We start from the raw sequence: 288,358 nt of genomic DNA on the forward strand, positions 1-288,358 counted from the left end.
CGCATACCGAAACATGATCAAGCACTGGCATTGATCCAGTACATTTTAAAAATACATTTGCAAAATTATTTATTATTTTTGTAATCTAGGGAGTTTGTGTCAATTAAAGAATTGTTGTTTTCGACCTTGTGGTGCAGCTTGCCCTGTCAATTTGTGGTTTAAAAGTTGCAAAATACTGAGCACAGTGAAGTTTTGAATAAATGCACGAGTAACCTGAGAAATAGCTCATCTGGTACACTCGGTGCCAACATCCTGGACGGTTGTGAGCTTGTTTAAACTGGTGTCACATGACGAAGCTATCAGGGAAAACTGCATCTGTACACGAAAAAAACCCTCAATACTGAAACAATAGCAACATGCTCACCATATCTGCTATACGCTTTGTTGATTTTATAAGGTAAGGCAAAAATAAACAGGGACTGGTCCAACTGGATTCCCTTGACAGTAGAAAGGTTACTGCTAATTGAAAGATTTCTCTTTGATTTAAAAAAAAGGTAAAATAAATAGTCTGTTTTTCAAAAATAGTGGTGCGTAATCTGTCCTCCAGTTCGTCAAAGATTTTAAAAGCACCATTACAATATACGTATTGTCGACACGTAGCCCTGAAATGCACTAAGTATCTTGGAGGGCATCGAATTGCTGATCGTCTTTAGTTGTTTGTTTTTAAATGTTGTGCTTTTAATCGTGTCTAGTGCATTGAGTTATACCTTGTATATGAAATGCGCTACATAAATGAAATGGCCTTACATTGCCTAGAAATGAACAGCACCCTTACCTCGCCCAGAAAGTAGACATATTTGAGGGAAAATGATTTTAAAAAACAGCATCTGAATTGCTGTTTTGACCACCTCAATGACGTCACATCATTAAAGTTTAATGGAATTTTAATTTGGCAGAGTTTGTGCGTGGCGAGGCAGACCACATTAAGTGCTCGGTGCAGTTGCCATGACAGCACCAGCACTACTGACCCATGTTACCCTTGAAGTAATGGGACAAAGAGCATTCATTTGCATTAAATTATGAATATGACGCAAGTTTATAATCTGAACACTGGCTCATTAGATTACTAGTTGGATGTTTTTTTTTCATTATGTTCAATGTGGAAAAAGACAACTTGTGGATGAGTCTTTGCAGATGAAATATATGTTTCCCTTGAAATATTTGTTCCATTTAATTAATTGCTTTATTCAGTCAAGTGGACATTTAATGTACTCCAGGGGTGCCCAATACATGGATCGCGATCGATCGGTAGCTCAGGGATTGTGATCGTGAGGTGCGTACAGGAAAAATAAACAACCAAACAAACAAAAAAACATTTGTATGTCTCTCGGCATGTTATTAATATATTTTTGCGCAGACTGGAACCCTAATCATTCGATCAGTTTCACAAAAGTATTTAAGAAAGAAAGTAAAATAAAATAAAGCAGGTCACCTTTAACCTACGTTGGCGCGTGACCTGCATCACGGGAAGTTGCTAACAGTCAACGGTCTGCAATTGAAACTTGCGATCAGTGCTGTTGTGCTATATCTTTTTTTGTTGTTGTTATTATTCTCATTCAGAGTTTCTTTCATGTACAATTCATCGAGGGCACAGGCAAAGAATGGGAATCTGGAGGGCAGAGAGGCGCATTTTAAAACGGTACGCGTGAGCTACAATCATTAGCACTCTGCCAAAGTGCGACGGGTCTCTACTAAGGTTGGTAGTGTTTTGCTTTTCACAAACGCACAAACTTTTGAGTCTATTTTTCTGCTTCGTTCATCTTAGGGGCTGTTATGGCTATTGCTCATCAGTACATCTGTGTGTAAGTGGGTGCATGTGTGCGGGTGTGCAGTAACGGGTCGATCGCGGGAGGCTGGTTGATCAAAAAGTAGATCTTTGGTCAAAAAAAAGTTGGACATCCCTGATGTACACAACATTGTATTTTATTGAGCTTCAAACAAAGAGCCAGAGCACTCATGCAGGCATGCAACAAAAGACATCAGAGCGATGGGCCGCACCTGACGAGAATGGGTTGGGAGGTTATGGAGGGGCGGGGGGTGGGTTCCAGTGTTTTTTTTACGCCTAGGGTTACGTGTGCATATTGCAAGGAAAATATTGACGGAAAATATTCAATAATAACCTGAGGCTCATCCAAGCCAAAATTGTGTCAATTATCTCATCAAAGCTCAGGTGACATGAAAAGAAAGTTAGGGCTCTACAATAACATTAGGACTGGTCACACCGGTGTGAGCAGCTTTTTTAGTTGGTCGCACCAAAACAGAATTGGTTGCTCCCTTTTTTTTTTGTGGCGATACGTTATGACCACATTTGCTGATTATAATTGTCTCAACTGTCAAACTGCAGTTTTGCACGATGCAAAGATTGACAGTGATTGAAGATCAAAATATTTTACCGCACCAACAACTTTGTTTGCAACAAACAGCAGCTGACAAAACAGGTCAGTTACTAAGACAAAAAATGAAACGATATCATAAAAAAAAAATCACATTGGTAAAAAGCAGCAAAATGATAGCTAAAAGCCAAGCAATTCCGAACGATAAACATTATAAAATTACAAACTTAAATCATTTCAAAAACGCACACACACACTTATCATTGATTTGAATTAAGTAAAATAGCAAAGTGATTTCACCCCTATCATTTTTCTTGACATATATCAGATTAATAGAAAGACCACATTATTTTAATATTTCCTTCGATGTGGCTATTGACATAAACCACATCGAAGGAATTTGTTGTGTTTGACGTTGAAATGTCTGACGAGAAATGACTGCACCTCACATCTCGGCATGGGCGATGTCGATGTCAATTGGTAGAGACCGCAACCATTCATATACAGCAGGGTGTGGGCCGGACCATTAAAATTATACCATACTCTGCTATAAATAAGCAAAATAATATGTCTTTCCTTTGTTTTGGTCTAAAGAAGCACAAGAACATTACAAAAATGTTGAAATTTAATGAACATATCTTTTACAAAACTTTTCACGAAGCACCGTGTATTTCCTTAGACAAATGTGCAATTTACGTTTATCATTCACATATATGTATTGCAACTGATCCCACTGATTGTACAGAGGCACAAAACTTAAACAAGCAATTGGTATTGAAAAATATAGTAATGCACTTGAAGATAAAACGAGATTTATAAAGAAAGGAATTTTTAAACCATTTAAACATCTGGATAAAAATCTAAATGTAATCCCTGCCTACATTTTAAAAAACTAAGAAGAGTGCTATTAAATGTGTAAAGAATAAAGTATTCATATGTCCTTGATAGCGTCTGCTCTGTTGGGTCTGTCTCAGTGACAGATTGAGACTGTGGTTGTCTTCTACTCTGATCAAAACAGTGTGTCCCCCTAGCGGATACTCCATGAATTGCACCTTATTCAAAATATTAATTCCGTGTCTTTTATGCATGTTTTCACTTTTAAATTATCCTGCGGGCCTGATTGAACCTCCTTGGGGGCCGGTTCCAGCCTGCAGGGCGTATGTTGGACACATGATGAAGCAATACTTCCCTAGAGTCAGATATAAAATTATGAAGCCAAAGTAGAAGATAAGCCTAAGATAAAAGAAGATAAGTGTGGAAGAATCATTTGATTCCACACTGTTCAAAATAGAAGATACACCTCTATTTCAAATATTACTTTCATTAAAACATGTCCCAAATAAGGTAAATATTTAATATTGCCATCTTTTCCCCCCAAAGCTTTTAATTAGGTTTCATTTGACTCCACACTGTCCAAAATTTTATAGCAAGAAAAACAAAAGAATATTTATCCATGTACCCATTATTGGAAGTGCTTATCCTTATGAGTTTCATGGGCAAAAGAATATTTAACATAGGGGCAATGAATTTAGGGAAAATGTGTTGGTTTAGCTCAACGGGCAGTCGATTTCCAGGGCCACCTGTCGAAAACGTGACAGGTGGCCCAGCGCCCGATAACTTTTGTAGTGTGACGTCCACCATACGACCCCCCCCCCCAGTGTTTGTACCTGCAGTCAGGGTTTCAGACCAATATGTTCCAAATCCTAATCCTTCTGAGTCCTACACTTGCAAACCTGTCTTCAAATCGTGTTAGACTTCAAGGTTTAGGACTTATCCGTCCAGTGCAACCTGATTTTCTGGTACATACTGCTAAAATGAAACTGATGTGACATTGTGTCACCTATGGTTTGCCATTTAAAGAACAATGGCCCCAAACGTTCTTGATCGTGGGTATACTGGGTAAGGCTCAGAACATTATCCACCTCCCATAAATTGAAGAGTTGAGACTTCTTCCCACAACACTGCATTTGTGGAAGGATTTTCATCCACACGAAGTCAATGTACGTTTCCCCACATAATCCAGTGGCTACCAATAAATGGGCTCAATTTAAATTAATCTTCACCCTGATACTAGATTTGGTTTGGGATAAACGGAGCAGACTTCTAGTAGTATCCACATCCACGCTCCGGAGCTCTCCACATCCAGAAATTCTAGGTCCTGCCCTGTGCTCTGCGTGTCCTTCCCGATCCCCACCAGGATCTCAGAATAGAAACTTTTTTTTTTTTGGTAATGCATTCACCATTTTGAAACTGATAAAGGGGAAGAGTAATATCGCAACTTGGGTTTTGGCTCTTATCATGCTCACAAAGCAACACAGACATTCTTGCGTTATCATAGTCACTATCTGCAGCTGTGTCATGTGGTGAATAATCTTTATTTTATACATCTCTTGTTGGTTCACATGGTGAATAATCACTCTTAGACTACCGGTAATCAGATTGCTGTTTAAAATCATGAGTTACATGTGGAGAAAGTGTTCCACCTCAGAGCTCTCTACAAAAACCTAGAGCAGAAACAGACATTGCACTTGGTTTGTTAAACAACCATTCATACTTGTAAATTTGTTGATTTCTTTCCAAAATTATTTAACCAGATAATTAGCCAAACTGTGCCACTTAGAATAACTATTTACCACCATAAATTCGGGCAAACAATCATAAATGTAGTCAAACAAACACTGTTACATAATCCCAGTGTCTTCAAACAAGTATACCGTACATAAAGTTCACTGGCATTTTATTTTGCAGCTCATACTAAAAGTAAATGTGTCAAATTTTAATGCCACATGAAGCCATAGATGTTATTTTAAGAAAATATACATATTTCATTTAGAAAAAAATGATGTGCATTTTACTTTTAAGAAAGGCTTTCTGTGTTTTGCTTTAGGAGTTGCTCATATTTTTTTGGAGACTTTTGACGCCATTTTATCTTGACTGAAATTGATGCAATTCGGCATAATCACCACAAGAGGGCGTGAACAGTGTCCCCAAATGTGGATAACCGGTCAAAGTTTGAAAAAAAAAAATACAATTGGTCTGAGAAGCAGAAATGCAATGTCCTCCTTTGGTATGAGAGGCAGTCTCTGTCTTCAATCAATTTTCACAGTCAATTTTCAAAATCAATGTCATTACTTAATAACCTGAGCCAGGGGTCGGCAACACGCGGCTCTTGAGTCGCATGCGGCTCTTTAGCGCACAGACCCCCCCACCCATTGGCTCCCGAGAGCTTTTACAAAAATGTTTGAAAATGAGAGGGATGGGAGGGAAATCATTTTTTGTTTTAATATGGTTTCTGTCAGAGTACAAACATGACACAAGCATTATTAGCATTTTCCAATGCTGTAAAAATGTGTCGAAAAAATATTAAATGTCAACATTTAACAACAGTTTTTGCTGTCAATATGTTAATGTGTTACTCCCAATTCCATTTAACTATAAAAAGAGACCCTTTTGTTAATACAGTCAACGTATGATAAGATAATGCTGTGTAAATGCTATCCCCAATTATTCTATAAAAGTACATTTCAAGTTTGAAATGGTAAAAAGTTATTCCTTGATGAGATGGCTTCTCAAGCCAACACTGCCGTGTGCTGCTACTGTATGTTCAGTGTCAACCTAGTTTCGAGTTTGAACATATTTCCCATGTTGTTGTTGTTTCCATGCCAACCAGAAGCTAAGATGCAACTTCACATGAATGCAAAAGGACTGCGTGCATGGAGTCCACTCAAAACACAAGACAATATTGATTTGCAATACAAATGAATGGAGTGTGCTTGGTAACGGAACACATCAAAGTTAAAGCAGCAAAATGTTGAAAACAATGCCTTTCTGCGGCACTACTGCATAGTACAAAACACTGATACAGGCAGTCATGATTTCAAATACAGGCTATACGTCAAGAGCCTTTGCATCAATAACAGTGAAAAGGCGATATTTACTTCCTCTGTTGCCACATCACTCAATGACCGCTACTGTATTTGATGGTTAGCTGAGGATGAATTGGTTGATTATGACATACAGATATGGAGCAGAACACAAATGGAATTAAAAGTATGTTCTACTACGCCACAAGGACAGTACACCTCACTTCGGTCTGCTTTTATTCTTGCAGTGGCGGGCCGTGCATTTCAACCTATGGCCTTCAGTGACGTCTCATACAGTACATCAATACTATACAGGCTCGTCAGGCAGCACTTCATTTCAGGAGCAATTAAAACCATCAAGTATGCATTCACAATTAAGAGCAGGAAACTAAATTTACAGATATTGTCAAAAATAAAAAGATTTAAAAAATACTAAATAAAATGCTACCCAAATTACGCTGTGTGATCATAAACAAGTCTGTCCAATAAATTGCGCAATGTCACAGTTTCATATCGGCCTGCTCTGTTTAATATGAAGGCCCCGAGCAAGTTTAGTTTACCTGGCAACACAAGCTATCTGAGATATGATTGGTTAAAAACTCTACCATAATAAATAAGTTATTTATCGAGTGCACTGGATCAATTTCACAGAGGGGGCCGGGCTGGGGCCAGTGGTTTTGATGGGGGGGGTGCGCATTCAACCCAGGGCTAAAAAGACAGATTCGAAATCTTATTTGACTTTTTATTTCTTCAAACTTCGAAATTGTAGTCATAACATTACAGTGATGAGAAAAAAACAGTATTAGGAGGGCTAAAATGTCTGCAAGCGTAACAATACGCCGTGTCCATCTGTTGAGAATATTCAAGCCAGGGGATGATATGTTATTTAAAATAACATTGAAAGCCACTCGACTAAGTGGAAATAATGACGTAAAGAATACAGAGAATAATTTTGTTGACATATTTATGAAAATAAAATAACAAATTAAATGTATGTTATTCTCAGAAAAGTAAGTTTATTAAATTTACTTGTCTGAGAATGTTTAGGCCAGCACAGAAGGCCTTGCTGACCCTGACGGAACGCCACTGTATTCTTGGGTTAGCAGGACAATCTGTAAGCACACACGTGCGTGTGGATCCAGAGTGTCTGGCAAAAACCTACCCGCCTTCACTTCCTGCCAACACAACGGAACATTAGTATTCACCGGAGTGCACATGTTTGTGGGCAATGTTGTGCACAATTTGAGCAGACGGGGCGAGGAGAAGTAATTAAAACTATCACAGTCATGGAAATGAACTAGAAACTGAGCCAACCACAAAATGAGTTGAGGAAGTTGCAGGGTAGTTTCTATTGCACAAGTTGCCGAACCGTTCAATCACGATTTCGCCAGCACCAGTTTATTAAAATGTGGACAATAAAAGGCACCAAAGGATATAAAATACGAGACCTTCTTGATGCTTGTTGTTAAAAAATATATGTGACAACAAAGCATGCAGCATGTAGGTAGGAGTACAAACAATTTGTAAAACTACATTTGAAGACAAGATAATGAAAGACTTTTATTCAACAAATTTTGAACAACAGATATGAAAGTATGTATTCACAAGATTCCGCTGTATATCGTACTGTATTCTATTCTGCGACCACAAGATGAAGCTGCAAGCTGCAAACTTTGAGGAAGGGCTTGGTATAACAGTGCTTTTTCATAGTAAAGTAAATGAGTATTAAAAAACGGATAATGAACTATGCACTTTTTTGACTCAGATATACTTTTTTTCCCAGACATGCTCCTTATGACTTTGTATTTTTTTTTTATTTCATTAAAATACTAAGGAGAATTCGGTTAATTTGGATTTTAAAAAGTGTATTTGTTTATTCTGTGCACTATTTTAAATAAGCACATATATAACTATGCTAGTGTTGGATATAAAATGATTGTTTACTCTGTTTATGCTAACATTCAGTAGCATCTCTCTACATTCATTCATATATATATATATATATATATACATACATACACACACACAGTATATATGTATATATATGTGTACACACACACACACACACACACATATATGTATGTATGTATGTATGTATGTATGTATGTATGTATGTATGTATGTATGTTGGCCCGGTAGTCCAGTGGTTAGCATGTCGAATTCACAGTGCAGAGGTACCGGGTTCGATTCCAGCTCCGGCCTCCCTGTGTGGAGTTTGCATGTTCTCCCCGGGCCTGCGTGGGATTTCTCCAGGTACTCTTGTTTCCTCCCACAATCCAAAAACATGTGTGGCAGGCTGATTGAACACTCTAAATTGTCCCTAGGTGTGAGTGTGGGTGTGCATGGTTGTTCGTCTCTGTGTGCCCTGCGATTGGCTGGCAACCAATTCGGGGTGTCCCCTGCCTACTGCCTGAAGACAGTTGGGATATGCTCCACAAAGTTATTTAGTCTATTCAAATCAAGATTGAACGACATCATGTTTTCATGTGGTCGGATTTCACTGTTGAAATCGGGGATGTGCTCCACCAGGTAGCGCTGTTGCAAATATATTTCATACTCCCACCGCCTCTTTCCATTGGGGTATTTTACATCATAGAATAGGAATTCAAGTGAGGAATGAATGTACATTAAAAACTGTCCAAAAAGTAGTTCAGAATGATTTCCATGAGGTTTAGTGCATTACCATATGCATATAGATTGAGAATAAGGTAAACCTCGGAAGGGTTAAAAAATTGTTTATAGAGGATTTATACACTGTAATGATGCTTTTGTCCATCCCTCCCTCCCCCCATCCATCCATCCATCCATCCGTCATTGTTCTAGTTAGAGTTGTGGTCTGGTCGCCAGCCAATAGCAGGGCGCACACTGTATGTGGTTCCAGAATAATTTTCTGTCCCCCATCGCATTATATTTCAAGTGATAAAAGAAAAATAAAGCAAATTATCATTGTTCTGGGACAAAATCTAACTTCAGCTAGTGTCAACTAAAAAGTCATTCTTAGATATTTAAAATACCAAATTGTGCTTGAGAACCTCCTAAAATATTGTTTACTCTTGTCACTCCATCTTGAATACCATCTTATATGGTCATCCCCTCTACCGTCGACGGTACAGGGGATGTAAAATTGTGGCCCCTCAATCGTTTAAAATGCCCGTCCCTGATTTAAATAGTCCATGTCCTTACCCAAAATTGACTGGAATATGCTCCAGCTTCCGGGTGACCCTTTTGAGTAATATAGAAAATGCATGAATGGAAAAATAACGCATCTGTAACTTATGGTTCAGTTGAAATAGTGAGGGAACGTCTCTCAAATATGCTCGCTATTCCTGCTACCTCTTGACGATCAACAATGGCACAGCACAACAAAAATGACACACGTCTTCATCAGTGAGCAAATATTTACAGCAGTCATTTATGTTGCTGATAGGAACGTCAGAAGGGCTACAAGAGGGCACCCGGTGCGTTTATGACGTGCGCGTGCCGTGGAAACAGAGCAATGCGCGATGCCTATTTGTCTGACTAATCCACTGGAACCGGCAGATCCTGGCAGTTATGGTGCTCGACTGGATAGTGATTCATCTCATGTTGTTCGCCATTGAGATCGGCGTACTCCACAGAACCCTGCACACAAAGTGCATCGGGAGGACATGTCGTGAATTCAAGGATGAAACACAGCCAAACACTCCCGAGTAAGGAATAATTACTACGACGGCAAATCACTGGAATGCGATCAAGGCATTATCATGATGGTCAAGAACAGAAACGATAAAGTCAAGTCTAGGCCTCAAGGTAATTTGACTGAGGCGCAAACTCCGATCTTGGGGGCCGATAAGGAAGGAAGCCCCAGCCCAAACGGCTTTGTTCTTGTCTGGAAACTTTGACGGCGGTTTCCCCTCTTGCTCTGGATCATCAAGCCTGCTGAGGGTCACTGAAACAGGGAGGGACTGAAACACTCCATGCAGTGGTATGTAGTAAGAGTAGTCGTGTTAAGACAATACCACAAATAAAATCCTCTGTGTAAAACTAAACAAATTAATTAATATTGGGAGCAGGAAAGGGAAAAATATACCACTGTTATATCATGGTTGGCCCTGTTTTGCTAAATAAAGTACATTCGCCAACCACAATGTTATTATTTTAGTTGTTTAAGTGGTGATGTGATTTGTCGGAATGAATGCACAACAGCTACAATGAGCGTCAAAATAATTGATGATTGCAGTGTGTGTAGCGAAGCCTTGCTGAGTGGTTGTGATTGCAGTCGACTCACATAGCCATGATGCTCATCAGCGCCTACAGAGAAAAGAGTCACAGGTTAGGTGTGGTGGATGTGGACCCGTGACTCATCGGCTGACATCAGAGAGATTCATCATGACTCATTTGACAGACGCGTGGATGCGGCTGACCTCGCTCACTCATTGCTTTTTGTTTCGCCGCAACAAAATGCTTTGAAGAATGCCAAATTCCTTAGTTTACGGTTCATAATGAAGTCTTAGTACACAGAGGGATGCTTGACAGCATACTGCATCTGGCTGCTGTTCCAATAACAGGAAGTTCCTGCCAGCAGTAACAGGAAAGTCAGTGTGGTCACTTGCCACACCATCAATAACCCAACTTTTCATTGATTTCATGTGAACTTTGAGCCCTAGTTATTAATTAGAGAGATTTTACTGCAGCAGAACTTCTCAAATACACTAGGTCTCCCGTGTCACAATCATGGCCCGAGGGCCAGATCTGGTCCGCCACATCATTTTACGTGGCCCGTGAAAACAAATCAAGCATGTCAAGTTCCATGATGCTTGCTAAAGTTCGAACCAACATTTCAAATTGTCATATGTAATCCAAAACGACATATGATATTGCAAGCATGTTCTCATTACCAACACCCTGACTACATGAATATAAACAACTAGCTGGCTCATCAGCTAGTTCCTGCGGAAGGCTGGTAAGGTGGGCCTCCGGCCCACAAAAGTGTTGTTGCTTGGTTCAACTTTTTGTTCATCTTCATTGCTTATCGCGAAAATAAAGAGATGTTTAGCTCTACTAAATAACTAACAATTTTATTGCAATGCTTGTGGGTAGACAACATTTTTATTGCAATGCTTGTGGGTAGACAACATTTTTTTCGCTAAGATGCCCGCGCGATCGTAGTGAGCCACTGCCTGAGCGGCGCGGTGAAGTGGGTACGTTTTGAAAAGGGACAGACGGAAGGACAGACCGCGTGCGGCACGACGCGCAATAAATATATAGATGTTTAAACAAGTCATTATTTTTGACATCTGATTTTAAAACTAGTTATCCATCAATTTGTTGTGCGCTGTGTATGTAATATGTGGAGGTGATTAAACATTTATTTGGGTTCACAAAATTCACCGTTATAACGGCACTCCTAGGCAAACCGTAACTACAATGTGGTCTGTGACAAAAAATGAGTTTGACACCCCTGCACTCGGTGATATACTCAACGACATCATTTCAATCCGTCTTGTTGCACTGCTATTCTGTCCGTGACCGTCACCAATAAACAACCAAAAAATTGGAGACCGTTAATAAACGTACAAATCCTTAAAATAAAACATACAATATTAAACGGACCAATTATATTGCCATTCAACTCACCATGTGAAGAGTTCTGGAGCTCGCTGTAAACCGTTTCTGTGCCTTTCCTTCGTGGCGCTGTTGAGTGTAAAAATCCAAACATTAGCCTGTTCCTGTCATCAAAAGGCAACGTGGCCACGATAAGCAAGCGTCTATGTATAATTAACACAAATACAAAAATAGACGGTGGTCACATTCTACAGTGTTGAGCTCACAGGACATTCATGAAGAGCCACCCCCAGCTCAGCAATTAGCTCAACCCTTCCTGTTTATAGTATCTATAACAGTCCTGGAGATGCCAACAGTTATTCCAACGGTTCTAACTACCTGGAGATGTCTTGATTAAGGGTAATTAGGCCCCTCCTCGGAAGTCCCTTATCAACTAAGTGGATGCTTTTTTTTTTTTTGTAAGGAGATATGAAAGGGAGGAGAAATGAACGTCCAGAATGCACAAGGAAACATTTTAAAGTTTTTAAGCGTAGTCAGGGAACAACGAGAGGGTGGATTCGTTACCTTTGGATGGGTCTGTTGGCTGAGGATGCACCACCTCAGTGTACTCCACATCGGGCTCATTGGACACTGTGCTGCTCTCCTCGTCATTGGCTGCATTGGAACGTGAATAAAAGTTCGCAAAAATGATGAGTGGTCAGGGCCAGAAAGGCTCCTTTGCCATCCTAAATGGGATCACTAGTGTCTAGATTTACAAAAAGTCAACTCCCATAGTGTTTCTTTTGCCTACACTGTTTCAAAAAAATATATATATATATAAATTTTTTTTGGTCCATTCACATTTCAGCCGGTAAGCGCTATCATATGACTATAATTTGCCCGAGGTCTTCAGAATCAGGAGTGGCGGCTAATGTAACTTACAGTATATTAGCAATGTGACCGTGTCTTTCACCAATCAGATCTCAAATTGGTGCTGACGTCGCCATGCTCACCTGATGCAGGCGGCCGCTCGCTCCACACGCTGATGTCTACTCTCTCCACTTTCCCTGCGCAGAAGAAATATATGCACAATGAAAAAATAAAAAAAGTGTAGTTGGGCTGAATATCTGCTGCAGGGAGAACCTATAAGGACATACTGCAACTGTTAATCAGAAACCCAAATTATGGAGGTAGAGGTTTGAATATCACATGTCAGTTGGTGAAGGAACTTTATCACTTTTTTCATAAGAATTGCACCCTGCAGAGGATTTTTTTTTTTTTTAGCTCAAAAAGTAGAAATACTATTTTGGGGCTTTAAAGCAGAGGTATTTTTGCTTTATTCAGCTACTTGTTCACCTTATAGCACACACTTAAAACAGTACATCTTGGATGCATGGTCGATGTTTTTAAGAAATCACTAAATGATTATTACTAGAGAGTTGAGAAACATCTGAATGTGTTAAGTTAACCAGCTCACAGTGTTTCATTGCATAAACTGTCTTCCTACAGTGCTTTAGATTACGGTTACAAAACTGTGTTGCTTATATCCAGCTGGTAATGTTATCTCGTGCTGCTTAAATAAGGTTTATGACATTAATTTCCCCTGCACGCTACGCACATTCAAACCAACAAAAGTTGTTTTGTGTCAGCATAGGAAGCTTAGCGCAGAGTCCATTGTTTCACTTTGTAAAGGAAGTCACTGTCGGCATTCCTTTTTGGGAAATGCATCAAGATAGTGTGGAGTTTGTTGGGAGTCTTGCTATGCGGTCCCGTACTTGCGACCATAATACATAATCATAAAATAATCCTCCGTTAGAAGCCCGCTCCATATTGATTTTGCGTCATATGCAATATTTGCAGCAAAATAAATGGGGATGACACGCATCTAAACAGAACCAATTTATTAATTCTAAAATGATTTGAGCAAAGTCAAGATATGAACCAAAATATACACACACGTGTCCTATGAGGGTGATAAAAGGGTTTTGAAAAAAAAAAATCAGTCAACAATGATGCTAGCAACTTTGCAAAAATATGCACCTGTGGACGCATGGCATACAAAGAAGCACAAAGGACAAAGACGGTGATGTTAAATAAAATGAGAACAGATAGACAACAAACACAGGCCATCTAGGGGAGGGGAGAGGGAGCAGCAGGAGGCGAGTCATTTCTCTTGTAACAAATCCCTCAACATGAAAAAATGTTCTAAAATTGTTCCTTTTTTTGGTGAATAATTAGCATAGTTGTGTGTGTGTGTGTGTGTGTGTGTGTGTGTGTGTGTGTGTGTTTCTTTTTTAGTGACTCCCTGCCCCTTGCAGAGCAGGGCATCTCTACACTGTGGCTGGAATACTGAAGCTGCTCCTGTTGCTGATGTCAGTGGGAAGCGACACCGCGCTAGCTCGTGTCCCATTGGTCACCCTCCCCTCCATGCCATCATAGTGTGGCACTCCGTCTGGAACAAGATGATAATGGGCGCTCTAAACAGTTTGCAACACTGGACAATGTCATTCACGAGTATTCGACATTACAGTAAGTAAGCAGCTTCTTCCTGTTTGACGAGACACCCCCCCGCCCCCCTACAACAATTGCTCTTTTGGTTGCCTCGGGAATACACAGAGAGAGACGATGTTTGAGCAAAAATGTTATCGGCGAAACACTCTCTCATGTAACACTGAGCAGGATATCCACGACATAACAGATATTTACGTTAAACATAGCGAGTCGGGTTGCAAACTTGTAACAACATGACCCCTGCATGCATATTAGAACATGGATGATGGAGTGTGAGGATGGATCGCAACGGGCTCCCACACAACATGCTATGAAAGGACTCATGGTTGGAGTAATGACTGATGAAGACAGTCAGTGGAGCAAGAAAAAAAGTTTAAAAAAAACACAAACAAAGAAACAAAAAAACACAATCTACCTGGGGCTGCATTATTAACCTCTGTGTCGTGGGTTAGCCTCACTGTTAAAGAGTCATCTGATTTAGGGCTCGAAGGCTTTCTGAGAAATGGTGAGAATAAAGTCAATCGGATGAAATCTAACACATGTCAGATTATCGGAAGTCTTCTTGATTTCAGATGAGTACATTCATTCATTCATCTTCCGTACCGCTTGATCCTCACTAGGGTCGCGGGGGGTGCTGGAGCCCATCCCAGCCGTCTCCGGGCAGTCGGCGGGGGACACCCTGAATCGGTTGCCAGCCAATCGCAGGGCACACAAAGACGAACAACCATCCACGCTCACACTCACACCTAGGGACAATTTAGAGTGTTCAATCAGCCTGCCATGCATGTTTTTTTGCAATGTGGGAGGAAACCGGAGCACCCGGAGAAAACCCACGCAGGCCTGGGGAGAACATGCAAACTCCACACAGGGAGGTCGGAGTTGGAATCGAACCCGGTACCTCTGCACTGTGAAGCCGACGTGCTAACCACTGGACTACCGGGCCGCCCTCAGATGAGTACAATACCGGCAATTGTGAATGTTGAAGCCTACTGAGGTCAAACACTGTCTGTTTGAACAAGTATGCTACGTTTCTCCAGCGTTTCGCATGACCCATATATTTACAGTACACTTGGAATTATGCTACTGGAGGTTACAACCAAGTAGCACTGGAGATGTTGTTTTATGGAAATTAGTTCCATGGCCTCATCTGAAGATAAAAAAAATAATAAAATACTAACATCCATTCATTTCATCGGTTGATAAATCATTTGGGATTGCTACAAAGACGGGTTTTCTCCTCACGGTACACCTTGGTATTGTTACGCAATATGTGGGAGTAGTAGCAGTCTCTCAGTGGACTCAACCAAGCAAGACACCATGCTTTGGTTTTAGACTTTTCTGATGCCTGTTCTGATCGAGTGATGACATCTTGGGTGATCTAATCACAAGTGGACAGTTCTGAAGAGTTTTTCATAATGGAGATAAACACATTCTTTTCATTCACAAAGTCACCAAACGCTAGTTCAGCTATTTCAAAACGGTTTTGGAGTTAATGTTCAACGCTCAACTCAGATCGTTGTTATTGTTGTTGTTTTGTACTCCTGGTATGATCGGAAGCTGAGGAAAACAGTTCCATTAACCTGACACGTATGTTTTTTGGAGTGTGGGAGGAAACCGGAGTACCCGGAGAAAACCCACACAGGCCCGACCACCGGCCGCCCCACATTTCAATGTCATAATAAATAAATACATAAATAAATAAATAGCAAGGTACCTTTGGAGCTTCTACTTTGTATTTTAGCACCTTTATATGTTAACTGAGCTGAGGTTGGTAAGCACAGACTTAAATTCATTTCAAAATCTGTTGGGTGACCTGAAGAGGGGAAAACAGAGGGGTGCTTGGATTCTGATAGATTTGGAACATTATAGCGAGTAATTATCGGGCAAACATAGACCATTTTATGCCAAAGCGTGCTATGCTGATGGGCTCCCACCCGAAAAGACGAAACAACGAAACAATTATTCATTCATTCATCTTCCGAGCCGCTTGATCCTCACTCGGGTCGCGGGTGGTGCTGGAGCCTATCCCAGCTGTCTTTGGGCAGTAGGCGGGGGACACCCTGAATCGGTTGCCAGCCAATCGCAGGGCACACAGAGACGAACAACCATCCACGCTCACAATCACACCTAGGGACAATTTGGAGGGTTCAATCAGCCTGCCACGCATGTTTTTGGAATGTGGGAGGAAACCGGAGCACCCGGAGAAAACCCACGCAAGCCCGGGGAGAACATGCAAACTCCACACAGGGAGGCCGGAGCTGGAATCGAACCCGGTACCTCTGCACTGTGAAGCCGACGTGCTAACCACTGGACCACCGGGCCGCCCCGAAACAATTAGACTTTGGATTTTTTTGAGTATTTTATCCCCTCCCATTAAACTTCAGTTTGCTAGTATTGTTAAAGTTCATATTAAGGGTGTAAAAAGTTGACAAGTTGTTCATCCTGTACTCATTTTTTCACATCACAAACACCTGGCTTTTGTTGAAGGTATAGATCTGCAGAAACGCTATATGTGTTTTTGACAACAGCACACCTTTAAATTGGATCTTTAAAAAAAAAAAAAAAAATCACACCCGCATTCAGAGCTGTCAACATTGTTTGGGTCACCCAAGATGTAACCTTTTGGCTAGCGACCCCGCGCTCAATCTCGGCCAACCTTACAATACGGATACACTGTGACCAACGCAGCTATACACCATCTGTCACATTGAGAGGAAGCAAGTAGTGGAGCCAACTCACACTGACAATTCAGCAGCTGCTTCCCTTTTACCTATAATAAGAGAGGAGATGTGAGGAGGGCAGGAGGAAGAGGGCGGGAGAAGGTTGCTTCACACGTAGTCAAACTAAGGAGTTGTGAGTTGCTGTGGGATTGTAGGTGTCTCTACCTCTCTTGGACCTGATGCACAGCACAAACACCACCACCAGCACTGACACCAGGAGCAGACAGAAGCCTACAATAACGGCTTTCTTCCAGAGGGCCAGGCGCACTGCCGAGAGAGTACAAAGACGACATTGTTGGACAAATGACAAATGAAGTTTGTGGAATCAAACAAAAACAAAAGACGGCGCCCTGAATGTTCACCACTGAGGATAATGAGCAAAGATTTTGCTGGCCCTGCCAGAACACCACTGATTATAATGCACATGACCAAATATTGAACCAATGAGTTTCAGTAATTATCATGTTGGAAATCGGGATAGTACAGTACAGAAATACAGTCGCTCTTTTTTTTTTAATGGTGCTCACACCCTGTTCAGAAAGGCAAACTTGACCCGAGACAGGTGGCTGGTCACACAGAGACACATAACCTTTCATACGAGCTTCCAGAGGGCTGAGTGGGAACTGAATCTATGGAGCCTACAATGAAGTTAGATTAGGGAAGCACGACATCTGTCCTACGTTTGGCTGGCAACCGGTTTAGGGTGCCCCCCCGCCTACTGCCGAAGATAGCTGGGAAAGGCTCCAGCACCGCCCGCGACCCTAGTGAGGATCAAGCGGTTCGGAAGATGAATGAATGAATGAATGAATTAATGCAACTGAAAATCAAGTATGTTTTTTTTCAGTGTGGATGAGTGTGGAGATTTTTTTTTGGGTGACTCATTGGCTATATTGACAACATTTACGTTTATAAGATAAGATATCCTTTATTCGTCCCACACTGGGGAAATTTACAGCCTCCAGCAGCAAGAATGTATGTAGAAAGAAGAAAGGAGAAAGAGAAAAAAAAACAACAAACATCTTTCAATTAAATACAATATGAACACAGATGGATAAAAAATTATTATTATTATTATTATTGTTATTTTTTATTCATCAGCCTTATTATATTGAGTATTTAGCTCACACACAAATGCATGATTGTATTTGCAAGGCCGACGCCATCATTTTCAAGGGGTGAGCTTACAGTTTACCTGTCAATGTCATGAACATATCCCGGTGAGTTTATTTCTGTTTCCTTGATGTCAAGCACGGCGCAGCCCCCCCCCCCCCCCCCGGGACCGCCCTGATTTTGATGCAAATGAGTGACGCCATTTGGATTGGCCGGGAAAAACGACTTCCATACCACAACGCAGCACGGAGGCGCTAAAGCCTCGTGATACCCAATTCTACTTGTACAACGTATAGCAAAATACCAAAAGAAAGAAAAGTCCACAGTTAGACTGTGCTTTGTCGGTCGTAAGAATAAAAAGAAGAAATTTCACAACAGCGGAACGTAAGGTTATCGTGTGGTGGAGGCAAGAGAAATGACACTTGAAGCATTTCCAATACAGTGCGGATGACAAGTAATGAAAGATACCGTGACCTCTGTCACTGAGGCTGTAAATGCAGTGTCACCCGAGGTCCGCATTGAGGCTAAGGCGAAGAAAAAGCGGTCAGATGTCAAGGTAGATTGGTCGGATACTGGAAAAAAGGAACCTGCTCTCACTCCACAAGATGAGCGATTGGCTGCAACAATAAGAAACTCAACCATCTCTGGCATACTTGAATGGAACGAGCGTAAACCCTGATGGCAGTCATTTTTCACTTAGACTAATTATTTGTTTCTATTTAGAATTCTTAATACCTTGGAATGAATGATTGGAGTCAATTAGAAAAAAAAAAAACTTTATGGAATTGAACTAGCACGATTTATTAAGATGTAGGCCTGGACATGCTCATATTGCATTTTGTATTGGACATGAAGGGTTAAATTGAAGATGCAAAACTGTGAGTGTATGAATAGTGGAGAAACATACAACTGGCTTCAATTATTATCGTTACGTTTAAAAAAATAATAAATTCATGTTTTCTCAATATGGTGTGTTCTTGGTGAAAAAACATTTTTTTTTCGAAAGCTGATCATTATTCGTACGCACGGCCTGAGGAGGTTCTAAATTTGCCCGTGGAATTAAAAACAAATTCAAGTAAGAACATATGAATCTGAGATTTGTGTGTCAAGCGTTTAAAGTGCTTGATTCAAGCACAAATCTGTGAATGAGGCCCACTGAGTCTTACGATATGGCTCAACTCAATTCAAATTTATTTCAAGAAGATGAACAAGAAATAAATAAAACATTATCTCTGCCGACTCACAATATCAATTTCAAATGAAAACCTTCTCTGCTGTCAATAACAGTATCTCCTGTAGCATTGACAGGGATTTTATTTTTACCTACCACATGACTTGATAATGTCATGTGACATTGATGACACTGATTTATTTGACAACCCTTTTCCAAACCTTTCTTCATGTGTTAGGTGTCTTGGCTGAATTTGAGGCAAACCTCAATCTGACTTCACAACAACTAATGGGACAGTGCTTCCCAATGTAGGTAAATAAATGTACCGTATTTTCAACACTAAAAGGGATTATGATGCGCACCTTCAATGAATGGCCTATTTTTTCTTTTTTTTTCATAGATTGGGCGTACCGCATTATAAGATGCAATCTACAATGCACCCACTAGATGGAGCTATGCTCAAGGAAACACCAACAGGACGATCAGATGTCAGTAAAACTTATTTCATAAAGCAGCGACACAGTTCACTCAACCCAGTGGATCTCAAATAGCGGGGCGCCCCCGGGGGGGCGCGAGGCTCCATCAAGGGCGGTGCGTTTGGCCTTGCTTTTTTATTTTTATATATATTTTTTTACTGTCCTAGAATAAAGTGCAATTGCACCTCGACTACATTAGGGGCCAGTGGTGCTCTCCTTGGCAGAGAGCATCCGCTCTAGATTTTGTTCGCACTGAACATGCGCGCTTTGCACACGGCACAGAGTATGAAGCGTAGACATGAAGTCGACGGACGGAGAGAGAGCGACGAGGAAAAGAGGTCTACCAAAAGCAAAGACGAGAAAATATGACGAAGCGTATGTAGCTCTTGGCTTCACTGTGACGACGGTGGAAGGAAAGACAGCGGACGGCATGAAGTCAAATGAATGAAAGCGTCACTTCAAGACATTACACCCCAATCCCGTTGATAAGAGTTTTTTTTTCAGAGAAAACATGCCGAATATTGCCAACAATCATCCCGTTTTGTGACTGCTACTTGTAGCCATTAATCCAGACATCATCTTTGATTTAAAAAAAAATCATCACAAATTATTTTTCTATTATTGTTTTGCAGGTTAAAGTTTTTTTTAATATTGTGCTCCTGTGTTAATGTTGATCAGTTTGAATGCATTGTTATTTATTGATTTTATTTAATTTTATTTTACAGTATCGTATGGTATGACATGGTCCGTCAAAAAATACTTATTGTTAAATTAAGGATTTAATTTTACTTTTGAATTTCAGATGCACTTTAAATCTTTTCTGTTAGAGTTAATAAAGCTTTTCTTTGTTGTAAGTTGGTCCACATTTCTTTTTTTACTCTCTTATACGTTAATAAGGATACAGTGTTATGCAGAGGTGTACTTATAAGAATTTACACATAGACAAATGATACAACAGGTATTTATAGTCACGATGTTTTCTTCTTCTTGGTTAGGGGGGCATGACAGAAAATAATTCAGAACCACTAAGTTAACCAAAGGCAACTTATAACATTGACTCGTTAACGTTGAACTCTCTTGCTGCTTGCTCTATTACAAAGCAATACAATACATCCTGATTTATATTTCCGTGCTCAACTACGCAACTCGATCGCCTTAAGTTTGAACTCTGCGTCGTAAGCATGTCTCGAGAAAGGAGCCATTTTGGGGTCGACATATTACCGCAATAACCATACTCAAGGCGCATCAGATTTTAAGGCACGCTGTGAGGTTTTAAGAAAATGGAAGCCTATTAGGTGCGCCTTTTAGTGTGGAAAATACGGTACTGAGAAAACCACTCGAGACTTTTTGAAGACAAATAAAACGGAACACCATCCAATGGCCGGATGCTTTTCATTTACTGAAGACAAACAGGAATGCAACAAGAACACCAGACAAGCAAGTGAATGTAGTTTGAGCGCAAGCTAAGAATTATTACCGCTGAGCACATAGGCAAGCAACCATTCACACTCACATTCACACCGAAGGACAATTGAAAGTCAACGTGTGTGTTTTTGGAATGTGGGAGGCAGCCATGTTACCTGGTCAAAATCCATGCCGGCATGCGGAGACTAAGCAAACTTTACACAGAAAGACTAGAGTACAGATTCCATCCCTCACCTTCAGAACTGCGAGACAGCTGTGGCTACACCTTTGCCCCACGTGTCGCCACAATGTTTATATGAGAGTGTATGAGAATAAACATTCTCCTTACCTACTATGGTGACCGGTGCGCTGCGGACCACATTTTTGGCGTGATTGATGGCCTCACAGTAATAGGTGCCACTGTCATCTTTAGCCAAAGCTTGAATCTGGTAGTCGGTATTGTTCGTGTCTGTGGTGGTGGTGAAGATCGGGGTTCTCCTGTCATCTCGATACCACTTGAAGGTGATCGGCGGGGTGCCTTTCACACCACAGATCAGGAACAGATGATCTCCCTCCGCAATTTCCGGCAAGACGGGGATGACTGTGAGCGTCGGATGAGATAGAGGCACTATGGAGGAAAAAGGCAGAGGTGGGCCGTTTGATGGGCTTGTGGGCAGGGATCTCACGTTCATTCAAGCGTGCCTTTTCAAAAATGAGATGAAAAAAGATTCAGGGCAATCTATGAGTTCAAGCCTCACCACAGATTGATTACTTGATTTATTGGATATATTTGCCCATACAGTAACTTCCCGCCGAAGGGGCCATGCTGCAAATATTAGTGTGTAGCGATCCCCATTTGCTCAAAACATAGGTTTTGAGCAAATCATGTGTCTGATTTTTAAAAAAATTCAGACACATGGCTTCGGCCTGAGCACAACAACAGCGAATACATCAGTTTTTCAGAGGATAATAGACATGCATGGTTCCCCCAAATGTATGTGAGGAGACCAATTTGAAAATGCTGCAAATATGCAAGGTTCCACTGTATAGTAAATCCAAAACATAGCGGTTCTTGCTCTGTGAAATATTTACCAACAACAGTAGCTTCCAGTCTTTTGCTGAGCGGCGCGTCCTTCTGACTGTTCTTGGCCTCGCACATGAACTTGTTTATTTCGCCGGGCTGATGGATCGTGACGGTGAACAGAGCCTGTTCAAGTGGCATTTTTACAATGGCCGTGCTCAGCTGGTCGTAGTCTTTCAGCAAAGTGTAGTTTATGGGCAGGCTGCCAATGTCCGACTTACACAGGACCTTAAAGGGACGTCCCAGCACCGCGCTGCCAACCACTGAGATCTTTGGCGTTGACACAGTTACTAAAAGTGGGCAACCACAGCAAGAACAAACTTCAATTAAAAAAAGAAAAAAAACATGAAACCAATAAGACCTTTATAGATAGATAGCTAAACATGTATATACAGTGTACATATTACATTACACTACAGTCTGTTATAAATTTGCTGTGCCTAGGTTTGTGGTTGTGCTGGTGCCTGTCCCAGCAGATTTTGGGCGAGAGGCACCAAAATCGTGTGCACCATAGCGACTAGTTCATCCTGTATCGTATCGGATCATAACTTTCATTCATTCATTCATTCATTCATCTTCCGTACCGCTTGATCCTCACTAGGGTCGCGGGGGGTGCTGGAGCCTATCCCAGCTGTCTTCGGGCAGTAGGTGAGGGACACCCTGAATCGGTTGCCAGCCAATCGCAGGGCACACAGAAACGAACAACCATACACGCTCACACTCACACGTAGGGACAATTTGGAGTGTTCAATCAGCCTGCCACGCATGTTTTTGGAATGTGGGAGGAAACTGGAGCACCCGGAGAAAACCCACGCAGGCCCGGGGAGAACATGCAAACTCCACACAGAGAGGCCGGAGCTGGAATCGAACCCGGTACCTCTGCACTGTGAAGCCGACGTGCTAACCACTGGACTACCGGGCCGCCCCAGTATCATTCAATGCTAACTTTTTTTTTTTTAAAGGCAGAATTTGTGATACGGCATTGGATTGTGTCTCAATAGATTGTGTACCTGATTATGTGAAGGGCTGTCGTATATGGCGAAAGAAGCATGCAGGCTCACCTTTAGGACGGACCGTCAACGGTCTGCTGTATTTCCTGATGCCCTTGGCTTGAGCGATGCAGGTGTAGTTGAAATCATAGAGCAGAGCTTTGCCAAAAAACACGCCGGTGCTCTTTGGGATCAAGAGGCTCTCTGGCGGATCCAAACTATATGTCAACTGGTCTCTGCGGATCCTCTCTGAAGCAAAAGTGTCACTTTTGCAGCTCAGAGTCATATACTCCCTTTGAAAGACTTCACTTGGAGAGATGGTGAGAGTGGGCACTGAAAACAGCTCTGTTGATACAATCAAAAACAGCAGCCATTAGCAAGCTGCATTTGCTATTGCCCTTTTTTTCATCGAGGTTGAGGGTGTGATGAAGCCTATCCCAGCTGCGTTTGGGTGGCAGGCAGAATACCAGCCAGTTGGAGGCCCAACTGTAGGCCAAAAAAAACCCCAACCAAAAACTCAGCAAAAAAAAAAAAACAAAAAAAAAAAACCAAACAACCCCCCCCAAACAAACGAACAAAAAATACACTTACATTGCATAATTTGGAGCAAAATTGGTGTTCAAACTATGGCTTGGGGGCCATTTCCAGCATGCTGTCCTTTTTTCAGAAGCCCGCGGCATTTACTAAAATGAATAATTGACGCGGCCTGTGTCATTTTCCAGCATTGTACTACAGTATTTGCCAATTTCTGCTTCCAATGAAGTTGGGATGCTGTGTAAAATGTCACCCCAAAAAAGGAAATGACTGATTTGCAAATCATTTTCAACCTATATTTACTTCAAAGTCAAGATAGTTCATGTTGAAACTGATTAATCCACCTCTCTCTCTCTGTCTATTCACACAAACCCAATTCCAATGATCCACGCAGGCCCGGGGAGAACATGCAAACTCCACACAGGGAGGCCGGAGCTGGAATCGAACCCGGTACCGCTGCACTGTGAAGCCGACGTGCTAACCACTGGACTATCAGGCCGGTGATGATTTATAATACAGTCAATTCATACAGTGTATAAAACCGTCGATTTGCATACAGCATTATCGGGACAAATACTCTCGGCCCTCTTCCCTCTACTGTACGGGAAATAAAATCATTGGCAACACTCCAGATACAACTTGTAGCGATTTCTTGCTACCTTGCTCGAATTCACGGTCACTGTGAGGGCCGGTTAGAGACTGCGGGTAGGCTGGTTGCAGCCCCTCCTTGGTCGTACTTTTACCAGGCCTGTTCTAACCACTACATCAAGGACGTCATACTGTGAATTCTAAACCACAGGTGTCAAAGTCAAGGCCCGTGGGCCAGATGTGGCCACCACATCATTTTATGTGGTCCGCGAAAGCAAATCAAGCATGTCACGTTCCATGACGCTTGCTAAAGTCTGAACCAAAATTTCAAATTGTCATATGTAATCCACAAGAACAGTTATTCTTGACTTTTGATTTTAAAACGAGTTATCCATCCGTTTGCTGTGCGCTGTGTATGTAATATGTGGAGGCCAAAATTTATAACGGCCCTCCCAAGTCAAACCGTAACAACAATGCGGCCCACGACAAAAATGAGTTTGACACCCCTGTTCTAAACCATAAAATGCACAATTGTACAACACACGGTACTTACCAGTCACCAAAATCTTTTTCGTATCCACCTTCACAACATTTCCCATCTCCAGTCTGCACTCGAACTCCTCTGAGTCTTTGGCCAATGCAATCATGCTATGGTTGACATTAGTGTCCCCCCTGCTGAGAAGCTGTGTCCCACGGCTCAGGTAGAGGTGAACGTTTCCATGCATGTCGGCCATGAGGCTTCTCACGGTGCACATAATGTCAAGTCTATCTCCTTCGTAGATATTGCTATAAGGGAAAATCTCCAAAACTGGTGTAATGGAAAGCTCTGTGGAAACAAGACCGACCAGTAAGAAGAAAACCTTGATGGTTGGAAAAGTGAACGAATTACCATGTTTCCAGTACCTTTGACCGAAACGGTGACAGTGTTGCTTTTGTCGGACCTGAAGAAGAATGGTGTCACCAGGACGGTGTAGGAACAGTTCATCTTGTGGATGCCAACATCATTGAAGCGAAGCTTGACTTCGGACTGGTTGGAGTTGACCCTGTCCTCTAGGATCTCCTTCGAGTCATCATAGAAGTAGAAAATGATAGACCCCGTTTCTCCCGGCGCTGTGCACCTGGCTGTTAGCTCTTCCCCTTCACTGACAACAGCGTTGTTCAAATGAAGGAGGGGTGTAGACAAACCTGCAATGTGAGCGAAGCGGTGTTTAGATTTTATTCAGTGGTGGCTTACTGTACTGAAGTCCGGTAACAAACATTTTATTTATTTATTTGATTTATTTGTATTTAACATATTTATTTATGTCTTATGAATTTTTTACGTAAATTTTTGCTGCGTGTGTTCAATGCACCAAATGTTTGCACTGTGGTTGAAAGAGGAAAGTAATTTCATCTGTGCTGGATGTTACACACAGAGCATATTTGACAATAAAAGCTGACTTGACTTGAAACAGATGATTTGATACGTATCTCGATACTTGGGGGGGGGGGGATATGATTCAAGGACGGTTGGGGAACGATTCGATTCGGTGGGACTACGATTCAATATGATTTAATATGGCTCATTTTTAGGGGCTATGATGCAATGAGTGTGCTTGCAGCTTTTAAATACTGTATAAAGTTCAAATCAATCTTTGGTTACATTCCGAATACTGTACACGGCAGAGTGATGGATCGAGTCAGCTCCTGTTGAGATTTTGATTGACTAATTATGATCATGGGGATTTCTACGAAGTAAAAAAAACAGGAACGATGATGACTTGGAAGAATGTTCATTCATTCATCTTCCAAGCCGCTTGATCCTCACTAGGGTCGCGGGGGGTGCTGGAGCCTATCCCAGCTGTCGTCGGGCAGTAGGCGGGGGCAACCCTGAATCGGTTGCCGGACAATGGCAGGGCACACAGAGACGAACAAACATCCGCGCTCACACTCACACCTAGGGACAATTTTGAGTGTTCAATCAGACTGCCATTCATGTCTTTGGAATGTGGGAGGAAACCAGAGTACCCGGAGAAAACCCACCCGCCGGATAGGCCGGAGCCGGGATAGAACCCACGACCTCCGTACTGTGAGGTTGACGCGCTAACCACTGGACTTTGGACATACTCTCTGGGTTGTTTGTTTATTGCCCAATTGTCCAAGGATCAAGACTCAATGTGCACACTTAGTCATTCATTCATTCATCTTCCGAACCGCTTGATCCTCACTAGGGTCGCGGGGGGTGCTGGAGCCTATCCCAGCTGTCTTCGGTCAGTAGGCGGGGGACACCCTGAATCGGTTGCCAGCCAATCGCAGGGCACACAGAAACGAACAAGCATTCGCACTCACACTCACACCTAGGGACAATTTAGAGTGTTCAATCAGCCTGCCACGCATGTTTTTTTTGGAATGCGGGAGGAAACCGGAGCACCCGGAGAAAACCCACGCAGGCCCGGGGAGAACATGCAAACTCCACACAGGGAGGCCGGAGCTGGAATCGAACCCGGTACCTCTGCACTGTGAAGCCGATGTGCTAACCACTGGACTACCGACTACCGACTTGGAAGAATGTGAAGCAGGGAATGTTAATGACAATGAGCCAATAGATTTGAAGATATTCCCGATCAGTGAATGTGAATGAGAATTGTTTAATGTTATCTTGTGCCTGCCTATGCGTCTGGAGAACAAAAAAAAATTCTCTCTCATCTGAAAAAAAAAATACAAACATTTTTTGGGGGTGGTTTTTATGTTAAACTTAAGCTCCACCTGTATCTGGGGCTTCTACTTGAGTGTAAAGTTGGAATTCTTCATCAACCTCTGATTTCATTTCGGAAACCCAATGGTGGGGTACATTAGTAACGGAGTGACGCATAAAGTAGATTCAATTATGATGGAAGCGACGCAACAGCGCACAGTGTGGCGCCTGCTTCCCGCCGTAGCTTCAGGCAGAGGAACGAGGAATGCTCCGTGGTGAGTCGCATGTCGTTTGTCGTCCGGATCACTTTACAGTTTTACATTAATATATTGTTTTGTTTTTCTTCCATTATTGTGTAATGTGTTGAAATAATTCCCCTAGTTGTTCTGAGCCCACATTGTTTTCGCTTTCGTTATTAAAATGAGGTTTTGACAACTTACATTTTTTTAATATATTGAGTTCATCCCTAAACGTCTATTATTATGTTATGAGCTCCAGTCACACTTAGGTTTTCGACCATAATCCGTTCCAGAAGGCTGTTCGAAAACCGAAACAATTTTATTAGCCCATGATTAGATGCTAATACACTATGCAGAAAAAAAAATCGTAAATCACAACAAACACGTGTGCTCACAATGAAGGTCACATTCCTTACACGAGGAAGCGTCACTTCCTCGCGAAAGGAAGCCGAGAGGAGTCGAGTGGCGTATTCAGATTTGCTTAGTTAGGTCGAAAACCGATTTTCGGTCGTAATCCGAGGCGTAAAAATCTCGAATTTTCGGGTCGAAAACCGATTTGGTCTCGAACAAAGACGTTCGAAAACCGAGGTATGACTGTCTATCATTAGCAACCAGACAACCATCCATCCATTTTCTTTGGTGCTTGTTTTCACGGCTAAACTGGCGCCTTTGGGCCAGAGGTCGGGTACATCCTGGATTGACGCGCAGCCAATCAGCCATTGGTGGATGCAGGCAAACAAGCAATCTCACATTCACACAATTCAGTCTTTGACAAATCTAAGACGCACGTTTTTAGAATGCGGGAGGAAGCTGTGCGAAGATGAGAGCAACACCCCTCCCCCCCCGACTCTGAAACAATACCCGATGAGGAAAGTTCATGTTTACACACCAACGGCTACTTTGCTTTCAAGCTTTAACACACATTGGACAGAAAGAAAAACTGCTCCGGATCAGAATGAGAACGAGGAAAAGAAAAGCACACTTGTTAGTGTCTAGACGCACTTACCCGTGACTGTGAGTTTCTTGGCCTCGCTGGTCACCTTCCTGCCTTCGATGTTGATCTTACACTTGTACTTGCCCGTGTTGGACACTCGGGCGTCAGGAAGACGGTACAGGAGGTCGCTGGAGCTGCTGGTAGTCTTTGTGTACACAGTGACGCCGTCCTTGTAGATTGTGTACTCGCGACTCAGTGGCCCTGCGCCTGAGCTGCTGACCAACGCCTCACAGCGCACAGTCACATTGGTGCCCCGCATCACGTTGGCCTCGGGCTCAAGTGAGATGCTGATGTCCCTTATAGTGAACACTGTCGGGTGGGGTTCAAAAAACATGCGTGCGGTTATGATTTACAAAGGGATCATATCAAAGAAATTTCAATTGTTCCATCCATCCATCCACTCGTGAACAAGACACCAAGATACTTGAACTCCTCCACTTGGGGTAAGATCTCCTCCCCGACCCGGGGAGCGGGAGATCGACAGGCGGATCGGTGCAGCGTCTGCTGTGATGCGGACGTTGTATCGGTCTGTCGTGGTGAAGAAGGAGCTGAGCCAAAGGGCGAAGCTCTCAATTTACCGGTCGATCTACGTCCCAACCCTCATCTATGGTCACGAGCTATGGGTCGTGACCGAAAGAACGAGATCCCGGATACAAGCGGCCGAAATGAGTTTTCTCCGCAGGGTGTCCGGGCTCTCCCATAGAGATAAGGTGAGAACCTCAGTCATCCGGGAGGGGCTCAGAGTCGAGCCGCTTCTCCTCCACATCGAGAGGAGCCAGATGAGGTGGCTTGGGCATCTGATTCGGATGCCTCCTGAGCGCCTCCCCGGTGAGGTGTTCCGATCATGTCCCACCGGGAGGAGACCGAGGAAGACCCAGGACACGCTGGAGAGACTATGTCACCCAGCTTGCCTGGGAACGACTCGGGATCCCCCGGGGAGAGCTGGAAGAAGTAGCTAGGGAGAGGGAAGTCTGGGCTTCCCTGCTAAAGCTGTTGCCCCTGCGACCCGGCCCCGGATAAGCGGTAGATGATTAACATTTTCTGATCCACTTAATCCTCACAAGGGTCATGGGGGGTGCCGGGGTCACCCTGAACCAGTTGCCAGCCAATTGCAAGACACACATAGACAAACAACCATCCGCGCTCATAATCGGACGTACGGACCATTTCGTGTGTTCAATCAGCCTGCCATGCTTGTTTTTGGAATGCGGGAGGGAACTGGAGTACCCGGAGAAAACCCACGCAGGCCCAGGGAGATGTCCACACAGGGAGCCCGGCGCTGGAATTAAACCCGGTACCTCTGCACTGTGAGGTCGACGCGCTAACCACTGGACCGCAAAATTTCAATTGTGTTCTTACTAATATCATTCAGAATGTTTAATGAATCTATTTACGGCCAGTAAATTTGTATTTGCTTCCTTCCGTCTGTCAATGGCAAGAAAATTGCAAAAAACGTTTGGTTAGCGATATAAAAAGATTTGCTGTTTCCAAACTTTTCAGATCGGAGATTTAGAAAACGCAATCTTTTGCATGCTTCTAGACTACGCTTAAAAATTCATCAAGATGTACTATGCGTCATTTTGAGCCAAACAGCAGCAGCTCACAATCGTCAATCCCTCATATGACGGCGTTTGAACAACAACAGGAGGATCAAAATACTCAACTCCACCAGCAGGTCGCTCCGCCCCCAGTCTGTCGGAGCGGAACGACGCTGCCTATGACCAAGCATCATTCACAACTCGTCCTGATGAAACCTGGCATGCAAGGAGCACGCCACCTGATGAGTACCGAGTCAAACGTTCCATCGGTGAGTGAGCAAAGCGTGTGACAATGCCGGCTAACACGTTCCCAGAGACTGTTCTGATCAACTTTTTCCACCGGGGCCCACAATAAACCCAAAGCTGCGATAAAGATTTCTTTCCACTAACTCACATTGAAGCTTTAGCCTGTGGATGGCCACACAACTCAGTGACATGTACAGTATTCCCCCCCCCCCTCTGTCCCCCTCCCAAGCAAAAGATAACATAGCCTGTAGCCTTTGCTTGAAATTGTAACACTAACTATAACCCACTCAATTTGTTTTTTTAACCTTGGGGTCAATAATATGGAAGCAATGTAAATCTCTAGCAAGTGATTGTGATGAAAGTGTTTGCCCGACATTGTGCGTCAGATTCTTTATATTGGTTTGTTTAAAAAGGTCATGAAAACACGGACTTCTCCGCCCGCCCCCGTATGACCACAAGACCGATTCGCAGATCACACTGATCGAAAGAAATCTATTGTTGAAGTAAAAAAAATAAATTAAAAAAAATGTAGCCACATCTCCCAATGTAATGTACTTACTGGACTGTGCGTCGGCCCCTCTCCGTGGATGGAGGTCTTGGAACAAGAATAAAAAACACCTGATTAGAAATCGATCAAAGAATTCGCTCCTCCAAGAATTCCAAAGACATAACACAAGCTTACAGTTGGATACCAGCGTGCAGGTTAACAGAAGCAGAAAGCGGCCCATGGCGTCTGAGGAGTTCTTCGGGTGATCCTGCTCTGGCCGATGGTCCTGGACCCTAATGGCCTTGGATGGGTGCTGGCATGTGGTTGGTGGGCGTGGTGGCACGAAGGTGGCGCTCTACCTCATCCAACAGCGGTTATCGCCCCCAGCAGCCAGCGGCTTGGCTTAATTTGACAGGAAGCCAGTGTTGTTTCCTCAGGATGTCCACGCTGGCTCACTATGTGCTGCTGTGGAATGTTCTCTGGACCTGTTCATAGATGTGTGTGTGTGTGCGTGTGTGTGTGTGTGTGTGTGTGTGTGTGTGTGTGTGTGTGTGTGTGTGTGTAGAAAGACAGTCATAATAATGTTGGACCATTTTAAGTGCAGGCCGTTGACCTGTTTGATTAGCTGCGAGGTTTGGAGCAAAGTAAAAAAGGACAACAGATTGCAGATAATGCAGACTTCCAGAAGTCACTTTATGAACGAGTGAACTTTCTTACTGGCATAAATCTGAGCACGGACAAGTGGCCAAGACCGTAGTCCGATCTTGGATTCTGGGAGCGACGCATCCTTTCTCTCCCACCTTTGAGGAAGGCACAAAGATCTGAGTTTAAGGCCTTAGAATAGCGGTTCTTATTTTTCTGGTTCTGCCATTATTTTTTAGCTGTGTGTGTTTCGTTTCCCTAACGGCCGGGTCCTGGGCATCATGGGCACCCAGGGGTACCATCCCCCTCATTTAAGATTATTTTAGGGCATGTTACTGCGGCCCCCCGGCGTTTTCAGCGCATCGACGTCAACTTTTCAACATACCCCCCCCCGTCGACGATAATTGTCATTATAATGTAACGGCAAGTTACAGTTACCGTCAAAGCCTATTCCCAGCCTGAATTTTAAACCCATGATGTCCCTGCTCGAAGCGATTATTATTGGAAGGCAGTGCCCCCCTATCTATTTTTAGAATCGCAGTGAATGCTTTGCATGTGTCCTTTTCCACTCTTTTGGGGTAACGAGCACTTACAAAACCTTCGGATTTTTGATTTGCCATTCCACAAGGGAAGATGCTTCTTCATATCTTGTCTCATGTCGTCTTGTGTCTCAACTATTACTTCCTTCCAATTATGAAAATCTAACCATGGATTTGGTCAGATGGTCCTGCGACACGGTCAACATGATTTTCTCAATGAGAAGAGCTGGTAGAGGGGGGGTCGGCTTACTCACTGAGTGGCGAGCGGCACATTCATGGAATTTTGATCATCGGTGTCCTGCTGTTTGGACTTGGCAGTTCCTGTTCGGAAGTGAACAAGCTACCGTTTTTTTTTTCGGAGTAAGTAAGTCAATCTGCGCAAATGACCCCCCCCCCCAAAAAAAAACGTTTTGGCGTCGTCATGAAAACTTGATTGCCAATTTGGCTAATCGATGCCCTCTGAGTTGCACCCCAAGACTCAAGCGCGACTGATAATACTGTTCCAAGAACAACGGTTATCTGGACTTTCTCTTGAAAGCGATGATGCCGGACGCTTCACCCCTTTCACACTGTCCTGTGCTGTAGGTTTCTGTTTTCGCAGCCAGGGCCGTCTCCATCAACGAGACGATGTGCGTTGCCATGCTGGAAGGGACACGGACAGACTTTACGCCAACACAACTCACTACTGCGCACCATGCATACACATCACTGACAATTCCCCGTGATAGGCCTGAAGTGTCTTGGCTGCTAGACAGGGGCACTTGGGGGGGCTGGGGTGTCACACTTTTTTCCTTCCCCTTCTACCACATTTGTATGTCTTAAGAGTTCTGTTGTATGTACTGAATGTATGTGCAGTTCCCCCCAGGCTCAAGCCACGCTCCCCTTTCAGGAGAATGGTTAGAGTCTGTCTCCCCCCCCCTCCCCCCATATCTTTTCCTTCCCAATCTAAGATCTTGGGACAGTGAACAGTAAACCGCCAGGCTTTCCGTTCCGTCTCCCTCTGTTGGTCATTGTTATTTTTTTGTTTCTTTGGATGGGTTGTCACTGAGACTACAAAGTCCTTGTGCGGTTTTAGGTACTTGGCCAATAAGTCTGATTCTGATGCATTCAGTGACATTGCAACCAGCGTTTTACCTTTCTTCCACGTAGCCTTGAACAGCGGAAAGCCACAAAATAAATACCGAAACTCATGCTTTGTCATTTTCATCGTGTGTGTGTGTGTGCGTGCGTGTTTAACTTGATGTATGCCCCAAATTAACGTACCCACTCTGTCATAGAGAAAGATCAATTGATATAAAAGGCTTGAAGAATTGCGAAATATATACGACAGTAGCTTGTTAAGCGAATCGCGTCGCTAAGGACCACCCATGTACACCCTGAATCGGTTGCCTGCCAGTCGCAGTGCAATCTGCACATTAAATACTTACATTAGCTGTTAAGCTCACACATTTCCAAGCTCTCCCCAACAGTTTATGGATATGCATTTCCAACAATGTGAAATCTGCCTTGCACAATGAATATGAACGTTAATGTAAAATCGTATCATTTTGGGGTGAAAAAAAAAACGTCTCAAAGCCACTTCGTGGACTCATGCAGTTCTGCCGAAATGTTTGCAGTTTTTACAAAGTGACTGACTCCATAGAAGTGGTCTGCAAAGGTTTCTTGTCAAGCCTCTGTAGGTCAGAGGATTTATTTCAAGTGTTCAAGCTCAATCTAAAACTTTCAGTTCATGTTGCCATGGATGACGGCAATTCAATCCATTATGAATGAGAATGTCAAAAACACGATGAACAATGTGGCTGAGCTCTAACGTATTTGTCCCAAGTGTCAAATTCAATGGACGACAGTCGTGATGTATTTTCTTCATCATAAAATATTGAACATTTTAGAAATTGGACTCATACATACTTCTCAGCCACAACTTCTTGAGAGCTTGCAGAGCACATAAGATCGGTATTAAATGATTTGCCTTTACAAAAGGAGTCATGCTAATGAAAGTGTCAAAGAGGTATTCTCTTTTTTTTTCCTAATGGTTGTTGTGGTGTACAACTTTATTGCCCCATACGGTGCTGTGAAAAAAACAATTTACCCTCTTCTCAAAATCCATTTTTCTTGCCAAGTTCACAAAAATTAAAATAGCCGAAAAACCCAAGTAAAAATTAACTACAGTTTTTCAACTTTTATTTGATAAGGGCAAAAAAAAATGTTCTCAGCTACCTGGCCCTGTGTAAAAAGTACTTGCCCCTTAACCCTTTAAGCTGTCCACTGTAATAACCGCCGTCCCTGAAAGGGTGAAATTACCGCTTGGACTTCAACAGTAAGAACTGAAATCATGCGCTTTCTAAAACTGGCAATGAGTCTTTCACATCTCTGTGGAAATATTTTGGCCCACTCTTCCTTGCAGAATTGCTTTAATTCGGTGACAGTGGAGGATTTCCTATCATGAATGGCCTTTTTAGGGTCATTCGTTTAGGCCAGTCATGTCCAAAGTCCGGCCCGGGGGCCAAATCCGGCCCGCGGTCGAATTTCATCCGGCCCTCGGCCCCTGTCATAAAATCAGTGCCGTCTGGCCCGCAGGTTGGGCGCAATGGAACACGTGTTGCATTGACTGAGGTCTCGTAGACTGGTGAGTGATGTTTCATAGAGTACTGCTTCCCTCTAGTGGCTAAATGAGTAATAGCATTCACTAAATGAGTAATAGCATTTAGACACTAGAGGGCATCACTCACGAGTTAACAAGACATCACTCCGTGTTTATATTGACTGATATGTCATATTTCAAATGATCCTTGCAGTTGTGGATATGTGTATTGCTTGTTCATTTCCCTGTTGTTCGAGTCAAAGGTTTTGTGACTATTGAAAAGTCATGGTGATGCATTTTATGTTTCAAATCAATCAATTTGCACTCAGGAGACTTCTGTTTAAGAAAAAGTCAAGTGAATAAGCAGTTGCATGTGATATACCTGTTTCAAATGAACCAAAAGAAATTCTTAAGATTGTTGAAATTAAAATAAAAATGGAAATGTGAAACAGACTGGCTTACTAAAATTTGTTGAACAATATTGTTGTTCAATGTAAAGAATGTCAGCCAAGGTCGGCCCCCCGACATTTTACCACATAAAATCTGGCCCCCTTGGCAAAAAGTTTGGACACCCCTGGTTTAGGCCATTCCAAAACCATCTTTTTTTGTTGTTTTTTGTTTTGGAGGTTTTCAGAAGTTGACTTGATTGAGGTTTTGTTTTGGATCGTTGTCCTGTTGCAGAACCCAAGAGCGTGTCAGTTTGAAGTCACAAACCGATGGTGGGGCATGCTCATGAATTTCTGGCAAAAAGCAAAGGTCATGGTTCCATCATGCACACCAAGTCCCACAGGTCCTGTATGTTCTCTTGAATTTGTGGAAACTGGCTCTTTATTACGGTTTGCTGGAATCCTCAAGCTTTAGGAATGCCTTTCGAACCATTTCCAGAACGATGGATATCTATTACTTGATTTCTCATCTGTTCATGAATTTTGGTTTGATTAATTTAGTTTTAGTTTTTGAGATCGTTTGAGTGACTCAATTTTGTCAAAAAAGATTCTATTGACGTCATTTCTTGGTTAAACACGTTTGGAGGCCATCAGGGTCAGTGAAAATGAACTCAGCTTTCCTCAAACATTTCATTACCCATGGTTAATTCGTGATTAACAAGGTGCACATTTACATTTGGATGATGATCTTAAACATTAAAGTGGGGAAACTGTGCAATAAAATTGGAATTTGACAAAAGGACACGTAATTTTCTAAGGCGCTGTACTGAAAAAAGCTGTTCCTAATATTTGGAACTCTCATATAACTGAGGGTAACCGATTATTAGGCACCGCTCTCATTATGAGGTGACATCACTGAAAAGCATAACACGTTAAAGTTGAATAAATTTAAAACTGAGCTTTATGTGAGCAGAGCTGCCACTTTTAGTTCCTGGCATTCTTATTCTCATTATTACACGGTGTAAGTGGTTGTAATGGGGGTGCTTAATGTATACGCCATGTGTCAAACCCAAGGCCCGGGGGCCAAATCTGGGCCGCCACATCATTTTATGTGGCCCGCGAAATCAAATCAACTTTCATGATGCTTGCTAAAATCTCGACCAAAATTTAAAATTCTCATTTGTAATAAATAAGAGTGATATTTATAAGCATTTTCTTGTTAACAAATCCCTCATTTCAGGAACTTAAACAAAAGAAGAATAAACCGTTATTCTTGACTTCATTATATAATTTCCGTCATAACGGTCCTCGAAGGGAAACTGCAACTAAAATCTGGCCCGTGAAAAAAATGAGTTTGACACCCCCTGGTGTATACTGTATAAAACATTTTGTTTTTTTCTCCAAAGTTTTGAAATGTGACTGTTTACACGCAGATAAATCATTTTGTGCAGTCAACAAGAGAGCAACATCCCCTGTTGCATTTGGTTTATTTCAGCCCCTGTTTCATAAACCAGATAACAACATAGGCAGAAGTCACAGAGACGAACCTGATTGTTTTCAACTGTTCCTTTCACACTAGTTTAAGTCTCTTGCTTTCTGGACTAAAATCTTAACACTCGATACAGGGACAATGCGAGCAAAGGGCCCATTGCCAAAAAACGGTGGCTGAGTGTGTCTGTGTGTGTGTGAAAGAGAGAGAAAGAGGGGGACATTGAAGCGCAGAGAGGAAGCGCTCATTGGCTGATACTATCTTCTATACCCTGTCGTCCACGGGTCCATTCCTTCTCAGGCTAAAGAAAAGCTTGGCGTGTCTGGTGTGAAGGGTTGAAGATGGAATTGGAAGGAATAGGAGGGGCATCCATTTTGAAGTGGTGTGTGTGTGTGTGTGTTTGCACGCGCGTGTGCGTGACAGTGTATGAAACTAAGGCGTTCACATTTCTTTTCCATCTACCTCAGCCAGACCAAGGCACACAAAATACAAACGGGATTAAAACAGCATTGCAAAACAAAGAGAAAAAAGGATCAAATAAAGTAAAACCTAAAGCAAAGTTGAAGCCCCCCCCAGCCGTGAAGAGGCACAATGTCGGTCATCCTTTGGATACCAAAACGTGAGTGCTCTTCAGTCATGAGGCTTTTGAGGTACCTGAGTGAGGTTTGGGAATTAAACCTGAACATGAGACTTAAACTTCATTATCAAAAAAAAAAAAAAAAAGTCCAAAACATGACAAAAGTACGTAGCACTCAGAATGCACCAGGAGCCAAATGAGCATGTCGAGGGCTTTCTGAACCTCTTTCAATTCATTTGTAGTTATTAGATGGAGCTTTGACACGTCATTCAGGCAATGAGAGTTTGCCCCGATTATTGTGAGCATGAAACATGCACAGAAGCAAAGAGAACAGTCGCATTTTTTCTAAAATATGATTGGCACACTGAGGGCGGACAACTCAGGATGAGGGCTTCTTACGGGCATCACTTTTTGTGCAAAGCTGTAGGGGGGGGGTTGCATATGCCAGTGGAACACATGTCCGCGCGCGCACACACATGCAAACGTAGTACATGTGGCTCATTGATGAGTGGGACAAAAATGAATTCATCATCGCCATCCTTCCAAGTGTTGAGGAAGGACTCGGGAGTCCAAACGTGCGGGGTCCTCAGTGTGACCCCCCCCTCCACCTTCAAGAGGCGTTTCAAAGGTCATTCAAGGTAATGAAGCTCGATGGCAAGCCAAAAAGAGCTCCAGTGATGAGCGGGTACCGCTTCTTTAAAATACAACCTCTCTTCATCTCTATTTTAAATATACACACTCCTCAGCATTGCCAAGTCTACAATCATAAGCTTTATAACAAGAATAAACAAGGATCAGGATCATTATTATCATCGTAATAATAATAATAGATGTTTGTCAGCAGCCAACAGTGGAACATTCGTAGGGAGGGGGGAAGGGGGGGGGATTGCATATGTACAACGCCATGTACACCCAGGATCAAGTTCTCTGAAGTCATAGTTGGGCGGGATTTTTGGTCGTGAAAGTGGGCGTGTGGGAGCGGCTCGGGTGTGCTGGAGATGAACGCCGGCGTGTTATCTGAGCCTCTTCTCAGCCGAGTAGATGGACATGTAGTAATCATTGCTACCCACTGCCAGGTGGGGCTGAAGGGAGACAAAGGAAAAGGAGACAACCCTCATGTCACTGTGCTGCCTTTACAGCGCTCTACATCGTCACATGACACCAAGGGGTGAATTTTGCCGATCACTTCCTTCATGGCGAAGAGCAAGTTGCGCAAGAACTAAAACTGTCACCCGAAATATTAGGCAGGTTCATTCAAAAGTTGACAGGAATGTCAAATGAAGGTCACATGTGAAGCGTGTAGTTGAGGTTCTTCCTGAAGTTTCACCTGAAAGCCAAATACCTCTGACCTTATGTGAGTGGATATAGAAAGTCTACACCCCCCCCCTCCCCAACTCCCCGTTGAAATGCCAAGTTTTAGTGATCGTTTCTAAAGTTTTGCCACCATTAATGTGACCTATAACCTGCAAAACTGTCATTCCAAAACACAAAAATGTTTTTAGAGTTAAAAAAATAACCCCCCCCCCCCCCCCCCCCCCGAGCTATGGTGGCACAAGTGTGTATCCCCTTTTAACATGGGGACGTGGTTGTGTTCAGAATGAACCAATCACATTCAAACTCAAGGTAAGCAGGAGTTGGCACGCACTTGACAACATTTAAAGTGCCTTCAATTATCCCGCCCCCTCACGCAAAAAATAAAATAAAGTTTTAGACGCTTTAGTGGGCTTTTCCTGACATTTTCATTTTTCAAGCAGAAGCGTTCGATTTCTGTGCTAACACTGTATTTGGGACTATTCACAAATCCCTCCATGTTGTCTAAGGTCCGAGTTCCATCTGAAGAAACCTCAAAGCATGACGCCACAACCACCGTGCTTCCGTGTGGGTTCGGTGTTCTTTTGCGAATGAGCCGTGTGATGTTTCTGAAAAACATACCGTTTGGAATGGAGATTTGGTTCTTGTCTGACATTTTTTATAATGAAGTTATTTTTTAGAAATGTTGCCCGTTAAAACCAAAAAGATAAGCGAGGAGCAAACATAATATTGCTCATCACCAAAAGAATAGGATGTGTACACTGAAGCGTGGTGGCGGCGGCATCGTGCTTATCCTTCAGCTGGAATTTTGTCCTCAGGCAAGACGGAGGCAACAGTTGGGAATAGCAGTCAACGTGAGCACAAAAGCATCAAGGCTTCCGCTCGGAAGTGAAAAACATGTCAGGAAAAGCCTCCTAAAACACCAAAAATGTATTTGGGGTTGGTTGGCACTGTGAACAATGGCGTGTGTGTGTGAGCTGAATTCTGAAGTCAGTCACATTCATGTTATGGGAGGATGGGCACAATTGCGCAATCACATTATTTCAGTCGTTTATTTTTACTTACTTGAGTTGGACAGATGATAGGCCAGATTCCTGGTGGAAAAAAGATCTTTTTTTTTTGTTGTATCACAAAACCTGACATTTAAGCAGGGGGGGTATGTGGACTTTTTCTACCCACTGCACCATGAGCTGTCTCAACGTTTGCCTGAAGATCGAGCCAGAGAGAGACGGAGTTCTGTTTCTGCGGCAGTGACGTAATCTGAATGTGTCAATTGTCCCGCGCCGATGTCGATCACGACCGACGTGTTCAAGCAGGTGAAGTCAGAATTTCAGTAAATGTAAGTCTCAAAACACTTTGAGGCCACATTTCAGAATCAAAATGTAAACCGAAGCATGGCAGTCACTGAGCGTGGCGTCCCGTGCCGTCGGGATGTATGTCGAGATCATCAATCAAAGATCGCCTGTATTGCGTCTTCTGACTAATGATTGAATGAAAAGTGATTGACAAGCCTTGACTTCAGTTATACATGACATTTGTTGCGTGCGTTTCCAAGACAAGACTTCGGCGGCACCATTTGATGAAGTGCAAAAGGTGAACTTGGAGTCACGTTACCCAATGGGGATGGAAGGCTAAACAGCTGATGGCCCCGATTCTTTGTCCCATAAAGCCGTCGTAGTATTTGATGTTGCTGATCACATCACCGTTGGCGTTATAAACCGCAATGAACTGGTTCATCGAGCCACTGCAGGGCAGAAACACATACAGGTATGGCTTAATGCGGATTAAGTCAACTTGATTGTCGATATCCTCCTATGTGCAACATACAGCACAGATGACATTTCTTTCCTCTCAACCACAGGAGAGAGAGGAGCCACTGCGGGTACCCGCCATCAACAGAACAGTTAACATAAAATAACAAAATAATATAACATACTGTATATATTAAACAAAATAATGGCCCGGTGGTTAGCGTGTCGACCTCACAGTGCAGAGGTACCAAGTTCGATTCCAGCTCCGGCCTCCCTGTGTGCACTTTGCATGTTCTCCCCGGGCCTACGTGGGTTTTCTCCGGGTACTCTGGTTTCCTCCCATATTCCAAAAACATGCATGGCAGACCGATTGAACACTCTAAATTGTCCCGTGGTGTGAGTGTGGACGGTTGTTTGTCTCTGTGTGCCCTGCGATTGGCTGGCAACCGGTTCAGGGTGTCCCCTGCCTACTTCCCGAAGACAGCTGGGATAGGCTCCAGCACCCCCCGCGGCGACCCTTGTGAGGATTAAGCGGATCAGAAAATGGATGGATGAATAAATCAAATTAAAATAAAAAGATGAAACTAATTTTACATGTTGCCAAAAAAAGCACCTTAAGCTTACCATGTGTTTATTATTATTATTATTATTACTATTAATATTATTAGTGTTAGATTATAGACAGTAGTTGTGGAGAAAACTCAACTCAACTGTATTACAGAGCACTTTAAAACAACTACCGCTGTATGCAAAATGCTGGATATGGAGCATTGAAAAGAGTCAACAGAACATGGAAACTCCGGACAGGAAGACTGCGATTTAAACCTGAGACTTCATGACTGTGAATCAAATGGGTTCACTGGTACACCCAATTACCAAAAAAACAAAAAGGCTCACCAAGCTAACAGGTTAGCCTGCGGGTGGATGTCGAGCGCCGTTAACCCCTTCACTGTCTGTAGCACGTTAACAGAGTCTGGCGTGCGGGGCTCAAAGAATCGAACGTCTCCATTGACACTGGCGGGAAAGAACACAAACGTTTAGCGTGGGACACAAGCCGGACATGTTCTGTCTTCTACAAGCTGCAAAAAAAGAGAATATGTGTACCTAACGCTGATGATGTGTCCATCTGTGTCCTTCTGCAGGTGAGCTTTGACCACCCAGGCGCCGTGCTCTCGGTAGGTCATGATGCGGCTGTTGACACATCCAAATAAGTCTTTTCACATTTCACAGCTGGATCAACCAAGAGCAGCAAGAACACATTAGATATATGTTACATAATACAGTCGGAAAAAAAAAATCGGAGTACTTTGCCCCGCCCATGGAACAATGTGAGACTCCGCGGTCTTCAATGGATTCATCAAGTAACTGTGCCAAAGAGTGCCACAGATAGGGAAGGCCAAATAGAAGCATGTAGAAAGGTCACAGAGACATAACGCCTTCGCTCAGGTCACCGATCTAATTGTGTGTGCCAGAGGCCTAATATAGCAGAACTAATTCAAATCATTTTATTTAGACAAAATCAGTGCTCTGATACTACCTAGTGGCATCTTGCTACCAATGAACTATGTTCAAGTGCGTTAAGGAGTTTCATTTCGACATAAGAAGTGCTTTGCCGCTAGCCAGTGGGATCTACAGGCACTTTTGAAACTGTTCAGGGTGGGCCTGAATCACGCAAATTAATAAGGTACTGTACTGTATAAAAAATCTGAAAATGACATAGATGGTACTGAAACCTATGTGATGAAAAGCAAATCGCAACAGCATGTTTAACTTTTATGGTGCGCAAATGATCGCAAGCACGCACAGGTCCGTTTGGTGGGTAGGAAGTGTAATGGCGGCATAAAAACAGCAGGTGGCACTGTGGCACCACAAAAAGAAAACCAAATCTCTTATAAGCCTTCTCCGATTTTAAGCATCCAGGCAGGACAACATTTGACTTAATAAACAATGAAATACTCTCAACAATTATTTCAGACCTGACCTGTATCGAAATGGAGAACTACTGTCCATGCTTGAGTGGGATCTCATAAATCACTGTACCCTGACTAAAATATTTATGGAGCACTTTGTGTTTGGGCTTTCTTCCCTCCCTTTGGGACAGAAATGAAAATGATATTTAACCAACTAAGGGGGCTCAAAGTCACCAGGGTCCATTAACAAGAGGTGGCAATCCTGAGGGAGGGAGGGAGGGAGGGAGGGAGGGAGTGGGGCTACAGGACTCAAAATAATACATTGAGATTTGGACAGTGAATAATGATACGGCAATAAAATAAAGAAGAAAAAAATAAGTACAGAAATGAAACCATAAATTAACAGGAGGAACAGAGAGTGAAGCCACCGTGAAATAAACGCTTCTCCCTTTAAGTAGGACCAAAAGACGATTCCTAATGCAGACTTTTATGAAGGTCGATAATAATCTATTTGACCTTCATTTCCACAATAAGGTGAGACGTTTCGCGCTGAGAGAAAACAGATGAGCGAGCGCACTTTACCATTCGTTTGGACCCATTCTCCGATCGAAGACTCGTACGGAGCCGTCCGCGAGACCGGCGACAATGAGCGAGCGCTGGGAATCGCAAGACATGGTGGTCACACAGCTGTCCGCTCCTGTCGGGATGTCCTGGTGCGCAAACACAGCAAACGACAACGTGAGAAGAAAGCCACCACGTTGACAGCGCGCTCATCGGCATTATAGGTTATGGAACCAGCCCTTAGTCTAATGGTGTTTTTTTTTTTCCATTTGTATTTCAGGAATTGTGTCAGGACAGCGATTCTCTGCACGGTTGCAATTTTATTTAGGAAAATATCACCCATTATTTCTTGAAAAAAATGCCACATTCCCTGTTTTGTGCTTAAGCCAAAGGACTAAAATGTGAAATCTTGGTGTTGAGGAAGGTTATGAGTTGAGGAGTTTCTTTTCGACAAAAGTCAGTATTACTATTTACCACCATCTTGACGCTTCTATCGGCAACTACCGACCCTCGGGGTCGGAAGTCAAGATTGACTTGCGGATTTTTGCCGTTCACGTGGGGGTCATTTCAATCTCCCACAAGCAGCGGGGGGCAACGATGCAGCACTTCAAGGTGGGATGACTCACAAAGACCAGATCAAAAGAAAGAAGTGGCACAGTCCAAAAGTTAACTTTTAAATCTTTCTTTGAGGTTTCGTCAATGAACAATGTGACCACTCATTGCACTTTAATACGTTTGTTTATGTGGTCTGGCCCGACATTTCTCCCCGCTGATTTGAATGAGGACAAAATCCATATTGTTGTTTTTTTTTCATGATGTCCACACCTCTAATGCACTATATTTATATTATGCTTATATTATGTCGCTGTAGTTCAAATTTCCTCTGCTGCATGTTTCAGCTGCACTGGCAAAGTTTGAACCGCGTCTGAAGACACTGGAATCTCCCCCCAAATTGGAACGGTATCACTTCCATCATGCGGTGTAAATCCATTCCAGTGGAACGGAAAAAGATAAGAGTGCCACACACCTGAACCTTCATCTCTCTGTCAGTGTCCCAGATTCGAATAACTCGAACATCTCCAGACGTCATAAGGAGACCAGTCTCCTGCTCCCAGTCTACAACCATGCCGGCACCTGGGGAGAGAATGACACCGTCGCTGATTGAGCAGCTACACAAATTTGGAACTCTGAAAACATTCATTCATTCATTCATTCATCTTCCAAGCCGCTTGATCCTCACTAGGGTCGCGGGGAGTGCTGGAGCCTATCCCAGCCGTCTCCGGGCAGTAGGCGGGGGACACCCTGAATCGGTTGCCAGCCAATCGCAGGGCACACAGAAACGAACAACCAGTAAGACAAATTCAACCCCAGTAGAAGGCGACTTTTACCACACTTACAATGTTCACTACAACTACAGATTGAAGTGACACTTTTGAAACCATTTACTTAATTCCGAAGACAAAGCGCACAAAAAACTACGGAACCAGGCTGTTCTAGCTGTCTCATGCAAATCACAACAAACAAACAAAAAAACCCCCCAAACATGGTTTATAATCCGAATGACAGAGGTAAGAAGAATTGCAAAGTATGACTTCCATCCATCCATCCATCCATCCATCCATCCATTTTCTGATCGGCTTAATCCTCACAAGGGTGGCGGGAGGTGCTGGAGCCTATGCCAGCTGTCTTTGGGCAGTAGGCGGGGGACACCCTGAATAGGTTGTCAGCCAATCGCAGGCCACATAGAAACGAACAACCAGTCGCGCTCACACTCACACCTCGGGACAATTTAGAGTGTTCAATCAGCCTGCCACTCATGTTTTTGGAATCTGGGAGGAAACCGGAGCACCCGGAGAAAACCCACGCGGGCTCGGGGAGAACATGCAAACTCCTCACAGGGAGGCCGGAGCTGGAATCGAACCCGGTACCTGTGCACGATGAGGTCGACGCACTAACCACTGGAACACCGGGTCGCCCAAGAGACTTCAAATCTATATATATATTGCGCGTCGTCCCGCATGCGGTGTGTCCGTCCGTCTGTCCCTTTTCAAAACGTACCTACTTCACCGCGCCGCTGCGTGCCGCCGCTGCGTGCCGCCGCTGCGTGCCGCCGCTGCGTGCCGCCGCTGCGTGCCGCCACTGCGCCGCTCAGGCAGTGGCTCACTACGATCGCGCGGGCATCTTAGCGAAAAAATGTTGTCTACCCACAAGCATTGCAATAAAATTGTTAGTTATTTAGTAGAGCTAAACATCTCTTTATTTTCGCGATAAGCAATGAAGATGAACAAAAAGTTGAACCAAGCAACAACACTTTTGTGGGCCGAAGGCCCACCTTACCAGCCTTCCGCAGGAACTAGCTGATGAGCCGCCCGGAGGGCGGCGAACCAGCTAGTATTTTACTAAATGAGGATAATAACTAAGTCACAGGATTCAAAGAGCAACCAATGCCATTTGGCGCGCTCAACAGTCCAGCAGTGAGCGCGACAACACCATTTTTGGCCCGCTCGGAAAAAACTTCCTCCAGCAAAAGTTCACAAACAGCTTCAACTTTGCCATTTTAGTGTGACTGCCGTGTGTTCGGCGAGCATCTGTTGAACAAATGAAAACGCAAAATGCATGCTCCCCAGTGGCCTGACAATCTGCTCGAGCAGCTTTGAGGCCTGATGCCGAGGAGCTCTCACCTGCTTCGCAAGCATCCCCATTAGGACCAGATGTAAAACATCGGCCTTATGACACTTTGCGCTAAGTCTGCCCGAAATAATATTCAGACTCATTGCTCTGAGCATTGTGCGGGGCTCAGACAGGATCTTCGAGAAGGGGATTCATGCAGATCCAGCGAGTCTGCTCAGATTTGTAGATACTCGAACAGGAAGGCTGAAGCACGGGGTGAATATAAAGCAAAGAGGTTTCTGGCATCCGTCGAAATCTTGGAGCGGGAATATTGGAAGTACTTCAACCTTACATTTTAGTCACGCTTCTCTTTGCCTCACCGCTATGGCAACCGCACTCTTCCAGCTCCGCTTGAAACTCGTGAAATGAAGCGGGCGTTGTTTCTTTCTGCGATGAATTCTTTCCTCTCGGTTTCTTCTGCAATCAGTAACCACGACGAGCCCTCAAGCCAATGTCGGCATTTTGTAATTTGCCACAAATAAGAGGACGCGGCACGACAGAACGAGGCCTCCATCACTCTTATGAAAGCTTCCGCCTCCTTTATGAGTCGTGACTTCGCGAAGATGAAACATCTGCGGAACGGGCCTGTCTTTCTCCTGCTCTACTTTGCCTTTGGTTGTCAGGAAATCCCAGGTCCCACGCGGCAGATTCGATTCCCCCACTGTGACATCATCCAGGCCCGCTAAGGCATCACACCCTCGGTAATCAGGGCATGGGTGGGCGGCAGGGCAGGGGGGGGGGGGGGGTTTGCATGTTGGGAAGAAAAAAAAAACTCACAGAAGCAAGCGTGCTCAGCGAGCGATACATTGGCAGCCGCATGGGGGGCACTTTTGATGCTGGTTCAACTCAGAGGCAACGGGAAGAGAGAAGAGAGAACAGGCGTTGGTTCCCTTTGAAGCTGGCAGCTCCGTGATGAGGGAATGCGGGCTAGAGTGAGATAGATGGAGGCCAGGAGATTCCCTGACACAAAAACATGCAATTTCTCTGCAACGAGGGAAAAAAAAAACTCCACTACATTCCGCATGGAAGCGCTGTTTCTCCTTATTTTACAAATAGCTCAACAATCCAGGTTTTCTCTTGTTGCTCTCACGTAACCAAGACCAATCCAATCGAACCAATCCAAAATCAGAGAAGCTCTTGCCGCGCAAGTGGCCACTGCCTGGCATTGCAGCTACACAGCCAATTAAGTAGCGTTTCCCCTTTCCCAATCCGGTTGTGTATTGTACTAAAACCGAATAAAACGGGCATTTGTCATTCATTTACCAAAGGGGGTCACAAACATTTGATTCAATAGTCTGTCATGACTAATTTGATGGAAAACGGAACGTCTGTGGAATCTCAAACGCAGCAGAATTCAAGCAAATGTCATTCTGATAACAGATCCATTTTCAGAGCAGTTTAACAAAATAAATAAATCAATAAACAAATAAATCAATAAAACACCATTGTCCAGATTCTCTGCTCCGATTTATGCAAGTTTTTTTTAAGGTCAGCATTTTCTTAGTATTAGTTGACATTTAGTCGTGTATGTATCTCATTATATGGACTCCAAGATCTAAAGGTGAACTTGGAGTCACATTACCCAAAGGGGATGGAAGGCTAAACAGCTGATGTCCCTGATTCTCCATTTCAAAATATTTAAAAATATGGATAAAACAAAATAACGGCCCAGTGGTTAGTGTGTCGACCTCACAGTGCAGAGGTACCGGGTTCAATTCTAGCTCCGGCCTCCCTCTGTGGAGTTTGCATGTGGCGCGAGGTGGGTTTTCTCCGGGTACTCCGGTTTCCTCCCACATTCCGAAAACATGCATGGCAGTCTGATTGAATACTCCAAATTGTCCCTCGGTGTGAGTGTGAGTGCGAATGGTTGTTTGTCTGTGTGTGCCCTGCGATTGGCTGTGGCAACCGGTTCAGGGTGTCCCCCGCCTATTGCCTGAAGACAGCTAGGATAGGCTCCGGCACCACCCGTGATCCCAATGATGATAAAACGGATCAAAAATGAATGTATCTCAACGATTCCACCTATTGCTGAACTCTTAAATTCAGAAATATTACTCGCGTAAATATATTGCACGACAGCGTATGTTAACATTTGTCATTTTCGCACTCATCATTTTAGCTTTTGGACTGTCTCTTTTCTCAATTGGCGAGGCACTTTGGGTTATTAATTTTAAAATAATTCTCATTCGTCCCAAGTTTGGTGACACCATTTTTTAATCTTTATTCCTCTTGTTTATAAACCAATTTCAACTTTTAATCATACAGAGCAGATCCTTTCTGCTTCTCGGTCCAACCTTCCATCAAAAGATTGAACAGCAAAGTTCTGCTAGTCAGCCTTCAACAATACATTGTGCCAAAGCGGACCCATGAGTTTTGTCTATTGACCACATCACTCCTAAAATGACAATTCTGACTTGGAAGCAACACACCTTTGTGAGTGTGACAAGGATTGAGTTCCTCACCCAGAAAATCAATAGAGATGCGGAGAACTGAAACAGCTGGGAACAAAGAATGTGGCCAATGTTTCCTCACGACCACTGTTTGGATTTCGCGCTTGATGATGCTCTCCGAGGGAGTTTTTCAGTATTACCGCTGCTCACGATCAAACGTTTTGCCCCCAATAATGCTATCGCAAACAGTATGGCTAACCCACGCAGAGTGTCTTTTCTCTTGTTGAATCATGGAGATACGGGTGAGACACGACAACAGCGGTTGTGGTAGATGATCTTGTTCCTGCGCCAAATCTAAGATCCATTTATCTATTCCTTTTTGCGTGAACGTCTTTGTTCTTCACCACCTCTGTGGACACAGCGGTACGCTCTCTTCTTATTCTGCACCATTATCTCGAATGATGGACTTGCTCCTCCAAACAGTGGAGCTCATTAAACCGTGCGGCTTCCTCGCTGCCTCCCTCCGTTTCATCCTGTTTGCTTTGAAGACGCCTTCGAGGGCTCCTGCAGGAAGCCTTCTCTCCAGGATTACTGGGGACTTTCCCAGCACGCATGTGCCTCTAATACGAGATGACGTTACTTATGAGTATGCTCCGACACTTCACTGCCATGACATTTATCTCGACTTTATATGACCGGTTTGGCATTCTGAGGGGCAAAGAGATGCGAGTGATGTGTGGAGTTGACCATTGACCAAATGAAGACTCAATGACTTGATTAAGGTGGACAAAGGGCAAACCATTTGGATTATTCCGAATAAGGAATGCCTTCCTGCTTCTTTCACTGTTTATCCCCCCCCCACCCCCCTTTTTTTAAAAAGTAGCAATGCAGGGAGGAAGATGCCACATGTCTCCTCCGCGGTGCACGGCTCTTCTGCAGGCAGAGTGAGAGTGGTGGGTTTGTACTATAACTCTTCATTTCACGTACATCCAATGATGCATCATTATTTGGAACACAATGTACCACCTTTGAGAAAAAAAAAAGTTTTAATTCTGCACAAAGTCTATCCCAAGCCTCCCAAAGTCAAGACTCAAGTGCTCTATATTCTTCTGATTACAACTATGGTCTTATTCCAATTCAGGTTGTAAAAATGGCTTAGGAACGTTAACACCATTCCTTTGTTTCAGTTTAATTTCCCTTCTGATACACAGCTCCCTTTGCTATAAAACTCTGCCCATGAAACTGCTTCACTAAACTCTTAACTTTGTCTCATGGATACCTCACTCTTCAACCTAAAGAAACATTTGCATCGGTTTTTGCCCACCACTCTCCTCTCCTGTTCCGGTGATGGCTCGTGCATATTAATGGCGCGGCAGCAGCAGTAGCAAAATCAGCAGAAGCTCGTACTCGAGTTGGCAGCAAGCAACTGCACTCGTTTACTTTCATTGGTTCCTCTTGAGTTGAACAGCGTGAACCCCGCAGCGTCACTCACGGGGTTACTCTGCCCCAATAAAACCGCGGTAGGGCATCATGTTTCCAATTAAACGATGACGACGCGCGATGAAACCGCAATTTGAGGTAAAGACGGCGGTGGCTAATGGAGGTCTAGGGCCCTAATTAGTAATGACTAAATCTTCTTTATCAGTCTATATTAGTAATCAGAGAGTGGATTTCAGCCAGATCGTCAAATGTACTATAAATCATCTCTCACCTTCAGAAGACCCGAACAGCTTTGTCAAACTACATGACAGATGACCAGATAAGATTGTTCTGTGACTCGGACCAAACGAGATGTCACACTTCAAGTCTGTCAAAGACCTGACCCTGCACAGTCGTTGTGTGCTTCCGTCAAGATTCAGTGTATAGCTTTTTAAAAGTGCATTGGTAGACAGTCAAAAGGGGTGTTCACACGGCAACATTTGCTCCGGTGCTGCGCCGGTGCTATCCCAGTAGAGCGGTCACACGTGCAAAAGTTACTGTACACCGGTGTCGCCCCTGAAAACAGCTTACTCCGGAGCAAATTTTTAAACCACCTCCCTGAGGTGGGTTAAATTTTTAAACCAACTCCCTGAGGTGGGTTAAATTTGCTCCGGAGCAAATACTCGTTTGTTTGTAGCCTCACTAGCAGGAGAAGAGTTGATTATATACGGCGAGAATGCGTTGCTTCCGTGCTCTGTTGTACTTCCGCCATGTGTTTGTTTAATAACGACACAAGACATGATGGCTGGCAATAACAGTAGCAAGCAGCACCTTGCCTCTTTACCATCAAAACTAGAATGGGGGGGGGGGGGGGGGGAGTCTCCTCTTTCCTTTTGTAGGAGACTGGACTGTCTCGGAGTTGTTTGTGCAGTTTGTTCCTTTGTTGTGTGTTCACAACCCCCCCCCCCCCCCCCCCCGCCCCCCATATAATTTATTTTGTGATTTCCTCTCTTGATTTTCTGTTTGGCGCATTATATGTTTGCTTTTCTGAATGTCATTGAAGTGATCGTTGGTTTACGTTTTCGGGAACGGTCATTGAACGCCTCTCGAGCAGAAGGCACGGAGACCGAGAAGGAGAAGGATGTGCCAGTCCAGCAGTTGCATGAGCTGTGTATGTTTTAAGAAGAACCAACATGCCAGCTCTTTATCTGCTTTTCTATCGCTTTGCACCGCTGCAGAAACTGCCGTGTGACCGCAAGTGGGGCTGCACCGGTGCTACGCCGGAGTTAACACGCTCAGCGGCTTTGTACGTGTGACCGCTCCACAAAATTTGCTCTGGTGTAAAATATATCGCAACAAAATACATCGCTGCAGCACCGGAGCAAATGTGTACCGTGTGAACACCCCTAAAGTGACCTTCAGCAGTTTTGGTTCTGAAGACCTTGAACAATTTGGGGGGGGGGGGGCGGGGGGGGGGGGGGGGGGCAAAATTGCAATTTGTTTGTATGACAGGTTGGTTATGTTCTGTTTCATGTTGAATGAAGGAAGAGGATTAGATGGACAGGACTGTACCGTTTGCAGTTTGGGCCTGGCAGAACACTTCCGTTATGACACATTCAGAGAAAACGCAGGAAAATGTAGTTTGCATAGTTCTCGGCATTTATGCCACCCATCCACAAAACATGGCCGTTTTGTGTAGTTTATTGCCAATACTTGTAACATAACAGTGAGTCCATCCTGCGATTGGCAGACATAGTAACAATTCCTAGTTTGTATGTATTGGAAAAATAATACAATTATTCTTTTTGTTCTCTTTCATGTGTCTTTCTCATCCAAGGTGAGTGTGACTGAGCAGCGCCTACCACACGAATGATACGTGGCGTGGGAGAGCAAAATCTAATCAAGCTTGTGATGGTTTATTTTGACACTTTTTAACTCGGAAATGGGGCGCGGGGGTTGGGGGGTTGGAGAAAAGAAGTATTAGACTCACCGCCTTGTTTACTTCTGTCCAGATAGATGGAAACCCTCCTGGCTAGACCTGTGAGCAGGGAGAGAAGATCGAAGGCAGGGAAGGGGGGGGGCAGGTATGCGACAAAGCAAGCAACAAATTAGCATGGACCCTTTGTGTATGCACACAGAAATAAACGCACTCACAAAGCGTTCTCTATTAACATTCAAAGAGCAGAAGAATGAACAAGGCTTCTGTGTCCCACCGGAGATGCCGAAGAGTAACACACCAGCCTCCAAATAGGCTGAAAGAGAACAAACTAAGCTGCGAGTACTTTGTTGAAAAGGTGATATGCGGGTCTTTAGCCTTGAAACCTATCAGACACGTAAGTGCAAAGTTTTTTACCACAGAGCTAACGGCTGGCAAGGTAGGGAGGCGGCTGCCGCTTGTGTCTGAGCGAGAAAAAATTAAGTAAATAAAATCTGAGGTGGTATTAAAAATGACCACAACACTGCCAATAGAAGAAAATATAATCACATAACTCTTACAAGATTGTGGAGGTGTATGATTATAGGTAACAGGCAGCCTTATTTGGACTCTCAAAAAGGGCGATGTGGAAGAATACATGTATTACAATGCAAAAAATAAGCACCACGACAACAAGTGCGACAGCAAGAGCCACGGTTCAATAATAAAAAGAGGACAACGCAATGTTACGACAGGACAGGGATGAGATGAATGTGGACAGACTAATGAGTGTGCTTGTGTTTGTCAGAGTACGGACTCTTGGCAGCACAAAGACTTGTGTAATATTAATCAGGTTTGCATTATTAAATTTCGTGAAGTGATGCTCGCCACACACACACACACACACACACACACAAATCAAACACATGCAATTAATTGTCACAATCTAGCTGAGGGACCAAAAAAAGATAACAACTCTCAAGCTGATGAATGATGCGTCACTCTTGAGGTAAACTTAAGAGCTTTGAATGTTAAAATTGACTCAACCGGACACCGAATGCGGGGCCAACATAGATTTTGCCTCAAATTGCACGTGCAGAAGGATAACAAGCACTGCGGGAGTTTTCGAGAAAACAAGGCACAGTGTGCGAGAGGACAAGTCTCGCAGGGCAATTTGTGTCACAAGGATCTCTCTCTTTCTCTCTCACACACACACAGGGACAGTGATGCTAGTTGTTAGCGTGTCGCCTTGCAGCCTTGTGGCTCTGTAATGGCAGCAACACATATGTGCACACAGTGAGAGGGCTCACACCTCTGCGCAGAAAACCAATCAGCCAGTGAGTCAGCCAGTCACTTCCTCGTCGCTACCACTTAGTCAAATGGAAAACGCGTTCTATCGACCTAGCTGCCATCGCAGGCTCATCTAAATGTGACCATTTAAAGAATGTACATGGAGCAGGTTTCATTGAATGTATTTTGAGATAATCTGATAAAACTGCCACTATTCATTCATCTGGTTGCCGTAGTATAAAAAAAAAAAAAGAGGAACTTGCGCTAACATCAACCTAAATGTTGGTGTGGAGAGAAAAAACAGGGAGAGACTAACTCACAAGTTGGCTAGTCGCCTCTGCAATTTGCACTGTGGGAGTCGAGCCTGCTGCAAATATTTGCAAATGCCTCAGCTTCAAACTTCTAAAGGTGTGTCATCACACAAGTTAAACATGACAGCAAATACTGTGTGTTACCGAAGCAGAAGGATAAAGGGTTACAGGCATTAAGGTGATGGAAAAAGAACCAAAAAACAACAACAAAAGGGGAATAAAACTGACAGTTGAGCAAGCGTGTCGACTTTGTCAGTTACGACTGATGAATTATTCATTGACATGTGTCACTGGCAATGACAGCTGCCACCGAGAGAGCAACTCAAGAGTTACATCACTAATAGAACTGACTATTGATGTGTCCTGAATCCCCAAATCCTTCAACCTAAAGTGTATATGGAAAAGCCATTCATATAGGTTCAATCTATTTTTTTAAAAGAAATATTATCCAAAACCACAATAATTGAACTCCAACTTAAATGCCAACAATGGTTTTCTGATATCCTGTCAATATTCCAACTCACGAAAAAATCCTTCCGGAGCGGTTGAACTTTATTTGAGGTGAACCGATCAATTTAAACGATGGGAATGTGTGGAATGAAAATTTAAGATGGCTTTGAATGTTATTGTTCCGTTCTGTCAACGGCCGCATCTTCAATTTTTGCCATAACCGCCCCGCGAGGGCGTCCAGCGTGAATTTGAAATAGTGCTATTGCGTCTTTGTAGCTCTGTGTGGTGTTCGAAGGCTGCGAATATATATACATACAGTTAGTGTGTGTGCGTGTGTGTGCACGCTTTGGCTGCGTGTCGATGGAAGAGAGCAGAAAGATGAGCAGACAGCTAAGTAATGTTGACGGGGCTTGTCAGGGACCCATTCGGTGCGCGTTAAAGAGACCACCTCCCTTGTCATCCTTTTACCATCTGGTCAAACACTACAACCCAGAAATGACATTGCGGTTGCTCCGGGTTGTTCGAGCTGCCGCTGTGACTGAACGGCGTTTGGCTCATCGCGCAGGGCCAGGTCTGTTTTACAGCCCTATGAAATGCAATCCTTGCTGTGGTCATGGTTAATAAGCGTTTGCAGTTAAATGCCAACAGCTGCTCGGCATGAGTTTGGTCAAGTGGATCCTATTTTTCGTACACTGGGAAAGAAAATATTTGCACATTTCCTAATTTTTAGCGTATGGATAAAGTTGAGACATTTACGGGACAGGTGATCACGTTCTTTTCACATTCGTTTGTATGATCCGGGGGGTCCGTCGAAGTGTTGACAATGAAGTGATTCATACTTTTTTCATAAGCTTTTCATATTTAGTTTCTTCAGATTCTTCAGGTCCAAATGTCTGTGATTCAAAAGCTTTGTGCCTTTATCTATAACTACTGCAATAGGCCCTGATTAAATTGAAGCAACCTGGACATTTTTCTTCAGAAATCAGATCATATTTTTACTATACGACCGTATTTTCCCGACTATAAGTCGCTCCTGAGTATAAGTCGCACCAGCCATAAAATGCATAATAAAGAACAAAAAAAACATACATAAGTCGCACTGGAGTATAAGTCGCATTTTGGGGAGAAATTTATGTGATAAAATCCAACCCCAAGAACAGACCTGTCATCTAGAAAGGCAATTAAAAAAAAAAAAAGAAAACAACACGCTGAATAAGTGCACAATATGCTAACGTTACATCACGCATAAACTGAGAACGCGCCTAGTATGTTCAAGAGTATTAAGAGTTATTCAGATAACTATAGCATAAAAAACATGGTAAACAAGTTCACCAAACCATCAATGTCACTCCAAATCACTAAATCCAATGGAATCTTCATCGTCTGTGTCACTTTAAAGCAACTCCACCAACTCCGGAGTTAGAAGATGCAGCGCTTCCTCTTTCTACGTCGCTTACATCAGACTCATTGTGGTTTTATCAACACAGGTCTAGAGCGACCTCTTGTGGTTAATTGTGAATATACATGTGAAATGATATAATAACGTGTTCATAATTTCACCCATAAATCGCTCCAGAGTATAAGTCGCACACCCCCAGCCAAACTACAAAAAAATGCAACTTATTGTCCGGAAAACAGTATATAGGCATGGACAAAGTGACAACCCAAACATCTATGGGAGGGGTTAGTGGGAGGATAGTAAAATCAAAGTCTTTACTGTGAGCGCTGGTAGACGGCTGACCTCTGGTCGTAGGCAGCATATCAGAGAGACCCTGCCACGCGGTCACCATCTCCGGATTCTTCTGGTCAGCAAAGTTTTTCCAAACACGCAACGCTCCATCATCTAGAAAAAGAGAAAATGGAAATGTAAAGATTGAGAAGAGCAAAGTGGCAATGTGCCCCAAGGAAAGTGGTGAGGTCAAAAAGAGGCGCAGCAATCAATTTGGAAGTGTTACTTTTTGGACCTACACTGTAATAATTGGATAGAAATCTTGAATAGATTCTTTCAAAACAAGCGCAACCTGTCCATGACCAAACAGGCTTCGCTGGAACATCAAAAGGCGTTGCACAACCATCCTGTAAAAGGCTTTAAAAAAAATCTCGGAGAAAAACAAAATGCTGCAGAGCCGTGTCAACTCTCAGCTAAGACATAGAGGCGGACATAAAACATGTCGGCACGCGCCTCCATGAAAGTTATGACTGCCCATAAAAGTCTCCACTTGATTTACATTTACTGCTTCGCTTTTACCTTTAAACTATAGATGTATATATATTTTTTATAATTACTGTCCTCATTGAAATCATTTCGTCCGTCGCTGATGGAGTGCATGATCAATTTTGACAGGATGGCATTTGAGTCATTTATCTCTTGGCTTTGATCATACCTTCAGTGGGTGGAAAAGAAAGGCAGCCATTTGTTTCAAGTTCAGTCGAACTCTTTCGTGAAGAACAAACTGAAACAAATGTAATGGAGATCGGATTTTGTTGTGCATGGAGGCTAAATGAATCATTCGCCTAATGAGAGATGATGAATACACAAGAGCAGTGCGCGTCATGTATGTTTTCTATTGTCGCGGCTCAAACAAATGAGGTTCCAAATGAGCTGGTGGGAGGGAATCATTGAGCTGGTGGGATTTTGTTCAGTCTTCAGCAGTAAATTCGGCTGGTAGGTTTCCGTTTTAGAAGAAAATCACAATCAGACACTCGCGCATCCAACCAATTTCGGATATCTTGCCGGCCGAACAGATAGTTGAAAATTGTAAAACTCTTGACACCAATTCACTGAACACGAGTGCAGGGTCTGAACTCATTCATTCATTCATTCATCTTCCGTACCGCTTGATCCTCACTAGGGTCGCGGGGGGTGCTGGAGCCCATCCCAGCCGTCTCCGGGCAGTAGGCGGGGGACACCCTGAATCGGTTGCCAGCCAATCGCAGGGCACACAGAAACGAACAACCATCCACGCTCACACTCACACCTAGGGACAATTTTGAGTGTTCAGTCAGCCTGCCATGCATGTTTTTTTGGAATGTGGGAGGAAACCGGAGCACCCGGAGAAAACCCACGCAGGCCCGGGGAGAACATGCAAACTCCACACAGGGAGGCCGGAGCTGGAATCGAACCCGGTACCTCTGCACTGTGAAGCCGACGTGCTAACCACTGGACTACCGGGCCGCCCCCGATACAGTATAAAATAATGTACAACACAGGAGGCGGGAATTCTTGGTCAGAATGTATTAGGGCAAACCTGCAGATGTGCGACCTGGTTTGTTCAAAGAGTGTGACTGTCTAGGAGACCCTTAAGGTATCTGTGATTCGGTGTGTGAGTCGGGGGGTGGGGGTCAAAAAGTAGTCGATGATCAAATTCATTGACAACATGATCGAGTAACAGCTTTGAGCCGGTTTGATGGTTTTCAGGTAGTGGAGGTGGTTTCAGTCTCTCAACAGTAATTACTCTCTGACTTCTGTAGTTCTTTATGAAAGCAGACTGTTATCTTTTGTGTTTAATCAAAACAAGACATTTGCAAAAATGTAGCAAGAAAAAAAACAATCTAATTGTTTTATTAATCGATAGATTTGGTGATTCTAAAATTATTGGTAGTCTGACAGCTCTACCCTGCACTCGCAACACAAAATCTTGCCAACACTATTTATTTACTTAAAAGAAAAGCACACTTAAAAAAAAAAAAAAAAATGAATAGGGCGGCCCGGTAGTCCAGTGGTTAGCACGTCGGCTTCACAGTGCAGAGGTACCGGGTTCGATTCCAGCTCCGGCCTCCCTGTGTGGAGTTTGCATGTTCTCCCCGGGCCTGGGTGGGTTTTCTCCGGGTGCTCCGGTTTCCTCCCACATTCCAAAAACATGCGTGGCAGGCTGATTGAACACTCTAAATTGTCCCTGGGTGTGAGTGTGAGCGTGGATGGTTGTTCGTCTCTGTGTGCCCTGTGATTGGCTGGCAACCGATTCAGGGTGTGCCCCGCCTACTGCCCGAAGACGGCTGGGATAGGCTCCAGCACCCCCCGCGACCCTAGTGAGGATCAAGCGGCTTGGAAGATGAATGAACAAATGAAAATTACATGCTTGTGAATATTCTTATTCATTTAGATCCCTGCATTCTCAGGGCATTGAATTGATTGAATCTGAACACCCGACAGCTCATATCCAGAAAAACAATCTTGTGTATTCTGTCTAATGCAGGGAGCAATGCACTGATCTACTGAGGAAACCAAAGCAACCACTGAGCAGGCGCATGTCGCAACACAGATAGGCTAACTATTCAGGTACAGACTCAGCTGTCTACATTGGCAGGAACAAGCATGGAAACCATTTGTGATTTCTTACATTTCTGCCTAAATTGGTCATAAAATAGGAGTCTGCGAGGAACCGCGTCAGCCGCCTCACCCGGAGGCGCTCCACGGCGGCAGGGACGCAGGAGCAACCCCCCGCCTACTCATTGGCCAGCGGTTTATAGTATGGTGCGGCGCATATAATTACAAAATTGATTTTTCTTCATAAATCTGAGCATGCGGCTCTTAATCAGGTGCGGTCTGTAGCCCGGAATTTACGCTACATTTCTTTGCACGTCATGATTGTGTCACACTTGGACCTGACTCTTCACAAAAATAAAAAATCTAATTTGATATCTTTAGGTTTGAAACCTGAAATCTGGCAAAAGAGCAAAAAATTCAAGGGGAGCCAAAATGTTCGCAAGCCACTCTTTGTGTTCTCTTGTGGCGCTCCGTCAATTGTTACATATCAACATGCACCGCACGTCCACTACTGTACAGTTTTGATGTATTTTTGCAACCTGTTGCAGTCAGCAGCAACGAGCAGTCGTGCCCGTTGAGATATTCCATGGCTGTGATGCGGGTGTAGCGAGGGTTGCCATTGTAGAAGTAGTCCAACCTCTCGCCCTTCTCCCAGTCCCAAAAGCTAGAACAGACAGAACAAAAACCCGTCAGTCCGAAGGCTTGACCATTTGCTTTGGTGTTGCGCGTGTTTCGTGCTTGGTCAAACCAGATGCTATCCTTGTCAGCGACAGCTATGCAGGTGTTGAAAGGGTGGAACTTGACGACAGAGGGAACGCCGGGATTGCGATTGATGAATATTTGATCGTCCAGTCGAGAAACACCTGGAAGAAGGGGATGAGAGCGGATGATGCAAATCCTATCGTTCTTTTCACAGGATCCAAAATGATTTCAATCTTCAATCTTTCAGATGATGCTGTATTTTCTCAGTTTCGTGGAGGATGTACAGGATGAGTCAGACGGTGCACAGATCGGGAAAATACCGTGTTGATTCATCATTTTCCCATTTCTTTGCATAGATTCATGAAAAAAAAAATCAAACCACAAACTGGGTAAATTACGAGCTACCATGGTTTTGGTACTTAAATAATAATAATAATAATACATTTTATTTATAAGCGCCTTTCAAGACACCCAAGGACACTTTACAATCAGGAACAAAAACAATAAAACACAGAACGGGTTGAGCAGCGGAACATTTCGATGCTCCATTTTCACTGGAGCATCAAAACAGATCTCAACACACGAAAACACATATGAAACCATTTTAATAAATTACGTAAGATGAATGGTAGAAAAAAATTACACATGGGATTTTAATGTGAACATTGCTAGTTCTCCCATGCGTGAAAAATGCTGGTTATGTACTGTGATGCTAACAGTGACTATATATTTGGAAGAGGGAAAATAAATCCTCGGGGCAATTTGGTCTGCCAATCTACACCGAACAAACGATAAATATATATATATATGTTTATGGGCGTGGGGGGAGGGGGGGGGCGGTTTCCTCCCACATTCCAAAAACATGCATTGCAAGCTAACTGACACTCTAAATTGCCCCAAGGTGTGAGTATGAGCGCAGATGGTTGTTCGTCCCTGTGTGTCCTGTGATTGTCTGGCAACCGGTTCAGGGTGTCCCCCGCCTACTGTCCGAAGACGGCTGGGATAGGCTCCAGCACCCTCCGCGACCCTTTTGAGGATTAAGCGGATCGGAGAATGGATGGATGTACTCAAAGATCTGAGATTTATTCTGTGGCCACAAGGTTTTGTTTTTTTTCCCCCAATGCTGAACACACAAACCTCCCTAAATCTGTTCTGAGCACTCTTTTGTTAGGGGTGGCCTACTGCCTCATGGTTGGATCTGCACAGCCGGTGCATATGTCCATCGTGGGGCTGTAAATTCTGCATGTGGCAGCAACTTCTGATCATATGCCTGGGGTTATTTTGATAAATGTTGACGATATTCCAATGCTCTCCAGTGACGGTTATGATCTTAATACAGAATTTTTTTTTTGACTGGTCTCTCCTATCATAGGAGCATATTGCAGCCTCCTACGCTGATACAAATACATCTCTGAGTAATATTGTCTTCCCAGTGATGCAATTATGTGCAGTGATGTAAACTGTAATGACTGGAACCAGAGGGAAAACATTTCCTCTGTGAATAGTCATGTTGGTGAGAGTTTTGTATGAAAGAGGGACACCCTAACAGAAAATTAAGAGGAGTAATATGAGGCCAGGCTGGAATAAGTATGTGGCTGGGTATCACGAGGAAGCAAAATTTGCTTTTAAATATAAGTGGTGCTTGGTAGACCAAGGCAAGGGCCCCAAAGAAATGTGCTAATGCACTGTAGGAATAGGCTGTCAGATTTATTTGTAAAAATGAACAAGCTATGAGGTCTGACTCTTTGGCTGAGAAGGTTATGAGTCGCAAGATGACTGATTTCTGGAAGGAAGTGAACTGCAGACGGTAACGCTCAGGCGTTATTGCCGAGCTGTGGAGACAGCACCGCAGCACCTTATTTAATCGCGTTAAAAATGATATTTTTGGTGATTCATAATGTTTGTTGGTTTCTGTGACTGTTGTTCAGGAAAATAGTTGAGGTTTTTGGTGGGGCCAAGAGCCTTTTATCTCACAGAATAGATTCAGGTCTACACTTAACAGCAGCCAAACCCCATCTCTGCATTCAGAGCCAAAAATAGAACAAACTGTAGCAAGGTGACCGTTTTTCACTTACTTGAGAATCATTAATGTGATGTCTTCATGAATCAACCATAAAGTGCAAGAAACTCTTTTTGCCTCCAAAATTCTCTTTTTTCACAACAGTACTCCGAAGATAATTTGTATTACCGGTATTCTTTCAATCATGGATGGTTTATTTGTAACTTTGAATGAAGCAAAAAGTTCTTGGGTCAACCCTCCCTTGTCACTCTGCCCACCTTCACCTTTTTTAACTAACCTTGCGGCCCAAGTCAAATGCCATTTTTACTAATAAAAATTCCTCGTCTCACCCCACGTCTCACACGTCACGTGCTTGCTGCGCAAGTCACGCGGTGCAGTCAGAATACAGTAATCCCTTGTTTATCGAGGTTTAAACGAAAATCCGCGAAGTAGCGACCAACAAACATATACAGTGATCCCTCGCTACTTCGCGGTTCATTTATCGCGGGTTCAGTGCATCGCAGATTTTTTTTAGAGATATTAAAATATATATATTTACATATACATGGAGTACAGTACTGTATATGTTGTTCTATGTGACTCGCTGTTGTTTTGCAGCTTCTCGCAGTCCGTTTGCGGGCTTAAAAAAAAAAAGACTGTTTATGTTAATTGGATGCTACTTCGCGGATTTTCGTTTGTCGCGGGTGGTTTTGGTCCCCATTAACCGGGACTAAATGAGGGATTACTGTATAGGTAAAAAAATAAAAAATAAAAAAAATAATTAAAAGTCCGCAAACGGTCCGTGAGAAGTTGCAAAACAACAGCGAGTCACATAGAGCAACATATATAGTACTGTATTCCATGTACAGGTGTATGTAAAAAAAAAACATGAATATGTTTGAAAAAATTCCACGATGCACTGAAGCTGTGGTAAACGAACCGCGAAATAGCGAGGGATCACTGTAGATAGCATTTTCATGTGAAAACTAACTCATACATGTCAAGTCAAGTCAACAGTATTTATAGAGCACTTTCAAACAGCCATCGCTGCATACAAAGTGCTGCACATGGAGCGATATAACATGCACAATAACATGCAATGTACCTGCAACTTGTCACACAAAGACGTCTCCAGAACTGTTTTTTTTTCTCCCAACAACTGACCCCTCGCTATGTGTATGCATACACTACTTTTGTTAGTAAATGAGCACCCCCTAAAAGAGAGAATGGGCCACATACTGATAGAACTGAAACATTTTGAAAGGAGAAGTGCCAAGAAAAGTAGAACTGACATAATCTGAATTCAGTGTCATGTTGTCATAGCAACAACACGTTTAGCCAGCCTATCCTAGACACACTTAACTCAATCAATCGCAGCCATTTTCACTGGAGCAACCCTCACAATCTCAGTGTTTTACTGGATCTTGCAAGGCCCACAGAATATCTGGTTCCAATGCTATATAAACATGGAGCCTACCAAAATAAAGTTTGGACTCTCTTATTTCAGCAGGAAAAAAAAAAACATCTGTTTCTATCTTTTTCCATTCTTCAGCAATCGGCATTACAAGTTTCATGGAAAAGCATGCATTTCAATCACGTGAGGCACCACTGCCGCCTACTGGTCACTTTTTTTTTTACATGATTTATAATGCAAACGGCTTATTCTCGTTCACATTGCATCAGACCCTCTTCCTCTCTATGGCACAAAAAAAAGATGTAGACATATAAGAACGTCTTTGGTAGGTGGGGCCTAATTTTAACAAGCACATCTTGTGGCATGAAAGAGTTAAGTATACTCTTGAGGCCTCCAGAAAAAGATGAAGAAGAATAATGAAAAATCTGTGATGAAGCCATTCTAGATGCTGCTGGGGCTGAATTGTGTAGCCTGAGGCAGAAGCAGATGCATGAGTTTGAAAAATCATCTCCAAGGACTGTTTTTTGGTTGTGGAGTTTGATGTTCATGAGCAATGACAAAATACAAATTCCCTTCAGGACTTTCATACACTTTGATTACATATGTATTTTTTTTCCATCACAAAAAAATTAAAAATAAATAAAGTAAGGGGTCAGATCAGATTTTTAAGTTGACAGTGTTATTTCGCTCTCCTCGTTGCTCTCCCAATCTTGCTTCCTCACATTGTTTCTCCTTCCGTCTGAGGCACCCTACCCTTCCTCCTCCTTCTCTGATGCCTCTCATCTTATTTCTCTCAGAGGGGGGGAATAGACTGAATGAGGGCAACCCTACAAACAATGAGGATGGGGCAAGAATTCCTTTTTGTTGTTGTTGTTGTTTTTGAAGCAGGTATTCAGCAAGAGAAGCCGGAATGAGCCTCAGCTGTGACATCAATCGAATAATAACTTTGTGAGAATAGGGGCTATAATAACAGTGACGTAGGAGTTGTTCGTCATTGTGTGTGTGTGTGTACCACTTGCCGGGGATAGTCACACCTCAGACACATTCGTGTACTGTATATATGTGTGGAGTCCTCTGACTCATGGGTGATTTTGGCTGTGAGAGGATTCTATACCCGACGGTCTATCTCAAGGGTAGATTCAGGTATGACTCGCTTCTGATAGTTACCAATCAATGAAAATTGAATAACTGTGACCAAAAAAAAAAAAAAAAAAATTAAGCATAGAGAGTAACAGGATATTTCCGGTGATAGATGATGAATACGCACAGATATGCTTTGTAATTAGTCTGAGTCAGGTTTCAAAATGGGTGAGACAATCGAACAAGTCATGCAAAGAAAAATCATACTTTTCTTAATTATTCTCACTGCATTTGTTCCGCTCATTCTACAACTTGACTCCGATCATCACACTTGATCTTTGCTGCTCGGACAGGTGCTTGGTCACCTCTCTCACCTAACTTTGATTGTGCAGTTTGATTTGGTTAAGAGGCCATAACTACCAATCTTTAAGAATCAGGGACTACATTTTTCATAATTGTGCTATTTGGATCATTAAGTGAGGCAAACAGAACTGGACTCAGATGTACAATGATCAAGGCAAATGGAAGTCCTGAGTTCCATTTCAAGTCAAAATACTTTGGACTTGAAATACAAACAGGAAATCTTTACGTGACCACATAACTCAAAACACTTGTATCTCAAATCATCTTTCCGGGTTGAAATGAATGGAAATGCCATTATTCCATTCCAACCTCCCACCCCAGAAACAGACATATTTTGTGTTTGGGCTTTTTAAAAAATAGAAAAATAGCCCTCTATGTTTTTTTTTACTTTATAAAAGCAGAGTAATGAGACATGTGAGTAGAATGTGAAGTACTAAACAGTTTGTCCATCATGATTTATTGCAGCGATCCAATTCTTTGCGCTGTTCCTTCTGATGTGCCTGCCTTGGCCACCAGGACGCAATGTAATACAGTCAGGTCGATACAAACGCAGAATAATAGCATCTGGCTTCTACTAGCACTGGAATTGACTCAGTAACGTACTGTTAGGTTCATTTTTTTTTCAGAGAGGATAAAGAATATATGATTATCTGTCTACATGTGTTGCCCCCACGGGTTGTGTTCAAAGATCCTTTGCTTTTAAAAGCACAACCAAACCATGTGCGTTATCATGACAATAGCGTCTTCCATTCTTTGTTAGCTTTAAGCTAAGCAGACTTTCACAAGGCAAAGCTATGTGGTTGTTTTAAATACGCGTTTAATTCTCTGGTAAGTGGTCTGTTTAGTTTGGCAGTAAATGTTAGCTGAGAGTAGGGCTGGGCAACTATGGAAGTAATAATCATGAATATTTTGATTGCTATTGGAATAATAATTATTTGTTTATCTCAAAACTGGGTATTTACTCAACTGCCAAAACTCAAATACTCTGTTAAGTTACCAGTGTAATTGTTTGTGTCCAACTAATTATTTTGATCTTTTAACAGATTTTCCCCCAAATTCTGAAATTATAATATGTATATTTTAATATGCAAAGATCTTCACATTTTAAAAAAATATTTATCCATTCATCCATCCATTATCACATCCACTTATTCTGACGAGGGATGCGGGAGTGCTGGAGCCCTGAACTGGTCGCCAACCAATCGGAGGGAATATTTATTTTTCATTTCCCTTCTTTTTGATGGACAACAAAAATTCAATATTCAATAGCGGGGGCTCCACTGTATCATGTCACCTTTAAAATCTCTTCTATCCCCACAATACTGTAATGTCTCAACTGGACTCCTGAAGGTGAGTGATTATAATGGACGAGCAGCAAGACCCTGGAATATTGTGATCAGTCTTGCCTCTGAAAAAAACATGATATATCAGCTTTATCTTTCTCCCGGATGCTCATCCTGAAAGCTTGTGGAAATGGTTTGTCATCCACTTGTCCATTTTTCATTTCTAGCCAAGATCCGTCACTGGAAATAGTTTCCTAACATTCACAATGCGAATGTTCTTCCAAACAGGGAGAGGAAGAAAATATCTCACCTTGCAAGAGCACTACCTTATTTCATTTCCTTATATTGAAGGATATTACAGGGCCTAATTGCACTTAATGGGCCACAAGACAGCAGATTTCACACATAACTTGGTGCTTTGTTCACACATTAATGACTTTGAATTATCTTGTCATTCAGATAAGCGTTTTGTTATGTATGAGATCCCATGCTTTGTAATGACAATAGATATCTCTCATAAGAACAATGGATTAGTTAAATGTAAGGTGAAACAGATTCATTTGTGAGTGGTTGCGTGAGAAAGACTGACCTCTTTGTGTGATGCTTCTGCTTTGCCTTTTGACGCGAGCATTCCTGAGAAATCTCCACTGCCGCTCCATCCTCACCTGACTCTGCAAGTCATGTTCCTCCGGGATCTGGCATTATGAATACAAACGCAAGGAGTGAGACATGACACATTTGTGTGAAAGAACATGAGCTCTCACATGCTAAAATGCAAATAAGTCTTCGCAGTGAGAGGGCGAAGTTATTTTGTGTCACGAAACTCTTTTTACAACCCTCATTTATTACTTGAGTAGATACCAGTACCAGATATAAAGTACCTATTAACATTACGTGACCTACAAATGTGGCTATGCACTCCGGTCTATGTGGAGCCAGTACCTATGAGCTGGTTTGTAAACTCATTCAGTACCAATTCTAGACCAAGTCTGAAAAGACGTTTAAAAACGTCTTTGGGAGTGACTGAGTTCAGAGCTCATTCACTGTATACCATAATGGAACGATCCAAAAATGTTGCCACAATTGGCATAATTTCTGGTCCATGTGACATCATCAAACATGTGCGACCGCTTGTCCTTAAGTACTCAGATGAAAAGGCAGTAGAAAATGGATTGATGAATGGATGCAGGAGGAGCGAGGGAGGCAGGGAGGGATGGAGGAAGGAATGGTGGAACGCTGCTTCACAGAAAAATTTGGTGGACAAGGTAAAGAATTTTGGGAGGACTACAACATTGCTTATAATAAAACTCTAGGAGAAGTGAATGCTAAGATAATCTAGAAGCAGCAAGCATTCCCTACACAACAGCTATAAACAGCATTTATATAATATTCAAAATTACATCAGAACATAGTGAGGTCCAGATGTATGCAGACCATAACTGAGGTTTTATGATTCTTCACTTCACAAACCACCGCAATGAATTGATAATCAAAGTCGTGAATGACACGAAGATTCATAGGTGCATCGGTGCAACAAAAACATATTTGGACAAAGTGTACTATCCAATGTAGGCAATGACTGTCTTAAACCCTTCATCAAATTTCAGACATCATCTAATTTGGAGTTTCTTCACTGAGTCTGCTCGCCTGGCCTTCAAGATACAGCAATTAAGACATTTTTTGGTGAGTTTTGCTGCTTTCACACTTTTCTCCGGTGAGTGAAAAGCATTTTCTATAAGGGTGAATTGGCCATTGAAAATGGTTCCTTTTATTTGCACACTGAAAGCTTGAGAAAAAGCAATTGCAGAGTGAATTTTTCCCTGTTTACTGACACAGAGGTTAAAACTGTGATCATTTGTTCAGAGATAGAATCAGGAGATAGTTTTTTTTTATTTTTTTAAACTATTACTTTGCACTATTCCTTCCAAGCATTCGTGTCACAGTCAGTTCATAACACATTCTCACACTAAAGCCATGCTTCAAATGATTATTTTATAACTGACAAAGTAAAAGAAAAAAAAAATCAAGAGTATAATTTAAGCGTGCAACAGAGAGACACAACAGAGTAGTTTTTGAGTGGCAACTGAGATTTCAAAATGCCATACTTTTTCCACATCCTTCTTGCAAGACTTCTCTGTTTAGAAAAAAAAAATCGAATAATTTGGGACATTTGAATGGAGCATTCGGATTCTTTACACACTGCGATTTTGCCAAATAATTGTTTGTGCCTGCTGAGGTGTACAATTATCCAGGCAAGGCAAGTTAGGGCAGCTTTATTCACATAGCACATTTGAATTGAAAGTATTTGCTCGTGCGCGGTGACGTGCATTGCTGTTGGAAGAGAAACTGGATGTGCTGTATTCAAGTACATCATAACAAAATAAACAAGAGCACTGAAATCCTCGTCCACAGCCTTGCCAACCACCACTGATTTCCGGTAAGTGTTGAGAAACATAATTACCTTACTGTTGTTTGGGTTCATACACCAAACATCATAGGCGGGCAATAAGACTGTCTGAACAAAAAGACATGGAGCGAAGTGTGCTCCTGACACGGTGACGTGTCAACCTGTGCTCAGGTGTTCTCATGCACGCGCAAAGGATCATGTCGCCGAGTGGTGTCTTATGACAGCACTCAGAATTTTGCAGAGGCTGCGTAATCTCCTCTGCGAGTGCTTTTACTAAAAACCTTCACGCTACATCTTTCCCATCCAATCATCGTCTGTTTTCCTCATCTACTGCAGCCGCGTCAGACTCTGCCATCCTCCACTGCAGTGCGCATGAGCTTGACTTGACTTTCTCTGCACCATCAAGATTCATCACTACCCGCCCCGGAGGTTTGGACTTTTATTTTGACGGCCAAAGCGGCCGTCTGGATCCTGATTTAGCAGGCAAATTTGACAGGCGCCGGCTTATCAAGAATACCAAAATGTTGCTGCGACGTTGGTGTGTACTAACTATAGTTGAAGCCACAATTCAGCAGTGGAGAACCCCGCTGTTAAAACACTCTGTCAGGGTGCAGAAAGCCTTCAGCACTCCAAATAACACATTGCCCTCTGCCTACCATACACCAAAATGCCGGTAACTCCATGTTTAAACAATTGTCGCAATAATAATAAAAACAAAACAAAACAAAAAAAAAACTAAATAGCAACAAGTAATCTTCGTCCCATATAAATAGAAAATGATTATGCATTTCTACGGTGAGTTACGCGTGTCGTGTTGTGTAGTGTGTGGAACAGAGACAAGATTGTCGCAGGCTGCTGTTTGAAAGTGTACGAATATGTAAACGACAGTTATTTTATAGAATCATTTGTGTCAGTTAACATTACATTGTTTGACAACCATTGTCGCGGGCGGTGCAAATCACTGCCAGGCGAGTGCGGTAAACTTAACCCTTGATGCTCACTTGCCTGCTATTTTATTTTTTAACAGACTGTGCATTTCTTTTCGCCTTTAATTTCAAGAATACTTTTCAGGCTGGATCAAAGTCATGTTGTCACTCCACGGACGTAACATTTCCCATGTGCACGAGTACTGTCTCTTTGTCTTCCTTTTACCTTTATTGATCAATTCAAATCATTCTTTCTTTGCAGACCTTTATTTTGGCAAGGGTGTCTCGTGTAATAAGGACATTAAAACTGACAGAAGCTCAATATTATAAGACAAACGTTACAGCTGCTGCGCATGGTACATCATTCCTTGAATCTTTAATTACTCTCGGCAGCATATTAAGTCATGGAAGTCAAGGAGTTCAATTATTCAGTAACGCCATCGCGTAAAGCCAGCAGGCACTTTCTCACACTGTGGCCGGTCCCTACGCTGTTGTCTTTGGGAGAACTTACTAGAATATCTTTCAAAGGATTTTCATAAGAGGACTCATGTCAAGAGGTGACTAAGGTGCCTCTCACACGATGGCTAAATACAGTATATGACAAATGCATATTCCCGTATTGGGCCAAATATAAGACGGTGTTTTTTTGCATTGAAATAAGACTGAAAAAGTGGGAGTCGTCTTATATTCGGGGTCGAGACATTATACCCATTCACGACGCTAGATGGCGCCAGATATAATTGAAGCGAATGTTGAACTTGACTCCCCAGGCCAAAGTGAACCCGTCACGAAGAAAAAAAAATAAAAATAGCGGTAGCACGAAGAAGAAAAATAAAAAAATAGCGGTAAGAAAGAAAAGAGAAAGAAATAATAGAGATATCAGAAAATGGAGAAACATAGTGACAATGTGGAAAAAAGTGGGTCCAAGATCAGCCAGGTTAACCCACAGCTGAGGAAAAGTCATGATGTAATTTACATTTCAAAAACCAGAAGCCATTCATTTACCAATGTGATTGCACTTTAGTTTACATATTTAAATGTTCAGATTTGAATGAGGCAAAATAACATGTTTTTTTCTCTCAAATATAATGTTATAATCATTTCTTTCAGATGTACTGTAATTATTTTCTGGATAAAAATTTATTTGGTGTTCAAAAAGTCTTTTTTCACACTTGAGTCGTGAAAAAGAGGGGGTCGTCCTATAATCAGGGCCGTCTTATAATTGGGCCAATACGGTAATAATTGATTTATTGATTACCTGTCTTGTTTGAAGTTGTGTGGCACACAAGTGGAACATTTACAAAAACTAAATCATTCGCCACATCCCATTCGAGTAACAACCTTGAGTTCATCCTGGCATATAGCCGAGGTGTATTGTAAGACAGGCCATAAGGAAAGGCAAAAAATGTGAGAAAAAGACAAAAGTGAGCAGTAAACAGCGGTGGCACTACCTTTGTGACCGGCTGAGCAAAGTATTTGGCACTCCAATCACATAGACCCGTTTGCAGGGCGGCACTGATGTAGTTTCTGTGACCACACGGCTCGTCTCCATCCTCAGCGGCCTGAACCAACAAACAAATTGAAAACCATATAAGCAAGGCATGCAAAGTTTCAAATACACTCAGAAAATAGATGACTCATCGACCTGCTCAGGTCCCTTGTCAAACATTTTACGAGTGCGGGGAAATTGATGGGAATGGGGCGCCTGTCCTCCAAGTGTGGGCGTGTAAGGGGGCCGTGTGGGAGCTTGATCTCTGGTAGGGGGCTTGGGAACCTCATTGGTCAGACTTGAACTGCTGGTGCTGGGCATGGGAGGGGAGCCACTAAAGGGAAATAGAATGTAAAGTCAAGTCAACAAGAAGTTTCTGTTTTTGTTGATCGCCGGGTTGCTGCCATTCCTTGAAGTCAAACTGTATGCTCCGGTTTATTGCGGTTTCACGCTGTGTTCCTCACCCTGCCTGATGGATATGCGTGCCTTTGCTGGTGGGGCTGGCTGGAGCTGACTGGGTGAGAGACCCAGAGTCCAAAATTCTCTGAGGGCGAGCATTCATCATTGCCTGTGGAGAAATCACATAACAGAGGCTTTGGTTACCATTATTCATCAGGTTTCAGCAATTGCAATCGTGGAGAAACAACCCAAAGCAACAAAATGTAATAATTTGATCGCAAATAAGCAAAAAGAGGCCAGTTAACATTATAACTGAATCACACCAAGTTTGGAAATTGACGCCTTGGCAACTCGACCGGCTCAAGTTCCAGTGCACAAGAACCACTTTACGCTCCGTCTGAAGCACCATCATCATGTCAAAGCTACTGGCATTTGCTTCTGCCACAATAATGATCGGTAAAGTTGTTTATGTGGGGATGGGGGCTCTCACCAAAGGGCCACATCACTACACAATTTGACAAGTGTAATTCTGTTTGGTCATGAAACGCTGTGTCCACAAGCACCAAGGCAATGGACCTCATGCGTGCATCTTTGGTGCAAAGGTGACATGGCATAACAGTTTCCGCTCTCAATATGTTACAAGCTCCTGGGACGCCATCTGTCAAACCAGGGATGTGTTCGATAGTTCCGCGGTAGTATTTTTTTTAGGTCAAAATGGGATTGAACGTTATTACTTTTCCAAGACAAGGCGATATCTCTTCCAAACAACACTGCCATGTGCCGCTTTGCTGAGTGTCAACTCGGTTCGAGATGTTTTAATCAATGTCGGATCACATTGCAACAAACAAAGCACCGTGTCAAACGTTTCGATTCTTTCAATGAGCTAAATGTGGTCCTCAATGTACAGGAGAAGAAACGTGATGCTGTTCAATTTTATACCACTGCAAACTAGGACAACCAAAATGATCATTACTCATTTAGTTAACAGCTCTCCGATATTGTCACTCAAAATTGAGCATTATCTTCTATGTAAAGGCAGAATTTTTGATACAGGGTCTCATTAACCCTTTCAGGGTCAGCGGTTACTACAGTGGACAGCCTATCATGTAGCCAGGTGACTGGTTATCATTATCGGTGCATGAAATGGCTAAACTGCATGTAGTTATCATGGTGTTGCCGGCGTATGCTAAAACATTCCACCCGCCGTTGCACCAGGAGCACCTGGAGTGTCGTTATCTTGATCAAGGTCGGAGGGGACTTACAAATGAACCTGCAACCTTCAGGAGATGGCCACTCTACCATCTGAGACATGATGTGCACACAAATGCCCTTTGCATTCGGAAATTAAATGCCTCCGTCCTTGTTTGGCTGATGTTAATGCGTCATTGTCTTCGTCAATCTGCGCACAGCGCATTATTTTAAAACTAAAAATGTGTTTTAAGTGAATGAGGATTGTCAGGGACGTAGCCCATCACATGGAAAAGGTGGTTGAAAGAGAATACCGTTTCTCAAAGGCAGTCCTGTGTATACGATTAGACTGGACGGACCAAGATTACAGATGTTGTATGGCTGAAGTGCATTCCATATAATCAGTGGATGAAAGGGCAGCATCAAAGTTTGTCTTACTTTCTAGAACGTCATCTCATTAAAAAGAGCAGGTAATATAAGCCCATCCTTATTGCTGTACACGAGGGAGGTGGAAACCTAATAAAGATGGTGGAAACAAAGCATTTCTTATGAACAGCAGAGATGGGGAGGAAAAAAAAACAGTGCTGGCTGAATGTATTCAACTCGAGCAAACGCATTTTACTAGCAGGCACTGCTGTTCATTTGATTTCTGTGTTAATTGGAAAATTGCAGCACCTTTATTTTGTTTGCGTGTTTGTCTAGAGGGAGGAAGAGGTAGATACTGCTTCCCTTAGCCATAAAAACATGCCAATTGCCGTGGTTAGCATTCCATTACGGAGTAATTGGAAATGGGACCAAAAAGCAACTTCTGACACTGACGTAAAACATCTCTAGAAGCACAATATAGTGAGGGACACACAAATACACATAAAAAGTGACCGGATGCACTGGGGACAAGAGTAAACAATGAGTGAGTGTGTGTGAGCTGGAAACTGTGCACTGCAGAAAGCATCCCAACGAACTCTTTTCTCAAGGCAAAATCGCTCAGTATGTTGCTTGTGGGGCCCATTTGGTGAGTAAACAAAATAAATACAGCTGCATGGGTTGAAATGACATGCCATTTTCTTTTTTTTTTTTTTTTGTATGTGAAGTCAAGAGACCTTACTCATGCTGGTATACATTTTACCATGTCATCACTTAATGTTGCATGTTCATGAATTATCAATGGCTGTTGCTCGTCAAAATGCGGTAAACAACATGCTAATGCGAAGGCCGTGAGCTTTGATGGCTAACGGGCGGAAATGGGAGATGGAGGAATTACCTCATTAGAGGGAAATGGGAGATTGGGGTTGGAGGGGCGGGCAAGGGAATCACTTGGAACAGCTGCTTATTGTGACGGCTTTGCGTCACCTTTTCAACCTGCGTCTTCTCACTTCCGCTCTCATTAGTTGGCGAGAAAGTCATTAGACCGAGCAAACACATTTGCGTGTGCATGCACGTATAATAATACATTTTATTTATAAGCGCATTTCAAAACACCTAAGGACACGTGACAATCAGGAAAAAGAACATTAGAACAAGTGCTCCAGACGCTGAAGTGTGACCACGGTCGTGCATGACTGTCCAGTGAAAGAAACAATGTTTTGTTTCAGCATCGCATCACTGTTACGAATGACCGCTAAAGATTTGAGATCACAATTTAATTAGGGAATTGATTCTTATGATGAAACATTCGGGGGCAGGAGGGCTGCAGACACAGAGCCATTAACACTATGGGAGAGTAGTTCAGGACTGTGGAGTTTCATATATATATATTTTTTGTTAATCACATTTTATTGTTTTTTTTTTTCTTCTTTTCATTGCAGTCCACTCAGGACGCCCACTGCTGAAAGGCTACTTGTCTGAAGTGAACAGAGGGAACAAATGGTGTTGGCTTTCCTCGGCGTTGGCTTTCCTCGGCATTTGGATGAGCGGTGGCCAATAGTGGTAAATATGGCTCCTTAGGTTTTGACAACCTCTTTCCACTACTCTGCTCTGCCAAGCCTGGGGGAGTCATTGGCTTTTGATTGTGTTTTTCACAAAAGTAATGGTCTTTTTGCAGACACAAAATGCCAGCGTGCGGGAGTTGCACGTGTTCTCGAAACTGATTGTCTGAGAGAAACTATGTGGTGAAAAAATTTGGTAAAAGGTGCTGTTACACTTAATACAAGTACGGTCGCGGAAAAGTGACTTTAAACATGCACTTAAGCAGTGAATTTAAAAATGAAAACTCTTATGAACACAACAAAAGATAAAGGAAATCATTCATTCATTCATCTTCCGAACCGCTTCGTCCTCACTAGGGTCGCGGGGGGTGCTGGAGCCCATCCCAGCTGTCTTCGGGCAGTAGGCGGGGGACACCCCGAATTGGTTGCCAGCCAATCGCAGGGCACATAGAAACGAACAACCAGTCGCACTCACACTCACACCTCAGGACAATTTAGAATGTCCAATCAGCCTGCCATCCATGTTATTGGAATGTGGGAGGAAAACGGAGCACCCAGAGAAAACCCACGCAGGCCCGGGGAGAACATGCAAACTCCACACAGGGAGGCCGGAGCTGGAATTGAACCCGGTACCTATGCACTGTGAAGTCGACGTGCTCACCAAATCTGGCACAGTGGGTTTAAACCTGTGTGGGGTGCAAAGAATTCTCAAGCCTATGAAGGGATTTTGGAGTAAATCTTATCATCTTATCAGTCTCATTTTCACCCAAAAATATTTTAAAAAATAAAATAAAGCAGGTAAATAGGGCACGGGCAAAGAATAGGAATCTAGGAGGGTCCAGGGAAGCACTTTAAAATGGTACGTGTGAGCTACGATCGTTAACAGGCTGCAAAAGTGCGCCGCATGCCTCAGTTTCAGGCTGTTTCTCATCATGGCGTGCGTGTGTGTGTGCGTGCGCGCGTGCGTGCGTGCCGGTAAGGGTAGATCCCGGGAGGTTAGTTGATCGAAAAGTAAATCTTCGATCCGAAAAGTTTGGGCACCCCTGCTCTACACCAACTGAACACACACCTCGATACAACATACCTTGTAAGCGATGCAGTTGAGGACCTTCATTGCCAAGTCAGACACTTCAGGAAAAGGGTCTGCAGCCAGGTGGAGGAGCACTCTCCAGATTTGAGTGTAAACACTGTTGAAAGACACTCCTAAAAAAAAAAAGGGAAACATTTGGGCGGGTGAGTGTGAGTCGAACAGATTGATGGAAGTCATGTGGTGCATTAAACTAAACAAGAAAAGATCACATGGACTACACACTCCAGTTGTGACCCCATCTAACTCCTATCCAAGTTCATTACCGCCGCAGCTAACAATCATAGACTAATCCGCAGTCATGTCATTACCAATCATGCTGCATGCCATAGTCATTTTCGAGTGCTGGAGTTATTGAATGTGTTGAGATGGCAGAGGCAAAATGACCTCCAGTGTTGGATAATGTACATCATTAATCAAAACACAAGTACACACACGCACGCACGCAAAGACGCACACACAAGGCAGTACCCTCTCATCCACTGAGGATACATTGCTGTGACATCAATTGTAATTGTGAATACAAATGATCAGGGTGGTTTTGTCCATCACAAGCAGTCCCCTGTCAGCGATGCAGAAAAGGGAGCTGGGTTCTTTTATTTTCCTTTTATCATTTCCCCAATCGTTTTTGAGTGCTCATGTTTCCATTTTTACCATTAGATTCACTCGTGGAATTTTGCCAGTGTCTGTGGATTTCCTTCACCCCGGGGAAGCGACAATATCATTAGGCTTTTTCTTGCTCGAGCATGTTGTGGCCATTGTAGACATACTCCATATTGCTGTTTGTAAACCACTAACGCAAAATCTCTTTTTTCTGTGTCAGGATAACGGTGTTCTTTCCTCTCTGCGGCGACTGCGAGGCACTGCAATCAAACCAAACCAAATCCTAATTTGTTGCCCCGTTTTTCTTCTGAATTTATGCTCTCCTTCATCCTCCCAACAAAGCAGATAATTAGGATCCACATCTCTGAACTGGCTTTTTTTTTTCCCCCACTGCGTATGCCCCTTTTATTTTGTAAAGAAAACGACAATGAGCCATACACATTCGGCAGCTTCCGAGTGTGTTGTGGCCTTGAATCATACTAATTTTCTTGTGACAGTAGCAAGAAAGGAGAGGGTGATGATGTGCTGCAGTACACTTTGGGGATTCAATGGGGAACAGGCGAAAAGCTGTGAAAGAAATGAAAAAGGCGCAAGACGTACAATGCAATGAGATGATTTGAGGAGGAAATTGTTCAGGAAAACAAAAAACAGCAGTCAAAATACTGACGAGGCTTAGGAGAAGGATATGAAAAACAAAAGGAAGTAAGAGTACTTGTAGCTGCAGAAACATGACAGTGCATTCATATAAAGTACAATTTTATTCCCATTTAAAAGTGACGCCAGGTTTACAGGTCACAAATTACAATTGTGAATTCTCGATTAGACCACACGAGGGTGGATATTATTCATTGTCTCGGCCTGAACTGATACTGGTGCCATGAAGACTTGTGCGGAGTGTAATAGATGTTCTGTTGTAAAGGTATCAACTATGGGCTCAATTAACCACTGCACGGCTTTTCTTACTTTCTTTTTTTAAAGAGCATTCCCATGTGTGACATAGGGCTGCATAAAATACATCACAAATATGATATAGCAATTTCATCTGCGAGACTTGGTAGGCTTCACAGGAGCAGTAAGCAGTGTAAGCGGCACTAAATAATGTCTACGGTGCTCTTTAAATGGAGGAGCATCGTAAATAAATGAGGCAATAGGAGGTGAAGTGTCAAAGAAAGTGTCATCTGAACAGAAAATGTCTTGAGTTAGGTCTATGTGGAGCAGGGTAGCATACTGTTGATGGGATTTCTGTTTTCTCAGAGACATTGATGTTTCCCAGGAGAACCGTCATGACTTAATCTCTGATATGCATTCATAACCGATTTGACATTTTGGGCTTTTCGCGTCGCTGCGATAACCGTGCTCGCCTTGTGTAGACTTAACTGACTGGCATTTATGGATGCCAGATTGAAAATCTGAATCGATGTTATGGGATGATACCATTTGGTGAATGCGTTTCGAATTTCCAGGCAACCTTTGAATTTGCTACTTGCTGTCACTTGGCAAAGGTTGCAAGATTAGCAAGAAGATCAAACCTCTCACCACTATCAATAAATGTAAATGGTGTCCTCATCACCATTTGCCTTTCGCTTTGCATCAGGCTACTGTTGTTGCAATATTTGTAGAGGCAAATTATAGCAAGCAGGCAAAGAAAAACGCTGGACGCTTGAAAACTAAATCAATAAATCACGACTGAAACTTTGCTCCGACTCCTACAGACTTTTGTTATCCAGCTTGTTTTCTTGCAGCTCCGGCATTTATGGTTTCAATTTGTTTTACACGCTCACTGTATAATACACGAGGCTCTTTAGGTTTCGATATATTTTAAGCTTGGTTTGCAGTGTTCAACGATGAGAATGTATGTCGCTAGACTTAAAAAAAAAAAATAAAATAAAATAAATCTAGGCGGCCCGGTAGTCCAGTGGTTAGCACGTCGGCTTCACAGTGCAGAGGTACCGGGTTCGATTCCAGCTCCGGCCTCCCTGTGTGGAGTTTGCATGTTCTCCCCGGGCCTGCGTGGGTTTTCTCCGGGTGCTCCGGTTTCCTCCCACATTCCAAAAACATGCGTGGCAGGCTGATTGAACGCTCTGAATTGGCCCTAGGTGTGAATGTGAGCATGGATGGTTGTTCGTTTCTGTGTGCCCTGCAATTGGCTGGCAACCGATTCAGGGTGTCCCCCGCCTACTGCCCGGAGACAGCTGGGATAGGCTCCAGCACCCCCCGCGACCCTAGTGAGGATCAAGCGGTTACGAAAACGAACGAACGAATAAATCTATAGATTTTCTGCTGCAATGACGTGTAGCAAATACAGGATTTTCAGTCACCCGCTAGTGTTGCTTTGACTTCACTCTGTACCTGGAAAAGAACTTTCAGAGCCTCAGGTGGCTCGACGGGGTCGACCCTTGTGCGTCCACTGCTCGCCTGTCCTTTTGACAGCAGCAGACTCTTTTTGCACCCATTCTTTTCTCGGAAGAGCAGATCCTCCCTCGGTCACTGCCCCTTGAGTGAGGTGTTCCGCCCCTTTTACGAGCTACCCGATGCTTTGCCGCAATAACCAAAGGGCTTCTTAATAAAACATGCAGAGAATCCATACCAAAAGATTGATGATGTTAATTTCATTTCACTCATTACAAAACAGTGCTTGCAGCACTTTATCACTCCCTGTGTTCACCAAGCATAAAGATGTGGAAAATTAGCTGTCTATAATTTCAAAATGAATTAGGACATAAGTGGGGCTTCCTTTTCTTTCTTGCTCTTCCCTGCAAATAACCAACATTAATTCTCTTGCATTCAAGTTTGTAATTGGTTGGTAATGTTTAGTGACTGGTGAGTGGCACAGCTGTTACCTATGAGGGAATTGAGTGAAGAATACGACGACACCCGTCGCATTTTGTCAATGGTTTCGAAAGAGAGAATGTACTCTTCATTGTCGGGGCTTCCCAGGGTGCTGCTGGCGCTACTACTGGTGCTCAGGTTTCCCGGTGAAAAGGCTGCCGGTCCACCTGAATGATTGGTAGGACAAAAATATAGACATCATTCACTTACTCAATTACTTTCACTCATTCATACATATTCAATTCGACAAAAGAGAGTAAAATCCTCTCCAAGGCTAAAATATTCAGAGATTGAAGATGATTGACCTCAGGGCAGCAGAGAATGTTCTTGTTTTTAAAATTCGACCAAAGACCAACCTTTATCATCTAGCTCATTCATGTCCAAAGTCCGTTCCGCGGGCCAAATCCGGCCCGCGGTCGAATTTCATCCGGCCCTCGGCCCCTGTCATAAAATCAGTGCCGTCTGGCCCGCAGGTTGGGCGCAATGGAACACGTGTTGCATTGACTGAGGTCTCGTAGACTGGTGAGTGATGTTTCATAGAGTACTGCTTCCCTCTAGTGGCTAAATGAGTAATAGCATTCACTAAATGAGTAATAGCATTTAGACACTAGAGGGCATCACTCACGAGTTAACAAGACATCACTAGGTGTTTATATTGACTGATATGTCATATTTCAAATGATCCTTGCAGTTGTGCATATGTGTATTGCTTGTTCATTTCCCTGTTGTTCGAGTCAAAGGTTTTGTGACTATTGAAAAGTCATGGTGATACATTTTATGTTTCAAATCAATCAATTTTGCACTCAGGAGAAAAAGTCAAGTGAATAAACAGTTGCATGTGATATACCTGTTTCAAATGAACCAAAAGAAATTCTTAAGATTGTTGAAATTAAAATAAAAATGGAAATGTGAAACAGACTGGCTTACTAAAATTTGTTGAACAATATTGTTGTTCAATGTAAATTTGTCAGCCAAGGTCGGCCCCCCGACATTTTACCACATAAAATCTGGCCCCCTTGGCAAAAAGTTTGGACACCCCTGATCTAGCTCTTACAGAATATCTATTTACTTATCTTAATTTTTCTTAAGCTTTGAACTAAAACAGGGCAACCTTGAGTTATGAATGCCCCTTTTTATGCACAATTTGACTTATGTACACCATTGAAATCATTGAAAATTTACCACCATGTACTATTTTCAATTTGCCAACGGTCTTGGCACGGACCAGCGGCTGGATATTTGTTTTAATTCTTCTTGCGGCGCATAATCATCATTGACAACGTGCGTAGCGTGTTGCTGTGATCTGAAAACTAGTGATATACTATACTTCTGCGACTGATAGCAAATGTAGTCAGACGGTCCACCTCGGCATTCTTGATCATCCAATCACAAATCGCCCTTGCATTTGTGACATTGGAAAAATCATTTCATTTTCATCCCGCCCCAAAAATCGACTGAAAGTGTTTGTTATTTACTAAAATGCAGCTTCATTTACTTGAAGGCAACGGACGGTTAATGTCGGCATAATCACAGCAATTAGCCATCCGCACACGTTGTTGCCAGGCGGAACTTCCACCTACGTATAGTGCATTCATCCAATCACAGATGCCAGAAGTGGCGACATTGAATAAATGCCGAAGCAAGTTCCGTATTGACAGACACAAACTTTTGACAAACATGTAAATAAGGCGCGAAACAGTCTGAATGGCTGGCAAGCAGCGAAAGGGAGTGTTTATCAAAGCATAAAGAAATAAAGAAAGAAAGACTGGCGCTCTTATTCTCGCATTTTGTTAACGGACTACGTAAGTGTTGTTTTGATTTTTATTGCGCAGACAAATAAGACAGCATTATGTCTTATGTGTTTGTAATGCGCTTTGAGTCACTTTGCTGTTGAATTGTGTTCTCCATCTACATTTGTCTTGCCTTGACCAGCATTTACTAGTGACAGCCCGAGTGAGGCAATCAAACGTGTAAATGATTCAACTGAATTTAAAGTGAATTAATCTTTTAAATGACAATGTGACGTCCCACTATTTCTTTCTTTCTTTTTTGAACAGAAAAAGGCAAGTTTCCTTGAATTGGTATGCAAAATCAACCAATGAATTTGTGAAGAAACACACATAAGAAACACTTGAATCTGATTATTTCCATGTGACTATGTAGATAACTTTTTTTTTCCAGTGGAGCAGCTGTCGTCCTCCCTTTTCTCCCCTCCTCTGGTAAAATTTATGAGCAACAACTAGTTACATTGTTATTTTTTAAAGTGTTTTATTTCTTTACAGTCTTTACTTGTTTTTTGCATATTTATTTTTAACTAAACAGTGGTCAAACAAAAAAACAGGCACAACTGAAATTTGGGGGTGAAACGGATTAATTGCATTTCCATCACTTTAAATGGGAAACATTACCTTGATTTATGAACATTTAAGGTTGCAAACAAGATGTAACAAAATGTTCCACTGTATTTATTCACTTACTTTTTAGTACATTTGGTCTTTGATTCCTATTCATTTTTATGTGGAGCTTAGATTTTGAATCTGTCATTTATGTTTTTTTAAATTATTTTAATCAATACAGTTATAAGTCTTATTGATGTTAATCATTTTTCATGTTTTTTTTATTGCTTATTATATTTTAGCAAGAGTCATTTATTTCGCTGTGTTTCTTCAGAGGGAGCCTTTGGATCCGGCAACTGCGATGTACTGGGGGTTCGATGCGAGCGGTCCGGGTGCAAAGTGCTCCATGCTCAGTACAGTCTGTTCTTTTCGTCATTTAGTCCTTTTGCATCTTTTTTATTAGTTTATTTGCATGTTTGTTTGGGTCCTTGTGGCTGGTGTGATTTTAACAATGTAAAGCACTTTGAGTTACATTGTCATATATGGAAAGTGCTCGACAAATAAAGTTTGATGGATTGATTCATATATATATATTTTTTTCATTTCTGCACAGTGATATAGTGTTTTCTATGGATGCATTTTTTCATGATGCAATCAAAGTGTAAATTTTCACACAAACGTCTTTGTGGAAATTGCACAACTGTGGAGAACAGCCTCGTTATTGGGGGGTGGGGGGGGGTTATAAAAACAAGGAAGATGCAACTGAAGGAGGAGGTTTTAATTGGTTCTTCGCAGTTTCTTGTGTCATTCAGTATATTTACAGTGTGGCACAAATGTTTACATTGACTGAAACTGTGTTTGTCCGACATTTGGAGGCGCCTGTTTCCACATAAATTCAGGCAGTTTCAAAACAAGTTGACAACAATTGCAGAAACACCTTCCACCTTGAATTTATATTAGTGAGATGAGGCCATTTATCAAGTCTCAAAGCAGTAATCCTTATGGAATGCGATGGATGTGTGAAGACGAGGGATTTAGGACAGGACAGGATGGCTAAGTGCGGGTATTGAATTAAGGAATAACATTACGTTAATACATGCATGGTGCATTGCGCCACTTGCTTGTGCTCATGTGAGACGGAAAGACTACAGGCTGGATGCCTTATAGCAGGTGTGTCAAACTCATTTTTGTTGCGGGCCACTTTGGAGTTACGGCTTCCCTCAGAGGGCCGTTACAACTGTGAAACAGAATGAATGTTTAATCATCACATAGTATTATTATTATTACTTGTACACAACAAATTGATGGATTGCTAGTTTTGAAATCAGTCAACTATTTGTTTGCTGTTTGATCTCATGCACGCGCGCACGCAAACGCACACACACACATTTATCCTCACTCGGATTGCGCGGGGTGCTGCCTATCCCAGCAATCTTCGGGCAATAGGCGGGGGACACCCTGAACTAGTTGCCAGCCAATCGCAGGGCACACAGACAGGAACAACCATCCGCGCTCACACTCACACCTCGGGACAATTTAAAATGTAGAATAATAAAGCGTAACACACTAGCTGCAAAGGTGGTCATAGACCAAAAAGCTCTGCAAGTTTCAAGATGATACAAATGTCTCAAAAGTGGCCACACTAGAAAAGTTACGAAACCTTTATTTATGCAGTTGCCAGGGCTGTACTTTTTCTTGATTGTTTTCACGTAAATTCTGTTATTTGATGTAATGATCAATAACTGAACATCTTTACATAATCTACATAACATTGGACGGTCTTTGTTCATTTTCATTCTGCATTTTAGTGTAGGATTTAAGAAAAAGAAAATGTTAAACAATGAAATACTTCACACTATATGTACAGGCAGATGCTTCACATAAAACACACAAACAAATAAATAAATAGAATGTTTCCGCTAGCATGCTTGCAAAAGATCGGGACCTCTGCCTCAGTTCAAGCCAGGTAAAAAAAATGTTGACGTAATCATACTGTGTGACTCTTTAACAATTTGTAATGTGTAAAAACAGCAAATAAAGATGTCTATACATTTAAGCCAGCTTCAATCATTTTGTGCAGCAACCTTACTTATTCCTTAACATTAGTCTGACTCATAAAAGTGAAATAACTCGGGGCCCCCATACACCCTCTCGCCGAAACAATCTGCACACTGAAATGTAGACACAGTTATTGGAAGTGAATGAAAGAACTCTCTGCACTGTGCTTATCGATAATAAATACCGCTGCATTGATACCACTGGAATGACTACTGTGAGGATGAATGTGAACTTATGTCAACACTCAGCATCACTGATTGCTCCACTCGGGATTTATGAATGACTGGCAGCTTCTGGTAGCAATATACAGAGGACGCGCACTCTAGCTTCAGCGGCTTGAATCCCGCAGCAGTGACACAAATCACAGGGGAAAGAGCTCTTTGTTGCACATGCACCAAAACCTCTCGACTTTCATAGTACAGTGGGACAAGTGGGTGCAGCTGGAGCTTGGATTGTCTTCTATTCTATTACTTTGTAAACCCATAAATATTCTTCAAACATGGGCATAAATTAACAAACTGACAAAGTGTATATATATTCGTGATGACAAAATGCACCCAGAAAAACACATTTTGTACATACATTGGGCAATTTGTATTAATAGTCATAGCTCTTCTGTTTGCTAATTTTGGTCGACCCCTCGCAAATTTTTGCAATGCATTATGGAATTGTTTTTCGAAGAGTCCTCCTCAAATGTCAGTATTGTTGGGCAGTTTTTCTAGACACACGTTATGTATTGTTGGACCGAACATGGACTTATCTGTGTGCTGAGAATGTTGCCAAAAAAGTGAAATACCTGTACATCAATATTGAGGTGTATTTTTCAGCTCTTAGGTACGTTTACCAAGCTCAACTAGGTGATTACAACCAATCAAGCCACAGATGTAAACTGAATGGAGCCTTCCTTCAATAGGCAAAAATGAAGCTGCGCACTTACCTTTGATGCTGACATAGTTGCAGTTCTAACAATCCATTTTTAACAAACCAGGCTTATGCTAAATGTGCTGTTTTACCTCGAAAAAAATCACGACTGTGGTTCTGACGTCACTTTGCCCAGGACCCACAACCTCACCAAATGTTTTCAGACAAGAAAATACTGTTTACTGACATGCACAATTTTAATTGAAGAAACACTTTACATTATCTCAAAAAAAATAAAGCAATTCATTCTTAAATGAAATATTTTATTTTATCTTATACACATAATTGCTCTTGAAGCAAGCAAAAATATACTTTTTTCCAAAACGGGATTATTCCATAACATTTGAGTAGGACACTCAAATACTGTCCTAAAATATTTGAGAGTTGCAGCCCTAAGTCATCCATTGACTATATTAACAAATCATACCTTATACTGTAATACTGTTTACTGCCATTATTGTGTTAAAGTAGTCTGTGCAACCACAAAACATTTGGAAAAGAGAGGATTCTACTCTCGCCTCTTTGGTATCATTTGTTTTAGTTCCTCGATTAATGTCGTTAATGTTGTTGTTGCTCCAGCACCAGATTAATTTAAAAGCCTCCATCAACTGTAATAGTTTAGCTCTCTTTCTGTCTCTTGAGCTATTTTTCTGCCAGTAATCCGTCACTCCTACCTTCTTCATTGAGGTTGAGGTTCTGCAGGCTTTTGTTCAGGTTACGGGCAGTGGTGACTGCACGAATGTTGGTGTAGGAGTTGACAGATCGGAGACGTGGGATGGCTGGACTGTCCCTCACTGGCGTCAAGTTACCAGGCTCTGGATTTGAGTGAATAAAAAAATAGATAGGAAAATTGATTTCTCTTCATAGACAAACAATATTTCAAATTAGTTTTGTGAATAGAAGTAACGTATGACAACAACATAGAGTGAACACTTAAATGTAAGTTAGGGACAGTTTTCTTTCAACTTACATACTCCACCAACATTTGCAGCGAGTGCTAAATTGCACTGATGTCAAGAAAAATCTGCTCCCAACCCCTGCTCTGCTCTTTTAGCAACAACCATAATCCTACTGTGGAGAGAGCATCATACTGAATGCCTAGCAAAAGACCTGTGACCTCAAATACCCAGCCACAAATTGTATGAGATGTTCGTTCAATTTTTCCAACTTGAGAGAAACCAAATAATCTATTCTTAGAAAGAAAAATACAGCCAGTCCCATTTGGACTCAGCGACCATCAATATTTTGCGGGCAATCTACTAATGAAAAAAAAAAGGGTTTCTGACGATAAATGCAGTACAGGGCGATAATTGAAGAACTCTTACACAAAGAGTGCTGAGAGAAGACCTTGACAGATGCCTTGCATAAGACAGAGGCTACAATTGGCTTAACATGGTGCTAGATTAAACATCTATCCATTTTCTGATCCGCTTATCCTCACAAGGGTCGTGGGGCGTGGGTAAACCCTGAACTGGTTGCCAGCCAATTGCAGGGCACACAGAGACGAACCATTCGTGCTCATACTCACACCTAGAGACAAGTGAGAGTAAATAACTAACCCATGGTGGACATTTTTGGAATGTGGGGGGAAATACGATTACCCGGAGAAAACCCATGCAGGCACGGGGAGAACATGCAAACCCCACACTGGAAGGCCGAAGCCAAAACTGAACCCTGCACCTCTGCACTGTGAGGTGGAGGTGCTTACCCTTAAGTTTATACATGGGTCCAGAGCGTGACAAAATCACTGAAAGGAAAAAATGGAAAAAGCAAGGTCTTTTTTAAAGTAAGTTTCAATGGGAATAGTCCGTAAAAGGAATACAGTGGACTCCCGCTGGTTGCGGGGGATCGAGTCTGGGCCGACTCATGAAAAGCAAAAATCAGCATCTAATTATAATTGCACTGAAATAAATATTCATTCATTCATTCATCTTCCGAGCCGCTTGATCCTCACTAGGGTCGCGGGGGGTGCTGGAGCCTATCCCAGCTGTCTCCGGGCAGTAGGTGGGGGACACCCTGAATCGGTTGCCAGCCAATCGCAGGGCACACAGAGACGAACAACCATTCGCACTCACACTCACACCTAGGGACAATTTAGAGTGTTCAATAAGCCTGCCATGCATATTTTTGGAATGTGGGAGGAAACCGGAGCACCCGGAGTAAACCCACGCAGGCCCGGGGAGAACATGCAAACTCCACACAGGGAGGCCGGAGCTGGAATCGAACCCGGTACCTCTGCACTGTGAAGCCGACGTGCTAACCACTGGACTACCAGGCCGTCCATGAAATAAATATATGCATCAATAAATAATCAAAAGCTTTCTGTGAAAAATGAGGCCTGGTTCCCCAAACAGCAAAGAATCTAAAAGAAAAAACAAATCTGCAAGCATATAGCCAGTCTCTGTGTGACTGTGCCAAATCCGACCTTGAACGGTGTTAATGGAGGGCTGTTACCTGAAGTGTTGGCTGGTGATGGCACTGTATAATTTTTCTCCTCCTCCATGAACTGAAGTGCAACAGTACAGAAGTTGCTTTCGTATTGGACCACCAGGTGACTCAATGCTACCACCAACTCCTGCAAAAAATAAATATAAAATACCATATATAAACGTACATATGGTTTAAACATATTGATGATTTTGAAGTGGCCTGTGGATTGTTGCTTGGGGAGCACTGCTCTTGCATCGGTGCTGCACCGACGTATTTTGTTGTGATATATCTTACACCGGTGTAAATTTTGTGGAGCGTTCACACGGAAAAAGATGCTTACTAAAGAGAAGCGCTTTAACCCCGGTGCAGCCCCACTTGCGTTCACGCGGCAGTTTCTGCGGCCGTGTAATACGATAGTAATATGGAAATAAAACGTGCATGCGTAAAGTGCACTCCCTATTCTCCGCCTTGTTTGTGACATATCGAAAAACCATGGTTTATACTTCTCCAGACAAATCAGCGCTGCGGTCTATCAGACACCGTAAAAAAGGAATGTGAGAGAGAAAGGAAAGATGACGGAAGTAAAACAGAGCACGGAAGCAACGCATTTAATACCCATATGTAATCAACTCTTCTCACGCGTCGTAGCGAGTATACCCCAGTAGCGTTCACACGTCCAATTTTATATCGCGCTGCCCCGCTAACGAGCAATTACTCCGGAGTAAATTTTTAAACCACCTCCTTGAGCAGGGTTAAATTTGCTCCGGTTTAAGCTGTTTTCAGGGCCTACACAGGTATAACTTTGTCCGTGTGAACGCTCTACGGTGGTAGCCCCGGTGCTACACCGGAGTAGAAGTGTGAACACCCCTTTGACACTTTTAAGGCTCAGAGAACCCCTCTGACTTTTGGTCTGTATGAGATTTTTGGGTAGATATTTTGCACTGAACACTTTTTTTTCAGTTAACCAGAGGATTTCCCATGTAGCAGACAAAACCAACGGGTTAATGAGGTATGTTGAAAATCAATTAAGCTCTTTCACTCCAATTTTTGGCGGGTTTTGAGTAACTATTGGAAATATTACACAAAATGTTCCCCAGAAAGGCATTTTTTCCCACCAGACACAAAAATAAATAAATATCCAGGACCCATCATCCAATTTTAAAATTCTAGCCGAGTTCTGCTCAGGTGAAATGGGAAATAGGCTGTCACTTTTCAACCACTTTGACATGGTTTGAAGTCTATGTGGGCACACGTGTATGCGTGTCTGCGTGTGTGTAGAGCGACCTTGCGAACGACAGGACTGCCATCGTTGATGAGCTGGGCAAGCATCATGGCCACATTGTGGTCGATGGTGGTGGAGTGGTCCGTCCTCTCCGCAGAGTTTCCCACAAATGTACCGAGAGCAAAGACAGCGGCACATCTCACCTGGAGCGACACAATTATTGATTCACAGCCTTCAACTCACACTCTCGTTTAGCTTTGCTTCAGGGCCTCTGTAACCTGTTAATATTTGAAACAGCATAATAAAGCCTTTTTGAGGCAATTGCTGTGCCCAGTGCACTGAAAACCAAAATATGTACGAGCCCAGAATACGGTTTTAGAGCCAATTATAGTAGCTGGACTTTCCATTTCGATGATATCACGATAAAAAAAGGCTGGAGAATAACATTTATGGGCGCCACTTTTCAGGAATGAACCAAATGACTTTCTCTCCTTCGTTATTTATTTATTGGATGCCTTCACCACATTTTGTGTTCTGTGAGTGGCATTTGCTGGAAATGAGGCTACAAACAACAGTTAATAATTTGACCATGTTGTTTGTTATGGCGGCGGCCCGGTAGTCGAGTGGTGAGCACGTCGACTTCACAGTGCAGAGGTACCGGGTTCAATTCCAGCTCCAGCATTCCTGTGTGGAGTTTGCATGTTCTCCCCGGGCTTGCGTGGGTTTTCTACGGGTCCTCCGGTTTCCTCCCACATTCCAAAAACATGCATGGCAGGCTGATTGAACACTCTAAATTGTCCCGGGGTGTAAGTGTGAGCGCAGATGGTCGTTTGTCTCTGTGTGCCCTGCGATTGGCTGGCAACTGGTTCAGGGTGTACCCCGCCTACTGCCAAAAGACAGTTGGGTTAAGTTCCAACACGCTCCGCGACCCTTGTGAGAGTAAAGCGGGTCAGAAAATGAATGAATGAATGTTTGTTATGGAGACGAAAGGTTTCCTGCTCCATCACTGCCAACTTGAGCGGAGTTTTAAGTGATGATGCAGCCCACAGATGTTTGGTAACATGGACTCAATATATGAAACGTCGACATCTTGCATGATAAGGGATCTTCCACTTAGTTTGGTTGCACATTTCTTTAAACTGACAGGTAATTTTTTTTGTCCCTGCTGCAGTCATGTCCTTCATCAATGAGGATTAATGAGCATGCCCTCAAAGATGCAACGCAAGCCCGAGCCATGACAACGCCTCCTAATTGTTCACAGATGAAAATGTATGTTTCAATCACTTTAGTAAAGGTAAATATTTTCTTCCTCATCAGATCTTTTTATTCCAGGCTTGTCTCTGTGCCTATTGTACTTTTTTCTTCTTGCTTATGAGTGGCTTGCATCTTCTCATGTATCCTCTATGCTTATGTTCATAAAGTGTTGTGGAAATAGATTGTCATACAGTCACTCCTACCCTATGCTCTTTTTCTGATGTCGCTAACTGTTTTGTAGGCCTTTCAATGTCTCAAGTTGTTTATGTCATCAACTGTACACAACTTCTTTTTTTCTTCAGGCCATTCCAAATTATTGAACTGATTACAGCTCATGCAATACCTCTGATTGATGGTTTTTACTTTCAGATCCAAGATTGCTCGGTTTCCCACCTATCGACTGCTGTTTCATTTTCATGTTGGTTGCACATGTAATTGGTAAAAATGTAGTCTTCACAGGCAAAACCAACATCTCAAAGATAGCTTAGACATTGAGTGCTATTTAATGTTTACATGAGAGTCTTATAGGACACAGCTGGGCCACAAAACATTTCACTCATATGTTCAAATACTTCTGCCCACGTGGTTTCAACCCAAAGGGTGTGTATCAGATCTACAAGGAAATAGAGCACCTTGAAATGTTCACCAACCTTTTTCATTATCTTTTGATGTCAAACTCAAATGTGTTTTTAGCTTACAACAAAAGTAAAGAAACTGGCCTCACTGCTCTGATGATGACAGTCTAGTGAACGTCGATCGATTAATTGCTGACAATTTTTTTGGAGTGTTCAGATTGCTGTGTCCCTAAAACAAAGGGTCGCTCGCTCACTCATCTTTGGTTACACGGGCTCCTACTCATTCAAGACCACTGCACTGTGAAGCGGACGATCTCACCAGCCGACCACCGTGCCACCTCTTTACTGTTATTGATCAAAATATATGCAAATGACCCATATAATTTCTAAAACAGGAAGGAGGGAATGCTTAGCAGTAATGCACTGTAGCAAACCTTCAGTTGGGTTAAGCGGGTTGTTGCAAGAGTTTCACTTGGATCTGTGACACTCTGAAGGCATATGTAATTTGCGATTAGATGACCTAAGGTCGAGCGTGGGACCAGTAGAAGGAGAAAGTAGATTGTGAAGGCTGCTTGTCGGCTAACATTAGCAGGAGCCTTTTCAAATGGGTACTTCAAATCCTAAAATCGTCAGATTTCTCTTTTTTAACTTTTGATACTGTTTCAAATGTGTGTGCGTAGCAAGATCAACCTCTCACCTCAGGGATTGGATCGGACAACAAGATGTAGAGCTTTTCGTGTGCACTATCACGAACTCCGCACCAGCGGGCCGGGTCAAAGTTCTGCCAGATGCGACCAAGGCATATGGCGACCCACTGGCGAAGCAGTGGGTGGGGGTCCGAAAGCTGCTCCAGGCAGTTTGCTATTAGGTTACCCTGCAGACAGGCCTCCTGATGAGAGAGAGTAGAGGAAAGGATACAGGATGATTATCTTGTGAAAAATTCACTGGCTGGGAGACTCCTAAACAGCACACAAAATTCCAAGCTTGGTCTCTTTCGACTCATTAGTCAATAAGTCATCACTGACCTACGACCTCACACTGCATCACGCGTAAAAAGTTGGTGAGATTTGCACCGAGAGCAGTTACTCACTTGAAGCAAGCAGAAAAGCTAATGGGTGCTTGGAAATGTATGGCCATCTAAAGTGAGAGGAAACCCCTCCTTCCCCCTCAACACCTCTCCACCCCACAACGTTTAAGAAAACTTTCTGCCATTTTACGTGTGTATCTGTCTTCTTTCATCAAAACACTGCTCACAGAGTGATTTAAACGGCTTCACTTAGCCTACAAAGCAATAATTACTGCTCTGCTTTGCTTTTTCAGGAATCCGCAGGAAATTTTCTTTCATTATTTTATTCATGGCAAGGCAGCTTTATTCATATAGCACAATTCATACACAAAGTGACTCAATGTGCTTCACACAAGCAAAGACACAAGACTTCAAAAGCATTTACAAACACCATTTCACAACATTTAGAAGCAAAGCAGAGAAAACTAGTGGCTTACAAAATGTAGTAAGAGAGCATACTGTACAATGACAACATTTCAACACATTAACAGAATACATTTTAAAATGTTTTCAAAGTAAAGAGAAAAAAATGGGTTTCCCAAATTACGAAAAGAAGAAACAAACAAAATAGAGAATTTAAAAAAAATGATTCAAAGATCTGGATTTAATAGCAATTACACTTGCAATCTTATTCCATTGACATGCAACATAAATAAATGCAGCTTCACCATGTTTGCTTTGAACTCTGGGCTCCACTAAATGACCCAAGTCTTTGCATCTCATAGCCCTACTGGGCTGATATTCAATCAGCATTTCTTTGATGTTTTCAGAACCCAACCCAATCAGTGATTTATAGACCTGTAGCAGAATTTTAAAAACGATTCTACAGCTGACACTGAGTCAGCCATGATTTTCATAAATGTTGGTGTTGTCATTTATAAATCCTTTTCAATCGACACAGTGGTTGCCTGAACTTTTTGGATTCCTGTATTTGAAGTTCAAAGATAAATCCAGAAGTCCAGAAAAAGAAAAAAAAAGGCATTATCAGCAGAGAAGAATGCAAGCAAAAAGAAGAGTAGAGCAGCTGGCGTTGAAACACTACGCAAGCAGGAAGCAGTCGTTATAGGTCCTCATATTTGTCTCTCCTGATGAGTGGCACTCATCGCTGTCCCGTGAAAAACATGTGTCCATTGTTGTAGTTTTAAAAATGTATACATTAATGGGGTGGCCAAAAGGCGCTTACCCAATTAAGGGGGGGCAACTAAAATGGACATGCGTCATTTTCACATCATAGCGGCGTATTGGAAATCTATTATTTCCTGTGTACATGTTTCATCATTTTCTCCTTTTCCATGATAAAATGCCAGCTCAAAACGGTATTGCATTATATCACACCATGAAAGGCCCAAGTTGGTGTGCATCCTTTCCATTAAGCCCAGCATTCAATAGCGCTTGACGAAAGACTGACGAAAGTAAGAATCGTAACATTTTGAGCCATTTTCTCACCCTTAGCCTACCTTTCATGCGTTTAATCAAATTTTTCCCCCTCATTCTATCATCGTGCATCCCAGCAGTACCCTGGGGGTTATCAGTGGCATGTTGGCAATGCGGTTGTGAGCACAGTTGTTGAATGTAAGAAAGATGAATAATGGAGCTATGAAGCTGGCAGAGAGTCTTTCTGTTATGCTGGAGATCATCTATTATTTACAGGCCCAGGAGAGAGGTAAGGGCATGGAGTACACAGGAATATGGAGACAAATTGGTGTTTCTTAGCATGTGCTCACATTCTCTGATTTGTCACATTTATAAGGGAGGTTCTCAAAGACAAGTTTTGCAAGTTGATGAATGATTAAGCCATTAGGGAGATGAATGCGTTAAATAACATTCCCAACTAGACGGAAAGACAACTACAGAAAGCAGAAGACGGACTGCAAAGCAGTTTAATGGTGCGGTATTTGTAAACTAGTATGTGGGTCTTTGAGTGCTTTGCGGCAAGGGAGTACTACATCACTTCAGCATTGGCTACTTTGTCGGTTCATTTCCAGGAACAAATGCTGGCTAAATGGCGAATAACTCGGCGCCTGTCAGTGTACTCTTATGAGTTAGAAGGTGATGAGACAATGTTAAGAAATAAATTCTATTCATAATGGGATATTCATGCAGCAACAAGAAATGGCTCATACAATGGCTCAATACAGTACATTCTCTGATGCTGGTTATATCACATTAGTGAAAGGGATCATCTTGCCGTCATGGCCCATTTTTCACTCCAAAACAACTCTATGTTTTGATCAGGAATATGATCTTAGCTTGCATTTTCAGTTTGTTTTGGAGAAATCAGTAAAAAACTAACTTTCAAAAAGCCCTTTTCTCGTCAGAGCGACTCAGCTGTCTGATCAGTGTTGGGCAATTCGACTGCCTGAATTGCGGCTGTCCGCAACACAGAGCTCCTTGTCTGGCAGGTAAGAAACCTGTTAACCTCGTCTGTTTAGCGGCCGAACGCTAATTGCTTCCTTGACCGCTGCAGTGGTGTTAGCCACAGGAGCTAGAAGGAGCGAGCTGCCATTTAACAAAACTTTAGCATAGTTAAAATTTATATAAACGGAGACAAATCACCACCAAAATAAATATGCACATTTCTACTCTTGTCCACTTCAACCTGCAAAAAAAAAAAAACAAAAAAAGATCAGCGCAATACTTTCGATTTTATGGAGGTGATTGTGGTTTTTCCTCATGGGAGCTCACATTTAATGTTGATATAATCCCAAATATTGTGGCGATCACTTTCATACTTTGACAGGTTGAAGTGGACAAGAGTAGGAATGTGCATATGATTTTTGGTGGTGACTGGTTTCCATCTTCGGACACCGCTACGTGACGCCAACAGCGACGAACCAAGCCAGGAAGCAATATTACAACACTTGCCACGTTACTTAAATGGTGTTCATCGAAATTACGTGTCAATTAAAGCAGTCTCCTTCCAAATCGGGGCCGTTACAATTTGTGTCACAAAAAACACTTGAAATCTCAACAGAATTTTTCGTGGGGTTGAATTTTAGTGCGGACCACATTTTTACATCAAGACATGTAGGAGAGAGTAAGTGCTTATGTTCAACCCAATCAAGTGTCCCTTTCAAATCGCAAAGCTTCAGTCATTTTCTATTTAGCTCAGTTTGAAAACACATCATTGAGTGTCAGTATCAAGACCAAGCAAAATGTATTATGTAGTCATACCTGTCCTGTGTTATAGCTGTTAACAATAACAGCCAATATGAAGACAGCCATGGTCCGATGCTCAGCCTAGAAAGTTAAAAAAAAAAGTATAATGACGATATTTGCACTGTTCACATTGTTTGCCCATAATTGCCTTTCCATAATAATCAAATAAAAAAAATTTACTTACTGGCATGTAGCTGTCCGCCAAGACAGAGAGGAAATACTTGTGACCGTTGTCTTTGACCAGGTCAGCTTGGCAAGACTAAAAACAAGCAAGATGGAGGAGGTGAAACTTTTTCATTTTTTTTTTCTACCCACTTACTCCACATAGAAGCACTCTCTGGGTTAGGGAAGGGCAATTCAGTGTGGCCCACAAATCTGGGAGGACAATTTATATTAGCGAAAAGTTTATACAATTAAAATATCAGACATAAAACTGGCTGATAGTTCAATGACAGTAGGTTTTCAAAAAGAGGAACAAACTGGGTTCCTATGGCCCACAATTGAAAAACAAGCAGGAGAAAAGTCCTGCGGTCAGTGGGTTGGTGTGCTCCGGTAACTGTGTGTAAGTTATGTGCAAAAGTTGTTTCGTTGAGCAGTGCAGCATTGCATGCTGCCTGCTAAGAACACGGATAATGTGCTTGTTAGAATCTGCTGCTCCGCAGAGCAGCAATAAAGGTCCACTGCATGTCATGCACTGGCATAACAAGTTAATAAAATTAGTTTTCAAAATTGATTCGGGGAATTAAAAAGGTGGCTAGTACAAACGCGGCCATCTCAGTCCTAAGTGGTGCCCATCCCTGCTGTAGGTCATCGTGGGGCTCAAGATACTCAGCTCAGATCTTGTTAAGAGTCAGACAACAACAAACATGTCCATGTTTGAATTATTGCTTCTCGGTTATACAATACGTATGTCGTTCAAGGTCATCTGACAATATCGGTCATTATTTCCGGGTTCAGAAGAAATGAATGGTCTTAAACATTTGCTTTGTGAATGACAGTATATGACCAATTACAGAACAGGCATTAAAAGTGGTGCATCTGTAATTCATTTGGTTCACTGTCAGTTCCTAATACAAGTATAATTTACAGGTAGAATAATATGTGGACATCAGCATTGCATATCTGTATCAAAACTGAACCGAATTTTTTTTTCTCCAGCAAAACTGGTTGAGTACCTGCATTCGTAAGTATCAAGTCCAAGGATCCAGAAGGTGACAACGCAGTGATTAAATAAGAGGAAATGTGAAGATTTCCTTATCCAGACGATTTACAGCGTGCGTACTTAGATGTTTTGCTGGCGGCCCTAAAATTTTAAGTTAGATGCACGTTATTTTATTTGCCTACATGTCTGACAGGCAAGGTGCGGCGAACGGATATGAGAAGTCTGTTGCGAATCGTGTTCGAAAGCAACCTGCTCCACGCTGAAGAACTCACTGAGGGCCGGACCAGGCGTGATTTTTACGAGATACTTATACAGGTCATGTATTGAAGTCAAAAGTTTGTTTTATCGTGACATCACTTGTGGACATGTCATGTGGTATTTGAAGGACTCAACATAAGTACAGACAAGAAAGAAACAAAACAACCCCCCGCGCCCCTGAAACCTACTGCCTGGCAAGACAGGGAACAATGCAGATGCCAATCCCATCCCACATTCACGAGTACGAGAACTTACACTGTCCACGGCCAGGATTTTAGCCCAGATGAAAACCAGCAGCGGCCGCAGCTCTCTGGCTGAGCTCTGTAGCAGCTTCAAGACATATGGGAAGATTCCAACAGACAGGGCCTGGAAACACACAAACAGTTGTTTGTTCACTGAACAGCAAATCCTGAGGCATCACGATGGAGCACTGTGGACGCATTTGTCGAAGTACCGAGGAGGAAGCGGAGGCTCAGAGGGGATCGAGCCTTTTTCCGTTGCTGGCCGTTCCCTTTGGAATGACCTCCCACGAAACGTTGTGCAAGCCGCTTCGCTGCCCACCTTTAAACTCGTCTTTAAACACATTTCTATTCTTTTTCACACTAGTCTTGAGTTTTGAATTGTTCTCAAAATTACACTACAGTCAGCTCATCAAAAAACATCTGACAAAAAACATCAGAACACAGGCTGCTCTTCCAACCACCCATCCTTCTTCTGAAACATTCATCCTTTTGGACTGATTTTAAATCTATTTGCGGCTTGTCCAGTTGCTACCTAGCACCAAGCTAACTTGAGAATTTTCATCCCCTCTCCGAAAATGAAATGACCAAACCCCCTTCGTATGCCACTGTGAGAGTTCAGCAGACAAAGGTTTTAAGAAACTGTCTTGCTGGGCTTCAGTGACTGCTTAACTCATTCAGTACCAGCCAATTCTGGATCAAGTCTGGAAAGACGTTTAAAAGCGTCTTTGGGAGTGAATGAGTTAAGAGTTGAATTTGATGCTCAATAGCCGGCAACTTCAGGTTCGCTTGCTCCGAGATAGTCCATAGCTGGGCCTCACGTGATGCATGAGTCTCTTCTTTCTCTTCACTCTCAACTCATTTAAATCTCTGGCGATTTTACCGCAGATTGGTTTGTTACAAACATCAAACATCCAGCTAGGTTGTAAGCCACGTGTCGTATTTTGTCATCTGAGTTGTTCCACTTATTTATGGGGGGGAAAGTTTAGCGCCAATTTATCTTGCTCCCATTTTTTATAAATCACAAAAACCTGACATTTGAAAAGGGGTTAAGACTTTTTACATTGTAACTACCTTCCTACCTGTCAACAAACCTAATTTTGGTCAGGAAACCGCGCTGCAAAATTTTCGACTGTAACAGTCGACCTATCTTGTGCTTCCTTAAAGTAACAGACACAGATAGGATATGATGAACACACCAGACTGACAGCCCAGGGTCCGAGGTCCAGAAAGCGTCCGAGAAGGTCGAGAGCCCGAAGTCGATGCACTTGGCTCAGGAGAACCTAGTAATAAACAAAGGTCAGTGGTCATTTGTGCTTCTCCCAGAGCAACAGGCACAGGACAAATAATAGCACGAGACGGTCGAGGCAGTGGAGAGAAACAGATGGCTGACCCACCACGAACTAGCAAACTGGCCCCAAGCCACACTTTGTTTACCCTGAATGTTTATGGGGATGCCCTCTTGAAAAGCATTATCACAAAAAATAGAAATGTGTTACCACAGGCATTCAATGTACACCACTCACACCAAACAGAGTATGAACAATTGTATTCAAGATAACTGTTAAAAGCTCACATATACTGTACGTGTTGTTTCCGTAACGTGTAGCATACTGTGTACAGAATGTGTTGTGTCAGGACCGAACATTCGCGAGTGACTGTCCCACAGCGCGCGTGGGAATGAGCATATGGAGGAACATCGACGCATACGCGCGTGCACGCACACAGCCCGCCGACACAAGATGTATTCTTAGCATACTCCGTGACAAAAACCGAGTGAGCGTGACCACCACACATACAGGAGGAGGAGAGGGGAAGACCTCTTGCATGTTACCAAGATTATACAGCACTTGTGTGTGCGCTTAGTCAAGTGCAATATCTCTTTTCTTTTGTCCTGAATTCCCCTGACAAAGATAATTTATTTTCAAAACGTTACCAGCAAATTTGACATGTCACACAATGAACAGCTGCGGTCACCCATGCATAGATAAGCTCATTTCATGCAAAACATATTTCTTAAAGCTGGGCTCAATGTTCAATCCTGCAGCAATGCTCCTATGTGAAATGCAGGTGCGCATATTTACATCACTTCCTTAACCCTTGATGCCACTTTCTTAACTCAGCAATTATTGCAAATTATAAGCACTTTCTATTTCCATGTTTTGTGTATGTCCCGTGAGACACAATATAACGTGATTATAGAAATGCCCTCCTAATCTTGGTACACATAAGAAAAATCTTAACACATGCACACCACGTGCACATACACAACAGGAGGTACAGCTGCATCAAAAACTCACTTTTGACATTACTTGCTTTTAACTGACATTGCGTTTGTTATTGTGTTTTGTAGTTTGATATAAGGGGGGTGGGGGGGTTGCATGAATGGCTAAAAAGGCGGCCTGTGAAGGCCTCTTCAATCAAGGCTGTCTTTGCAAAGATTTGTATTAAGTTCAACAGTGATATAAGTACACATCCATCCATTTTCTAATCCGCTTATCCTCACAAGGGTCGCGGGCGGAGCCTAAACCAGCTGTCTTTGGGCAGTAGGCGGGGGACACCCTGAACTGGTTGCCAGCCAATCGCAGGGAACACATAGACAAAACAACCATTTGTGCTCACAATCACACAGAGAGTACCGGAGAAAATCCACACAGGCATGGGGAGAACAAGCAAATTTCACACAGGAAGGCCAATCAAACCCTGCACCACTGCACTGTGAGGCGGACGTGCTAACCAGTCATACACCATGCCGCCTCTTTCAGAACTTTTTGTTTTTTAACTTATATTTGGGTAATTATTCTTTTCCAGTTTGTATTTGTATGTACATGTATATTATAAGGGCGGCCCGGTAGTCCAGTGGTTAGCACGTCGGCTTCACAGTGCAGAGGTACCGGGTTCGATTCCAGCTCCGGCCTCCCTGTGTGGAGTTTGCATGTTCTCCCCGGGCCTGCGTGGGTTTTCTCCGGGTGCTCCGGTTTCCTCCCACATTCCAAAAATATGCATGGCAGGCTGATTGAACACTCTAAAATTGTCCCTAGGTGTGAATATAAGCATGGATGGTTGTTCGTCTATGTGTGCCCTGTGATTGGCTGGCAACCGATTCAGGGTGTCCCCCGCCTACTGCCCGGAGACAGCTGGGATGGGCTCCAGCACCCCCCGCGACCCTAGTGAGGATCAAGCGGCTCGGAGGATGAATGAATGAATGTATATTATATGTCCGCATCATCCAGGTGTGCCGAAAATGTATCCATCAAAAAAACAAAGCTGGAACATGAAGTTGAAACCATCTTGAAGATGATGCATAATATTGCATCATCTTTCAAGGCTTGCTCTTCTTCTGTCCGATCCTCTCTCACCTCAGTATTTGCTTTCACACACCATGTACAATAGTTCTACCCAATCAGTCTGGCTTTTCCCACAGCTCTTAACAAGTCCTGGCAGAACTGCTCACAGAGGGCTTAGTCAGCAGGAAATGACCATTCGACACGGACAGCAACACTCTGCCACTGTACTGTGATATAAAACAACACAACAGCTGTAGAAGCCAGTGAGGTGGTTTGAGAGGAATCCAACAGTTAATGTACACAATACAGGTTCTGGTACCCTAATTGGGGATTAGAAAAATATGTAACAACTTTCAGGAACAACACAGACACTGGTCTTGTCACACTCTTTGTAGCTGGACTCCAATGCAGAAAATTAGCCAGCTCTTGTTGCATAAATCCGCCGCTCGGGAGGGAGATTTCAAGAGAGGTACGATAATGGTTTGAAAAGTACTGCTGCCATGGTAATTTTCCATTGGGTGAAGAACTTTTGCTGATATATGAGTTTGATCAAGATGCAATCGTCACGAGCTGAAGCGTCTGCGTGTGCATAATGGGAGGATAAAGCCTGTGGAAAGTTCCACCCTGGCTAATTTGGGTCCATCTGTAAACGTGATGGCATCCTGGCAGCGGTACATTCCTCCTCTTTGTTACTTACTGCCTAATCCTAGCCGAGACATCAAGTGGAAGCGCATAAGCAAGCTTCGCTGTGTGGCAGATCAACAGGAACAAAAAATAAAATAAAAAACCACAGGAAATGCTTCCCTTTAGTTCTTTTAAAAGCCGCATCCGTCATTTAAAGGGGTTTGCATTTTGTAGAGGCTTTGCTTCTGAGACCACATTAAACCCAACAATGAAGGAATATTGCGACCAAACTTCAGTCTGTTCAGCTGTCAAAATGGGACACGATTTGGGGATGCTACAAGGTGATGTCACCTCTGTAGTATACTCGAGAGCTAGATTTATTCATCCAATTAAGTGCTGACAGAAGGGATGAAGGATTCCATGTAATATTTCTATTTGACTGTAAAGACAGGATTTAATTTTTTTTTTTTGGTACATGCAACACATTGGATTAAGGAAGTATTTCAGGGCTTTCAGAAAGATTTTTACATCAGATGTCGCTCTTGTGACTTCTACAGATGAGCATCTTGGATGTAATGTAACACGAAAACTTGACTGTGAGTAGTATGAAATAAAGTACATAGGGTGCCTGAAGAGTGGGACACGCGAAACTATTCACCCGTTTTTGTTTTAATGCAGCAAACCGACTCCAGATGATTTCAGAATGATCCAAAGTTGACCTAAATGACTGATGATGATCGAGTCCACCTGTGTGTAACCGCCCACCCCACCCACCCATTTTCTGATCCGCTTATACTCACAAGGGTCGCGGGGGGTGCTGGAGCCTATCCCAGCAGTTTTCGGGCAGTAGGCGGAGAACACCCTAAAGCGGTTGACAGCCAATCGTAGGGCACACAGAGACGAACAACCATCCGCGCTCACAGTCACACCGAGGGACCATTTAAAGTGTTCAATCAGCCTGTCATGCATGATTTTGGAATGTGGGAGGAAACCGGAGTACCCAGAGAAAACCCACGCAGGCCCGGGGAGAACATGCAAACTCCACACAGGGAGTCCGGAGCTGGAATTAAACCAGGTACCTCTGCACGGTGAGGTTGACGCGCTAACCACTGGACCAACGGGCCGCCTGTGTGTAATCAAAACCAGGATAAATACACTTGCTCGATGATGATCTCAGGGGTTAAAAGAATATCGGGGAGACAACTGGAATCAAGAAGACCAAGGAACACACCTGGTAAGTTTCGTGATAATGTGGTGCAGAACTTTAAAGCAGCATTAGGAGATAAAACTTTAAACATGTTGCGGAGCACTGTTATCACGCTTATACTGAAATGGAAATACTGTCAGACCGCTGCAAACCAACCCGGCCGTCCCTCTCAACAGCTCAAAAAAGGAGAGCACCGATCAGGGATGCAGCCAAGATGCCCATGATTACTCAGGATGAAGAGCAGAGATTCACAACTAAAATCGGGGAATCTGTCCATATAATACTATGAGATGCTCATTGCACATACAGTATCTGGCCCTTATGGAAGAGGAGCAGTAAGAAAGCCATTTCACAAACAAAACCATAAAAAACAAGTATTGCACAAAAACAAAATTTAAGTTTCTGGACTAAATGCAAAACATTATGTTTGGCTTCAAATTAACACTCCATATCACCCTGAACACACCGTTTCTACAATCAAACATGGTAGTGGCAGCGTCATGGTCTGGGACTGCTTTTCTTCTGCAGGGATGCCAAATTCAAGGCTATTTTGGAGGAAAACCTGGGGTCTGCAAGTCCTGAGACTGTGACGGAGGCCTATCTTCCAACCAGACAATCAATCATCCTGAACATAGCAAGCAAGCAAAATCTAAAATCCAACCTTGGTGTTACAATGACCAAGTCAAAGTCGACTTAAATTGAAAACCTGTGGAAAGTTCTGAAAAGTGCTGTTCACAAAAGCTCCTTATCTCATCTTCCTGAGCTGAAGCTGTTCTGCCAGGAAGAAAAGGCAAAAAAAATCTCTCTGATGTGCACACGTGAAAGAGACATACCCCAAATGACTTCAGCTGTTATTGCAGCAAAAGGTGATTCTTCAAAGTAGAAACTCAGCGAGGCCGAATCAGTTCAATAAATAAAGGTTTCAATATTATACATTCCATTCCACTTCATGATTGTGTCTCACTCTGTGATTCTTCTCTCTCTCTCACACACACACACACACAAACACACAAGCAAAATCCAGTGTGGCAAAAGGTAAAAAAAATTCAAGGGCATCTGGTAGTTTGACAAGGCACTTTATGTAAGAAAAATGGTGATACCGAGGATCTAAAGTCTACACACCCACGTTCAAATACGTTTTTTTTTTTTTTGCAGTACAAAAAGATACGTTTTCCACCACTAATGTTACCTTCCTGTATAACCTGTGGAGCTTGATTAAGATGAAAAAAAAGCAAAACATCTTGTTGAGAGGGGAAGTCAAAAATAATCAACTTAAATAATGCGATTACACATGAGTGCACACTAATGAGGGACTTGCGTGTGTTAATTAAACAGTCACAAACTCATATTAAATGGGAGCCAGCACACAACTGCCACCATTTAATTTATGATAATATGATAAACTGTAACCTGATAACATGATAAGCTGCCCACTGTAGGAATCGCTGTCCCTGAGAGGGTTAAAGTACCTCTTTATGAGCCCCAAATTAAGTATAGGTGTCCAAATACTGTATACGTATATTTTTATTTGTTTTCTGTCAGAAGCCTGAAGGCTTTTTGCTAACACTGACTTATACTTGGGACTGTTCATAAATCCCTCTACCTCAGGGGTGGCCAAACTTTTTGGACCGAAGATCTACTTTTCGATCAACTAACCTCCCGGGATCTACCCTTACCGGCACGCGCGCGCATGCGCACACACACGCACACATGCACGCCATGATGAGAAACAGCCTGAAACTGAGGCATGCGATGCACTTTTGCAGCCTTAACTATTGTAGCTCACACGTAAAGTTTTAAAGTGCTTCCCTGGGCCCTCCTAGATTCCTATTCTTTGCCCGTGCCCTCGGTGAATTGTACACGAAGCAAACTCTGAATGAGAATAATGACGATAAAAGCGGTTGCGCTCTAATTACAAGCTGCAATTGCAGACTGCTGAGCGCAAATAACTTCCGGTGACGTAATCACACGCCACCGTAAATTCAAGATTTACTTGCTTTATTTAATTTTTTGAATTATTTTATTTTATTTTAATTATTATTATTTTATTTTTTGTGTGAAAATGACACTAATAGGATGATTAGGGTGCAGCGTACATTAACACAAAAAATATATATTACTAACATGTAAAAAGACATACAAATGGTTGTTTTTTTTTTCTCCTCGACACTCCTCGGATCTACTTGGGACCTATCTTAGATGTACCGGTAGATCAGGATCTACCTAATGGCCACCCCTGCACCTTGACTGAGGCCCCAGTTCAAGATGAAGAAAAACAGCTCCAAAGCACTACACTGCCGTCACAATGTTTCTGTGTTGAGACGGTGTTGTTTTCGTCATTCGCAGTGATGTGTTTACGACCGACATACCTTTTGGAATTACGGACATAAATCTCAACCTTTGTTTTCATCGGTCCATAACACATTTTCCCACATTCGTGGAAGAGTTTGAGTGTCTTTTTTGTATTAATATGATGAGGCTTACATTTTGCCACCCGAGCCAATAGTCCAGACGGATAAAGATGACAGGAAATTGTTGTCATGCACTGAACACGGGTCGCTGTTAGTGTAGTGGTACACTCGCCTGTATTGTGTGCGGGCAGGGTGGGATCAATTCCCGCTCAGTGACGGAGTGGATGTGAGTGTGAATGGTTGTTTCTGTATATGCTTTGCGACTGACTGGCTACCAGTTCACGGTGTAGTCTGCCTTCTGCCTGAAGTCAGCTGGGATAGGCTCCAGCAACTCCCCGCGACCCTGTTCAGGTTAAGCGGTGTTGAAAAGGAATGGATAGATGGATGTACTATGCAGCCAGTTCTCACAGAAATCGGTCTGTTATAGCCTCCATGATAGATTCAAGGCCTTGCAGATGCTTAGCCCTGTTTTCGATGTCTCCCTCCTCCAACAATCTTAAATCAAATGATCAGGGTCGTTATTAGGCTTCTCTAGAGCTTCCCAAAGAGTTGATCATTGAATCAGGTGTGTTGGAGGAGGGGAACATCTAAGACAGGCAGGACCAGCAGCCCTCGAGGACCGAAGTCTGTGACGCCCTGAACTACAGTCTTTTTGTATCCATCTATCATCCACCCATTTACTTGTTATATCTAGAGAGCTAGTTAGAGCTCTATCTGCTTTTTATATCTAGATGAATAGTGTTAGGGGATGTATGTGAATATTTCTGAAATACTTCAAGGTGTAACCATGTGGGAGTGCATACCTGCAGTACAATAGGGAGTTGCTCGGGAGGATTCCGGTTCTCTACGCCCATTGTCAACCAGACCTGAAAGGCTGTCAGCTGTTCTGCGAAGAAAGGGCTGTGCTGTGGAGACAAATATGCACACATTTACGTGGACGCGCATGCACAACCATGCATAAAGAGCCAGTCTGCAGTGACTAAGTCATCATTTCAACACAACCTTGACACATGAGCCGGGGAGTGACAACGCACCGTAGAAACCGCATAAATCCTGATCTATCATGATCACCTTGTCCGTATCTCACTCGCTGCTGCCATGGTAGCATGCCTGACTGACTGGTTGCTGGAGGGGTTTTGATCACGCAGAGGTTTAATGCTGCTGCAGGAATTAGGACAGTTAAGAACTGTTGGTGGATGTGAGAGGGAAGTATCTTTGCCTCTCGGCAGGCAGGCCAGATTGATTTGTGCATAATCAAAGCTTAATAAGTCCCGACACAAGAAGACGTGTACTAAATTAGTCTAAAGATTGAGTTTCTGTTTGGGTAGGCTAATGCGACTTTTGGCTCGTCTCATCAAGGGTTGCCACAACGACTCTTAGACTGTTATAATTAGTAGGTGAGAATATATTCCAGTTATCATTATGATAAATGCAAAGACAAAGAATGACAAAGAACAGGATTGACATCTTCATGCCGACAAACATCGAACCACATCGGGTAAATGGGTAATAAACATTCGAGGCAAAAGAAAAATTTCATGAAGGGAAAGACCGAGTCGAGGAGGATCCTTTAACATTAGTCCTCAGAGGCTCAATTATAGTGCTGCAAAGTGATTTCGGGCCAAGCTGGAGGAACAGAAGGAATAAAGATAGAAAGCCGTTCCCATGGGAGCGATAAATATGATGTCCTCTTACGGGTGGAGGAAAGGAAAGGCCCAGATCAAAAGTGCCTCCATTTAGAAAGCTGCACCACTGCAAACGTCTTTCTTTTTCAGGATGGTCTATTTGGTGTCTAGGGCAAAGCGGCCGGGAGTTTCTACACTTCTGGGAAGCGAATGCAACATGATTTCGGAGCGGGTTAGCCAGATATATGTCTCAATGTCTCCTTCTGATTATTTGGTCTCAATGTCTGTCGTAGTTCATCCCACAGGTGATCATCGATTACCTCAGCCTAAGCACAAAAGCATGAAGGCGAGTGTTACTGTTTTCACCCCTGCTTGTGTTACTTTCAGGATTTTAAAAAATGCAGTACCAAGTTCCTGTGTGTCATATAAAAAATGTGCCATTAAATTGTGGTGCTTGTTCTGGGAAAACACATGTAACACACCTGTCACGACAAGTGACGGTTCAGATTTTGCACTTGTGTTTACTGTGGGTGGGTGTATAAAAAAATGAAAACGTGAGCAGTTTCACATATGCTATTGATATATTTTCTTGCTTTGTGTCGGACAAAACACCACGCACGCTTACCCTGAATGCAGTGCCCTCCTCGATGATGGTTGGCAGCTGAGACAAGCAGATATCCACAGCCAAGTCCCATGCTTGCCTATGAGAGGTGACACATGAGCAACCACTTCCATTTAACATTTCCTCCTATTGCATGCCTGTAATTGTATATGTTATATTTTCACCCTGGGGGCCGACAGAGGGGCCAGCAAGGAGACTCTAATCCACTTCTATACCCCAGCGCTCACTCATGGTCACCATCACTAATTCATACGGTTATGCAATGCAACTGGACCCCTGTCCCAGCTTCTCAATTTGGTCCGTCTCCCTCTCTCCTTTACACTTTCCCGTTTCGGTGCTGGGCCTCAACGAAGCTTTTCCCTCATTATTCGTAATCGTGTCAATTTATCGATGCTGACCAATGCACTATGTTGGAATAAACAACTGGGGAAGAGAAAAAAATAAATCCACACACTTTTTGCTCTTTAACTCATTCAGTACCAGCCGATTCTGGACCAGGTCCGAAAAGACGTTAAAAACGTCTTTGGGAGTGAATGAGTTAAATGGCTTTCTTTTCCTCAATACAGTACATATATTAGAGTTTACTTGCATTATAACTGATGCATCACTTTAGTGTGTGGTAAGGCATGCACAATGTGACTTAACAAGCAAAGAAATTTGGGAAAGGAATTAAGGTCAGTGCGTTTCTGTTGAGGTTGCCCCATCTTATTGTGATTTGTTTGACCAATGTAAATTTACACCATGATCCACTGCAGGGTCTTTGTGCTGGCTAAGCGTCAAGATCTCTGCAAGTACTATGAATCAGCAAACGTATTGGCTGAATCAATAAACCCTGTGCTGCGGGAGATATTGTCAGGTATGCCATGGGAAATTATACAATATGTATGCCTGTGCGGTCGATCGCCTGGAAGAGTAATCATGTAGTACTCTTCCATACCGGTAGGGAGCAGCAGCAGCTAGGAAATTGGCTTTTGCTTCAAGACAAGCTAGGTTTCCAACGTGAGACAATAAAAAAGGTATCTTTCATTTAGATTTACGTTTACTGAAGATGCAACGACACCAATGTTCCCTCTAAGCTGCGCAACTGCGCACAGGTCGCACACCCTCAGCCCACAGGAAAACCTATCCAGCGTTCGCAGTAAACGCGCTGCAAATGAAGTAAATTTTTTTCCTGTATCAACTTGCTGTGTAATTCACTGAGAGTCAATCACACAATACGATTAAATGACGCTATGCAGCCAATCACGGGATTGACAGTACTTGCGTATGTTCTCTGCTCCATGACAATAACAGTGCGGCGGTGATAAGTGACGCTAATGCTAATCCGTTATCTTGGTATAACGACCGGGCAGTGAACGTCATACGTCGACTCCCCAAACCAAAATAATGAAATGCGGTTCTTTTAAGTTGGAATGGCTGTGGGTGTGTGTGCAAATAGAATAACAAGAAGTGAAACTGGGTGAGATGTTTTCTTTATCGAGTGAGAACGGTTTGCTCTGCAAAACATGCAGCAAAGCTTAAGTTGTAAGCAAATTTTCCAATGGAAAAATATGGATTAAATGGAAGGTGGACAACGTCCAGCGAAAACAAACGGTGCATCAACATATGTAGACCGACAATATGACACTACTCAGGCATATATTCTTTATCCTCTGAGAACAACTACAATGATAATACTGCAGCTTGCTTAGTCACTGACAGTAATCATGAAACTCTTGGCTATGTTGACTACAAAACTTGGTAGACAAAAACACAGGCCTATATTTCGACATGGGATGAAGTCTCCTCCCCAAATTGACATAAAATGATGTCCATCGTGACCAGTATTGTGTGAAGTCAAAAGGCAAGAGCAGAAATGCAGAGGAGCCAAATTATCAAAGATACGTGCACGGGGAGGAGGAATCAGCACCACTTGGGATGACAGCATTAACTCAGGTAATGGCTGCCAATATCAATGAGCAACTCATCACCAAAACATGTCAGTGTGTGTGCGCGCACGTGTGTGTGCGGTGCTTGCGGAATAGGAATAAGGACAGCACTCAACAGAAAAGTGAAAGGGAGCAGTTGGTGGCTGACTAAGCACTTGTCGCTGTTGCCTGCAGAGAGTGGTGCAGTAACACACACGCCCACATTTGTACATGCTCCCACACCGACACCGTCCACAAGGGACACATTTGAATAACAACGGCTGTATAGGTGCAGCCACAGCCAACGATCCACAACTCCCGAATTGTTTAATTGCCTCCTTTTATCGTCCTTCCACTCGAAAATTCCTGATCCCAATTTTATTATTCGAGTGCCCTTTTATTTGTGCCACGTTCACATTTATCGTTCACCGGCATGATTTCGACAGTCGAGTCATAATTCTGTGCTCCTACATACTGCATGTGCTGCAGTGTGGTGGAACTCTCAATAACTGTCGCCATAAACACAATAATACACACACACATGCTCACGCACGCGCACACACATCTAATATAGATGTGTAAGCCAAAAGAAAAATCACTAACTCCTGCACAAACAGGATTCTGGCCAAAACGGAATGCCATCTTATGTTATGCAACAATCTGCCTCACAAGGCAGAACAAGTGAGAAGGTTTTCTTTGTTTTGCAACACAAGACAGATAGCGAGTGGGAGGTTTCAGGGTTGCATTTAGAGAAGACACAAAAACAATAGTGGCAGAACTGTTTGTGGAAAGGCATAAAGTTAGTGGGGGAGCGTTTCTGACACAAGGGAGGGCCACAGAAGTCAATAGACAAGGATTTAGATGAGTACCTCTGTGTACTTGGGATTAGATAAGAAGAGAGATATTTTCATTGAAGTTAAATGTATATTTTGGACAACTGTCCGGAGTTATTATTATTTGCCAATGCTGGGGTTGTGTATGTGTGTGTGTGTGTGTGTGTGTGTGTGTGTGTGTGTGTGATGCAGTGACTTGACCGGAAAGGAGGCTATCCTTTCCTTACATGTAAAAGTAGTAGTACTCATGTGTTTTGTTTTTTCTTTGGCTTTGTTGTTTTGACATTTATTTCAAAAGAAGGACAATTATCAACAAGGGGTCTTGAATGGGAACTAAGCCCACACATTCTAAAACCATGAATGCATTATAGGTGCCAACATGAGAACTCTAAAGATGGTACTCTGATGAATATTGCACTTGTGGGATAAAAATCAAACAGGATGTGAAACCAAAGTAAGGGGCCGTGTCATGTTGGGTTAAATCATGATGAGCTGCATTATTATTATTAGTCGGAGCTTTACTTTATGGTAATGATGGTAAAGGCACATGGTTCCTAGAATGCATTGTGTGGCGCACTACAATGAATGACATAAGAAAGACGTTGAACCTTGGCATGTACGTGTTTCTAGTAGAAGTTTTTGACCCAACTGTTTTTAGAGAGTTTCAGGAATGCATTTTGTCATTTACTGCAGCGTGTAAAAAAAAAAGCTTAACTAAATTAATAACATTAAAAATAGATGTGAGCACTTAAAGACACATATACTTTCTTTTCACCTTCTGGATTATTTTAACATGCAAACCCAGAGCTGTGTGAGTGTGACTTACCACATGGCATGCATATATGTTGGAGGCAAGCGAGGGCTGCTGACTGGTGTGCAGTTATATGACCTCATTATCCTCTCTGCTAATAGAAAATTACGGAACAAGCTGGCCACCAGAAGGTCCTGACGAAACAACTTCTGGAACAAATCTGAAGGCAAACGCAGAACAAAAGATTTATTTTACACAAAATACATGATTACACGGTAGGAACACACAACACTGTATAATCTTTTTTTTTTGTAAACTACACAAGCTACTTTAAGAAATGGAAATGACTCAAAGAGGCTCGAAGGTGCACCGTGAATACGTTTTTTGATGACAGAGGGACGAGAGCTGCAGAAAACCAAACAGCAAAAGGTTATAGCTGTGCATTCATTGCTACATTAACATTACAGGACCTGTAAATGACCTAATATGGAATCAGAAGCCACAACGGAGCATTTGGCTATCATGCTTTCAAGATAAGATATCCTTTATTCGTCCCACAATGGGGAAATTTAATTTTCTTTGTGGATATTTTTAACTACCAGCCAAAAATATATGTTGCTGTAATTAAAGCCATCCATCCATCCATTTTCTGAACCGCTTAATCCTCACTAGGGTCGCGGGGGGTGCTGGAGCCTATCCCAGCCGTCTTCGGGCAGTAGGCGGGGGACACCCTGGATCAGTTGCCAGCCAATCGCAGGGCACACAGAGACGAACAACCATCCACGCTCACATTCACACCTAGGGACAATTTTAGAGCGTCCAATCAGCCTGCCATGCATGTTTTTGGAATGTGGGAGGAAACCGGAGCACCCGGAGAAAACCCACGCAGGCCCGGGGAGAACATGCAAACTCCACACAGGGAGGCCGGAGCTGGAATCGAGCCCGGTACCTCTGCACTGTGAAGCCGACGTGCTAACCACTGGACTACCGGGCCGCCCCGTAATTAAAGCCGCTACAGTAAATTTTGAATTCGCACGTGTATGTTTTTCTGTCTCGATATGCACCTCGTTTGACTGACGACTAGTACGGGGTGTACCCACTGTCACCAAAAGGGAGACTGGGATAGGCTACAGTTCCTGGGTCACCCAAAGTCGAATCAGAAGAAAATGATAGGACAGGGGCAAGCCAATATCCTGTAAATCTATGGCTTTTTATTCGTTTGGTGTATGAGTTAAATTCTGTGTGCTGCATGTAAGAAAAAGTTCAACAAATGTCAGAACGAGTTGGACCATAGTCTGGTTTATTTGAATTAGGCGTGCAGCAGAGCCTCATTACTGGATGGATTCTCCCCGACGTGGGCTGCTTCATTACAGCCCTGAGGGTTTAAAAGGCTTTGGCAGCCATCAGCATTGTCACATTGTTACCGGAGCTGCGAGTTAGTGTGCTTGGGATATGTGAGTGGCATAAAAGTTAGCGAGTAAAATCTGGTCAGGGTATCTTCTTGCAGGTTCTCAATGTTGCTTGTGGTGTCTAACGGTCTTATAGAAAATCATGGAAGTTGCAGATTGTTCCAAAGAGACATCCATTTGTCTATGTCACAGATGAAAATAATTTCTTGTGCCAACCAGACTGACTTTTCATCGAGAATGAACTAAATTTGATGGAAAGGGCCAGAAATATTCATTCATTCATTCATTCATTCATCTTCCTAACCGCTTGATCCTCACTAGGGTCGCGGGGGGTGCTGGAGCCTATCCCAGCTGTCTCCGGGCAGTAGGCGGGGGACACCCTGAATCGGTTGCCAACCAATCGCAGGGCACACAGAGACGAACAACCATTCGCGCTCACACTCACACCGAGGGACAATTTAGAGTGTTCAATCAGCCTGCCACGCATGTTTTTGGAATGTGGGAGGAAACCGGAGCACCCGGAGAAAACCCACGCAGGCCCGGGGAGAACATGCAAACTCCACACAGGGAGGCCGGAGCTGGAATCGAACCCGGTACCTCTGCACTGTGAAGCCGACGTGCTAACCACTGGACTACCGGGCCGCCCTGGGCCAGAAATATGTCATTGCAATTATTTTACGCGTCCCATTTCAAACAATGACACGGACTTTGTTCATGTGAGTTGTAACACACTACTCGCTCTAAGACTAAGTTGTTGGCTGCCATGTAAAGGTCACTTCCCATTTGAGGAGCCCTCTTTTGGACTATTGCCTTACTTCAACACTATATTACATTTTCTCAGCCGGGGGTGTTGGGAAGGATTGTCTGACAGTTTTAGTGTTAGTTGTGTGTCATTATTACGGTGATTTATTTGACGCCTTCATTTGAAATTCCGGGGAAGTTTGCTTATGCGTGCAGAGCCGCACCTCGGGGCAACACGTTCCAGGCAATGGTGTCGGTGATGGCTGTGAAGATCCAATTGAGTTCTCCGAGGGGAGTGCGCCTGTCATTGAGCCTCCCAGGGATCCTGCACACAACATAACAACACAGATGGCTCGGTGTCAGCAACTCATCGCATGTCACAAAGATGATTCAGAACACAAAGTGGCAATCACTCAACCCTGTCACCTCACACATCTGAGGGTATTTACATTTACCGGCCCTTCGGCTTCAACTGAGTGAGACGGACAGGCCAAGGGTGCACACAGACTGAAGATTCATGTAAGTGTTAACAGAAGACTGCTATAGTCCATGAATTAAGACAGAGAGGGCCCAAAAAGGGAAAACTGAAGCCTTTTGCAAGTTATTATGCAAGTTGTATGATTATTTTAAAGATATAAAGTTTACGTATACAGGAGTTGCACTGTGCTGCATACCATTGCTGTCCAATGAAAGCAGTCCTTGCCCAATTTGCTATTTTTTCATCTTTTCAGAGAAATCACATTATGATAAAAAGAAAATGGTCTGTGATAAATATTGGCCAAAATCCCAACAGGTTAACGAAAGAGAGCACACTCTCAGCCTGATGATAGTGGCACGAATATGCGATGCATGCAGTAAAACAATTATTCCCTGGCCCCAGGCGAACACCATCACTGAACGTTTGAAGCTCGGGTGTTATGTAAGTTAATTGGTGATTCAATTATGAATCACAACACTGCATAGAAAGTAGCACGGAGTCATGTTTCAATATCTGTACTTAGGGTCAAGTGCATTTTTCGTGATAGGAAGACTTTCTTGCATTTTTAATGCAAAGGTTGCAAGCTCTGATGGGATGTGTACAGACCTTCTCAGTAACATCAGCAACTCCAACCAACACAATAATCTTGAGGTAACCTTAATGTCCCAAGATCTCCACTAAGTGGTCAAGGTGAAAAGAAGCTCATTTCAGCGATGGAATGACTGTAGAGTGAAGAGGTCCAGTAATTGCACTGCATTTTGAAAGCTTGCAAATGGTGGTGGGAAACTCAGCGCAACAATGGAGCACTCAACCGTTTGTAGCTCGTTTTATTTACAGTAATTTACCAGTAAGAATAATTTACGTGTCTTGGCACAGGGGGCTGAAACGACTGTGTTGGTCAATGAATGATTGGGCATGTGAATGAAGTGGTTAACTGGTCGGAGACCTTCTCCATGTCACCGTTTTCCAGATATATACAGATAGAGATAAAATACACCTCAGAATTCACACTGGATAATACTGTGATTTTTATTTTTTTTGCAAATAATGGTAGAATGTTATACAATCACCCAGTCTGGATGATGTCAGTGTGACTTGTTTTTCACATCTTGTGTGAAATTCTCTTCATGATAGAAAGATTTTTGTTAATGTGCCATACTAATTTCCAAGAGTTAAAACATATCCATGGTCTCTGTGTGTTAGTGACAGTATGTGTGTGTGGGGGGGTGAAATTCTGTCACTTGAGAAAGTTTTGGCAAGATGACACGTGAGTGAATCGTGAGCGGGAAAAGAGCACATGCACTCAGCGTCGTGACTACCTTATCTAAATATCCATTGTGGTAAAATGCAGCCAGAAGGTTTAGCTGGCACATTTGAAATGTTCAACGATTTGACCCAATAAAAGTAGCCTTCAAACGGCATGGCTCGGCTGATCTGATGTTCATAATAACTCCACACAAGCTGTCATTGTCTTTTTTTATTCGCACAGGTGAAGCAGGTGACTTATGCAAAAGAAAAAGTGGGGCTTCAAAGCACACAACTCAGGACAAAAGTTTCTAGAGCAATGATCAGCGTGATTGATGAGCTCCCACCAGGCTCCTTTCTTTTCATAACGAACACGACTCCACTCATGTTATCTGTTCCTTAGCTAGAATTAAAGCCCATTGTTGTTGTTTTTTGCTTTTAGAAAAAAATCGTTGCTAGAGGGGTTGGGAAACATAGCTAAATAGAGCAACAAAGTCGATAATGTGGCATGTCTCACTGTGCTTTTGTAAACGACAGTAGAATCAAGAGAATGTCTTTTATTATTGTAAAAATGTACAGCAAAATTGAACGCTCCTGTTTGCAGACATCTTCCAACAGCGAGTGAAGTGAAAGTAAAAAAAAAAAAAAAAAAAACAATCATCGAGCTCAACTGAATTGATTACACGCCAAGGCGTAGTTTGTATTACATGTGTTTTCCAGATTTATCTAAATTCAAAATATAGTATCCCTCGCTCTAACATGGTTCATCTTTCGCGGCTTTGCCATTTCATGGATTTTTTTGGGGTGCATTTTTTTTTCAACACCGCATTGTGTTCTGCATCCTGATTGCAACATGGTGGCTGAACACAGGGAGCGGAGAATCGTTTACATTGGGAAACAGACACAAACAAAATAGATATAGAGAATGCTCTTTGGGGTCCGATAGGGATTTTCAACAGCCAACGTCGATTCTGATATTTGACAGAAAAAAAAATTGGGATAACCGATTCAATAGAAAATATATATCAGGATTAAATAATTTTGGGGTGGTCAGGAGGGGTCCTTAGCGCTGACAGGAAAATCTGAATTACAGGGAAGTTACAATTTGACTGTTTTAAAATACGTTTGTCTTTTACCGGAAGTTTCGGAGCCTTATGGCATTGAATGCTTGCGCGCATGCAGTCCATATCGGTCGATTTAACAGTGGTTCTCTCGTGATTTAGCAGCACCCGATCATATATTTCCACATTTGTTCTTTTTTTTGTGTGTGGTTTACTGAACTGAACGTACTGTATACTGTCAATATAGCAATGCTGGATGGAAAAAAGTCAGCATTTTAAAAGTGGTACAATCTCCTTGGCAGCAGTCACTTGAGCCAACCATTTCCTGTAGTTCGCAGATGAGTCCTGCTCAACCGACAGCGAGAATTACAAAATAGTTTCTGTTTACAATAAACACAACACGGTAAGCAGGGACGCTGTGGGACTTCCAGGTCGTCTTTTGAAAACTCCAAACATCGTTTTTGGGGGGCCAGGAGAGCCTTTCTCCGTGGGCTCTTCCAATGATATCCATTCTAGTTTTACATGCAGCATGAAGCTGTCAACAATGCCGTTAAGGTGCCAGAGATTTTCGGAATTCATTCGCTGGCACTCAAAGATTTTTTTTTTCACTTCAGTGAGCATTTCGTGCACAAGACAGCCACTCACATGTAGAATATGAACAGTGCTGAACTTCCTCCATTTATAGACTGTCTTCACATGGACACGTGAACATAAAGGTGTACAGATGAATACAAATTAACCACACTTATTTGAAGGTATTCTGAGGGCTCTCGTGTGAGGCTTGGGTCACATTGAGCAACACTTCTTGAGAAAAGAAAACTTAAAACCGGTGTGTGTTTCTGTCAGGCAGAGCACCTCTTAGCAACACATCCACAATCTTGTCACATTGATTGGTTGGGCTCAATCGAGACTCCAATTAGAGCTCTTGGAGAAGTCATTAGCCTAGGCCAGGGGGTCACATACTTTTTTCACCATGAACGGTGAATGTTAACCAGTAGTGCCCATTACTATCCATTGCACAGGTTGTGTGGGAAGATCGTGTGGTATTTGCAGAAAAATGATGTGGGCCTATGAAGAATCTGCTCCATACGTGTCAGTTGAGTGACGTTAGGGCAGCACCAATCTTGTGGTGTTGGCAACCGTGCACATTCAACAGCAAAGGTTATGCTAGTCATGGAAGGTATAGCGACTTAGATTGTAACGACAGAGATTAATCAACAGATTTCTACATTAGGTTTCCATTTGTACAGTAGGCAGATCATTTTGACTTGGTCATTTTTTTTTGGGAGTAGCAGGTCAACTGAAAAAGTGTGGGCACCCTTGATTTAGGAATATCACTTACTTCTCGATTAGGTCTAACGTCACTCCGGGCACCAACTTGGCACTCTTCTGCATGCAAAACCTAAAATAAAAGAAAGAGACAGGAAATTAAGAGTTGGTGAATGGCGGGGAAAAAAGTTCGAAAGATAATATAAATAATCGATTGTCAAGCACACGGACACTGTGGTTAAAACTAGTGATGAATGACTTGAGAGGTTATTAATTGAAGACCATTCTTTTGGACATGAGTTGATGTTTGATAGATAAGAACATAATGTTTGTGTTTAAGAAAAAACACCGTGGAGTTGTCATATTTTAAAGCCACGGAGGCCTCAATTAATTTGAACCACTTGCAAAAAATAGCAGAAGGTGCAATTAATGGAGGGCCAATGAGTGCACATGTACACAGGAGGACTCGAAATTGAACAATGCACTCCAGGTCAAGTCTGTCAACGCAAATACTGCAGCTCAGTCAGCCAGCTTGACTGCAACGTCAAAATAAAAGCTATGCAAGGCATCCACCCAACACTATTACTTGATTCACTTTTATTTTGAAGCTAAACCTTGCGGCGCGTAACTCGGCTGGCTCCACGCGAAAGGCTACACTCCCGGCGTGAAACAATGGCTGTCGTGGTCAAAATATGTCCTTATGCAAAGCTGTTTGTTCCATGCTGCAAAAAAAAAAAAAAAAAAAAAGATTGCATAATAGACGGTAGCGCTAGAGAACTGTGCTAAGTAAGCTAGCCGATCACAGGGCAGGTTAGAGGGAAGGAAATTCAATTGTGTTAATTATTAACATAATGCTTTTTAAAAATAAAACAGTAAATAGAATTGTTTTAATATCAGTTATTGTATAGCTCTGGTGTATGCTGTTGTGATTAGGAAATAAAAACTGGGAAAGGTTTATTCGGTTACATTAAAATGATATACATACACATTAATATCGCACTATTTAATTAACAGTCACAATAAACATCGACAGAGTTCATATTTCTTTCCCCTATATTTTCAAAGTGTGCTGACATGAGCACAAACCACTAATCCATTTTAAGATCCCAAATCATTACCAGAGAAAATTCCTCTCACTGCACAGGAAATAAGATTTGTGCCAATATGAGGACCTCTGTAGGCACTGTTCATATTTTTCACATTACTCGTATGGTCAAAGAAGTCACTGATTACAGCGACAACATTTTGGTGTTTTTCAAATCCACAAATATGTGTGTCATATGTGTTTTTGTGTTGTTGTGAGTGCGTTGGGGATGAATTATCCTACCAGCTCTCGGATCAAGGCAAATGAAAAGGTCACGGGGGAAAAAGGAAAAAAGAAAAAAATGGTTGTATTTCGTTTCCTGACTTGTTTTTGGTAAACGCACAACAGATCGGACAAAAGCTTGTTTTCTGTTTTTGAATTTCCAATTTTTAAACAAGAAACAGGAGATGGTTCATTCCTAGTTGATGACGACAGCAACACTGCCTCCTTCCAGACAGAAGAGGGATGGCCTTTCAACACGTGTAAATCGGAGACCTTTATAATGATAGTAATACATTTTATTTATAAGCGCCTTTCAAAACACTCAAGGACACTTTACAATAAAGAACAAAAACAAAGCCACAGATACAATTAAAATGATAAAAGAAGAGATTAATTTAAATTGAGTATGCAATTTTGAATCGGTGGGTTTTAAGATGGGATTTGAATGTGGGAAGAGAATTGTGAGTGGATAACTTGCGGTTTGTGTCAAAAATAAATGTGCATGTCCACTGATTCTATTCATTTATTGACTAAACTGATAAGAGTGCAGTTATAATTCGGAAGCCTGTTCCGTGGAAGAGAATGCTGGCGAGGAATATCAATATTTATGGCGTGACACTGAGGGTTCGTTATGCTGAAGGTCATAGCTACAGTATATGTGGATTTAGAGCAGTGTAAGTTTGACGAACCTCTTCAACATTTATGGTAGGAAAGAATCATCGTGGTGGCTGTAGGGCCCTTCTTGAAGGCAGCTTGTCACTCTCAGTTAGAGTACCGGTACATGCGTCAAGGAAAGTTTTACGCCTGGAGTGAATTTTGAATTGGAAAACGTGTACAGGATGGGGGTGGAGGGGTCCATTTTCTCCTGGTTTGTCACTCTGTGTGTGGCTGGATTTTTAACTTGAGTCTGGTACTCTATTCGTCAAGTGATGCAATCACCAGGGGCTGAATGTACAAGCCTCAGATTGATGCGCAAACAAACATGCTGCTTGGCTGATGCAACCGGTGTGCTACAAGAGAGAGTAATATTTGAATTTTACATTGTCATGCATTCACATGAGGTGGCTGCATTAGACAGACCTTCCTAATAAACACATTTCCCTGAAGATCAGATATCAACTTTGTTACTGCCTGAGGTTGGTTTACAACCCCCCCCCCCCCTCACCCCCTGTCAAAAAAGACAATTTCTGTGTTGAGACAATACTAAGTCGAGGGATTGAACACTGAGCAAGATTGCACGCATACTCATCTGCAGGAAAATCCAGGCCAATAAATGAACAGGCCATTCATTTTTAAACATGACAAGAATATGTTTTGTCATACATAGTCAATATCGATATCATTATTTCATTTGGCGGGTCTGTAAATTAAATCTTGACTGTGGTTTATTCTCAGTAGAAAACAACCTCATATGGCCCAATCTCATACCCTTTTTGACTATTCTGGATTCATCAAATAAATGCGCATTAAACTTACCACCGCAAAGCAATCTTTATCGGTGTGGTGAGACAGGAAGTGAAAAGGTCAGCGGGGAGGTCAGGGTTCATTGGCAACAACTCGCTGGCCTCGCAGGCAGCCAGCTGGATACAGTTCTTCATGGAAGGTGGCAGCGGCATCTGGGCGAGTGGATGGCTGGGGTTGATGGCGGCCACCTGCAAAGACACACCTTTCTGTTTTGGTCTTTTTTTTTAACACATCATCTCTAAATTAGATCATGTGTAAAGTGTAAATTCAATTGGAGCTTTTTGGCCCAAGAATTTCATCCTTGATGATCACAATGACAACCCCGGGGAAATAAATTCCAGTAGCAGGAAGGAACACCTGATTGGCATATGGTACAGCATACCATGTTGTCTTTCCAGATCCAAAATCTTTCCATGTTATGACGATGGGAGCTATAATGCAACTACTGACATCCATGTACATTGTGGACTGTAAGTGAATGACAAGTGTCGCTTGCAAAGAAACACAAATCAGTTTAAATCACATACTGTATGTCAAGTCAAGTCAACAGTATTTATAGAGCACTTTCAAACAGCCATCGCTGCATACAAAGTGCTGTACATGGAGCGATTTAACATGCACAATAAACAGTAAGACAAATTGGTAATAAAGGCGGTAGAAAGCACCAAACAGTAAAACCAAGAACAAATCTAAGTCATGCTGAGTCGAATGCCAAAGAATACAAGTGAGTTTTGAGGAGGGCTTTGAAGATGGGCAGCGCGGAGGCTTGCCGAATGTTCAGTGGGAGGTCATTCCAGAGAGAGGGACCAACAACAGAAAAGGCTCGATCCCCTCTGAGCCTCAGTTTAGTTCTTGGTACTTCTAACAAAGACTGGTCCACAGACCTGAGGCGCCGGGCAGGTGTGTAGGGGCGGATGACACAACACCACATGACAGGGGAGCAGTGCGTGACTCAGAGCAGCCAAGGCTGACACAAAAGGTCCTGTCAGCTAGATAGGACCTAAACCACTCAAGAGCACTGCCGCCAAGTGCTGCAAACGAGTCAGCAGAATACTGTGATCCACTGTATCAAATGCTGCAGTTAAGTCCAATAAAACCAGACACACGTGGTCTCCAGAGTCATTTGCCAGGAGGATGTAATTAGAAACGCGTAACAGGGCTGACTCCGTGCTATGTCAAAAAGAGAATCCAAAATATTCACAATAAGGTAGAAGAAACCGGTCATTTGTCTTGGCTTGAGTGTTAATGAAAAAAGAGGGTGCATATGATTAAACAAATAGTTCAATATAACAGATGACACTAGGTCAGAGCAGATCAGATCAGTTCAGGCCAAATTTGGCCGCCACATCATTTTATGTATCTTGCAAAAGCTATTTACTGTATGTGTTTCGATCCTGCATGCCTATGTCAGGTCTCCCACTATGCACCAAGGTAGGCAGTGATTTTGTTTTTACAAAGTCAATTTTGTATCTTGTTTATTTTTCAGTTTCGTTCATGATAGGGTCCATTACGGCTGTTGCTAATGCACGTGCAGCACCGGGCAGTAGATCTTCGGTCAATAGTGGTTGGGGACCCTTGCTCTATACAGTATTGTTCGTAGATGTGATTGTGAATGATTCTTTGTCTTTGTGTTACTTGGGATTAGCTGGCAACCAGTTCAGGGAGTGCCCCGCCTACTGCCCGAAGACAGCTGGGAACGGCTACAGTAAGCCCCGCGGCCCTCCTGAGGGCACATGGTTCACAGAATGGATGGATGGATTATGGTAGTATTGAAAGAAGAGAATATTGAACTTGTCATAAAATTCAACACTTGTAATTTCTCTCCAAAAGGCTTTCAGGCAAGCAGTTGGATTACAATCTTGCTATAGCATGACTAGTTTTTAATCTCTCTCTCGAATGAGAAAAGTGTTGACTTGACTGTTCCCAAAGACAAACATCACCAATCAAGAAGCATGCTCTGCGTGGGTCCCAGTTGTGTCAACCTCAGAACCGTATCGTCGCCCCAACGAAAATTTGGAGAACGTGTGTGCCACACTAATCCTCAAGGTAAATATGACAGCATTGCCAGCAGAAGCTGATTAATGCAGAGTATCTAGCGTAATTATCACATTAGCATATTGTCAAATTACCATGAAAGTCAGCATGGCAGGTTTCTTTTCTTTCTCCTCTGCTGTGAATAGCAGAGACCAGTGCAATAGCTTGGAATTCTTTTTTTTTTAACTGACACAAATTAATGAGACTAATTCTCCAGGGAATGAGTAAACACATGCAACACCACACATGCTCACCACCACAGTAAAACCAAGCATCTTCAAAGCAACCATAATCAAGCAAACATTTTCAACAGAAATAGGTAGAAGAAAATACTGTCAAAATTCATGCATTCATCTTTTTATCATGAGGGTTGCGCGCAACTTTGACCGATTCCAGTTGACTTGATAGGCGGGTTACACTTGGGAATAGTCACCAGTCAATCACAAAGCATAGAAAGGCAACCGTCCACACACATACTGTAAACATTTTGTGCGGAGGATGACAACCAAATCAACCACCCCACAGTAAACAAGCCCCACAAAAGGTCAGGTGGTCCAGTGTGTCTGAGCAGTAAGTGCAGTTGGTTTAGTTTCAGTCTGAGAAAAGATCCACAGCGAATGCATTGAACATGTAGGCTAAGTGCACACAGCAGAGTGATGAGATATTTAAAATAAACCAGGTGGCCCTTTAATAGAGCACTCAGGGGTGGCACGCACACACGGACATAAGAGGGTTTTGTGCTGTGCGGGAAGTCCTTCGCGGGAAGGCTTCATAGTTTTTCCGCAGCTCTCTATTTCATGCCGACATCTTCATCGAGAGTATGTCCACAAATAGTACCCTTATGGAATATCTAAAATGGCAAGGCATAAATGCCACATTTCTCCATAAGATGAAAAATGGCTGCATGTGCTGATTGTTTGCTTATCGGCACCACCAATGTGCTGACACGCACACCGCTATGAAAGGGATGCCAATCCAGTGTGTGGGCGTGGGGGGTCTTTCCCCTCTGCGTCTACCCCGCCCCCCCTCCCCATCCACCCCCTGCATGGATCATCTCTTGAATGATTAAAACGTCTCTTTATCTCCCATGACCTCGCCACATTATACACTTCCTGCATGCGCGTGTGCGAAGAGCTATCACTTAAGTAGAAGGTGGAAATGAGTTCACTGCATTTTAAAAAGAGAGCTGTTATTTGTTCCACAACCAGAGGAAGTCGTAAAACATATTTATATTCATATTAACACACCAATTAACACCAACTAGGAATCATGCTGCTACAGATAAATAAACACTTTCAGTGAACGAGATAGGTGCAACCTCGGAGCTGCAAGGTATGACTGCGGAAAACAATTTGCTCAAGTTCTTTTGAATAAAAGAAAGAGAAAAGCTTGAAATAGCATCACAACAAAGCATACGTAGCAATTGTTGTTACGATTGTATGAATGTCAATGTTTTATGTCATGCGTTCTGTTGCATTATGGCTATTTTATGTTTAATGTTCCGTGAAGCAATTTGTTCCAGTTGCAGCTTTTGTGAAATCGCTGCAGTGGTACCTCTACTTACAAACGTCTCTTCACACAAAATTTTCTAGTTACGAAACGCCTAAACAGGAAAATATTTCCTTTTGTTCTGAAAGAAATTTCAAGATACGAAAGGTAAAAATACAGTATGGTCTGCTACTCGCAGTTCAGAGTTTCCGGAACGCGACGTACTTATAGCTGCTCTGCCATTGGCTATTACCTAGCATCTTCCTGGCATCCCATTGACTAAGACCATATGTGTTGATGTGTGTAGATAGATATGTGTCTACGCAGTGTTCTCATCATTCGCCCCTCGGGCCATGAGACATTCCGATAGTTTTAACGTGAATGTGAATCACCCAGAAAAAGTGTTCAACAGTTGGGCAATCACTCACTATGCTGATGTTTGCCTTGGACATTTTCGAAGAATTGTTAAAAGCCGACAGAAGCAAACGTCCTTGGATCAGTTCTTTCCAAAACGCCAGGCGAAAACCAATTCTGAGAGAGCATGAACTAAAGAGGGCAAAAAACAAACGAGGCTGCAGTTAAAAATTAAAGGACCATAATTTTTATTCTTTACTCGATTCTTTGTATATTTACAACTTTTTGCAGGTTAATCTCAGGGAACTGAATGAAGAAATTTACTAACCACAAAGATAAAACAATATGACGATTTCACAATTTGTTTCCTTTTTTTATATCAATATTTTACTATACATGAGATGCGTTCAGATTGGCAAAAGGAACATACCTTCCTGGCGAAACTGAATAAAATTCCATTTGGATTCCGCCTTTTGGTCATTCCGATTCATTATAATCTGAATGCACGGCTCCATTAAACACCAGTTAATGGTGGTAATAGACATATTTCATTCTTTAACTCACCTGACAAAAGTTCAGCACACTGTAGGCTGAGACTCAGACCAGGAAGGAGCATCGAGCTCGTGAGACATGGTACTACATTATCATATTCACGTCTGGCCAGCTCATTTGCACAACATCACCTTAAATATAATTGTAACACTGAGGCGACTCTTCATTTAGCTACACAAAGTAATGCCACTCTTGAGAATGTGTGGTGGTGCGTCCGGATGAAGTGTGCATGCGTGCACTTCATCGCATTGTGCACAAGTGGTGAACCTGCAGCTTTACATTTCATCAAGATGCAAGCACATGCTTCCCACTCAACTGCAACACTGTACTGACAGACTGCAAGCCACACGTTTGCTGACTTGCTTCCAAGTAATATAATTTTCCCATATTTTCCGCACGATAAGGCGCACCTCAACGCATTCAAGTTTTTTCAAAAGCTGACAGTGCGTCTCATAATCCGATGCGCTTTATATATGGATCAATATTCAGATTTATTGGATGTAGTGTTTGAAATGTTCTGTAAAGCGCTTTGTTACAGCTGCAGCGGTTGTGAAAGTTGTATAAAATGAAGCTGTATTGTATTGTATTCCCTTTAGTGTAGCTCCATCTAGTGGATACATAACGCAACTGAAGCCACAATTGTAGCTTCTATTCTGTGTGCCTTATAATGCGGTGCGCGCTATATATGAAAACAGTTTTAAAATAGGCCATTCTTTCTGACTTCCAGGTTGAGTGAACGCTGGCGCGTTTGGCTGCCGCTGCTCATTTTGTGTTTTTTATTGTTGTAAAGTGTCCTTGGGTGTCTTGAAAGGCGCTTACAAATAAAATGTATTATTATTATTATTATTCAATGGTGGTCCTCCATACACTCCGAAGCGCCTTACAGTGCGGAAAATATGGTCATTTAAAATTGACCTAAATGACAGTGTATGGGGAGGAAGAGGCTGGGGGGGGAGGGGGGGGCTTCTTTGTGGATCGAGTATATATGTTTGTAAGTGTGTGTAAGCCCACCTCCAGCTCCTGTTCTCGCTGCAGGGCGAACTGCTTGAAGGACTTGACAATGATTCCAGCATTGGAGCAGTCATAGACAAAAATGGAAGGGCTCCCCATCCAGGTCTGAAGGTCATAGATGGACAGCGGGATGTACTGAGTGTAGTTCTTGAAGAGGAACACATAAAAGAGTGGTTAAAGGATTAGAGTGGTGTGGCATCATTAAAATGCGCTGGTAGAATTATTAATGATCGATGATGTCAAGTTAGAAGAAATGAGTGTGATCAAAGTGTGATCAAGCAGCAGGGGGCTTGTGATCATAGATGTGACCAGAAAAGCTACAGAAGGGGTTATAACATTACCACTGACAGGAGGGACGCATTTTCTCGTGAATGAATTATGCGTTTAGAACAATTTATGGAAAAGAAAGAGGAAGAACAGCGGAACCAAAAAGGACACAACGCCCGTGGGTGTGCTGGGGATCGAGTGGCAACGGCTAAGTTTGGACAACAGCAGTGCATCACTGTGAGTGGGTGCTCGCTTATTGAATAGCGGCAATGAACAACTCAAAACAATATTTCAAGTCTTCACTGAAGATTAGTACTGGGATAACAGCAGGCACACTGCAAATTATTTGGTTCTTACAAGAAAATAAAATCTTTTGGAGTGTGTGATCATTTATCCCATTTTATGATTCAATTTCTTATTTTAAGGGTTCATCTTTAAACAACAATCTTTTTTTTTCTTTCTATTTTTGTTTCAAATGAGTATGTCATGGAATCGAACCCGGTACCTCTGCACTGTGAAGCCGACATGCTAACCACTGGACTACCGAAATCATTGCAAACAGTAATAGGCACGACTGTGCATGCCCCAATGTGTTGCAACTCAACTCACTCCAATTCAAACTGTAGTAATTGGTGACAAAGTCCATGATTAAGATGCCACAAGTACATAAAAGAAAGCAATGGCTGATTGGAAACCGTTCATTGAGTGGTTGAATGTCATGCAGTATTTTCTCAGGTCACGTCTTCTTGTTATTGTAAGTTAGATGGAAAAGTGGTTAGAACTGCATGACTGTCCGTGTTTTATGTTATGTGTTGTGTTTATTATTTTACTTTATGTTAACTGTTTTGTTAAGCGCTTTGTTACAGCTGCCGCTGTTGTGAAAGCGCTATATAAATCAGCATGTATTGTATTGTATTGTTAGCTGTGCCTTATAACAGAGAGAGAGAGAGTGTGTGTGTGCGTGCGTGCGTGTGTGTGTGCGCGTGTGTGTGTGTAAAAATGTGTAATAATGTATGTATAAATACATTTTATTTAGCGTACTTTCCACACTAAAAGGCGCACTGGGTTATGAGGCGCACCTCCATTTTGTAATTGTTTTCATATATTGGACGCACAGGATTATAAGGTGCAATCTGCAATGCATCCATTAGATGGAGCTATGTTGAAAGAATTGCCACAGAACTGTAGCAACGCCACTCAAGTGAAGCTTGCCTCAGCAGTTCATAGTCCGCTGCTTTCTGGAGTGCGCGTGAGAGCGCACGCGCGTACACACGTAGGTCAACCAATCAGCGCTGACGCAACCAAGTCACAGATCAAAGAAGCTTAGCTGTTGAGTGCAGTTGCTACAGAACTGTCAGATGTCAGTAAAAGTTATTTAAAAAAGCAGACTCTTTAACATTGAACTCTCTTGCCGCTGCTCGAGTTCAATGTTCAACTGCGTAACACGATCGCCTTAAGTTTGAACTCTGCGTTGTAAGCATGTCTCTAGCAAGGAGCCATTTTGGGGTCGACACATTACCGTAATAATCATACACAAGGCACATCGGATTTTAAGGCGCGCTGTGAGCTTTGAAGAAAATGGAAGGCTTTTAGGTCCGCCTTTTAGTGCGGAAAATATGGTACACAAAATGCTTTAAATTTTACACAAATGTATGTGATCATCATACATGAATGGATGAAAATTGTTTTTCATATTTTTGCATTAGACTTAACTTACTTCAAATGGAGACCGGGGGATGAGCGATAGGACCAAAAAGTCTGATCATGGTAGAAACTGAATCTCTTCACAGTAAAAGTGCCTATGTGTCTCTTCATGTAAACATTACAATTGAAAGATCGTGTTATTTATTTGTGAAAAGTAAATATTACATGTCAATAGAAGCAGAAACAATCACGTATTCTCTCTGCTTCTTTTCATTCACATTTTGCATTTTCATGTGAATGTATGTCCGCTTTTTCTTCTATATAATGAAATATTACATAATAAATAAATCACAGTCCCTCTGCAAAGCTGAATTGATTTAAAAAGTAAACACAGATACTGTTACCCATGTATTCCAAAATATCTACTTTGGACCTTTTAAGCATCTTGTCCTGGCTGATGAGACCGATTCATTTCAGTATTTGGGGGTGTATGCTGACTACGGAATACTCTAATTTTCCCTCTTTTGACACATTAATTGAGCTACAAATTACTTTTCATAGCTGGTTGCTCTCAGCTTCAATGTGGTTCCACCCAGACCTCCGAGCAAAGAAATATAGCTCAACTTAAAACAAATAACTATTAAAATGGTTTTCTTTTTCTGGAACAGAAAAGATTCGAAGCGCATCAAGTTTCATGAAATTAAAAAAAAAAAATTGAATGTGCCGCTGTCTTCTTCTGGAATGGATGTGTGATTACACTTCATCCAAGTAGGAGGGCTAAAAAAAAAAAGGATCTTGACAGCAATCGTCTTGGCTGTCATGCGTATAATAATGTGATTGATCAAAGGTAGACGTCACATTTGAAACATCAAGTCATCAGAAACTACCGGGTAAAATAACAGTTCGTGAGTACGAATTAACGCGTGATCTCCATGCAAATGTTTTCTCCCTGAAGTGAAACCCGCAGGTAAAATGTCACACAGATGTGGCTCAGATGACATTTTTAGTCCATCGGTAGAACAAGATACCCTACTTAAATGTTGAAGCGCATTGATCGTTTGCAAGCTAAGTAGGGGATTTTCGTATATTGTCTCTGCTCTGCTGCGATTACCCGTTTGAATGAAAATTGCATTTTGAATTTCGATGCACACAAACATGAGATATGTTCTCAGTCGGTAACTCATGAGTTGAGAATTACCTTATTAAAAACCCAAATTTCTCCATTGACAGTGGGCCGTGGAACCCCATGACCGTTGTAGTGAAAGAGGACCCGCTCCTCTTTGGCATTTCGTCTGAGTGACGTGCATAGCTTTTTCACCTCGTCCACTGTGGGGTCCAAGCTTTGTTTGTAACGTGCCTGAAACACATGAAAAACATTCAGTATAAGGATGAGTAAAATGATAAGGATGTTTGCTGTACATTTTTGATGATTCAGCCTCCTTTATTCAGTGCTTATGGAGATGAGTATGTAGTGAATTGCTTCGATGCAAAGGGGGAAAAAATGCACAGGGATGCTAGGGGCACTTTCATCCCTTTCCTTTGGGGAAAATGTCCAGGTAGCGTTGAGAATGATATTATAATATGTCACACTTTCAAATTCATCGCTTTTCATGTCTGCAGAACTGGAGGAGACAGTTTTATAAAAAATAAGGACTAAGCATCACTTTCTTATTCATCATGTTAAATGATGCAACACGTACAGGGATCAGTGGGACTGCATGGGGGTTTCAATGAATGAAAGGCACGGCAAAGAAGCTCAGACGAGAGGCGCACATATTGAGCATCGAGTCCTTTGACATATTTACATGGGTGGCATACAAATCCTCATCAGTGTTTCCTTAACTGTTGTTTCACAATTTCTTTATAGTTTGTGCCTCACGAGTCTATGTATGAGGGGAAACATTGTCAGAATAACAAACAGGGACTTCGAAATCCCACAAAATGTCGTGTGATAGTCGGTGAAGTCACACTTGGGATGAAAAGGAAACACTTGAAATTGGAATAACAGCCAACTGTGGATGGTATAAATAATTGAATAAATGAATGAATGCTACTCTCATGGCTGCTGTGTTATTATATTGTTATAATATTGTGTTTTCAATCATTGTTAAAATGCACACGTATTTGAAATGGACCTGATTATTCCGTCTTTGCAAAAGGCAGTAAGAGGCCTCATCTGCCTTGTGAAAATTGCTTTGGCCCACTGCACTTCTCAGTGGGTTAAAAATGAATACGGGGTAATGAGTTAGCTGACCTTGAAAGGCCATTATGTTCACAACGATCCAAACCTAAATTGGTTAAGATCAAGGTACTGCAGTATGAAAAATGACAAAGATTATAATATCCTCTTTACAGTTAATAATTATAATGAGTGAAAATTTATATCCAACCGCAGTTTTAACACGGTCAGTCAAAAAATTGATGGCACTTTAAATACTTGAAATTCAATTGGCACATCCATCTTACCCCAAACACAGGGTATTATTTCAGGAGTTAAGAGCATGATGAAGAGTAAGAGAGTTGCTGGGGTAATTAGTGCATGCAGGATGCCAAACAAACAGATCTGTCTCACTTTTAATTGTTGCTTTTAAATAGACTGAATGTCCATTTAACGTGTGGAAAGCACACAGGTGGAGACCTGACCGGGGCTCCCGTAGTTATTCGAGAGGAAATTTAGTTATCCGACACATTGAGGGTCTTGTGTAATTGTGGCTCTTTTTATCTATTTTTTTTAATTTTTAGCTTTATTTACATGGTGCCTCTCGTACACGAGGTAAGTCAATGTGCTTCACATTTGAACAACATTTACAAAAACAATCAATAAAGATATTTCCAGAAATAAAGGTAGCTTACTACAATTACTAAATGCATGTACAGCACAAGAAAGATTTTGTAAAAATAAATGAAAAAAAAGCTTTAAAAGACCTCAATCAGAAGAATTGGGGCGGAGTCGGGGCATACGTTTTAACTTGGGTTTAAACGAATTCCGACCTGGGGCTAGCTCCACATCTATTGGCAGCTTATTGCATATTGGTGTAGCATAACAACTTAAAGCTTCACCATGTTTTCTTTTAAGTCTGGGCTCCACTAATTATACATTCATTCATTCATTCATTCATTCATTCATTCATCTTCCGTACCGCTTGATCCTCACTAGGGTCGCGGGGGGTGCTGGAGCCCATCCCAGCCGTCTCCGGGCAGTAGGCGGGGGACACCCTGAATCGGTTGCCAGCCAATCGCAGGGCACACATACAGTAGACGAACAACCATCCACGCTCACACTCACACCTAGGGCCAATTTAGAGCGCCCAATCAGCCTGCCATGCATGTTTTTGGAATGTGGGAGGAAACCGGATCACCCGGAGAAAACCCACGCAGGCCCGGGGAGAACATGCAAACTCCACACAGGGAGGCCGGAGCTGGAATCGAACCCGGTACCTCTGCACTGTGAAGCCGACGTGCTAACCACTGGACTACTGGGCCGCCAATACAATACAATACATGCTGATACTTATCGCGCTTTCACAACAGCGGCAGCTGTAACAAAGCGCTTAACAAAACAGTTAACATAAAGTAAAATAATAAACACAACACGGACAGTCATGCAGTTCTAACCACTTTTCCATCACACGCTTTGTTGTTTGAAGCGGTTTGAGATGAAAGAGGAGAGAATCAAAGTGTCCTTTAACCAGTGGATCAGAGACGTCATGCTCAAAATGTGCACACGTCGGCTACAAGCTAAGTTTCAAAGTCAACAAGAAGCTGTAGCATCCATTGACGAAAAAAGAGATTGGTTCACTTCTCCTGTCCCATGTAAATCCGCTTCAATTCCAAGCGGCGACTCACGGTTCCAAATACGCATCGGCGCTCTGCGCCAACGCTCCTCTCTCCTCATCCTCAACTTTAGAAGCCATCCATACCGCCGCACCAACGCCGACTGTCCAACAGCGCTGACATCTCCACTGAACAAAACGAGGTTGTGAAAAAGATTGCTCATTACAGGCGCTTCTTCTCGTCTGCTTGGAGCATGCAACCATTCACTCTGGATATTGTTTTTGGCTGGTAAAAGGCTGTTTTCATGATTGATTAGCCATGACTGCAGAAAGTCAGATCCTAAACTATCAGCACACCAAGTTTTGGACTTGGTCTTTGTTTTTTAAGAGAGTCACTGCAAGTGTTTACGATCAGCAGTCTTCTTTATTGCCAGAAATAATTACCTCAATTTTGTTTAGCTTTGCTTTAGATCATGGATCTTTTACCAACAGCCGGTCTTCCATCCGTTGTACAGTATTTAGCTCAAATATGACAGTTTTGATAGATTTTCTTGAGAACTTGAGAAATGCAAGCTAACACTTAACCGAGAAAAAAAAAGGGTTTTAGCTGGTGGGGGGCACAGAATACACGTGTGCAAGGGATCTGATTGGGAACCACTTCTTTCTGAGTTTGTGCCAAAATAAAACCCTGCGCAATTACCATTTTCTCATTTTGTGTTACCTAACACTTCGAGACCAAGCAGAACTCATCCCACTGGAAAACGGCTCAATTCCATCGACTGCGAGTGGATAAGTTTGAACTGCAGCTTGATAATATAGCTGGCAGGCTAATTCTATTGAGGTATAATCAGATGGGAGGCGCTGAATACGGCACTTACCCAAGCAATATCAAGTGGTAGCAGAGGTCTAATAGTGTTAGTGAGAGTCATGCAATAATGGAGAAATATTATCTATAATATTAGAAATCAGCGCCTGGGGTCAGGGGTGCTGGTTGAGAGTGAGACGGAGATGCAGGTTGGCCATGTACCTGTATGTTGATGCTTTAGAAAAGGTGTTCGTTTACATTGATGGCAATGCAGTATTTTACCGTATATTGACAAGGACTGACTTTGTTCTTTTTTTCTGTCTCAAGTATATGTATGAGACTTTTCTTGATGTGTGTGTGTGTGTGTGTGTGTGTGTGTGTGTGTGTGTGTGTGTGTGTGTGTGTGTGTGTGTGTGTGTGTGTGTGTGTGTGTGTGTGTGCGCGCGTGTGTATGTGTGTGTTTTGATGGACAAAAATACACAGGTGTACGAACATCTTGTATAAGATGCGTACAAGGGACTGGAAGTGGCCCATTGGTGCCTTGGTGTAATTTAACCGCCACGGAGGAAGAAGTGGACGTCCTCAAAGAGGAGCATGCAGTAGATACGGATGAAAGAAAGTAACGGGACCTATTTCTTTTCAAATTAAGAGTACAATAAACTAAATGTTTTTTTTAATTAAAAAAGCAAACGGCAATCTTTTTTTGTTTGCTCGACATTTTTCATTTGAAAGAGTTGCAGGATAAATACAGTCTATCGGTTTCTGTAAGTCAATTAAAATATTATAGGTACATGTGGCATAAAACTGTAGCCAAAGTAAAAAGCAATTCGACGTTTCACCTTCTCTGGGAAATTGACGACTAGTACTTGATAAAGCCTCAGAATGGAGAGAATAAAAGTGCTCAAGCCAATGGGAGAAGCAACACAATGTCAGATTTGACAGGGAGCCTCCATATTTAAGTGTCGCTATATCCAAAGCACGCATCTGGATGGAAGATGCTTAAATGACAGACTTAAAATTGTTTGGAGAATCTGAAATGCTGCGCACCTTTTCACTCTTGTGTACTTGGAAGAATATTGGCCTAAATTACTGTCTTTTCGAGAACTGGTTTCCAATCATTCAGTTGTTTCTTTGCTTGTCTGATGATTCCGCATATCAGTTCCTCTTATCGTACAAGGCAAATGAGTGACAAGAGCACATCCAAGAAGTTTCCGTTTCTGAACTATTCCAAGATGGCAGAAGGAAGAAGTACTGTACTGGCAACGCTTTGATTTCATCAAAGGGGGAAAATACAGAGCAACTTATTGAAACTGTGTTCGTCACCCTTGGAGGTCAGTCGAAGTTTTGTTGGGAGCCAAATTCCGTTTCTTATTCCCATGTTGTGGATCCTCGACCTCACAAAGGTCCAAGCCTTTTGCTTCTTGTGCATTTGAGTATCTTTTTTTATTTTTTCTGAACCTCCTTCAGAATCTTCACTTTGTCTGGGCCGTTCAATAACTTCATGATCAAAGTTCTCGGGGGTCCTTTCTTACTCTGACTCAATGAGCTCTTTCTATTGTCAGCCTCATATTAAAGGAAGTTACGCCTCGAGCCTCCGGCATCCAAATCTCGAGAAATGAGCAGGCGTCAGCACGCTCCACACCCATTGATCATCGTCTTGGTCATGATCCTCAAGTTTTTCCTCCATTTCCTTGTTCTGACTTTCAAGGCATCGAACCTTAGCTATGAGGCAATCAACACTGCCCTCAGAATCTCTCCGCCCATAACCCGTTCAGAGCATTCATCAACTTCTTTCCTTACTCCCACAGTCGTCATGTGAACTTCCTGAATTCTGATGCAAAAATCTGTTCCCACTTCTCTAATGGCATCAGCACGCAGTCTCAAGAAATAATTTCATGACTTCATTATGTCATTTGCACAGGCTAAGAGGCCATTAACACAGGTGGTGAGAACACAAAGGAAAAGGTGATGATTGCGTAATATGCCACATATGATGGCCTAGCCGATCTCTGACACCGACATTTGCAAGTCGAGTGTAAAAGTCCTCAGCGCGACATAAATGACGTGAGCAGTCTATTCTTGTCCAAGAGTTTGACGGAAGTGTGAGGCAGGGTTAATGCTTGCTAATAAAGACAACCACACAGCTGGTATCCTATCACACCTTAGTGGCCTCTTTCCAATTCAGACAGATGTTAGTGGACCAAATAAAAGAAATAAAAAGATATAATGTGCGGTTTTATGTATATATGTAGACAGGCACGCACACATCGGTACAAAAACAGAATACAATTTTCTATATGTGTAATAATTTACAACAGCGGGTGTTACATTTATTAAAGACCAAAACCATTCTGGTTGCACAAATGGGAACCAGTTGATTCTGTCATGGTTATCGGAACTCATGGTGTAAAACTGCCAAGCCCAGTTGGTAACACACTGATTTTACTCTGGCCATGCAGAAGGTACGAAGGGTCAAATTGGCATACGTGGCTGAAGTTTTCTGTTAGAGCCGCTTATCAACATTTGAAAATGACAAGAAAACAAGCCTTTATCTTATCTTCTATTATGTCATTATTTAACACAAGTCGGGAAACAAAATACGACCATACTTTGTTAACCTCAAGCTTGTTTCGCCTTGAGGGAGGACAGCTGCTCAATCTTCTTCCACTGTTACTTCTCGTTTCAGCAACCGACGAGGTCACAGGAGCAGAAGAAAAACATCTTCCAGTTCAAGGCACAGCCAGCTCTATGTTCAGAAATGCATGGGGTGTGCATTGGTTCATTTCAACATTGGGCACTGCTTTGTTGTGAAACTGAATAAATGAATGGCACTTTTGAAAGATGCTCTGAGTTCCCAAGAAGTTGGAGTGGAGCAAAGCATACTCACCATTTCCAAATGTACCCAGAGATAGGCACTCTCACATTGCAAAGGGAGTGAGCAAGAGGAAGACCATTAAAACATGCACTTGCGCTGGTGCAACCAGAGGAGGTGGGGATTTTTTTTTCAGTTTTTTTCTCACACAGGGAAAAGTTGGCCGCATTTGCGAGCATATTGGTCGCAGTGCCAAGCCCTGTTTATGCAAATGAGTAGTATGAATGCTACAGGTAGCTCACACAGTTTCGGCTGGTAAAAGACAACATTAACGTGTCATCCCCGCACATAAAAACAAAAATAGGATGGATGGCGAGATAGATAGCTAGAGCTCATTTCCATAGATTATAGCAGCATTTTAATTAAAACTGTAACTTAATTCCTCCAATGTCCTGAAAGAAATTGTGACACTGTCTGTGTAAATCAATGAGCGGAGGCCAGTGACACTGTGCTGAACAAATATCTGACTTTCAATGTCAGGGTTAAGTGTGATTGCTTTTGAAGATCGACAGCCAGGCAGACATCATATTACAAAATGAGCCTATTAAAAGGCCACAACTAGTCAGTTCAGTGATACTGATATCCCTTACTGCCTTGAGATGGAGAGTGAGGCAGAGCAGCGCAGGCCATTAGGAGTGCTGGGGGGAGAGCCATTAGTTGAAAAGTGAAGGTTCATAGAGGTACACTTACAATCTAGTCAGAAGGCCGGCCAACAAATTAGGCCACACTGAGATATAGACGTCTTAGCATCCACCAACAATCAGGGGGAAATTTAAGGGCAGTGTGGCTGACTGGGAGAGAATTTGAATTGAAAGACGCTGCGCAGCTGGTAACAAAACTGTCTTGTGACATATTGACTTTTTGTCGACTAATGAGGCTAGGGAAATGCGGACCATCGCTATCTCCGGAGTGAATAATTGGATGACGCTCCTCATAATAAGACGTCAATTCGGAAAATTAAGGAAGACTTGAGAATTATTACATGGTCATGGTCATTATCATTTGAACTGATTAAGTGAAGCAAGGTTATCACTTGGGACGTTTATTTGAGAGACAATCTTGTTTTGTAAACTTCAAAATTACCTGAAAGCTTTATATCACGTCAAAACATTCTGCTTGCTTCATTGAGAAAGTCATTTTCCATTCCCTGCGCAATTTGAAGTGGAAACCCGATGATCCAAAGTTTAATATTTACGTCCGAGCTAGTGCCGCCTCTTTCGCTTTAAAGATCTTAAAAAATGCTGACGTCTGGAACCAAACCTTTAGCAATACCTTTCAAGCCAAAACCGCTGATGAGACCAAAAAATGAAGGTGTCTATTTATCTATAATGTCCTTATGTGTTGCATGGGATGAGATAATGCAGGAATTCTGCCAAGTTTATACTGTATTTGGACGGGTCAGCGATTCTCCAAGGTATTTCACTTGCTTAAAAAGGTAACTTGGAAAACAGGGTAAAAAAAGAAACCAGCAATCTTGTGGTTGAATGAATAAATAAAAATGCCCATACACTGAACCTCCCCCGCCCAAATAAAGATTTGACACAATTAAAATATATATAGGATTTTTTTTTTGGGGGGGGGGGGGTTGGACTCAGAGGATTCTGATGGTGGTATTGCAGAGCGGGAGGGGGACAGAGCAACAGAAGGGAAAAACGTCACTTCCAAAAAAACAAACAAACAAAAAAAAAACATTTGCAGTATATATAGTCACGGGACGAGAGGAGTGCAAATCGATGTTGTGGTACCATGAGTGAATTCAATTGATTCATTGAACTCATAACAACAAACCCACGGGCTCACTGATTAATAGCACGGAAAACATTTGTTAATATTGCAACTGTTAAAATGCACGGATGCGATTTATGACCCATGTTAATTGAAGCTTGTTAAATAACTGTTAAAACGTGAAAACGAAATGATAAACCCCGACAATTTAAAAGATTATTAACTTGATTACTCTTTTGAATCAAACAGGCCTAATGAACTTTTTAAATTCTTCAGGGTTTTTATGAACAATGAGCAGCGCTTACTTTTAGGTTTGAATCATTTGACCTTTTAATGTCACAAAGGATCTTGCTGGGTTGAACATATGGCCTGGCACACAGCCGCCAATTCACACGGATACCACACACATTAGGGGTGTTCACACGGCAAGATTTGGTCCGGTGCTATGCCGGGTGTGAACGCAACTGGGTTAAATTTGCTCCGGAGCAAATGCTTGTGAAGAGTTTACGTACGGCGAGAATGCGTTGCTTTCATCCTCTGTCGGACTTCCGTCCTGTATTTGTTTAATAACGACACAAGACTTGGCTGGTAACACCTTTCCTTTTGTAGGAGACTGGACTGTCTCGGAGTTGTTTGTGTAGTTTGTTACTTTGTTGTGTGTTCACGCCCCCCCCCCCCCCTCCGCACCCCATATAATTTATTTTGTGATTTCCTCTCTTGATTTTCAGTTTGGCGCATTACGTGTTTGCTTTTCTGAGTGTCATTGAAGTCATCGTTGATTTACGTTTTCGGGGGCGGTCACTCTCGAGCAGAAGGCAAGGAGATCGAGATGGAGAAGGATGTGCCAACGCTTGAGTTGTGTATACGTTTTAAAAAGAACCAACACGAGAGCTCATTTGTTTTCTGTCGTTTTGCTCCGCTGCAGAAACTGCTGTGTGAACGTAAGTGGGGCTGCACCGACGCTATGCCGGTGCTGACACGCTCAGCGGCTTTGTACGTGTGAACGCTCCACACAATTTGCTGCGGTGCAAAATATATCGCAACAAAATACATCGGTGCAGCGCCGGAGCAAATGTGTGCCGTGTGAACACCCCTATTAACTGGCGTCTGTTGTGATCCCAGTTACATTTGTCATTATTCTCTAAAACTATAGGGGTTTATGCATCTATAGTTGCAATGAGTTCATTTATACAATATGTAAATCTAAGTTTGGAAACTTGCATACTGTTCAGGTTAAAAAAAAGCCTTATACGGGATGAGAAACAGTGAGAATTGATCCATGTGCTCAGTCCATTGCGATTGTGATTGTGACAAGAATACGAAAGCCTAATATTAGTTGAGGTTCAGTGTCTGTAAGTCCTGCAATGTCCTAATGGTTTTCTCTGCGGCTCCAACTGGACTAAGTGCATGACGTGGGCCAATGGAAGATCATTTAGCCAATTTCAGCAAGATGTTATTCACTCCCCAGCTTCCTGCTGTATTACAACCGCCGATGTTTGTCACCTGATTGAGTGAGACAGTATATGGAGTCATGGAATAAATGTAATGGCATTCGGTATTTAGGATGCAAAAAAATAAATAAAATAACTGTAATCCACTGCAGTTCCGAAAAAAAGCACATTCAGGTTTTAGGTACATTTGTTAAAAACTGAGGTTATTTTGCAGGATTACAATTTCAATGCAGACCATGGGCATAATTCCTTTTGCACAGGCATGTTCAGCTGCGTGCCTGGATGGCCCGTGTCCTGCCTGTTTTCCAGTTCTCCCAGCTGCAACAAACCTGATACAGATCAGCTCATAAGCCAGCTCTGAAGCAGCATTAGAACGATCCTCATTTTTTTTAATCAGGTGTGTTGCTCCTGTGAGACCCGGAAAACATGCAGGACAGTGGAACTTGAGGACCGAATTTGTACACCCCTGCTTTAGTGCAACAAGCGCAATCTGTTGCTGTTAGAATCTTTGTATGTTTTGTCTGGATGGATACAAAGGATTAATTTGAGTAGCATTTTACCAGTAAGCAGCCCGGTGGGACCAGTGGTTAGCACATCTACCTCACAGTGCATAGGTACCAGGTTCAATTCTAGCTCCGGCCTCCCTGTGTGGAGTTTGCATGTTCTCCCTGGGCCTGCATGGGTTTTCTCCGGGTACTCATGTTTCCTTCCACATTCCAAAAACATGCATGGCAGGCTGATTGAACACTCTAAATTGTCCCTGGGTGTGAGTGCGGATGGTTGTTCGCCTCTGCGTACCCTGCGATTGGCTGGCAACCGCAGCCAATCTAATGCCGGAAGACAGCTGGGATTGGCTCCAGCAGCCCACGCGACCCTTGTGAGGATAAGCGGATAGGAAAATGGATGGATTCGTATTGGAAACTAGTGGAGATGCAAAAAGACAGTACGCCTAATACAGTATTGCCTAATCTTGACGACAATACAGACATTCGCTCTCAAAAGTATTCAAATAAACAATAATTTTTGTGCATTGGAAAATGCAAACGGCAAAAGGACGGAGAGTGGGAGGAAGCGTAGGTAAGAAAAGTGAGTGGGCAGCAGCCAAGTCTGTTTGCCGCAGTCTCCCTGGCTGTAAGGGTAAATGCAAAACCACAAAAGGCCAATGAACTTGCAATGATCTGTTGGCGGTAGCTGCAAAAAAAAAAATTAGCTGCTTTGTCATGAGTCCCGATTGAGTCTTATCTTCTTGTCCTCGTGTCAACTATTGATGTGACTTGTTGCAGTGACAGGACAGATGAAGAACTTGTGTATATCATGGCAGTTATGTAAGGAATGTGTCTGTTGGTATCCGCCCAGTGGTGCTGTATTACTGTAGATCCCGCGGCTCACACAGAGAACAGCAAGCAGACTCCCACTCCTCCTCCTTGCCATTCAACCAACATTCGCTGCTGACCTCCCGGGTGAACAAAACTCAAGCCTATGTTTACATCACCAGAGACACTATTTTATGAAGCTACGAACATTTGCTCCTATACCTTCAATTGCCAAACATAAATTTCCAAAATATATGACGGTTATATATACCCGGTAACACTGGAACTAAAATCACTATGTCCCGTCACTGGTAAGCTATTTTTAGAGTAAGCCGCAGGATACTAATGCGGTCCTTGAGGGCTACGTGGTACCCGCAGGCATCATTTGGTGCCCCTGCCACAGTGCAGTGAGCATGGACTGACAGACTGTTTCCTTGCACTCTTGATACTGTAATACACAAACATGAACCGACGAGACACAGGGCATGTTACAACGATGTTGAATCTATTAACATGTCAAACTTAACGACAAACTGATGTGACAAAGAAACGAACACTGCTGCCAAGCCTTACAGAAAGAAGTCAGGATCCAACACTTGTTTCGCTGGATTTCCAGATATTCACGTGTGGTTTCAAATTCAAATTTACTAACAGCAAATACATCTCGGCACGCTGGCTTTGCGCTGTTTTCATCACCCTTAGGGTACATTTTCTGAAAATCATGAGGCAGAGAAACTATGTTCATGCCACTCAATACTGCAACTCATGTGGAGTGGTGAAATGGCCCAAGAGGAAGGAGCCGTGGAGTGGAAATGAGCACGTATGACGTAATGAGTGCACCATGTATAATAGAGCAATGAAAGACATATATTTAAAAGAATTAAATTCCATGACAATTGGTAAGATACATGGCTTAATAATTGGTATGAATATTTGCAATTCTAAAAATTCAAACACCAGAGTTCTCCATCCTTGATGTTGGTCCTTCAAGAGTAGGTTTAACCACGAGAGAGCCCGACTTGAGTTCCACCTTTTCAAAATGAAAATCAGTGTAGCCTCCAGAGAAGCAGTCAGTGCATTAAGATAGTAATTTTAGATTTAACCACTAGAGGGAAACGTAGAGAACTACAGTAGACATTCTGGCTAGAATGACAATTTCACAATTCGACACTAGAATATGCCATACTGCATTTTAGCAGCTGAATTTAAATACATAAAGGCTACATACACACTTAAAAAAAATAAAATATATCACACAATCTGTATGTTCAAAATTTAGCTTGCTTGCTGTCAACTACTTTCTTATGGTGAACTGATAATCATTTGCCAAGAGCACACACTCAGAAATGGAGGAAATAATCCCTATGTGCTGCACTCTTGGTCTGCATATTTGTGCCGTCAGTAGAGCTGCAACATAATTTTGAGTGTAAAGAGCAGTTCATTCAAGGCACGTTTTGTGATGCAATTTTTCAAGATTTTGGAACAGCGTTGACAAATGTGTTTAGTAAACCGACAGGAGCGCGTCCTATGCGTGCTTTGACGCACAACATTCTGCCATCAGCGCAGCTCAACAAAAGTCATAGTATGACGTATGATCAACACTGGGTTACTGTGGCTAGTTCGGCCCAAAAAGTCGCTTGTATCCTGGATTCGATGCGGATTGGCAATGGATTACATTCAGACCTGTAGCAAAAGTTACCGAGTCCAGTTCGGTTGTTTGGTCCACACCAGGATTCGTTTTGTGTATTCACATCTACATAAATGGTACGGATCAGCGTGGGAAACAAACCCCGTCGCGGTTAAAGCAAAACCAGTGTAGGTGTGAATAGAACCTAACTCACAGAGGTTGTTTTTTGAAGGTGCATTAAAACAACATGCAAGCAATTGGCTTTTGTTCTGTCATCTTTGACAAAGTCTTCTTTGAAAGACAACTAAATGAATCGATTCCACGAGAAACGTTAAACACATTTTTTGCCTTAATTTGGCAGTTGAGTTGATAATGAGTTACTAATGTACATCAGAGAAGGAAAAACTAAATTCACAATTTTTGTCAGAATTGGCCACATCACAAGCTCACTCCAGACAAAATAAATACATAAATACATCAATAAATATGCATCCATACCAAAGCAAAACTGACACGTTTTTGTTCTTTGTTGGAGGCAGTGAACAAAAGAATATTAATCCCCACTAATAGTCAACAATTCAGTTCTAAAATGATCAACGAAATCAAAAACTTGAGGAAGACAGCCAAAATGTGTAAGCTTTAAAAGGTATTAGAAAAGTCATGAAAGTTGATTGGGAACAAACAACCAGTGGTGTAGACTGAAATTAACTGAAATGTATTTCAAACAAGTCTATTCATATTACTTTGCGGTCCCTGAGAAAAATGAATAGGTAGTGAAGAAATGAAAGGAACTGTTCAACATTTTTGATTCACTCACCCTTGGCTGCCAGTTTTCATATTGCTTTTGCAGGTTGGCCCCAATGGTCTCCAGGGCTTTCTGTGGACTCATCGACAGAGGATCTGACAAACACAAACACACGTTTAAATTACCGGTACTTGCTTTATCAAACCAAAATATATTATTTTTTAAATTATTTGAGAGGATAAGCAGTTCAGATCAGGGGTCCCCAACCTTTTTTGCCCCACGGACTGGTTTATGTCAGACAATATTTTCAGGGACCGGCATTTAAGGTGTGGCGGAAATAATACAACAAAATAATATGCTATGAGCTGCATGAAAACTGTGGCGTTTTCTAAATATAATAACCATTAACACAAGGAGCGTATAATTTGGCCGCAACACTCTGCTCGCGATGGTAATGTTTAAAGCATTCAAAATACGATATAATGCAAATTCAAAGTGCATGAAAATGACAACACAGCCCCGAGCTTGATTTTCTGCAATCAGACAGTCCCATCTCGTGGTAATACGAGACAATGACACCTCCAGTGTGTGTTTTAAGTCCAGTCTACTTCGTAATTTTTTTTTATCGCCGTTGCTGCAGAAAACCCCCACCTCACACAAGTAGCATGTCGGAAATACCAACGGTGCTATTGTGGCGATCTCAGAATATTCAACCATAACTTTAATCCAGTTGTCTCGAACGTCCTTTTAAGGCCGCCGTCATTTGCGATCCCCAGCAGTTTTTTTTACAAATTTTTTAAAAGTCTTTTTTTGCGTAATCGGTCACGTGACGCAGAAGCGTGGTTTGACGCGTGTCAAGCGTGACGGAGACGCAGGTAACGGAGAATACGGTAATTTTTCAAAATAAAACATCTTTCGTATTTCGAAATAAATAAAACGGAATTAAGGCAAGTTGTTTCTGTGCGGCCCGGTACCAAATGCCCTGCGGACCGCTGCCGGTCCACGGACCGGCGGTTGGGGACCCCTGGTTCAGATAATGGGTGGATGGGAGGGGAGATGCCAAAGATTATGAACATGGTTTACTGTTGTTCCTTGAACAATGATATCGTTAAAGGGGAAGTCAACCTCAAAATGTGCTTTTCAGTTATATGTTCCATGTCCCTCCACTAGTCTAAACATGGTATTTTGACCAATTTTGCATTTGTGGAATATAAAATAAGTAGCTAAATCCGCCCATTTTCAGCCATCCCAAGTGGTGGCCAATTTGCCACTTTCTGTCAACTGAAAAGGACATGACACATGCTCCGAGCGGTGGAAACAACCAAATACAACCCAACATGTTTTCTGTACTTGAGACTTCTTTAGGTATAATCATAGCTAGCAATCACAAAAACCAACATAAACAATGAATTAACAAAAGGAAAAAAAAACAAAACCTGTGCTAAACAAATCTTGCAACATGGAAGCAAACTTTGTTTTTCCTAACCTATTCTGTGCCCAATGCACCACACAGATGAGCAAAGAAGTGACCTATATGTGAGTATGATGCATTGTGGGTAAGAACTGCGAATAATCTCTAAAAAAAATGTAATATCAAAGAAAGGAAAAAAGGAGAGATTGGAATCTTCACATTGGTATGGAATGGGAAGCATTGAATAATTTAAATCAATAAGGCATTGAGAATAAGACGACACAGATTGGGAGGGATCAAATCAGGCTCTTTAAGCAAAGAAAAATGTACTGTCAACTTTGCAGAGGATTAGGGTGTGCTTTATGCAACAGCAACAATAAATCCTTATGATGAATGAAGGCTGTTGGAGAGATGAAAAGCGATGGCTCTTACACACTGCAGCTCAAATCCGATTTTTTTGCCCATATACAATACAAGACTTCTTTATTTATAAAGTGCTTTCACAACAGCTGCAGCATCAACAATGCACAGAACATTTAACACAAGTAACGATAATACAACAGAAAACATATGCGACATATCAGATTTTTTTTCATGCAGCGTGAACAGTAGAATTTCGATTTTTTATATACACGACCTGGGCCTCTTTTGTATGTGGGCATAAATCTGATATGTACAGTATGTGATGTGTCTGCAGTGTGAACGCTCATCCGTACACATCCAACCAACGGTTCCTCTAATTGCTCAAGTAGAAATAAGAAATGACCCTTTCTGACACCGGCAGAGGTTTTAAACCCTGGGGGTTATAACAAAAGAAGATGTGCACGATGGTTCTCTAATCTTCAACGTGACAGATTTGTTTGTTTGTGTGTGTGTGTGTGTGTGTGTGTGTGTGCGTGTGTGTGTAATAACACACGCTAAAATTTTCAGTCCTATGCATGAATTTAGAACCTGTTCTAAATTCTTAAAAAGGGGAACCACCTTCCCATTCTGCCAATCCAGAGGCACTGTGGCAAGTGGTCAACCATCAAATCATCATTATTTTCTTTCAGTGGATAAATGCATTTGACAATAAGATCCATTTTAAAATATGAATTAACTTTGTTGTCACAGGCCACACCAAAAAGCAAATAACCTTATGACATCAACTTGTTCAATCAAATTTCCTATTGCAGTAATTTTACCTCATTTAAAACACACACACACGCGCGCGCGCGCGCACACACACACAAGTAGCAGAAATAAAACAAGCAAACTTTGACGGATGACGCCTCAGGAATTAAACTGTAAGCTGAATGGGAACTTCACAATTTCATCTGCTGATAGGTCAAATTTCCTCAGATTTCAAAAGGTTAAAATATCAGATGATGTCCTTACTTGTAATTGAAATTTATGTCCCAGTTATCTTTCAACACTTCTTTGGGGCCAATATATTTTTCCTAAGGTTGTGGTTGTATCCTTTGAAAGATACATGTGCCAAAATTTTAAATATGTTTTTCTCAAAACCAGGTATTTCAACCTGCCAACATTGAAATTGCTGGAACTTCATGTATTATCACTTTAAAGGGATTTAAATGTAAAATTAGAGTACTTAAATATCTCAATTGTCATTTTCGGAGACATAGGCCTGGTTTTGTGAAGACAAATTGCATATATTTAATTATTTCACGACTGACTTATTTCATAATTCGTTTCATTTTGGCACTTGTTTCTCTGTGTGTCATCGAGGAATTTTATCCGTCTTTCTCTCGGCCTGTGCTGTGGTCTCGAGTGCAGCAGAGGTGCTGGAAAACTTCACCTAAGTTTGTCAATATGCGTTGTTTTTTATGCATTTTTTAATAGCTCATTTGGAAAGAGCGGAAATAGCTCACAGCAATGGCAGGCGTATGCATACACCATAATGATTCTTGTCTTTTTTTAACTTCAACTTCATTTCAGATAAATTGCTTTATCTTAATTTAAACTTAAAACTCACCGATCCAGCACTCCAATCTGGCGCAGGGCGATGTCTTGACCACATCTGGGGGGTCCACTCCAACATTGAGACACAACACCAGTGCTACACTCACAGTCTTCATCTGTGGCAGAACAACAAAAAAATTACTCTTACGCATTTAATCAACTTCAAATATTAGACTGGAAATGACACATATACTTTATATTCAATTTAACTGCACCAAGACACACAATAATGTAGTGCAAAATGGATACTGAAAAATCCTTGCCACACAGAGACAAACATGACATATTACACCAATGGGCCAAAATTGATCAAAATCAATTATTTAAAAGTGCTGGTAACGAATTTCATTGATTTGTTGTGCTGTGCGATTATTACGTCACTCACCCACTGCATCACACCTCAGTATTTTTGCCATGCTACACCACTGCTGTTTTGAAGTGAGGCAACATGTTAGAGGAATCTATGAGCAAAATTGTATGTTTATAGTTTCATTTACAGTATTTGGGCACATCGAAGCGTTTGGGTGCATATCCAGCACCCCCAAACGCTTGCACACAAAGGCGCCGGCCATCTGGCCGGAGGGCAGTTGAAGTCCACAATCAGCACGTCAATACAGGTACTGCCCGAAGTCAGCTGGGATAGGCTCCGGCACGCCCGCGACCCTTGTGAGGATAAGCGCATCAGAAAACGGATGGATGGAAAACTGCTCTGTATTTTCCAAATTGGGCTTCAACTAAAATACAATCGATGACTCAACTATGACTAAAACTTTAACCGTAGTCAAAAGAATATTGCTAAATCTCAATGCTCAGTATTATAGGAAGACCTAGGTACATTTCACAGGCTGCGCGTCTATGCATGCGGTGTCTGCGCTGTGTTTATGTGCACCGAGTGTGATGTCAGAAAGGTTAGGACCACTGGTGTTAAGGTAATTAAGGTGCACTCGACTTTCTCACTGACTGAGTAAAAGGTCAGTGTGCAAGAGGGACATAGCAGGACCCGAAACACGCATATAAACATCATCACAGCACTACGGTACCCATACCTGATCTGCTGACGTGCCCTTTTGCCTACCTGTATAATGTGTCACAAACCTATTCTACGAGAAGAGAACTGATGCACTTGTGTTCTGCACTTACATTCAATTGAAATTGTACTGCCTATTTTGATCTGATCAGTCTCCAAAAAGCTGGTCATCCACAACCCCACCTTTGTCTGTGTCATTTTCAATAACTATGACTGTCACATCTATTCTCTCAGATCAATGGGCCAACAATACTTTATTCTTACAAATAGAGAGGTGGAGGGCATCAGTAAATGTTGCCAGTCTGTCATTTGTCATTCACCAGCGAATGACAAATGGAACCCCATCGAAGCTGTCATGTGAATACGTCACTCCGACATCGTTATTTTAACCACACTTCCGTCATGTTTTGTTTGTTGTTGTTTGTTTGTTCTTGATTTTACTGCTTGGTGCTTTCTACCGCCTTTATTACCGATTCGTCTTACTGTTTATTGTGTATGTTAAATCGCTCCATGTACAGCACTTTGTATGCAGCGATGGCTGTTTGAAAGTGCTCTATAAATACTGTTGACTTGACTTGACATGGGTAAATAAGTTTGTCGCCGCTATGTCGCCACTATTTTAGGACCGTCAAACATCGTTAGTTTAATTGTGCTTCCATCATGGCTACATTACAGTTCGTCACCACTTGGGAGGTAAAGATACATTTTTTGACCAGTATTACTGGCAGTTTTGACAAAATGACGGACTGAATCAAAGTAATCGTCAGTCAGCCATTCGGTAATGTTGTTTTAAACGCGCTTCCATCATCACTTCCATGATTAGAGTCGAGCGATGTACTGTACTGAGCGATAATTAGAGAGATGTAAATTGAAACAAAGTAGTGGATGTTCAAATTCCTTACAGAAGTGAAACGAAAACGGAATGTTGCAAAAGCTGTTGGTTGTTCACAGTCAGCTTTGCCTGAAATTTGGACCAAGTACAAACAACATGGGAAGGTTGTGTAAAGCAAACTGGTAGCGCAACAAAAACATCAGTTGAAAACAGAATATGGACAGAAAAACAAATCAACAAAGTGCTGTACATGGAGCGATTTAACATACACAATAAACAGTAAGACAAATCGGTAATAAAGGCGGTAGAAAGCACCAAGCAGTAAAATCAAGAACAAATCTAAGTCATGCTGAGTCGAACGCCAAAGAATACAAGTGAGTTTTGAGGAGGGCTTTAAAGATGGGCAGCGAGGAGGCTTGCCGAATGTTCCTCAAATGAGGAACAAAAGGGAGGAAACTGGAGCCATAGGTGGCCGCACCCATAAGAAAGCACCGAAAGGAAATTAAATGTACATACAGAAAAGCTTTACGAAGGCGATAATTAACATCTAAACAGAAAACACACAAAAACATAAACACACATGGGCTAAGGAAAAGCTATCATGTCCTGTGGATGACAGCATGAAAGTCATACTGAATAATGAATGGCAAATCTGCCATTCCACTGAGATTAATTAAGATGGCATGCATATTTCCACAGTCATTGATAATGTGGGGCTGCGTGCCAGTTTTTTAAAGTCACTGGGTTATATGCCTATCATTGCATCAATAAATGCACACGTTACGTTGACATTTGGGACACACTTTATCCCATCAATTGAAAGGACGTTTGAGGATTGAAAAATCATTTTTGTTGACATTTTTGGACACTTATCCCATCAGTTGCAAGGAGGTTTAGGGATGATGAAATTGTTTGTCAAGATGATAAAACACTCCCGCGAGAGGGCAAAAACTGAAAACATTCCTTGAAGAAAGACACAAAAGGTCAAAGTCACTGCCTGCAAATAGTCACGATTGCAATCCAATTGCAAATGTTTTGGTGAAGAAATCGGTTCATGACAAGGCTCCAACCTGAAACGGTGATCTGGCAAGCAATTCGAGAAAGTTGGAGCAGGATTGATGAGGAAGAAGTACTGTTTCTCACTCATTAAGTCCATGCCTCTGAGACTGTGAGCTGTTTTAAAGCCAGGTGTGGAGCAAGAATGTAGTTGTGGGGTGTGTTCCTTTGTTGTCGTTTTCATGATTGCCAGTTTCTTTTACTCGCAATTGGATGATTTAAACAAGTAACTGTTATTGACTACCACATTTTTTTCTGGATTTCTTTTCGCGTTTCTTACAACCATAAAGTTACCCTTTGAAATGACTTCAGATCTGTGTCATATCATAGCCTGCATTTTGTCCTCCAAAATGAAATATTTGAGTAAACATCCTCAATGACTGATGATTCCATATCTTTAGCCAAGGCTTGGAAAATTGCAAGTGTCCACATAAGCAAAGATGACTTCTATCCACACTGTAAGGGAAGCAAAACATCTCCTTTATCTTTTATCTTGTAGCAATCTTGTCTCGGAAGATATTTTACACAAAGAGCCGTAGAAACCATGGCAGGTTTGCCCTTTAAAATACAAGAGCTGAAATGACAGCAGCATTTAGAGACATATTAATGTCAAATTCAGAGAGGGGAAAAAAAATGTTCCTGACATTGGAGGTAAAATGTCAAAGAAAAGACTCAGCTTTCATAAAGGTAACCAATGTGGTTCGCCAAAATTCCTTAGAAATTATATATGGTAAAAGTAGAAGCCCAGTCTAATATGGGTAAAGTTAAATCACATCAGTATTAACCATAATTACAATACAGGCAGCCCATTTAATCAGTACATGCTCTCCTAGCATCTTTTATTTTTTTTCCAACCAGGGTCCAGTTAATAGGATTTCTAGTCCTATTGTACAAGTTAGTCATTTGCATTGAATTAACGCAGATTAATCAGGCATGAGGTTTTTTTTCTTTTAAAAACTTTTGCATCACAAAGAAATACTAGAGCCACAAACAGCTAGCAAAGGCCTTCTTAAGCAAATAGTGCATCGCCATGGCAACCATGTGCCAAACTAAAAAGCTTTCAGTAACTTTTCACTTGAAACAAGTTGAGATGAAACACTCAAGAGGTTGAAGACGATTGCATACATTTTGTCGGAGTTCCTTAAAACAGAACCCCAATAAAAGTCAAAAAGTGCCAAATTCCATGGAAACATCAAAATGGTGGACTTTCTATTCCAAACATGAACCTCAAAGACTTTCTTTGTAGGTCTTGGGCAGTTTCATATGCCAAATTGGCTCACAAAATTATAAAGGGCAATAGTGAGCCATTTTTAAAAAAAACTGCACAATAACCCACAAAAATATTATTTTCACTGGCGTGATGTGTGTGCAGTTTCATGAATTTTCATTGAGGTTTAAACACTCAAGAACAGCATCAGTTGTTCTTGTAAACGGTGTCACCATCGCAACAGCGGACAAACAAATAGCTTTCAGTAACTTTTGATCTCAAACACGCAGCAATGATGGTAATTTTTATTTCATTCATATACGGCGGCTGAATTTTATACTTAGTCGCCACTAGGGGCCATCACGTTTTTTTTCTGTTTTAAATTTAAAGGGATTGAACAGAAATGTCTCAGAAAATCATTCATTAGTAAGAAGGCTGCGACATTTGAAGAGCTTTGAGTTCGCTTTTAAAACTTAGACCAGCGGTGGCCAATCTGCGGCTCGCGAACCGCATGCGGCTCTTTGGCTGGTTCAACGAGGCTTCCGGACTTTCACATGACAAGCGTCGAAAATGCCTCGGTGGTGGGGCTGACATTCAAACAACGGCGTGAAGTACACAGAACTTACTATGTCAGCCTATCATCAATCCTGTTACTTGAATGACATACAGGGCAACCAGTCAGATGACAACAACGCGCTACGGCACTAAGCATTAAGCTAGTTAGCGAATTACCTCTGATTTTAAGGCAGGAGTGCCCAATATGTCAATCGCAATGGACGGGAAGCCAGCTGACCGGTCCCAAGTAAAACGCGAGGGGTGGGGAGGAGGAAATGGGGGGTGAGCAAAGATTTGTGTGTTTGTATGTTTGTGTGTTTCGGTTTCGTTTATGTTTGGGCCATTACGGCTGTTGCTCATCATGGTGTGCATGCATGGATCGGGTCAATCGTGGGAGGTTGGTCGCTTCAAAAGTCGATCTTGGGGGGGAAAAAAGCTTGCCCGATGTGGCAAGCTGACCCGAGTAGTAAGTAACCGCTGCAGCTTGCATGCAGACAGTGCCTGCTTCGAGTGGCAACAATGGCATGCAAGCCAGTTTTGAAGAGCATTGTTCAAGAAAAGGAATGCCGGAAGTCCCTGCACTTAGGTGCTAAGCAACATGCATAGTAAGAGAAAAACGTTCTTATATTTTTGTTAAACTACAGCCTTGACTTTCGCCTATAGCTGAAACCTTAAAGCGATTACATGGCAAGCAAAGTGACTGCACACGAAATCGCAATGAGCATGGAGTGCAAGACATAAAAGAGAATGACTGCAAACATACAGACACACACACACACACACACACACACACATCTCATGACATGGCTGTTGCCCCGACGGCAGGCAATTTTAACCAACAGGTAAAGCAATTGTGCAGCCTGCCACTTCACCTTGATGTTGTGAAAGCAATGTATATCGTTTTTGTGCATACATGCCTGCAACAGCAGAATCTGAATGTCCATTTACAGCCCACACATAAGTCTTTCACTGCTATCTGACTCAATGTCTGAAATCTTTTCGTTTCGGGTTTTCCCTTCAAGGGGGTCGCCACGGCGAATCAGTTGCCTCCATCTCACCCTGTTTTGTGCATTCTCATCTCTCACACCAGCTATCTTCATGTCCTCTTTCGCTACATCCATCAACCTCCTCTTTGGTCTTCCTCTCGGCCTCCTGCCTGGCAGTTCAAGACTCAGCATCCATTCTCCAAATATATTCACGCTCAATCCTTTGGACATGTCCAAACCATCTCAGTTTGGCCTCTCTGACTTTCTCTCCAAAACCTCTAACGTGAGTTGTCGCTCTGATGTACTCATTCATTCCTAACAAACTCCTCCTTCAAGATGACTCTGACTCCATTTCTCTTCCTAGCTCCACCATGATAGAACAACTTGAACCCCGATCCTAAGCTTCTAGCCTTGCTACCTTTCCAGCTGGTCTATTGAACACACAGTACGTCTACCTTTCTCCCCTGCATCATGTCAACCAACTCCTGTCTTAGTTCCAACATTCAAAATCCTTACTCTCAGTCCTGTACTCTTGCCGTTCCACTTCTCTTTCTTCCTATGGACACACCTTCCTCCACTCCTTTTATGACCAACAGTAGTCCATTTTCCACCGGCACCCTGTAAGTCAACAGCGCCGATGGCGGTCGTTGTTAACCCGGGCCTCGACCGATCTGGCACGAAATTCGAAGGTTTGATTCACATGTTTGTTTTGGCCAACATTTTACGTCGGATGCTCTTCCTGACACAATCCCATATTTATCCGAGCTAGGGACCGGTCCAATAAGACACTGGCTTGTGCCCTCTTGTGGCTACATTCTGAAATCATCTCAAGCAATTACAAGACCTAAGCTACATATGAATAGCCCTAAACAGCTGGGAAGGAATGGCACCCCAACATGGAAGCATAGTTTTATTTTCAGGGATGTAGAGAAGGCTGGACGAGCTGGTTAAGAAGTTTGGCTGTGCGCTCGGGAGGAGCCTTGACCGTCATGAGACGGCGGTGGAGAGGCGGATGAAGGACAAGTTAAGTGCCCTCATGGACAACGCCATCCCCACCTTTTCATCTCAAAATATTCACGCTCTGAATGCTTCATGAGGTACTTTGTTCCAACAGCAATTAGACTGTTTAATGCCTCAATTGAGGCCAGTGGCTTGGGCCTATGTATTGATTGGGTTGAGAGGGTATCTCTGCATCCATCAATCTTGCTATCTAATGAAGAAATAGTGAAGGCCACAAATAACCTATTTTCAAAAAACATAACTCCTCGTCAATGTTCTCTGAAGGTAAACATTGGCTTCACTAACTAGTAGATCACTGCCATCAAGTTATGAGTCATGAAAACCTATCGGAAAAATTCCAGGATGAGTCATTTCAGCTCCTATATACGCCTACAGACTTATCAAATACTGTCCATACAAGTACATTTCTGACAGAGGGATGTTAAAATGAAAATGTTATACTCTTCTTCGATTTTTTTAAATGGATACGTGGCATTCCTCATGATTATTCAGATAATGTTTTGAATTTGTGAGGCATTAAAAATACCTGGTAACAACAATATTCGATACCAATAATGATAACCAATACTGTATTATGGACAATGGAGCCCTTCTGGCAGAGGGAGGAGATGGTGTCATTTTTAGGGGGGCGGAATTCAATTGGACACTCGATAACAAATCAGACAGATTACCCACAACAACAAAGCCCCAATCTCGAAAGTCAAAAATGTTCTGAAATGTTACAGGAGAATTGGGTTTGGTGGATGTATTTCAATCCAAGAGACAAAAAGGTCACATTCATGTCACAAGTGCTTGGAAGTTATTCGAGAATTTTTAATTTTTTAATTTTTAATACTACTTTCTACTTTTTAATTTCAAAACCCCACTTTTACAGTGTGAGAAGGTATAGCATCAATAATGTCTGATCGCAGCCCAGTTAGTTACTATGACAATGAATTTAAGGGCTGATAATACTTTTAAATATTGGAAACTTAATGTTTCTTTAGTAACAGATGCTCATATGAAACAGGAAATTAAATCAGCCGTGGATGAGTCTGCTGCCATGAATAACAATCGCACCGTTTCTCCCTCAGTGCTATGGGATGCAAGCAAGGCCACAATGAGAAGGAAGATTACATCTCTGGGATCCCATCTCAAGAAACAGAGGCTTGTTAAACAAGGTGAATTGAGGAATGAAACGGAATAATTGGAGAAGGAACGTATAAGAAAGAAAACACTCAAAAAGTTGCAAGAGGCCATGCTGATATTGGATGAGATGTTGACGTACGAAGCCTAGGGGGCCCTCAGGTTTTTAAGTAGAAAATGTTTGATTTTTGATTGCTGGCCTTCCAACTTCGGAAGGTGCAATCCAATTGGATAGAAATTAGGCACCCAGAAAACCGTAAGATTCAGAGACACCCAAAAGAGATAGCACGGGCATTTGCAAAATATGATGCTTTATGAACAATTGTGGAAAGGTTTAGCCCAGGAATCTAAGAAAAGTGGCAAATAGATTGTCAAGTCTCTTGAAAAAGGTTAGATTGACAGACAAGGAAGCGACAGGATTAGTTGAGCCAATTAGAGAAGGTCATATAGTTCATGAAACATCCACTTAAATATGTACCGGCACTCGTGAATACGAGGCAATCTCGGGATACAGAATGGACCAAAAAAATTTGAGGCAATGAGGTCAAGAAATTGAGCAATAGAATGAAATACAAAATTCTCATTTCGCTGGACTAAACAAGGATTTCATCATTTGGGGATCCTAGGGAATTGTTCAAGGCTTACCATGGCAAGTTAGCGACACAAATAAGAAGTGTCTGACCTGACATGCTGGGAGGTCTTCCCCCTCTTTTTATTTGGCAGACTAGATACAGTCAAAATGAATGCAGTCCCAAGACTCCTCTTCTTATTTCAGGCTTTACCCATAAGAGTTCCAGTCTCCTTTTTTTAACCATGGAGAATCCAAGAACCCTTTTCTTCTTTGGAAAATGATGAATTATATATTAAATGACTGCTATATGTTCACTGGACACCGAAATAAATGTTTTTTCCAAAAATTCTATGATTTAATCTTATTTTAATCTTAATTTGGCCCTAATCCTAGGGCCAAATTTGAACCTTTGGGATTTAAGGGTGGCATTTGAGTAGCAGAATTTATCGGGACCAAATTTGACCCTGTGGGTTCTCAAGGGTTAAGACACTGAATAACAATTTCTACATTTATCTGGCAAAACTAAAGACCTGGAATCCATTCATTCATTCATTCATTCATTCATTCATTTTCCGACCCGCTTTATCCTCACAAGGGTCACGGGGGATGCTGGAGCATATCCCAGCCGTCTTCGGGCAGTAGGCAGAGGACACCCTGAACCGGTGGCACATAGACGAACAACCATCCGCGCTCACACTCACACCGAGGGACAATTTAGAGTGTTCATTCAGCCTGCCATGCATGTTTTTGGAATGTGGGAGGAAACCAGAGTACCCGGAGAATACCCGCGCAGGCCTGGGGAGAACACGCAAATGCCATCTTCTGTATGGGTAATTCCGTTGACATATATAGGCAAAACGTTAAGAGTGTAGGGATCAGCACCTTTTATAATACATCTTCACAAGATCTCTTGACTGTGAGGCCAACAGGCTAAGCACAACTCTACCATACTGCCGAAAGAAACATCCTGACCAATTTTACGAGCAAGAGCCGTGGGGCAAGGCGGCCCTGCAGACACACACAAGAACACAGCACAGACTCTGAGAAGAGACAGGGAGATTATTTACCCTGTCTTTCATCCTCCAGCTCTGTGCAAGGGCCTTCGATCCCTCGATCTTCTCCGAGTGGCGTTTCTTCATGAAGGCCAGGGGCAGTTCCCAGTCATTCATGTCAGCATCCTCCTCAGCGAAGCCCACAGCTGGCGAATGTAGCAAGTCTGCATCCATTTTCATGAGGACTCTACAAGGAAGAACATGTTCATGTCAGGAACACACATCACGTTGACTCCAAAACTAACATTCTATCCTTCCATTTTAAGCTTCTCCAGTTCGGGGTCACAGGAAAGGTGGAGCCTTTCCTAGATGAATCAGGTCAGACTATGAACAGTGTCAACAGTGTTGTGTGATTTCATCTCAAGAAAATATACAAGTCTTTAGACTAGTGTAGTCAAAAGAAGGAGAGCCCAAGCAGGAAGGGGGAGAACGTATCAACCCTTTACAGAAAGCCCCATTCAACTCATTAGAGTGCATTACTGGAACCTCAAGTTACGAATGACCGTTTTTACAAACTTTTCAAGTTACGTGCATTTTTTTGGCGACTCTACTGGAGACATGTTTCATTATGCCAACTGTTGAATGCACAGATCTGTGTTGTGCCTCTCGCCCCATTTAACCATTCACTGGCTTTGTGCATAACTCATGCTTTAGGTACCTGATACCTTAATTGGTTTTTCTTGAGGATCTCAAAAACAAAGCTATTGTGTGAAAAAAATAAAGTTCGTAGGATCGCAATAAATATACGGGAAGTTCACAAACAGAAAAAGTTCATGAAATTAAAGAACAAGTTCATAAGATTTCATCCTAAAAATATCTCCGATTAATACTCCCATTTTGTAATCGGGATCAGAACCGAATTTAAGAACCAGAATCGGAATCAGAATGCTCCAAATTCAAACGATGTAGTAAAAAATTTACATTTATCGGAATGTCTATGTTTGTCCATTCAAAATGACCCAAAAGCACACATTTGCCTGATTGTGAATGGAAACGCGCACGTTAACAACCAAATGGCTGGATGCTGACTTTGTTCATTGCAGCAGCATTGTTAGTACAAAGGCAGAATTGTTTTTGGTAACTGAACAGGAAAAATAAAATGATGAAGGTTACTCTCACAAACTGGAATTGCTTTAAAACGCGAAGTCAACGTTGACATGATTGTCACAGGTGAGACCGCTCGGCAAACGTTAGCTGCGTACGAAAGCTTCATTTGACATGTCTTTCTGCCACTGAATGCGCGAGTTTAGCCGTATGTCAAAAAGACAGAGAACTGCAGATGTGACCACGCAGCGTGCAGATATGTGCAGACCTCGGTGTGGAAGGACGATCCAGCCGGCCTGGGGAAGCTCTTCGTCTCCGAACGATGACGGATACCGTCGCACAAACAATGCCGGTGAGAAAATTGTAAGACAGCGTCCACAGCCTATACAGTATGTCAAACCCGTCAAATCCAAGTTGAACGGGTGTATGTTTGCAGGGGAATCTCTGGCTCCTCTCCCCACGGCTCTTCGCTATGGGAAGGGGCTGGAGACGAGGCCCATCCTCACACGGACAGTCAGCCAGAGCCACCGCACACACTTAACGACGACTCGGCTCGTATGGTCCTCTGCCACAAGCCGGCTTGCTACCAGGCAGTTTCGTGCACCGGATTTCTCGAAAAGCACAGACAAGTCCAAGAAATTCACCGCAGAACCAATTCATCAGCACTCTTGCAAGGGCGCAGCCATCTTGGGTTCGACCCACAATGCACTGTTGACACGATACCGTAATGACGTCACAACTGTTGTTCCGGTTCCACATTCATCTTCTGCGGGATTTTGTTTAATCGTTTGTAATGCGTGTATGTATTAATAACATGTTCGTTTTGTTTTCCGTTTACTGAGAATTGTATTCCGACTTGTTCAATAAAGATTATTAAAAAAAAGAATTAAAAAAATCTTCTGCGGGGACCAATGTCCCACATAATATATTTAAAACAGTTGGCGGGTCGAACATTTTTTTAGCGCGCTGTAATTTTGCGATTACAAATTTTCCAGTAAAACTTTCCAAACGTCATCAACAGGCCTGAATAGCGTGGAAATTATGTCATGCGCATAAATGTTCTCCTCATAAAGAATTTTTTTGGGGAACAGTAGCAATTATTACCATCAATATAAAACTCGATTCAATAGAGTCAGGATTGAGAGAGATATAATTTATGTTTCAGGTTTTTTTTTTAAAGTAAAGATAATATTTATAATTATGACATCTTTTTTGAAAACAAAGTCCTTTCCATTTCCATTCAAGATTATTATGATGCCCTTTGTTGTCAAGCTTCACACTCATTTCTCAAACAGCAAGAGCTAAATGTTTTTTTTTTAAAAGTGCACACATCACAGAGTGTATACGCTCTTGCACCTGTCCCAAGTGACCCGTTTACAAGAACTCACTCGGGCAGTATGTTGTGACATTTCGAAGAGTCATCTAATTGGGATTTGCAATCAAGCTGTTTACCACTTTGTTCCTGGTCAACAAAGATATTTGCTTGTGGGTCTTGATCACGTTAATCAGGCATCAGACAGGCTCTCTTGAATACAAAAGAATAAGAAAGGGAGCGATCACAACAGGTTTCTTTCAGCTGCCCGCTCATCAGAAAACATACAATGGCTGGTGAGTGATAACAGGTTTCTCAATGCATCGACCAATGTAGTAATCATCATGACGACCCCTTGACCTGTCTCGCTTCTGGCAGCGCAGCAATCTGATCTGGAAGAAATTCATTGGTCTATCTTGGTGAGTTTGAGCCTCTTGCATCACATCGCGAGGATCCACGGCGAGGTGGAACCAATCCAATCTGAGGTGTGAAGGAGGTTGAGACCCTGGCTTGGCTCATCTGCAACAAAGGCAGGACGAAAGAGAGATTAGGTGTTCCTTTTTCTTCAGATGTCCTTCTCTCTAGGGATCAGGCTGACATGACTCACTGGAAACAGGAGCGAGACAGAAGATCTGATTGCCACACAGCGAGGTAAAAAGATGACATGAATAGGAAGTGATGCATAAGATGAGCACAAACTGTTTCAACGTTAAGATTATTTTTCATTATTCACATTTAGGATTGACCGAGAAGAAATCCGCAAACACCCGAAGCAATATCTAGATTTGACAGTTTTACAACAGTTGCAAATTCTATCTCGGGTGTTATCATATTCACGTTTTAGCTGTCAAAACCAGAAGGAGATATTTCAGAGAATTTCAAATATTGTATGTTTTGAGTTGAAGATGCTGAGAGCTTTTTAAAACTTCAAAATCTTTAGAGACGAGCCTGGAATCGGAGAAGAATGTTCATTCCAGCCGTTTTTCAGTCAGTACGTATGTATTTGTCCATTATCCAAGCCGTTTATCCTCATGAAGGTTGTGGGTGTGCTGGAGCCTTTCTCACCTGTCATCGGGCAGGATGTGGGGTACACCCTGAACTGATTGCCAGCCAATCGTAGGGCACACACACACACACACACACACACACACACACACACACACACAAACATGTTTTCGGAATGTGGGAGGAAACCTGAGTACTCGGAAAAAATCTACGCAGGTGTGGGGAGAACATGCAAATTCCACACGGGAAGGCTGGAACCTCTGCACTGAAAATTTGATTTTCACGTACAGACAAATAATAAACAAACTAACTAATTAAACAAACAAACTAATTAACTAACTAACTAACCAACTAAATAACTAACAAAATACAACCTCAGCCTACATCACGTCGTCCCTCTGAGTCATTTCATGGTTGATTACATGGTCCACGATTGTAGCTCTAATATCATCATTAATTCTATTTCTGACGCTCCTTCCTCCATAAACTTCTTTTCTTCCTCCTCCTCTCCCTCTTGCTTCTTCACCTCCATGTCTTCTTCTTCTTCAGCCAGCTCTAATTCTCATTCTTCCCGCTCCTTCCAATGTATTCCACACCGACAGCTTACCTGCGGCTTATTGACAGTGCTCAAGCTGATTGGAAAGTGAACTAATGATCAAAAACAGTTTTCTCCTGTGACAGTTTCAGAGTACCGGTAATGTAATTAACGGCCATAAATGTATATAGTTATGTATGAAATTCAGTGGAAAGCAGTGAGTCGTGTGTTACAAAAATACAAACTCAGTACAAAGCAGAGTTTGTGCTGTGAGTGGTTTTAATGGTTTTTGACATTGTGCTGTAAAAATCACTGTTAAAGATAAGATAAGATAAGATAGGATATCCTTTATTTGTCCCACACTGGGGAAATTTACAGCCTCCAGCAGCAAGAATGTAGGTAGAAAGAAGAAAGAAGAAAAAAAAAACAAACACCGTTCAATTAAGTGCAATATAAACACAAAATGGATAAATCGCAGTGCTATTTACAATTGTCTTTCACATAATTTAATTATTATTATTATTATTATTATTATTATTATTAGGGCGGCCCGGTAGTCCAGTGGTTAGCACGTCGGCTTCACAGTGCAGAGGTACCAGGTTCGATTCCAGCTCCGGCCTCCCTGTGTGGAGTTTGCATGTTCTCCCCGGGCCTGCGTGGGTTTTCTCCGGGTGCTCTGGTTTCCTCCCACATTCCAAAAACATGCGTGGCAGGCTGATTGAACACTCTAAATTGTCCCTAGGTGTGAGTGTGAGCGTGGTTGGTTGTTCGTCTCTGTGTGCCCTGCGATTGGCTGGCAACCGATTCAGGGTGTCCCCCGCCTACTGCCCGAAGACGGCTGGGATAGGCTCCAGCACCCCCCGCGACCCTAGTGAGGATCAAGCGGCTCGGAAGATGAATGAATGAATGAATTATTATTATTATTATTATGATTATTGTTGTTATTTTTATTCAAAGTTCAAGGATTACAAAAATAACTGTAAACAACACTTTAAAAATCGTTTTTATTGTCGTTTGGCTGTTTGGACTGGTTTCAAAATGAAAAATATCCACACATGAAAGGAGAAAAGAAGGACAAGACAGGTCAAGGGGCATTATGGACCTGACATGTCAAGAGGAAGCAAGGTTGATGAGAACATCACACTGTCCTTGTCTCATCAAGAGGTTCAGAGGGGCACTTTGACCCAAAACACACACACACACACACACACACACACACACACACACTACCACACGCAAAGACAAAACATTCACTGAGTGAACATGCCGTCACTACAAGTATAAAATAGCATACGCTCATCACAAGGAGAAATGTTTGTGGTTTCAAGTATCGGGGTGAGAGGGCTGACCATTTCAGACCACTTCAGAGGGCTTTTGTGTTAATTAAATGTCAACAACAGAGGCAGTGATTAAAGAGGTACTTCCTAAATTTACATGACAATAGCTCACTTTGCTTTTCTGAAGGCCTGCAATAAGCATGTGTGGAGCAAAAATATATAACTGATTTGATTTTTATTCTGGAATCTTGCATTCACATAAAACAAAAGGGTAAAAAACAACAACAACAAAAAAACAACCTGAGAGTTCATCCATTTGTCCATCCATTTTTTTATGTTGCTCATCTTCATTAGGGTCATAGGTCAGTTGGAGCCTGACTAGAGGTATGGTATTGCTTCGAGTGAGTGGTATACATGGTAGACAGTATATTCAATATAGGATATGGATTTGCCATCAATAAATTTGGACCCTACCATTCAACTACTGTTATGCATATTGATGACATCTTTGTATCCTCTTCCGTGCGCACTCCTCACTGTGACAGAATTGCCCAAATTTTACGCCTGCATCATTTTGCTGTTCACCGCTGTTGCTTGCGATGCGTCTGCTACCTACGAGCTGTGACTGGATAGCTAACGTGGTGAAACACGACGCGAGGGCAAAAGTTTGCTTTGTGTCCGGCGTCAACAAAACAAAAGACACGAATCATCACCTCCGCGGCAGCTAAAGAGCACACATGATGAAGAATAGACGCAGAGAAATGCGGGAAGCCATGTTAACTGCTAATTTATTGAAATGCTGTCGCAAAACACCAGAATATTTTCTTTTGTGATACATAGCTTTCCCTGGAACCGCATTACAGCAAAGAGTAACTCATTTTGACCACTACTGGTTTAACAACCCATTTGCATTTCCTCAATGGACTGGTGTCAAACTCAAGGCCCGTGAGCCTGATCTGGCCCGCCGCATCATTTTATGTGGCCCGCGAAAGCAAATCAACCAGGTCAACTTCCATGACGCTTGCTCAAATCCGTACCAAAATTTCAAGTTGTCATATGTAATAAATAGGAATGCTGAGCGATTGCGAGCATTTTCTTCTTTTACATTATTACAGAAACTTGAACAACAGGGGAACAAACTACTCTCCTTGACTTTTGATTTCAAAATCTATTAATTGTGTACTTTAAATGCAATAATACGAGGAAGTGATTCAATATTTATATAGTTTCACAGTCATAATGGCCCTCCGTGGGAAACTCTCACTACAATGTGGCCCGCGACAAAAACGAGTTTGACACCCCTGCCTTTATGTATTCAGCACCCAAATCATTCGGTGATTTACAGACCTGTGAGCAGAATCTTAAAATCTATTCTACAGCTGACTGGACGCCAGTCACTAATGGAATCAACTCATTTTTTAACTGTTTTTTTTTTAAAGGATCTAAAAAACAGTCGAGTTGTTCCGAATCTGCTGGCATCCTAGTTGGGCTTCCCGCTGAATGGTGACTTAAACGTAGTCATAAACGTAAAGTGTTTATGTTTATTACTTACTATGTAATATGTTCTGGACTCTTTGTTGCATTCTGAGCATTCTGAATGAGCTGGAGTTGGTTGATTGCAATAATGAAGTCTCCTGGAGATAAAAACATGGATGAGATTCTCCTAGTCTGCTTGCAGCATGCAACCCTTCAGTCTGGAGACATTTTCAGCTGGTAAAAAGCTGTTTTATGAATTTACCGTAATTTTTATTTTATTTATTTATTTATTTATTTGCCAAAGTTTAAACTACCTAAATGCAAATATCCAAAAACATGCGTGGCAGGCTGATTAAACACTCTAACTTGTCCCTCGGTGTGAGTGTGAGTGCGAATGGTTGTTCGTCTCTGTGTGCCCTGCGATTGGCTGGCGACCGATTCAGGGTGTCCCCGCCTACTGCCCAAAGACAGCTGGGATAGGCTCCAGCACCCCCCGCGACCCTAGTGAGGATCAAGCGGCTTGGAAGATGAATGAATGAATGAAAACAGTGGTAGATATGGGAAGCAAAAAAAAAAAAAAAAGATTGTGTATGCAGTAAAAAAATAAATTGATAAAAATAAACATCGGAATGTCTTTTAATGTAATGTCGTACTGTTTCTTCTGAACATACATACTCAAGTAAAAGTACAATTGCTACTCTTCCAAGTACAATTCATCCCAAATTATACTTTAGTAAATGTAGCTGCAGATGTAGAGCGTTACTAGCCATCTCTGGCTGTGATAAATGGGAAACACACTTGAACATCTATTTCCATTTCTGTGGACTATCTTGAGAGTAACGTCATCCAAACCTTGTGGGCAGAATAACCCACCCAGCACCTCTGAGGGGCTGCCATGGGAAGAAGATGCTTATATTTGATGCAATTCAGAGAGGATGTGCAGAGAGCTCATTCAGTCCCTCGAGAAGCCCTTCTGCCTTACAGGGTCTTTCTTTTCTTTTTTTTTATTGAATCCTAAAACACAGCTGCTCTCCCAGGGTGATGGCCACTAACCAAAGAGTGCTTCGGCTTGTCTAATCTTTGTAGACTCACCGACAACAATGTTGTGTTTCGTAAAGTTGCATTTTTCTCAAATTAAATGAGTTGGTTGCAATAAAAATGTTCACATCTGCCTCACTTTTCTGTGGTTGATATTCAAATCTCAGTGCTGGATTCCCTGTGCGTCATTTACACCTTTTCCAGTGTTTGCGTGAGTTGTTCCTGAGTTCTGCAGCTTCCTCCCACATTTTGAAAACGTCTGTTAGGTTCATTGAAGAGTGCCACTTCCACGTATTTTTGTTTTTTAATCACAAAAATGGACACATGTTTTTCAGTGAACAGTGACATGTGCAAGTGCTAAATGCAAACGTTTCCCCCCCCCACCCCCCAACGTGCATTTAGCCTCCAGTGAATAATTAACATTTTACTTCTACAGCTTCATGTCGGGAGCGTTGCGTTTTCTAAGTAGTGTTTACTGTCAAAGTGCAGCAGGTGCAGAAGGTAAAAACGGCCTTTACCTCATCATCACTCGAGTTCGCAGTGACGAGCAAGCTCTCTGCTGGGCACGTGCCTCTCGATTCCCTCTTCATCTCTTTGTAGTGCGATTGGTTGGGCGGCTGACGTCAGTGCAGCTCCCTCGCTCCAGTTACGTGTCTGACGCCTGTGCGGAGAGAAAGTACTTCAGTCGAACCTTTTATTTTCATGTTTAACCCTTTACCAGACAAGGCTTAGAGGCTTCCCAAGGGCGGGAAAAACATGTCTTCTTAAAGATCATTAAAATCATAACATCTTTAAAATGTAAAATATATGCATGTATTTTACATGGACATATAATTGTAATCATCTGAAATGAAAATTAAGATGAAATGACTTTGCAATAGAGGGAAACCGGAGCTCTAGCAACGCATCCATCCATTCTTCTGCCCCGCTTATGTTCTCACTCTCAGTCACTATTTTCTTATTTAAATATTGTACTATTATCATTATTTACATTCATATATCATGGCATTATAGTTTCCTTCTTAATGACTGTATACATTTGGGCTTCTGAAGTGTCTGCCCAACCATCACATCATTTGAAATTAAAACAACGAATGCTTATTTCGGGATGAAAAAAAAAATCACCCTGTGAGTGAACTTTTCTGCACTTCCATCACATCGTTACAAAATAGTGGGGTTCATTTACATATCCCTCCAACCCCCACCTACACACAGAGTGTCATAATCAATGACTCTGCAGCTTTGGTTGGCCTCGGATCCATTGAGAAAGAACCACATTGAGGCCAAAACACTTTCATTTTCATTCATTCATCTTCCGAGCCGCTTGATCCTCACTAGGGTCGCGGGGGGTGCTGGAGCCTATCCCAGCCGTCTTCGCGCAGTAGGCGGGGGACACCCAGAATCGGTTGCCAGCCAATCGCAGGGCACACAGAGACGAATGACCATCCACGCCAACACTCACACCTAGGGACAATTTCGAGTGTTCAATCAGCCTGCCTTGCATGTTTTTGGAATGTGGGAGGAAACCGGAGACCCGGAGAAAACCCACGCAGGCCCGGGGAGAACATGCAAACTCCACACAGGGAGGCCGGAGCTGGAATCGAACCCGGTACCTCTGCACTGTGAAGCCGACGCGCTAACCACTGGACTACCGGGCCGCCCTAGATGATTATTGTTTTCAGTTTTTGCTCTTTCAGTCTTGTCCACCTGCCCTAGAACGTTCCTAATGTGTTTTACCATTATCCAGCGCCCCCACCCCCCTAAAAAATAAAGTAGCTCCTACCGACAAATCCTGCTCACTAATGCTTTCCCCCTCCTTTTGTTTACAGAACAACCTTGCTTGAGGCCTGCACTCCACTGAATACCATTCCAGTTGAATCATTTGAAAAATTAATTATCGGTTGCGGTTTGCAGTGGTCGTTCAACAACATTTTAGTCGCATTATTTTACGACACGAAGCAGACGTGATTTTCCAATGTTATTGCCGGCGAGTGTACAGTCTCTGCACCCTCTCTCCAACCTTTCTCCCTTTCTCCGGCGATTCTCAGTCAATCCTTCTGCATTATATTCTCCACCGCGAGTGCAAATTCTGGATAAATAAGCATGCCGCGTTCTGCCAGCGTGTGAAATGGCTCGTATCTGTCTTTGCCATTAGACTATTATGAAGCTTTGCATTATTCAGCAGGCCTGAGAGACTGATCGTTCCACATTTGAGTCCTTTTCCATCCCGCCCCTGGTGTCCAACTCAGTCTGCCTCCCGGCAAAGGTATGGAACCGAGCACGGATGCAGATTCGAGGAGCCTATCGATACCGGTCTGCTTCTCACTATGAGCACCAAAGATGATTGTGTCAGTTAAATGTTGCCGTCTGAAAATACCCGCCCAGTGTTCCAGCCGGCACATGCAAGGAAGGAAGCGAGGAAAACGTGACAGACCATATGGTGCTGTGACACCTTTTTAAGGCGTGACATCTTGTGGATCGCTTGGCAAACTACACATCGTTCAGAGCAAACCACACTTGCATGGTCCATCCATCCATCCATCATCTACCGCTTATCCAGGGCCGGGTCGCGGGGGCAACAGCTTTAGCAGAGAAGCCCAGACTTCCCTCTCCCTAGCTACTTCTTCCAGCTCTCCCCGGGGGATCCCGAGGCGTTCCAAGGCCAGCTGGGTGACATAGTCTCTCCAGCGTGTCCTGGGTCTTCCTCGGGGTCTCCTCCCAGTGGGACATGCCCGGAACACCTCACCAGGGAGGCGCTCAGGAGGCATCCGAATCAGATGCCCAAGCCACCTCATCTGGCTCCTCTCGATGTGGAGGAGAAGCGGCTCGACTCTGAGCCCCTCCCGGATGACCGAGCTCCTCACCTTATCTCTAAGGGAGAGCCCGGACACCCTGCGGAGAAAACTCATTTCGGCCGCTTGTATCCGGGATCTCGTTCTTTCGGGCACGACCCATAGCTCGTGACCATAGATGAGGGTTGGAACGTAGATCGACCGGTAAATTGAGAGCTTCGCCCTTTGGCTCAGCTCCTTCTTCACCACGACAGACCGATACAACGTCCGCAACTTGCATGGTCATTTAAAAAAAATGCATGGGCATTTTTTTTTTTTACTTGCATGGTCATTTAAAAAAAAAAAACCCTGAAAACTTTGCTCCTTGTTGGCCAATCAAATACAACAAAATGGCCCTTGTCGATTTGGAGCAAGGTTATGAGATCTAATGCGGCGCATTCTGCTGAGGTCAGGAGAATGTTGTACATGTTTGTCTTGGCGCAATCAAGCTTCCATCCACTATTCGTTTCATATGCCACTGCGCTAATCGGCATTTTGCTGATTACAACACACAGGATCAATAATTAAACAAATTAAAGTGGACTTATGGGTCAATTTTCCTAACCGCCTTTAGTCGATAGCCGCCGAGTCCCCATGGCTAAGTCTAAAAAAACTTCTTGCAATGTAACTGAATTACAAATGTCTCACCAGAACATTTGTCTCCGCAATTCTGTTTGCGACCATAGTTTTACACAGCACAGTGATGCAAGTGGGACATAAAATCGATGCGCCTCTTGAGTAGTTGCGCTCATTTGGCAGAAGAATGCACTGTCACGCAAAGAGCACATTTCACATTTATTTCTTGTCTCGATACTTCTAGTGTAAAATTTGATATTGCGTACTGGCGGAAAATCAAACACTGTCATGTCGTGTGTGTTTTTTTTTTTCTTCAATAAAAGTCGTAAGCGGTTATCTTAAATGAGTCATCTTTTTGTAGATGATTTGTTACTGCAACATGAGCTCATCCAGAGTGTTAGATCTTGTTGACATATTAATGGGAAGGATTACACAATCGATTGTTAAAGAAAGAAAGAGAAAAAACATATAAAAAATAACCCTTTGTTCTCATTCATTCATTCATTCATTCATCTTCCTAACCGCTTGATCCTCACTAGGGTCGCGGGGGGTGCTGGAGCCTATCCCAGCTGTCTCCGGGCAGTAGGCGGGGGACACCCTGCATCGGTTGCCAACCAATCGCAGGGCACACAGAGAAGAACAACCATCCACGCTCACACTCACACCTAGGGACAATTTAGAGTGTTCAATCAGCCTGCCACGCATGTTTTTCGGAATGTGGGAGGAAACCGGAGCACCCGGAGAAAACCCACGCACGCCCGGGGAGAACATGCAAACTCCACACAGGGAGGCCGGAGCTGGAATCGAACCCGTTACCTCTGCACTGTGAAGCCGACGTGCTAACCACTGGACTACCGGGCCGCCGGATACCCTTTGTTCTCAACCCTCATTATTATTTCGACACTCGTTGAATGGAAACTGCAAGGAAAGCATATCCGTCCGTTGCTTTCAATCCATTACCAAGCAAATTTCCTTTTGGGAGATCATGCAGATTGCTGGTTTTACTGTAACAAGAGAAGTCGATCATGATTAAAATACTGTACAGCTATTTATACAGTGTGCGTTTTTTTTGGGGGGGGGCAAGAGGGGGTTGGTGGAGTGCTCCCTCAGGCTCCTTTAAGGGGGTGCAATAATTACTACACTGTAGAAGCCTCCACTTTTCCTGAATTGTCTTATTCCTAGCACAGTAATTTCCCCAGTACTGTAGAATTTGGATTTGAAACTATGGCTGAAAGCTTCTGCTCGGCATTGATCGAGCGCGTGGGTGACTGTTGCACGCATCGTGCACGACCTTAAAGAATGGGCCGGGTGCCTCCTCTCGGAGCAGCGATGAATGAGGGGGGTGGGGTGGGGGGGCTGCGTCAAGCGCGCTATATAACCGCGCGCAGCTCGCTGCGGCGCCAAGCTTCAGTGAACAGCTCCGCGGTGCTGAAATATCGAAAAGCAACACGAGTGGCAACCATGGAGCGACTCCCGTGGAAAGTTTTTCTCCTTTGTTGCCTGGCCACCGCGGAGAGCTCCGCGCAAGACATGGGACAGAGGCAGTTTATTTGCACGTCGGTGCCCAAGGATATGGACTTGTGTGCGGCCACCATGCAGAACAGTGGGCCGGCGGAGGACCTGAAGACTACCGTCATGCAACTGCGAGAGACCGTGCTGCAGCAAAAAGAGACCATTATGAACCAGAAGGAGACAATCAGGGAACTAACGTCCAAGTTGAGTCGATGCGAGAGTCAGAGTTTCCCGGCTGCGGTGGGACCCGGAGGGAGGCGGCCGGGCGTCAAGAACACCATGGGGGATATTTCACGGGGCACCGCAGAGACCCTTGCCCAGCTGGGACACACTTTACAGACTCTCAAACAGAGACTGGAGAACCTTGAGGTAGGCAAGTTCCAGTCCGGCCAAAGTTCTGTAAGAAGCTAAGCCACACGTCCACACTCGGTGCATCTTTTACCGAGCATGGACAGAATACTTGCGAGTCAATTCATTAGGTACACCTGCACGGTAGAATGATGCAATGCAAGCGCTGTATCACACAGATAGATAGATAGATAGATAGATAGATAGATAGATAGATAGATAGATAGATAGATAGATAGATAGATAGATAGATAGATAGATAGATAGATAGATAGATAGATAGATAGATAGATAGATAGATAGATAGATAGATAGATAGATAGATAGATAGATAGATAGATAGATAGATAGATAGATAGATAGATAGATAGATAGATAGATAGATAGATAGATAGATAGATAGATAGATAGATAGAGATATTCATTCATCCCATGAGGGAATATATATTGTCACAGCAGCATTAGTCACATATGGATACCGCATTAATAGAGAATCAGCCAGCAGAGTAAAAACTAATAATAAAAAGAGCCCAGTTGACAAGGAAGTGGGATATCTAATCGGAGTAATTAGCCGTTGCACGTTATGGAACGGTGAGCGTGTATGAATGGCATTCGCAGTGGCGACCGTCACAACTGTCTGTAAACATGTAGTTTTAGGGTCGCTTTCAGTGCGATTCGGTGCGTCTCGATGTCTTTGTAAACCGCAATTAACTTCATGTTGAAATAGCACCCCGCCCCCCGATCAAAAACAGTTATCTTAAATGCGAAGAGGAGCTTGGATATGATTGATATGTTGTGCAAGTTATGTAGCTTACCCGACGAGTGCGCATACGGGAAACAGTTCTTCACAGCAATTTGACGTAGAGCCAAACATCTGCAAATACACGAACGCCCAGGCAGGTAATTGAAAAATAAAAATCTCCACCCGCAATTAGAACCTAGCTTTCGGCTCTTAACTCATTCAATACCAGCCCATTCTAGACCGAGTCTGAAAAGACGTTTAAAAACGTCTTTGGGAGTGAACGAGTTAACAAATGCATTTTTCCCTTCCGTACGCTACAGCAATACAGCCGAGGGAATAACACTGTCCAGGGGAACAGTCTGAAGGATCTGATTCAAAACAAGATTGATGACATGGAGAAGCAAGTTCTGTCTCGGGTCAACACGTTAGAGGAAGCCAAAAGTGGTTCCAGGAATGACAGCGAGCAAAGGAACCGAGTGGAGTCCACGCTCACTTCTCTGCACCACCGCATCACAGACCTGGAGAAAGGTGGGTACATTGGATCTGCCTCATAGGGGAGAGCGTCATTAAAGTCGATTTATTGCCCAAGATTGTGCACGTCGTGCCCCCGAAGCCCCCGATACGATGAGTTCATGAACTCCCATGGACTCAGATGTGTTGGGGTTTTTTTTTTCCCCCCTCGCTTGCTACTGCTGCTGCGGCATCCATCGCCTCGCGCGCACACTCGGGGAAGAAAACTGCATTGCTTTGCATATTTTAAGACGAGTTTTCCTTTGAGCCTCTTGCTGCTTTGCAGTCAAGCGCAGACAGTGTTACAGAGTGACTGACAAAAGAAGAAGAGGAGGAAGAAAGAAAAAAATGAAGAAAAACGAGAAGCCGAGAAGTACATTTTCTGTTGCGGGGAGGTAATTGCTGATCGGGGCTTCTCTCATGGGCGAGTTGGAGCATTTACGGGGCTTTTTCAACTCTTCTACTCGTGAGTTTGAGAGTGTGTGTGCGTACGCGGTGAGCGTGTGTATACTGGTCGTCACACTCTACGAGCAAAACAGCCTTCTTGTGTTTGCTTTTATCTGCGTGTAACACAGCTTCCCCTCACATGACCAAAAAACACGCATGTCCTATAATCTAAACCAGGGGTGTCCAAACTTTTTGCCAAGGGGGCCAGATTTTACGTGGTAAAATGTCAGGGGGCCGACCTTGGCTGACATTCTTTACATTGAACAACAATATTGTTCAACAAATTTTAGTAAGCCAGTCTGTTTCACATTTCCATTTTTATTTTAATTTCAACAATCTTAAGAATTTCTTTTGGTTCATTTGAAACAGGAATTTGAAATATGACATATCAGTCAATATAAACACGGAGTGATGTCTTGTTAACTCGTGAGTGATGCCCTCTAGTGTCTAAATGCTATTACTCATTTAGTGAATGCTATTACTCATTTAGCCACTAGAGGGAAGCAGTACTCTATGAAACATCACTCGCCAGTCTACGAGACCTCAGTCAATGCAACACGTGTTCCATTGCGCCCAACCTGCGGGCCAGACGGCACTGATTTTATGACGGGGGCCGAGGGCCGGATGAAATTCGACCGCGGGCCGGATTTGGCCCGCGGGCCGGACTTTGGACATGCCTGATCTAAACAAACACTTCGCCATCGATGTGAATGTGAGTTGAAATGGTTGTGTGTTTAAATCTGGCCTGTGAGTGGCTCGAGACCCGTCCAGGGCATCTCACCTCGCCTCTTGTCCTAAATCAGCTGGGGAAGGCTCCGGAACATCAGCAAAAGGGCACGTGGTATAGAAAATGGATGTATGGCTGAACGTGTCGTGGGTGCATCAAAGGAAATGGAAAGTGTATTTGTATTTATTTGGTATTACAAACAGCAGGAGTGAAAATAGATCTTCCATTTGTCACTCTTCAGTTGTGCTCATACGAATTCCATTCACATCTTCATTGTTGGCTCATGCGCATGAACATGAATTTTGATGAATGTTGCTCTACCTCTTGCTAATCCCCAAATAGACGCACTAGATAAAAATAATTCCCATGTGAGCAAAAGCAAACTTTTACAGACAGACTGGTATTAAATCTCATGTGCAGGCAAAGAAAACAGACCCACGGATAAGTTCCAGCTGACGTTCCCCCTGAGGACCAACTACATGTACGCCAAAGCCAAGAGGAGTCTACCCGAGATGTACTCCTTCACCGTTTGTCTGTGGATCAAGTCCAATGCCTCGCCAGGGGTGGGGACACCCTTTTCTTACGCTGTCCCGGGGCAGGCCAATGAGATGGTGCTGATCGAATGGGGAAACAACCCAATGGAGATTCTCATTAATGACAAGGTACGACATCGACGCGTGCATGGTTAGTCCGTATCGTATGACACTGTAAGACAAAGTTAAAAGATGCATTTGAATGAACAAGCTGTAACTTGCCTGATCCAAACCAGGACGATGTTATGAAGGTGAGAAATATAAGAGACATCGGTTGTTAATCAGCAGGACCCGGAGGAAGGTTTTCAAGTTGCAAACGCTCGGAAAGAAGATTTACATGGACATCTATCTGCCGCAGGTCGCAAAGCTGCCGTTCCTCATTAATGACGGCAAATGGCACCACCTGTGCATCACGTGGACCACCCGAGATGGGATGTGGGAGGCCTTCCAGGACGGCATGATGAGGGGCAGCGGTGAAAATCTGGCACCATATCACCCCATCAAACCGGACGGGGTGCTCGTCTTGGGACAGGAGCAGGTAGATGAACACACGGGTTGCCGCGGAAATGCGCAGCACTGAAATATCAATTGTAGTTTGAATCAAAGCCCACCGAAATTGAGTGCAACTTTTTGCTGGAGTTACATTTCAAAATGATTAACTTCCTGACAAGCAAAGAAATAAGTATAACCGCTGGAAATGAGACACGTGCAACAAAATGCAATGACTCACCCTTTGAAGAAATACAATACAATACAATACAATACATGCTGATTTATATGGCGCTTTCACAACAGCGGCAGCTGTAACAAAGCGCTTTACAAAACAGTTAACATAAAGTAAAATAATAAACACAACACATAACATAAAACACGGACAGTCGTGCAGTCCTAACCACTTTTCCGTCACACGCTTTGTTGTTTGAAGCAGTTTGAGATGAAAGAGGAGAGAATCAAAGTGTCCTTTAACCAGTGGATCAGAGACGTCATGCTCAAAATGTGCACACGTCGGCTACAAGCTAAGTTTCAAAGTCAACAAGAAGCTGTAGCATCCTTTTTTCATTCATTCATTCATCTTCCGTACCGCTTAATCCTCACTAGAGTCGCGGGGGCTGCTGGAGCCCATCCCAGCCGTCTCCGGGCAGTAGGCGGGGGACACCCTGAATCAGTTGCCAGCCAATCGCAGGGCACACAGAGACGAACAACCATTCGCACTCACACTCACACCTAGGGACAATTTAGAGTGTTCAATCAGCCTGCCATGCATGTTTTTGGAATGTGGGAGGAAACCGGAGCACCCGGAGAAAACCCACGCAGGCCCGGGGAGAACATGCAAACTCCACACAGGGAGGCCGGAGCTGGAATCGAACCCGGTACCTCTAAACTGTGCAGCCGACGTGCTAACCACTGGACTACCGGGCCGCCTCACCTGCAATATCTTTCCAAATATTGTTTTAACAACCAATCCATTCATTCATTTTCCGATCCGCTTATCCTCACAAGGGTGGCGGGAGGTGTGCTGGAGCCTATGCCAGCTGTCTTTGGGCAGTAGGCGGGGGACACCCTGAATAGGTTGCCAGCCAATCGCAGGGCACACAGAGACGAACAACCATCCACGCTCACACTCACACCTCGGGACAATTTAGAGTGTTCAATCAGCCTGCTACGCATGTTTTTCGGAATGTGGGAGGAAACCGGAGTACCCGGGGAAAACCCACGCAGGCTCGGGGAGAATATGCAAACTCCACACAGGAGCTGGAATTGAACCCGGTACCTCTGCACCGTGAGGTCGACGCGCTAACCCATTGACCGCTGTCTCCTTTCGCAGGATACACTCGGAGGAGGCTTTGATGCAACACAAGCCTTCGTAGGTGAGTTAGCAAACCTGAATATCTGGAATCGGAAACTGTCCATCACCGAAATCTACAACTTGGCAACCTGCAACAGTAAAGCACCAGCCGGCAATGTCTTTTCTTGGATGGAGAGCAACATTGAAATATTTGGAGGAGCAACCAAATGGTCCTTTGAGCCTTGTCGTTCAGCCAACTGAATTGAATTGAAGCCATAGAGAAAAGGCCGCGGTGTATTTCTGAGTTTATGTCGTTCTCGTCTTCATTTGATGTTTGTTAGAGGCCATTTGATCTGGACTTTAGTTGTAAGCTTCAATCTGGAATTTTTGCCATTCCCAAGAATTTATGTGCTGGACAACTGTTCTCATTCTGGGGGCTGGCGGACTCATTCTGGGACACCTCGGTTTGTTGTTTTCCGATGTGTTCACTTGAAAGCACAAATTCGATTTTTGTTTTGGCTTCTGTCGTCTGGGCCGAGCATCTGGCAACGTACGCTCCGTATTTGGACAAGTCACCATCCCAGCAAGGAATTCCGTAACAGTTCCCACCTGTTTCTCAGAGGAAGCCTTGTCAATTCTCGTCGGCAGTTGATGCTGTCAAGAGATGTCGAGCGTGAGGCTTTTCTCCTCCTCCCTTTTAACACCACTTGGCCCCTCGGAAACACGCACTGTGACTGACAAAGAGAACGGACGGACCGAATGTAGGGCATGAATGAACAATCAAAAGTCAGACAGTGGCACAAGTCAGTTTGTATATGTCGTTCGCTTCAAGTGTTTCTGTAAGAATGTCGCCGACTTGCCAACATTGTTACAAAGCCTGGGTGCCTTGGGCTGGTCCAAATATTCAGCACACACACATAAAATGTTTAAAGTTGCAAATTCAGTCTTCATCGATTTTCATTTTTTTCTTTTTCAATTTATGGTTTCGGATTAGTTTTCCCCAACATTTGTTTTGGCAGGTGTTTGTACTGCTCTGTATTAGGAATGTTACAGTATCTGTATAGTAACAGCATGGATGACAGAGTGCTGTGAAAGCATTGTTGAAATCTGCTTTATTATCTTTGGGTGTGGGTTTTTTACTGCATTGTTATATGCTCCAAGCATGGCAAACATGACAGATGAACAATTTAATTTTTGTAATAAAAAATTGTGATACTCAATGTCACGGTGCATTTCTGGTGCTTTTTTTTTCTTCTTGATTTGCAACGGAATGATCAGCAGTTCAAGTTTGAAGACGGCAGTTAGAGTATTTTGGAAGGTGTCTTTCCTTCAACTTGTAAAAAATGTAAAAATTAAACGGAGTCACTCAACTTCGAGACACATAAATAATAACAGGCAAGTTATAATACGTATATGGGGAACACAAGGGCGGCCCGGTAGTCCAGTGGTTAGCACGTCGGCTTCACAGTGCAGAGGTACCGGGTTCGATTCCAGCTCCGGCCTCCCTGTGTGGAGTTTGCATGTTCTCCCCGGGCCTGAGTGGGTTTTCTCCGGGTGCTCCGGTTTCCTCCCACATTCCAAAAACATGCGTGGCAGGCTGATTGAACACTCTAAATAGTCCCTTGGTGTGAGTGTGAGTGCGAATGGTTGTTCGTTTCTGTGTGCCCTGCGATTGGCTGGCAACCGATTCAGGGTGTCCCCCGCCTAGAGCCCGAAGACAGCTGGGATAGGCTCCAGCACCCCCCGCGACCCTAGTGAGGATCAAGCAGCTCGGAAGATGAATGAATGAATGGGGAAAACAGTTCTCAGAGTTGCATTCACGCGTACGAATCACAAGAGTACAAATGTGACGGCCAGTAGCCTAATGACATGCTGTTCTGCTGAGATAATTGTCCATTTTGTCTACAAATTCACCAAGATTTAGTCTAAACTCTGATAAGTATTATCTGCTTCATGTCAAGTAACATTTAATGCAAATGTTTGTCATGGGTCGCCATTTTGATTTCGATTAAATAGCAGTCCAGGATGGTGGTTGATTTACGCATGCTCAATATTGGGAAGGTAATGTGTGAGAAAAGATTGGTGACACTTACAACTCGGTTCATGAAAACCTTAAGCTTCGGACAGGGGTTGACCACATTATCTACTCCAAGACAAATAGACAGACGACCACAGATAGAAAAATAACGGCGGCCAAAAAGAGCATTTTGACATCGAAAGCAAGGGTAACACTTCATTTACCATAGTTTTTTTTTCTTCGTTGGTTTTTAACATATGAAACACTACTCTGTGTTGCATTTATGAAATCTATGAACATTTACCGAGAACACATTTTTATTTCTGCATGTAACCAAAACAATTTTGAACTCTTCAAAAAGATACTTGGTTGAATCTTACTTTCAAATAAAAGTCAATATCTGCTTGAGCCCTTCTCTTCTCCATGAAATGAAAGCCAAACTTAAATCATCTACCAGCTGCAAACCAAACATGCCGTCTTGCTTGTTTTCCATCATCCTTTTATTACAAAAGGAGCGAGCGGTCAGCTATTCAATTTAAATTCAAAAGGCCTATTTCAAGTAACAACCAAAATATCTATCCGCAAAATAATAGCCGATTAAAATATTTATTGTTCCTGGTTAATGTGATTTTTGCTCCTGCACCTGAGCACATCAGGGCTGCAAACGTCATCTTAATTTCCACACATAATTGTAAACTGCTAACTGTCAGGCGTGAGCAATGATTGGTATTTGATATACAGTTGATGCCGTAATTGTGGCGCATGTTTGCAGCGAACCCCCGCCCCCCCAAAAAAAGACAAAGGAAATGTTTTAATTTTATAAGTGCACCATCATCATTCAATTCATATTGAGGATTACATTTGAAAAGTGACAGAACTACTTTAATTCTAAACGGAATACTCATGATATATTTTCAAAAGTCACAGAGGGCCACAGCAAAAGGATGAAAGGGCCATGTCCGGCTCTGGAACCGCAGGTTTCACAACCCTTGGCGATCTGGTTCCGAAACATGGCACGGACTGATGTGTGCTCACGTTTGGTATGGGTGTACAATAACTGTTAGGCGATCTTTCCTTTCAGGTTATGAACATTGACCGTCACTTTGCATAGCATTAAAAAAAAAAAAATCCACTACAAATATGGACGGGCATGCATGGTCACATGCTCAAAGTTTTCAACATCTAATGCAGTATGAATCACATCTTGCGATTGTCTAATGCAAATCATGAATGAATGTTTTCGCTGTGAGCAATACAAATCATTTAAATAACTAGCATAAGTGGTTCGGTGAATGGATGTCTAATTCCGAATTTTTAAAAAGTCAATGGCCATGTGTTAATGTTAACTGCCGCGTCGCACGGAAGAAATCAAAACAATTCAACTTTGTACTGTAGAATGAAGCTGGCCAATGAGGGACAGCAAAGGATTTTGGTCATGTCTGGAATGGTTCGAATGACCTAGTGTGAGCATGCCCTCAAACATCAATCCCCACAAAGGTATATACAGTGTACTGCAGTGGTCACCAACATGGTGCCCGCGGGCACCAGGTAGCCCGTGAAGACCACTTGAGTAGCCCGCCAGTGCCTGGACATTGTGATTTGCTAGTAGAAATTATGATTTAAAAATGCAAACATTGGCAGTACCGTGAGACATTTCGAAACACGATCAAAGTCTGACAATTTAAATCATCAAGTATTAAAAATAACACATCCTCATATTATTGAAGGTATTTTGGACAAATATGTTATTTCAGACGTGTATCAATTTGGTAGCCCTTCACACAATCGGTACACATGAAGTTGCTCTCACCCTCAAAAATGTTGGTGACACCTGGTGTACTGTATGTAGAGAAAATATGCAAACCTTCTTAGAAAGACTGCAGGCTGATTTTTGGTGTTAATCCTGTCCTTGAAGTGGATTTTCATTAGCAGAGAGAGAGAGAGAGACACACACACACGCATCACTTTGCAGTAAACCCCCATGGTGCACTGCAGAAAAGAGCCTGGGTCGAGTAGCAGTGAATAGAATGACAAGGCATTTGTACAAAGTGCTCCTGAGTCCCACTCGAGCTCCGACATGCTTGGCTGTTCATTGAGACAGAGTCAGGCTAGGTTGTCTCATAAAAAGTGAACAACATTAACGGCATATTAATCGCAATATAAATTAATCCCTACCCATCAATCCATTTTACAGTAGATCCTTTCCCCTGTTTGTGGTTGTGCGCATTAGAGCGCCTATTCCAGTTGACTCCACAAGAGACTAACAAAGCACTCTGTCACAGGACCCACATGGATGAGGCAATGGAGGGAAATCACGCCCGCGCCAGTTGTATAAATGAAAGCCATGTCAGCAAGCACACTACTAAGACCCATCATCATGTTAATATTTCCATTCTCTTCCACACATTTCAAAAGAACACCGAACGGCTGTAAACTCCTCAATAATCAGCTCTTAGTCGTAAGACACTTAGCAATGTTTGTCTCAATAGTCCTGATACAATAGAACAAATCTGAATAAAATATCTAATCAATTTCATTTTTAATACATTCTTGAAATGGGACAGAGACTTTATGGACACCCTGCATTTCTGATTGACTCTATGGGAACCCCCCCAATAAACAAATGACAGGCTTTAATTTCCTGTCACTTCTAACGCGTATCACACTTAGTAAAATCTCTCCAGTGGTGACTGGCAATTTTGAAACACAGCTGGATTATTTATGTCACATTGTGTGGTGGTGGAGGACCCCAAAAAGCAGGCAGGAGGGGCAGGGTGTACTTGAAGAAGTGTATTGATAAAACACAGAAAACTAAATCCTAAACAAACAAAGTCCGAACAACAAAACGAATCCAAAGTATCAAACAAAACCATGACCGAAGCTCAAAAAACTAGAACAGAACCATGACAGAAACAAACAGGACAAGCAAACAAACAATGACCCAACAATGAGTGGTCGGGCGGGAATCCTTTTATACAACTAATTACATAATAACCAAAAGGTGTGCAGCTGCAGGGGGAGCCCAACAGTGCCACCTGTTGGTCCCAAACAGAATCATGACAATTTACTGATCGACTGTCTATGTGACTTAGTGTATACATTCATTCATTCATTCATCTTCCGTACCGCTTGATCCTCACTAGGGTCGCGGGGGGTGCTGGAGCCTATCCCAGCTGTCACCGGGCAGTAGGCGGGGGACACCCTGAATCGGTTGCCAGCCAATCGCAGGGCACACATAGACAAACAACCATCCACGCCCACACTCACACCTAGGGACAATTTAGAGTGTTCAATCAGCTTGCCAAGCATGTTTTTGGAATGTGGGAGGAAACCGGAGCACCCGGAGAAAACCCACGCAGGCCCGGGGAGAACATGCAAACTCCACACAGGGAGGCCGGAGCTGGAATCGAACCCGGTACCTCCGCACTGTGAAGCCGACGTGCTAACCACTGGTCTACCGGGCCGCCTTAGTGTATACAATAATTACCCTGTATTAAGTTCCTCTTCAAATTTGTCAATTTCGGTGGTCAGGACTTTCATATTTGAACTCATCTATTTTTTTGCAAGCACCGGCAGACGCGTGCTCCTTCTTTATTTTCACCATCGCGCATGCTTGCCTTCCTGCATTCATCACAGGTTCTTAGATGTTCTAGTTACTTCTCTCTCTCTCTCTCTCTCTCTCTCTCTCTCTCTCTCTCTCTCTCTCTCTCTCTCTCTCTCTCTCTCTCTCTCTCTCTCTCTCTCTCTCTCTCTCTCTCTCTCTCTCTCTCTCTCTCTCTCTCTCTCTCTCTCTCTCTCTCTCTCTCTCTCTCTCTCTCTCTCTCTCTCTCTCTCTCTCTCTCTCTCTCTCTCTCTCTCTCTCTCTCTCTCTCTCTCTCTCTCTCTCTCTCTCTCTCTCTCTCTCTCTCTCTCTCTCTCTCTCTCTCTCTCTCTCTCTCTCTCTCTCTCTCTCTCTCTCTCTCTCTCTCTCTCTCTCTCTCTCTCTCTCTCTCTCTCCTCCCCCCCTCTCTCAGGGAACACGTTACAGCTGATATATCACAGCTATGGACCGTTCATCAGAGGAGGGGAGTGATCTCCCTAATTGGGAGGGAAGGGATAAGCCTCATAGTGGTCTATTGTGTGAAGACAAGCTCACAGAGGAGATTTAAAAAAATAAAAATAAAAAGCATCGACGGCATGGCCAAGAGCTTTGAGGTCAGCCGAATAGTAAGAATACGGCGGTTGATCCTTTTGAGCGTAGATCCCTCTTTTCCAAGTCTAAAGGGGAGCAGGGTGGACTGTCAGTGAGATGACGTAATCGTGGTAAGACAAGGGGCGATTACCCAAACGCACAGAGAGAATAAAAGAGTAGGGAAACCTCTGAATAACTTAATTGAGGTGACAAGGATGAAAAGGAAAAGTGGATCTAATGAGGCATACTGTAACTCAGATGGGGAAAGAGGAGGGCACAGGTTTGAGAGGTTGACAGGCTGTTCACAGTCAGTCGCTCCCTGTCTACAATTACATTTTCCCTTTTTAAAGCTCCCTTTCTTAGGATAGCCCCCTCCACCTCCGCCTTTCTTCCCCCCACCCCCTCACTGTCTCTCCCTCTCTCGCTGTGAAGCTCAACAGCGCAATAGTGTAATGAATAATTGAGGAAGCCTGAATCGGGATTGAACATTTGTGTTGCGGTTTGTGTCTGGTACGGCAAGCAAGCGTTGGCAACAAAAAGCCCAATCAAAATATACCCCCCCACAAAAAACAAAAACCTCATGTGTTATTCTGCATGCATCGGTGTGAGAATACCCTTGAAAACACGCACCATCCGTTGCAGTGGAAGCCGCCGAGTCATCCCCCTCGTGGGAGAGGACTCGGTGTGCTGAACTGAATATGTAATGCAACAAAAGCAATAAAAAAAATATATTTTCCATTGTGAATATTCCTGAATGATTCCTTGTGCTGGAGGGAAACCTTTTGAGAATGAGAAGTTATCCGCTGTCAAGTCAAGTCAAGTCAACAGTATTTATAGAGCACTTTCAAACAGCCATCGCTGCATACAAAGTGCTGTACATGGAGCGATTTAACATATACAATAAACAGTAAGACGAATCGTTAATAAAGGCGGTAGAAAGCACCAAGCAGTAAAACCAATAGCAAATCTAAGTCATGCTGAGTCAAACGCCAAAGAATACAAGTGAGTTTTGAGGAGGGATTTAAAGATGGGCAGCGAATAAAAAGAGCTCATTTGAAGGGTAAAAGTTGGAGATGTTCGATGGGTGGAAGGAAAAGATGAAAGTGGTGACGTGGATGTGGGTGAGGGTGGGACGGCGGTGAATGCTTGTGCCAAACAAGTCTGCTTGTGCGTGAGTGGACACAAACCAGACCGAGTACCTGCCCGAGCGGCTCATGGGATGTGGAACACGAGGCGAACCATCTTCTGTGTGTACGTTTGAAGGAGTGGGAGGCTGTAACTGCAGGGTGTTGCCTTGAGACGACAGAATGTGAACTGCCGTCTGCAAATGGGAGCGCGTTTACATGAAGTCCATGTTTCAGTTCTACCTTAATTGGCCCAAATCTGCCATTTAGGAAGGCAGCTTCACTGCCCTCCTCCATGTGGCCTCTTGGGGAAAAAAGGTACAGAAGTGTCAAACTCCTCCATATTCACATTCTCTCTCTTTCTGTCTTGCTCTATTTCTCACACACACACACAGACACACACACACTTATGCACGGACAAACCTGCCTTGCCTCCAGCTGGAAATCACACCAAAAATGTGTAATTAGGTCAAGTTCATCACTGCATATTTATAGTTATACAGAAAAAACATGCACGGAGACAGAAAGATTCAATTTATAGCTATGGGAGTTCCGATCAGGGGTTTGTTTGTGAGTGTTATTGGCTGTAAGAACTTCAGAAAGGGAAGCATATAATCAACTACATTTAGAGAAAAATAGATTTCTTTTTTTAAGTTCATACAAACGCAATTCCAATCAAGTTTGGGACGTGAATAAAAACAAAACATTCATTCATTCATCTTCCGAGCCGCTTGATCCTCACTAGGGTCGCGGGGGGTGCTGGAGCCTATCCGAGCTGTCTCCGGGCAGTAGGCGGGGGACACCCTGAATCGGTTGCCAGCCAATCACAGGGCACACAGAGACGAACAACCATCCACGCTCACACTGACACCTAGGGACAATTTAGAGTGTTCAATCAGCCTGCCACGCATGTTTTTGGAATGTGGGAGGAAATCGGAGCACCCGGAGAAAACCCACGCAGGCCCGGGGAGAACATGCAAACTCCACACAGGGAGGCCGGAGCTGGAATCGAACCCGGTACCTCTGCACTGTGAAGCCGACGTGCAAAACAATGATTTGCAAATCACGTCCAAACTATATTTAAATGTATACACTAGTGTGTGGTTAAAAGGACTCCCTGCCGAACAGTCAGTGTCGGATCATTGTGTGTCTCTGTGCAGGTGTCATGTTTTTGTTTTCTGTCTTAGGTTTTTGCTATTTTGATTTCTTTTGGTTTTTTTAATCGAGTGTGTTTTTTTTAGTTAGCTTCTCCGGTGTATTCCTGTTTGCAAATTTGTTAAATACATCTTGGTCACTCCACCCTGCCCTCCCTGCTTTTTGGGGTCCTCCAACTGCCACCTCGCAAATCGTGGCACAATTTTAACAGTCATAAACAGTTTATCTTGTCACAGAGACATTTTGAACATATTTGATGTACATACAAGCCATTTTTTCCACCTCAAAGTTACGAGTCTCATTGTTGTGGGGACAGTATGTTGATCACCCTCCTACTGATCAATACTGCCCATTTCTATTTTTGGGTCTCATCCCTGTGGAGTCAGCTCACTCACAACCTTGTCCTTGGTTTCCGCTCACATCGACAGGCCCGTGTGGCAGTGCGCTTGCCAGCTGCCAAGTCTGACTCACTTGGTGATGACACATCATGCACAATCTCCTCTTTTACAATTTATGCTAGTCAGCACTTGCAGTCATCCATCCATCCATTATCTGAACCGCTTATTATCACGAGGGTCGTGGCTTTGCTGGAGCCTATCCCAGCCGTCATCAGGCAGTAGGCGGGGGACAACCTGAACTGGGTAGCAGCCAATCACATGGCGCACAGAGAAAAACAGCAATTCCTGCTCACACTCACACCTAGGGACAATTTCGAGTGTTCCATAAACCTACTGTGCATTTTTTTCAGAATTTAGGAAGACAACAGAGTGCCCGCGGACAACAGACAACCAACGCGGGCAGAGGGAGAGCTCCACACAGGAAGCCCGAGGGACTGGAATCAAACCCGTATGAACTCTGGGCGTGCTAACCAGTTGATAACTGTTGCGTGCCACCCATTGCAGGCATTTAAGAACAAAATACAAAGAAAATATTTCCACTGAATTGCCCCACCACACATCCATGCATATTTATAGAGGAACAGAATATCAGGGACATTTATTATTTATTAAAAAGCCACTGGATGTTAAAAAAAGAAAAAAATCTGACTGACCCCAAAATGTAATGAGAACAGTATATAAAAAGAGTCAACCTGACCCATATCCACTTTAAATGTAGGGCGAGTGCATAAAAAGATTTATAATCTGAACACGTCTTCTCAGAACACCTGCACTTTTAAAATCACACACACACACACACACACACACACACACACACACACACACACACACTGCATTTGCAGGACAACAAAGTTGCTGATCTTCAAAGTGCCTTCTGCCGCATCACTCACTTTCTGAAAAATAGTGAGACAGAGATAGGAAGAGTGAGTGAGAGGGAGAAAGAGTTGCAGTCGTCACGAAAAACAAACATCTGTTCCCATCTGTAGACACACGCCATCTCAATCAAATTTAAATTAAGCAAAATACAAAAGTAGATGACAGCAAAAACATCCAAATTGTTCATGATCATCCTCTCGCATCCGACTGCTCATCTCCACAGTGGCCCAAAGGAGGAAATAACCAGACGGTGAAACTTTGCTTGAGGTAAAACTTGACATCCGTAAAGCATAAGTAGCCAAATAATTTAGGGGCATTTTCTCCAAAGTCTTTCAGCCAGAGAACGCGGCCGGCTGCGCAGATTCTTACATCAACGTAAGCGTGTCACTTACGCACCTTTATGGAATGGGTTAGGCAAACGAGGACATTTATGGAGATCACCTTGAACTTGGGAAAACTAATCTTCATTTGGACCTTTTTCCTGATTTGTTAATATCAAACACTATTTGAAATCAACGAAGCGTGTGAGGGAAAAGTGGCTAGGATTGTACGGCGGCCCGTGTTAGTATGTGATAGTAATTTCTCCTATTAATTTATTTTAATTCATGCTGTGGAAAGAGGAGAATCTGTCTTTTTTTTTTAAACAGAATTTTCCTGATCAGGTAGAGCGGCAAGACAAAACCCACTTTTGACCAAAAGGCACCCGGCAGCTCAACGGGAGTTTGCCCAAAGGCACCTGAAAGACTCAGACCGTGAAAAATACATTTCTGTGGTGTGATGAGACAAAGATTGAGCCATTGGGAGTAAATGCTGGATGTCATATTTGGAGGAAACCAATGATTTTCATCACATGGTCAATTCCATCCGTATCACGGCGCTGGCAGTATCATGCTGTGGCGCAGGAATTGGAAGATGAGTCAGAATTGAAGGAAAATGTCCTGGGAACCATGCGGTTCAACTTTTAGCAGGACAACGAAAATCTTGGCCAGTGTAATGGTGTATCCATTTATCTATTCATCCATCTTTTGACTGCATATCGGCAGCAGGGTCGCCGGGTGTGCTGGAGCCAATCCCACTTGATTCAGGGTGAGAAGCTTTGTATACACACTCGAAGCAATGTAACAAGTTCATTTTTTTCTTTCTGAATTAACAAAATGTAAAATAAACTTTGCAATTTTTGCACTTCACAAATTACGGACAACAGTAAACAAAGCAAATGTTGATGCACGCAGGACCCTACAAAAATAACGATCACAGAAATCACTTCGAAGATTGGACGACCCGCCCATCTACCAGATGGCGTACCACTGTGTGCGGCACAGCACAGCCGTAGTCAGACTTCGAGGTGAAAATAAACCAGGAACGCATCCCGTTCTCCTTTCATTGCCGAATATGATCCCATCCTAGTGTGGATATTCCAAAAATATCCACTACTTAAGTGAGAGAACATTCTCATGATTGAATGTGGCCTTTTTCCATCGCACATGTGCCAGCCTTGGACATATTTCGACCAGTCGTGATTTCCTATTTTCTTTTAGGAGTGCTGTTGGTACAAATATAAAAGACGAGTGCTATTTGATGAAACTTCCATCCATCAATCCATTTTCTGAACCGCTTAGTCCTCACTAGGGTCGTGGGGGGTGCTGGAGCCTATCCCAGCTGTCTCCGGGCAGTAGGCGGGAGACACCCTGAATCGGTTGCCAGCCAATCGCAGGGCACACAGAGACGAACAACCATTCGCACTCACACTCACACCTAGGGACAACTTAGAGTGTTCAATCAGCCTGCCACGCATATTTTTGGAATGTGGGAGGAAACCGGAGCACCCGGAGAAAACCCACGCAGGCCCGGGGAGAACATGCAAACTCCACACAGGGAGGCCGGAGCTGGAATCGAACCCGGTACCACTGCACTGTGAAGCCAACGTGCTAACCACTGGACTACCGGGCCGCCCTTGTGCATTTAAAATGAACCAAGGTGATTCGGTGGTCCATGACACAACTAATGGGCAGTTCCGCATAGTTTTCAATTAAATATAATATAGGGCATGATGATGCATACAGCGTATACAGCGACAGAGATGCCGCAGTAATTAAAAAAAAAAGGACATTTACAAACACCCAATTACTAATGGTGGGTCGAAAAATAAACGTAAGCTAGATTTAGAGCTCATTTTCGCTACAGTCCACTTAGTTCATTTCTCACTTCTTTGAAGAATGAAGGAAGTTAGTTGCAGCAAATTATTAATGGCGACCTGTAAATGAGAACAGAATCTGAGAGCAAACAAGCTGTTAGGTTACACTTTGACTTTATTGCAAAAATCTATCAAGTTGCTCGTGTATTAAACATAGCTTGAATATGATTTATTCATTAGCCCGACAAGGAAGATAAATGACATGAAATTAAACAATCTGTTTATTTGGGGTAATTCACACTTTATCAGACTCGCCTGTACATGCCGCATATGTAATTTGTATCCACTCCTATCTACCGCTGCAAACTGGAAAGGTCAAACTACTTTTTACATGGATGGAAATATTCATTTACGGGTCAATGAGTTGTTTCTGTTGATTGGAATTGATTCTTAATGACTTTGCCACAAGCAGACGAGGTGTTGCTTGTTTATGTTCAACGACAGGTATGACTTCTACGACTACTTTTTCAACTTCATTGTGTTTTCCGGAGGTCTGGAAGGCCTGTGTCACCATGTTTCCTCTCACAGGTCAATAAGGGTACTACGACGTGAATTTTGACAGACGCAAGAGATATTATTACATGTGTGGTGTGCTGTGTTCGCCATCTTGAGTACATCACACGCCGTGTGTCTGATTTACTCGATTGAGACAAACTTGGTTGTGGAAGCTGGGCTACTACCCGAATGCACAAAAGAATGAGAGGAGAACAGTGTGAGTGACCACAGTCTTCTTGAAAATGTAACTTAGTTACTTTACCGATCACTTGTTTTCGAGGGTAACTTAGTTTACTGGCTACTTGATTTCAAAAGTAATTAAGTTAGATGCCAAGTTACTTCAATAGTTACATTCGGCAAACCTGCTGGACATAAAAATGAGTTGACACTGAATTGGGGCTGCATTTTTAACAGTGGCAATGAAGAGTAAAGTTTGTTATGAAAAATAAAATTAAAGGCAACCATTTTGACTTCTCATAATTATTTTCGATTCAGTCTTTTAGGGATTTCACTCAACACAAAAGGGCTACAAATTTTTAATTTAAAAAAAGCAAACAAACCGTCTTTCTAGATTAAAATGACCATGAATTAAATCTAAAATAAAGGCAGGCTTTTTTTTTTTACCTGCTTGTGGCACATTTAGCTATTCACATTGTAATGGCAAAACGACATTCTTAACTCGGACGGGACTAAAGCCCCTCCAAGTCCGAGTGTAGTGCCATCCCTGGGTACATGTAACAGGAGGTACAGGTAACAGGAACAACTCGGTTTCCAAGCAACCTATTTGGGATTCAAGATATAGAAAAGAAACTTGACATAAGATTTTTATGCACTTACCGAAGCATTTATGTATCAAAAGTTAGAAATGAAGCTGGAATGGCACGTGACATCACTGAGATGAGCCAGCATTCAAAAATCAACAGGACTACAACTACATTTTCTTGCTAAAATAAAGATATTTTCCAAAATGTAAGCCTTTATATCAGATTTGTAACCCTGCACTCTGTTTACGACTAAAAGACAAAATATATACACGGTACTGATGTCTGCTTTGCACAAAATGCATATGCATGAAGGTTGCCAAAGATCGAGAATGCTCAATTAATTCTTTTTAATGTGAGGGTTACATAAGTTAAGTGTGTTGCTTCAGCTACATCAGATGCCTATAAGAGATTATGCTTAAACACTTTGTGGCATTAAAATGGCCGGAAAGATGACAAATGCACCACCTACATGCACAATCAGCAGTCACAGAAGCGACTCTGTACTCGTGCGAAATTCCAAAACTTCCCAAGGAGGACAAACCGAGTGCAAATTTCTCCGCTCCCAGTCTTCACCTTCGTAATAAACTGTGACAGTGAGACATACCGTAATCAAGGCTTCCTATTTTCATTAATATAGGAGAACAGATTGACCCGGCAGTGTATTTGATTGTTTGTTTTGTTTTTTTTTGTCTCAATTGAAGTTGTGAGGACACACATGGAGTAGAAAAAAACACATATAAAGATGGTACTGGTCACAATAGCAGCTCATATTCACATTTGTACACAGTTGGAAAAAAAAATCTCCATACCGCACATATGTACCGACACTGCTAAAAAAAACAGCCATCTGCAATGACACACACACCCACACGCACAAAAAGTCAGCGCATTTTCAAACAGTAAACAAGGCGGTGAGATGCGACGCTGTGCCGGTAAGGCTTCGGGCATTACGACTGCACATAACACATGCCTACACACACTAACAGAGCCATAAACATGAGCAATATTTTCCCATTTCCCCTACAGGCGAGAGAACTGTAGCTGTTTGGAGGGGCCGAGTCCATCACTGGTAATCATTTGCCTGACACGTCACACCGCCAGGGATATGAATCATGGCGGATGGGGTCACTGTGGCGAGTGTGCGGCAAAGAAGAGAGCCCAAGTGAGCTATACTGGCTGTAAATGCTGGCCGTCATAGACCTCACTTGCGTGTGTCAGTGTGTGTTTGTGTTCCTTACTGCATGTTAGCTCACAAAGCCCGATTATATTAGTTCCAATACCACAGGCAAGAAAACAGTGTAAGGCAGACAGGCTCCTCTTCAAATTAGCAGGAAAACTGGCTAAATCCAGCAGAGCAGATGGGTGGGATCAAATCCACATGGTCGTCAGTGACCATCAGTGGCCCTGAATGATTATGAGTTGTGTGCGGTTCAGAACGACTGATGTCGACCAATGTGAGCTGGTCACACATTCATTATGGCATTTGGATGTGGACACAAGCTGTCAGGTTCGAAACGAAACAAAAAATGGTCAAGGATCCTACAATCGTAGACACCAGACAAAACTCCGAAACAAAAAAAATATTTATTCAAGAAAAAAAAAAACACACCGACAAAGTAGAAAAAAAATTGCTGGTCAAAAATAACCAGGGAAAAGAAAACAATACATTTACAAAAAACGCTTACAAAAGGCAAAGAAGTAATAACTAGTGATGGGTCCAGCAACACCGATGCGTCAACGCATCTGTCGAGCTCAAAGAGCAATCCGCGTGTCGGTGCGTGTGCTGCTTTGTGACGATCACGTGAGCAACACATGAACTGCGTCGACACAGTCCAGGCTGCGTTGACTCAGTCCAGTTTGAAACTGTTCTCAATGCCAAATTTGTTAGGTTTGTTTTTTTTAGATAACCTGTGGCAACATTTGGACGATGAGGTAGAGAGACTGGGAAGAAGTGCAACAACAGATGCTATACCTGAGGTCCAGCCATACCTGGCAGAGGGGAAAATTGCATGCAGTCAAGATCCACTGTTATAATCAAAGCACCAACACACTACTTTTCCAAATCTCTGCCACCTCGCAAAACAGTTTCTCTGTACGCCGGCATCACCAGTGCCATGCAAGCAGGGGAAATAGCATGCAAGAAACGCAACAGAGTGAAATTCAAAACACTGGAGCAACATATTTTTCTGAATGAAAATTTTTGAAGACAAAGCCCACAGGCATCCTGATTTACATAATGTTCACCTTATTCAAACATATTGAATAATAAAATATGAATTCATAGATGTGAATGATATTGTATACACTTCATCATCAAATCAGTCAGTTCAGTCTTGTCAAGTGGGTTGCCTGCAGGGATTTTGAAAGTCCAGCAGGTGTCAGTGGTCAGTGACACAGTATCAACACAGTATCAACACACTGTTGATACTATTCTCAGGTGAGAATAGCAAACGAAATAGCAAACGACAAGAGTCCAAATTCACTCAACAACAGGAAAGCAAGCTCAAATAACGAAACTAATGCTATACCTAAAAAAACAGAACCAAGAGAACAAGAACTACTACAAGAGAGAGAGAGGTCTAGAAAATGAGAACTTGAGCAATAGCAGCAGCACGGTCAACAATAATCCGACAACTGCAGGCAGGCAGTCTTCAATACATGGCTGCATGATGAGAACATATACAGCAGGTGTGCACACTGAAAGATTGGCTCTTGTCTGACTCCTGCTGAAGACACAAGAACAGGAACATGAAAAACTACAACAGTGACGGCCTTCAGATACAAGTGACCAAACAACACGAGATCTTCCAAACGATCGTCCCTTCCAATTGTTTTTGCTTTGACTTATGAGCTAAAATATTAGTTGTTGTGCTGGATGGTGGTAGCGAGCTCAATTCACTTTGCACTTTGGCAGATCGGGAATGTTGTCAAACTCAACGTACAATGAACAAATATTTCAAACAACCATAAAGCTTTGCCTTAAGTCCGCATAGCATGATACGAATTACTCAATGAGTAATGTGGTAACGCAAAGTTCAAAATGAACATGAGTAAGTCCAATGTCTTAATTTCAAACGACGACATAAAAGTATAAGGCACAGATGTTCAGGTTCCCTTGCTGGCTGAGCAAATCTCAGTTGCAGAGGCTGAGGTTGAAAGTTTCTCACTGTCCACTAAACCGGCATCCTCAGGTGACTCCGCCTCCAGGAACTGGTGACCGATGAATGTCAAAAAGATAAAATCAGCGTGCAGTGAAAAGCCTATCTGTCTGTCTGGCTGGCTCGCCTTCATTTCTGCACCAGAGCAGCTGCTCCCCCAAATATCACCAACCGTTTGATAGCTATGCCCCCAATACAAGCCATGGCATTGTGAAGGGGTCACGCAGCTCCGGCATGATTGATGGCAGACAGAGAAAGGAGATGGAGAGGAAGCGAGACAGGTGGGGGAAAAAAAATATCTCTGTTGAAAATAAACGGCAGATGCTGAGGTTTGACACTGGGCGGTTATTGTGAGGTTGAGGACTGTCCTGTTGCATCTCGTCAGTGAAAGGAACTGACATTACAGCCACCGTCATTGATTTGCCTCAAAATTTGCATGGCATCTTTTAGCTCCAAGAGTCTTGCGTGTCGAACCATTATAGCCTCACATCAGTCACATAGGGCGGCTCGGTAGTCCAGTGGTTAGCACGTGGGCTTCACAGTGCAGAGGTACCGGGTTCGATTCCAGCTCCGGCCTCCCTGTGTGGAGTTTGCATGTCCTCCCCGGGCCTGCGTGGGTTTTCTCCGGGTGCTCCGGTTTCCTCCCACATTCCAAATACATGCGTGGCAGGCTGATTGGACGCTCTAAATTGTCCCTAGGTGTGAGCGTGAGTGCAAATGGTTGTTCGTTTCTGTGTGCCCTGCGATTGGCTGGCAACCGATTCAGGGTGTCCCCCCCCGCCTACTGCCCGAAGACGGCTGGGATAGGCTCCAGCACCCCCCGCGACCCTAGTGAGGATCAAGCGGCTCGGAAGATGAATGAATGAATGAATGAATCAGTCACATATTTAGGTGCTTAAGGCTAATTTCCCCTGTCAATCCATTGTCCATTCATCCATCCATTTTCAAGACCACTTGACCTTATTAAGGTTGCGGGTAACGTGTAACCTACCGAGATGACTTTGGGAGAGCAATGGGGAGCACACTTGACTAGTCACCCAAAAAAATGCAGGGCACGCAAAATTCCACCAAGCAGTACAATTCATTTGAAATTGGTCATGTACACAAGTTTTGTTTTTTTGAATGGGCATTTTACCATTTTCCGGCGGCCCGGTAGTCCAGTGGTTAGCACGTCGGCTTCACAGTGCAGAGGTACCGGGTTCGATTCCAGCTCCAGCCTCCCTGTGTGGAGTTTGCATGTTCTCCCCGGGCCTGCGTGGGTTTTCTCCGGGTGCTCCGGTTTCCTCCCACATTCCAAAAACATGCGTGGCAGGCTGATTGGACGCTCTAAAATTGTCCCTAGGTGTGAGTGTGGTTGCGAATGGTTGTTCTATTCTGTGTGCCCTGCGATTGGCTGGCAACCGATTCAGGGTGTCCCCCGCTTACTGCCCGAAGACAGCTTGGATAGGCTCCAGCACCCCCCGCGACCCTAGTGAGGATCAAGTGGCTCGGAAGATGATTGATTGATTTTACCATTTTCCACCTTTTCTCTTGCACCATAACCTCAGGGATGCAACACCTACCTCCATCTATACTGCTTGTCTGCGGGTGAGCTCAAGCCCATACCAGCTGACTTGAAGCTTGAGGCAAGGTCAGCGCTGGACCGGTAACCAGCCAAGAGCAGGCAAATTAACCATTCACACTCTCGGTCTCAATCAACCTTCAATGAACCAAACATAAGCTTTTTTGATTTTGGAACATAAGAGGAAGCCGGCGTAGCAAGAAAATAATATGCAAAATCCGTAACGTAGGGTTTATTACACCTTTTGATTGTGAGGCTGATTTGGGTCTCCGACCCAACATTGTTGCAAATGCAGTAATAAACACCATCCTTTATTGCATGGGCAAGAGTGAAAACATATTTGTGCATCGTTAGGTTTGAAGTTTCACATCAGCATCATTGATTCACAGCTCATCTCATCCACAAATCACATACTTTTCTTGCCGGCAGTGAAACACCCACAGCCCTCTGATGCAAATGAGTAGGAGTGAGTGTGATGCCTAGAGCCTGATGAAGTATCTTTGGGAAAATCACAAGCAATATAAGCCACCACCACTCATGTTGATCTACTCTACACCAACACACACGCCCATTACGGCTTCTGAATGGCACAAGGAGCCGAGGCATTAAAGCAGGCTGCAGTGAATAGCCTGGAGGCTTCGGGCTTCTTTATAGTGTGTGCATACTGTACGTTTGTGCGCCAGGGCAGGTGTGCATTTGCCGAAGTATGAACCGTTGCTTTTCCCAAACATACTAGCCATCCCAATGGCGGCTAGAAAGAGTAAAAATAACGAACCACACATAGCTGCCAGCTCGAGAATATCATGATGCACAGGGGCTCTCGGGGGAATACTTGTAGTGTGGAAAGCAAGCAAATAAGCATGCATGCAAGTGGGTAGCAAGACTCGGACTACTGATTGGGATGTCAGCTCAGAGATGAGAGGCTGATTCTGCAGATTAGCAAGGGATCATTTCAGCGCTTGAAACAGTGAGATGCATGCGGCTTTTCCTCGGAGGGATATGATGAGCGCACGGTGAAGTCGGGTGTTTCAGACCAGAAGATATTGGAGCTATGTAAAGAACCAGCAATATACAGTACCACAGCTGGGACCGAATCAGCACAAACTGGGTTTTCGAAAAAAATATCGTCTGTCAATGTCATGATACACTCTTGCCTCATTTGTGAGCAAAATGGCAGTATTTAAAATTCTTCACATGAGGCAGGGCGACATACCTGAGTCGGAGGATGTCATTAACTTTTTGCAGAATCTTCACCTCCATTTTGAAAGAGCTGATTCTTCACTATGAATTGCTCTGAATGTTATACAGTCATCTCTTGTGTTACGTTTCGGACAAGCCGAATTAAGTTTGGACCCCCAAAGTGTAAATGTCAACAAGGTCTCCATTGCAAAAATATGTTTTTAATACAAAAATCGCCATGACTAAGAGATAACATAAAGCGCTGGTCAAAACAAGGACCAGAGGGCTCAAAAAAGCACATGCACAAAAGGCAAGGGAGGAAAATAAGGATCGCAAAGACAAACAAAAACAATGTATCAAAATACACGCCAGAGAAAGCCAAATCACAAAATAAAATTCAATACTTACAAAACCATTGCTACCGAGACAAAATAAAATTCAATACTTACAAAACCATTGGTACCGAGAGTTCAAAAGCAAAACACGACGAGATCTATAGCAAGAATAGTCTATGAGCATGGAAACAGCCAGGCATAAACAATACTCGGACAACCATAAGACAGATTGCGGGTGCTTAAATAAACAGTTCCGTAATTGACAGATTGTCAGCAGGTGTGCAGCCAGCAAGTCCGCTCAGTCTGCCACCTGCTGGCCAGGCCCAGAACAGGAACATGACACCTTGTTAATGGCGGGCGTTACGTTCTAAAAAGAACCCGTGTCGAATGAAATCCGTGAAGTAGTCATCTTTATATTTTAAAATTATTACCTAGACAATACAATACTGCATTGCAGGGGTCGGGAACATATGGCTCTTTTGATGATTGCATCTGGCTCGCAGATGAAAAAAATATTCTCGCTTGTTTATGAATGCATTCATCGATCGAATTTTCACTGCTTATTTCCTGTTCGGGCTGCAGTTGGTTAAGCAGCCATTTTGATTGGGTGATACTGGCCAACGTTACCGTTATGTGGAAATAGCTATACACCCCCGTTTGAATCAACCCGCTCGGCCAATAGCTCAAAGCTAATCCGAAACAAATAAGATGGCGAAAAGAAAAAAAGATGACGAGGTTGGGAGACTTCAGGACGAATGGACCGAAGGATTCGCCTTTGTGGAGAGAACAGGTTCTGCGGTGTGTCTGATTTGCAATGACAAAATAACATCGATGAAACGATCGAATGCAGAGCGGCACTTTGACACGCCCCATGCTACATTCGCATCAAAATACTGTGCGAGAGATAGCAGAAAGGAAGCGTGCAAGCTACTGAGCAGTGTGCAAGCTAGCCAGCAGTACCTTTGCGTATGGACCCGGCAAGCTGACTTTCATTCCAATAGTTTTGCTGGATTTTTAGCAATGGTGAGGAACGGAAAACCATTCACATTAATGGTGAGTAGTATCACAAAATTGTTTTAAAGAATACATTCAGAGGCTTATTATAATGAAATTTTGTTGAAATCACTTAGTTATATATATACTGTATATCTGATTCCAATGTCCGTGAAACATGTCGTCATGGAATGCTGAGAGGGTCTCATTTGATGGATTTTCAAAAAGCATATGTGGCGTGGACAGGAAAACTCCCGCTTATCTGGTGGATTGGGCCTTATTGGTATCAACAATTTGATAAGCGACTTGAGCTATGCTGTTATGTTCCTGTGACCTTTCCTGATGGCTCGGCATCTTCCTGCTGTATATATCTGCACTCCAGCAAACAGATTCAGTTGGAACCAGTTCAAACCGTAGAGTCACATGAGCATGAAAGTTGCCACCATTGTGGGTGGGCAACCTTGGCAGTGGAAAGAATAGGAACCATTTTGGACAGATTAACCAGGTCTGCGCATCTTGCAAAAAAAAAAAAGACTCCATAGCCGTGTCTCCATTTTATGGCTTCTATTAAATAATTAAATTGACAATATGCGGTCTTCTGGTATTTGCTGTTCATATAAAGCCGAAAGGACCAGGTGAAGGGTTCACATAGAACTTTTCATATCTGAGTGAGGCTGGAGCGAAAATCACATGGCATGTCTTGGATCCAAGGATTGACCAAGTCTCCTCGAGAGCACTTTTTCCTCGAGGGAGCCTGAGGACTGCGACGCCCTATCAAGAGCACACACGGTCGGTCAAACTTGAAAAGTGGGACCATCGGATTAAGGTTTTACTGTGACAGAGTCCTCTCCACAGTGCGCAAGAGGAGGTTTATCTAATGTGCCTGTCACATTACTGACATGCATCAAGCAAGAGACATTTCTGGCACAAATCCTCCAAAATGGAACGTGAGCAAACGAAAATGCTCTCACTTAATATTGTTCTCAGGCATGTTGGCGAATAAGCTTGAACTCTGCATGATGTTTTCTTTTTTTCGGGATCACTTGCCTGTGAGTAATCTCTTTATACTCACAGATGAGCGTCCTTGAACCGAAATCAGCCCACTGCTCCACTGTATCATCAAAAGTGCTCCAATGCTTGGTCATTAAACGGGTTGGATGGAGAGGTTACATTGCTGGTGTTTACATGACACATGGCCGTGAAAAGGATAAACCACAATAACCCAGTAGAACGTGCTTGCTTGTCACGTTGCTGGACTATTTAGGAATACGCAGTCGAAGCCCAGAGACATCTAGCTACCAATGGCCAACCGTCATCATCACAACTCTCCTGTATCGAAATATGAATGAATAGTTAGGCATTACGGGAAGGGAGATGATGTCACAAAAACTTTTGGTGCCTGCCTTTGATGCGCCCCTTTATTCCTTTTATCAAACATGTTTTCACCCCTGTTATTTACTGCTCCGGGTTGTGCTTATTTGAGCATCTGTTGATTATCAGTAGCAAAATTTCCTGCAGCAACGCATCAAAAATATCTGTATTGAATTTTTAGCACAGGTTTCCTACTTTGTTGAATGTGCTCCCTCCACACCGTGTTTCGCTGCCTGTGTCCAGATAGACAATGACATACCGTATTTTCCGCACTATAAGGCGCGCCTAAAAGCATTCAATTTCCTCAAAAAGCCAACAGTGCGCCTTATAACCCGATGTGCCTCATATATGGATCAATATTCAGATTTCTTGGGCGTAGTATTTTAAATATTCTGTAAAGCGTTTCGTTATAGCTGCAGCAGTTGTGAACGCGCTATATAATAAAGCTGTATTGTATTGTATTCCTTTTAGCGTGGCTCCATCAAGTGGTTGCATAACGCAAACTCAGACACTACTGTAGCCTCTATTCCAGGGGTGTCAAAGTCAAATGGACAGAGGGCCAGATAAAAAATTTTGCTGCAAGCCACGGCCGGACTGATCGAATGTTCATTGAAAAATTGAAAAATGACCACATCGAGTTTATTGAACCAAAGTTAATTGACTGAAAACCTAACAAATACATTCCAATATGATCAGATAAATAAAGCAACATTTTCTTATGGCTCTGTCAGTAAACTTTAATTTTCATGGGCCACTGTGTCGGGGAGTAAACGGGCAAACTGCGCAGCGCCCACTGCCGTATCTTTTTCATGCATAGGATGTAAAGCCAAAAACTCCTGTCACGCTTAGGCTACAGTACACTCCGTGGATGAAAATTGACAACTGGGCAACGTCAGAAACTTCAGCGTTCCCATCTACAGCCAAGGAATATGCGATCACATATTTTCCGTTTTTCATAAGCTGCTCTTTTAGATAAATGGACAACTACTCTACTCGCTCGACAATTGCGTTTCTGCTCATGCTCACGTTTCAAAAGAGTTGCTTTTTTTCGGGGCAAACTTCGTCACAAACTTTAAGTACACAGTTTTGAATGAAATCCCCCTCACCCCTGCATGTCCATTTTCTTGTTTTTGTTTGCATGTTTCGTTTCATGATGTCGTCTCAGATTACACTCTTTCAATAACGCCACACTTTCTCCGCACAAAAGACACACAGGTGTTCCAGCTACGTCCATGAACATGTACTCCGACTCCCACCTTGTTTGAAACCCCCGGTGGTCAGTGTCCACCTTCCGTTTTGCCATTTTTGATGGTCATCTGCAACCTAACGTCACTGCTATGCGAACGACTGCTGCACGAAAAAATATTGAAATAAAGCAGCCGACTGCTTGGTGCGTCACCGTTGCACTGTGGGAAATGTAGTATTGGTGCGTGTAAAAGATCTGCGGGCTCCCGGCTTGCTGCGGTCCGCGGGCCGGTTCTAATAATAAATGAATATCATCCCAGGGGCCACTGAAAACATTCTCGCTGGCCAGATTTGGCCCGCGGGCCGGCACTTTGACATATGTGCTCTATTCTATGCATCTTATAAGGTGATGCACCCTATACATCAAAACAGCTTTAAAATAGGCCATTCATTGAAGCTGTGCATTATAAGCCGAAGAGCCTTATCGTGCGGAAAACACGGTACTTAACAATTACAACTGAAACTGAATTAACGTCATGTAAATTGATTCGATTTTTGTGCATTTCAGGGAAAATAATATGGCCTTGATTAAAAATATTTGCCTGTCAAAGATTGGCATAAAAATCCAACGACTCCAAGATACCAACAATCATTCCTGCCAACAAGCCAGAACATTGTTACTCAGCATCACAGGCACACCATATGCATCGAGCATCACGTTAATATGTGGCAAAGGGGTATTTTGACCAGAGACAAGACGCAGCAACTTGATGCAAAAGCAAAGTTAAACACCCACTCATTGCAGTGGACAGCAAGCCAACCTTTCACTTGCTGGAGGTCACCATTAACAGGCTCACGGATTGCTGGAGGCCCGGCTCCCACTGCAGGTACCAAGGCACACAATTCAATTGGGTGAACTAATGAACCCAACAAGTTTCAAAGGAGTATTATGTAAGGTTGGACTTTAATTGCAAGACTGAACTGCAACCACATAAAACGCACATTTTGGAAATACCACATCTGGATGTGCTTTGCCATTAAGGTTCTCATCGGTAACAAAAGCTAACCAAATAACTGAAACAAAAAGTGAAAAACACATTTTGGTGAATAACAAAATAAAAATGTCTTAATTAACGCAAACTAACAGAAACTACATCTGACATTTATATAATGAACTAAAGTGAAAATTTCCTTCGTTTTAGTCTTTGTCAAACAATATCATAAATAAGCTTTTGGAGTTAATTTTTAATGTATTTATTTTGGTGTTGGTGGAGAATGAGGGTCAAACAGTTTGAGAACTGTAGTTTACGTTATGACATACTGGTAATCCTGATTGACTTTTTTTCTTATTTGGCACTTGACAAATACTTCATTTATTTAAAAAAAAACGGATTACTATAACCAATCAAAAATAAAACTAAATAAAACATATTCAATCAATAAAAACAATCTCTCTCTCAGGAATTAAAAACTCACTGATTGTGAACAAGTCAAGTCAAAATGAAATAAAAAGGAACTATAATGAAAAATCTCAAACTATTATGACCCTACTTTGACAAGATCACTAAAGTCAAAAGACAAAGATTGCTTTGTTTCGATCCCCCCCCCCCCCCCCCCCCCCCCCCCCCCCCGCAGAAATGTATTTGTGCCATATACAACTTGGTGAATTCACTCCTAAATATTTTTGGGTTAAAGGGAAATCACGAGCGGACAAGAAGAGAGTCACTTTGCTTCCATTCAATTCTCGTTAGTGTTTTTCACTAAACGGTCGGAAGGCGGGTTTGAGCCCGGTACATCTTCTGCACTGCTGGTAGACATGTAGTAAAATCAATGTGATTGTTCACCCCAGCCGTGATTAATGAATACGGCCATCTCGCAGAATAGACAGTATAACCCGAACGACTCTACAAAGCAAAGCAAGTCGCAGCTATGCATTATTTATGATGAGGGGCTGGCGCACCTAAAGAAGCTGCAGCGTAGCCGAGTTCAGCGCAGTGTGAGTGTGCGACAGGGTAGATACGGGAGGGAGAGAGAACCCGGTGAAATCAGATTTCCTCAAGGTTTAGAAGTCATAACTGGTTCACTACGTCAGGAATCCATCCATCAATCCATCCATCCATCCATCCATCCATCCATCCATCATCTACCGCTTATCCGGGGCCAGGTCGCGGGGGCAACAGCTTTAGCAGGGAAGCCCAGACTTCCCTCTCCCTAGCTACTTCGTCCAGCTCTCCCCGGGGGATCCCGAGTCGTTCCCAGGCGAGCTGGGTGACATAGTCTCTCCAGTATGTCCTGGGTCTTCCTCGGGGTCTCCTCCCGGTGGGACATGACCGGAACACCTCACCGGGGAGGCGCTCAGGAGGCATCCGATTCAGATGCCCAAGCCACCTCATCTGGCTCCTCTCGATGTGGAGGAGAAGCGGCTCGACTCTGAGCCCCTCCCGGATGACTGAGCTTCTCACCTCATCTCTAAGGGAGAGCCCGGACACCCTGCGGAGAAAACTCATTTTGGCCGCTTGTATCCGGGATCTCGTTCTTTCGGTCACGACCCATAGCTCGTGACCATAGGTGAGGGTTGGGACGTAGATCGACCGGTAAATTGAGAGCTTCGCCCTTTGGCTCAGCTCCTTCTTCACCACGACAGACCGATACAACGTCCGCAGATCGACAGGCGGATCGGCAAAACTATGCATGCACAAAAAAAGTCAAAAGTGTTGACAGAGAGAGCTGCGAGAACAGATCGTCCACCAGCTATAGTCACACAGCCCCAGACTGACTATGGTTCCGTGAGCTACTTGGATGCAGTTATTTGGAACCTAATATGGAGGCCAGGGCTATACAAAAATAAAGCAACTTGATCTTATTGGACATACTAGTTTTTCTCTTTTTTTTCCCCTGAAAGACTTCTCACCCTTTAAATGTAAGAAAACAAAAGCAGGGGCAGGAAGCTCATTAGGCTCTTAAGCCTCTCGTCAGTGTCAAAGACTTTTGAGAGCATTAATCCCACTCCCGATAAAGCTCAGCATTCCTGCTGACTGAAGCACCTTATGACGCTATGGAGAGTCTTCACATAAGAGTCACTCAATGGAAGCAAAAGGCGACATTTCCTTTGCGTAGTTCAAGGCTGACGGCCCCTTATTACAATAGATTGCTTTCAATTGATTTGTCGTTAGCGGCTGCAAGGAACAGAAGGAGCAATGATTTTCTACATTACAGTAAACATGTGAAAGGTCTATGCACATGCTTGCAGAAAAGCTTGAGCTTTTTACCTGAGCAAATATTTGGCTGTCACTTTCCCTTTGAGAAGCAGCTCATGTGTGCTGAAGTAAACTGGATCAGCTTCACTTGGCATTGTCCCATCTGATGGGCAGCTTTGTCCAAAAAAAAAAAAAAAAAAAAAAACATACATAGTACAAAGCAAAAAGTAACAAAGGCAAAACGGACAATTACAGGGAATAGATTTAGAAATGTACAGTATGTGTCCTCATTGTTCATTTTTTTGAAGGAATTAAAATGCAGCCCTGCAATTGGCTGGCAACCGGTTCAGGGTGCCCCCCCACCCCCCCGCCTACTGCACCAAGACGGCTGGGATGGGCTCCATAACCCCCCGCGACCCTTGTGAGGATAAAGCGAATCAGAAAATGGATGGATGGATGGATGGATGGATTAAAATGCACGATTGGACAAATAGAATAGCGCTACCTGGTGGGAAGACCGGTAAGTCATTTCAGAAAACCCTTACCACCTTTGCGAAAAAAAATGCAGTGTGTCAAAAGTGGAGCGAGATATAATTTTCACCCATCTCACGCTCTCACTGCTGTACTGCTCTAAAAGAATAAAATATGAACGGATGCACACACAACTCTGACGTCTGTTCGACGCCCCCCTGCCCCCACACACACATGCACACACACACATCCTAAAAACAGTACATGAAAATCTACATATCCAATATTACAAATTACTATTTCGTACACACCAAGTACTACCTCGGGTGCACGAATTATTACTTTGTGTGCATGAAATACTTTCAGCGTGAACACAAAATAATAACAGGGTGAAGTATTATGACAAAACGTTTTCATTTCGTATACATCCACGGTAATCATGATACCTCCCAGAGCATTGTAGTTGCTGAATGAGCAAGCTAGCTCTCAACAGCCAATTCAAATGTCTCTCAGGGATAACGATTCCTTGCAATGGCAAGCTTTTCATGATGCCCTTGGAACTCATCCCGAGCATAAAATAAAATTTGACTGGGGCTCCGTAACCACTAACTAGCACCATACTTATTTTCTTTCCACACGTTCTCTCCTGAGCCACATGTTGCTATTTCTTGATACCTACAAGATGAAAGCAAGCCACGTTACATGGAATGAAAAGTCAATTCACTGCATGTTGGCACTACGGGGGTAGAGCTTGCACTGAATGCAATGACACAGCAATATCAAGCGCTGAACACAACGTATGTTGTTGGCATCAATGTCCGTTGCTTTTATTGTTATTTTTCCCTTACATTGTTAGGGCTCCGATGAGATAAAATCGAGAGCCCATGATGTTCGTGCGCATACAGTAAAACAGAAATAAAAGGCGGAATAGGAAATTGTGGTCACATTGGTGGCTGCGAAAAAGGGGCCATTTTGGGACGCCAGTGTTACTTAGAGAGTGGTGAGCGGTCAGGAAGGTCCACTCTGCTGACTGAGTCACAATCCGAAATGACTAATACACAATCTGAAACACTGATTGATTCTAATATGGGGTCCATGAAATTGTATTCAGTTATTCACGTTTATTTCTCTTAATTTGGGAGTGTTTCTCTAGGCCGCACTGCTTCCAATACATTAGCGTGAATGTTAGATTTTCTTTTTTGTGCAATCAGATTTCAGATGCCACATCATCTAATCTGCTCAGAGCCTCCCCAGCAAAGCATGGTGATGTAATTTAAACAACATTAGCAATGGGACTGTTTCTTCAACCAATCAGATTTCAGAATGGCCTCAGAGGGCCCATAATAGCGTCAGCATGTTTCTATACTCTTGTCGGTTGGTCAGAGCAAGCCAAATTTGACGAACAAAACCCATCTATTGTGTTCTGTACAGATTAAAAAATGAAATAATCAGGATCTCTGGTAGGTATGATGTTCAGTTGACCACCATTATTCACAGCATACAGAGACTGGGCCTGCCCATAATTAGCAAAAATCTGCATAAAACTAAGACCAATTGAAATGTATCTGGGGATTGCATTTATTTATTTATTTATCATTTTTTACCATTCAGTGAGTTTTCCACAAAAAATAACTACGGTAAATAAATTATTTTTAAAAAATAAATTAAAAAAAAAAGGTTTTATCATTCTCATTATTTTTAGATAAATCAATCGATTGATTTTGAGCTGCTTTGGATGATGCCAATGATGGCACTGTTGCGGGCTAGCACACTGGATTTGTGTGAAGCGTAACTGATGGTTTCTTTCACTGCAACGTGATAGTGGTAGTACTGAGAGACGGATGAAGTCAGGTCAATCTCCACTGAAGCCCCACCAAATGCCAACCCGCGACTGACATTTTGCAGTTTTAGCTTTAGCAAGCTAAAATGACTATGGCGCACCGAAGTGCAAATACATTGATATTCTATTAAAGGACTATACACTGGTGTGTGTGGACTCTGACGCACTTGCATGGTGTTGTCCTATTACTTGGCTTGCTGTCACTTGTAAATGCAATGATAAGGAGACGCAAAATCGTTGACACCGCTTGTATCCACTGCAGCTTGTATTAGGTTGCATAACGGCTACATCTTTTCTTCTTGACCCGGTCACAAGACGAGAGGCACCACCCCCATTTTTCATCCACAAGGGCGAATTATCCATACAATTATGAATGTTTCTTTCGAAGAGGGCCAAAATCGTAGAATATGTTTAACCAATGTTAGCTGGCAGGGGGGTCTATCATCACTCTCCCCTCCACTGTGAAAAATGTGCAGCATCCAATGAAATGTCTGAAGCATTCTGCAAATCTAAGTTTGTAGAATTTGGGTATCATTCTCAGGGTAACAGAGGATCACGACCACCACCCTCTTTTTCCTATAATCTCAGAGAAATGGTTGCTCTTCAGGCTGCTGCCTTTGCAATGTGTATCTCCATTGCCATGGGATAAGTCAACCGAATACTAATAGAATGAAGAATTAATACCCCAGAAATGACAAGTACCTTACAACTCTAGTTTAGCTTGATGCTTTCAGCTATGTCTGACTTTGCAAGTCTGCCCATGAGTGACATCTGGGAAATACAGGCGAGGATCAAGTCATCAAAAAGCACTTAAAAATGTCTATTAGCGATTCATTAATTAAGAAAAGATCATCCTTGGCTTAACATTATCCTTCACTAATTCAACATGACTCCATCTGCTCAACAAAGATCAGAATGGGCGAGTGAACATTTCACGGCCAAATAAGGGAAGAGTCACATGCACAAAACAAGAAAGGAGCAGAAAAATTTCCATAAAGCACAAACATTATGAGTATAAGTAGGTGCCAGCAAACCAGGAATAAATGAGCTAACACAGGGAGAACCAAAGACACTGAAATTTTAAAAAAGTCCTAAATTGTAAAATTACTAAACACTACAACTTTTGGTTTATAGAATTAAAATCAATCAGGAAGTTGAGGCTATTTCATCCAAAAATACTAAGTCTCAGCTCCTTCATTTAAACCAGCGTTGCCCAAGGGGCCAAACACACAAACACAAAAGAGGTAAGGGTCTTTTTTTTCAACATTTTTAATTTTTTTGTTTATTAGTGTAGATAAAAAGCTGTAAAAACCTAAATATGCTTTAAATGTACTGTAGAGTTAAAATAATAATAATTATTATTATAATCATAATAATAACTGCTGAGTAATAAAGTCAAAAGTCAAATATTTTACAGGATTTCGGAGGTGGTAATGATCCTGTCTCCCACTGGAATAAAGGTACCCATTGTGAAAGCTAATGAAGTGTCACATGAAGTGTCACATTTTTCCTCATATTAAGGTACTTTATTTGGCTACAAAAAAGGTCATTTGTCCATGGTTGGCAATTCATTCAATAAATCAAACTCAAAAACTGATGCTATTGCTTACAAATGTCAGCAAGCAACATTATGGATTACGGTGGATAATACTGACACTGAACAGCGCCTCTGGTGTGTGCCCTTGTACCACGATAACTTTATAATGAAAGCGGTGACTCCCAACAGAGGGGATCGGTTCAACCTTGAGCTGATTGCCTTTACAACATCTTCCATGACATTTTGGAAATGCTTTTGGAAAGGGCACTGAAATTTGTATAACAGCATGGAGTTGATTGGAACAATTTCACCTTTGGAGAGACACACGCACACACATCTGCACTGTACTTGAGCTGTAAAAAACACAACTTTTTTTTTTTTAACGTAGTCAACTTACTTTAAATTTTATATTTCGATCACCCAAAAACTGTATATAAGATCAAGTATAACAGAAAATAAGAATAATGATTAATATAAATAAATACAAATAAATTAAGAAATCAATGCAGGAAAATGTTTGCGGTCTCTACTGACTACTATGATGACGGCAAAATACTGACTTTGTAATGTCGCCATCACAGCATGCATAACTTGAGCTAAAGTTTGAATGTAAGCAAACAATTGCACTTTTCTAACAGCCATTAAATTCCTCCTTTGGCATGTAACCTCAGAAAATGTCGTAGCGAAAACATTATAAATGGCAGAGATGGGGGACTCAAGTCTCTATTTAGGACTTGCGACTTGCTTGCCAAAAATTTGGGAATGACTTGACTTAGGCTCAATTTGCCCAACATATAGTTTGAAATCTGCATTTTAATTGTGCAGAAAGCGAGAAAGAAAGAAAAAAAAACGTTTTTTTGTTTTATTCATGTCAAACAGGCATCCCAGTCAGCGTCACTTGTTCGTTTGAAGTGGCGACCAAAACGACAGCAGCATTGATGGGAGCAACTCCAAGGATCATTAATTTGAAATTAATCTTGTCGAACACATTAGCAAAAACAGGATGGCAAAAACTCATGGGTCGTGATTCACGGAATGAAAAGACAACAACGACAATGTCTAACTTAATTTGCCATTACAAAACCCACAAAGGCAGGTTAAAAGGTAAACGCCGGTTTGGGACCAGTCTGAACACTTAAATACAGATAATTAGCATAAGCAGGGGTAGCATCGTGTATGAAAACTGTCGGAAGTGTTCATTTCAACTGGTGTGGTTTGGTTCGCATTTGGTTCATGCAAAACTTCTCCCTGGCCCACTCCACGCCCTCAATTTAAAAACGAGGTGAAGCGATTTGCTCTTTAAAAGAACCTCCCATGCACCTAAACACAGACGCCGAATGCTGAATCTAAAAGAAGTGAAGCTGCGTGCTGCTAGAACTCAAATGCCGAGGAAAAAAAAGGTGTGGAGACTCCCTAATCGCAGGTCAAACACTTCCTGTCGGTTTTGTATTTGCTTGAGAATGCCAATGAAGCGATTTCCAATGTGCACAAAGCGAATGAATGCCTTTCATTCACCTATTTACACAGGCTACTTAGATTTGAGCAGTGGCGGACCCTCAGGGCCAGCAAGGCCTTCTCTGCTGGCCTAAACATTCATTCAGTAATATAAATTGAATTCATGTTATTTTATTTTCATGAATATGTACACAAAATTATTCTCTGTATTCTTTTCGTCATATTATTTCTACTTAGTTGAGTGGCTTTCAATGTTATTTTTAAAATGTATTTAAAATGTTATTTTAAATGTATAAATGTTATTTAAAATAACATTGAAAGCCACTCGATAAATAACTTATTTATTATGGTAGAGTTTTTAACCAATTATATTTCAGCTAGCTTGCGTTGCCAGGTAAATTAAATTTGCTCGGGGCCTTCAGATTAAACAGAGCAGGCCCCTGTGCGCTGTAAATGAACGGGCACAGTCAGGTAGCAATAGCCAATCAGATCACGAATCTGCGCACCGGAGCCAGCGAGAATGCCTTACATCGAGACTGGACGTGCGCGTTCGGTGATTGGATTAGCGCCCGCTAGAGGGAGCTATCACTGCATTTTAACCCAAAACGGCCGAAGAAGAAGATGTTGGTCTGGTTGCAGAAGTACTTTCCACACAATTTTCAAGACAGATCTTCATCTGGATTTAGCAATTTAAGTTGTTTTACCAAGGCATCAAGGAAACATCAGAGCACGACTGGGCACTTACAAGCTACGGTTCGTAAAAATATGAATATTGACTTGAATAATTTAACCCAATGCAGTTAAATGAATCAAGTGTGTTTTATTGAACAAGACATGATCAAAACAAGCAATAATTTATATCAATTCAAACCGCAGGTCTCTGGTTAAAAACACACTGTGGAGTCATGCCATTCATATTCCTGACTGCCTCACACACTTTCACTTGATTGCTGTCTTTCCATTTTCGAAAACCCATTGACATTTAAAATATGACGTGGAAGAAATCAGAATATCGATCGCCGAAAAATACGGTAAATATGTTTTCCTTTTCGAACATGTCCAATTTAATTACATTTCTAATTGTATTTTTGTGATTTTAAATCTGACATTTTCACACACAGTTCGAAAGAAAGAATTCATTCATTGATTCATTCAGAGGGGAAAGCTGGGTTAAGGCCAAGAGGAAGCCGCTATATTCCTGCGGACTCAGCACAAAGCCGAACTCCCCTTCTCAGCCTCTTTGTAGTGAGTGATCAAAGAGAAGAGCGTACTCAGAGGATTCACCGAGTCAGGGAGCTTCTCAGCGTGGACATCCTATTACGTTTACCCGTGGGTTGCACTGAGCTACACCGTCTGACACCCGGCACGTTTGACATTTCCAAAGCAGGAACACAGCACGGTGCTTCTAAATTTTAAGTCAGATCCATTATGAATTAGCGTACATGACTTAAAAGTTGAGTCATTCTACATTTTCGATGTTTCTCTGTTCTGTCTGTCCTCATCACTCTGTTTCAATTTCTGGAGGTGATAGTTTGCAAAGCATCGATCTTCCAAACCCTCCTCCTTCCACACAGCCCCAAGGTAGGGAAACCATCACATAATTACTTTACCGCTTTGCTGCTGTTCAAGAGTGCACAATCTCGTGATTACATTCACATTCGCGTCCACTGTCACCTTACACTTTCCATTTGGCGAAAGGAATGAATACTTCTCTTCACAGCTGAAGGAACACTGCCCGGGAGGCAAACTTTTACGAAATGCGCCGTCATCTTAAGAACCTTCCATTGGAAGGTGGGCACGAAACATTTGCACGATTGTAGGCAGAACATCATGATCTTGAAATTGTCTAGAACCGGCAAATTGTGCAGACACACGACGATGATTGGTAATCTGTCAGGAAACAAGTTCTTTTGTGCCACATACCCCCAGGTTGATACAGAATACGTTTAAAAACATGAGTCCCTCGCAGGGTTCATGACTCTCTACACAATTCTGTGTTTTTGATATTCCATTTCGCTGCTTCATCATGGTCGCTGACCTAAGGCTAATTGGAAATTTAAACACTTCTGGCAAATGTATAACCAAAAGCTGATTTCGTCAGAGCGTTTACCCTCCGCTAGATTACATGGGTCAACATGAAATGGCAATTTTGATGTGAAGGATTAGATTTGGCAACAAAGATGACAGGGTACATTTATTTGAAGAGTTTCCTCAATGAGTCATATACTGCGGCTTTAAAGATATATTTTTCAGACAAATGAGCTCTGCTTAATTGGGTGGCCAAAAATGGGAGTGTGTACGTAAAAAAAAAAAAAAAAAAGTATGTCATGTACATTCAGTCACCAACCTCATTCTGTGCTTCCTGTTCCGGTCTTTGCAGCAGGGAAGTGAGCACGGAGGTACTCTCTGGAGCGACAGTCGGCCTGTGTAACAAGAAGGATGCAGGAATGTTACGAGGGAAAGGAAACGGAAAGAAAGACATCACTCATATGATCAGCTCACACACACACACACACACACACACACACTGAATGTTTGAAATGGAAATGAGGTGACCTTGACATTGCCCAGAACAAACAAAGTGCTGGTCTTTGCTTCCAAAGGTGACAACCATCGATCACTGTGGATTTCGTCAGCATCGAAACACCGAGAGGTCCTACTTGAGGACCAAACAAAACTTTGACCTGCTTGGGACGGCCGAAATGGTAAAAATCCATTGCCGTCAAACTGTCTGTGTCCTATGTGTTGTCTTGTGTTATTTCTGTTATTTTGACTTCAAAATGGCGCCGCGACAGTGGCTGCCTTTCCAGCAGCTCCTATATTTTGTTGTTCTACTTCTTACTTTCATAACTTTGCTGCTGTGAATTGGGAATTTCTCCATTGTGAGACTAATAAAGGTTTTCTTCTTCTCCGACACCAACCTCATCCAAACGTGCCTTCATGGACCTTGCTTTATGTACTGTGGCACGGTGTTGCAGCAATTGAAAATGGCCTTCACCAAAGTCTTCCCACAAATATTTACGAGGTAGTGGACTTTCAGATTTATGGGTATTATTCAGGGGCGGCCCGGGGGTCCAGGGATTAGCGCATCAAACCTCACAGTGCAGAGGTCGTGGGTTCAATCCCGGCTCCGGCCTTCCTGTGTATGTGCATGTATGGCAGACTGATTGAACACTCGAAATTGTCCCTCGGTATGAGTGTGAGCGCGGATGGTTGTTTGTCTCTGTGTGCCCTGCGATTGGCTGGCAACCGGTTCAGGGTGACCCCGCCTTCTGCCCGAAGACAACTGGGATAGGCTCCAGCACCCCCCACCCGCGACCCTTGTGAAGACAAAGCGGATCGGAAAATGGATGAATGGCTATTATTCCTCTTGAGAAGTAGCTACCGTATTCCACTCCACTTTAAATTGCAAAAGAAATAAAGCCGAGTTGAGTTTCACCTAAATGATTTCAGGCATTTTTTTTTTCAAGCCAAAAGTAAACAGTGTTCTGGTGGCACACCGGGATGGAAGTCTTGTTTGCAAAATCTTCACAAATGCCATTTAGCTTTCAGGAAGGTGTACTTTCACAGCTCAGACAACAGACAGAGACCATGGGCTGTGTGGTATATATATTTTTATGTTTTTCGCGTAGGCCCTGCAAGAGCCAGCCCACGTCCTGACATCTCTTCTGAGGATCTAAAAAAAGGCTTTTGCATTTTTCGTAGCTCTGATGGCTTTTACCCTGGAACATTTGGGCGAGCGGCAGATGTACAAAATGACATTTAAAACCCAGTCATAACCTTGAAAAATAACTTTTTTTTTACGAGGAGAAAAAGAGTCAAAGAGCTGAAATGGGAAACAGAGACCAACAATTGTATATTTGCGATGAGAACAAGATGGAAGAACAAGCTCATCCAGAGGAAATATGACAGAGGCATGGCAGATTCATCATCATGATGGGCAGAGAACAGAGAGCAAATTGATTGGGTGCTCAGACGCTGCCTCTTTTGCAGAGCAGCTTAACACCATCAACATCACCTTCAATGGGAGGAAGGCTACAGTAGACAAGGTACCGCCACCTCCATCTCACCTCCAAGCTCTCATCTCACTGAAACGGAATGTGAATAAAACGGAGGGGGGGTGGGGGCTGTGCAGTGGGGGATGACAACCGTGACACGCCACATCCTTTCTTTGAGTCGTTTCTCCTCGAGGTGCAGGTGATGGAACCGGTCTGTGTTTTTATGTACCCGGGAAAAGAGATCGACCGTCCCCCGTCTGTCACGCAGCATGTGGCTGGACTTTACAAAAAGGCCCAGCAGCATTTTTCTTCTATGGAGGTTGAGGAATTTTCAAATCAGATGGGATATTTAAACTGTCTTGCCACTGCTCATTGATTATGTCGGTTTTCACATACCAACATCGAATCCTGGGGTAACTTCCTTACAGCAAAAAGCAAAAATAAACTCGCCATCAAACAAGCATTAAAAAATCTCTCCTCTCCAACTCCTCTCTCTGCCCTGCACATCTCGCGCAGCACATAAGAAAGAAGTCTGAGTCACCAAGGACTTTTCACACCCCCTTCATCGTTGTTTTGAGTTACTCCCCTCAGGCGGCCATGACCGCATTCACCTGGTCAAAAAGTGAACTTGACAAGAACTCGTCTATTCCTACAGCGGTTTGCCTTTTAAATAACAACAGGACGCTATCACGTGCATTCCAACTTTTCAGCTTCGTGTGGTCAATTTGTGTTGCCTTACACCAAAGACATTTTCCGACACTGCGTAAGCAAAAATCATGTTTTTTAAAATTTAGGCCGAGGGCAACTTTGCCAAAAACGCCTAAAAAAGGTCCACCCTAAGTAAATTTGTAGCTGTTCTCGAACCATTTGGAGTAAAAAAAAAAAAGGTGAATCTTATGTTTGTCTCATTTCTTTTCAAATTTCCAGAAACTCAGCTTTTAAAAGATGTATGACATGTACTCAGCTGACGACGTGCATCAGCGATTTGTTTTGACAGATGACATAGGGCCCTTCGGTGGGCCGTCCTAGCTTGACAGGGTTAACTCAAGTGATGGAATTGTTCATTGTAAGATGTAAACAAAGCCATGACTGAGTTCCAGAAAACAAATATTGCTTCAATCATTTTGCAAACGCCCGGTAGGCACATAAAGGCCTTGTTTTGTTTGATTTAGACAACTTGTCCCGTGTGTGACATTTGGATGATTAACACTGCATTGAGACAGGACTCGACCAAATATATGCTCCTACAAAGGCCAGCACCAAGTGTCGCCGTTCTTTCCTTAACCCTTGTGTGCTCCAAATTAAAAAGGCCTTAAGTTACGCATTTTATAATTTTTGTAATGATGTATTTTGTGTTATAAAAACACTTTTTTTTTTCAATCACTCAAAATGTTCAGAGAAATCTGTGCTATCCATACATATATAGTTTTTATTAGTTCTTTGGGATTTTTTATTCTTTATTTTTTGCAAAAGGGAAAAAAATTGTGTCTGGAGGTCACAACCAAGCCCTACTAACAATCCCGACCGGTGTTCATGTAAAATGCATTGGTTTGAAGCCTCCTGCAAAAAGGCAAACAGATTTGCGATCCTCTGACACCACCTAAAGTTGCAAAATTGGCATGACCTCAACCCAACAATGTGGCATGCTTACATCTGTCCAAGCGAAAACAAAGCGATTGACGTAAAACTCGCGTGAAATGCATGTATACACATTAGGTTTACGATGCATTCAAAAATATGAATTATAATGGATCTCTATGGTGCAAAATACGTATATTGTGAAGATTAAGGTATCAAAACGTTTTTTTATTATTGCTGCAATGCCTGAGAATTATCAGCCGGTGACGTCATGAAATTTAGGCCATTTTAGAACCCTCCGTAAGTTTCAGCTCTCTCGTATTATTCTGAATGCCTTTGCCTTTGATTTAAAGACATCATTTTACATTTATGGCAAGCGGTGCACTACGAGGGTTAAAAACATATTGCAGCAGCCAGTCCCACTAAATGTGTTCAATGATTGGATACGGTGAGAGAATTTTAGTTGATAAACCGTTTTTGTCTTCTACACAGGCTTGGAGTGCATTATTTGACCACCATGAATAAAAGTTCAAAGGGTTAATACATTTTAAAAAGGAAAAATCAATACTACAGGACAATTGCATCAGAAGTACTTCCTCTGCCATTCTGATTGTGTGCAGCCAGAAGGAGGTGTAACAGCACACTATCAAATGTCACGTTATGTTGGAGAGGTAGACCATCCATCAGACCATGTTCCAGGCTACATCCACTTGCCAATTAATGGGGAGTTGGAGACGGGAACTACGCAGTAGACTGATCGCCGGTCAATCTCACAATTCATATCATGAGGGCTATGGTAACAAGAAAATGCTTAGATTAGAATATATCTCTTATTTATTACATATGAGAATTTTAAATGGTGGCAGATATTTTAGACAGGATCATGGAAGTTGACATGTTTAAGCTGCTTTTGCGGGCCTCGTAAAATGATGTGGAGGGCCGGTTCTGGCCCCCGGGCCTTGAGTTTGATACCAGTGCTCTAAATTGTCCCTTGATGTGCCCGAAGATGGCTGGGATAGGCTCCACCCCGACACCCCCCAACCCCCGCTCCCCGCGGCCCTTGTAAGGATAAAGCGGATTGGAAAATGGATGGATATATTCTGTTTTGATTTACGTCCAACACCAACGTCCCAACTTCATTAGAATAGGGTTTATATATTATCTTGGATGTCCACATCAAGATTGCACAGTCATTGTACTTGATGAAGAAGTGTTTATGCAGAGTGAAGAAAAGGCCACAAGCAAACAGATGTGCGCTGGCTGGCTCCTTGCAGTAGCTTTGAGCGCTTTCAGGCAACACACACGCGCACACACACACATAGCCACAGATGTGCAGTGGTGCCTGGACCAGTGGCCCCAGGCAAGCGTTTATCATTTAGCCTGACAAAGCCCTTAAACCAGGCAACTCTTTACTTGTGAGTGAGACTAATAAAGTTATCTTATCTTACTTGTCCTCTCCATCCTGCCTCCATTTTTCAGATTATTCGTTCTCGCTGGAATCCACCTCCACGAATGTTGGTTAGAGCCGAAGCATTTGAAATTGGAATCATTAGGTTTCCCAGCAGGTCGAATTCAAATTGTGCTCACTGCCACCCACCACGATTCACCCAAACGAAGGCCGAGAGTCCGGTTGCTGCAGCACCAGAATGTCAGACAGCCATATATTAACATTTAGACAGCCGCTGGGCCCAGAGGAGATGTCCGATTTGAATCAATAACACCCCTTTTGGCACGGTCCGAAAAGTTCCACAAGTCAACTGATACAGCTGGCGGCAACAGAGCGATGACATCAGTCTCGCGTGATCTGCGTCGACATCTACAAATGTATTTATTTCACGTGTGTGTTAAGGGAATCAATCATCAGATACGCCATAATTTTAAGAAAAAATAGTCAAGTTGTGTCAGAAAATAGGAAGAACCACAATTCACTGTGGTGCAACAAATCCTTGGTAATAAAGCCAAAGCGTAAACTTAGCTCGGGCACCCAAAAGAGGCCGGTTTTATTTTAAGAATAAAATGTAAGCTTGTGAATTGATTGTCACACAGGCACCCGTTGTTTTTTCGCTAAGGGCCCCCTATTTCATGTTTATTGTTATAAATTCATGTCTGTTTTGTTCTTTAGCCATAATTCATAAGTACATGTTTTTAGGTTAGACACTGTGTATTTTTAAAAGTCTGGGCCAAGGGAAGGAAGTACGTTTTAAATGGGGGTCCCGAGCTGAACAAGTTTGGGAAGAATGCTCCTCGAAATAATTCAACTAAATATTATTATACCAAGGGAGTTTCTTCAATCAAATTTAAATGAGTTTTTTTTAATCATTAGCAATATTTTGATGGGTACAGAGAAAAAACAGGGTTGTACTGTCGTAAGATGTGGAGTTTAGCATAAATTTTGATTTAAGTTTGAAGTTATCATACGTGGTTCCTTGCCTTTTGGGGGATACTAATGGTAGATGAACATGGTGAAAACAGAACTAGATGGTAGGCCACTGGTGGTTCTTTGGGTATAAACATATAGCATGCCCCTGCCATATCCCTGATCATAATTCACACACTCCACAATCCATCTACCTTGCATGTGGGAAGGGAGCAACACAATCACCGACATCCTCTTCAGATGTTAAAAGTAGTATAACACGGGGAGCACACTGACACAGAAGCTGCTGTTTGCCACGGCTCTCGCCTAGACACTCACATGCTACCCCGCGCCAGGCCATGCACATGCAATGTACACAGATGCTACAATACGTCGATTAGTTCGATACTTTTTTTTGTTAAAATATATTTACAGTATGTCTAGAAAGTGCGTTGTAATCAAGGTTATGATAGTTAACAAAAAGAAAATTGGCAAGCAATGTTTTATCAATACTGTAAGCAATCACATGTGGGAACTGGACGTGAAGAAAATCGTGGGATTATTTGCATTGTTTGCATACAAACTGTGTACTTTGTAGTCAAGTCTTTTAACACATGTATTGCCAGAGCAATTTTGAAGGATGAATTGGCCCTTTGTCAAAGTGGCGCTTATGCAAAATATGGGTGTGGAGTGGAACACAGGAGCTACTTCTCATCACAAATAACACCCACAAATCTTGAAAAGTTGGCAATATGCAGCAAGGAAAGGAAAGGATGCTATTAAGTAAGGGTTTAAGTTTCTTTTCAGTAATGCACATGAAGCTATGTACATTTGTATGAATGACTTTTCAAGCAGTTCAGGGTATCCCCTGCCCACTGCCCTAAGACAGCTGAGAGGTTTCAGCACGCCTCACGACCCTTGTGAGGATAAACGGATTTGAAAACTGATGGCTGGATGGACATGTATGAATGCCTTGCTCTTGTTCCAGTAGCCCATTTTTCACAAGTGTCTTGGTTCGCCAAAACGTGACACAGGCCATCCGGGAAACAGCCGGGACAGTATGATCACAATTTTCATAGCTCATCCAAGGTTATTTCTTACAATTAATGGTTAACAATATCATTGCCACTCACAAAAATGAAACATAAGCAACATGGCGGGGAGGTCATTGTTTTTTTTTTTGTGATGTCCTCAGTCATGGTTTCGTAGAGTGGAATCTTACCTATGGTCCCGAATAAAAGGGTGAAATACGGTTAGCATGTCCGCCTCACAGTACAGAGGTGCAGGGTTCGATTCCGGCCCTCCTGTGTGGAGCTTGTATGTTCTATCCGTGCGGGTTTTTTTCGGGTATTCCAGTTTCCTCCCACATTCCAAAAACATGTGGGGCAGGACACTCCAAATTGCCCCGAGGTGTGATTGTGACCAGTTCAGGGTGTCCCCCGCCTACTACCCGAAGACAGCTGGGATAGGCTCCTGCACACCCGCAGCCCTTGTGAGCATAAGCGGATTTGAAAACTGATGGATGACTGGATGAAAAATTGTTCTAACCCTGGTTATAAATACTGTTCATTCATTCATTCATCTTCCGAGCCGCTTGATCCTCACTAGGGTCGCGGGGGGTGCTGGAGCCGATCCCAGCTGTCTCCGGGCAGCAGGCGGGGGACACCCTGAATCAGTTGCCAGCCAATCGCAGGGCACACAGAGACGAACAACCATTCGCACTCACACTCACACCTAGGGACAATTTAGAGTGTTCAATCAGCCTGCCATGCATATTTTTGGAATGTGGGAGGAAACCGGAGCACCCGGAGAAAACCCACGCAGGCCCGGGGAGAACATGAAAACTCCACACAGGGAGGTCGGAGCTGGAATCGAACCCGGTACCTCTGCACTGTGAAGCCCACGTGCTAACCACTGGACTACCGGGCAGCCCGCTATAAATACTGTAAACGGAAATATTTTTCATCAGTTTATATGTGCTTAAAATGTGTGGGATGGGATAAAACTATACATATAAATACACAATATTTGTATACAGTGTCCCCACATCGCAGATCTTCAGCTATTGCAGGTGGGTCTGCAACGTAGCCACTGTGAATAATAGTGGTTCACTGTACTGGCATAATTATTTATCACTATAGTTTTTCACATGAGTTTAAAAACGTTCCTTCGACTTACGTTTTATGAAAGAGTTACCCAGTGGCAAAATTCATCTTGACGCGAGCAATTCTTTCTCAAGATCAGTGTGTCAACTGGCTGACCTTGAAATGTAATCGTCTTCCTCGGCCCATTGCCCAGCGAAGCACAAAATTGTGTTCAAATCTGTTTTTAACTTTTTGAGAAATTGCGTTCACTCTCAGACAAAACCAACACCAGCAAGAAGCCAACCCTCTGTAGGTGACTGCTACAAATAAGAAAAACAACTGGTCCGTGAGATCTCAAACAGGCACTTGTGCACCTGAAGGACCGTGTCTCGCAGTATCGTCTGTGTCTAGAACGGCAGAGGTGAGAGCACAACTAAAAATATGCAAGCTGGGCTGCTTTGAATTATTCAAAGAGTATCAGAGCGGGAAGGAGATGGATGGATGGAGATGGGTAGATGGATGAATGAAAGAGTCATGCGAACACAGGATGAATGAAACCAGGGACAAAAAGGTGGGAGAGATTTGGAAACAGCGACGATTTAAGCTTTAAGGTGATCAACTTTTATCATGTACATACATATACACACACACACACACACACACACACATGAACTTCCCCACCCCACATACACACACGCCATTACAAACGACAAAGATGTGCACACATCCTGCGAGGCGAAGAGACTATTCTTGTATTTCCATTAACGTGGTGACAAAACCAAAACATAAGGAAAAGCAGTGGACCAACTATTGTTCTTAGATGAAATGCATTTGAAAATTCAATATATTCACAACGCGCACAGGCAACGGGTCGAACTAAAACAAACATGTCGCATTTCCCCTCCTCGTCTCACCACAGGTGCCCACCCCACCCACGAGGAATTCCTCAATCTCTTTCATTCCATTCATGCGGGCTTCCCGTTGCCTATCACTCACATTAAAATTCCATCTGTTTTTGCAATCTGGCACTGCAGCTGCTTTTACATTTCCTGTCTCTGGCTGACACCCGGGCTGCATAGAAACGCAAGATGGAGGCACACTAATTGCTTCTTAGCTGGGAGGTTGTACACATCCAATACCCAAAGAGCTTTCGGAATTGCAAAGAAGCCTTTCTTGTAGTGTGAGGGGATCTGCAGAAAGGTAGTGTTTCATGATGGATACGCAGGAGCGAGACAAAGAAGCCAAGTAAAACTCAGGTACCAGTATCCCTGATATTTTGAATTGCAAATACAGTGCTGTGAAAACTTATTTGCCCTTTTCTCAAATTCCTATTTTTTTAGGCAGTTTACTTACTTTAATGTTGAAGATTGTCAAACAAATGTAAATATCAACGCAAGTAAATGTAAAATTACTTATTAATGAAAAAAAAAAACACAAACTCAAAGCTACTTGGTCCTGGGTGGAAAAGTATTTTTCCAGCTTGTTAAATCATGAATTGACTGTGATTAACCTTGCTGACAAATTGAAGTTCAACCAAAAGATCGCAAAAAGCTACAACCAAATGCCACAAGAAACTCAAAAATAGACGAAATAAAGAATCTGACATCTATCAGTCTGGAAAGGGTAACGCAGTCATTCCGAAACCCTTGGGGCTCCAGCAAACCACGGTGAAAGCCAGTTTCACGAATTGCGAAAACATCGAGAACACACTACTCAAGTGGCCAGCCTATGGAAATAACCCCAAGAGCACAGCGGCGACTGATCAAAGAGGTCACAAAAGGAACCCGGGACTACAACTAAAGAACTGCAGACCGCCCTCACTTCAGTTCAAGTCAGTATTCATAACTCAACAATACGGAAGAGACTGGCCAAAAATGATATTTGTATTTGGATTTCCAAAGCAATAACCACTGACGACTAAAAAAAGATCACCATTCATTCATTCATTCATCTTCCTAACCGCTTCATCCACACTAGGGTCGCGGGGGTGCTGGAGCCTATCTCAACTGTCTTCGAGCAGTCGGTGGGGGACACCCTGAATCGGTTGCCAGCCAATCGCAGGGCACACAGAGACGAACAACCATTCGCACTCACACTCACACCTAGGGACAATTTAGAGTGTTCAATCAGCCTGCCACGCATATTTTTGGAATGTGGGAGGAAACCGGAGCACCCGGAGAAAACCCACGCAGGCCCGGGGAGAACATGCAAACTCCACACAGGGAGGCCGGAGCTGGAATCGAACCCGGTACCTCTGCACTGTGAAGCCGACGTGCTAACCACTGGACTCCCGGGCCGTCCAAAGATCATCATCTTTTGGAAAATTAAAAATCTGAATAATTCCCAAGTCTTTTGGGAGAATATTTTACACGATGCAAGTTAAAATTTCTGTAAGTTATGTCTGATGTAAATGTAAGACCGCATTTCAGAAAAAGAACATCATACAAACAGGTGGAGGCAAGTCTGGGCCTGCTTAACTAATTCAGGACCTGGACGACTGTGATTGATGGAACCATGAATTCTGATGTTTACCAGAAAATCGTTAAGGAGAATGTTTTACTATCAATTTGTCATCTCAAACTGAAGCGCGCACAATACGTCATGAGTAAACCAGCTTCTAAATAAATAGAAAGTTCTTACTGTTGAGTGTAGCCCAGCCATTTATTCGGTTTAGGGTTCAAACACTTTTTCACACAGGGCCAGGTAGCTTTGAATAAATAAAATCATAATTTAGAAAAATATTTCATTTTTACTGAATTCATCTTTGTCTCATATTTAGATTTGTTTGATGGTCCTAAACATTAACCTGGGGAAACTCTGCATAAAAATAAGAGTGCGAGAAGATGGCAAATACTTTTTCATGGCACTGCTGTTGATAAATTGTGAGTATTCCGCAACTGGAAAAAGGAAGATCTAGTCTGGCAAGCAACGTACGGGTGAATGATGTCAGGAGGCGGCAAATATTATGAAAGTTAGTTAAAGCACTTCGTAAAACACACTCAGAGGAGGGAGGATCTGGAAATATCATGTTAACTGTCTGTCTCGGGGAGCTCCTACGAGTGGCATTACCATTGGATGTTTGACAGAGAGACAGAGGGGTTAATGTTCGTGTGCGGAGTGATCATCCATCCATCTTCTACCGCTTATCCGGGGCCGGGTCGCGGGGGCAACAGCTTTAGTAGGGAAGCCCAGACTTCCCTCTCCCTAGCTACTTCTTCCAGCTCTCCCCGGGGGATCCCGAGGCGTTCCCAGGCCAGCTGGGTGACATAGTCTCTCCAGCGTGTCCTGGGTCTTCCTCGGGGTCTCCTCCCGGTGGGACATGCCCGGAACACCTCACCAGGGAGGCGTTCAGGAAGCATCCGAATCAGATGCCCAAGCCACCTCATCTGGAGTGATCAATTAAAGTTTTATGATTCAGTTTTGACACTAAATATAAAGGTTTTGTGCAAGAAATATGAAAATGAAACCACATTTCAACCCAAAATACAATACAGTGTTTGTGGATGACACCAGATGTATCACATGAAGCCTGACACGGGAGAAATAGTATTTGGGAACTGGTGAGGAGAAAAAAAAAACAGTGTCAGTAGAGTGGACTGTAGAAAGGTTAAAGTTGAGTGTTGAGCGTTCAACCCGGCTGCTGTTGCCTGAAGACGCCTCCACTAGCCTCCCATTAGTTTAACAAATCACAATAACACTTTGATGAAATAAGAACACATTACCGGCAAGGATGAGTTAGCTACCGTTTCTGATTTTCAAAACGTGTGTGCGTTTCCGTGCAGTGGAACGCAAAAAGGATCCTGAAGTGTGGGAACGCAGCACAGCCTAGTGGAAGCCAGTGAAGGGGCGGAGGAAGGCGGGGGATCAGTTCAGGTCAACCAAAAGATGTTTTTTGCCTCCCACTGAAAAACGTGGGTGTTTTAATAAGACCAGATGCTGTCAATGCAATATCTTATTCGACTGTTCACGGGAGGGTTGTAAAACTAACAGCAGCTCTCAATACTCGCGTACCTTGTTAAGAGATATCAGCTGCTGAAATATTTCCCGGAATACACAGAGGAGATGAGTAATAGATGAGCTGTCGTCCATTCACAATGAAGTGTAATAATCTTACTCATCATCACAGGGCAACAATTTCCCCCTACGGTATCTCCACTTATCTAATTAGTTGAGGTATCATGTGACATAGCCATTCGTTTTCTCATCCGCTTACCGCAAGGGACATAAAACATTAGAATTTAGTTGTCACAAAAAAACTGAGAATTTGCACGTCGTTTCACTAAAATACCCTCTTTGCTTCCTTCAGCGATGTTATTACTTTGGTTGAATCGAAAACAATAACTACGCTTTTACCTTGATCTCCCCAATTGAAAAGCACTAAAAGAAACGTATGGAACAAAAACACATCAAATTTCCCCCGAAATGGGACAAAGAAGAGCACAAACACAAGAATTACTAACGAGCAAATAGTACACTGTCCAGTGACATTGCATGTGTTAACAACCTGTTCCATTTGTCCCCTCAAAGGACTGGAGGATCAACGTGAAGCTTGACAAGATGGATTCTTGAGGTGGTTTTTGTGAATTCGATATCCTCGAAAAGTTGCTTCTTTCCGTTTTCTTGTTTTTTATAGATTTGGATTTCAAGTAAAAAATGTGAATTTGAAGTTCAGAGGGTTAAGAATCAGTTGCCTTCATGGCCCTGGCAAATACCAGTGCAGAGCTTTGTTATATTTGTGCTGATCTCTTAATCATAATTCACTGGCATCACAGCTCCAGAATAGGAGCTGTTGGCTTTAGCGCTTTAGCAGATGACAAATGTGTGTGTGTACGTGCGTGTTCTTTGGTACCTGTCTAATTGGCTCCGGAACTCTGAACCGGCTGCAGGAGTATGTGAGCTGAACAGCTGTATCCAGACTGATCTTGTGGCCAACTGACACATAGACTGGCTTAGTGCTCCTGTCTGAGCTACGCAGTGCCTGTATGAAGAGTTGAATGGTTATGAAAGAGTAAAATGAAATTAAAAAAAAAAAAGGTTCCACTATGATCTACTTATTCTGTATTGTAACTCAACTTCATGCTGATTTGGTGTGCTATATTGTAATGGCCGATATTTTGCATTCTATGCACATTTTTACATAGGCTGGAATGTCTTCATTCGCTGATCCAATCAATAACATCATTGATCTGATCTATAAATAAACACATGACAGACTGTGTTTCACACATATATATTTATCTATGGCTTAAATGAATTTTGGCCATCACTAAAATATTATGGCACTAGCTGTCAATAGGTAACCGTTGTATGAACTTTTTCTATGTGGAGATGCCGCTCTGCTCCTTTGTGTGCGTCTTGCTAATCGATACTCATACCAATTTCCTATCTGATACCAAACTGAAAATACAGTACTGTATTTTCTACATTATAAGGTGCCTCGGAGTACAAGGCGCACCTTTAATGAACGGCCTATTTTAAAACAGTTTTCCGCATTAAAAGGTGCATACAATCGAAAATACAATAGTGGATGTGGTTGCGTTATGCATCCAGTAGATGGAGCTATGCTAAAAGGAATACAATACAAAACAACTATATGGAGCCTTCACAACCGCTGCAGCTGTAACAAACCGATTCGCAGACCATTTAAAATACTACGTTCTAGGTATCAAAATATTGATCCATATATAAGGCGGACTGTCGGCCTTTGAGAAAAGTGAATACACTTAGATGCGGAAAATACGGTAAGTAAAATAACTGACGTATCAAAAGTATCATTCCATAAGTTTGTCAATAAATCTTGACAACATCAGAGACATCAACAGCTCAAACGGTTATCGCACTGTAACCTTTGTCATGTATGGTGGATGACCACTTCCCTTTGTTGTTCAGTCTGTCACCTGGGGGGCGGCTTTGTGGAACAAGCATACTAAATGCCAGCTTTTGTCCATCAACTCAACTCAACTTTATTTATAGAGCACTTTCAAACAGCCATAGCTGCATACAAACTGCTGTACATGGAGCAAAAAACATATACACAACAATAAAGCAATAATCAGTAACAAAGATGGACATAGGCACCAAACAGTAAAACTAAGATCAAATCAATAACATCAAATCAAGCTCTCTCTGTCATTCATATTGATCACCGTATGGAAATGTTAATGTACACTTCTAAGCGGACGAGTGATGATTGACATGATGGTAGACAAGTTACGATATACAGTGCCCTGCAAAAGTATTAGCCCCCACCCCCTTGAACTTGTTGACCCAGATCAGATTCAAAATTAAATTCGACTTACCTTTCCAAGCACTTTGCCAGAGTTTGCTCTCAGGGGAAAGCTGTCTCCTCCTTTCTGCAGTGCTGATATCTATGAAAGAAAAAAAAAACACATATACTGGAGGTCAGAAACATAATTAAACATTTACAAAAAAAACATTTACTTGATGAAAAGTATGACTGATTTGATTTCTTTATTCGCTGGTTATTTTTGATGCATGAACATTTCAATACCAACATCTCTTGCTTCTAAAAAGAGAAACGTTGTGCTAGAATGGCCTTGGGATTTGGTCTTGGGGTTGGGGATATCTTCAGAAATTTTTCAATGAGCTTTACACACCAAGGATAAAGCTAAACCATTTCATATGGTGAGGTGAGTTAAGTCATTTATACAAAGCACAGAAAAATACCTTCATCTCATTTGGACATGGTTAACCTCTCTGAGCTCATCCACCCCTACACACCTGCCCGGCGCCTCAGGTCTGTGGACCAGACATTATTAAAAGTACCAAGAACTAAACTGAGGCTCAGAGGGAATCAAGCATTTTTTGTTGCTGGTCCCTCTCTCTGGAATGACCTCCCACTGAACATTCGGTAAGTCTCCTCGCTGCCCATCTTCAAATCCCTCCTCAAAACTCACTTGTATTCTTTGGCATTCGACTCAGCATGACTTAAATTTGGTCTTGGTTTTACTGTTCGGTGCTTTCTCCCGTCTTTGTTACCGATTTGTTTGACTGTTTATTGTATATGTTAAATTGCTCCATGTACAGCACTTTGTATCCAGCGTTGGCTGTTCGAAAGTGCTCTACAAATACAATTGCATTGAATTTAATTGAATAATGAACATCTCACTTCCCAAAAATCAGATTTTTCTGGCTATTCCTTGATAGGTTAGGCATGAAAGGGTTAAAACCTTTGACTGGTGTCAGAATTAAAGACTCTTTTCTGTCCCGGAAAGGGAAATTATTGTTGCAGCAGGAGCATATAGAGGACAAGGCACAAAAAGAGAAAATAATAATTTGGGAAAAAAAACCTGATTCAAAACAACAACAAAATGAAAGGAAACATTGTACTTGTACTAGAGCTGTCAAACGATTAAAATATTTAATCTAATTAAAAATGCAACTGTCATCATTAACTCAAACTAAAAAATTAATCATGATCACTCGTGAATTTTTTATCATTTCTGAATTTCTGCTTTAACAGCTCTTTTTATGGAATCAAAACAGAGCAATATAACATTATAAAGTGCACATCTAAGGTAAACTAGTACTCGGCCTATAGTGGATTTAAACCATGGTTGCATAATTCGTTTTTTCTCGAGCTTTGAACACAGCAGTCAGGCTATGTTGATTCTGTTGGTCCTTCTTGCTCGGAAGTCTCTCTACGGTTTTGTGTAGACATCATTTCGGATGTCTACACTTGGTTCGATGACAACACTGGAGACGTTTTATTTTCACTAGGTCGCTACCACTGCACAGCTAAACTTCACCGTCACTGTCAGACGAAGAGAGAGAAGCTCCACCCGCTCTATTTATATGGACACGGAACACTGTAACCTTCCACACAAAATAATTCCAAACAAGTAACAATCGTATGATACAGGTAACTTTGGTCTAGTCAGTGGAGCAATCTGGCAAACTTTTTAAAAGCAAACTTTCCATTCATAACCTCTTTAAGTATCTGTTTTCGGTGTCTCGCGCTGCCGTGGCTGGCAAAACAAACGTGCGTGGACCTGTGCAGCGAGCTTGCTGTTTTGTTTCTGGTTTATTTATAGAGCAACGTAACATCCGCTGTGACGTGTGCCGCGTTAATCTCGCGAGAAAATTTTTTTTTAATTTTTTTTTTTTTAAATGCACTTGGGATGAATGAAATCTGGAGCCTCCTTGTCCCCCTCTTTGGAACCCTAAAGCAGCCTGGGGGACAAAGGCTAAAACTCATTTTGGAGTGGATGATTTTGGATTTGACACATTACATATTGTAAAAGGTTGCTCAGAAGTAAAACAACCCTCATAAATTACCTGAATCAAAGCAATGAAAGAACCGGTCAACTGTAATTTTTCACGACAGTATGGGGGAAATGAAAGCATTTCTTGGAAAAGGTAAAGAGAATTCAAGGAAATATCTGCGAGAGTTGTTACGGCGACACAACAGTGGCTACCAGTGTGCTATCGCATAAAACATGACTTGTAATTTTAAGTTATTCTGAATGAACATGGAGAAATTTCAGATGAAGTCCAACCCTTGACACTGAAATGAAGTGGTTGGCACTGAAAAACAACACGAGAATACGCCTAACCGAGGCTAGGACAGTAAATACAGTTTCCGGACCTCGATACTTTATCTCGATGCATCTCCACGATAAGTTTCCACGAATGAGAAGGATAGTCTCAACTAAGTAGTTGATTAATTCCAGTTTTTTTTCACACACCACTGAGAAAAGTATGAAGTCAGATGTCATGAAGTGGAAAGATGCTGGTCGGAGTTCCTGTGCATTGTGGGCCAGAACGATGAAAGGTGCTTCCTGGATGAATGGGACATCCACTGAACTATGAATCATCAAAGCACAGAGACAACAACCTTAGGTGACAGGGAGGTTAAAAGAGGCTACAGATCTCTGCTGGAATCGTTTGAGGTTGGTGTGTTTTTGCTTTCATACTGTGAGAGGAGTGCAAGGTTGACGCAAGTATCAGGATCCATGGCATGGTAGCAGACGTCAGAAAGGGAGCAAGACCTCATCGACATGTTGGTTTGAATTCGCACTCGGTTTGTGTGACGAGGGTTAGAGAAGGGTGAGAAGAAGGTTGATTAAGATGTTAAAGACTTCAAGAAAATGGTTTAGAGGGGCGCAAAGGACAAATGAGGTTTTTGGAAGGTGAGATTTTCTGGGTAAATGATGGTGCCAATCTGGCTCATGCAAAACATTGAAGGATTGACTTTCACTTTTTGTTCTTCGACTTTGACGCTATAGGGGCCAATTAATAAAGTCAGACCCACCAGGTTAAGCAGAAAGGAGATTTCTCTGTGTGGCCTGGTCATTTATTTGCAGCACCACCGTGTGCCAGGGCTGGAGTGTAACAGTGGTGGACGGTGATCTCCTGCAAGTCATATCTTTGTTTTTGTTTTATGATTTTGTTGTTTTATGCTTTGGAGTTTGTGTTTCATGAATTTTGCAAGGATGTTCATGCTTCCAGAGTCATTAAATGTCACAAATTGTATATAAATACACACACACACAGAGCAGTACCGGTAAATCTCACAATTTCTGCCCTGCTCCTCAGTCACATCTCTCATGGTCACACTTAAAGTTTTCCAATTCGAGGCTGCACTTTCAATTCTGCGGTCCAGATCTTGTAAAAGAAATACAAATAAAAATAAAATACAACTAATAATAATATCGTAAGCAAATTGTGCATTCTTATGAATATTTTGAATGAAAATCTAGATCAGTGGTCTCAAACATACGGCCCACAGGCCGCAACCGGCCCCCAGAGGAGGTTCGATCAGGCCCGCAAGATCATTTAAAAGTGAAAAAAATGCACAAAAGACACGGAATTAATATTTTTAATAAAAAGCAATTTATGGATTATCCGATAGGGGGCACACTGATGTCTCCTTAGTTTGTAAAGTGTCGGCAGGGATTAAATTTAGATATTATAAGCACATGTGTAAGTGGTTTAAAAATTCCCTTCTTTATAAACCTCGTTAAATCTTAAAATGCATGACAATATTTTTCAATACCAATTACTTGTTAAAGTTTTGTGTGTTTGTACAATCAGTGGGATCAGTTGCAATGCACATACAGTATGTGAATGATAAAAAGTATCTAAGGGAATCTAAGGTGTTTCATGATGTTTTATAAAAGATACGTCCATTAAATTTCAACATTTCTTGTGCTTCACTATACTAAAAACAAAGGGAAGACATGATATTTTGGTTATTTATAGCAGAGTATGGTATAATTTTAATGGTCCGGCCCACTTGACATCTACCGAGGCTGTATACGGCCCGCAATGTGAAATGGGTTTGACACCGCTGAGCTACAGCTACACTATAAAAAGTACAACTAAACACATCCAGGTAAATGCTTCTCACCATCTGAATACACGTACAGAGTGGCCTTTTGTTACCTGCAATGAGCTCAATAGGCTAGTTTAATTAATAGCTTCCAACATCCTTGCAGAAAAAGACAAAATCAGCCATAAATGCAAGCACCCTGAAACATCCTAAATTTACAATCTTGGGTATTTGCTCTTTGCTGCAACTATCATCATGGCCAAAGCAGAGACAGAAATTATGTCTTTGGGAAGCTGGAAGGATCAATAAAACAGACTTTTCTGCCAATGGGTTGTTATCGCCACCATTACTCCACAAAGCAAGTTTGGCATTAGGGAGTCATAACTTTAACCTCAGACTCAATGTTTTGCAAGACTTTGTTAAATCTTAAGGTCTGCCTTAAGTAATACAGTGGACCCAACCTATTCAAGCTGGAAAGGGCCTGCTCGCAAATCTCACTCACGCACAAATCTCCGAATAACCGATGCCAATTCACTTGCATTGCAATCGATTGTTTTTAACCCTAAAAATTCTTGAATTAGCTATGCCAATTTTTTTTCACTAAAAAATCATGGGTTGGCTCGCCATCAAAGGAAAACAATATAGAAAAGACATTATAAAAAAGGCACAAAAATTACAATCAGCAGGTGATCTGTAAGCATGCACTGTAAATTGGGAGTAAAGATTTTGAAAAAGCCGAACACACTTTCCAATTGGTTTTTTCTTCAAAGTTTTGTGTCCAAATTAGACAGGGGGTTGAAAAGGAAAAAAAGTAAACTCAGACAGCAGAGAAAAGGCAAAAGGATTGCAAATCAATTCGGACTGAACCGCAAAAATGGACGAAAGGATGGATGAACAGAGGAATAACAAGATTGGAACATTTGATGCATAGTCAAATGCTGAATATATTTCTACTCTCCTTGAACATAGTATACTCAATTTCTCTTACATCATATTTACATAATATGTTAGATGGAGCCTTCCACATCTGACACATTAACAAGAAATACAAATGACGTGAATCAATAATTTAAGTGTATGAATACATTCACTGTACTGCACCTATAATGATGTTCTACTTGTATAGAATTCAGAAAAAAATAAACAGTGAATGCATGCTTGCAGTAGAATGTATTATTAGTTCACTGGCCTCATCCAGCAGTCGCCAGATGATTTCTGCAGAATCCGACAACTAACGACATGATTGCCTCTTTTGATTTTGTACATGTCTGCATGAGATGCTTGCTTATTGGGTGAATTGATGTCTTTGGACACTCGGCAAGTATATTGAGGCCCAATTTGCATATGCGGTAACAGGAATGTGCCACCTCTTTAAAGTCAAATGAAATTCCATTTTGATTTGCCCTGTGATGTGTAATATGGAATATTTTCATTCCATGCAGCCATTCATCCATATTCTGAACCACTTCATCCTCACTTTTCCATTTGGTAATTTGGTTTCATTCTAATCGCAAAACCAGTTCCAGACATGTTCTAGACCAAAATAGTAAGAACTGAATCGCAATTTATTTGTGCATTTTCAACATGGTCAATTTGAGGCACTATCCTGCTTTTGAACAGGAAAAGGGTTAGAATTGGTTCGTATTTCTTCTTTTTTTTTTTTACTAAAAGGTCAGAGCAAAATCATAAAGGTGATCACACGAGAATAGCATGGTTTTATTCTTAAAACTGCCAGCAATAACAGAGAAACAATCATTAATACCCATATGAATTTAAAAAAAAAAAAAGAAAATTAGCCAGAAGAGAATAACTGTCCGTAAGCCGTAAGTTTCCTCTGCAAGGTTCGTCGACCACACAATTAAAAATTGCTGCATCATGAAAAGAATGCAGTGTAAATTTGTCAAGAAATATAAGACTTTACCTGAGACTTATGTTCTTCATTTTTGAACACACCCTGGACCTGGAGCAGGTTCTTGGCAACACCCACACACGGCAGGCCTGACAGCACTCCCACGTGACATGCCAGTCCAAATTCTGCATGAGCCACACAGTGACAGCAGATTAAAAATATACATCATTAATGCATGACGAGAACAACAGTAAATACTCAAATACGCCAGTAAAGTCCCTTGGTTCCAAAGAAGGTAACCCGAAGATAATGACATCATCCGATTTCAAACAAGAGCGGACGTTACATGGGGGTTTGGAAACACAATAAAACAAATCTAGTCCTTGTAAGAATGTTCACAGCATTTTAATGAAATTATTTTAAGATGTTGAAACATTCATTCATTCATCTTCCGAGCCGCTTGATCCTCACTAGGGTCGCGGGGGGTGCTGGAGCCTATCCCAGCTGTCTCCGGGCAGTAGGCGGGGGACAACCTGAATCGGTTGCCAGCCAATCGCAGGGCACACAGAGACGAACAACCATCCACGCTCACAGTCACACCTAGGGACAATTTAGAGTGTTCAATCAGCCTGCCACGCATGTTTTTGGAATGTGGGACGCTTTTTTTTTCTTTCCCCCCCTCTAACCAAAACCAAAATAAGATGTGATGCACCAAAAGGCAAGCTGGCGTAAAAGACGTTTCTCCTACAGTATTAATTGTCTGCACTATTACGAGTCTCGCTACGCTAGCTAGCTAGTTAGCTAGTTAGCTAGATAGATAGCTAGATAGCTAGCTAGTTAGCTAGATAGATAGCTAGATAGCTAGATAGCTAGATAGCTAGATAGCTAGATAGCTAGATAGATAGATAGATAGATAGATAGATAGATAGATAGATAGATAGATAGAATACTGGGTGGAAACTGCACTTTATGTTCTCTTACCTCTGTAGTGAAAGAGACCATTGCCATCCACAAACACCACCTAACGGGACACACAGATTCCAATTGCAACATTAGCACTGTCAATTGAACTCGACCGTGGCCTGTTTATACTATTTATGGTAATGACATTTCCGTCTCAGCAAGACATTTTATCCTTGGGGTCAATCAATAACTATCACGATTATTAAGTTAAACATCTTAATAAAATCAGCCGACATTAGTTTTGAATGAAAATGTATTACTTAACCTCATTTATTGGAGACAGCTTTTTGAAAGTAACTTTTTTTTTCTCCAATCAGCACTTTGATATAAGTGTATGTGTATGTTTGCATAATTGTCCATTATCAAATGATGGTGACTATGAAAATGATCAATAATTGATGTTCATAAAGAGTTCTTATTTGGAAGGTATGTTCTACCTCCAACCCCACTTTCCCATATATTGGTGAAACTTTTTAAAGACCTGGCTATTTTTCCCATTTTTTTTCTTAAGAATGGTAAAATATTACAATTGCCACACTAGCTAGGAGAAAGGAGTGTACTCCTATTGTTTGTGTATATCAGTACTATTTTTCTTTACAAATGTGAGCAAAATTGTGGTTCAAAATAATTTGAAAAAGAATTCATGTATAAGGCGTGGACAATTTTTTTTTTTTTTTTGGTACTTCCTCGCTGTGTGTCACACTGCTCCAAAGCTCTGGAACAACCTACCTCCGAACCTTCAAAACTGCACACCTCTTTCCACTTTCAAGTCCCGTCTAAAAACACACCTGTTCAGGATTGCCTACAACACACACCTCTTCCATTTCCTATGTTTTTATGATTTTATGTTCTGTTTTTATTTACACATTTTTACATTGTATTTTCTTATTGTCTGTACAGTGTCCTTGGGTGGCATGAAAGGCGCTTTTAAATAAAATGCATTGTTATTATTATTATTATCCTTTTGGGACTTCTGCACTGCTTTGCAGATATTTTTTAAGGATTTATTTCCAACAGGGGCGGCCCGGTAGTCCAGTGGTTAGCACGTCGGCTTCACAGTGCAGAGGTACCGGGTTCAATTCCAGCTCCGGCCTCCCTGTGTGGAGTTTGCATGTTCTCCCCGGGCCTGCGTGGGTTTTCTCCGGGTGCCCCGGTTTCCTCCCACATTCCAAAAACATGCGTGGCAGGCTGATTGAACACTCTAAATTGTCCCTAGGTGTGAGTGCGAATGGTTGTTCGTTTCTGTGTGCCCTGCGATTGGCTGGCAACCGATTCAGGGTGTCCCCCGCCTACTGCCCGACGACAGCTGGGATAGGCTCCAGATGAATGAATACTGTAGACATGTGTCCCCCGCCCCCCCCTTACACAATGAATTGCCCACCGCTGCTGTACGATGTAAGCTCACCTGAGGCAGAAGAGTGGGCTTGTCCTTTTCAAGCCGCTGCAGAGCCTCCAAGAGGAAAGGGGTTTCTCTGAAGGCCAGAAAGCCTGGCATGTAAGGTGCTGTCAGGGTCACCATTTGACTGTCCTCATAAAGCACCTGGGAGGGAGGAAGCAAGCAGCCAGAAATATTTCATACAACTTGAAATAAACCTGTAGCTCCAGGTGAAAACAATCTTAACTTGAAACTATTTATTGTTCGGGCAGGGGCTCTTTGGTTGACGAGATACCCAGTTAACAACCATCTTTCAAAATGTCTCTACGCCCAGGTATCCGTAAAAACATGAAAATGTGCTAATGCGACCGAATGAATTTTTTTTACCAGCACATACTGAAAAGTTGGCCGCATTTGCGAGCATACCGGGCACACTTTCGAGCCCCGGATCACTAAAAGAACATCATACCTGCAGTTGAGAATAGTGCTGTAGGTTTAATCAACTAAAGGGAATAATAACCAGCTCCAGATACCAATGTAAGGCTTCTGCTAGAAAGCAATCATCTGAATTTTATTTGGGGTATTGATGGTGAAACACATCAATGTTGTAAAGTTTGAAAAATATCTTTGTGTCTAGTCTTGTGTTTGCTAAAACAGCTCGGCTGCAATCCCCCTGGTTGCTTTTGATGTTTGACACCGGGCCTTCCCTTGCACCCACCCAGTGGTTCTTAACCTGGGTTCAATCGAACCCCAAGGGTTGGGTGAATCAGTCTCAGGGGTTCGACGGAGACTCTGTCATGGAGGTTAAGACACAGTCGACTCAACATGTCATTTCATGTCAGCGTCCTAGCTGAATAATTTGTCATGTGTAGTTGAGCAACTCTTGTCTCACACCAGCAAAACTGAAGGAACACTTCTCGAATCATATTTTTATTTTTCACTCAGGATTCGGTGAATCTGCAAATGTACTGGTTGCTATTAAGTGATATGCTAGATCATTGTTGTTGTCACAATAAAGTGCTTTGTGGCTGGACTCATACTTCAAATCCAAAATTGTTCACCACCGAATCCCGCATCCATTTGAATGGATTGCTAATTTTACCTTTTCGAAAAATAAATAAATAAATAAAATAATAAACACATCATAGGCAGTCCAAAAAAAGTAACATCCAATTTCATCATGATGGAAAGTGTACTTTACAGCGGTCATCGAATCAGTCCTGTTCCTCTACTGTAATCTGGTTTGGGGCCGCCACAAAAAAGGACAAAATCCGACTGCAACGGACTGGATTGGTTGTCAAACAGTGCAGGATGTATCCCGCCTCTTGCTCAAAATCAGCTAAGAGAGGCTCTAGATTATCCGGGACCCTAATAACGACACAGGGAGGGAACTACAGTCTTAGCGAGCCACAGTCCTGCTTTGCTTTAGAAGTTCTCTCTTCCTACAGAGCTGATTCATTTGAATAGGTCCAGAGTTGCCCATCCCCGGGACAGACGCAGCAGAAAATGTATAGATAGATAATTCTGTCCAACAGAATTTGGATCATAATATACACAATACATAACGTCTTGTTTTAGTGCTGTCGACGTGACCATGACAGGGTCACTGTTAATTTCATTGACCTTAAATTGAACAGCACTGTATTTATCTAGGGCGGCCCGGTAGTCCAGTGGTTAGTACGTCGGCTTCACAGTGCAGAGGTACCGGGTTCGATTCCAGTTCCGGCCTCCCTGTGTGGAGTTTGCATGTTCTCCCCGGGCCTGCGTGGGCTTTCTCCGGGTGCTCCGGTTTCCTCCCACATTCTAAAAATTGTCCCTAGGTGTGAGTGTGAGTGCGAATGGTTGTTCGTCTCTGTGTGCCCTGCGATTGGCTGGCAACCGATTCAGGGTGTCCCCGGAGACAGCTGGGATAGGCTCCAGCACCCCCCGCGACCCTAGTGAGGATCAAGCGGTTAGGAAGATGAATGAATGAATGAATGTATTTATCTATGCATTGAGCTAGCTTGTTGGCACCTCCCCATTTCATAATGACTTACCCATTAGCAATTATGACATTTGTCTGAGTATGTTGCCTCAATGCAATCAAAGTTAATGAAATGTTAGTCAGACATTCTGTTCAACAATGTGATTGTGTACCCCACTCGCTTGCAATTCACTTTCACCAAAGTCCATTTGTCATATATTACCGTAGTGCCGTTGCCATTTCACATAATATAGCCTGGCAGCAGAGCACGTTGCCCTTGTAAATTCTGTACTTTGCCTCTCATTCACAGATGTGAGTGCACCAGTCAGTTAATCAATCCTCATTTTACCCGTTAGAATCAGTCAAACGAGCTTATCAGCGCCCGTCCGTCCGCCTGTCGACTGCGGACAGTAAAAAAAAAAAAAAGTCAACACACTCCTGTTCAAATGTCAGGTTTTTGTGGTAGAAGACAAGATAAATTATTTAAAACCTTTGTCCAATCTTAATGTGATCTATACCCGATACAAATTAATTGTATAAAATAAATAAACATCCGAGATAAAGCCCTTGCACAAGTGTGAACATCCTCATAACTTTTTTAAATGGGAGTTGACTCACACTCACACACACGCACACGCACACACACACGCACACACGCACACACGCACACACACACACACGCACACACGCACACACGCACACACACACACACACACACACACACGCACACACACACACACACACACACACACACACACACACACACCACCATTTTAAGTGCCTCTGATTAACCCCTAATTAAGTTCAGCTGTTCATTTGTACGTGACAGAACTGAAGAAATGCTTTACTTCCCAAAAGGTTTAAACAAGAATAATGAATTTAAAATGTGTTTCAAAGGATGCACAGATGTGTTTCATGTATTTATTATCAGATTACAACGGTGATTTAAAAGGTCTGGTTTTATTTTGACAAGCGGGCACAGCTCACCTCAAGATCAGGATAGCTGAGCACCACGAGCTGGGAGCAGGCATTGACGTCATCACCTTTGATAAAGGAGAGGTCCAGTCCAGCAACGCGTTCCAGTCCCGGGAAGTCTGGGCTCTTCTGCCAGTCTTCCGTGTCCTCCACCACCACCTGCTCTCTGAGACAGGTTTGCTCACTGCACACATGATAGAGGATTGAGGCAACAAAAGCAGATGCTAAACATTACACTTTACATGTACAGTAAAGCCTGCATTATCACCGTTCATCATTGGCACAAGTGCACTTTCTTTAACAATTATTATAGTGTGCAGGCAAGTCATATTTAGACAAACAAAGAGACAGCGGTCCTTAACCGTTACAGTTTAGTCCTGAAATAATAATCATTCTAAAAGAGCACAAAGAACATACAGGATGTGTGCGTGTATGTATGCAGCTCTATTGTTTGTATTTATTGCTGCTGCGTGTGTTAAAGTAGTTGTCATTAGGTTTCTAATTATGGTAACATCTCTTGTGCTAATTTCTACAATTTAGGACAATTTTGAGTGCTCCGTTAACCTGCTATGGCTGTTTTTGGAAACAGGAGTGCCCGGGGAAAAACCACGCAGACCCAGGGAGAACATGCAAACTCCACACAGGAAGGCTGGGGTCTGGAATTGAACCCTGCACTTCTGCGTCGTGAGGCAGAAGTGCTAACGAGTCGACCCTTATCCATTTCAGGCGGCGGCTATCTTGTGACTTGCCATTGACTAAAAGGATTTTGCTGCTGAATTTACATTCCACAAACGCCGTGTTTAGACGAGTGGAAGTGCAGTTACAAGAATATGTAAAGAAAATCTTTGACTTTAGTTGCCTTTTAACTGCATTTAGCACCCAAAGTAATAGTCGCTCTAAATCTCGGTCTATCCCAAATCCGGGGGTCGGCAACACGCAGCTCCAGAGCCGCATGCGGTTCTTTAGCGACATCTAGTGGCTCCCTGCAGCTTTATAAAAAATGTTTGAAAGTTGAAAAATATTTTGATAGTAGGATAATAAAGCTCAAATAGCTATAGATACATGTTGGAGCTCCGAAAAAGGAGAGCTGTGGTGTTTGTTTTTTTAAAGGTACACTTTATTTATGCTTTTAACAGTCTCGACAAACGTCTGTGTCCGACTCGACTCCCTACCTTCTCTCTTCTCGTTCGACTCGAGAGGCGTTCAAAGACGGCCTCAGAAAAACGGAAATTAATGATCACTTCATGACACTAAGAAAAGGAGAGATGATACACCAAAACAAAAAAAATCAAGCGAAGAAATTACAAAATAAATTCTATTGGGGCGTTTGTGAACACACAACAAAGGAATGAATAACAAAAAATTCTGAGACAGTCCAGTCTCCAAATAAATACAGCATGTGTTTCCTTCATTGTAAGTTTTATAGAAGGCTTTTATTTTTTGCGGCTCCAGACATATTTGTTTTATGGTTTTTTTTTTGTCCTATGGCTCTTTCAACATTTTGGGTTGTCGACCCCTGCCCTAATCGAAGGCGAGTCAGGTGTTCATGTACAGTATTTAAATTATAGCCACTACCCCTTTTGAATGGAAAAGGGGCGAAGAGGTAATCACTCGACAGTCAAATCATGAGGAAAACCTGTGCTAATGTTGCAGTGTGACAATATATGTCGTCCCTTAAAAGATAATAATGCTCACTTGCTCATTTTTGATTCACACAAACCAAGGTGTTGTCATTTAACAATACTACACGTCATAGTTGGGCATCCACTTGTTTGAATTGCGCTGCAAAATATTGACAGCTATGCAGAACAATTTGGTTATTATATGTGAGTGTTGAGGTAAAATATTGGGTATTGAGAGGTCAGTGTCACTCAAAACTAAGACTGTTAACTCTCACAGCGAGAATTGTATAGACAGCTCGCGGATTGTGACAAGTGGTTGTACTGCTCGCTGAGAACAAGGATTATTGAACAAACATAAAAATACAAAAATGCAAACACACTGACCTTTCCCACTGCTTGACCAACTCTTCTGGTGGAGACATTTATTCTCTCAGGATGGGTTGCATTGAAATAATTCAAGTCTTTTTTTAATTTGCAGCTACTTGACATAGAAGTGCGTGCTGTACTTCCGTGTATGACGTCATCGAAAGCCTGTCCTGAAAACAGCGAAATGAATAACCTCGAAAATACTGCCATCTAGTGGCACAAAGTAAAATCACATTGGGTAAAAGGGCAAAGGGATCAAAGGTGCTTTAAATTAAATATAACATAATAAATTGGAAATTGAAATTAAATGCACAGATGTGTTGTAGCCAATTGGAATTCATTGATGACATATTTAATTAAAGTCCCTATAGAGGGAAAAATACATTTGCCTTCTAAATATAACACACAGAGAAGAGTGTGTTTTCAATACTGGAAAATTTGAATGATTTAAAATATTACGCCTGATTTTTATATGCCTGATTTGTCAAGATATTCTCTTCCAGTGGATGTGTGCTTAATGCGCCCATCTATTAATCAAATCCTCGCATTCCTGTCAGAATGGATGCTACTTTGTCTATCATCTTTCTTATGCCTACTATAACATATTGGAGTGATGAAAATATATACCCGTAAAGCCTCTGGTTGCTGGAAAATAGCTCACAAGGTGCTCTAATGCCGCTTGTCCACACACTGACTGTGAAAAGAGAGTGATACCTATACTGTATACCGGTATATACATTTTCTTTTCTATAATCTCATATATTGACGCTAACATACAGTGTGCGGATTTGAAAAGACTTTCATTTTACAATTCTACATCGGATTTGTGAGAAACTTTATATGTGAAATCATCAGATAGCCTACTCTAATGTGTCCCAGTAGATTGGGCATAACAAAACCAATGAGAAGGTGTGAAACCAATTTGTTGCAGGCGCATTGTTGTGTTTTCATTCGGAAGGTGTTATGACTGTCCACCCAAATAACTGTATGATCACATTTTTTGACACCTCAATATGAATGAAGGCTCTCTGTTCAACATTGTGCTAAAAGCACACTGAACTTGCCATTTCTGAAGGCCCTTTTATTTAAAACAACCACGCCATCTAGAGGACTAAATGTAACCGGTTCAGATGAAGTTAATTTGAAGCTCCATTTTCCCATCACTACATAATTCTCAGCCTTGGGATCAAATCGAGATAATCTAGCAGTAAAATGGGATACAGGAAATGAAATGAGGCAAGTGTGTGATTACCGGGAGTAGCTTTTTCCTTTGGTTCTCTCTTATTTGTTTGATGTTGTGAGTCTTTATTATGCACATTTACTTCTTAACATTGTTTTCGTTTGTTTACCATGTGTTAAATTGATCATGATTTTTAGTTATCATACATTTCCATATTATTAACGATGAATTGATTATGCCTGCAATGAACGCTTATGCTTTGAATAAAGATATGCTCACATTTATAATAAAGAATGCTAAGTGTTACTGTGTGACCTTTGAGGGATGCAACCACCTTTCCGAGAGAATGAGTGGGAAGAGATAAGGTAATGAGACAAAACAAGAGCAAGGTCGGATGTGGATGGAGCTGTCAACACCAGTTGCAATCAACCTACTTGGTGTTTTTGTAATGATTGCACATGTGTAGGTAATTTTCACTCACATACACACACATAGTCAAACAAGTTCAGTGTGTCTTCAACAGCCCTCACCCTTTAGGTTGGACACCACCATGTATTAGATTCCCAATGAGAAATAAATGAAAGGGCGAGCGGGGAGATCCCAGGGTGACGTGCAGAGAACTGAAACCTAACGCTTCTCCTCGTGTCCTCTCCTCATTGGGTCTTTATTATGAATGTCAAAGTGATAACTCTGACTCTATGATGAGAAAAAAACATCTAATTGATGCTGCATTTGTTGCTTTAACAAGTGGTTTTGCACAGTGACATTTTTCAATTACGCACAAGAACTATTTTAGTAAATAATGAAATATTGTTGATTCGAGAATGCAGGAAAAGTGCTCCTCAAAAAAGGAGAAAACGTCACAAATGAAATAAAAGAGTAATGGAAATGAATCGGGCAAAATGTACAGAATTCAAGTTTAATGTTTTCCACAAAAAAATGTCCTATGATGATAAGAGGAGATATGCAACTTCAACAGACTAGAGGGTGGACAAACAAACACACGAAAAAGTAATGACAAACATTTCATAGCTCTCAAGAGATCTTTGAAAATGTACACGTATGTGTGAATTAGAGAAGGACACCAAAAAAAAAAAAAAAGTGAAGGGTCTCCGGTATCTCCAACACTGAATCCACATGGTAATCAAATACTGGATACAAGAACACTTTATGCCCATGGCTTCAATTCTTAATTTCAGCCATGCAGTTGTACAAATCTAAGGTCCACTCTGATATATATAGTGGAGGGTGGGGGGTACTTATGTCTGTTTCTGTATATTTATTCATTCAAATCCCGTTTCTTTAATTGGTCATCTCAATCAAAAATTAGCATTTGACGGGCATCTGACTGTGTGGGTCAAGACATGCTTGAGAGTGAGAGCCTGGAAGTTGAAGGCCCAGTGGCCCCGAGGGTGTGTGTACAGTAGATGCATATTACAGGCATGTCTTATTTTCAATGTTTTTTTTCCAGCATTCATTCTTGTACATCCACACATGATGATAGCCCTCATTCTGAAGAGGTAAAACATTTCACATTATTGCTAATATTCCACACAAAAAATATTGACCTTTTATTCCGAGTTAAAAACAGTTTTGTGTATCTAAAACATGCACATTAAGTATCCTTTGGAGTGATTCTCACTTCTCAGGTATTAAGTGTCCATCGATACAGCATTTGATGGTTCTTGGCAATTTACAGTCAAGTCATCAATGCTTCTAAACCAGTTCACTTGTAAAACTGTTGCATGGAAATGATGTTTTTGGACAACAATGATTTAATTGACCTTGAACGGAGCAGCTGTTTCTAAGTGAGTCTTACAAAGGCTAAAATGGTGTTTCTTGAAAAATGGCTCTTAAAATGGCTATTCATTTACAAATAGCAGACTGGGAAAGCCAGTCACCATGTGTAACATGTGCATGCAGTGACACACCCCTCTGTTTCAACCCCATCAAGTATGTCAAAAACAGTAGCACTCCTCAAACATAACTAGTATATGTACAGTAGCACTATCTTCTTTTTTTTCCCTAAAACATTGAGAAATGATAAAGCATCATCATAAAGATATTCTTAAAATGCCCAGACATAGTGGCTCAGTTTGCCTTTGTGCCTGCCTGTACATTACATAAAGGTCACCTGCAATTAGCCCTCACCATCACCACCATCTACAATGGACATCTCAATGATAAATAGAAATATTTCACACAGTAAAAACCCATGTTATTGCTTCAAGCACTAAAGAGTGAGATGCTGGTCAAGTATGCTGTGCATGGCATGAAAGAGTCCTCAAAAGATAGTTAGGGCCAGCCACATGAGGCTATCACATGACAGTCAGGATGCTCAGAGAACATCGGGACACTAAGAGAAAGCAAATCCCATCCGTTGACTCATTTTTTATTGCCAGGATTTAATAAGTCCCACCCACCCAGGAGCTTTGTGTTTTTTTGAAAACATGTGCGTGATATTTGAATGCGATCCGAGTAAACTGTGTTTTGCGGGTGTAATCAACTCAGACATTCACATTGGATTTGTGGGATACAATATGAAAAATGTCAAGTAAATTTAAAGACGCGTGTAGGATTTTCTACTTGCTCTCCACATTGAAAACACCTTTCATATAGCGGGAGGAAGGTTTTTCAATGTCAAAAGTCTTTGCGTCACATGTTTTTTGTGTAACAGAACTTCCAACCTGCTACAGTGGTGCACCTGAATTAGGGGTGCGTTATCTGATTATTGCCTACGGAATTTGGAGTGTAAATGCATAAACAGTATACAACAGTGGCTCCAGTGTCTAACTCTAATCAAACCTGCCATTCCTGGGATGAAAATATTGCTTCTTGAATCCTCCAATAATGCAACATTTAAGTCTGTATCCTTTAACATTTCCACTCTGTACAAGCCACAATCAAAGTGCAATCCTCCAAAACCTTGGTCTCAATTGTTGCCTAGCATAGACACACCACACACTGAAATATGACCTTTGTGCAAAAAAAAAAAAAAAAAAAGGAAAATCAGCCCTTTGAAAGGAAGTCACACAGTCTCTCTTTTTTGTTTTCAACCCACAATTTGTTGTGTGCTGGTCAGCACCCCAAGTTAAACGGGGTGTACGAGTCTTGAGTAAAGGGGTTCTGACAACATAGGAAACAGCGCCTTCCGTCTTCTGTCTACCTGGAGATCATTGAGCTGGACTGGGATTGGTTGGATGAAGTGGTGGCAGCGCTGAGCTGAGAGAAGCCACTGTGGCTCGACTCCAAGCTGGTCATCGAACCCCTGTAAAAGGAGACATAGTCCAGTAAGGGAAAATAACCTGAATATTTTTACCACCTTTTTAGTCCAATCAGTTTGACCAACTAAATGAACATCAGGTGACCATGACACACCCCCATTAGACAGATGAGCTGAGCTATAATTGATTGTTACCTGAGCCCTGACCAACTGTGATGTCGTATTCAGTCGACAGCAAGTATCACAATGGCCGCCCCTTGAGATGGCTAAATAGGGGTGGATTTTTCTGCTTAACTCATGTTCAAACGCGACATCAATCAGAATGGAGTGTTTAAACTACTGAAGGCACATGGAACATATTATTGTAAAGAAAAATTGAGGGGTGGAGTTCCCCTTTAAGGGTCTGTCTCTTGTGAAAAACCACAAACACATAGCTATGTCCTTTGATCGTATTATAAATCTAACGAATTACCGTATTTTCACGACTATAAGGCGCCATTAAAAGTCTTAAATTTTCTCCAAAATGGACAGGACGCCTTATGATGCGGAGCGTCTTGTGTATGCGCTGAATTCCAAAACCTGACTGACAGCCGGCACGCTGTTTATATAGAAAAAAGGCGGAAGTGACTGTGGACAGGCATGCGGCAAAGAAGTCGGCCAATCAGTGAAGGGTGGGCGTATATATATACATATATGGAGAGAGAGAGAGAAAAGGCAGACGTGAGTGAGGACTAACGTGTCTGCTTGCACTGTTGTTCGAGTATTTGGCAAAGCCGGCATCATTTCTGTGGAGCCACATGGCAATGAGAGTGACTCTGACGAGAGGGAACACGGCGTTTTTGATGGATTACCGGTATTTACACAATTGTTCAATTCTGATACAGAGGATGAGGACTTTGATTTCTGGGTGATGATTGATCAAAAAACGTGAGTACATTATACGATGGCTAAATAAAATACAACGGAACTCAGTTTTGCTGCCGTTGCCTTTTTAAAAAACGTGTTTTTAGCGTGTGCGCATGCATGCCGTATGTTTAAGCTGGCGTATGGTTTACCACTTTAAAACTGCGGCCAATAATACAGTGCGTTTTGTCTATGTGTAAAATACTGAAATAGCACCCATTAATGAGACTGCGCCCAACCATACGGTGTGCCGACTGGTCGTGAAAATACGGTATGTATGCCACTCCAATTAGGAAGGAATTGGATTCCACGAAAAAAAAATACAGAAATCATAGTTCAGATGGTTTGTATGCTTAGCACAAATTATGAGTTCCATGAGGCATCAGAATTAAGGATATTTTGGATTTAGTAATTTATATAGGTAAATCCCAAGTCACTTCACTTCAATGAACCCAAAGTAGACCAAAAAAAGAGCACAACGTTAAGAAAAGAATAGTAAGTAGCAGTTTCAAAACTTCAATAACGGCAGTGATTGCTAGTATAGTTAGTTAGTCATGCAAGCAGGGCAAAAGTCAACAGACTCAAAGCCAGACTGTGCTCAGGACATTGTGACTGCCCGAGCCAGCTGCCATGAAGGTGGGCTGTAAAGTTAGCGGCCAAAAAGCAGGAATGACGACGGCGTAGTGCTAAAAGAAAAGGGGCAACCACCGCGCCACTTACAAACTCTGCACGTCACAGCAAGCCGTTCTTCACAGGAAGAAGATAGAGCGGCAGGGGGAGGAGGACAAGAAAGAACAGGAATGCATTGGACAGAAAAAAAAAATGAATGAAAAAAAAATAAGTCTGGGAAAGGAAGCATCCGCATTTCTATACTCAGGGCTGATATTTTTGTATAATGACTTGGTCTTGGAGTATGTATGGAGGGAAGGGGGACTGATAAAACACGAGCACGAACAGTTGAACTCATGAAAGAATTGACCTTCGATCATTTCAAAAAGTTGTTCATGGCCGACGGTTTCAGTTACCAACCTGAAGTCCTCAGAGCCCAACACCTCAGTGTAGTACATGACTTTACACTTGTGTGAGGAGACTTGCAGTGTGGCCAGCACATCATCTACCCGAGGCAGATTAGTGGCAGAGCAGGCGGGCATGTTGTGGAACTTCCATTGGAGGATGTAAAACCCTGGCCAGCGTGTAATATGGGAGCCCTAAACAAAGCAAAGGTGTGTCACACACAAACGAGGAACAAGAATAAGACGTCCTGTTAGATGAAACCAAAAGAAACGCCAAATGTTTGACTTTATATTCTCAAAACCTTGCCTGCACACTTTCCCCCTCCTTGCAGGTTAGAGGGGACTCGACCATGCTGTAATCTTGCCCCAGCGTCCATGACTTGTCAATGAGCTGCACGTTGTTGCCACCGGGGGAGGTGATCCCATGAGCTCCGAGCGGATCTTTACGCGGTGGCTGTGGGGCACGCTTGGAGTGGTAGATGTTGAAAACCACATCACCCTTACACACATCAAAGTCCCAGGTGATGACCGAAGAGGCGTCAATGATCTCAATCAGAAGCTGTTTAAAAGGAGGAGAGTAAATGATCAGAACTGTGAATTTGTATCGAGCCCTCTAAATTAGAATGGAGCGATGTTTCAGCAAAAAATGCAGGTACCAAATACAGGAATAGAAAACAATTATTTGCAATTAGTCGGCCCGGTAGTCCAGTGGTTAGCACGTCGGCTTCACAGTACAGAGGTACCGGGTTCGATTCCAGCTCCGGCCTCCCTGTGTGGAGTTTGCATGTTCTCCCGGGGCCTGTGTGGGTTTTCTCCGGTTGCTCCGGTTTCCTCCCACATTCCAAAAATATGCATGGCAGGCTGATTGAACACTCTAAATTGTCCCTAAGTGTGAGTGTGGGTCCGAATGGTTGTTCGTCTCTGTGTGCCCTGCGATTGGCTGGCAACCGATTCAGGGTGTCCCCCGCCTACTGCCCGGAGACAGCTGGGGTAGGCTCCAGCACCCCCCGCGACCCTAGTGAGGATCAAGCGGTTAGGAAGATGAATGAATGAATGAATATTTGCAATTATGACATTTTTTTAATGTACATCTGGAAGGGTTGCATTGAGAGACAATTATATCTTTGGTCAAATCATGTCAGACCATATTTTATGCCATTGAAGAATGTTCCATGTCGGAAATAAAGATGTGCAGTCTACAGGTTTCAACCACTAGATGGCAGCCCTTTCAATAAAACAAAATATCATAGACATGGTCTGTTACTCTTGTCTTGGCCTACATATCGACTGCAAGTGTCACTGCTTTTATCCTGTTGTTCTGCATGCGTTATCCTGTCTCACCTCGTGTGGAGCTCCTTTGAAGATGCTGGCGCTTTGGTAGATTGTTTCGGTCCACAGACGAACATCTTCATTCTCAAGCTCCTCTGCAGTGCGGTACATCGACTTTGGGACCAGGCCTCCCTCAGGTACCTCACACTATGTAAGGAGAGTGAGAGAGAGATCACGTGTGATGAAAATAGGTCAGTAAAGGCGATCTTAGAATTGCATCATGTTCTTTGGCATACATGCTTTAATTCTCCACTCACCATACACTCGCCGCCCAGGAAGTCGGGGATAATCTCCTTGTCTATGTAGTCCAGCAGCCCACCAGGGCCCTGGTAATCGTTTCCTGCATAGATTAGGAACTTCTTGCGGGTGTTTTCGTCAATAAATGGACTCACCTAAAGTCGGGTACATGAAAGTGTTTGTCAGGTTACAAGGTGATAAAATTGGCTGGTTATAGAGAGGAGGGGGAAGAAAAAAAATAATTTGGACAAAATGTGCTCACAAATAGTTTTGTGTAAATGTCTATATTGGCATATCCTCTACACACAATAATGTTTATTTTACTTTACTTACTTGAATATGCTTGCTCAAATTCGCTCCACTCAAATATATTAGCTAGGTAAGAGTGTTTGTTAAATGAGAATGTAGAACACTGAGCTTTTTATTGCGTCAATGTCAGTGCAACCCAAACACCTGAAACTGATTTGAGACCCATCAAGTATGAACTCATTATGTAAGATAGCACTTTCTCTCTCCGTCGAATTCTGAGAGCCAGTGTTCCCCTGTGCTCACCAGAGTCCAAAGGACTGGGAAGACTCTGGGAGCCCTCAAGATAAGCAGCCGTCCCAACGTCTCTGGATAGTTGGCCTCCACAACCTCGATAATCCTCAATAGAGCCTTGACTCCTGGTCGCCATAGGTGACGCATGTTGAGACCCTCCAGATCCACGAGACATGTCCAGCAACTGAGCAGAAGAGGAGACCACAAAAACAAACATAAAGCACAGGCCGATAAGCGACCATTTAGGACCCGTCGCCTGAAAGTGTGGTTTTTAGTGGTGACAGCAATGCATGCAAATTCTAGACTCACTCTCTAGCTCCCTCAACATCCTCTTGTCTGGCTTGTGGCCAAAGTAGCTCAAAGGCTATTCATAGTTAATATGCCATCCTGTGTGGCTGAGATCTCTGCCCCCCACCTCCTGCTGAGATGCCTGAATGATACTATCTCCTTTCCTTCCCTTCCCCTCACTCTTCCAACCGAGATACTTTGTCTTCATTCTGTTCAGACCAGTCACCATGGAGTAACAAATAGGGGGCCGTGCCCGCCCACCAAGATGCTTGCGATTCCCCAATTGAGGCCCGAGTTCTAAAAATAAACTTTATTCTTGTTATTATATTTTAGCATAGAAGCTATTTTTGTGTTGTCAAATACTAATGTTGTGTTGCTTATCACTAAGACATTAAAATGTAAAGGAAAAAAAACGGCGTTATATTTATGTGTATGATGGCCACCATATTGCAAAGTCTGAAACTAACCATCAGCGTAATACAAGCTTATGTCGCTTAAAATCCTGAGAAAACTGCAATAACTGGTCACAAAAATTTATGTATGTGGACATCTTTATATGTACCGACAACGACCTCTCTTGTCGCAAATGGTGCCATTCAAGACTATAACTGGAAGTGCAACAAGAATATATCCAAACAGGGTAAAATGGTAGCTTGATGGTCAAATGTTAAGTGGCACCTGCCGTATTCTACAAAGCACACCTGACATCATGTTACCAGTCCTCATATTTATTCAGTTTCAGTTTACCTGATGGGACGACCAAACACCTTTGTGTTCTCTTCGCAGCGTCTCAGCCCCTCCTCATTGATAGATAGCACCTAAAAAAGACCATACCAGACATTTATTGTGACACTTTTACAATTTAGCAACTCCACAACGACAGTGATTTCCACTGTGGACATTTTAAGCACACTATTTATATGTTAACTGTATGTATGTCTCCTTCAAGACACTGGGCATGAATGACCTAACCTGTAATCTGATTGGTTTACATCGACATATAACATGAACTGTCATGTAAACAGTAAATGGGACATAACGACTGTGCATACATGACGAAGCAGCGATTCTTCTCCGAGAGCTCGGACCAGCCCTTTGGTGTCCATCTGGCCAAGTCTCAGGACATACAAAGGCCGACCATCTAAAAGATAGAACACAGGATAATACACATTTAAATGACTTGCAGAAATACTACAGCCTATGGAGGTTGTATTTTAAATTGCTGAGGATTATTATAGCCACCTGCTCTTCTCACAAGGAAATCCTTCACAACTATTTAAACACTTTTGCACACTCCTCTGGTAACAGAAGTACAACTACAAAAATAAACTTTAAAAAGGATATGACAGCATGTACAAAGTGAAGAGCATGTTCGTGTTGGTGTCACCAAGCAGTGCTGAAAAATGTATGCGCGTTAAAGTCACATGTGTTCTGAATGGCCTCGGGTTAAAAAAAGAAAAGTCTTTGAGTTCATTGTCATGTAACTTGAGTGTGACGGAAACCCGAGAGCAAAGATCACCGACTCATCTAGCTTTGTAAGAATAGCCCAAATAAATCATGGATACAGAAACGTAAACCCATCTGAACAGCCAGCGTGTGCATGCTGATGCAGTTGATGTTTCAACCTACCTCGATCATGGTGGTGCCAGCCCCCTGTGTAATAGTCCTGAAGAACTTGTGGTGAACTCCATGTCTCAAGAAGATAGTCTACTTGGTGCTGCTTCCTCCAGGTCAGCGACTGGCACAAAATTTCACGAGCCTTATCCATGTTGAAATCCCTGGCCCGCAAAAATCGCAGGATGTGTTCATCCTTAGGAATCTGGAATAAAGACAGTGGGAGGAAAAAAAAAATCATCTAAAATAATGGATCAAAATGTACAATTACACCACTCTACGTAGGTTTCTGACTATTAGGGCCAACCGATATGGATTTTTTGAGACTGACGCCGACTTTTGGCAGGAAAAAAAAAAAACAGATTCCAAATCCATCCATTTTCCAACCCGCCTTATCCTCACAAGGGTAGAGGGGGGTGCTGGAGCCTCTCCCAGCCGTCTTCAGGCAGTAGGTGGGGTACACCCTGAACCTGGCTGATTAATTTACAAAAACATATAATGCATAAAATAATACCCCCCACGACCCACCCCACTGAATGTCAATTATTATTATCAATTATATGCAGATTTCCGCTATTCTTGAGCCAGCCTGGTCCCTTTTCCTTGCAAATGGCGGGGGTCACAACTGTAAATGTATTTTTGAAAAATGTGTTTAAAAAAAATGTCCTGTTCCTTTCCCAGAATGCATTGCGTGACGTAATTGAATTAATCCTTGACCTGTGTATTTGTGTTACCAGGAGTTGAATGTGTATCACATTTAACACATTCATGTTTTATTTATTTTGCACTGTTTTGACTTTTATTTCTTTTAACAAACTGTGAATTATGTAAAATTGTGTGTAAAATAGTGGCTTCCAGGTCAATTCTTTGCACAGCTTGCAATGCTCAATTAAGCATTGCTTGTGAAAATTAAGATTTGCTTTGTTTTGAATGATCTTATCAATTTTATGTTGATAATTTAGACCACTGCTTGAAGACAACTGGGATATGCTACAGCACGCCTCGCCTCTTGTGAAGATAATAATAATAATAATAATAATAATACATTCTATTTGTGAGCGCCTTTCTAGGAACTCAAGGACACCTTACAACAAGCAGTTAAAATCACGAATACAATGTTAAAAACAACATCAAATAAAATAAGAAAAAATACAACAAAATAAAGAAAATTGCTTTATGGTCCGAGTGAATAGGCTTGTCTAAACAGATGTGTTTTGAGGCTGGATTTGAAATGTGTTAATGAGTCTGTATTATGAAGGTCAGCGGGGGAGCAGAGCGACTGAAGGCTCTGTTTCCCATGGTGACGAGGCGAGCAGGGGGGACAGAGAGGAGGAGAGAGGAGGAGGAATGAAGAGAGCGGACAGGTGTAGGAATATGGATGAGGTCAGCTAGGTATGGAGGGGCTAGGTTATGGATGGCTTTGAATGTGAGGAGCAGGATGTTATATTGAATGCGGTGTAAAATGGGGAGCCACTGGAGATGTTGGAGGACAGGCGTAATATAGTTTATGTAGGGTGTGAGCGTGATAATGCGGGCGGCTGAATTTTGGACCAGCTGAAGCTTATGGAGGGATTATAAGTGATTCAGATAATGGGATAGATGGATATTTAAGGATACATGGTTTTGGTATAGATTTATGTGTAATAACTAATGAGATGAGTATTACTTATGTTCAATTTCTGTGAATAGTTAGAGTACATAAAGGCAAAAATAATCAGCAAACATCAGTTTAGCGTGTTTTTCTGGATAAAGTAGACATAGTCCACACAATTAATCGATCTGCCGATAAATCAGTCACGCCTCACTGCCAATATATGAAGCCGAGTTTAGCAGCAAATAAGTTCTTCGTTGATCAGATTCTAATTTACTACAAAGTCTGTGCGAAGCTGCACATTACCTTTCCCTTGTGGGTCTCCTGTAGCCATTTACGAAGTCTGATGAGACAGCTCTCCTGCATTGGTGTAAGATCACCAAGGTAGCGTTTGATATAATCAGCATCCAGTTTATCTGTTAACGCAAAACAAAACAAATCACACCACATGTCTAATTACAGCTCACAGAAAGCACCAATTAAATTATTTGGAATGGGCAGCCACTCATTTTGCAGTCATCAGCGAAACAGACCTTCCGGTGTGCCAGCCAGAATCTCAGTTAAGCTATCTGCCTGAAGGCCAGCGCTGTCCTGCTTAGCATCCTGAGAGCTGTTGTCGTCCGTGGCATCAGTCATCAGTGGGATGGGAATAACGGCTGTGACGGGGACTTTGGGATCAAGAGGTGGGCTAGTAAAGAGACTGGTTGGTCTGGTGGGAGGCAGGGCAAGAGAAGTTGGACTCCATCGCGGCACTTGAGTGATCCCCTCATCTTCCAGCTCCTTTAGGTAGTACTCTATGATTTCTTTTCCCTGCCATTAGGAGTATTGAAGTTAGAATTAGGATGGTACAAAAAGCTGAATAAACAGTGAAATTGTCTTCTCTGAGGACATTTTTGCCTTTTTTATGTACTGTGTACATTTTTCACATGAGGATGGGTGGATTAAAATTATGAAGCAATTCCAACTTTCATATCTGCTAATGGAAATATAAGGAGAAATATACAGTGATCCCTCGCTATTTCGTGGTTTGTTTATCGTGGTTTCAGTGCATCGCTGATTTTTTCAAACATATTCATAATAAATAATTAAATAAGAAGTTTGGTCCGAGAGAAGCAGCGAAAGTCAGCAAAACAACAGTGAGTCACATAGAGCAACATATACAGGACTACATCTATATGTTTACTATATTTTGTTATTCATACACTAACCTAACTTATACATGTTTAAATCTACTAGTATACAGCATTAAGTAAAGTTAATTACAACAAAATTTACTTCTACATGCATGTATACCATTAAATTTGGCCTTATAAATATTTTGTATACTCATACACATGTACATGTATGTATATGGGGGGGAGGGGCGCTACTTCGTGGATTTTCGTTTATCGAGGGTGGTTTTGGTCCCCATTAACCGTGATAAACGAGGGATGACTGTAAAGTTAAAGTCCTTTATGCACATACTGGGACCATGGACCTATCGCTCACAGAGGTGACCCAAGCACATTTATATATCACTGAAGAATTCTTGCATCAATGTGCCAAGAAGTTGTCAAACGTTATTCGGAAAAAAAATCAACACACAAACACCTTTTTGATGCTGCTGGCATATTGCTTCATTGCAATCTTTTCCACTGTGCTCTCAAAGCCAAAGAAAGACTTGATGTCCAGACTAGCTGACTGCTCAAAACACGTCCAGTCTTCATTCTCGGGGTGGACCTGGAAAATGTGAGAACATACTGTATCATACTGTGCACATGAGCAAAAAAAGGAGGGCTTTGCTACCATTGTAACTATGGATCACTTGACTTCACTAGAACATGATGCACAAAGGGAAATATGTGCACTGTATTGAAGTTGAAGTGTGCTTGTGTCAGCCCATCTATGTAAAACGAGCCAGCCCTTTCCAAGTGAAAAGTTCAAAGGTTAAAATAAAGGTCAAACAAGTGTGAATATACTCAGGTAAACATCTAAGCAACATTGGGAATAGCTTTTCGCTGATGGGAGAGATAAGAGGCACTGAAGCATAATTTTAACTAGTCGATCACTGTCCTATGTAAAGAATGACATTATTTTATTAAACTGATATCCAACAGTAGATTTTAGCATGTTTCTGATAGCTTTATGTCTACAGTGTTTAACATCATGACACGTTTGTGTCACTGAATCCAGGATAGCAAAAAGAAAAGGGGCCAGTGAAAGACACTTTGCTGTAACTCCCTTGGCAACGAAAACATTTCCGCTTTAGCCAGATGCATTAGTGTTGTCTAATTAGGCCGTCTACCCGAGTTACGGTTAATACGGTGTGTTAACATGCACGATAAGAACCAGTGTGAAACCTTGGAGCACAAATTAGAGCCCTGAATAAATGGGTGCTAATATAATGTGATTGAGCGCTTTAACTTTCTTTCACTTTTGGGTGTACATAAGCAAACGGTGGATGACGGCATGAATACTGGTTTCGGATCACGATTGCAGAGCTTGCGGCAAGGATCAAGGAGAAATGATGAATTTCTAAAAGGTATCCGTCAGGTTACGACGGCAGGATATACACTAATATGTGCAGGAGCACGTGGATTTACCGAATAGCAGCAGATCTCATGGATGATGACCCTGTTGGAGAAAGTCTCATTATGTGATTCGATGTGAAGTGTCCGCTCCTTTCGGTTAAGTGTGTTTTTCTGGATAAAGTAGACATAGTCCACACCAGCAATCTGCAAACCAGACACAAGTGCTCATTTACAGTCATAGCTTCGAAAAAGTTGCCAATGCATAGAATGACAAACTCAAAGGTACATCCATCCATTGTTTGAGCATTCTATCCTCACTAGGGTCGTGGTGGAGCCTATTCCAGCTGTCTTAGGGCAGTAGGCGGGGTAGAGAGTTACATAAAAAGATTGGAAGATGACCTAATACCACAGTCCACTGAGCTTTGGGTGCCAATTAGTGGTAGCGTGATCGGTAGATTACCCGTTTGAGTAGGCGTGGAGCGTCCACATCCAGGGCACAGCGCCGCTCAATCCTATGTGTGGATCTATCCTCACTTGTCTCTTCATCGACCACATCGCTTGCCACAAACATGGGGATAAGGTGACATGTGGGGAACCGGCGCTCATACGCCTGGAAGAAGAAAGAGGTGTCATGATCATCAAATGCTGAGCAATTCAAGAGAGCGTATCACCGACGTTGGGCCGAAACCTCGTAACTACCTCCAAAATAGTCACTTTTCAGGAGACCTCAAAAATGCCACATTTGTTTAACCATGAACATTGCATCAGCTATAGGCCATTCTACTGCTATGGTAGAGAAAGAACATTTGAATTGAGTGAGCAGAGCAAAGCTAGACCAAGTTCCATCAAACCAGTTCAGGTAACGATAGCCAAGTTGGCATGTAAAATGGGTTTTGATGGAGAAAGGTGGTTTCAAGTAGCCCCGGAAATAAATCGATAAATAAATAAAGACCCACAGGACAATCCATGTTATTTCCATAACACCACTTAGGATTTCCAGTTGAGGAAGCAAGTAAAGCATTGAAAATGCTAATTTGCTTATGTGTGCTTTACACAACTGTTCTAAACAAATAGATAAGTGATGTGTGCTGTAAATGTGAAGTGAGTGTCTGTGATGGTGATGAATTCCTGTTTTTTCAGGAGTATTCTCAGTAGAGGTTCTGCATCAGCGGTCCTCAACCTTTTTTTCCCCACCAGGGGCCGGTTCACAGCAACCATTCGTCGATGATGAGGGATCTATTCCTGATCAGGACGTATATGCTGCGCCACAAACACGCTTCCGGAAAAGGCTTAGTGTCAGACGTTGAAATATATTTACAATTGAGCCCTGCGAGAAAATCCATGTATCATTGACGGCCATTGAAATACATTGGACGGTTATTTTTTGTTATACATTATTTCGATTTATTGTCTGATTCACTGGTCATCTATTTTGCTTTTTCAGACAAAAATCGGCATCGGCCTCCAAAAAAAAAAAAAAAAATCCCTATTGTTCTGGCCTTAGTTTGAAGTCACACGAAGCTGGAGCTTGAATGTAGCGTGGATGTTGGGTGGGAAATACAACAGGCGTTTGTCTGAACAAATGCAACAAGAGAGTCTTTAATCTCTGCATGCCATGCCACCCACTTCTCTTCTTCCAGAGATTTCAATGCAGTCCACATTTATTAAAAGAAAAAAAGTAAAAATCATCTTGAGGAAGAAAAAAAGAGAGAAATTATATACTAGAAAACCTGCAGCATTAAAGTATTAAGTCCTCATTTCTTGGTGAGCCATTTATAGTGACCTGCAATTACATTCATTTGTATTATGCATGCAGTGCGGTTTGACACCACTAAACAACCACAATAACGAGTATATAAGAAATAAAGGTACATCTAACCAAACATTATTATTTTACAAAGCTTTACATTAAATATCAATGTCATTTGATTGTGCAGGTGACCATATTTGCTGGTCTGTGAAGTCAAACGGCAGTGCTGAGTGATGCAGGAATGAGCATGTCAATTCGGTATTTATGTGTACAAAGAAGTAGGATGGCTGCATGATTATGCATTTTAATTGTATCTAAAAAATTTAACTGTTTCTTTGAATAGTTCGGACCCTGTGGTTTCTGCCAAGAGCAAGGTCAGTGTGGATGCGTGCATCATCTGTAAAAGGGTGCCGAGTGCTCATGTGTGATAAATCACAAGAGTAGAGCAGAAACATACTATATGCATCACCCTGAAATCATGTTCACTGGCCATAGTACCGGTGAACCGTTGCAGTTTTGTGCAATATGATGGCTGTGCAGTCACAAGTAAACAGCCAAGCATGAGTCTTAAAGCCTTTCTCTAATTTCCTACTCGGTGCTTTGGAGGATAACTTACAAAGAAATACGCTATACAATACGCCTGTGATGGTTCATTTGGGTAAATCCAGAGACCCTTCGCATGTAGAATTTTTCAACACTGGAAAAGACTAAACCATACTTCAACAATGCCGGAAAGAATATCCTAAGAGCATGATGTTTCTTCTTCACTTTATCTGTCAAAATTGAAAGTAACTATTCAGTCACAATTACACATTCAAACATGTTATTAAAAAAAAACACAGAAAGACGATTAAAAGTTCATATACTGCTGCAAAGATTGAACTGGGACACAGTGACGCGTGACTGCAGTGCAAAGGGAGAGTGTGACTTTCGTGAGAAGTGGAATCCGCTTCCAGCGGAGTGAAAAGGAAAGGGGGAAGGGAGCTGCATGGGCAGCATCTCAAACTTGCAGAAGGAAAAAGAAAAAGGATGAATGAGTGTCCTGTGATCAGTGAATGGAATCTGCTGCAGAACCACCATTGGCTCCAATGAGTCACATGACCGTAGCACAGCCTTACGGTGACAAGCAGCACACAGCATGATTGTCAGCTTCTCGCTCTCCGAGGCGAATCTTGACACATTTATTTTGTACAGAATAATCTACCAGAAGAAATGTAACAACAGCATAGCACCCAAATGATGTGATATATAACACTTTAAAAGAATAAGTGCAAAGCTTCCAAATTTACAATGCACATGTAAATCTGTTCATAGAGCACAAGCAGGAATAAAAACTATTTTACAGTTTGTTTTCATTGCTATTCTATAAAGGTACACGTACATTGAAATGCAGGTGTGGATGATTGTGACTGCATTATAAAATTTGGCTTGAGGTGGATGAAAGAGATGAAGGCAGGACCCAAGCATCCTATAACATTGTGTGCTTCTGTCAAAATCCCATGACCATTTCACTCAACATTCGCATTCCACTCAAATTTGGACTGGTCAGTGAGGGACTAACAGCCTAGCAAGTCACATGACACATATGCTTTAAAACAGAGTAAGGGACAAGAAAATTCAGCAGCACAAAATTGGGTTGCAGTAGTCTCAACCAGACATGGCCAGAAAGTGGGTCAGGACACTATTTAGGGAAAAGAGGGACAGCAGGATGAGCTACGTTATTAAGTAACGGTGGATCAGTGGGAAACACAGGACAATTTGTTGGCGGCCAAATATTTAGAACAGGGTGCTATGGATGACCCCCCCCCCCCCCCCCGCCCCCCAACACACACACACTCACAACTATGAGAAAAAAAAAATCTAAATGGAGACGAGTCCCATAGCATTTAACTGAATTTACTGGCAGATGCATTCCAAGGTGCAGACATAAACTAAAGTAGGACCTTCCATAAAACTCGACCAGGCCACTGAATTCAGTTAAAGTTCAGAGATAAGGGCAATTTACAGCTATTAAAGGCTTCCATTTTAATCTTTTTTTTTGGGGGGGGGGGGGGGGGACTTGAGTAATATGGCTGTTGCTATGCCTTTGAATGCAGATTGCATTCAATTTGAATCCTGTTGGCATCTATTGGTTGTCCAAGAATAAAATAACCAAGAGAATCCAAGTTGTTCTCTGCAATTATTGTTCCATTATATAACCTCAGAAAGACGATTCTGTCAACAATACACTCTAAAGTATCAACTGCAGGGTGTGCTGTGAAAACTATGCAGAGAGTACCACCTTGAATTAAAAAGAAAACACCCCCACAAGGTAAACCCAGATATTATATATATTTGCACATGGATTCTTGATTTGCTATTTTGTGTATGCATACCACAAAGACAAAAACTGGACGATGTACATTGCCGTACAAACGCTTTTTGAAAAAAACTGTTTCGTGCATCAATGTGTACAGAGTAAACAGACCTTATGTAAAATAATGACGTAAGCAACTCAAACAAGGTCAACAGGTTCCATGTTTTGATGTGGAATCTCTTCTAAATCCATCATGTGGATTCACCGCTATTTAGGTAAAAGGTATAAACTGCAAGTTGGGAGTTAGTCCTTGCGTTTTAATTTAATAGTTAGTCTTCTTTTCATGATTATTGAAGTAATCCCTGTTCATGGATATGTTCCAACAGCAACTGGCCTGAATCGACAGCGCAAGGGTTATTGTGTACAGCTTTTTGACATTCCGATGGGACTCCCCAGAGAAAAGCCTCGAGCACCTACCAGATGATAACAGCAGTAGCCAGCAACAATATTTCCTGTTATTGAAACAAGGAAGTAGACTTCGGGGACTGTTGCAGCTGAAGTCGAAGGCAGTGAAAGCAAACGTTTTTGTATGTTTCAATGCATCGGATATAATACACATAGCCATGATTAATTGTGTTATTTTGTGTGTTATTGTTGAAGGTACGCTGTATCCGTACTTTTTAACTGTAAGTGTGACTCATTGATTACGGGGGACAAATTCACTACGACAGTTCTGCACCGTTTATCCCTTTCCAATAATTCAAAATTATTCGGAGAAGTGCTGTGTTTTGAGTGTGCAATGAAAACAGCTGTCAGGCAGAATCTGCAGTGTCTCAAATGCTTTACATGGCGATTACCCAGAAATAATTTCTGAAATAAGTCATAAGTAGCCCCTGTGGAACACAGCTTACGAGCTGCAATCCAAGCAGACTTATGTAACGGCACTTAAAGCCACACTTATGTTTGCCAATGCTTCAATAACACCTGTCAGTGTGCAACGTGGCCCCTCAGGGTCTGGAGCGCAAACTGACTTGCGCAAACTGTCAACCAACTGTAGAGGACATAGCAGAAGAATCAAGAGTACTGGTAAAACTGCCCATCTTTAAAGCCCTCCTCAAAACTCACTTGTATTCTTTGGCGTTCGACTCAGCATGACTTGGTGCTTTCTACCGCCTTTATTACCGATTCGTCTTACTGTTTATTGTGTATGTTGAATCGCTCCATGTACAGCACTTTGTATGCAGCGATGGCTGTTTGAAAGTGCTCTATAAATATTGTTGACTTGACTTGACTTAAAGTGACTTTGTATTTCAAAGGTCTCACAACCCTCCCCCCCGGATCAAATGGAGAGAGCATACCAAATTAATATAATCCAAATGTCAAGTCCAGAAAACCAAAGAAAGAAGTGAATATCTGCTTTCTCGAGCCTCTGACAGGCCAACCACATGTGAAAAAATGATGGCCCAAGATTGTCGCTAAAACAAAAGTGGAAGTCTTCAAATGCAGAAAAACACAGTGTAAACTTGCACCAACGGTTAACCATCACTTAAGACAAAATTGCTTCTGTTTATAAATGCACAGTAAGACAGAGCGCAAATCTGTTTCAAAACATTGTCATTTTGTACATCCATTGGAGCCTGAAATACGGTTCAACTTCAGCTTAGAAATCTTTTCAATACCTACCTGTGCCCTTTGGCGGCAAATGTATGTGTGTGTGTGTGTGTGTGTGTGTGTGTGCCTTAGGCCTCTATTAATAGATAGTTATTTGCCCCTGCGCTAAGGAGATTTAGTCTTACAGCATCCGCCAGGCTGCTGGTGGAGAACGCTTATTGTCATCCAAATAAAGCAGCGCCTGTCTTGACACGACAAGGCTTTAAAAAGACATTGACGCCACGCGTAACACAGGTGTAATTATTCCAATTAACAAAGCACGGATAACTGGATCAACAAGCGTCTCTCTAATGATATGAAAAATAAGGTTGGTCATGGAACGAACGACACATTGTAATGTTGAAGCATTACGGAAGGATGCACGGTTTCATACTGGGCATTCACAAGGGCTGCGGGGGGGGGACTCAGTATCGCATCTCTGCTTTTTGCTCACGATGTGGGACTGTTGGCTTTATCAAACCCAGCCCTGGATAAGCAGCAGAAATTAAATGGATGGATGGAATTTGTAATGGAACAAGTTTGCTGTTGTTCCTTGTCACGGAAGGGGTGTTATTAAGCGGGGAACAAGTGCATGCTTGCCAGTATTACATAACACTGCGTCAATAACATGCTATATTCATGTAAACAGGTGAAGGGGGAAAAAAAGACACTTACTGCCATCACCAGCTCAAAGGGGTACTTGTACACCCTCACGGGTGACTGGTACTTCTGCACCATGTTTGGAACTGCAGTAACACCAACAACCTGAGAAGTAGATTTGAAAAAAACGGTAAGAAATGGTCATGTGAGGCATCACATCAGCTGTAAAACCAATGCCAGAATTATAGCTTTATGGCTTCATCTGATTTTGCAACAGAAGACCGAGTGTGTGATTAACTGTTGATGTCTTTTCGAGGACTATTTGAATCCTATGCGTGTGTGTGCGCATATGCGTGTGTGCATGCACTGTGAAGCCTACAACATGGATCAGAAGGGATGATCAGAGAAGGGAACAGGGATGCCACTGACCAAAGAATTCAGAATTGGCTGCACGTCAAACAACAACAAACAGCATCACTGCAAACTACAGTGTACAAGTGAAATAAGTACAGTGGAACCTCAAAGGCCCCGGAAGTCATGAAACTGATAACATGCAAACACTCATAAGTAGAATGTCCATCTAAACTCACAGCCCTTCTATTTTTAGTTGTCAGTATCTCTTCTGCATTCTATTATATTTTTTCAAAATGCTACTTGTCAAGACTGAACTGCCAAACTAAATTACAAAAAAATTACAATTTCAGCAAACAAGAGGCGCGATAGCCCAGCATTGCTGTGTGGTTCAGCATTTCGACAATTTGTCACCAGGTATGAAAAGTTCAATTGATAGGAGTAAAATGCATAAAGCAAATGCATCAAAATTAGTCTTAAGTTGATTCATATTGAAAAGCGGCTACACACAAACTAGAGTTGAGTTCCTGCACTTGTGCAGCCACCACCACCTAACCCCCCAGTACAACCCTAATAGGTCTCATCCAAATTAAAAAAAACAACAACAGCAAAGTAAGTTTACTTTTTTTTAAACTCTTCACACAATTCGAAGATGTTAAATAAATCTCGATGAAAATGACACTTCAACATTGTAGTCTTGCAGGTTTTACCAAAACATGAGCGCGAGCTAATAAACAAAGGCTAATTCGACTTATTAGTCCATATTGAACTCAAGTGCTGACCCGGAGGGGGGCGATTTGCTTCAGTGTTATGACTCACATTATTCAGCAACATTTTGCGTATCTCTCCCTAGATTCAGGTGAAGAATGCAGCAATTTTGCTTAGAGATGGATAAAGCGGGAACAATCGAGATGGCTGAGTCCATACAATAGAACTTTATGATAAATCCACATTAAAAAAACTGTTTGTGTAACATCACACAAGGCATTAATATAACTTTGGAGACTCCAGCTTGGTGAGTACCAAAAGTAAAATAACAATCGCCACAAGTGTGTTGACTTTTTTCATGTGCGTTTGTTACGCCACATCAAATTTGATGACAAACATTGAGCCGCAATTGGAACTTCCTGTAACTAGGCGTAGTGTAGCAATACAGAAGTGGTGTATGGGAAAACATTGTTCAAAATATTAACAAGTTGTGAACTGTGGTCGATCTCGGAGGTTCCACTGTACAGCTACTGCACAGGTCGCAAGACAGCACTCCATTTAATAGCATACAAAAGCTGTTCACACTTGACAAAATTAACGCAAGGGAAACTTGAAACAGTTAAGGAAAGATGCTACAGCAGCCTTGACGCAAGTAGGAAACTGGATACTTTTTTTGTGGAAATTATGACTCAAAGCAAAAAGTGCATGCATGCTTGATATCAGTTCAGGGAAGTGAAAAGAGTTCTTAGGATATTCGTGTTCTGCTTGTTCGGCAAGATGATACATGTTTGTGAGCAAATGTTGCAAGGGAGGCTGGGAGTCGATGTCCCAGTCCTACTTAAAGATGGATCAGGGTAGGTAGAAAGACGACTAATAGGACACACAAAATAATAAACACACTAAAGCTATGTTCACACATCAATAATTACCGTCATGCTTCAGGGTCTGTCAGAAACTTTGGAGACACGTCAAAACAAGACGTCAGGCGAACACATTTGCACATAAATCGTTGTCAATTGTCCCTTTTCTGAACTATATCGCTTTTATTTACATTTTTCTTCGCGTAATGTTATTCTGTCTTAACAGTGAACAATTTATACAACTACCATTCATGTCACTTAATCTATGATCGGACGCCTAGCACCGAAACATCCTTCAAAGCGGCTTGATTGCTATATAAGATCGTTTTAAATATAAGTGGATAAATTGTGTGACTGTTCAGGTTTTAAAAATCAAGCTATGGACGCTGAGGGAGGGGGGGTCCCGTTAACAGACATTACACAACAGAGTTGCTGGCTGCTAAACAGCAAGCCAAACACCAAGTTTTCAAATTGCTGTTGAGTTGTCAACATGTAACTGAATATACACTCACCAGTTAATTCAGTAGATGCTTGTCTGGAAAGAGTTTGGGCGTAATATTGGTCGTTTCTTCGGCTATCCCAGTGAAGTGGCCATTCCTGTCATCGATTCTCCACTTCGCCGGGCTCCGGCAGATGAGCTGGCGCACAAGCTAACGCTCGTTAGCTTCGCTGCGCTAACTAGCCATGTAGCCGCTGAATCAAGCAGCCGGTTAAATCTTCCAAAGGGTCTGACGGCAGGGGACGGGGAATAGACTTACGACCAAGAAGGCACCCATCAAGCTCGGATAAATCCTGCTGTGGTGGATGAAAGGTGATCAGGGGAGGACCATATCTTTCTTCCAGTTTCTGTCTCCTCCTCTTGTCTCTGACGTGTCCAATACGTCATCAATCCATCCACTGACGTCGGCAAGTTTAGCCCACGGAAAAATAAAGGTTTAGCCCACGGAGAGTCCGTGGTTTAGCCACTTTCTCGCAAATAGAGAAAGAGAGAGAGAGTGGCCTCCGGAATCTACTGAAATGCTTAAAAAATACCTTAATGGTGGGCAATTAATTTTACAAAGGATCACATGAGGAACTGGAATATTTTCCGAGGGCCAAGGCAACCAACATACATCAACTTGTCATTTTTAATGAATTTAGAAAACGCATATTGTCTTGCTTAAATAAAGTGATGTGTGTGTAGATTTGGTTTGTAGTTACAATTACGAAACAAAATGGTAAACTGTCCATAAATTCCATCTATGCACTTGGAAAATTATAACAATTTTGTGCACCAACTGCCGACTCATATTAGCCATTCCTAAATAGGACTCCCAAATGCATAGATAGGCTTCAAGAATAATATTATTGACAGTTTGACGGTGATGTACAGTACACAGTGATGACTTTGAACATTTACGTACAGCATTGTAATAGCTTTCTGTATGGTCGCTGATGCAATCGGTTCACTTTTTAATAAACAAAATAGCAACACATTCACAATAGAGTTGCTGATGATCACAATTCACGTCCACACGCTCCACACTCAAACTGACTGCCCGAGCTAATCTTCCGCTGGGTAGGGCCCTCTCACTGACCCCGACTCACCTTGTACAGATATTACTCTGCCCTCCCCTTGATAAAACCGCTCACCCTGAGGGTTCAACAAAAAAGTCCTCAAGCCATTGTGGACGCCGCCTCTGTCTCTGAGCTGATTCTGCTTCCAACTGTTGGGAAAATGGACACCCTTGATGGGATGTCGGGAATAGTACAAAACGGCTGAACAAGAACATTAACTAAAAATTCATTTTGTACATTTTTTTCACCAAATCAACTCATTTAAAATTTTAATATTTCGGTACTTTGTTTGTCCTTCATATATCCCTAAATTGTTGGCCTACTCACCTTGTAGTACTGTATGGGGAAGTACAAGACAGCGTGAGCGCAACTAAGACTTGTCTGCCATCTAGTGGTGATTGGTGATATATTAACTTAAAACTATAGTCGACCCCTGAAGTGCATTTTCGCAGTTTGGCACCTGTGATGCACATATTAGCACCGGTATTGTTTTCGTAGAAAACATATTTTAAATGTTTTTCAGTGTTTCTTGAACTTTATTGAGGTATTTTATGGAAAAAAATGATCCAAAAATGTTTGGGGTTTTTTTGACAATTAATCAAGGCACTCAATGTGGTGGACCATGTGCCGCCAGTTGCCCATCCTTGAAGTACATAGAAATAATGATGATCTCATCTCAGTTTACTCACAAACATACAGTACGTATTGAAGTGAGAATTTTGGATCTATTGACTTGAACACTTTCTTCTGCCATTTAGTGGAGGAACCCACTCAGGCACAAGAACATGCAAACTCCACACAGGAAGGCCGGAGCGGAATCGAACCCTGCATCTCTGCACTGTGAGGCGGACGTGCTAACCAGTCACCTACCATACCGCCTATTATTATTATTATTATTAGTTATAGTAATAATAGCACTGGCAGCCGAGTGTCGACTGGGTTAGCGCATCCCTAGGTGTGAGTGTGAGCATGGATTTATATAGCATGTCTTGTCACAGGTCAATAATTAATTTTGTCTTAATTTACTTAGAAAAATATGGTGTGTTGAAATTACTCCATTTTATTTCGTCAAGCGGTTGCACGAAATAATCTGAATCCAGATAACATTTTTAAGTAGACTATATGTCTACTACGCAATCAACACAGTACGCTTATGACTCTAATCAATACGCAGTGCCCCATTATTGTGGTTGCTACAGCGGCAACTTTAAAACCCTGCTTGACAAGATTGGTAGCCCTCTGATGGCTGGTTAAAGTAATAGATCATGGACCCTTCTCCCTTTCTGTAGTGCATGTGAGAGCCCAATTATCAAAACAGTTTTTATCATATTCAATTTGTACTCCTATCAAATACTTGTAGGTTGGAATATTTTTACTTTTACACAGTGAGAATATCCTACGACCACAATGAGGACAAACTGTAAAGCAAAGGGATTAAATGATTGACTGCGACATCAGTCAATCATTACGAATGAATAAATGTTTTAATTCTTCAGAAAGATCATCAAGAAATAGTGATAGTATGAAATATTTTTTTGAACTAATTATTATTCATATGAAATATGGGCGTGCAGAGAGCAGTGTGAACACAGGAAGTGGTTTTTAGTGTCTGTGAAACCATTGTGGAGGAAGTGTGGCCTCGCTTGGCAGGAAACTAATCTCAACAGTCAATATACACCCCAAGCAGATCAGTTGCTACCATTACCCTTGCGCATTACCAGAATGCTCATGTGCAGCGTTATTAAATATTGATCAAAAGATAGAAATCATCAGTAGCCCGGTACTTGATGTCAATTCAACATGTATTCTTATGTCTGAAAATTTTAAGCCTTTACCTCATTAAGAGAACATGGAGGATGGTAAGATGTTGTATATCCATTGATCAATACATTGATTAACACTTAAATGTTCATTGATGTGTCATCAAGAACATGTCAATTTGTCTCACAAAGCTTAACCGACGATGAAGCTTTATTTTAGGCAAGATACTGGCACCTACACATCACACAATTTATTGTTTGCCCATTTAGCTTTTATTTTGAACCAAATCAATATATTGCAAAACATAAACCCCAATGGCTCATACTGCATCTAAAGAGGAAAAAAAACTAAAACAGAATGTGAAAAGTGTCCTGTGTTAAGTTATTTGGCAAAAAGAAAAAGAGTGAGGAACTAAGTAATTGAGTACAGCACCAATGCGACCACAGAAAGACCTTAAGGAGGGTTTCATGCTGTGTCGACTGGAAACAGGAAATGATGAAATGATGCAGAGAGAACCAGTGGCTCCTCACCTCATTCATTGTACACGAGTACATCCAAGCTTCAGGTAAGTCAGATGCACAATTTTCAATCGTGATTTTGTTTCATGCACCCACGGAAAAGAGATACTAATGTCATGAACAGCTTGATCATTAAAATGGGCACCGAGCAAAAAGAAGTGGAGCCTGCAGCTCATCGACCTCCACCAGAACATGGATCACCAGAGAAGAAGACAAATCCTCCTGCAGATCATCAGGAGGGGCAAGCAGCTATGTCCACGGACCCTCTCAACACATACAAATGGCAAACCGCCTCAAAGGAATCGCTTGAAGAGATGACGGGAGACGGAGGTGCCTCTGCCGCGACTACAAATGAGAGGATTCAAAAGGGCAACAAATGGAACAAGATGCAATTGTGGCGTAAGACACTGAGTGAGGAAGACAAAGCAACCAAGATGAACTCAACGGGAAAGAATCCCTTCCGAAGAGCCCTTTCTTTGCCTCCCGTGTCGCTTTTTACCACCCTGACCCAGTCCTCCAACTCTACCGGTGCACCACAAGGAGAACCGTCATCATCCTCTGCTGCAGAAGCCACTTCGGACCCCGAGCAAGGAGGAGGAGGGGCCCGCTTCAAAAAGTACTGGAGGTCTGTGTCTCAGAAGCTCAAAAGGCCCAAACTGCACAGTCGGAACAGCACCCCTACATTGTTACCAGGTGAGACGTTTCAGTGTGTGTCGTTATTTGAAACCGGGGACACCAACGAGGTGCCGGCGGGCAGCAGGTAGGGCCACATGACGAGCATGCAGGCCTCATCAGCTGATAACACATTGTCATTTTTCTAGGAATGTCGTAGAAGTGATCATTTGAAAATTTAAACACTTCCAGAGATTTCGGGGGGGAAAAAAATGTTGCACATTGATAAAGATGTTTCCTTACGATCGTGCGAAATCAGTATGAACAGTGTCTTCAACATAAATTAATATGAATCATTCATTATTAACAAGGGCGGCCCGGTAGTCCAGTGGTTAGCACGTCGACTTCACAGTGCAGAGGTAACGGGTTCAATTCCAGCTCCGGGCTCCCTGTGTGGAATTTGCATGTTCTCCCCGGGCCTGCGTGGGTTTTCTCCGGGTGCTCCAGTTTCCTCCTACATTCCAAAAACATGCATGGCAACCTGATTGAGCACTCCGGGGTATGAGTGTGGGCGTGGATGGTTGTTTGTCTCTGTGTGCCCTGTGATTGGCTGGCAACCAATTCGGGGTGTCCCCAGCCTACTGTCCGAAGACGTCTGGGATAGGCTCCAGCACCCCCCCGCGACCCTAGTGAGGACCAAGCGATTCGCAAGATTAATAATGAGTGAATAATTATGAACAACATAAAAGGGTAATTAAATAATTCCAAACAGACACACCAAAATTATTTATTATTTTTTAAATATTTTTCATTCATTCATCTTTCGAACCGCTGGATCCTCACGAGGGTCGCGGGGGGTGCTGGAGCCGATCCCAGCTGTCTCCGGGCAGTAGGCGGGGGACACCCTGAATCGGTTGCCAGCCAATCGCAGGGCACACAGAGACGAACAACCATCCACACTCACACCTACGGACAATTTAGAGCGTTCAATCAGCCTGCCATGCATATTTTTGGAATGTGGGAGGAAACTGGCGCACCCGGAGAAAACCCATGCAGGCCCGGGGAGAACATGCAAACTCCACACAGGGAGGCCGGAGCTGGAATCGAACCCGGTACCTCTGCACTGTGAAGCCGACGTGCTAACCACTGGACTACCGGGCCGCCTAATAAAATTACAGAAAATAAATTAAATTATTCATGTCCAAAATTGAATTTTGCCCTTTGGCCAAAAAAGGATACAAGAAAGTAGAAAAAAAAGTGTAAAACGGGCCACGACTGCAATGAAAAGAATGAGACGAAATGTCTGGCCCGAAGAAACATTTGAGGAGGCATTTCCTGTCATACCAAGAAAACAGGTTGATTCAAAGTCATACGGATTGTTCATGGATTTCATTTGGCTCTAAAATATATTCTGCCGCATTGCTATGCTTCAAACCTCGGACAGATTTTGGTGGAAATGGACACTGTGGAAAATTCACAGGAAGTGTGGCAGCTCTGTATATCTTGTACAGACAGATAGCATCACTTTCTACTTTTCAAATGGGAGTTGCCAAGGGTGATGGGGAAATGGGTACAAAACCCAAATAGAAAACAAACAGAGGCTCGGCATGTGCATGTAATTATGGTCCAGTTCTTGCTAGTTTAGAAAAGATTCATAATCTGTATCCTGTTTTTTTTTCTAAACCAAATAAAGGAAAGGTTTAGAGTTGAATCAACGCATTTTGGTGAACTCTATGCTTGCTTGTCTGCTGACTGTGTTTGGGTGAAGGTGAGCACGAAGCCGTGTCCACAGAACTCCAGAAACACCAGTGGACGCAATCCCCGGAGGTTACCTTATGGAACATTAGCAACTGTGTTCTTCAAGATGGACAGATTCTCATCTGTACTGAGGAAGAAGTAACCTTCACACACACACACACACACACACACACACACGCACACACACACACACACACACACACACATACATTCCTGCGCTTGTGGCACAGTGAGGACCAAGTAAAAAGGAGTTGATTTTGGAGGGTGTCAAAGTGAGGACCGGCCAAAATGTCCTCACTTCGTCAAAATGTCCTCACTCTGTTGGTTAAAAACTCATGCCGGTCCTCACAATACGAAAGTACAAGAACACACACACACACACACACAATCTTCTTTTCAGTTAAAAAAAGGTTTTTGCCTCTGTCCACAGCCAACAACGTGGACCCGAAACCGTGTTAATAGCTGCCTGTCCAATATCAGCATGCAGAATCTTGTGGACATCGACCCAGGTCAATCAAAGAATCATTCAATTTTCAAACAGGGTGACCGTTTCCATCCTCACTTGCCTCAAAAACAGAAGCGCTACCTGTACTGACATCAGCTCAAGGAGATGTTTGATTCCCGCTGACATCCTCAGAGGAAATAGCACAATGTTTATCTGAGGATGAATGTCAAATTGCTTCCTCTTTTTTTGGGCGGGTGGAAGATAGCATCGCTAGATGTTCTTCTGGCCCAGTGAAAGCAGGAGGCATAGTCCCCATTCAAGATCAGAGGGTGCATAGAGTTAGCGGTGCTTTTTGGTGATAGCTGAGTTGGCTGGTTCTAGAACAACATTGGACTCCGCAAAAAGAAGAGGGATTTGTACATGGGGACATATTGATTGAAACAAGACCATTTTGTACTAAATGATGGGTTTCAAACGATGGATCGTCTGTGGTGGGGCGTGGGGTAAGTGTCAAGGCTGAGAGTGTAGTGTAGAAGCAAACCTTTTCAGATTTTTCGGCCATCTGAATGTTGCTTGACTTTTGACCTTTTCTCCCCATATTTAAAAACAGATAATAGGATATATTTTTGATGGCATTTAAGCTTGAGCCAATGATAGTTAACTTGTTGTTTTTTTTCTCTCCGTGCAAGCAGTATGAAAGCTAATAAAAGAGGGCAACAATTTTGTATGCGGGGAAATATTTTTCACATGGTGCCAAGTTATGAAAACATAAGTGTATATCAATGACAGTATTTTCTTTTTGTCCTTAAATACATTCAGGGTGCGTTTTTTTTGTATTTTTCCTTAACTAAATGAATAGAATCAATGTCTGTTTTTCGCGATCATTTTTTTTTTCAAGTATCTTCCCTTCGACTGAAATACAGTGTTTGAGTCCTTTTGCCACCTCTGCTTAAAACCACATCCTGTTCTGTCAAATGTTTATAATGCCAATCTGACTCCAATGGAGATGCACAATTGAGTCATCGTGTTAATTTACAGCAGGAGTGACCATAGACATTTTAGAGCGCTTTCAAACAAGCACATTAAAATAATAATGATAATAATAATAATATAGTTATTGAAATAACAATAAGTGATATGCTGGTATATTCTTTTCTCTGGCATGTGTACCTTTTAGAATGTACTCCTGACCACATGAGCCCACGACCGAAGAAAGAAGATGGCGGTGTCCGGGTGAGTGTGGCACACATCAAACATAATCGTCAATTATTTCAAATGCGTTTTAAATATTATATTTCACACTGTAGGCACTGATTAAGCGACGTCTTGAGAACAAGGCCAAGAGAAATAGCAACACTCAACTGAACCACATGGGTCTAAACAAAGGAAGCAGGTAAATTTATAATGCTAATTTTAGACCACATCCTGGCTTGCGCCTTTGCGCCATTCATAATTGTGTGTGTGAGTAAAAACACACACACACACACACAGACAAACACACACACTCAAATGAAATCCAATTCATTGACTTATTTTATCATATGACAATCTACGGAAGAGGATTAGGGCCTATGAAGAAAAAAAAACAAGGTTGGCCCGATTCTCATAAGCCGCGCTCACACTCACACCTAGGGACAATTTCGAGTGTTCAATAAGCCTGCCATGCATGTTTTTGGAATGTGGGAGGAAACCGGAGTACCCGGAGAAAACCAACACAGGCACGGGGATGTAGTTGCTTATTCAGAGCTCGGACGTTCTGGTAATACGAACTGTGCCATAAATCTGTGCCACACTTGTTTATGAAAGGCTTCACCCTAATGTTTTACTGTTTTGTTTTGTTTTTCGTTCACAAGGTTCAACTTAATGTGTTGTTTGTCACGTGGGTCTAATTTCCCTGTTGTCTTTCGATTTGTTTTTATTCCCGGAAGTTCCCCAATTCTTTTACTTTTTTTTTCATCAAATATTTTATGATTTTCTTTCCACACTCTCGCTGTATTGTGTTTTCCTGCACTAGGGTCCACCCGACCTTGACACTTCAGAGTAGCTACAACAGAAAGTCCAATTCTAAAAATAATGGTCACTACCAGTTTATTCATTCAGCAGTAAGAGGATACATTACGTTGCCTAATATTAATGTCTGAGTCACGGTCCATAAAACCTTATGAAACGTATCCTTTTCATTCTATTTATTTAAGGCACTATGGATCCAAGGAGTCTGTCTCAATTCCAGTGAGCCCTGTTGGAAGTCTGGATCTAAGTGCAGATCCAAGTATTGTGGTCAGGCCAGTCCACAGCTCCATTTTAGGGGAGAAGTACTGTTTTGAGGTACAGTATCTCCAACCCATGCATTCTTCATTTCGAGCAAGCCCCCCCCCCCCCCCCCTTTGTTTTTCAAAATAACCCAATATAGTTTTACCTTAAACCAGCAGGTTAAAATCATTCAGGTCACAATGGCCTGAGGTCGGCGGTCTGTGTTTTATGCTGTCAGATCGATGCCACATGTGAAAAAGCGTACACCATCCGTCTTGAGTTCACTAGCAAAGTTTGAAAATGAGTATCAAAATGGTTGTACTGTAGTTAAATGAAAATGATACACAGTCACTTTCAATGTATATCCTTTACGTATGCATTGCACCTATAGGTCATAAACTTGGAGAACACACACTGCTTTGGCTGTTCCTCAGCCGCAGAGCGGGACCGTTGGATCGAAGACCTGAGAAGGGCTGCCCGGCCCAATAAGGTGGACTTTTTGGACCGAGACAATCCAATTTAAGACACTAATCATCAAAGAAAATGTTGATATATACTTTACATCCTGTAAAACTGTTTCCAGGATAACGTTGAGCGCACAGAGAACTCCCTAAATCTGTGGGTGAAGGAAGCAAAGGATCTGCCTCCCAAACGGCGTTATTACTGCGAGTTACACTTGGATGGGACTCTGTTTGCCCGTACCACCACTCGCCCTGTTGGAAAGGTGTCCAGTCGTTCCATCCTGGCTGGGGAAAGCTCGACTGGCTCTTCAGGAAGCCTGGGCGGCAGCGGGGGTGTTCCAGAGGGATGTCACTTATTCTGGGGAGAGTTCTTTGAACTTGACAATCTCCCCTGCATCTCCCAAATCACCTTGCACCTTTTCCGCGAAGAAGAACCCAAGAAAAAGCGCCATTCCCGAGACGAGTTCAGTCTGCATCCACTCGGGAGTGTAAACATACACTTAGCTGACATCCGAGGGAGAAAGTATCAGGAAAAGTGGTATCCCGTCATTCCTTACAAGCTCTCGGGAGTAGGTTGCAGCAAAGAGAATCTAGGGCCACAGGCTTCTCTCCGCATCAAGGCCCGTTTCCAGAATCTACAGGTTCTACCGATGGAGAAATACAAGGAGTTTGCCGAATATGTGACTGTGCATTATGTGGAAATGTGCAAAAGCTTGGAACCACTTCTGAATGTGAAAGAAAAGGAGGAGCTGGCTGGGGCGCTTGTGCATGTGCTGCAGAGTATTGGCAAAGCAAAGGTAAAAAACATGTGGAAAGCTTGCACGCAGAGAAATCTCAAAGGTCGAAACACAACCGGTTGGGGGAGTCTGGTCGACCTCCCCTACTTTTTACTTTTAGATTCATTTTTCAAATGAGAATGGAAATAATCTGCTCCATCAACAAAATAATTGCAATTTTTAAGACGTGAGGAAACCATAACTAGTTCTTTTTAGTTCGGAATGTGATGATGTGGACCTCGGTTTAAAATTCTTCTCAGCACCTAAACGGAAGAATTGAGTTCTAGTTCTTCAAAAAGCATGCCCTGATTGATGTCATTCGTAGGTTTCACAAGCTGGGTTGCATATATTAGAGAGTAACCCTAAACAGGTGGTAACTTTTGGAGCAAAAACTGTCCAGGGGGACAATTAGTACCACAGTTTTAGCTACATTCTACTGAGGTGAGTTTTGAGCGATTGTTGTGATCTTTCTTTCAGTGGTGTTAGGACTCTGACACAAAACAATAAACCTTGGGACTTTGAGCTTCCTGCTAGTTAAAAGAAGAGTAATTGTAATTGAAAAGCAATGCAGAGAATAATACTTCGCTGAGCGTTGAGTCCAGAATACGCGTTGAAGCAGTTAGCCGTCTTTAGGTTGGCAGAACAACAGCCAGATCTCACTGAGAGAGCTTCTCAGGACAGTGGTCTTTGGGAGTTTCCTCCTCGCACTGGTCAACTCGAGCCATCTGTGATAGAAGAATGGCATAATAGATGTGTGCGACCCTTGTGAGGATCAGAAAATGGATGGATGGATTCAAGATCTAGTCGACCATACTCTGTCCATTGAACAGATGATTTCTTTCAAACCTTCGTATTGGCTCGACCTTTCAATTACTTTAGGGAAAGCTATCATACGGTGCACTTACCTCATCAGAGGGAACATGAAGAAGATCAGCGCTTAAACACGAGATCATTGAATTTGTATAATATATTCACATAAAATTGAATGTCTCAGGAGTTTCTTGTTGATTTGGGCACCGCCGAGCTCGAACGTCTTGGAGAGAAGGAGGCTCTCATCTTCAGAGAGAACACGATTGCCACTAAAGCCATCGATGAATATATGAAGCTGGTTGGACAAAAATACCTTATCGACACACTCGGTAAATATACTGTCTGTTAGATGAAACTGTTTTCCCTTAATTACAAATACTTTCATCACAGCCCTCTTGCTCAATGATTTTAGGGGACCTCATCATACGTCTCTATGTGATGGGGAACAACTGTGAAGTCGATCCCCGCAAATGCCATGCCGCTGAACTATTAAACAACCAGAGGAACTTGAGGGAAGTGTGTGAGGAAGTGGTGCGGAAAATATTTGACCTCAATGGGTAAGATAGTGAAGCTCACGTGGAGGAAAAAAATTGGGGTCTTAATCGCACTTATCAACTTCAAGAAATATTTCTTTAGATACTTTCCTGAAGAGCTGAACAAGATTTTCTCAAGTTGGGCGGCTCTGTGCGAAGACCAAGGAAGACCAGAGATTGGTCAACGTCTCATCTCTGCTTCCCTCTTCCTTCGCTTCTTGTGTCCCGCTGTCCTCAGTCCGTCTCTTTTTGGTTTGACACAAGCATACCCAGAGCCAAACACCCTGCGCACACTCACCCTAACGGCTAAAGTCATCCAGAACTTGGCGAACTTCACACTGTGAGCAGCTTTGTTTCCCATGCCTGTTGAATCATGCATAACTTTCAATAAGCCCTCAAGACAAAAATCTTAATGCTGATTTTTAAAACAAGAGAAAAACACTTTTCTTTTAATTCACGCCTCTCTTGTTCTACTGCAGATTTGGAGAAAAAGAGGAGTACATGCTGTTCATGAATGAATTCTTACAGCAGCATTGGGAGAGAATGAGGGGCTTTCTCCAAACAATATCCACTCCGTATGCTGACATCCCAATGAGCTCTTTTGATGGCTATGTGGATCTACCTCTGCGACTGGCCGTGCTGCATGCCCTGCTCGTTGACATCATCTGTCTGAGGGATCAGGTACGAAGGAACAGTGAGGTGCAATGAGATCTGATAAATTACCAAACACAGTCAATTAGGCTCGTGTACTGAACATCAAGGCAGAAGATAAAGGACCGTAAATAGTAAATACATCTAGAAAGAAGGTACATCCATGCAAATGAGAAGAGATGAAGTCCAGATGGGCAGATTTCAACAGAGTAGGAAAATTGTTCATTGAATAAGTGACAAGAGGTGACAGCGCTAAGCTAGTCAGGAAAGTTTCCATTTTGATGAACTAAAATGCAAGGTGACCAATTCTTTTTCCCTTCTTGAATTTTGATGAAAAGACATTTGCACAGTAGCGCGTCAATACGACGGCCTGTAGATATAAATTACCGCCATGGATGACACACTAGCATCTGCCAGGTGTCAACAGCGTGTCCCGTGGCTGGGTGTGGTGGCATTTACCGGGTGGCTTTCTTCTGGGTGTTGGTCTGTGTGTGCTTTTACAGCTGTATGCATTTCATTTCCACACACACACACACACACACACACACACACACACACACACACACACACACACACACACACTGACACAGAGCTTTGATATTCTTTAGGAAACAATTGAAAAATTGCAGCCTCTGCCTTGGATTCTGAACCAGATAACAGAGTCACTGGGCCCTGAGATGCATCAAATCACAATTAACAAGTATGTTTACTCTAAGATCTATCATTTGTTGTTGTCATACTCTCGTAAAAGTACCTTCTTTCTCACAGCCCGAGGAAACAATCCAAGCCAATGTACATTCCTCCAAAAGACTTGAGCAAATTTAGCCCTCACCAATCATCCCTCCAGCAGCTTCCCCAGGACTCCAACAGCCCAAGAGAAGGGTACGTGATTCACAAATCCACTTTAAGACCTTTTTTTTTCTGCTGCTGGATCTCTTCATTCATCTACAAAGATCCTTCAACATGGACCGTATTTTCGTTTTTAAGGCAAAAAACTCTGACAGAGTGCAGATGTGTCAGAGTTGTTCTCGGACAAAGTTAAAGAAATGACTCGGCACACAGGAAAATTGTCTTCAATATCGGTGGAAGCGGATCTCTGAGAGCGAACGACGGTTTAGTTGCTCCGCGAGTTCGACATTTTATTGTAACATATGCAAAATACAAGAAAAACACTGCCCCCGATATTTGCATGGCGCACCCCCGGTCCGGCCCCTCGGTAGTGATTGGTTACCTGTTTTTAAACTTTGAACCACCAGTACGTTGGCGCCTTTTCTGTCTGGTCTACATCAAATTGTCATGTTGCAGAATTTGCAGAGGGCCAATGTCGCCTGGGCGCGACGGGTGTTCTCAACTCGTCTTTTGTTGTTCAACCGCTGTTCCCGAATTATTCATTCCCCTTTTGTGACCGAGTTTTGCCCTCTCCTCTGTGATCGCCCAGATGCATTGACGTGCTGATTGTGGACTTCAACTGCCCTCCGGCCAGGTGGCTGGCGCATTTGTGTACAGGCATTTGGGGGTGCTGGATACGCACCCAAACGTTTAGATGTGCCCAAATTAAATGAAACTTTAAACATGGTACAATTTTGCTCATAGATTCCTCTAACAAGATGTTACAAATAGCGCCCCCTAATGCTACAAGAACTTTTCACCCCTCCAGTGTAGCTGCAGTGTTTTTTTATTTTTTTTTTACTAATCATGTACTTTGGAACATTGCTGTTGACAGTTTCAATGATGCGCAACCTCCGAATAAAGAATAAGTTAGCAGAGAAAAATATTCAGTATCTTAATGACTTTGCTGGCAAAACACATTACGTTACCAGTCCGCAGCCCATCTTGTGTGCACACATCACATGGGTGGATATGATCAATTCAATTTTGTCAGTTCTAAATCCTAAATAATTAAAGAGTGGCACTTATGTGTATTTATTTCACAGAGATGTCAAAGCTCGGAGGAGCAAGCCTGTCACCAGAACTCGAAGTGCTCCACACACACGTCCTGAAAAAAAACTGAAGAGGCAGACAAGTTCTGAAGCTCTTCCCACAACTAACCATGAACACGATTTGGAAACAAACCAGCCCCTCATCTCATCACCAAAAACAGTGAGTGTAAAAAATATAGAAGAGTGAGGTCACCTAACCTGTTCTTAAATATTACATCCTGTTGTTTATATGTTGAGCATATCAGTGGTGTGTTGTGCTACATATGTGGAAAATCACAGAGCTTTTTCTGACTGGCTGACGTAAAAATTCCAATTACTACACTGCGGACATTGCTTCGATTATTTTTTTTCCATGTTCAAATCACATGTTTGCAAGGCAAAGGTCATTTGTCTCCATTAGAAGCGGTTCGAATGGCAAACCATGGACTGGTGGTTCCATGCTCCTTGACAAAGAGACAAGGGGGAATAGGAAGTCAGGCACTCATTATCAATATATTACTCCCCCAAATAATATGTTTACGACTACACCATTTAATTGCCGCTCTGTATTAATTATAAAATACATGAACACCTAATTGAGTCTCCAGGTCAATTTAATTTTATTTATGTCGCACCAAATCACAACAGAAGTCGTCTCTTCTCACTTTACCCATGCATCAAGTCAAAGACGCCACTCCTCGCTTATTAAAAGACCGAATGAGCCCCAAATGGTAGTATAACTTCGATTTATCCATTTTCCATACAGATTATCCCGAGCTGGAGTGGATGACATCTTATTTATGCAGGGTCCACTCTGGAGACTGCACGGGCTGAAAATGCGACTTTTCACTATGTGAATTCTTTTTTCTTGATCAGAGCGAAGCGACGAAACCATGTGCACCAGTTCCCTGGATTAAAGACATACAAAACAGGGAACCTAGAGAGAAACAGTCTGGGCGGGAGGAACTCAGCTTACTCGACAGGGTATGTCATACCTGTCTCAGAAAGCTGTCATATGAATAAGACAACTACTATATGGATTCCCAGTGATGTATATCCGTTTGTCTTTGCGATCCATGAACCAGCATGCCCAAGAATTGTCGGAGCTTCGCCTGGGAATGGACCAAGTGACTGAGCGTGAGCTGGAAATGGCAAAGCGACTGGAGGACTTCATTAACCAAACTCAAGACCAGAATGCAATACTGCAGGCGGAAATGAATGAGCTCCGGAATCTGCTGGCTGTGCGAGAGGAGCAGCTTGCTAGTGCCACCTTCAGGTAGAAATCAGAAGACAGCGTACAACAGTTGCTTGGAATTAGTCATCATTACACTACACGCAACAAGTTGGTTGGCCGTGTGGTAACTGCATGTGCGCAATACTGTTGACAAAAATGGCTTTAATATCACATAGTAAGTATCCAATTCTTATGTCTTGGCTGTCTGTGTCTTTGATAAGGTTGGGTGTGATTGAGGAGGAGAGAGAGGATGATGAGCGCAAGCTGAATGTCGCAGTTGCAGCAGCTGAACGGATGAACATACTGGTAAGACACTAGAAAATGGGGTGAGCGTGCGTGTGTGTGTGTGTGTGTGTGTGCGCGTGCGTGTGTGTGTGTGTGTATAAAACCCAAATCGAATTGAATTGTTACATTTTAAAATCAATGAATCGCATTCTCTCTCCAAACATAAACTGTATACATTATATATATATACTTTATATATACATATATATACACACACATATATACCTGTCTATACAGTATCTATATGCAGTATATATATATAAGAGCTGTCAAATGATTAAAATATTTAATCTAATTAAAAACGCAACTGTCATAATAAACTCAAATAAACTACAAATCAATCGTGATTACTCACACATTTTTTTTATCATTTCTGAATTTCCTTTTATATTTTTTTGTCCTATTTTTCCCTATTTTAATGCTCTCATCAACATGGAATCATGAATGTGTTTCTATGTGCAAAATGCAAATTTTTTTGAAATAACAATTTTGATTTTCAATTTTACATGAACATTTTTCACTTGGAGCAGTTATTCACACATAATCACTCACACAATATTACTGTCCATCAACAATGGTGAAAAAATATTTTTTCACACAACAGCTGATTTAACAGGTCAACTAGTACTCAGCCTATAGTGGACTTAAGCCATGGTTGGACATTTCGTTTTTCTCAAGTTTGCTTTGAACACAGCAGTCAGGCTCTGTTGATTCTGTTGGTCCTTCTTGCTCGGAAGTCTCTCTACGGTTTCGTGTAGACATCATTTCGGATGACTATACTTGGTTAGATGACAACACCGGAGACGTTTTATTTTCAGCTAGCTCGCTACCACTGCACCGCTGAACTCTTGACGTGCCTCAGCGCACTGTCGCTGTCAGACTAACACAGACAAGCTCCACCCGCCTTATTATATATGGCCACGGAACACTGTAACCATCCACACAAAATAGTTCCAAACAAGTAACAATCGCGTCAGTGGGATACATTGTATTCGACAGGCTACCTACTCTTATTTCACCAGAAGCTCATCAACCTAGTCTCTTATTTCTCTCCCGAAACAGTGTCTTCTCCGCTACGTATAATCTCAGTACACAGCTAATGGAGGCTCTCGCTGGCAATCCGTAGTGGAGTCGTTAGAAGCATTGCGAATGATTTCAGCTTGAGTCAGCTGTGGACAATGTTGACAGGCTTGCATGCCGTAGCCACACATTTAGCTATGGCTTCAGCAAATTTCTTCTTCGTCGTGTTATACATTTTCTTCACTTTGAAATGATCCGCATCTGTCTGTCTTAGACGAGAGGGCGGAGTACTCACATTAGCTCTGTGCTTAGCCATTATGTGGTATTCAGACTAGATGTGCTATGATGATAGCTCAGTTTACTACTGCAAAACATCCAGGTAACTTTGGTCTTGTCAGTGGAACTATCTGGCAACTTTTTTAAAGAAAACTTTCCATTCATAAACTCTTTAAGTATCCGTTTTCGGTGCCTCGCGCTGCCGTGGCTGGCAAAACAGGTATGGGTGTGGACTTCTGCAGCGTGCATGTTGTTTTGTTTCTGGTATATTTATAGAGTAACGTAACATCCGCTGTGACGTGTGCCGCGTTAATCTCGCGAGAAAAAAATGAATCCCTTTAAAATTCATTTAAATTAATGCCAATAAAAATGCGCTAAACTGACAGCTCTAATATATATATATATATATATATATATATATATATATATATATATATATATATATATATATATATATCACTTTATTGGGTATTGCACCATAATTTTGATGGAATTCAAGTGAGCTGATGTTGTCTTTTTTATGATTTTTTTCTTTCAGGAGGAGCAGTTTGCCAGCTTGATGAAGAACATTCAGTAGCTCAATAAGTCACATAGCAATGAACAATCTGATGAAAGTTATCAAATTGTCAAGGATCATTTAGATCTGAAGACAGTTTTGTAGAATTAGTGTTCAACACAACTGAGCAGACCACCCGAGTATGCTTTTCAGCCATTTCTCAGTGAACACAGCTACATTTATTTTTGCTGTACGGAACATTTATTGGCATGTAACATAAATGTATTTGTTCCAGAAAATGAAATACCGTATTTGTATGCACATTGACAAATGGCTTAACAATCAAGAGACCATTATTTTGTAGCATAGTACACCATATATTGTAACATAATAACGCTCACAGGAAGCACAAAGGTGTTTTCATTAATGTTAAGCACTGAATAGAAGATAAAATGTCCCCCTAATGCCAACTCACTCTGGTTCACTAGCAAAATCTAACGAGATACAAAATAAAGCCTTTATCCGGAATTACGCACATACAAACACAACAGATACTAAATAATTTGCGATTATGAAGTACTGCACTGTAAAAACAAATTTTAATATTTACATAACAGATGGAGGTATAAGATCTGTGACGCTCGGCCATCCGGAAGGGGCTCAGAGTCCAGCCACTGTAAAGTTTACCGGTATATCAGTTCAAGGTCTGTAAAATAACTAACAATCCGGCAACAGCAGCTGCCACTACTTGGCTGTAATTTGACAGGAAATTTGGTTGAATAAACAATATGATTATTGGTTGCTGTGTGATGAAGTTCTTCCATGCCAAGGCAGGTCGTGTGCAGGTATTCCTTACAGCGATAGTGTCACGGTTCTGTTTCAGTCTGTCCAGCAGGTGGCATGAGCGGACTTGTGTGGATGAGTCACTCATTAGGTATTTCTTCAGGTTTTTGAGGACAAGTGGACTGTAGAACACACGGTGGTAGAGCGGTCGTCTCCCAATCCAGTGAAGTGGGTTCAATGCCTGGCTGTTGTTATATTGTTGAAGTGTACTTATGCAAGCTACGGAACCCCCTGATACCACATTATCAGTAAAACGAGTCATTTTGAGTGCCTTATACGTGTCACGTTGCAAGGTGGTGGCGGACCCCAAAAAGCAGGCAGGAGGGAGGAGCAGAGTGTATTTGAAGAAGTGTATTGTTAAAACACAGAAAACTCAATCCTAAACAAAGTCCAAAGTAACAAACAAAAACCATGACTTAAACAAAAACTATCAATAACCAAAACACTACCAGAAAAAAACATGACAGCAGCAAAGGAACAGGCAGCAAACAAAAAAACACGACAGTAGCAAGAAGCAACAATGACCCGACTGTCAGGTTTGTCCAATTTGACACTCAGGAATAAACAAAAGGAGGAGACAGGAGACTCGATTCTGGTACCAGGAGGGAACGAGGAGAAGCATTTGGTTTCAGTTCTCAGCACGTAACCCTAACGATCTCCTCCTTTACCTCCTCATTTATTGGGAAAGCCACTACATAGGTGTGTCCAACTAAAGGGTGGGGCCTGTTGAACACACACTGAACTTGTTTGACTATGTGTGTGTATGTGCGTGCATATTACGTACATGTGTGAAATTGTCACATAAACATCACATTGCAGCTGGTGTTGATGTCTCCATTCACTGTTCACCCTTGCTCACTGTTTAGTCTTAACACTTATCTCTTCCCAAACACGTCCTCGGAAAGGTGGTTGCGTCCCTAAACTTCCACACAGCGTACCAAGCATTCTTGATTATAAAAGTGAGTATACAATGGATAAAATGTGAGTTCATAATAAAGAATGTATCTCTATTAAAATCAGAAGCGTTCTTCATTGTAGGCATAATCAATTTATCATGTCAGGCAGAAGCGAATGTATGATGACTAAAAATAATCAATCCAACAGCGTTCGGGCTGGGAGTCCTTTTAAAGCACTAATTACATAATGACCAACAGGTGTGCAGCTGCCGGGGGAGCCCTACAGTGCCACCTGTTGGTCCCAAACAGAATCATGACAATAGGTGGAAAAGCGCAATACAAGTGAACACCCCCACCCACACCCCCGCCCCATTTAACCAGTACTGTCCTCCAAAAAAAAAAAAGAAGCTAAAAATGTATATGGGCATTTTTGAGTAGAATAACTGCAAAAGAATAAAGGTACTACAATTACATTTGTGTAATTCAAATTAAGTTGGTTCAACCCAAATAAGCTTGTAGAGTATAAAACAAATCATTTTTGTATTAAAGGAAGAGTTTTTCTAATGAAAGTAATCTTGTGGAATTATGCAAAAATGACTGAGTTGTAATAACAAAAAAAAAAGATGCATGTAATTTGTTCCCTTGTTTTTCATTTATGCTGTGTCAAAATTGTGTGGTCATGTCAGCCGTGTAGAGAACCCATACGGAGAGTCTTCCGTGAGACTTTTGCACAGAGGCAGAGACATCAGTAAAAACAAAAATTCATTGATCTCCGAGAAAGAAAGCTCGGATTAATCATGAGTTACGTGACGACGTGAACCGCTTTTTGCCCGTTTGAGTTTCACCTCCCCACACAGACAGTCACGTGACAAAAGGCGCAGCTCTCCTTTCGTTTCGTGGAAAAGAAAAGTTGAGTTTCGCTCTTCTCTTCAGCTCACATTGAAGCGTCACGATGGCGGACGTAGACGGCGGTGGATTATCTCTACTCAGTTTGGGTGATGAGCTGACCTGCAGTATTTGCCTGAGCACTTTTGACTGTCCAGTGACCACCCCTTGCGGCCACAACTTCTGCCAGCAGTGCCTCCTCTCCACTTGGAAGGAAACCTACAGCTGTCCACAGTGTCGTACCCACTACTCGATCAAGCCGGAACTGAAGAAAAACACCGTCCTCGGCGCCGTGGTCGACACTTTTAAACTACGCTCTACGACTGATGTGTCCGTGGCCGAAAGGGCGAAAAGCGAAGCGGGCCGGGGGGGTGCCGCCGCCACACGCTGTGATACGTGTATGAAGGCGGAGGCGGTCAAGACGTGCCTCACTTGCATGGCCTCCTATTGCGCCGAGCACCTGCGACCGCACCGCGACAGCCCGGTTTTCCGCGTGCACCAACTGACCGAACCCGTCGACGACCTATTGGAGCGCATCTGCCCCGACCACCAAAAGCTCACGGAGCTCTTCTGTACCCAACACGACCGCCTCATATGCACCCTCTGCCTCCAGCAAGTGCACAAAACCTGCAACTTCATCCAACCCGAGAAGCAGAGGGAAAAGCAAAAGGTCTGTAACTAAAATGTACAATAATGGAGAAAATTTCAGAAGGTTGAGAGCAAAGCAAACACCAAAGTAGGCCGAGTTATTCATGTGAATTTATATCAAGGTCAGAAAATACGATACAAACTAACTACCTTCATATTTGTTTAATATCTCTTTAAAAAAAACAGCCGGCATGGTGGCCAGTTGGTTAGCACGTTCGCCTCACATTGCAGAGGTGAAGGGTTTGATTCCGGCTCCGGCCTTCAAGTGTGGAGTTTGCATGTTGTCAACGCGCCGGCGTGGGTTTTCTCCGGGTACTCCGGCTCCCTCCCACAAGATTGCTGCACGTGATTGCAATATCCATCTATCCATTTCTCGATCCGCTTATACTCACAAGAGTCCCGGGGCGTGCTGGAGCCTATGCCAGCTGTCTTCGGGAGGTAGGCGGGGGGCACCCTGAACCGGTTGCCAGCCAATCGCAGGGCACACAGAGACGAAAAACCATTTGCGCTCACACTCACACCTCGGGACAATTTGGAGTGTTCAATCAGCCTACCATGTACTGGCAACCTTTTTTTTTCATTGCTTTTAAATTGCCAGTTTTAAAACAATGGTATTGAAAACAAAGATAATTATAGAGTAATTAAATGTATTTAAATTAAATTATTAAATTAAATTTTGTTACATTTTTTTTATTCCTTTCAAACAGTTTTATTCAGTAGTACAGCAAATGTAAAATAAAATAAAATAACATGGTAAAGTATGAAGAAAATGACCAATCAGGAATTATAAATATGCCTTTCATGTCAACACAAAAATGTTTTAAGTTCTGATCCTTCAATAAAAAGATCTTGGTCTGTCTCTTTGCGGCACGGTACCAAATGTGCCGCGGCCCAGTACCGGTCTGCGGCCCGGTGGTGGTTGGGGACAATTGTTGTCAGCTGTAATGGGCTCCATGTCATCCGTGACCCGAATAAGGATAATCGGTATGAAAAATTAATGGATGAATAGTTTGTGGTCCAAAGAACTATGGGCGTTGTTTTTCTTTTGTTAAATATTGTGTTTTTGTTTTATGTTAAATGTCAAAGTTTTTAATTCAACTTCTGTGCCCCCCCCCAAAAAAAAATCATTACTAAAAATCCATCCTGATCAAATCAGATCTAATTTGTGCAATTCACATGAAAATTGTCCACATCATGATTACACTTTGTCCAAATTCACACTGAGACACACCTGTGACAGTCAAAAGTCAAATGAAATGTAATGATTGTTAGTGCAAGCCCATGAAACGGGATTGATCAATCGCGTTGCTTTTATTGTCTTTGCAGTCCAACTTCAGTGAGAAATTGGATTTGGTGAACATGAAGATTAAACAGAATGAGACTGTCATTTCTCAAATAACAGACATGCAGCTTTCCCTGAAGGTAATCACACACTTTTATTGCATATCGGGGCAGGTTCACTCCTGTGTGACCCGAATCCGCCACTTGACTCCTCTCGGTTTTCTTACACGAGGAAGTGACGCTTTCCTCGTGTAGCGTTCATTGTGAGCAGACGTGTTTATTGTGATTTACGCAAATCTGACTGTTTTTATGTTATTTCTGCATAACGTACTCGCCCCTAATCATGGGCTCATAAAATAGTTTCGGATTTCGAACAAATCGCTTTTCGAGCAGCCTTCTGGAACGGATTACGGTTGAAAACCGAGGTATGACTGTTTTTTGAAGAGAGTCATTACTGAATTTTTTTCTTTAAAGACTCATGAAATTAGTTCAGGTTAGTTGTTAAAAATGTGTTTTTCCTCCTCTTTTTGGTTGTGTACTGTAAAAATGTCTCCCTTTTGTCACGTTGCGAGGTGGTGGTGGACCCCAAAAAGCAGGCAGGAGGGAGGAGCGGGGTGTATTTGAAGAATTGTATTTAAAAATTTAAAATTTTGGCACGGCGTGGAATTCTCCGGCAGTGAGTAGACTGCCAGAGCGTCCAAATAAAGCGTCCAAAATCTTGGTCTGTCTCTTTGCGGCACGGATGTGCCAGAGCGTCCAAATAAAGGCTGAGCAATAACTCCCTAATGGGTGACAGGTGTGTAAACGGCGGGCAGAAAGCCCGCCCTCTGCTGGCAACCACGGGATGTGACAAAAACAAAGAAAACTAAATCCAAAACACACAAAGTCCAAAGTATCAAACAAAAACCATGACTATAGCTAAAACATAACAATGAACTAAACATGACAGAAAACAAGCGCAAACAGCAACACACATGACAGTAGCGAGTAGCAACAATGACCCGACACCGAGTGTTCGGGCTTGAGTCCTTTTATACAACTAATTACCAAATGACCAACAGGTGTGCAGCTGCCAGGGGAGCCCTACAGTGCCACCTGTTGGTCCCTAAACCGAATCATGACACCTTTCTTTTAAACATTCTCATTGACTTTTATTTTTTTACAGGTCTGGGATCATATACATAGCTTAGAGAAAATAACTTATCAGCAACCTTTTGTTGTTCTTTGTCATGACAAATTTGGTTGCCAAAGGTTTTCTGATTCATTGAAGCAGTAGAACACAAAACGAGTCCCTTAGCTCTGTGACAACACGCCCTAGCTAGTGTTTGTTCAGCTGTCAGGAATTAAACTCACTAAAAAAAGACATTTGTAAAGAAGCGGTGACATACATAATATTGGGTGTTGATCATTTTGTGTTCACATTCTAGAGCAGCGCCGCCACCAAGAAGTCGAAAATGGCTCGTGTGTACGAACAGATTCGAAACATGCTGGCCGCTGAAGAGTGCGCCGCTATGACCGCGGTGGACGAAGAACTCGAGTCGTCTCAGACCAAGATCACGGTTCTCATGAAAATGTTTTCTGAGAATATTAAAAGCTTGAATAAGGCTAAAGTGGATATCCACAGTCTACTTTGTCAGTCACAAACAATGGCCTTTCTTCAGGTAAGATAACGACAATGTTTTTTTTTTTATGTTCTCTCCTTCAGCACACTGATGATCCTCGACATCTTGTGTCGCACTTGATACCTTGCAATCATGGAATTTTGACTCAGAAATTAGGTCCAGATTCTTCATTTGGTCAGGAGAAACACTAACTTACTTGGATTTTGTGTACAGCAAAAAAAAGATGCAAAAACTCTGCCCTGCAGGAACCAACACGAATAAAATAATACACATTGAAAACAAACAGAAAGCAACTCAACATTACACAACAGAAATTCTAAGACTCGAAACACAAAATGGAAAAATTGTGAACCCAACAGGTTTTAGATAAAAAAAACAAAACAGGTACTAAACAATAGGGGAAAATGCACTACAGTATACAAGTGAAGCTACAAATAGAGTAGAAAAACTGGAAATACTTGCAGGAAAGACAAAAGTGTACAACACGGAACCTGGCAGAGAAAAAAAACCGACAGGGGTAAACAACAGCTAGTGGACAATAGTCATTTCTCAATTGACGTTCTTACAGTGCGTCCCGGTGAACTTGTGAAACGTCATCAGTCGCGCCCCAAGTGCTGTTCCAATTGCAAGTACGAATGAACAAAGAACACACGGAAGACCAGGATGTTGTTTTTGTCAACTAGCCAAAACCAAGAATGCATCGGCTATATACGTGTAGGAAAATATCCCAAGATACATTTCGTGCTGCTAGTATGGAATTATGTCAGAAGTTAACAAGTTCACCGCTGTCTCAATTTACAGAGACTCACCTTCTCAGACACCGTTCTTAGCAAGACTATAATCTGTATTCTTCACATTGAGAAACAGCTAATATTCCAGCAATGACTTCTTGTTCTTCTTCTTCTTTTTTAACTGTGTTTTGGCAAGCAACATGATGGAACAATCGTGCCTCCTTTGGTTCCAGCTTTGGAACAGACACAAAAGTGAGCACAAAACTGAGATACAACCCGACCCGTGTATTTTGTGACCCGTTGCACCCCTTATGGATCGATTTGGAAGCTTCAAAATGTTTCTAAACCCTTTTCACATGAGCAGCTATTGTTATAACTAGAATCTTTGCAGTTAGCTTTAATCTCCCACTTCCTATCACACACACTCATTCACGCATTTGTCATTTTTTATCCGACTAATACATAACGTTCATGTAAAACATATTTATTTGGATTTTTAAAATTTCCAGTGACAAGTTCAGCATCTTATATTGGTAACATGGTGATAAACAATCATAACCACACTGCGGGTGATTTGTAATGGAATATAATGAAATATTTACACTTACAAACTTCGGGCGTAGGGCTAGCCCAACCGCTCCCCCAAACCGTCAGTCCGGATGTTTTTGACAGTTCATACATTTCATTGCAAATGTTATTTAAAATGAGTATGTCCTCCAGTAAATATGATCCCCACCATAGAACTGCGGATATTATCTGTAACAAAGTGTGTGCATGTAAATGCACTGGGTGTGTGCTCTCTGGATTTCATACTTTAAAAAAAAAAATAACAGCCACCACTTTTGTATCCAATTCTATATCAGTTGTTGCATCAGCAGCATCCATTTGACAGTTGCGCTTCCCTCCCCACAGGCTTCACTGAACCTGCCCAAAGCTGCGGCGTTTGATCCATACGCCCCTCGGATTAACTTTAACTCCAAAAAGGTGACAGCAAACGAGGAATTTGCTGTTAATTTGAAGAAACAGATGCGTTACATCCTGAATCAACCTCTTGGTGCCAGACCACCATTAACTAAAACAGGTAACAATTTCAGTAGCAGCATATGTACAGTGGATAGAAAAATCCATTTTAATGCCAGATGTTAGTGGTATAGAAAAATGAGACCAAGAAAGATTATCTCAAACCTTTTTCCACCCATAATGTGACCTTTAACCTGGACAGCTCAATTAAAAAATGTATTTTCGATTAATATGGTTGTGTGCACCCACTACGTAACTGGGATGGGGCTGTGTTTGAAAGTCAATCACATTCAAACTCATGGGAGTCAGTACACGCCCACCACCGTGATTAATTGCAAATAACGTTGTTCTTGTAGGCTTTTGACAATTTTTTTTTCCCCATTTGTAGGACAAGCCTGAAGGTGTTGTGCCAACACTGACAGTTATCGCATTTTCTGCACTACAAGACGCTCCGGAGTATAAGGCGCACTTTCAATGATACACCGATTTTAAAACTGTTTTCATATATACGGTACACTGCATTATTAGGCATAGAGCTACAATTGTAGCTGCGATTGTGTTATGCATCCACTAGATGGAGCTATGCTAATCGGAATACAATACCATACAAGACAATACAGCTTTATTTATATAAAGCCTTCACGCCCGCTGCAGCTCTAACAAAGCGCTTTACAGAACATCTAAAATACAAAAAGGCATACAAACCTCGTGGGCTCACATCCACAAGGGGCCAAATATCCTTAGACAAGGCGCACGGTCGGCTTTTGAGGAAATTGAATGCTTTTAGATGCGCCTTATAGTGTGTAAAATACAGTATTTGGAACGTTCAAGAACAAAATATTTCAGAAATACTGTACTGTTTGTGGGCGGCCCGGTAGTCCAGTGGTTAGCACGTCGGCTTCACAGTGCAGAGGTACCGGGTTCGATTCCAGCTCCGGCCTCCCTGTGTGGAGTTTGCATGTTCTCCCATGGCCTGCGTGGGTTTTCTCCGGGTGCTCCGGTTTCCTCCCACATTCCAAAAACATGCGTGGCAGGCTGATTGAACACTCTAAATTGTCCCTAGGTGTGAGTGTGAGTGTGGATGGTTGTTCGTCTCTGTGTGCCCTGTGATTGGCAGGCAACCAATTCAGGGTGTCCCCCGCCTGCTACCCGAAGACAGCTGGGTTAGGCTCCAGCGCCCCCCGCGACCCTAGTGAGGATCAAGCGGTCCGGAAGATGAATGAATGAATGAATGTACTGTTTGTCTTTTTGTAGAGAAGAAAACCCAGACAGGACATCCAATCAACAACCCTTCCCCAGCGGCCAAGGCAGTGAACGTCAAAGCTGACAAGATGAGTGAGTCACAGAGTGAGAAAATATTACAATACTCTATTGTCTTCATTAACGCAAAAGTCAGATGATCTAATTCTGTCAAAATATGTTTTCTCTAGTAACACACACCAAGCGCAGTCCGCTCCAGGAAGACGGCAACAAACCTATGAAAAGTAGGTCTCATTCTATGGAAAACCTGCTGGGATCTGATGGGAAACCAAGACACAGACCTCAGCTGACTCAGATGTCTTCTGAACCCAAAGAAAAAATAGGTTGAACTTGTCTGCATGAATACATCATGTAAAATCCTGTAAATAGATGTGATATTCATTTAAGCATTTGCGTATTTGCTTCATTTTTGCTTTAGAAATGATGGACCGTCCTGCCAACCTTGCTGCTGAAAATAGACACAATCTTCTGGCATGTACGTCTTTGAGAATTTATGTCATCATCTTATTTTCCCTATTCATGTTCCTATTGTTATTTTGTTTCCGAAAATAATGGCCTCAACATGTGTCAATCAGTCTCTGTACATTTGCGCGTGGTCCGCAAATAGACAACTCCTCTACTTTCCTCAGAAAAAAAAGTCGTTCACAAAAATTGGTACCTCTACTTACGAACGTCTCTTACGAAATTTTCAAGTTACGAAACGCCTCAATAGGAAAATATTGCCTCTTGTTACAAAATACATTTCAAGATACAAAAGGTAAAAATACAGTATGGGCTGCCAATCGCAACTCCGATTTTCCTGAACGCAACATATTTAGAGCCACTCTGCCATTGGCTATTACCGAGCATCATCCTGGCATCCCGTTGGCTAAGAAGGACCTCTACCGTACTTTTCTATGTGTGCAGATAGATAGATATGTGTCGATGCGGAGTCCTGGTCATTCCACGAGGTGTTCCGATAGTTTTACGTCAATGTGAATCACCCAGAAGAAGTGTTCAACGGTCTGGTGATCGCTCACTATGCTAATGTCTGCCTCGGACATTTTCGAAGGATTGTTAAAAGCTGACAAAGGCAAACGTCCTTGGATCAGTTCTTTCCAAAACGTATGTTTTTGTTTCATAGTGTATGTTGATGCATTTTTATGCTTGATAAAACATTTATGTCTGAAATTTGGGGGGTGGGGGGTGGGGCTTGGAACGATTTAGGGCATTTACATGGAAAACGCGTGTCTACTTACAAAATTCAAGTTCAGAATTTTCTTCCAGAACCAATTCATTTCGTAAGTAGAGGCACCACTGTACAGCTAACTGTTGAGCCCGTTTGGAGTCTTTTGAGAACCAAATCACATCAGATAAATCAAAAGTGTGGAGTCATGCAAAGTATTAAGAAGGTCTCAAGGAGATGTCATTCATTCATTCATTCATCTTCCGAGCCGCTTGATCCTCACTAGGGTCGCGGGGGGTGCTGGAGCCTATCCCAGCCGTCTCCGGGCAGTAGGCGGGGGACACCCTGAATCGGTTGCCAGCCAATCGCAGGGCACACAGAGACGAACAACCATTCGCACTCACACTTACACCTAGGGACAATTTAGAGTGTTCAATCAGCCTGCCATGCATATTTTTGGAATGTGGGAGGAAACCGGAGCACCCGGAGAAAACCCACGCAGGCCCGGGGAGAACATGCAAACTCCACACAGGGAGGCCGGAGCTGGAATCGAACCCGGTACCTCTGCACTGTGAAGCCGACGTGCTAACCACTGGACTACCGGGCCGCGGAGATGTCATTGTTTTCAACAATTTACCAGTTCAGGGTGCAGCACCTCGAACTGCCCAAAGACAGCTGCGTAAGGCTCCAGCACACCCGTAATTACCCCTCGTGAGGACCGGCTGTTCTGATAACGGATGAATAGTGTTCGAGTAAAATGGGGACTCACTCGCTCTGCTTTGTTGATATGCATCCAGGTCTGCCCGCCCCTTTGGTGTCAAACACATATTTGTCATGGGCCACACCTTGTTTATGGCTTCCTTGAGAGGGCCGTTATTACCGTGAACCCAAATAAATGTACAATCACCTTATAAGACACACACACACAAGAAATTAATGCCGAACTTGTTTTGAAATCAGAGGCCAGTAAAAACGGCGTGTTCAAATATTATGTATTACATTTGTTTTTAAAAGGCATGGGTTTGAAAAAATGGCCACAAATAATGATGTGGCAAGGCGGATCTAGCATCCCGGACCTTGAGTTTGACACCTGCGGCTCACTTGATTCGATATGCGGGCGAAGAATAAGGTCATTTTAATAACATGATCTTTCTTTTTTTCTGTGCTAATAGATGGCGCTGCGCTCAGTTTTGATCCAAAGACGGCACACAAACGCATCGTACTAACAGAGCACTTCACAAGGGCATCTGTGTCAGACCAACCTAATCCCGCGGAGCACCTCGACTGCCCCCAACGCTTCTCTGTCTGCACTCAGGTGCTCACCTCTCAGGGTTTCACTCGCGGCTGCCACTACTGGGAAGTTCGGCTCAATCAAAACAACTTCGTCGGCATTGGTTTGGCTTACGGTAGCATTGACCGCAAAGGTCCGACCAGTCGACTTGGCCGCAACGCCAAGTCTTGGTGCGTGGAGTGGTTTAACGTCAAGCTGTCGGCTTGGCACGACAGCAGCGAGATTGAAGTCCCGAATCTCCAGCCGAAGCGTGTTGGTGTGTTGTTGGATTGTGATTCAGGCTCTGCTACGTTCTACAAGGTGGCAGATAGAGCCTATCCATTTTACTCATTTGTGTTTCCGTTCACTGAGGCGGTGTATCCAGCTTTTTGGCTTTTCTCCTCCGAGTCATCGATCACACTTTGCCAACCGCAGGCTTGAGGAACGTGTTGACATTTGCTTCAGTCAAATATGGTTAATGGTCTCACACACCATAGAAGTTGCGGTATAAAAACTCAATAGTGTGCCAAAGGAATGATTTATAACCATTTCATTGAAGCTGCCGCATTTGTGGTTGAATGACCAAAGAAAACCGTTGTTCCTCTTTTGGTGCTTGTATAATTTTGACATGTGATTCTTAAAGGTGTGCTGTTCACAATCATGTGCCATCTGCAGCAGTAAAAAGTGAATATTCTGTCTATAGTGAGTTTGATCTTTTTATTATTTTTTATGTATATTCATTTTGCAAATGATTTTCCAAGGAATATAGTTGGCCTCCATATTCATTAAACAGTCCCTAGATAACCGGCACGTATGTCAACGTTGGACTGGCCCAGGGGTCGGGAACCGATGGCCCGCGAGCCAGGTGTGGCTCTTTTGATGAATGCATCTGGCTCGCAGATAAAACAAAATATTCTCGCTTGTTTAATCCATCCATCGATTTTTCACTGCTCATGTCCTGTTCAGGGCTGCAGTTGGCCGCAGGAGCAATTTTAATTGGATGATACTGGCCTACGTTGGCCGTTGCTGGGTAACAGGTAAACGCCCCCTTTTGAATCAGCCCACTCGCTCAAAGTTAATCCTTAAGAAAAAAAACGAATGGACCGAAGGATTCGCCTTTGTGGAGAGAATAGGTTCTGTGGTGTGTCTCATTTGCAATGACAAAATGCCACCGATGAAACGGTGCATGTGAAGTGGCACTTTGACACGCGCCCATGCTACGTTCGCATCAAAATACCCTGCGGGATACTCCAGAAAGGAAGCGTACAAGCTACTGAGCAGGGGGCAAGCTAGTCTGCAGCAACTCTGCGTACGGACCGGGCAAACCGACTATAATTCCGCTGGCTTTGCTGGATCTTTAGCAATTGTGAGGAACGGAAAACCATTCATATTAACGGTATTATCACAAAATTATTTAAAATAATATAGTCTTTGAAATGTCAGTATATTAAGCCTCTGTCTTATACTGACATTTTGTTGCATTCACTTTTAAAATACAGTTATACAGTATATATAAAAAATCCTCGTCTCACCCATCAGTTGGTGTCCGTCGCCCATTCAGCTCGGGTCCTCTACCAGAGGCCAGGAAGCTTGAGGGTTCTGCGCAGTCCTTGACCTTCCAGGATCTCTCCAGATCCTCTCTGAGCCCTTGGTATTTCTCCAGTTTCTCATGTTCCTTCTTGCTGATGTTTCCATCACTTGGGACCGCTACATCCACTACAACGGCTTTCCTGAGCAGCCAGGATGAGTGCCTCTGTGCTGGCCTTTAGGCCAGCCCTCTCTAGCCACTGATAGGACTTCATGAGATCAGCTACTTCAATTATGGTCCGGTGGTACATCCCGTGTAGGGATGGTCCCTCTTCCAGCGCCTCATCTTCTGTTCCCCATTGTCTGAGACATTCCCTGAGTACGTCATCCGTTGGAGCCTTCTCCTCGATGTATTCATGGAGCTTGGATGTTTCATCCTGGATAGTGGCTCTCACACTCACTAGTCCCCGGCCTCCTTCCTTTCGGCTTGCCTACAGTCTCAGGGTGCTGGATTTGGGATGGAACCCTCCATGCATGGTTAGGAGCTTTCGGGTCTTAACGTCCGTGGTCTGAATCTCTTCCTTTGGCCACCGTATTATTCCTGCAGGGTATCTGATCACTGGCAGGGCATAGCTGTTTATTGCCCGGGTCTTATTCTTGCCATTGAGCTGGCTTCTTAGGACTTGCCTCACTCGCTAGAGGTATTTGGCTGTAGCCTTTCCTTGTTGCCAGTTCGAGGTTGCCATTGGTTTGTAGTATACCAAAGTACTTGTAGCTGTCCTCAATGTCTGCTATTGTTCCTTCAGGGAGTGAGACCCCTTCAGTGCGGACTACCTTTCCTCTCTTAGTCACCATCCGACTACATTTCTCAAGCCCGAATGACATCCTGCTATAGATTCTGGTTGTGTGGATCAGGGAGTCTATGTCCTTTTCGCTCTTAGCATACGGCTTTATGTCGTCCATGTAGAGGAGGTGACTGATCGTAGCTCCATTTCTGAGGCGGTATCCATAGCCTGTCTTGGTGATTACTTGGCTTAGGGGGTTCAGTCCTATGCAGAACTGCAGTGGGGAGAGTGCATCACCTTGGTATATGCCACATTTGATGGACACTTGGGTAATTGGCTTGCCATTGGCTTCAAGTGTGGTTTTCCACATCCTCATCGAGTTTGCAACGAAGGCTCTTAGGGTCCTGTTCACCTTATACAACAACTAGAATCTATATTTGTGTCTGAAATTGTCCCACTGAAAATGTTTCCAGACACGAAAATACAGTTTGATGCTATACACAGTATGAATTTAAGAATTGACAACAATTGGCATTCGGAAGGAAAACGATTGTGACTTTGTTGTTCAATTGCCTTGCATTTTTGTTTCATAAAACCCTTGCCAGCATGCTGCAATGCAACATGTCTGTAGCACGAGTAACCACCATGCATGTCTGCCGAAGTTGAGGACTGCTAATAGGACCAACATGTGCAAGTGTGCCCTTACTGATTGAGTGAGGTTTACCATCCCTTTGGGCGAGGTGATAATCGACTTTGTGGTACCAAATGGTGCACCCTTCTGGGTTGTATAAATGTCTGCTGTGCTATGCTGTCAAGACAAATAAGTCTCTTGCATTGTATTTTGATGATTTTCTTTTTCAGCAATTCTCAATACGTGAATGAAAATGACTTGTGATCATTTGTGGGTGTAAGATTTTTAAAATGTCTCACATGTTTTATGATCGCAGTTTATGAGACTTGTCCTTGAATTAGTGTTACATAATCACCATTCATCTGGAGTCCCCCCACCTTTATTTGTGCTTATGCATTATGTCATTACGTCATAACGTAATGATTACATTATGGGCTATATATACATTGATCATAATTTGTTTCAAATAAACAGTTTCATGATTACTATTTGTGTTTTCTTGACTGAAAAAAAATTGTTGATACACTTTTAAATAATCAAAAACTGTCTGACATTCTGAAATGTTGCAGGACGGATTCCTTGAAAAAGATGTAATATAGTCTCAATTTAAAAATTGTCATGCCCCCTTCTATTCTAGTGAACCTCAAAAATGCCTCGATCAATGATTTTTAACTTGGGTTTGATCGAATCGTTTCAGGGGTTCGACGACGCCTCTGCCAGGGACTCAACATGTCATTTTAGTTACCGGTAGTTATGTTACGCCGGCTTTGCCATCATTGGCTGCAGATGATCACATTATATTGCTAGTCTAATCAGTGCTGCAGGAAATTCAGTTCGCTGAGCAGTCAACGTGTGACTGTCGTCATAGTACGTCATACACGGTTCATTTTGTCATTTAGGGTTTTATTTCTGGTTTTAATAAATGCGTTTTTTATGTCTTAAACTTGTAAAACAGATTTTTTTTAAATTTTCACTCATGAAGGGTTCGGTGAATATGCATTTGAACTGGTTGGGTATAGTACCTCGAACAAGGTTAAGAACCACTGGCCTAGATACACACACCGATGCTGTTTGTATCCATGTTGAAAAAAAAACGCTTTTGCAGTGTTTTTGTGGTTGTCTTGCAGGTGTACTAGCAAAATCAACACAAAAACACCGTAAAACCAGCATACTGTATAGCGTCACAACCTATGTTGTTCTATGCTGTTTTCTGTGCGTGTGTGTGTGGAGAGGTGGGGGGGGGGGTCATTTAATAGCAGGGACATACTCTATTACCTCAATATTTATGTTGAGTACATGCGACGAAACTCCTACCACTGTGATATGCTGGTATGCTTAATTAAAGGTGTGACTCATCCAGGAAATCTCCACTGATAGTCCATTTAACCAAGCAATGACATGGCTCCCACCCAACATGAATACTTCGTAATCATAAAATGACATCACAGACTATTTTTCAATGAGATTTTACATTTTTCATTTACCATCGCACGACGAGTGACAACAATACAACTTTAATGTGAAAATTTTTATGGGAAAATAATCAAAATCCATAAACGTCACCTAACTTACATTCAAGCCAGTCGGATGATAACATCCAAAGTAACAAATTAACAGAGCCTTCCTACTGTTCTAAAATTAAACACTTTCAACACTATACTGCACTTGCATTTTCATTTCTGTTTTAGGAGTAGTGCCAAACAGTTTTTTTCCTCCATCTACAGGACAGTTTCAAACTAAAAGAATCATACACAATACTATCGGTCCTTAGGTTCAGATGGATATTCAACAGAGTAAACCAACACCTGTTAATAATGTAGGTGTCTATATATAAAACATCATGGTGAAAATGCACAAATACATATTTTGAATGCAAAAAAAAAGGGGAAAATAAATGTGTATAAGCTATGCTAGGGGAATCGGATTTGATACACAATATGACAAGAATATCACTCATTTTGTCTAAAAATATTTTATACAAATACTGCTTCAAAATCCTAAAAGCACACAATTGAGTAGGGAGATTCTGAATAACCAGTACAATCACATTCATACATTCCGGGGCTCTTCACCCCAAAAACAAAAAAATTATTAGGCAACCTAGCAGTCATCTGAGTCAGTGTTGCAAGCATTTTTGTGTTATCATTGTTGAACGATGCTTTGGCACCATAAGACTATGAACTAAACGCCTCGGTCTAATGTCGTCAATTCACTTGTCGCTGTGACGTTAGAACCCGCGAGGTCGAACCCCTGAGACCGATTCACCGAACCCCTTTGGGTTCGATCGAACCCTGGTTAAGAACCACTGCTCTGAAGCATTATTTTCTAAGGCAGAGGCTTTCAGAAAGGCCTTATACAGGGGTACCTAATATAAAGGCAGTCGAGTTTAAAATTCATCCATTCATTTTCTACACCATACTAATGTCACAGGTGTCTGACAGCCAATCCAGCTGACTAAAGGCAATTGTGAAGGGAAAATGAAGCTTCATATTTGCTTCATGAATCAGTTGGTGTTTAGGTGTCATCGATTCATTTGTCGCTGTGACATTAGACCCCGAGAGGTCGACATTTCCATCGGCTTGTTTGTTGCTCGACATTCTTGGGGCAGGGGTTGTGGGGTGGAGACAAAAGCCCTGACGCAAACATGGCTAATAATCTGCCACAAACACGAAACTAGTAAAAAATAAAAAATAAAAATTCAGCGCGTCGGAACAAATACTGGTAAACACGGATGCCCAAGTCAAACTAGGTGGTCTTACACAAGTTGGCATTCAGCAACAACAAGAAAATCACATCATGAAAGTTTTAAAAGCCAATGATGTGCACATTCCAGAAAGAGGCATGGATTGACTATTACTGGAGGCTATCATTTAAAATATGGCCTTAGCAACAGGAAAATAAACATCTTGATAAAATATGTCACAAATATAAAACAAACGTTTACTTGAATACAGCTATGCAGAGCCTATGAACTCAACCAAGAGTCCTTGGGAAAAGAGCTACTGGATATAAATTAAAGTTTACTTTCTCTCCAAGCAACCATGTGACGATTTTACCAGCAGTGATTGACGTGTAAAATGGTCCACAAAAGCAAAATAAATAATGTTGCCTGTCAAGATAATGGTTAAATTCAACCAATAATTGTTTTTCAGCATTACCCCCCTTGCCACCAACAAAAAAAAAAGAATAGCCATGTTTTGTCATGATGCTTTTTTTTAAAGCCGGAGAAATACTTTTAGTATTAAAAAAAATTGTTGGCATTCAATCTGTCTCACTTGCTTAAATTTGTGATTTTAGTCCTCGTAACTTTCAAAATGGCATCAATTGTATGTAACCCAACATTGCCTGCAGCTTGGAGGGGTTAAAGCCCAACACGTTGGAGTTCTCCAATCTGTGCAGATGTAAAATGGCAATGTGTCTCGATTCAAAGAACATAAATTAACACAATTTAGTTGGCAATTAGGACACCACGTGGGAAAGTGCAAGTACAGTACTACAGCAATGTCTTTCCCATGCAACCTCACCTGACTTGACTGTCGGAAAGGAGAAATTTAAAATACAAGGAAAGAAAAAAAAATGAATTTAAAGTAGATTTAATCTGTGTATCATTTGTTAGTTCCATTTTCGATTGGTTATTGATTTTTTTTTAATCAATACAAAAATGACATATGACTCCATTTTAGTCAAGTGTTGCATTATAAATACGACACTGAGCTGACACCATTAGCTTGAGCTTCAGGATCTTCACTGACTATTTTGGACTATAAAAGTGATTTCAACCGCTTTTATACTCGCATCTTGGTGGTGAAAAGTGACACTTGTGTCACATTCCACTTTACAACACTTTTACATTCATAAAAGGAAATACTGAAGACCCTGAATTGAGTGGCCGTGGAATTCCTCCGCCACTGGCCATCGAGGACTGTCAGGGCTCTCTGCAGTAGCCGTGAAAGCATGCACATTGCTCGGTATTTGTAATGTGCTTGTGCTTACGTGCGTCAAATTGAACGTTTAAGATAGCTGCTTATTTTTAACTACCCCGCAGTGTACTGCCGTTCTTATCAACTTGGTGCGATCACATTTCTTTGATCCCTTGAAGTAACACTGCCACGGGCAGGCCGGTGAGCCAGTGGTTAGCGTGTCGACCTCACAGTGCAGAGGTCGGGGTTCGATCCTGCCTTATTCTGAGGAGTTTGCTTGTTCTCCCCGTGCCTGTGTGGATTTTCTCCGGGTACTCCGGTTTCCTTCCACATTCCAAAAAGCATGGCAGGCTGATTGAACACAAAATTGTCCCTAGGTGTGAGCGGCCATTTCAATTGGCAATTGGCAATGGAAAGAACCGATGAAACACAGATTACCGGTACATGTGATGACAGAGTATTTGGAAAATCAGCTGGATGGGTCAAGCACGAGCGGTCGCTGCCCCGGGGGGCCTGGGTGAATCCTGAGGGGTGGGGCTCTCGGTCTCAGAGGCGCTCGAGTCGCCGTCGTCATCATCATCCGTCTGCTCTGAGCTGTGGTAAAGCATGAGAGCTTGCGTCTTATGGGTGATGGTGATGGTGCACGGGCCTTGCGCCCACGGCTCGCCGTCCACTTGCATTGGCATCGTGGAGCTCTTAAGGACCAGCTGGAGAGGAAAACGTTACCAGCTTAACTCATTCTTTCACAAGAAACAAATGAATTCATCCATTAGAAGCAAAACATTCAATGCCAAGGTCGTGCTGCGTCGTTTTTTTCCATTGGGAGTGGTTGACTGATCGGGTCTGATGCGCTTGCTTGCCCTTTAAACTGCAAGTCTTATATTTATATAGCATTCTATACTGTGTACAGTTCTTTTTCTGAAACATGTATTTATTTTGTGCATGCAACACTATTTCATTTTTTTTTCTAACCCCTAACCCCAATTTTGCTGCTGTAGACTGCAAATTACCCCAGTGTGGGACAAATAAGTTATCTTATCTTATCTTAAGCATTTGAGGAGTGGCAATTGCCCAAACCACCAGGAGAGGGTAGTGGTTCACCATTTTAGATTAAGAATCTCCTCTGTTTGCCAACTGCTTGAAATAAGGGGAGGGGTGATTTCCTGTTATTGCAACCAGGAGACAATCAGCAGTCTTGTAGTTGGACAATCTGAGGCATACGTTTCAAGAGAGAACAGTCATCTATATCACA

General features: G+C 42.4%; 8 protein-coding genes across 26 annotated transcripts in view; 3 read left to right on the forward strand and 5 right to left on the reverse strand.

Moving 5' to 3' along the window:
• Positions 1–9,580: 9,580 nt before the first annotated feature.
• Positions 9,581–30,865, reverse strand: pecam1b (platelet and endothelial cell adhesion molecule 1b). 9 transcript variants are annotated; one of them, XM_052083261.1, is made up of 16 exons: positions 30,677–30,865; positions 30,554–30,589; positions 28,223–28,519; positions 25,207–25,488; positions 24,857–25,129; positions 23,254–23,526; positions 22,204–22,482; positions 21,461–21,739; positions 17,116–17,217; positions 16,970–17,000; positions 14,646–14,725; positions 12,733–12,786; positions 12,305–12,394; positions 11,813–11,869; positions 10,464–10,486; positions 9,581–9,817 (listed from the first exon to the last, which is right to left on the reverse strand). In XM_052083261.1, exons 1-16 carry the CDS (start codon positions 30,720–30,722, stop codon positions 9,716–9,718), a joined length of 2,304 nt encoding a protein of 767 aa, XP_051939221.1. In that variant the 5' UTR covers positions 30,723–30,865; the 3' UTR covers positions 9,581–9,715. The 9 variants fall into 9 exon arrangements, 7 of the variants coding, with proteins under 7 accessions (XP_051939221.1, XP_051939222.1, XP_051939224.1 ...); XM_052083262.1 differs by lacking the exons at positions 14,646–14,725; positions 16,970–17,000 and having other exon boundaries at positions 30,677–30,864; XM_052083264.1 differs by lacking the exons at positions 14,646–14,725; positions 16,970–17,000; positions 17,116–17,217.
• A 5,080-nt stretch (positions 30,866–35,945) lies between these two features.
• rptor (regulatory associated protein of MTOR, complex 1) lies at positions 35,946–151,471 on the reverse strand. Of its 2 annotated transcripts, none has more exons than XM_052083218.1 (36): positions 151,332–151,471; positions 150,035–150,206; positions 140,602–140,704; positions 137,288–137,370; positions 124,103–124,261; positions 120,994–121,140; positions 115,567–115,742; positions 112,858–112,917; positions 108,956–109,056; positions 106,657–106,801; positions 103,094–103,169; positions 101,647–101,748; positions 94,514–94,597; positions 93,331–93,441; positions 91,840–91,914; positions 91,671–91,736; positions 88,128–88,319; positions 85,664–85,804; positions 84,404–84,524; positions 82,624–82,764; positions 76,646–76,801; positions 73,200–73,318; positions 69,068–69,171; positions 68,760–68,937; positions 68,566–68,676; positions 64,371–64,476; positions 57,689–57,803; positions 57,480–57,604; positions 54,415–54,516; positions 50,698–50,745; positions 43,256–43,362; positions 42,250–42,377; positions 40,862–40,948; positions 40,655–40,771; positions 39,621–39,750; positions 35,946–37,777 (listed from the first exon to the last, which is right to left on the reverse strand). In XM_052083218.1, the coding sequence occupies exons 2-36, from the start codon at positions 150,197–150,199 to the stop codon at positions 37,709–37,711; spliced, it is 4,050 nt and encodes a 1,349-aa protein (XP_051939178.1). In that variant the 5' UTR covers positions 150,200–150,206; positions 151,332–151,471; the 3' UTR covers positions 35,946–37,708. The 2 variants fall into 2 exon arrangements, with proteins under 2 accessions (XP_051939178.1, XP_051939177.1); XM_052083217.1 differs by having other exon boundaries at positions 54,391–54,516.
• An 8,282-nt stretch (positions 151,472–159,753) lies between these two features.
• On the reverse strand, positions 159,754–252,184 carry si:dkey-237i9.1 (SEC14-like protein 1). 3 transcript variants are annotated; one of them, XM_052083269.1, is made up of 17 exons: positions 251,773–252,184; positions 249,417–249,506; positions 243,506–243,655; positions 243,118–243,249; positions 242,126–242,254; positions 241,069–241,345; positions 240,842–240,951; positions 238,960–239,149; positions 238,383–238,471; positions 238,078–238,148; positions 237,055–237,226; positions 236,523–236,657; positions 236,278–236,412; positions 235,244–235,495; positions 234,953–235,131; positions 234,644–234,670; positions 230,518–233,065 (listed from the first exon to the last, which is right to left on the reverse strand). In XM_052083269.1, the coding sequence occupies exons 2-17, from the start codon at positions 249,477–249,479 to the stop codon at positions 232,960–232,962; spliced, it is 2,217 nt and encodes a 738-aa protein (XP_051939229.1). In that variant the 5' UTR covers positions 249,480–249,506; positions 251,773–252,184; the 3' UTR covers positions 230,518–232,959. The 3 variants fall into 3 exon arrangements, with proteins under 3 accessions (XP_051939231.1, XP_051939229.1, XP_051939230.1); XM_052083270.1 differs by lacking the exon at positions 234,644–234,670 and having other exon boundaries at positions 251,773–252,181; XM_052083271.1 differs by lacking the exons at positions 230,518–233,065; positions 234,644–234,670; positions 234,953–235,131 and adding an exon at positions 159,754–159,838 and having other exon boundaries at positions 235,239–235,495; positions 251,773–252,183.
• On the forward strand, positions 162,505–168,943 carry LOC127612595 (neuronal pentraxin-1-like). Its single transcript, XM_052083320.1, has 5 exons — positions 162,505–162,994; positions 164,036–164,243; positions 165,820–166,061; positions 166,291–166,470; positions 167,758–168,943. Exons 1-5 carry the CDS (start codon positions 162,575–162,577, stop codon positions 167,977–167,979), a joined length of 1,272 nt encoding a protein of 423 aa, XP_051939280.1. The 5' UTR covers positions 162,505–162,574; the 3' UTR covers positions 167,980–168,943.
• LOC127612629 (endonuclease V-like) lies at positions 174,944–228,798 on the reverse strand. Of its 5 annotated transcripts, XR_007965889.1 has the most exons (10): positions 228,636–228,798; positions 226,642–226,813; positions 223,722–223,856; positions 222,335–222,374; positions 221,426–221,538; positions 215,510–215,578; positions 214,060–214,188; positions 201,541–201,617; positions 175,274–175,334; positions 174,944–175,185 (listed from the first exon to the last, which is right to left on the reverse strand). XR_007965889.1 is itself a non-coding variant. In XM_052083368.1 (9 exons), the coding sequence occupies exons 1-8, from the start codon at positions 228,671–228,673 to the stop codon at positions 201,543–201,545; spliced, it is 771 nt and encodes a 256-aa protein (XP_051939328.1). In that variant the 5' UTR covers positions 228,674–228,798; the 3' UTR covers positions 174,944–175,334; positions 201,541–201,542. The 5 variants fall into 5 exon arrangements, 4 of the variants coding, with proteins under 4 accessions (XP_051939328.1, XP_051939330.1, XP_051939329.1 ...); XM_052083368.1 differs by having other exon boundaries at positions 174,944–175,334; XM_052083370.1 differs by lacking the exons at positions 174,944–175,185; positions 175,274–175,334 and adding an exon at positions 177,172–177,476 and having other exon boundaries at positions 201,542–201,617; positions 226,642–226,795.
• rasal3 (RAS protein activator like 3) lies at positions 250,516–269,419 on the forward strand. Of its 3 annotated transcripts, none has more exons than XM_052083223.1 (21): positions 250,516–250,707; positions 255,068–255,143; positions 255,221–255,789; positions 257,477–257,604; positions 257,897–257,975; positions 259,089–259,144; positions 259,219–259,304; positions 260,107–260,236; positions 260,553–260,651; positions 260,745–261,419; positions 262,393–262,537; positions 262,621–262,765; positions 262,845–263,081; positions 263,221–263,422; positions 264,001–264,092; positions 264,161–264,274; positions 265,327–265,492; positions 266,188–266,295; positions 266,397–266,587; positions 266,767–266,851; positions 268,665–269,419. In XM_052083223.1, the coding sequence occupies exons 2-21, from the start codon at positions 255,079–255,081 to the stop codon at positions 268,701–268,703; spliced, it is 3,411 nt and encodes a 1,136-aa protein (XP_051939183.1). In that variant the 5' UTR covers positions 250,516–250,707; positions 255,068–255,078; the 3' UTR covers positions 268,704–269,419. The 3 variants fall into 3 exon arrangements, with proteins under 3 accessions (XP_051939183.1, XP_051939181.1, XP_051939182.1); XM_052083221.1 differs by lacking the exon at positions 250,516–250,707 and adding an exon at positions 251,209–251,254; XM_052083222.1 differs by lacking the exon at positions 250,516–250,707 and adding an exon at positions 254,652–254,676.
• Positions 269,420–271,225: 1,806 nt separating this feature from the next.
• Positions 271,226–281,300, forward strand: trim25 (tripartite motif containing 25). 2 transcript variants are annotated; one of them, XM_052083281.1, is made up of 8 exons: positions 271,226–271,916; positions 273,221–273,316; positions 274,603–274,836; positions 276,441–276,609; positions 277,803–277,895; positions 277,979–278,131; positions 278,227–278,283; positions 280,146–281,300. In XM_052083281.1, exons 1-8 carry the CDS (start codon positions 271,314–271,316, stop codon positions 280,682–280,684), a joined length of 1,944 nt encoding a protein of 647 aa, XP_051939241.1. In that variant the 5' UTR covers positions 271,226–271,313; the 3' UTR covers positions 280,685–281,300. The 2 variants fall into 2 exon arrangements, with proteins under 2 accessions (XP_051939241.1, XP_051939242.1); XM_052083282.1 differs by having other exon boundaries at positions 277,803–277,883.
• A 3,399-nt stretch (positions 281,301–284,699) lies between these two features.
• The window catches only part of dgke (diacylglycerol kinase, epsilon), a 15,049-nt gene continuing 11,390 nt past the window's right edge, over positions 284,700–288,358 (reverse strand). The window contains exon 11 of the mRNA XM_052083300.1: positions 284,700–287,813. Within this exon, the coding sequence (XP_051939260.1) occupies positions 287,589–287,813 (225 nt within the window). The 3' untranslated portion in view covers positions 284,700–287,588. The remainder of the gene's footprint in view (positions 287,814–288,358) is intronic.

This window comes from Hippocampus zosterae, chromosome 13 (assembly GCF_025434085.1).
Source record: "Hippocampus zosterae strain Florida chromosome 13, ASM2543408v3, whole genome shotgun sequence".
Classification (NCBI taxonomy): Eukaryota; Metazoa; Chordata; class Actinopteri; order Syngnathiformes; family Syngnathidae; genus Hippocampus; species Hippocampus zosterae.

What these genes read in the sequence shown, in the direction of transcription:
- rasal3 (XM_052083221.1), top strand. Translation starts at nt 251,224, where the DNA reads ATGTCCCAGTCCTACTTAAAGATGGATCAGG. An exon ending in TCATCTGTACTGAGGAAGAA is followed by an intron (nt 257,605 to 257,896) that starts GTAACCTTCACA and finishes CTCTGTCCACAG; the next exon opens with CCAACAACGTGGACCCGAAA. An exon ending in AGAGTATTGGCAAAGCAAAG is followed by an intron (nt 261,420 to 262,392) that starts GTAAAAAACATG and finishes TGAATGTCTCAG; the next exon opens with GAGTTTCTTGTTGATTTGGG.
- LOC127612595 (XM_052083320.1), top strand. Translation starts at nt 162,575, where the DNA reads ATGGAGCGACTCCCGTGGAAAGTTTTTCTCCTTTGTTGCCTGGCCACC. An exon ending in AGATTCTCATTAATGACAAG is followed by an intron (nt 166,062 to 166,290) that starts GTACGACATCGA and finishes TATCTGCCGCAG; the next exon opens with GTCGCAAAGCTGCCGTTCCT. An exon ending in TCGTCTTGGGACAGGAGCAG is followed by an intron (nt 166,471 to 167,757) that starts GTAGATGAACAC and finishes CTCCTTTCGCAG; the next exon opens with GATACACTCGGAGGAGGCTT.
- pecam1b (XM_052083261.1), bottom strand. Translation starts at nt 30,722, where the DNA reads ATGGGCCGCTTTCTGCTTCTGTTAACCTGCACGCTGGTATCCAACT. An exon ending in GTGCATCAGGTCCAAGAGAG is followed by an intron (nt 17,001 to 17,115) that starts GTAGAGACACCT and finishes CTCTTATTATAG; the next exon opens with GTAAAAGGGAAGCAGCTGCT. An exon ending in GCTCCAGAACTCTTCACATG is followed by an intron (nt 10,487 to 11,812) that starts GTGAGTTGAATG and finishes TTTTCTCTGTAG; the next exon opens with GCGCTGATGAGCATCATGGC.
- si:dkey-237i9.1 (XM_052083269.1), bottom strand. Translation starts at nt 249,479, where the DNA reads ATGGTGCAGAAGTACCAGTCACCCGTGAGGGTGTACAAGTACCCCTTT. An exon ending in TCCCAGTCCTTTGGACTCTG is followed by an intron (nt 236,658 to 237,054) that starts GTGAGCACAGGG and finishes ACCCGACTTTAG; the next exon opens with GTGAGTCCATTTATTGACGA. An exon ending in AGGAGGGGGAAAGTGTGCAG is followed by an intron (nt 235,132 to 235,243) that starts GCAAGGTTTTGA and finishes TGCTTTGTTTAG; the next exon opens with GGCTCCCATATTACACGCTG.
- LOC127612629 (XM_052083368.1), bottom strand. Translation starts at nt 228,673, where the DNA reads ATGTCTCCACCAGAAGAGTTGGTCAAGCAGTGGGAAAG. An exon ending in TTGGTCAAGCAGTGGGAAAG is followed by an intron (nt 226,814 to 228,635) that starts GTCAGTGTGTTT and finishes TCATGTGTGCAG; the next exon opens with TGAGCAAACCTGTCTCAGAG. An exon ending in ATGAAGAACATAAGTCTCAG is followed by an intron (nt 215,579 to 221,425) that starts GTAAAGTCTTAT and finishes TTTCTTTCATAG; the next exon opens with ATATCAGCACTGCAGAAAGG.
- trim25 (XM_052083281.1), top strand. Translation starts at nt 271,314, where the DNA reads ATGGCGGACGTAGACGGCGGTGGATTATCTCTACTCAGTTTGGGTGAT. An exon ending in TGAACCCAAAGAAAAAATAG is followed by an intron (nt 278,132 to 278,226) that starts GTTGAACTTGTC and finishes TTTTTGCTTTAG; the next exon opens with AAATGATGGACCGTCCTGCC. An exon ending in TAGACACAATCTTCTGGCAT is followed by an intron (nt 278,284 to 280,145) that starts GTACGTCTTTGA and finishes CTGTGCTAATAG; the next exon opens with ATGGCGCTGCGCTCAGTTTT.
- rptor (XM_052083217.1), bottom strand. Translation starts at nt 150,199, where the DNA reads ATGAAAATGGATGCAGACTTGCTACATTCGCCAGCTGTGGGCTTCGCT. An exon ending in AAATCCTGGCCGTGGACAGT is followed by an intron (nt 91,915 to 93,330) that starts GTAAGTTCTCGT and finishes GCTTGTTTTTAG; the next exon opens with TCTTGCCAAGCTGACCTGGT. An exon ending in TTGACAAGGGACCTGAGCAG is followed by an intron (nt 68,677 to 68,759) that starts GTCGATGAGTCA and finishes TTGTTGGTTCAG; the next exon opens with GCCGCTGAGGATGGAGACGA.